The sequence below is a fragment of the Urocitellus parryii genome, chromosome 6, assembly GCF_045843805.1.
Source record: "Urocitellus parryii isolate mUroPar1 chromosome 6, mUroPar1.hap1, whole genome shotgun sequence".
In the NCBI taxonomy this organism is placed as follows: domain Eukaryota; kingdom Metazoa; phylum Chordata; class Mammalia; order Rodentia; family Sciuridae; genus Urocitellus; species Urocitellus parryii.
In genome coordinates this window covers 179,379,267-179,665,490 of record NC_135536.1, presented here as the reverse complement: position 1 = coordinate 179,665,490, position 286,224 = coordinate 179,379,267, and the positions used below count along the sequence as shown (strand labels likewise).

General features: G+C 48.8%; 4 protein-coding genes across 7 annotated transcripts; 3 read left to right on the top strand and 1 right to left on the bottom strand.

Moving 5' to 3' along the window:
• Window positions 1-22,651: 22,651 nt before the first annotated feature.
• On the top strand, window positions 22,652-58,925 carry Kiaa1755 (KIAA1755 ortholog). 2 transcript variants are annotated; one of them, XM_026383296.2, is made up of 14 exons: window positions 22,652-22,866; window positions 31,830-32,027; window positions 35,647-36,991; window positions 37,438-37,635; window positions 42,074-42,197; window positions 44,559-44,652; window positions 45,463-45,549; window positions 47,136-47,252; window positions 49,176-49,274; window positions 50,081-50,229; window positions 52,591-52,729; window positions 53,875-53,997; window positions 54,670-54,891; window positions 58,046-58,925. In XM_026383296.2, the coding sequence occupies exons 1-14, from the start codon at window positions 22,864-22,866 to the stop codon at window positions 58,745-58,747; spliced, it is 3,600 nt and encodes a 1,199-aa protein (XP_026239081.2). In that variant the 5' UTR covers window positions 22,652-22,863; the 3' UTR covers window positions 58,748-58,925. The 2 variants fall into 2 exon arrangements, with proteins under 2 accessions (XP_026239081.2, XP_077656067.1); XM_077799941.1 differs by lacking the exon at window positions 58,046-58,925 and adding an exon at window positions 55,005-55,658.
• A 42,016-nt stretch (window positions 58,926-100,941) lies between these two features.
• On the top strand, window positions 100,942-130,546 carry Tgm2 (transglutaminase 2). Its single transcript, XM_026383177.2, has 13 exons — window positions 100,942-101,092; window positions 104,672-104,851; window positions 109,134-109,376; window positions 112,672-112,790; window positions 114,774-114,902; window positions 115,704-115,881; window positions 118,800-118,935; window positions 119,499-119,602; window positions 120,872-121,114; window positions 122,514-122,795; window positions 126,921-127,081; window positions 128,063-128,199; window positions 128,788-130,546. Exons 1-13 carry the CDS (start codon window positions 101,083-101,085, stop codon window positions 128,936-128,938), a joined length of 2,073 nt encoding a protein of 690 aa, XP_026238962.2. The 5' UTR covers window positions 100,942-101,082; the 3' UTR covers window positions 128,939-130,546.
• Window positions 130,547-164,773: 34,227 nt separating this feature from the next.
• Window positions 164,774-214,296, bottom strand: Rprd1b (regulation of nuclear pre-mRNA domain containing 1B). Of its 3 annotated transcripts, XR_003300289.2 has the most exons (8): window positions 213,774-214,296; window positions 207,581-207,710; window positions 199,762-199,895; window positions 192,157-192,269; window positions 190,621-190,747; window positions 184,909-185,084; window positions 167,023-167,348; window positions 164,774-166,224 (listed from the first exon to the last, which is right to left on the bottom strand). XR_003300289.2 is itself a non-coding variant. In XM_026383197.2 (7 exons), exons 1-7 carry the CDS (start codon window positions 213,922-213,924, stop codon window positions 167,199-167,201), a joined length of 981 nt encoding a protein of 326 aa, XP_026238982.1. In that variant the 5' UTR covers window positions 213,925-214,296; the 3' UTR covers window positions 166,672-167,198. The 3 variants fall into 3 exon arrangements, 2 of the variants coding, with proteins under 2 accessions (XP_026238982.1, XP_026238983.1); XM_026383197.2 differs by lacking the exon at window positions 164,774-166,224 and having other exon boundaries at window positions 166,672-167,348; XM_026383198.2 differs by lacking the exon at window positions 164,774-166,224 and having other exon boundaries at window positions 166,672-167,348; window positions 192,157-192,266.
• Window positions 214,297-214,412: 116 nt separating this feature from the next.
• Tti1 (TELO2 interacting protein 1) lies at window positions 214,413-264,558 on the top strand. The gene is made up of 8 exons (XM_026383255.2): window positions 214,413-214,455; window positions 236,017-238,351; window positions 242,833-243,030; window positions 246,345-246,493; window positions 249,229-249,369; window positions 251,277-251,481; window positions 251,794-251,881; window positions 263,864-264,558. Exons 2-8 carry the CDS (start codon window positions 236,056-236,058, stop codon window positions 264,045-264,047), a joined length of 3,261 nt encoding a protein of 1,086 aa, XP_026239040.1. The 5' UTR covers window positions 214,413-214,455; window positions 236,017-236,055; the 3' UTR covers window positions 264,048-264,558.
• The last annotated feature ends 21,666 nt before the right edge of the window (window positions 264,559-286,224 follow it).

Genomic DNA, 286,224 nt, shown 5'->3' with positions numbered 1-286,224 from the left:
CTTCCTGAAGGAAAAGAGCAGAACAGTAGGATTCCAAGCAGAATATCCCCACCAAGGAAGAGGCCAACACTTGCATGTTTCAGATGAAGACACTGAGGGTCAGGGTGGTCATGGAGGCCTGGTAGGTACTGAGGGATGGAGCTGAGGACAAGTCAAAACCCTGGTCTTCTCCTGCTACACCCACCGCCCATCTCATGGGACTCAGAGGTACCTGACTGGGTGGGAGAGAGGCAGGAGAGGACATCAGAAGGGCTAGAGAGCACTGTGCCCATGAGGTCACTGTGACTTTCAAGAGGAGACCCTAGTTGGGCTGGTGAATGCCACCCTGGCCCCCACCCCATGTCCACATCATCCAGGCCTCATCAGGGATCAGCCCACAACAGGCTCTTGTGGTCCACCAAGAGCCCGTGGTGTACCTTGTCCTGTGCTGCGCATGTCCCCAGTTGTGAACTGCTGTGGGGCTCTGTGTCCAGAAGATGCTGTCAATCCAACACGACCTGCAAAACGAGACCAGCGTCTCTGAGCTCCTGCTGGGCTGATGCCCTCCACTGGGAGTGGCACCCTTCTGTTGAGCCCAGCCTCTCTTGAGCCTGCCCGCTGGAGAGGGTCTGGCTTTGCCACTCAGCTCCTTCCTCCCTGCCGCCCTGAGGAGGGAGCTGCAGAGTTTCCTTGGGTTCTAAGAAAACAGAAGGAGGCAGAGTCGGGGAGAGAAGAGAAAGACCAGGGACCTGGGGCCAGCTCGGATGGGGGTTGCTCTGTAATCTCCATGGGGACAACTGAAGGTTCTCAACTTGTCCCCCCCCCCCAATGTATTCTAGGACCCTAAACCACATGCTGGCTCATGGTAGATGCTCAATAAACACTACTTGCTGGGCACGGTGCCACAAACCTATAGTTTTCCCCACCACTGAGGTAGGAAGATTGCAAGTTTGAGGCCAGCCTGGATCACATAGCGACTATCTTTTTAAAAAACCACAAAGCAGGAATAACAACAATGACAACAGCAAAGCACCACCTGAGTGATTGAAAGGAGTGTGGAGAAGGGAGTCCCTCAGAGGGGCAGAAGTTGAGAGAAGTGGCCAATGAGAAGGAAACGTTAGGAAGCATTTCTAGAGACTGTGCCTGTTCCCTTCAGAGAGCTCAAAAGCACAAGTAAAGCCAGCCTCGGTGGCATGGCCTGCAATCCCAGCAACTTGGAAGGCGGAGGCAGGAGGGTCACAAGTTCAAAGCCAGCCTCAGTAACTTAGTGAGGCACTGTGTCAAAATAAAAAGGGCTGAGGATGTGGCTCAGCGGTGAAGCACCCCTGGGTTCAGTTCTCAGTACCAGAAAACAAGCAAACGAACGTAAAGTACTTAAGTCATTTTAAAATTATTCTGGGGGTGTCAGAACTGTAATCCTGTGACCACCACCTGCACTGAAATGGCACCAGAAGCCCCAAGCATTTATCAGCTGGTTTTTCTTTTTACTTTCCATGCTGGGGATCAAACCCAGGGCCTCATGCGTACAAGGCAAGTGCTCTACCGCTGAGCCACGACCTCACCTACCAGCTACAATCTTCACTACAATCCTCCCCGACAATTGCTGAGCAGGGAAACAAGGCCAGGCACTGCGCTCAGGTCCTTGCTCCTGTGCTCATGCCCATACAACACCTGGAACAGGTAGCCCCATCTTTATCCTCAACTTACAGAGGCTTAGAGAGGTTGAGCCACTGGCCCAGGGTCACCCCGTGATGTGATTACTTGGGATTCCTTCTGGTGGGTGCCCTCTGGACCTCACACTCCTTCACAAGAGCCTGGGCATTGGGAGGGCTGAGCAAGGGGAGCCGCAGTTGGGAGCTGGCCAGGCTGCCTAGGCATCTGAAAGGGACTCTGAGCCTGATCTTCTGCCCATCCCTCCAGACTTCCGCTTCATCTGCCCAGGGTGAGAAAAATGTTGACAGGATGGGGCCCAGGGTTCATCTGGGGGCTGATGTTTTCCCAGCTGTGGAGGGGCCACCTCCTCCCAGCCTCCCTGAGCCAGCCCGGACTCCAGCAGCTCCAGAGAGCCAGGATGGAGTGTGGTCATCACGGGAAAATGAGGAAACACAGGGAGCTAAAGAAAACAAAGATCAGTGGTGATCCCTTCACCCAGAAAGACTCCTTTCCACCAGCGTGTGCACGCATGAGTGTGTGCACACACATGTATGCCTGCCGTCTGGATGTACTACATGGATATTCATTTGACAATATTGTGAATGTTTTTCTGTACTATTAAATGTTCTACATTAGTTTCCCAAGCTTTCACATATGTTGATTTATGTTAACTTGCAGAGGTATTATTACCTGCAAACCCTTTCAGATTTGCATTCTTTACTGAGGTATAATTTGCATTCAAAAAAATTCACTCATTCTCTTTTGACAAACTCACATCGTAGTCACGTGATCCTCACCATTATCAAGATGTAGAACAATCCCTTCACCTGGAAAATGTTCCTTTGAGCCTCTTTAAGGTCAACTCTCCCACAAACCCAGTCCCTGCTAGTGTTTTTATTTTCCTACAAATTGGCCTTTTCCAGAATGGATATAAGTGGATCATGGGGTGTCCTGAGTTTGAGGTCTGGCCTCTCTCACTTAGCATAGTGCTTGGAAGTTTATCCACGGTGTGGCATCTTATCAATCTTGCTGCATTTTATTGCATGGATGGACCACTGATTTTTTTCTTCTTCTTTTTTGTACTGAGGATTGAACTCAGGTGCACTTAATCACTGAGCCACATCCCCCAACCCTCTATTTATTTTGAGACAGGGCCTTGCTAAGTTGCTGAGGCTGGCCTCGAACTTGCAATACTCCTCTCTCAGCCTCCCCAGGCACTGGAATAACAGGCATGCACCATTGCACCCAGCTCCACAGATTGTTTATCCATCCACGAGTTTTGGCTGCCTATGAGCAGAGCTGTAATAAACACTCACATTCTGGCTTTTGTGGGAACATAAGTTTTTATTTCTTTTGAGAAGAGACTTAGGAATGGGCTGTTGGACCCAACAGTACAATCCTAAGCATATGCAACATCATTTTTTTCTAAACACAGAAAAAGCAAATTGTGTTTTAGTCATGGTTGTCTGAGAGCATTATGAAAATTCAAAAACAGAGATAAACTGCTAACAGTTTAATATAAACCCTTCCTTTTTCGTACTGTGTCTGTGAACATCAAGAAGATTGTACCGTGTGTGGCTCTACGTTCTGCTTTTTTCTATATTTATTTCCATGTTACCACATAAAAACTTATCACCTTTTTTTTTTTTAGATTTCTGCATTATAATTACAGATTACAACATTCCAATGCATGGAGGCACAAAAATTTATTTAAACCATTCCTTCCTATTGAATATACAATTAGTTTGATTTCTGGTTTGGGGCTCTTATAAACAACAGCTTTGAGCAAGATCTTTTCTCATTAGATTTCTAGACAGGGGAATTAGTTGCATATCGCTTTATTTCACTGGACTTTTTCCTTACATTTTTTTCTTCTTGCCTACCTGCAAAGTCCATCCACCACACAATTTGCATTGCAAATTTAGGAGGTAAGCATGATCTTTCCAATCAGCCATGCCAGAATAGTTAACTATTCTTATGAAAGAGAATAGAAATGACTCCTGATGCCATACCACACATTAAAACTCCATTCCAGATGGATCAGAGATTTAAATGTTAGTGGTTTAAATTAATTTAAATTTTAATTTAAATTTTAAAATAAAATATAGGAGAACATCTTTATGGAATGGTCTTTTATAATAAAGCTTTTCTTAAATGATATGCAAAAGTTTAAAACAGAAACATGTGGTAAGATTGACTATGAACAAGTTGAGCATGTCTGTTCATCAAAAGATCCCCAGGAAGAGAAGGAAAACACAAGTTGCAATCTGCAATTGGGTATTTGCCACACATATAACTAACCAGAGGGCAGCATCTAACAAAGGAAGCAGAGAAGCACTCATCTTCATCGTCAGCCAAGGAAGAACAGGTGAAGACCAATGAGATATCATTCCGTGCCCTACCCATTGAGTATGCAAAAATTTAAAAGTCAGACAGCACCGAAGCAAGAGCCTGGAAGGAGCTGATGGACATGTTAAATCTGGAAAACAATTTTGTGTTTTTTGTCAATAAAGCTATGGATGCTACATTGTGGTTAGGGTGCACATATACACCTGCTTCCACTCCCAGGTGGCCCAAAAGAAGCTCCTGAAACTGAATATTAACCACCACACAGAAACACTCAGGAAGCTCTGTGCACCGGGAAGGAACTCAGTATCCATGAGCTGTAGAAAATAGATACATTGTAACATGCAGACAATGAACCAGACAGCAGTGAAAATGAATGAAGCTGTAAGCTTGTGTCAACGTGGACTGTCTCAAAAGCAGACTGTTGAGAGGAAAGGCAAATCACAGAGGAATATATTCAGCAAATTCCATCTACATAGAGCTTGAAAACAGACAAAGCAATGGAATATTTTGTTTGGGGATTTTTTTTGTGTGTGTGTGTGTGTGTGTGTGCAGGTTCGCGCATATACACATGCAAATACTCAAATTGCAGAGAACATTAAGGACATGGGAGGTAGAGGCTTAGGGAGAAGGGGTTAGTCAATTTTTAGAGACAGCAAAGGGCTTGTCTGGGAGTGTCACCAGACAAGTTCTGAGAAGTTCCCAGAGAGGGGGACCTTGACTCAGAATAAGTGGGGTTCTGGGATTTTTGATTGTTTGTTTTTGGTATTGGGGATTGAACCCAGAAGTGCTTTCCCACTGAGCCACATCTCAGCCCTTTCTATTTTATTTATTTTTGAGACAGGGACCAGAGGCTGGCCTCTAACTTGCCATCCTTCAGCCTTGGCCTCCCCAGTTGCTGGGATTACAGGCGTACAGCACCATGTCTGCCTACAAGTGGGATTCTTGACAGACATCTGAGAAATGAATTTAAGGACGCATCAGTTAGAGACATGGGAATTTAGGAAAGTTAGAAAAGCAGAGACACATTCAGGGGAGAATGAGGACCATCTTGGAAGTGAGGGATGCTTTGGGGGTTCTTATGTTCCTTTTTCAAAGAGAACTTGGTGAGGGGTGGGCAAGGGAGGCATGTGGGGGTGACATTGTCTGTTAATCAGAAGATAGTGTGTGGTGTCTGGTCATTTCCAAGATCCTTAGGCTGACATGATCTCTATTATTTGATCAATAGGTAACATTGGAAAGTCCCCTAGATTATTGGTTTCTTAAAATTCATATCTCTCTTTGCTTGATCTATTTATTACATGGACCAATTAATACGACAAAAGCTAATTTTCATAAGTGGATGCATTGATGGCAACACTAAGATTTATAGATTTCCCAGAGATTTAGGAGAGACAGCCTAGAAGGAGAATTTACTTGGGAATAGATGGGCCTGCAAAGACATGCAGAATTTCAGATTAAAGTCACATTTCCTGTTCTTTTTGTTTCCTATTTTTTTTTCTATCCTACCTCAATGGCCTGGCTTGCATTTTCTTTTTCTTTTTCTTTTTTTTAGTTGTAGGTGGTTACAATACCTTTATTTTATTTTTATGTGGTGCTGAGGATCGAACTCAGTGCCTCCCACATGTGAGGTGAGCCTTCTACCACTGAGCTACACCCCCAGCCCCCGGCTTGCATTTTCCAACTAAGCAGTCCCACGCCTATACCAGCCCCTTGACCTGCCTCTCATATTCCAAGCCAGTAGTTCTGCCCCGTGTCATGTCAGAGCCTGGCACTAGGCAACTAGAGAGCCACCCCTACAGCCTCGAACCTGCTGGAATTACTTAAAGTGGCCAGTCCTAGGAGGATGGCTCTGCCCTGTCTTGCCTTTCCCATGGAAACCCCAATCAAACCTCTGGGCTTGGCTCCTGCTTCTGCTTCCTGGCCTGACCTCATGCCTTCCCACGTGGCCCCATGTGGCAATGCCGTCCCCTTCTACTGGGAACCATAAGTAATAATTGCTTCTTTCAGTAGCATTAGCTTCTCCAGGTTGTTACCATCTACCTCCATAAACACTCCCAGATACAATGCTTGGGATCCTCCTAAAGGGAAGCGCAGGAAGCTTTGAGGTTGACAGTCACATCACACGACTAAACAGGTCAGGGTCACTCCAAGTGAATCTGGGGACTAAATAAAGACACAGACACAGAAAGTACCTTTTCTTTGGGTTCAGTGACCGCTCCCCAGCTGCAGCTCCCATAAGGGGGGCAAGACTGGCAAGAAAGGGAGCGAGGGGCCATGCTGACCCCTTTTATTGGGGAGAAACCATTCAGATGAGGCAAGGGGTCAGGTTTCAGGGGGTTGAGTCTAGCTTCCTGATGTCTGCTGTCAGCAGGGTGACTGACACCTAGGAAGGCCACGCCCATCTCACGTGCTGTGTGGGGATCTTAGGCAGAGCGAGGGAAAAGAACCATATGTCGCCGGCCCAAACATGGGTTCAGACTCCTGTGCACTTGGTGCTCATCGTTCACACACACAGCCCAGGGCTGACTTGCCACGTCTCCCCGATCTCATCGCTCAAGGCTAAGGGGCGCTCGGTTCCCATGTGGCAGCTCCCGACAGGTGATAGTAATGTTCAGTTTCTTAAATACGTTGTTGTGTTCAAGGGTATTTATCATCATTCTTCAAATGGGACATGAACGTCTTGTATCTATGGCACGTTCTACAGTAAAAATGAAAACAAGATCCACAGTCATTTTATTCACCCTAGAAGTAATATATCATGTGTCATTATTAATTTCTTAGTTTTGATAAATATGTTAACACGTCGAGGAACAGGTGGGAAGTACGCTGGAATTCTTCATACTGTCTTTGCCATTCTTTTAGAAATCTAAAATTAATTCAAGATAAAGTGGTTTTGTTGTTGTTGTTTTAAGTAATTTAGATGCTGGACCATGCAGGGCCTGGTGACCTCTCTGAAGAGTCTGGATTCTGTTCTCTGAGCTGTGGGATGTCCTGGGAGGATTTTCACAAGGCAGGGCTGGATCCAGCGATGTGATAAGATACAGCACAGTTTCTAAGGAATTTCAAGGTGTGAGCCAGAACTTCCCTGACCAGATGAAGATTGCCTTCACCACGGGCTTGAGGTTCCAGGTCATGGAGGCAGGGGTGCAGGGGCGGAGCCAGAGAGAACAGAGCAATGTTGACAGATGGGACAGCTGGGGTGGGGGAGAGTCCCAGAGGCCTGAGAGACGGGGAGGAGCAGGAAGGACAGAAGATCAGGGCTGGGGAGGACCAGATAGGGAGTCCAGGGGCCGAGAGACGATGGGGAGCCCCACTCTCAGATTCCAGAGTCCCCCACTGAGCCCTGGGTCTTCTCCCTCCCAATATCTCAAGACACCTGCTTCTCAGCGGCTCCCCGCCACTCCGTGTGCACATGCAGCACCCCTAAACCTTGTCCCCCACCCCAGTGCAGGAGGAGGGCCATGCCACCCACTGGGGACTCGCCCTTCCTTTTCTAGTCTTTCTTTGGTTCTTCTCTGCTTACAGGTTGCTCTATCGTGAGGTCAGATCAGATTGGCCCTTGATTCCAGGTCTCCCCCTTGATTTCCTCCTCAGGGTCACTGTCTATTTCTCTGCTCAACCCAAATTTATGTTTAAGTACCCCCCCCCACACACACACACACACCAGGTACCCAGAATGTGGCCTTATTTGAAGGAATGGCCTTTACGAAGGCATTTGAGTTGAGAGGTCATTAGGATGGGCCCTAAGCCAACAGGACTGGACCTGCCTGTGTACAGGAAAGAGGCTGCGGGGACATGAACATGGCTGCCCACCAGCCACAGAGGGAGGCCTGGAACAGCTCCTTCCCCGTGGCCTTCAGAAGGGACCAACCCTGCTGCCCCTGGAGTCTGGACTTCGGGACTATGAGAAAATCACACGTCTGCGTCTGCGGTGCTGTGTCTCGGCAGCCTTTGCAGACTAACCCGCTGAGGAGGGAAGCTGAACTTTGCTGTGTCCATTTCACCATTTCCCGTGCCAAAAACAATACTTGGCCCACAGCAGCAACTCAATAAATATTTGTTGTTCGAATAAATGAAAGATAGCCTTTCCCAACTCGGCTGATACTCCTTTGGGCCATCTGCTCATTATTTAAAACATATTTATCAGAGCAGGGGGAAAATGTAAAAGACACTGTTAGTCCGCTTTTTGTTGCTGAGACCAAAATACAATTTCGAGGAGGAAAAGTTTATTTTGGCTCACAGTTTCCCAGGTTCCATTCATGGTTGGCCAACTCCGTGGCCTGAGGTGAGGCGGAAGAGCAAGGTGGAAGGGTGTGGTGGAGGAAAGGTGTCAGTTCATGGCAGCCAGGAAGCAAAAAGGGGGGGTGGGGGAAAAGTAGAAGGACCCAGGAACAAAATACAATCCCTAAGGGCACATCCCCAGTGACCTACTTCCTGCAGCCATGCCTTACCTGACCATAGTTACCTCCCAGTAATCCACTCAAAGGATGCACCTGCCAAATGGATTAATCCACTGGTTAGGTTACAGCTCTCATAATCAAACCATTTCACCTCTGAACATTCCTTCATTAATACACATGAGCTTTTGGGGGGGGACTCCTCATACCCAAACCATAAGAGACATGAAAATGTAAGCAGTGAAAAGCATTACCTTTCAGACACAACTGATACAACTTTGAAGACAGTCCTAGGAAAATACAAGCAAATGGTTATCATATGTTACAGGGATGGGTGGTCTCTAAAAAATGTCCACAAATCATTCCTTGCCAAGCAGACTTCTTTTACACTTTCTTTGTGGAAACGAGCGTGCAAGATGATCCCCCACCATCTCTGCCTCCCACAGTGAACAGGGCTGACCTTGGTGGGATATTGAAGAAATAGCGTGCGACTTTCAAGGTCAGGCCCTAAGACATTATGGTGGACCCCTTGCTCTCTCTGGGGTCATCCGCTCTGGGGGGAAGCCAGTGGCCATGCTGTGTGGACACTCAGGCAGCCCCTTGCAGAGGTCTAGACCAGGAGGAACTGAGGGCTTCTGCCAACAGCCAGCTCCAGTTCATCAGCCATGTCAGTGAGCCACCTTGGAAGCAGATCTGTTAGCCCATCAAACGTTCAGATGACTGTAGCCCCGGCCAACGTCTTAATTGCAACCTCATGAGAGACTCTGAGCCAGAACCACCCAGCCAAGCCGTTCCTGAATTCCTGACCCACAGAAACCGTGAGACGCCATAAAAGTTCATGGATGTTTTAAGCTGCTGAGCTGTGGAGTCATTGGGTGCCCAGGAATAGGTAGCTAACACAGCTTTGAAGACAGTTCCACGTCCATCCTCTCTGTTCACTGTAGGTCAGAATTCCGTGGGCCTGTTTGAGTTCTAGACTTGCCGGGTCTCCGAGCAGCCTTAACACTGCATGCCCCTCTCCCATCAAAGTCTCCTGGGTTCCACTTGAAAGACTCTTCCTCGTTTTCCTTGGGGGGAGACAACTCTTTCTCTGGCTCTCTTGTGAGCTTCAAGTCCCTCCTTAAACCCTGGGGCTTTCTGGAGTCTGGGGTTCTGTCCTGAGCCCCCTTCTCTCTCCACTCAACAGTCACAGCCATCTCCAATGCCTAGGGGGCCAAGCCCTCTCCTCAGGCGTCCCCCATACTGCCAATACCTCCTCCTCTCTCCAGCTCAGATCTCTCCAGGTCAGCATCGCCCTGGTCAGGGAGATCTCACAAAAGCCTCAGACTCAGGAATTCAAAACGAAATATATCTTTTCCCCCGTTCTACTCATCCTTGGGCACTCATCTCCACCTAAGAAGTGGCCCTACCTGACGATAGTACTTCACTTAGCCCCATGATTCTTGCCTCCTGGATAGTGAGTTTAGCCTTTGTGTTCTCCTCCTCATCCCCCTCCCCGCCCTCTGCCCACAGTGCCACCCACTGTCTCCTCCTGCCTGGGCCACCACAGCAGCCTCCTCACTGGATGTTCTGTTGCTGCCCCGTCCATTTCCTGCAGGGTAGTCAGAGCAACTTTGAAATCTAAACTTGACTATGCTCCTCCCTGGCTTAAACTTTTTGATGGCTTCTTACACTTTACAGGAAGAAGAAGAAGAATTCTTAGCATGTCCCATAAGTTCCTCCTGAATCAGACCATCAACCCTCCAGCCTCCTGTCCCTTGTCCTGCAGGACCTTTGCACACACTGCTCAGTCCTCCTAGAACACCCTTCACTTGATTTTTTTCCATTCTATTTTACTTCCTTCAAGTCTTTACTAATGGCCATTTCTCAAAGAAGCCTTCCCTGCCTGCCTTTCAAGAAATGAGAACCCTCAGCCCCTCACCCATCTCTAATCCCACCCCTGACACCCATTTCATCACGAGCCTTATGCAGTTGTTCACTTATCAGTGTGAATTTTTCTTTCTTTCCCACTAGAATGTGAGGGTCCAGACTGCAGAGACTTGGTCTGCTTTGTTCATGGTGCCCAGCACCTCAATTGGCTCCATTATGTCAGTGGACATAATGAATGAGTGGATTTCTTTCCTCTTCCTGCCTCCAACACTGGACTCCAGAGTCTCAGATCTGCTTTTGGCCGCCCACACAGTGCGCTGCCTCTCACCTTCAAGCCTGAGCTCATGCTGATCCATCCGCCTGGGCCCTTCCTCCCCTGCAGACTCCTATGGCTCCTTTCGGATTCTGCTGGAGTCACCACCTGCTCTGGGCAGCTTTCCCTGGTCACTGCCTCTTATTTCGGTGGTGGGGGGTGTACTAGGGCTTGAACTCAGGGGCACTTGACCACTGAGCCCCATCCCCAGCCCTATTTTGTATTTTATTTAGAGACAGGGTCTCAGTGAGTTGCTTAGCTGGCTTTGAACTTGCGATCCTCTTGCCTCAGCCTCCCAAGCCACTGGGATTACAGGTCTGTGCCACCGCACCCGGCCTAACCACTACCTCTTTGCCTGCTAGGTTCTCACTTCCTCCATATGCCCATTCCTGGCCTCCTGCCCAGGACATTTCAAATGCAGTACTTATTGCTGTGCTTTGGAAGAATGGGCTTGTTTGTTTGCTTTCTTGTGAGCATCTTATGAGCAAATCCCCTCTCTGGGAAATCCTTAGCAAAGGGCCTGGTAGAGTCAGTGCAGAGTGAATGTTGTGATAAATGAGTGAATGAGTCCATTGGTTAGACTGGGTCCAGCCACACCTAAGCAGCCGTACCTGTCATCCTAAGAGGTCCCGTTCCTCTCTGTGTCCTGTTGTTCTTCAGTCTTTATAAACAAGGGTCTAATGTACTAGCTATGTTTATTAAAACTGCAATTTCTGGTTCTGGCCCTTAGGATTCTGAGCTTCCCGGGGAAGCTCAGAATATGTAACTGCAGTGAACCCCCCGCATGTCATTCCCATGTGACAACACCTGGAACTCTGGCTTTGGAGCCTCTTCCCACTCTGCAGACCCGAGATCCTGCTTTGTAAGAAACCAGAGAGCAGAAGCAGCACTTGAGGTCCTCAGGGGACAGTCCTGGAGGACTCCCAGGGTGGGGACAGGAAGAAAAGTGACCGCCTCCCCCACCCCCTCCCCACCAGGGCTGCAGACTGAATTCAGGAAGAAAAACAAGCACAGCTGCCCCGGACAATGGAGCCCTTTCATGGGCAGCTGAGATCTCAGCTGGCTGGAGGGGTGAGGCCAGCGTGACCCGGCCCCCTCCCCGGCCCCCTCCCGTCACGGGAGCACCCGCCCAGTTTTTTCACACTGAGGGAAGAGGTCTGGGATGTCCTTGGGTGTCCCCGGGTCCCTGAAATGGAGCCATAGAGAGGAAAGGAGGTTCCGGAAGCCGAGGATTCTGGGAGGGAGACATCAGTGCTGAGAATCCCGGGGGAATGAGAAAGGCGGGCTAAACCGAGGCCTTTGGGGGAGGTGGCTTGGGGACTATTTTCTTTTTTGTTTTGTTTTAAGAGAAGTTTATTATTGGGGTGGGGAGGGTACAGGGGATTGAGCTCAGGGGCACTCGACCACTGAGCCCCATCCCCAGCCCTATTTTGTATTTTATTCAGAGACAGGGTCTCACCGAGTTGCTTAGTGCCTCCCTTTTGCTGAGGCTGGCTTTGAACTCATAATCCTCCTGCCTCAGCCTCCTGAGCTGCTGGGATTACAGGCGTGTGCCAGGGCACCGGCTTGGGGACTATTCTTTGCAGTTCTACACCTGCAAGATCATGTGGGCAGATTCTACAATCCCTCCAAGCCCCCAGTGTACCCCAGCTTCCCTGTGAAGTGAGTGCCCTACAGCAGCAGCTCTGATGAGGCTGAAAAGAAGCCTCCTGGACACCTGCCATTCTTAGCATTCCACAGTTTGGGGCTAGATCCCTGGGCTAGAGGTCAGGATCAAGGATTCAAATCCTGACTCTACCATGGACATTCTGTGTGGCCTCAGAGAAGACAGTGGCCCTCTCTGTGCATCTCTTGCAAGACAAAAGCGGTCAAAATGGAGGGCCTCTGTACCTGTCGGTGCATGGTACATCAGTGTATATACTATCCACAAGACTTACCACTGTTGAAATGGACCCTGATCACCTGGCTGAAGTCGTATTTGTCAGTAGTCACTCTTTTCTCCCTTTCCCACACGGTAGCCTTTGGAAGTCACTAAAAGCAGTTCACATTTTGGAGCAGGGAATTGTGCTCCCTCTCCTTTTAGGGTGAGGAACCCACAGGAATTATTGGGTGTTCTTCTGCATGGGCGATTTGTCTGTTCTCATTCGCTCACTTACTTCTATCAGCATAATTCTTTATTTCCTTGCTCAAATCTTTCCAGCATTGGTCATTAGAAGGTCTTTCAACTGTTTCCTGTGTCCCTTTGTCATTCCTCCACCACTGTGGGGGCTCTTACGTCTGTTTTAGCATTGGCTAACCTTTTGATGCTAGGGGATGCTCCAGGGTCATCTTGTATATTTCCTATCTCAGACCTAGAATCAGGTGTTTTCCCTAGGAGTCCTGGTTTCCCCTTACTGGAGAATGGGATTAGACACCAATATCTGGGTATTTAGTGTGCTCATTGCTACTGGGATGCCAGGGACTTCTGGCCTCTCTTAGCTGACCAAGCAAGACATACATGTGTCTAGGCTAACTTCTGTATAAATATTTTATACGTATCTATCAATCTTCCCCTATCTGTCTCTCTATGACTCTACCATCTCCAACTCTAGTCTGCAGCTCATGAATCAGCCTACTTCCTTACTTGTTTGTAATCTCTTGCTCAAACAGAGAGAGCCCAAGCCCTTCTTCTGATGGTCAGATTGTGAGAACTCGGGCTAGTGGGAGCCCCTTGGACTTGGCTTCTCTTGACTTGGCCACATCAGTCCTTGAACTCACTTGCTTTGTGACACAGGAGGCTGGACTCTGCCATTTCTCCAGGGATGCTGGTTTCATTGAGTGGAGAACGGTACTTAGGAACCAAGATCTGGCATCAATTGTGCTCACTGCTGTGGGGATGTTGCTGTTTTTTCCCTGGTCACTTGTGCCAAATTCTCCAACTACAATTCAAAGACACACAGCTTCCCCCTTTCCCTATTTTTAGCTTCCTTTCCCCATAGTAAGAACTGTAATCCCTAAAACATTGATGTGTCTATTCCTTCCTTCCATCATACAACACACAGATAGTGATTTCAGGATTACAACATCAATGCCCTAGAATCCTAGGGCCAAAGTTACTTGAATTCATTATTTTCTTTGTGTGATTATGTTATTAATTTGATATATAGTTAAGTTCATCTTCTTTTTTTCTATTTTTTTTAAGTTTAGAGTTTACATTACATTACTATCTTTTTATTTAATTTTATTTTTTAATGTGTATTGCATGGTTAAAAAGTCAGGACCATATAAAAATATATTCAGGGAAATGTCATTCCCTTCTCTTTTTTCTCCACTGCATTCCCATCAAGTCCCTAAGAGCTACCATTTTCAATTAGTTTTTGTTTTTTTTTTCATTTCTGAATTTCTTTTGCATAATGAATTTCTTAAAATATTTTTATTAAGTGAAAGGTGGCATATTATATACAATCCTTTATACGTTAATTTTTTTTTTTTTGCTTAACCATATATGTTGGAAATCCCTCTATATAGGCCATGTGCTTAACATCCGCTTGTATGATATTCTAGTTTTTTTATCCAGTTTTATATGGATGGACATTTTGGTATTAAAATAATGCTTTGATGAACTTGATAATGAGTAACATTGTGTATGAGGTGGTTGTCGCTGTTCTTTTTTTTTTTTTTTTTTTTGTACTGTGGAATGACATTGCCATTGTAGTATATCCTAGATATAAAAGTACTGGTTCAGAAGATAAATGCACACATTGTTTCATTGGATATGACCAGTTCCCTTTATAAGGCTGTGGCCACCTGGCATCTTCAGGTGTTGGTTAGTTTTCCATTACTGTGACAAAATACCTGAGCTAATCAACTTAGAGAGAGAAGGTTTTATTTCGGCTCCTGGTTTCAGTCCACAGTCAGAGGGTTCAGTTGCTTTGGGGGCCTGTGGCAAGGCAGTGCATTATGGCAGGAAGTATGTGGTAGAGGAAAGCTGTTCATCTCACAGTGGGGAAGTGAAAAAAAGAGAAATGGGAAGGGGCTGGATTCCCAGCACCCTCTTCGAGGGCACCTTAAGACCTAAGACCTCTGCCTAGGCCCACCTTCCAAAGGCTCCACCATGTCTTAACAGCACCACGTTGGGATCCAAGCCCTTAACACATAAGCCTTGGGGGGACATTTCCAGATCCAAACCACGGCAGCCACCCACAATGTGCGACTGTGACTCTGTGCCCAGAGCCTCCCTAACACGTGCTGTCTGGCTTTGAACATAACAGACGAGAAATGGCATTTTGACCCAGTTTTGAGTGACATGAAACCTTCCATGGGTCAGTCCCTCTGCATCTGCTTCTCCAGGACGTGAGCTGTGTCATTCCCAACCATGCTGACACAGTGGGCCTTAGGGTGGGCCTAGCCCTGAGGGTGGTTGGTGACTGTGGCAGCCACCATGCCTTTGGGGACTCTGAGGTCTCCAGAGGGTCACAGCTCCTCACTTCCCCTTTCTCATTCTAGAGGGCCATCAGCCCTGCTCTAGTCCCCACCAGCTGAGGGAGGAATGCTCCATGCACAAAGAAGGCTCTGAGTGGGGAGGGTGACGAGGCTCCTGAGCAATGCCAGAGTCCTGACCTTCTCCACTGTTCAGAGGCCCTGCCAGGCCGAGGACCCTGGGGTGGGAAGGACAGTGGGGGCTGCTGCTGGGGAAGCTGGGGTGGAGACACAGGGCACCCTGTCTTCCAGGATGGTTGGCCCCTGTTTTTGTTGACCCTTTGGCTCAAGGCTCATCTACTCTATCCTCCCCCGCCTGGTTATCTCAGTGACCAGCCTAAAACGCAGAGTGACATGGCACTCCTGGATTAGAAACTTCTTCCAGCTCTCCAGGGCACCAAACCCATTGAGATTTCCCTAACTTTCCCCATGGACCCTCCACTCCCACCTAGCACACCTTTTATCTATGCATCCATCCATCCATCCTTCCACCCATCCATCCATCTATCCATTTGTTGTTAGTTGTCTATTGATACTTAACAAACTATTTCACAACTCAGAGCCAGAAACAGCTATAAACTCACGGTTTCCCATAGTATCTGTGGTGTCTGGTGTTTGGAAGCACCTTCACTGGGTGGTTCTAGTTCGGGATCTCTTGTGAGGCTGTAGTCAAGTTGTGGTCTGGGGCTGCAGTCATCCAAGGCTGGGCTGGGCTGAGGATCCCCTTCTAAATGGGCTGGGCTCACTCACATGACTGGTAATCATGCTGGCTGATGGCAGGAGGCTCCAGTCCTCACCACCTGGGTGTTTCCACATGGCTGCTTGAGTGTCCTAACAAGATGGTGGCTGGCTTCCTCCATAGCAAGTGATCCAAGAAACAGCAGTGTAAAGGCCATAATGACCTAGTCTCTGGAATCAGACACCATCACTTCCTCCACATCTTTACAGGTCTCAGAGTCCAGCCACACTGAAGGGGTCTTTACCTTTTAAAGGAAGGAACATTAAGAAATTTGTGGGCAACCATCCACCTACTTGACAAGCACTGAACTCCTGCTGTATGCCCAGACCAGCGAACAGTTTATTATAGTCCTGAACCTGAAGGAGCAGCAGCATCGCTAGATCAGAGGTGAAAACTCAGAAGTCCCAGCTCCAGGAAGAAGTGTGGATGGGCCAGTGAGCCAGGCAGGGGCTCTGGCGGTCTGGATAGTGGTGCCTGGAAGGAGGACAAGGAGTTTAGGTGAAGCCTCCCAATTTCTAGATGTTGACAACTCTTTCCATGTTAGGCTTTTTAAACTTCTGTTTGCCTGACCTGGCGTGTGCTCGGCCAGTTGGCCAACTCTGATGCAGCCACACCAGATTTCGTAATCTTCCCTGCAAACATTCAGTTGGTCAACAAACATTTGTATGCACTGGGCCCCTTTTCACGCATGGCAGTGGTGAGCTGTGGGTTGAGTCTTTGGCTTGACATACTTTTCCATCTTTCTCCCCATAGTGAACTTGCAATCCTTCTATTTCAGTGCAAATGTCCCTTCCCCTGGAAAACCGCTTCTGGCTTGACCTCGAGGGCGTCACTGGTTTCCTCCTTGAGGCTGCTACCATATCGGTCTCTACGACTCCATCAGTGACCCCTGCCTCCCCACTAGAGGTGAGGTGCTGCTAAGCAGAGGGAGGAAGGTCACCTTGGGTCCAAGGCAGAGGGAGTCTGCAGAGATGCACAGGACTTGCAAAAAGGGGATTCCCTGGTGGGGTTGGGGGGAGGATGAGCAAAACCAGAAGCAGGGAAGCCGCTGCTCAGGGCTGGCAGGGTCCCAGCTCCTTCCCCTCTAGACTCCCCCCTCCCAGCAGCTGCAGGGCTATGACCCCCTCCCCAGATGACCAGGGAGGAGACCCACAGGCCCCAGGAGCCCCAAGCCACCAGGGACCAGAGACAGCTGAACAAGAAGCCCAGGTCCCGGATGAGTCACTGGAGTTTGTCCCACAAAAACAAGGAAGGGCTGGACTGGGACGAAAAGAGGAACAGCAGGACCCAGGGACAGAGGCTAAAGGACTTGTGGGTTGGGACACTGATTGGCCCTCAGTGCCCCCTGCCTCGAGGCCCCCAGCCCCCAATCCTCCTAGAACCCTGACTCTTGGCTTGGGAAACACTGGGAGCCTGACCCTCTCCAGCCCCTGGGCAGCCCCTTGCTGGTGGAAGTCCCTGTGTCCCTGCCCCCTCCTGCTGTCTCTTCAGTAACTAGAAGAATCTTTTTTTGGGGGGGGGGGCGCTGGGGGCTAATCTGGTAATCTGAGCATATTACCACCTCTTTAATTCCCTCTCACCATGGCTTTTTGTGGCTCTAAGGGGAAAATTCGAATTCTCTGGTCTGCAGGCCTCGCCCAGCCCACTCTTCTCTGTCACCCCTGAGCCTGTCACTCGGGCCTCTTCTGAAATGCTCTCCTGCCACAGGGATTTTGCTGTGCTGTTCCTGCGACTGTCCCTCAGGTCTGTCACTAGTGAATGCTCCCGCTCTTTGAGTCTCCGCTTAAGCCCCCAGGGTGGTCCTCCTGGACCCCATTGGCTCCCTCCGATTCCTGCTTTTTTCTCTCCCCCACTAGCCAGCGTGGTGACACTGACCGTCCATGACCCCGGCTACTCAGGAGGTTGAAGGAGGCCGAGGCAGGAGCATCTGGCCTGTGTACCCAGGCCCCTCCTTAGTTTCCTGGAGGAACCCCTCCCTGCTCCAGGAAGACCCGGGTGGAGACACCATCCTGGGCTGCCACCCAGGGGTGGGCACAGAAGCTATTCTAGCCAATCAGAATTTCCTCATTACCCTAGGCACAGAGATTGGGTCACAAGTGGACATGTGGCCAATGGGGGTGACCATTTTGGTGTCAGGAAAAAGTTCCGTCCTCGTGCTAGGACGGCTGCGCTGAGCCCTGGTCCTGCCGTAGGGACCGCGACTTGGCACCAAGTCTCGCTTACGAGACCCTTAGAGCCTCTTTCACCGAAGCGAGGTTGAGTTGAGTTTCTGTCACTTGTAATCAGTGCGGTCACGTCCTTGATGGGGGGGGCCAGTTTTTCCAGGGTGGGGCCCAGGGTTGTCCTACTGTGCCCCGCCGTCCCCTTGCCTGTCATTCACTGACCCCGACTCTCACAGTCGCCACTGCACCACCCTCTGCCCTCCATCCACCCAGGAGAGCACCACTCTCCACCCCGCCTTCTGCAGCTCGGCGTTCATGCTGCTGTGCCCCCTGGGAAACAGATGGCAGAGGCAGAGATGTCCAAGGGATTAATGGGCCAAGGGCCATGATGGTGAAGGGGAGATGGGGCAGGAGAAAGAGAGAGCCACTGGACCCTGGTGCAGACCCGAGGTCTGTTAAAGGAGCCAGGAAAGGAGGAAGATTGGGTGTAAAGAGCTGCAGACTGCAGCGCAGCTCTGAGAAAATCTTATCCAGAAGCCCAACAGGGAGCACTGGCAGAGGTTATTAGAAGAGTCCCACATGAAGATGACGTGTGGAACCCTTGAACTGTGTGGCTCCCCACCAAAACTCACATCAAGGCCTTCACCAGATTGAACTCTCTAGCTTACAGAATCATGAGTTGAATAAAACTCTTTTTTCTCTATAAATGACTTGGTCTCAGGTATTCTATTATAGCAACAGAAAATGGACTAAGACCCTTCCTTATTCACAGTGCCTGATAGGGGCTGCCCAGGAAGCACGCAGCCGTGGCTCAAGTACTGACGCATATCCTGATGGCATCCATGTATCATGGATCCTGTCTTGAAGAGGGCTCTCCATGACCGACATACTGCCTTAGGACCTACTTATTATTACAAGAAGGCTCTGCTTTAGAGCCTGTACCTTCTTCAATGCCCGTCTGCCTTATACATCTTAGACCTCTGATGACACGTAAACATGGACGGCAGCAGCTGTCTGTGCTCTGTGTTGAGGAGGATTCTGAAGTTGCTTCTGGGTTCAACAGGAAGTTCCATGATTGATTCTTGATGTCTCCGTGGGTAGGTGAAGGTAAGTGTATACATGTGTACCAAGTAGTTGGCATCCTTACAGTAGAAACATACATATTTATTGAATAAGTGAATGTAGCCCATAATAGTCTGTTTAAATTAGGCAGCTCCCTTCTCCCAAATAAACCCAACCTCTGGTGAGGTGTCCTTGAACCTGGCCCTGGGAATCCCAAAATCATAGGTAGAACTGCCATTTGCTGAGGATCTACTTTTCCTGGCACTATTTTAAGCTCTTTCAATGCATTTATCTCACGGGATTCTCACAGTCTCTTCCTGAGGAGAGATTATAACTTCCAAGGCTGAGGAAATTCTAGCTCCAAGAAGGGAGGGATCTACCCAGGACCACCCAGAAAATCAGCTGCAGAGACCACCTCCACATCCCTTCTCCATTTTCTCCACTCCACCCTCTGTCAAACAAGTGATGAATTTTGTTATTTCTCAAAATCTAGTGTAGCAATCGGAGCATGATTCAGTCATTCATTTGCCAATGAGAGAGGAAGTGAATGCTTGAATGGTCCTTGGAAAATTCTCTGGAAAGTCCCTGAGAGATGAACTCAGCCCAGTCCCACAGTGGAACCTGCGTATTGGAGGCTGATTTCCCAACCATCGATCCCTAAACATAAACAAACACTATTTCACATCCTGCATATTAAATCTGCCAGGTACCAGGCGCAGGGCAAAGCAAGTTACCTTCACCAACTTATTTAATCCCCCACCACAGTCCCCATGAGGAAGTCTTATTCTGTTTGTTCCTGTGCTTTCCAAAGGATGAATCTGAGATACAGACAGCTTAGCCTCCTCGAGTTCACACATACCATGGGTCCGAACCACACAGGTGTGTGTGTGTGTGTGTGTGTTTGCAGTGTGGGTTGCATGTGAAATTGTATCACGTAGGTAGAGGATATTTTTGGAAGAACATGCATGTGCATAAGGGTATGAAGGGTGTTGGGGTCCAGGGGGTGGACAGGCCTGGTGCTCCTTGTTTATAAACTATCTCATGTCCATTCCTCCTCCTTATTCAATCTAATTCTCTCTTGGGTGACCAGCTATTGCTGGCATGTGCAGTCTTAGTAGGGCCCTGAGCACATGACCCTGTTAGAATCTCTCTTTTCAGGGTTTGAATGTAGCAAGCAGTGGCCCAAGGCAGGGAGAAAGCTTGGGATTCATTCAGGACCCACAGCCACCCAGAGAACAACAGACTCTCTAGAATTGCATGGTTTTGTCCAGTTCTGAAATCCACAGTTTCCTCTTTATCTGGTGATGGACAGTCTCTTCTTCAGCTCTTCAGCTCTACAAATGAGGACAATAATTGAATCTAAACTCGTGACTCATCCATGTAGAAGAGTATCTGCAAGTTCTTTGGGAGAAGTTCTGTCTTGGAGCGTTTGTCTGTCTTGGCGCGATTCCATCGGTCTCTGGGGTTTCTGGTTTGTTCCTGTAGACTCACGGCCCCTGGAGCATCCTGTTTGTCCCTGTGCCTTCCAGAGGGTGGCCCCCAGCCTTCTCACTGATTCTGTGAGCACCTGATACCTTTCCAATCCACACTTTCTCTACTTAACTAAGTTAGAATCTGTTTCTGTTGCCTGCAAGCCCAGAATACTGGCTGTTATGTTAATTCTGTCTCACTGCAGCCTGCAACTCTAAATCCTCCAAACTACGACACCCCCACCCCCAACTCCTGCCGAATTCTGCACCAGACACTAAGTCTCTCTCCTGAACACTAGTGATACCAAAACCCAGCCCAACTCTCCTGTGTGTTGTAGAGGGGTTTGTCATTGCTTAATAAACATCATCGAGGGATCCTCAAGGGCAGTGTGGTGTAGTTAACTATGGGGGGATTGTTAGTCTCCAATGAATGATGAGCAAACAAAGGTCCAAGGGATGTGAAGGAACTTGCCAAAAGTTACGTGGCAAGATGGGGTGGCTCCTAGCTCAGGTTCCCTTTGCTAAAACAGTGTTCACCTATGGGGGTGAGAGTTGGGTCATGGATAAATCTTGGGCTTTGGACGTAACCCTTACTACCATGTTTCTCCTTTTTTCAGTTCTTCACTCAGCCCCAATTTCTTTCACCTTAATGCTGCTCAGGACCTTTGTACATGTTGTTCCCACAGCCTAGAGCTCTGTTTCTCTCCCCAGTCTGCCACCCCACATGAATTCCTCCCTCTCAGAACAAGGCATCCCCTTCCCCTTCTAGATCATCAGTCCTAAGTGATCCCTCCACAGTTCCTAATGCCAACATGCATGTCTTCCCTGCTCAGTAGTCACCTCACTGAGTTATTTTTTTCTGCTTATCTGTGTTTTACCTGTCTTGCCCACTAGATCCTATATTACCTGAGAAGAGAGACTCTGTCTTGTTCTGACCCAGTGCTTGGCACTGCATTTGAGAAATAAATGGATGAATCCCTGAGTCCTCCAACCAGAAATAACTTTGGGCATTTTCTTAGTCCATTTGGATTCCTATAACAAAATGCCTTAGACTGGTGACTTCTAAGCAACAGAAATTTATTTTTCTCAGTTCTGGAGCCTGGGAAGCCCAAGATCAAGGCACAGGAAGTTTGGGTGTCTGGTGGGGGACCTGTGTTCCGCTTCACAGAATGTGCTTTCCAGTTGTGTCCTTAAATGGTAGAGGAGTAAGGCAGCTCTCTGGGGTCCCACCACCACCACCGCCATCAGGTACTGGGGACTGAACCCAGTGTGTGCCCTACTACTGAGCTACATCCCCAGCCTTTTCTCTTTTGAGACAAGGTCTCCCTCAGTTGTCCAGGCTGGTCTTAAACTTGTGATCCTACTGCCCTTGCCACATCATCAGGCTGAGGACACATCCCTTTGAAGAGGGCTGTGCCCTGGTCATCTAATCACCCAATGCATTTAGCTTTCACACCACAGAAACCATCACCTAGTTGCTCATTCTCTCTCCTGTAGGAACAATGGCCCCAAGTCAGAACATGGCACTTTCAAACAGACATCATCATCTCAAAGTCCTGAACTGGGCAGTCTAGATGAGCAGAGGAGTTCACAGAGGAACCCCCTGAGGGCAGAAGCCCAAGGCTTCAATCCAATTTAAGAGGTGGGTCCTGAGTGGCCATGGGGCTGCGACCCCAGCTTCCTGGGAGGCCGAGGCAGGAGGATCGCAAGTTCCAGGCCAGGCTGGGGGGCTTAGCAAGACCCTGTCTCAAAACTAAAATTCTGAAAAAGGGGCGTTCCGTGGAGGAGTGCTCGCCTGGCGCTGCGAGGCCCTGGGGTTCACCCCCGACTTGGAGGGGGAAGAAAACCACCATCACCATCACCATCACCGCCACCGCCACCGCCACCGCCACCCCCACGCCCCCTCCCCTTTGCACAGCTGGAGAGACGGAGGCTCCTGTGACTGCTGGACGCGGAGGAGGGGACGCTGGCCGGCTCGCCTCTGCCCGGGACTGCTCGGGCGGGCGCCATGGGGAGCGGGCGGAGCGGCTCCAGTTCTCTTGGCAGCCGGCGCGCGAGGGGCGGGCGGGGCGCCTGGTTCTCATCACGGCGGCGGCGGGCGGGGGGCGAGGCGCCGGCACAAAGGGGCCGCTGTCCCGCCCGCCCCCCGCTCGGACCTCGGCCCGCGCCCGCCCCGCCCCTGCGCCGCCCTCGCTCTCGGTCCCCGGCTCCGCGCGGCTCTCCCGCCCCAGCCGCTGTCCCGGGCCCGGATCGGCCCTCGCAGATGGAGCTGGGGTCAGCGCCCCGGGCCGGCCAGTCCCGCTGTCCCCGGGGCTAGGCCTGGCGGCTGCACGGGAGGACCACACCCCCGACCCACAGACCTGAGCGCAGGAGAGGAGCCGAGAGGAGCCCAGAGGAGCGCCGTCCCGTCACCATGGTAACGCTGCCCAGGCTGGACCACCCCGCTTGCTCCTTTCTCCCCTAACCCCGGGGCCCCTGGGCGGTGCCGCGACCCTTACCGACCACCCTCGGTGCCTGGCCAGGAGTCCACGCCTAACCGCCCCAACCCCAGCGCGGGTCCCTTCCTTGGCCAAGTTCTCCCTGGGCCTCTCCAGGCGTGAGATGGATGGACGAAGGGACGATGTGTTAACTTTCCTATTGTCCCAACCCAGAGTCAAGGGCTAAAGTTGAACCCTAGCTCTGCGGGGCCTCCGACAAAGCTTGGGGTGGTTTTGCATTTTAGATGTGGGGCAGATGGTCAGCTAGGCACGATTCCACCGTGGGGTTTGGGTGGAGAGGGGCCCAGCCAAGCAGGGCAGGGAGGACTCATGGTGCAATGGTGCAGAGGGCAAAAGGGACTGCTTCCCCAAACTCGGAATGGGTCTGCTGTTTTAGACCCAGGGCTGGAAAGTCTGATGTCCTGACACGGGGTGCTCTGGGAAGAATGAGGGAGGGTTACCTGGGGGGGGGGCAGAGGAAGGGGAATACCTCCACACCTGGGCCTTCCAGACTGGCACCTCCAGAAGGCTGGGACACTCTGGGAGAGTTGTGTATGTGTGTTGGTGCCAGAATCTGGACACGGAAAATGAAAGAAAATACTGTTTTCAAAGACTCCCAGCTCAGCTCCAGACAGGCCCAGGAGCCCCGGGCAGATTCACAGGAACCATTTTCTTAATCAGGGGATTTGGAAAGCGGCTGTGAAGACAGACCAGGGCTTTAACTCCTCGACTGCCATCCATCAGGCTGAGTTTGTGTGGGTTTTCATTCATGTGCACACCCACACAGAGGAATTCTGCACAGAAGTGGGTTCACACACACACACACACACACACACACACACGCACTCACGGAGCACACCCAACACACTCCCATTGACTCACACAGCTCCACACATGTGCCTCCTCATATAAGCAACCCTTGTCCACCTGCTCTCCCATGCTGCCAAAATGTGGGTATATACCTGCAAAACCAGGTGCCTAAATCACACCAGCAGGACACACTGCCATACATTGCCCTTGGAGCTATTCGAAAATAACCATTACAAACTAGTTGTTATTTACCTCTCCCTACAGGCAAGACCTTCCACTATGTATGTGGGAGTTCATGTCATACCAATGTCATTCACACCAATGTGTGTGTGTGTGTATGTGTATGTGCGCATGTGTGTATGTGCACACGTGTGCAACTGGAGATTGAACCCAGGGGTGCTCTACCACTGAGCTACATCCCCAACCATTTTTATTCTTTATTCTGAGACAGGGTCTCACTGAGTTGCCCACACTGACCTTGAACTTGCCATTCTTCTGCTTTACCTCCTGAGTCACTGGGGTTACAGGAATGTGCTGCTATGCTGGGCTTACACCAACTCTTAGGAGTAGATCGCTGATATCTCTACCCTACAGGCCGGGGCCTTTGCTCTGGGAGCTTAGGTGACTATCCAAAGTCACTCCACCAGGAAGTGCAAGTCAGGGCAGGCTGAATTCTAAACCTGCATCCAGCTGTACTGCCACCCCAAGCCACACCTGCACAAGGGGTGTTTGCCCACCTCTCCTGGCTGGACCTAATCTAGTTATTAGTTTTAGAATCCAGACACCCCTCACCAAACCCCAGATACTTAGATTAAGGGTCAGTCACTGGGCTGGGCCTCTCAAAGACTCAACATCTCTTTCTTCATTGGGTACAATGGGCAGATTTTCCTACCTTTCTGTCTTTATATATTAGAGATTATAATCTGTCCATTTTTCTGGCCTTACCTACCCACTCCAGCCACTCAGGCCTTGGTTTAGAAGCTCTTATGGTTTATGAGCCCCTTCTGCCCCAGGGCCTTTATACATACTGTACCTCCTGGGAGAAGAAGCACATTTACCTAAGGAATGCTTATTCATCCCGGAAATCTCCACCCAAGTATCATCTTAGCAAAGCCTCCCGACTCCCCTGGCCCTTGCTGTAGCCTGCCAGAGTCTCCTCCCTCATGGCCTCCATTACAGTAGTAATTTTTGTGGAATGCTTTGATTAATGATTGTCCAGTGTTCAGGGACGGCTCAGTGTTGGAGATTCTTACAGTAAAGGGGTTTAGGGCTCATCCATTTCCACACTTCCCAAATTTCAGTATCTATGGAAAAACTTATGAATCCAATTATCTGACCAAATATTGTAAAAGTTGCATGCGATGGCACACACCTGTAATCCCAGTGGCTTGGGAGGCTGAGGCAGGAGGATCATGAGTTCACAGCCAGCCTCAGCAACCTAGCAAGGCCATAGCAACTCAGTGAGACTCAAATTAAATACAAAAAAAGGGCTGGGCATGTGGCTCAGTGGTCAAGGGCCCCTGAATTCAATGTCTGGTACAAAAAAAGTTCATATATATATATATATATATATGATAAATAAAAAGTAACTGTAAAAATCTATGCAATGAGGGCAGATCTGTGTTAGTCAGTTCTGGCTGGATGAGGCTGACTGTGGACCCTTCCTCAAATCCCTGAGGCCTGGTTTCATCTGCCAAGGGGAGTAATGATGAGGTGTCTGAGACTCTCCTGGGTGTCGACAGGAGGCCTGGAGAGGAGTGGAGTAGGTTTCTTGCTGTGATTTCACATCAAGTCTGAGTCCTCCCAAGATGGTCTTGTGGGCCACCTGCAATTCCATCCCACACTTTGAGAAAAGCTGCTCAAATCCGGTTCAATTCACTCCACATTGCCAAGGAGCCTACTACGTGGTGGTCCCTACCCAGCCCCTATTTGGACGAGGCCCTTTCGGCCTCAAGGTCCCCAGGGAGTGCAGGCCTGTTCACTAAGGGTCCTGAGCTGTCTGATGGGTGGTGGGAGGCCCCTCTTCCTGGAACCACGTGTGTCCTGGAAGGCTCAAGAGAAGCAACGCAGACCACTGGGCTCTGAAGCATAAACAGGAGCTTGCCCAGTCCAGGGAGGGGTGCAGGGTAAAGGGAGGCAGGGCCGCATCCAGGCAGCCCTTCCTTAGTTGGGGTCCCCACCTTGGATTCCAGTAGGGAGATTTTAGGTGGCACTTGGGTGACCATTTTTTATTTTACAGCTTTTCATCTTAATGAGTGTTAGGGGGGTTTTAAATAGCAGAAACACATGACAATCAATAAAAATAAATTCAAGTTGCAAACGAATAGACAAAAAGAAAAATACTAAGCAAATCATCATAAATCTCTATCAAGCAAATAATAAATTAGGATATGCAAGAAAACCTCTTGTGTGTGGCCCATCCATGACTGGAAAGCCCTGGCTAGAGCATGCAGTGTGTCTAGAAGAAGTAGGACAGGAATGCTGGGAGCTGACTGGTGACTCCAAGCACCAGCCCAAACTGGATCTCTGTGTGAGAAAGACCACTATCGGGGGGCAGAGGGGAACCTGGACTGGTTCTCAGTTTTATACCCCAGCTCTGCCATTTATTAGCAGGAAAGTTGTGGGCATAGTTTTTCAACCTGTGAAATGGGAACAAAACATCTGGCCCATAGAATTATTAGGATGGTAAAATACAATGATCATGGGAATTGCTTGGCACGGGCCTGGCTCCAGAGACTCACTTTTGTAAGAAGCAGCGCCCACTGCAATTATTGTTATGTGGCTTGGGTGGGAGATGGCGCACCCCAGGGCAGAGGCAAAGGGGAGAGGGAGAGAAAGGAACGGATACAAGAGTAAGGCTCAAGGCAGGGGCAGTGGCGCAAGCCTGTAATCCTGGTGGCTCAGGAGGCTGAGGCAGGAGGATGGAGAGTTCAAAGCCAGCCTCAGCAATGGCAAGGTGCTAAGCAACTCAGTGAGACCCTGTCTCTAAACACAATACAAAAGAGGGCTGGGGATGTGGCTCAGCGGTGGAGTGCCCCTGAGTTCAATTCCCGATAACTGCCCCCCCTCAAAAAAAAAAAAAAAAACTAAGGCTCGGAGACGAGAAGTGACTTGCTGGAGGTTACTCAGGCGATACCCAGTAGAGCTGGACTTGAACGTGGGTCTTCTGGGGCCGGCTCACTTCTTGGTTCACTGTGTCTGGGCTGTTTATTCAGTTTTGAAAGTCTTTTGTTGTTGTTGTTGTTGTTTTAAATAAAGAGCCAATTCTCTCTCATATCTCCGCCCCCACACACAAATAAAAAAAGGGCTTAGTGCAGGGAAGTGAGCGAGAACTTGAGAAGTGAGCAGAAATGCTGGATTCAGCACCTCAGCCTGGGCCAGTTCACGAGGAGTGTCCCGGGTAGTTGAGTCCAGAGATCACAACCCGATACCTGCTGGGCTGCACCTGGCTCACAGATGGGTTTGGAGAGGTTTGACCAGGCACAGGGGCCACAGCCATGAGTGGCTGATGCCGATGAAATGGGTGTTGCCCCAGGCCCCACGGCTCCCTATTGCTTCCCTGATGGTCTGGGACAGTGACCGTCAGGGGTCCCTCTCCAAGGGCTGGAGGGGTTGCTTTCTCGACTTAGACCACTTCTGTCTTCCATATCACCTGGTGGCTCCCTGAAGACCTATGAGTCTGTGGCTACTGGTTTAGGTGTCCCTGGACCCGAGGCAGAAAGACACATCATTGGAAGTTTTCTCAGCAGCTAAGGTCAACTGGTCCCATTGAGAAACCACCTCCTGGCTCCAAACCTTCCTGAACCCGATTTCGCTTTGAATTCTAGCATGTTCCTACCAGAAGAAGGGTCCTTGGAGACCGATATGCTCAGTGCTTCCCTTTTATGGGGGGTGTGGGGGGGAACCGAGGTCCAGTTCACTGGCCAGTCGGGGGCAGAACCTCCCCTTCCCCAGGCATCTCTGCCCAGATGGAAGGCAGCCCTGGGGCTCCTCCCACCCACCTCAGCTCTTCTCTTCTGAGGTGATGCTAAATCCTTCGCCTGTTGGACTAAATGGATAAACTGGACCTTTAAGAAAAGTTCAGCCCACGTCTCTGAAGGCCCAGCTAACAACATCTGGAGAGACCATTTAAAAAAGGAGGGAGGCAGCCTTCCAAACACATGCAGACACACCCTCCCATCATAAAAGCTATAGGAGCTGATTATAGAACACTGGAAAATGCAGCACACTAGGAAGAAAATTCAAATACGGCCCCTACCTGCCCTCCCCCCTCCCCTCCCTGGGGTGACTACAGTGAACACTTTACTGAATGCCACTTGGACTTTTCCTAGGCTCACACACACTCTGAAGATCACACTGTATGGAAATTTTTCTTTAAAACAACTACACTGGTCAGCAGTATGTGGGGAGGGGGTTTGGCCATGAAGGAGCCTCTTTGTGGGGTGGCAGAAATCTGTTGCGTATTGATCTGGATAATGGTTTCAGAAGTCTGTCTTTAGGTCCAAATGTATAGTCCTGTACATTTTTTATTTATTTGATTCATTTGATAAAAAAATAATACAACAGTAATAGAGGCTCATTACAAAGACATGAAAATAGACTTGTACGAACACAGCTGCTCCCTGCGCAGATGCAGCGTCTGTAGTAGGTGGTTTCTAGGTGTCCCCGCACAGACAAGGTGCCCACGTCAGTAGGAACGATGGCCCCAAGTCAGAGCACCTGTCAGCGTCTGCTGGGGCACAGGTGGGCTCCTTCTCTGGCCTGGAGTGCGGAGGGGGCGGGCGGCAGCTTTGACTTAGCTCCTGGTTCAGCTTCTCTCCTGCTGGGAACAGTGAAGGGTCCTGCCAGGCTGCCTCTCTGGGAACTAATGGAAACAAGTCTATTAAGTTTCATGGAAATCATTTCGAGGGCTCCACGTCTCGCCGATGTGTTTGGGTTCCTGTGGCCCCGGGCTGGGCTGATTGGGATGGCGAGTGGCCGAGGCTCCCCTTTCCCTGTGCGCTTCCCTGACAGCCGTGAGCCCCTGGGGTTCAGGCCTGGAGCAGGCAGCGTGCTGGCCAAGAACACCGAGTCCTGGGAACTTGGATCGGGCTCCGCTTTGCTGGCTGCCCCTTAAATGGTTACAGTGTGTGGTGAGCAGAGCCAATTTGTCAAAGCCAAGGGCACCTCAGACTGCCAGGCTCGCTCTTCCAGAAGTAAACAGTTTCCTGAGGCACGGTGGAGACAGGGAAGGACAGGGTGCTGGGCAGGCCACCCTTGGGCTGGTGCCTCCAGGCAGAACAAACAGCTGGAGGCGTCCGTCCATCTGTCCGGGATGGCGCTGCTCCCTGTGTGCGTCAGCCAGAGAAGGTGAGTTGAGGGCCTGGCACAGTGGGTGCCTGGAGCCTGCTGTTATCCCTGGGGTGACAGTAGTGGACTCAGGAAGGCACAAGAAAGGAACTTGGACCTCAGCTTCGCCTGGCAGGCTGAATCAGCATCAATTACAATGAAAACATGAACTGCAGCAGCCCCCACTCCTTCCCAGAGAGCAGTTCCCACCAGGGCAGGGTGGGAGGCAGGATCCTGATCACACATGGGGAAACCGAGGCTCCAAGAGGGAGGAGAGTTTGGCCCGCTGTTTCCTAGTGGTTGAAGCACTGCAGTCAGCTGCAGAGACGACCTCACGTAGGTCTCTGGCCAGAACTTACCAACCAGGAACCACGTGGTCAGACAAGCCCTTCCGAGTTCTCTGATCTTCTGCAGACTTAGGAAGCCTTCCCCTGGCGATCAGATGTCTTTACCGCCTCCCTAATGTGCTGCAGTCTGGCTTTGGGAGAAAGGAAGAGACTGGCCGAGCCTTTGGGAAGTGTCCAAAACAAGACAAACAGGCAGCCCAGCTCAATCTGCATGGGAGGAAAGAGGCCCAGAGAGGGTAGGGACCTACTCAAGGCTGCGCAGCGAGGTAGAAGCCAAGAGAGCCAAGGTCCCAGCCTAAAGGATTGAGTGTGTGTGTTCACAGAGGGTAGATGCTGCCTTGACTTCCCATCCTTCCTCCTGCGGTCCTCAGGGTTGCTTGGGGTGACAAATGTCAGGGTTTAACCTTGCTGAGTGAGGGTTGGGAGAGTGGGAAGAAGGTACCTGCTGTTCTGCCACCCTGAAGATCCTTCTCTGCAGCTCGCTGTGCAAATAGCTCCTGCTGGGCTCTGTCACTCTTAGTGCCCTCTGTCACTAAGTCCCTGACAGCCAGGCATCCCTGAGAGCCCTTGCCATGACAGTACCAGGTCCACCTTCCTTCAGAACGGCTGCGACATTCTTCCATTCCCCCTTCTTCAAAGTCTCTCTTTTATTTCCCTGTATTCGGGGTCTTCGTTTATAGAAAGGGCCCCTCTCCTAAATAAGCTCTATGCTGGGTTTTTATTTCCATCTCCCTTGGCACCTCAGCAATCGATGGACCAGAGTTTGTGGTCAGTCAGGGGCAACCAGCATGGCTTCCATTACACTATTTGAGAGTAGAAAATCGAAGCCTGCGGACCCACTTGCTGCAGATGGTTGACAGTCTCTGGCCTGTTTTACAAATGGAAAAAAAAAAATGTGGTTCAGGGAAGACTATTTTCCTGCTTCCAAATTTGCTGAGCACCTATTTTGTGCCAGGCCCTGGATCAGGTGTGGAGGACCCAGGGGTGAATCGGCGCCAGCGTGCGCTGTGCTGGCTTTCTATTGCTGCTGTCACCAATGGTCACACCTGCAGGAGTTGAGAGCAGCACGGCTTTATCAGCCCGCAGTCCTGCAGACCCCAAGTCTGACATGGGTCTTGCAGGCCTAAAACCACCGTGTGGGCCGGGCTGCATTCTTTCCTAAAGGCTCTAGGGGAGAATTCCTTTGCTTGCTCTTTACAGAGAGCTGCCCACATTCCCTGGCTCTTCCTGCCTGTTCAACGCCAGCAACTTGGCATCTCTCTGACCTTTTTGCTTCCACAGTCGCATTCCCTCTGTCTTCTGGACTATCCCCTCCCCCTCCTTTTTTTTTTTTTTTTTTTTTTTTTTTTGGTACTGGGTATTGAACCTAGGGGCACTTTTTACCACTGGACCTTTTTATTTTTCATTCAAATTCGTCTCATTAAGTTGCTGACACTGGCCTTGAACTTGCAACCCTCCTGCCTCAGCCTCCAGAGTCACTGGGCTTAGAGGCATGTACCACCCCACCTGGCTCCTCTCCCCCTTTTGCAAAGCCCTCTCAGTATCCTGGGCCCACTTGAGACTCCAAGAGAATCTCTTCGTTTTCTGGATGTATGATCCAGAATGGCAACCTTCATTCCATCTGCAACCTTAATCCCCTTTTGCCTGTTAAGTGACCCAGTCACAGATCCCAGGGGATAGGAGGTGGGCATCTTTGAGGGCTACTCTGCCTACTCTTAGGGATCCAGAAATCACAGTGGGAACTGCTATGAGAGGGACACAGAGGAGGGGACACCTGACCCTTCAAGGGCTGACCTGAGTCTTGGAGAATAAGGAGCTGGCCAGGTGAGGGGGCAATGGAAGAGGAAGGAACAGCAAGGGCAAAGGCCTGAGGGGACAAGAGAGTACCATGCCATCGTGGTGAGGCATGGAGAGGCTGGGCCTGCACGGTGCCGGGTCCAGGTGCTGGACACGGGGCTGCACGCGTCCTGAAGGCAAGGAGGAGCCCTTGAGGACCGCTGAGCAGAGGGCTGACATGTGGGAAATGTCACTCTGGGTCCCTGGCGGAGGTCGCTGCAGGGAGGAGGGCCCGAGGCCAGCATCCAAAGTGAGGTGATTCCCGGGAAGAGGTGATGGAGACCCAGCTCGGTCAAGGGCAGGGGACAGGCTGGTGGCAGGAGAAGGCAGCTCAACACGCGGGTTCTGGTCTCCTAGTCTGACGGGATGTTGGGACGTCCCTGGGCAGGGAGGGGGTGGAGGAGGAGCAGGTTTGGGAAGCTGTCCCTGAGTGGGGTGTGAGCCAGGGGGAGGGGATAGGAGTGGCCGGCAGCATTAGCAGGGGCCTGAGTCACGGAGACCTGGGAGGTCACAGAAAGTGCCCACTGCCCTTGTCGTGGTTGCTACCATTACTTTTTCATCCTCTCCTTCTGTCCCCCCAGGACCCTCCGTCCCTAGATGCCGCCATCCAGCACGCCTTGGCTGGCCTCTATCCCCCTTTTGAGGCCACAGCACCTACGGTCCTGGGTCAGGTGTTTCGGCTCCTGGACTCTGACTTCCAGGGAGACGGGTTGAGCTTCCTCTTGAATTTCCTGATCCCTGCCAAGCGCCTGTGTGAGCAAGTTCGCGAAGAAGCCTGTGTAAGTGGGGAGGGCGGTGGCGCCAGGGACAGTCTGTCCCAGAGGGCCAGGGGCTGGAGGGGAGCAGAAGCAGGTGGGCAGGGGGGTGTGTTGACTCATAGAAGAACTGAGGACATGGATGGTTTTCCACATATCATTGCTTGTCAGCTCCCAAGTGGAGCAGGAGGGCACTTGGCCCTTATCCTCTGACATCTGGGAGTCAATTACAGTGTACTTCCACCAGCAGGAGGATCTGCTGCTGAGAGGCATCTGGGGATCCTGGTCCTTAGGAGCCTGCCTGGGGCCTGGCATCCTGGCCATCACCAGGCTGCCTTGGCCAAAGTGGGGCACTTCCATGGAGATTTCAGAGAATGCCTCTTAGGTTTCCTGGAGTCCCTGAATTATTAGAATGTGCACTTTCAACTGTGGAAACCCCTCAAACATAGATCCCAGGAGGGCCTCTTCCATGGAAAAACAGAAAAAAAAATTAGGCAAAACTTATGGGATACAAATGACAGAGTCCCCTCTCAGACCAGACCTGAGCTACCCTTGCAGACCCCTCAGTCTCCGCTTCTCTGCTTTCCAGCATCTTCTGATAAGCTGGGTCTCCCAAAGGTTGCAGCTCAAGGAAATGAACTAACTCTTCCTCAGCAGCTGCAGATAGGAAAAAAAAAAATCTCAAGGAAGGATCTTGATTGGCCAGATTTGGGTCACATGTCCATTCCTGAACCAATCACTGTGGCCAAAGGAATGGGGGCATCAAGATTGATGAAGCTGGAGTCATATGCCCACCTCCTTGGTCAGGGGATGAGACTTTTTTCAAAAAAGGGTGGGGAGTTCCTTGAGGTCCCTAAGAAGATCAAGCCCTCTGATGCCTACAGCATCACACCCGTCACTGGTTTGCTAACCGCTTCCTGTTATTTAATACCTGCTGCCTGAGACCCCAGGGTCAAGAACCACAAAGGACCACCGTCCCCCACCCCTGGCCAGTCTTGCTCACTGCCTGTCAGGGACATAGCTCATGAGGAGCAAAGCATAAGGGTGGGGACTGTGTGTGTCGTTTAGGAACCAGGATGGAGATGGTTGGAACCAAAAAGAGAGAGAGATCATCCCTCCCAGCTGTGCCACACAGCACCTGGCAAACGGGAACCCTCAGTGCACAGGAACTGGCCTTATAGGAGGGAGGTGTCTCTGGAGACCTCAGGAGGCTTCCACACGTCCGTCCGTGCTGACATTAGTTCATGGCGATCCTCCCCCATCCTTCTCCCTGATAAGCTTCGCAACCGTCACCTCCTGTATTTGGCCATTAAAACTATATCTGCACTGTGCTCTTCCTCGGCTCTTTCAGTGTCAAGGTCACAGTCTGTCCACATCTTTACTTTTTAATTGTAGGCAAATTTAATTTGACCACAATTACAGGCAAATTCATGTCCCCGCAGAGCAGGCGAAAGTGATGTGGGATCCACAGGAGGTCTCTGGGGTCAGGTGCCCAAGTTCAAGTCCCAGCTCTATCACTGTGAACCTGGAAGAGCTGAACCTCAACTTCCTTGTGAGTAAATGAGAACAATAATGCCGAGCAGCCGCACCATGCATCACTGGGAGAGTCCAATGGGACCAGCAGAGCTGTCACCTCGGTGGTGCTTTGCCTTTTGCAAAACACACCTGGGCTCTTCTGTCTTGTTTAATGAGAAGGCGAGGGCAGTGTGCTGGGGGGGGGGGGGTGCGCAAACACGGTCAGCTCTCACCATTGCCCCAATTAATAGTTCCAGGAAACTCCGGGGCTTTTGCACCCATGTCCAAATTGTGCAAAATTGTCTGGGATTTACTTCATCCACGGGATTCAGAATCTTTTCCAAAAGTCAGGTGGAGAAAGACCTGTTGTCCATCCAGGGGACATTGTTACTGTTGTCCCCGCTGAGCATCTCTGTTGAACACTGGTCGGCGCAGACGGGTAGAGAGGGGGGGCTTGGCTGGGAGGGGATCGTCCAGGTCAGGTCTGCTCCAGGCCTTATCTACCTATTCAGAGAATTTCTGGCATTCCACCCCAGAATAACTTTTGGGTCAGAATGAAAATGTGGAATGTCTTCTTCAAGGTCATCTGGTAAATAAGTGGCGCGGTCAGATCTCCTGTCTTCTCATTCAGTACTGTCCTGCTTCTCTCTGCCGTTGTTCTACTTAAAAACTGGAGGATGACATAAAACAGCAAATGACTTTTTATTCTGATTGAAAATTGCCACACTTTTTTTTTTTAAAGGATGAGTGTTGTCGAAAGGACAGGGAAGGAGCCATGTGCAGTGGCTCGGGAGGCTGAGACAGGAGGTTCATGAGTTCAAAGCCAGCCTCAGCAATTTAGCAAGGCGCTAAGCAACTTAGTGAGACCCTGACTCTAAATAAAATACAAAAAAGGGCTGGGGATGGGGCTCAGTAATAGAACGCTTGCCTAGCACATGTGAGGCACTGAGTTCCATCCTCAACACTGCATATAGAAGTAAGTAAATAAAATAAGGCATGCTGTCCATCTACAACTACAAAAAAAAAATTAAAAAAACAGGAAATTAATATTTAGGGAATATTTGCATACCGTATATTAAGTATTGTGCTGGCTTTGTTTTTAATGTTTTTATAAGTGCACTGTAGTGATATATAATATTGGGGTTCCTTTTGACAGAATCATACATGCATGGAATATAATCTGCACCATTTTGGTCCCTAGGACCTCCTCTTCTCTCCCCTCTCCCTCCCTCTGTTTCCCTTCCTCTACTCCACTGGTCTTCCTTCCTTCTTTGTTTTGTAAATTGATGGCTTATAGATACATGCAAATGTGGAATTCACCGTGGTATATTTATAGAGCATAATTTGGTCAATTTCATTTCATAGTTTCCCCCCTTTTCCTGTCCCTCCTCTCTCCCCCTCAATCCCTTTCCTCCCTCTCAATCCCCTTCCTCTACTCTATGGATCTCCCTTTTATTTTTAGAAAAACAACATCCCACCCACCCACCCACCCACCCGTGCTTTTCTTTCTTTCTTTCTCTCTTTTCTGCTCTAGCTTCTGCGTATGAGAGAAAACATTTGATCCTTGATTTTCGGAGCCTGACTTATTTCACTTAGCATGATGTTCTCCAGTTCCACCCACGGGCCAGCAAAAGTGTACTGACTTTCATAAATCATAAATATATGTATTTCATAATTTTTAAAATTATTCCTCTTTGCAGATGGGGAAATCCAGGCTCAGAGAAGTTAAATAGTTTGCACAAATTAGTGATTCATACCTTCACACCCACGACTCTCTGACTTTACAGCCCAGTCCCAGGGCTTGAGCTGGATGGGGAGCAGCATTGTGTAGACGGGGAGGAAAGGGTACCAGGGTCAGGTAAGAAGATTTCACGGAAAAACACTTTGCAAATCGTGCCTGGCTCTCGGCGTTTGTTCCTTGGTGCAGTGGTCTAGAAAGTGTTTTCAAGGTCAGGGTCAAGTGAGGCAGAGTCAACCCTTGCACAGCCCTGAGAGCCAGGGCCTGTGCAAGGCACCTGGGCACCTCTCTTCCCGTCTCCGGCTGTTCCGGATTCATCTGGAGAGGGCAGGAAGCGGATCCAGGGCTGAGGATTCTGGGGTCCTGATTCTGTGACGTCCTCCCCCACAGGCCCCCTACTCCCACTGCCTCTTCCTGCACGAGGGCTGGCCGCTCTGTCGACGGGACGAGGTTGTGGTCCACTTGGCACCGCTCAATCCCCTCTTGCTGCGCCAGGGTGACTTCTACCTCCAAGTCGAGCCCCAGGAGGAGCAGTCCGTCTGCATGATGATCAAACGCCTCTCCCTGGACCTCCGCACGGTGGACAAGAAGCCCGTTCCCGAGTCATCCTACCCTATGATTTTCACCCAAGAGTGGCTGGAGGCCATCAACAGTGACTTTGAGGGAAGTCCCTTACACCACTGCCTGGTGGCTTCCGAGAATGGGATTTCCCCTGTGCCTTGGACTAAGATCGCCAGCCCAGAGTTTGTGGATGACAGACCCCCAGCTGCGAACGTCCCCTCCCCAGCCTGGGGCTCCCTGCAGTTAGAGGCACTGGATCTGAGCACCCCCCAAGAGCTGCACCAGGCCAGCTCCCCAGGCAGCCAGATGCTTCTTGTCCCAAGTTTGGCCAAGAGCAGGGGCAGGACGTCTGGGGACAAGTATCCAGGCCTCATCAAGGTGGAGCAAGCCAGGCCTGGGGAGGTGGCCCTCAGGATGGACAACACGGACAGCCAGGGCTTGGCGGGAGACTACGTGGCTCTTCTGGACCCTTCTCAGGAAAGCAGAGGAGGGTCTCCCACTAAGGAGCTGGGGACACCTAGTGGCTGCACTTTGGGGGCACTGGAGGAACTATCTAGAACTAAGGAAATTCCTCTGTCCGAAGGACTACTGCCCCTCTCTGAGTCCAGTCGGGGCCCTTCCTTGGGAAAATGGGCTTGTGCGAAGCCAGCCAGCCCCGAGGAGGAACCCTGTGTTTTGGGCTCCAGGAGGAAGATCAAGAGCAAATCGCCTGCCCACGACTCAGACCCACAGCCCCAGGGACCCTGCCTCAATGTCCTCGGGGAGCCACTAGACTGTGACTCTGGCTTCAGGGCAGGTGTCTCGGAACAGATGGCTGCCTCCAAGGTACAGGGACCTCTGGGAAACCCAGAAACCCTGGTCCAGCCCAGCCCCGGACCAAGGCAAACGTCCTCTCCCTACTTGTCCCCAACTGCCCCCGCTACCCCAGCCTCTGACACAAAGATGGACAAGACCAAGCAAGAAAGCGGGAGACGTCCCCAGCCCACGACGCGCTCCAGCCGAAACACCTCCTCCTCCAGGTCTTCCATTCCCGGACTCAAAGTCTCCTTCTTGAAGGGGCAGAGGCGATCCCCGGTGCCCACGGAGAAAGCCTCGCTCCAGCAGGATGGGCCTTGGAGAGCCCTGTGCTCACTCTACCCTCCTAAACCCACCCGAGCCAAATCCCCAGGGAAAGGTAAGGTGCCCCCGAGCTCCACTGGACAAGGAGCTATCATCTGGGTACTCTGAGACCGGGGTACAGGGTGGTTCTGGTTGTGAGGGGCAGGGACCACTGGGCTGGCTCTGCTTCAGAGGTTTAGTGTACAGTGTAGCATGTTAGGGCTGGAAGGCTCTTGGGCCTGGGATTCACTTGCCCACGTTCACATCCTAACTTTGCCATGCACTGGCTCTGTGACCTCGGCTAGGTATCTAACCTCTCTGAGTTCAGGTCTCCCTCTCTGTGGGACGGGGATCTCACCTACTTGATAGAGATGCTTTCCTGGTCCAAAGAGATACTAGAAACAAGGCTCTTACACATGTAAGCTCTATTGTCCATTCCAGGATAGAAGACTAAAACATTCTCGCCTCAGAAAAATCCACCTTCTGCTTCACATCCTTTACTTTGTTATTGCTTTTCCCCAGATGGAACGACTCACACCAAAACATCTGGCCCTCCCGCTGACTCAGACCCACAGACTGGGGGAGAGGCTGGCTTCTCGGAACCTTCTGAAGGCCACCCAGGAAGAGGCCCCAGCCTGCAGGAAGAGTCCCCTGGGCCCGTGCCCAGGACTGGAGCCCTGGGTGTCGAGGTTTTCCACTCCAGGATAGCATGCCTGCCAGGTCCCGGGGGACTAGCGGGGAAGCGGAGGGAGACGGGAAGGAGCTGGAAGTCCCAGAGTGTCCTCAGACACCGGTGGGTGGAGAGGAGGTCGGGAAAGCCCAGGAGGCCAGTGTTCTAGCCCCAGCCTCCCTGGGCCTGCTTCCTCACCTTTCCAGGGAAGGATTTGGGTTAGATGAAAGCAATTCCTAGGTATCTATCCTCTAGCCATCTACTCACCTGCCCATCCATTCGAATCTCAGTGAGGCAGCTAAGATAGAGCTGGGTTCCCTAGAAGTGCAGTCCAAGACAAAGATGAGCAAGCTGTGGTCTGACCCCCACAAGGAGCTCTGGAGCCTGAATGACAGTCATTAACTGCAGGCTGATCCTGGATCTGTCGTCATTAACTGCAGGCTGATCCTGGATCTGTCGTCATTAACTGCAGGCTGATCCTGAATCTGTAGTCATTAACTGCAGGCTGATCCTGGATCTGTAGTCATTAACTGCAGGCTGATCCTGGATCAGTAGTCATTAACTGCAGGCTGATCCTGAATCTGTCATCATTAACTGCAGGCTGATCCTGAATCTGTAGTCATTAACTGCAGGCTGACCCTGGATCTGTCGTCATTAACTGCAGGCTGATCCTGAATCTGTCATCATTAACTGCAGGCTGATCCTGAATCTGTAGTCATTAACTGCAGGCTGACCCTGGATCAGTAGTCATTAACTGCAGGCTGATCCTGGATCAGTAGTCATTAACTTCAGGCTGATCCTGGATCTGTCAGTCATTAACTTCAGGCTGATCCTGGATCTGTCAGTCATTAACTGCAGGCTGATCCTGAATCTGTCATCATTAACTGCAGGCTGATCCTGGATCTGTAGTCATTAACTGCAGGCTGATCCTGAATCTGTCGGTCATTAACTGCAGGCTGATCCTGGGTATAGATGCAGGGTAAGCCAGTGATCTAGTTCAGCCAAGGGCAATTCTTGAGAAGGAGGCACCTATAAGCCATTAATTGCCAATACTTCCAGGCTCTGGGGGATCAGTGCTTTGCCTACCGAAGGGTTTTGGGTGAGGCATTAACAATATCCAATACTGAAAGTATTATCATTTCTGTTTAATATTTGTGCAGTAAATATTAACTGAGTCTCTGGGCATAGCACTGGGGATTTATTAGGGAGCAAGTTTGACGTGCTCTCTGTCCTCAGGAAACTTATATTCTAGTGGTAGAGAAAATTCAACAGCTTATTAAAACCTGACGTAAGAGAATTAGAACCATGAGGAGTCCAGCCCCTGTGGAGCACAGATGGGGTCCTGGCTCAGGCTTCTGCTGGGACAAGTTAAGTGACATAAAATGCAATTGTACAGTGTGAGTGGGCAGTGAGCAGGTGAAGTGTTGGAACAGCGTTCCAAACAGAGGAAACAGCATGTGACAAGGTCTAGGGACGCTGGAGACCTCAGTGCTTTTGGGGAACTGACTCTCCTGCAATTCTGTTTTCCTTCAGAGATTTCTACATCTCTGCAGGGCCCTGGGCACCACCTGTGGGTCCACAGCTCCTGGAGGGCACTGTCTGTCCTTCTGGTCACTTTGATTGGAACTTTTGTCGCTTGTTCCCATGTGAACCGCCCACAGGGATCCCACCATTCTCAGGGGCTGCCTTGTTCCAAGGGCTTGGCTCTGGTTCATGGAGGGTTAGGGTTAGGGTTAGGGTTAGGAGAACTTGGTTTCAGTTCCAACTCCATGGTCAGCTCCTTGGGTAACCTTGGAGAAGTAGCTTGCCTTCTCTGGGCCTCAGAAAGAACCTGGCTCCTTGTCACTTTTGCTACATTACCTGTGTGGTGATTCTTGGGTCCCAAGTGCCTGGCACACAGTGAGTGCTCAGAAGGGACATGATGATGAGTGAACAGCACCAGGCGGATGCTCCCTCTGCTCCCGCCTTTGACTGCCCTTGGCCTCCTCTTCTCCAGGGATCCTGTCCTTGTCCCCCAGTGACAACTCCCCTGGCCATCCCCCATCACTAGCTGCTCCCTCTCTGCTTTCAGTGTTGAGATTCCGACTCTACTGTCTCACCCACGGCCCCAATCTTAATTATCTTTGGATCCTCCTGCTCCCCAAACTTCAACCTATCCTCCCAGCCGCCTTCTCGCTGTGTCCCCCCGGTGGCCAACGTGTCCTCAGTTGCCCCTTCCCGGCTTAGACGCCCTGCTCGCCCTTATAACCGCTTCCTCTCGATGGCTCTCGACTCCTTGCCTTTCTCTGTCCCCTTCACTCTTACCTGGAGGAGCCCCGGAAACTCTCCACCTGCTACCTTCCCCCCACACACACTGGACAAAGCTGGGAAATTCACACCACCTGGTGGGTCACATGGACCCTCCTCCACCCTGGGTCCTGAGTGACCTTTCACCGTCCTGAGCCGGTGACTTCTCTCCTCTGACCGTCAGTGCCCCCTCCCATACCCAACTGCACTTTCAGCTGGTGACCTTCCTTCGGGTCTCACTGTGCTACCGGAGTCACCTGCCCACCACATCCAGGCCACAGACGCAGCAAACCACTGGGGACTGTCCTCTGTGTTCTGAGGCCAACCCCCTGGGACACTGCTCCTCTTTCCCTACTCGAGACACCCTCCCACCACCTCACCTGGTCACCCTCCCGCCTCCGTTGCCACCAGCACCAGAACACCCGGAGCCCTGCCCGGTTACCAGGACCCCCTGAGGCCCCAACATCGTCACTGTGCCCTCTTTCTCTCACGTGAGGAACTCCACCCAGGAGTGGCCGTGCTCCCTGCCTCCACACCCTCTCTCCTCTCCACTCACTCTACACAGGTCAAGGTCACCGGGGACTTCTCGTTCCTAATGCCAAAGAGAGTGAAGGGGTCCTTGATCTTGGCCTTGCCCTGAGACCTCCGTGCTCTAGACCTGCCTTGGACCTTTGGTCTTTGTCATCTCAGCCCCGTGGTGCTCTGCTCAAGACCCCATTTGCCCTTGCTTCCCCTGTGAATGCTCTAAGTTGCTGGCTCATTCCATTATCTGCCCTCTCTCCCCCACCCTCGGCACAGAACGCTGCTAAAAGGTACCACAGGTTTTCCGGTGGCTGTGGGTAGCCCCCTGCCCACCGCTGTCCCAACCTGCCCTTCCCACTTCCATCTGAGATGCAGAACCCAGGCTGGACATCACAGCTTCAGTCTAGGGTTCTGAGGTGACCGTGGTGGCGTTTCCGGCACCAGTTGTCAGGCCAGGGCAACATTTGGGGCCAAGGGGTCGTCCTTGGCCCAGTCAAAAGCCAATCATGGGGACAGCTGCTTGTCATTCTCTTCAACTCAGGCAGCACTGGCTGTGTGCAGAGCCCTGTTAAGGCAGAGTTTGATGGGAAACAAGTCACATGAACTAGTGTCAATCGCTGGGTTCCACGGCAGAACATCCTGGGTGCTCGAACCCTTCGCTACTCAAAGTGTGGCCCAGGGACCAACAACCTGGGTCTCACCTTGGAGCTTGGAGGAGATGCAGTGTCAGGCCGGCTGAGTAGGGTCTGAGTTCTGGCAAGAGCCCCAGGCACCCGGGATTTGGAAAGCACTATGCTAACCCTGCCTCCACTGGTCCCAGGCTCGGAGGGTGTGAGCCCGCGTCGTGCTGAGCACCGGGAAGCAGCAGAGAGCTTGACCCAGAGTACACCCTGCACGGCTCAGTCTCACAGGAAGTGACAGAAGCCTGTGTTTGCTGTGAGAACCCAGAGGGCAGGGAACAGGGACAGAGGGCCCAGTCTGGGCCAGAGGCCACACGGGGAGACATCACGCATCAATTTGCTTGGACTGACAGGACACAGCGCCACATGGACTTGGTGACTTAGCAGATATTTCTTTCCTCACTGACCTGGAGGCTGTGTCCTCATCGGCCTCATGACCCCCACAGGAAGAGTGAGGCACCAGTCCAGATCCCCGGGCGGGACACAGCCTGCCCAGGTCCCAAGGCTGACAGCCTGGCTGGAGGAGGGAACAGAGGCGCTGCTCACAGCACAGCGGCCTCCCGGGGATCCCAGGTCTCTCAGGAACTGTCTCACTTGATCCTCAAATAACCTCACCAGCTCGGTGTTTCATTTGTCTCATGGAACAGATGAAACCGAGGCTGAGAGATGCAGGAACTTGCCCCAGGACACGCAGAGTCCGTGCTGGGCCAGGACGGGAGCCCCTGTCCCTGTGACTCCAGAGCTCACCCCATAAGCTTTGCCTCCCAGGGTCCCCTGTACGCAGGATGGTCCCAGGGGCGTGAGCCACCCCCTCTGTGGAGAGGGGTTCAGAGAAGGCAGCTCTCAGGAAGTGACTTTTAGGCGGGGTCTTTGATGGGGAGGGGTCCACAGCTCACAGAAGGAGGAGAGGAAGGGCATTCCAGGCAGGAGACCGGCATGGAGGCCACAGAGGGGGTCCCACAGGCAAGGGCTCTGCTCAAGGGTGTCCTCTGTCCTCCAGGCAGCCGAGACAGGAAGGGGAGGCCCCTGCTTCTGGTGTCCACCGCAGAGGCAGCCTGGGAGGCAACGTGGTGCTCGGCCTCCGAGGTCACCAAGCTGCTCTCGTACCTGTGCGGCGTCCCCAGGTAAGGGCCAGGCCACCTGACCACTCCACCTCCACCCTCTCAACCCCACCACGGGGGACTCCCAAGGTGGAGGGGGGAGGGATGGACAGGTGAGTTTCCAGAACAAGGTGTAGAAAACAGAGGGACGTTGACGGTCCCTGGGTTTGAACTGGAGAACCACTGGCCTCAGACTCCCCTGACGGACTGTGAAAACAGATTGCTGGGCCCCACCTCCCTTTCCAATTCAGTGGGTCTGGGTGGGGGGCCTGGGGAGCTGCATTTCTGATGGGTTACCTGGTCACCGCTGCTGCTGGGCCAACCCCTGTCGGGGAGGGGCGCGGAGAGCTACTCTCAATTAGCAAATCAGAAAAGGCTTCCCTGAGGAGGTGGTCATTGAACTGGCATCCAAATATCTGATGAAAATGTGAAGGGGTGGGCGAGGGAGGGAGGGAGGGAGGGAGGGAAGGAGGGAGAGAATTAAAGCAGGAATGTGAGTGAGCTGGGGGCCCAGGCTGGTCTCCAACCCCCTTCCTCTCACCGCTACCCCCCCACCCCCCTGTCCTCAGACTCCATGTCCCCCTGGCTGGGAAGAGCCATGTCCTTCCCTCTGAGACCAGCCCCCGGCCAGGGCAGCCTTAGAGTGGAGCCTTGGGACTGTGCACAGACCCCCCACCCCACCTGGAGGTTCACTGTGGGGATAGGGTGAGGGACCCAGGGCACCCTTGGGGACCTTCTTTCATGCAGGGAGTCGTTACTGCCACCTGCCGGCCACTGAGGGTTTTCTTCCTCTCGCCCCAGATGGGAGGCTTTCCTAAAGGAGGGGCTGGGGCCCAGCTGAGAAGTGGCCGGTGTGGTGGCCTGGTGTCCCACTGATGTGCTGTGTGACCTTGGGGAAGCACCTTCTCCTCTCTGAGGCTCTCGTGACAGAAGGAGATGGCCAGTGGGTTCTGAGGACCCAGGGGGGGTCCCAGTGTCAGGGGAGGGAATTGTGCCGCGGGGACTTCTTGGTCCCTTGTGCAGCTGGCCTTTCCATTTGGGCTCTGAACAAACATTGGTGGGACACCTGCTCAGGGCCCGGCTTTATGCTGGATGGTGCCAGGGACCTGAGGAGTCTCCCAACAGGCCCTGTCCTCGAGGGGCCTCCGGGTTCGGCAGGGACAGGTCTGGAAACGAGTCACTGTTCCAGCAGGGGCCTAGCCAGAGACGGGCAAGGTGTGGGACAGGAGGTCAGGGACCTGGTGTCACCTCCCAGAGACTCTCCTCGCTGTCCAGCGCTTCGTCTCCTGTGCCTCGGTTTCCCCTTTTAGGACAGTAACAATGGCAAAGTTTTGTAAAAAAAAAAAAAAAATTACGTCTCTCCTGTGGTGCACAGTCGCTGGGTGCATGACACCAATGACCCCATCTGTCCCCACGAGGCCCCCTCAAGCTGGTACCATTATTATTCAATCGACTCAGAGAGGTACAAGAACCCGCCCAGGTGACCAGATGCTAAAGGCAGTGCCCCAGCTCGGCACCCACACGGGGCCACCTCTGGTTTCGCCTGTGAGTTGGAGGATTGGAAGAGTTGAGGCAGCTGGGGTGACGGTCACCTTCCTGATCATCCGAGTGACCAAGGGCACTCGCAATCACCCAGACCCACCCTGTGCCTGCTGCCAACTGTCTGGGGGCCAGGGGAGGAGGTGGGGTGAGGAATCCTTATTTTAACCAATGCGGACACTCGGGCCAGTCTGGGAAGTCCTGGTGTAAACGACGGAGCGTGGCCCCCGTCCAGCTCCGCCCGGGGGGTGTTGGCCAGGAGGAACCGATTCCAATTGAAAACGTCTGGTCTGATGAGCCAAGGTACCAGTCTGAGCCTCCGCCTGACAGCTCTTTGAAGGAAGTGTTCAAAGGAGAGAAGGTCTTTCTCCAAAGGCCCCCGGGAATTGGCCCTCTCATCTCACTGGGCAGAGATAGGTCACATGATCTCCATCTAGACCCGTCATTGCCCAGAGAGATCGGGTCACTCATTGGCCTCCACCAATCAGAAGCCAACCCCTGGGGGAGCGGGATTCTTGAATTAAATGAGGGTTTTGCCCACAGAAAAGGTCACCCTTACAGGTGACCCACTCCAACTTTATAAGTGACTGTCTTTAGGACTATCGGGCCTTGGGAGAAGATGCATGGGGCAGTGCGGGAGCCTGCAGCGGGGACAGTGGGCTCTCCTGGAAGAGAATGGGGGGGGGCTTCCAGCAGGGAGACACGGGGCTTGGCCCTGCAGGGTAGGCCATTCACCACTGAGTCAAGACTCCCAGCAGCCAGTTTCTGTGGCCTTGCATTTGGTCTGGCCACCTGGAGAGCCCCCAGAGCTGCCCGGCGAGACGTCATCCTGTTTTCCAACCACAGGCCCGAAGACAAAGCCAAGGGGCTGGTGGTGGTGGTCGATGCCAGGAATCAGCCCCCACAGCCTGATCTGGTCAGCGCCCTGCAGGCCACCCAGGTGAATACAGACAGAGCGCCCCGGCCCTGCCAGCCTTGGGGTCACCTGGGGCCTCTGACATGCTTGGAGCAGGCGGCAGGCTCAGGGTTGGAACTGGGGACTGCTCACAGCCCAGGGCCAATGAGCTTTAAGTCAAAAGGACTTCACTGGTTCATGTAGCTGGACAATCCAGGAGCCCAACCCAGCTCGGGAGGTCTCCATACAAGGGCTCCGACACTGTCACCAGACCGTCCCTTCTCTCCATCTCTGGCCCTGTCCTCCTGGGAGGGTGCCATCTCTGACAACCCCCCTCGGGTGGCCATGTGGTCCCCGCAGCTCTAAGTTCCCATGGTCTCCCACTTACATCCAGCAGAAAAGAGGGAGAGTATTTCCCCAGAGTCCAGCAAGTGTCTTGTGTCTCTCTGGTTCAGACGCCCAGCCATTAAAGGATCCCAGGGCCAGGGAAGGGCACCGCTGTGATTGCCCTAGCCTCGGGTGCCAAAACCTCATCCCAGAGCAGGGAGGAGGGAGGAGAGTCCCGGGTGACCCCGGGCAGCAGGGGCGGTGGAGGTCTGCCACATGCTCAGGCCTGAGCCCTCCTTTAGAGACGGGCAGACTGAGGCGGGTGGGGCAGGGCGTCCAGGAAGGCCTGCAGCCCAGCCTGGGCCTGCTGCTCTCTGCACTGTCCCTCCAGGCAGCACACAGTCACTCCCACCCTGGCCACTGTGGGACGCATTCACCTGCGTCTTTCCAGGGCAGGAGAGGCCACCGAGGGACGGGAGGCTGAGGGGAGGCTCGGGCAGAGCAGCCCTGAACCGTTCTCATTGACAGGCTCTGGCCCCGGCCCCGTTCCGCAGCCTGCTCTTCCTGGGGGAGAAGGAGGATGCTCTCCAGCTGCAGGCCCTACCTGACGTCCAGGTGAGCAGGAAGCCGCTCGGGCAGTGGAGGAGGGGGTTGTTGGGCTGGAGCTGAGTGGGGGTAGAGAAGATGGAGAACTGCAGAGTGGACAGGTCAGGCCTTGAAATGATCTAGGGTAGGGGAAGAAGGGCCAGGCCTGGGGCTGCCCCTCTCCAGGCTGCCTCTGTGGTAGACATCACCAAGCCATCACTGGATCATTCCCTCTGGCTCCCAGCAACTCCTGGTGGGCACTGCCACGTCACGGGGAGTCGCAAGGGACACGGAACCTACTTGAAGTTTCGCCTAGTCAGGCAGATGGGGAGATCAGGCAGACGGCCACCCAGCAAACCAGACAGAGCAGCAAGTCCTGACCCGAGGCCCGGGGCCTCATCCACGCTGTCCTGGCTCTGACTGCGGGGTTTTTTTGGGTTTTGGTTTTTTTTTTTTTGGTACTGGGTTAAGTACCAGGGGCACTTGATCACTGAGTCACATTCCCCAGCCCTTTTAAATATTTTATTTAGAAATAGGGTCTCACTGAGTTGCTTAGTGCCTCACTAAGTGGCTGAGGCTGGCTTTGAACTCTCGATCCTCCTGCCTCAGCCTCCCGAGCCCCTGGGATTACAGGCGTGCACCACTGTGCCTGGCTCTGCCTGCGCTTCTTTCCCTAATTAATACAGCTGGAGTTGATTGGGAACGTGGCAGAGAGCCCTGAGCTCCCTTTAATTAGTGCTGTGCCCCAGCCTCTGCCCCACTTCAGAATCGGTGCAAAAGGCCCCTGCTTCCTGATCAGTAGAGGCACAGTGTGAGCTGGAGGCTGTACTCCTCAGCCCTGGATGTGCCTGGATTGTGGAGGTTGGTTCCTCAGCAACAACTCCTACGCTGAGGAGCCGCCTACCCAGTGGGAAGTGGCCTGGTGTCAGGTCAGGGACCCAGGCAGGACAAGTCTCTTAGGGATCTCGTCAAAACCTAGGCTCTGAGTGGGGCCTGGGGTCCTGCGTCTCTAGTGTGCTCCAAGGTGCTGCTGACCCTCAGCCCCCTTGATGATCAGGGATGGCAGATGGGCCCCCAACCCTGCAGACTCCACCCGACCCCAAGCCTGGGTATCTAGAGCTATCCCCAGGAAAAGCCTGAAACTTCAATGTCTGGGAGGAGCAGTCACCTTGTCCCTTCACCAGATCTTTGGGGACACTGTTAGGTTTTTGTGGCTTTTTGCATCAGGCTGGGCGGGTCACTAGAGAACAATGCAAGGATTCTAGGGAAGGCTTATCACAGGACCAGCTGCAATCAGTTTGTGGGATTGCCCCCAAAAAGCTGGGAGAGAGCCAAGCTCAGGTGGAACGGATGCTGCGATCGATTAGTGATGTCTGCCTCGGGCACAGGCTGGCGACCGGTGGTCCCAGTGCTGTGGAGCTGCTGTCTTAACCCGGGTCTGGTTCTGGATCGTGATTGATCAGACCTTCCAGAGAGATGGGGTGCCCAGAGAGCAACTCTGCACTTTCCCTCTGGAAGACGAACTGTGCCGGGGCAGGGATCTAGGCGGGACCTTTTCAAAGTCTGTTCCCACAGTGAACTCTCTGGTCCTCCTGACTCACTTCTTCTGTCTGCAGATGGAGGTGCTGACCTCACTGAAGGCCCTCAGCCACCACGTGGACCCCAGTCAGCTGCCAGCCGCCCTGGAAGGCCCCTTCCCCTACTGTCACAGCGAGTGGGTGCAATTCTTCCAGGTGTCTACCATTACAGCCTTTAGCCCTGTCCCTCCTTCTCTTCTCTCCTTCACAATCCCTGCCCCACGGAGCCACCAACCCTGTCAGTTCAAACAGATGTTTACCTCGAAGATGGAGAGTGGAATGAGTAAGGGCTCAACAGGGCCAGCTTGCCTGAGTTCCGATTCAGCTCTGGCTGTGTGACTTTGGGTAGGTTACTTACCTTCTCTGAGCTTTGGTTTCCATCAGCAAAAAATGCAAGGGGAAATAATAGTACCTCTTCATGGGGTTTTTGGGTGAACTGGATTAATGTGAGTAAAGGGCTTAGGCGAGTGTCTGCCACATGCTGAGAGCTAGGTGTTAGCTCAAAACAAATGACAGGTGTCTGTTCTGCAGACCTACACAGGTCTGTTGGGGGATGGGTGGAGGAGCTCCCTCCTGCATGAGGAAGGAAATAAGGGATCGGCCAGTGCTCAGCTCCTCCTGCAAGCCACGATCCCTCCCAGCTCACCCCTGCGAGGGGGCCTTTTATGCCCAATTTAACACCTGAGGACGCACGGGGAGGGGTCCCCAGGACAGCCCCCATCCTCCACTCAGAACACGGAGAAGCCAGCGCCCACAAACCCTCCCACCCGGCACGCTCCACCTCAGCCTGTTCCCACCCGAGCCACCGCTCCTCTCTGTTGGGAGCTGCCCTGTGCACTCTGGTGTGTTTAGTGGCCCTAAGGTGTGTGTGGCCTCTCCCTACAATTAATGGCACTCAAAAGTGTCCCCAGACATCACCGAGTCTCCCTGGGTCAGGCGCCCTCTCTCCCATCGGTTTCTGTTTGCTCAGGAGCAGCCTCTTCAAAATCACGTCTGGTTTGGAGGGGGCAGGGGGTGGCCCCGCACACCCTGGAGTCCCCACCGCGGGCTCGGCCAGCTGCGGAATGAACATGCGGGGGGAATGCATTGTCCCTGCAGTGGGACACGCACGGGCTGTTCCCTTGTTGTGACTCCCTAAACCGCGCTGAGAAACAGCTGTTCACAAGGGCTCCAGCGTGGCAGAGATCCTAGGTGACGTCGGGTGATGTGAGCACACAGAACCATGTGCACAGACTATGTGCCACCGCCATGCCACCTTCCATAAGGACTCCTACCTGTGGAGCTTGCTGTCCACGGGTCCTGGACTCACCCCACAGATCCCCAACGGGGACTGTGCATTCTGACTTCAGGTGATCTGTGCCGAGGAGTCTCCTTCCCTGCTCATCCCCAGGTTCCCAGTCCCTTCTCCGGGGGCTTTGGAATTCATACTTCAGCAGTCAGACCTTCCCTTTAAATGCACTCTGAACTCTGACCCGGAGACCCAGAATACGACATCGATGACCATGTCCCGTAGGCTCCATTCTAAGTGGCTTCCCAAGTGAGTCCATCCGATCCTCACTCCACCCTACAAAGCAGGAACTCCTGTGGCCCTCATTTCAACAGAGGAGGAAGAGAAGGCCCAGAGAGGTTAAGTAACTTGCCCAAGGTCTCACAGCGAGGAGTGGCAGAGCTGGGCTGAAGTGGGACTGAGCCAAGGATGTCCCCCTGATCCTGTCCTCCTACTTCCCGCCTCCCCCTCCCCACAAGGTGCCCCCCCTGCTCTGGGAGCACCTCTTTCTTCTTTCTCCTCCCTCTCTCATTCCCAACACCAGTGGTTCCCAAAGTGTCCCCCCAGGTCCCAGGCCAGCAGCAGTAGCATGGCCCGGGGACTGTCCAGCAACGCACTCTCCTGCTCTGCCCAAGGGGACCTCAGCAGGAAGCTAGCGCGGGCCTGGAGGTCCATTTCACCATCCTTCCAGATGATTCGGAGGCATCTGAAGCTCGGGAACTGCTGCCCGATGCCCCCGGGCCCTCCTGGGAGGCGGGGGGCGTCCTGCGCCTGGCCCAGGCTGACAGCCCGCCCTGGCCTCTGTCCTGCAGAAGATGGGCCCCTTCCTTGCTGACCTGCGCCAGGCCTCGGCTCTGCTGCGGGCTTCCATCGAGGCGTTGGAGAAGGCGGACCCCCCTGGGGGCGTGCAGGTGAGCCTGGAGCGGGGCCACAGCACCCCCAGACTCACGGGCCCCGGGCTCGGTGAAGGGGACAGCGGGAGGGCGGCATGGTCCCTGTCTTGTTCGTTCACTCGATGAGTGTCTGCTGGGCTCCCGGGATGTGTCCCTCACTGGGCCTCAGCCAGGGGCCAGCAGACTCCCGTCTGCCCTGGTGGGGCTCATGCCGCGGGCAGAGGTGGTCATTCCAAATATAAACAAAGAAATAGACCAGCCGTCGCCAATTGTGCCAAACTACCATGAAGACCCAGCGCAGACGGGGGAGGGAGGCCCCTCTGAGAGGTGCATTTGAGTTGAGGCCTGAAATTCAAGGAGTCTGCTTTGGAGGGAGACCTTGCTCCAGACAGAGAACCAACGTGTGCCGAGGCCCTGGGGCAGGGTGCTGTTTGGGGCGGGCAGGAAGCTGGAGTCACTGTGGAGCTGAGTGAGTCGAAGGGAAGGAGGAGAGAAGCTCTGGAGGATCCTGTAGGTCCGGCAGAGGGCTGGACCCACACACGGGGCTGAGACTCATCTTGGGCAGGGGATGCCCATCTGCACTTTCCCATCCCTGTAGCTGCCCAGGGGAACTGGCTGCAGGGGGACCAGCAGAGGCTGGAAGGGTGGGAGCTTGGAGGATGATGGGAGCGAGTTGCCGAGGTGATGAGAGGGGATGGCTTGAGGGGCTGAGACTTTGTGGAGGAGCCCAGATGCCACTCTAGGGAAGTGGGGCTGGATCTGGGGTCGGGGGCTGTGGAGGGAGAGTGGGGACGGAGCCTCAGGACACCTCCCTCTGCTGGCAGGACGCTGCCAGGTGCCTGAGCAAGTCCAAGGAGCTGATGGAGGCGGTGCTGAAGGACCCGGGCCTGCTGGGCCTGCAGCGCGAAGGTGGAGCCACCCTGGCCGGGCTGCAGCGCGAGGCCAGCAGACTGGACTCCAACCCTGACGTCAGGTACAGACCCCCCAGGCCCTCCCCCTCCCCAAGCCTGGGACTCAGGAGCCAGGCCCCATGGAAGCCCAGCATCAGGGCTCTGTCTTGGCCGGAGGCCCGGTCACAGGACCCCTTTCCTCCGTGGCCCTCAGGGGACCTCGCCTCCCTGTTTCTCCTCACCCCCATGGACCAAGCCCTTTTCTGGCCCAGACATTGGGCCGAGCCCCTCCAAAGCCCATCTCATTTATTCCTGGCAAGACCCCTGTGAGGCCCAGGGCAGCCCCATCTGGGGACGGTGACCGAGGCTCAGCCAAGTGAATTAGCAGCCAGCGATGGCCCCCTGGGACCCAAAGCCAGGACCGGCCCTGCCCTCCCAGCCAGCTGCCGGGCACGGCCCAAGAATCTCATGGCCGTCAGGGGTCTCGGCGCCTTGGGATAAGTGACAGTCACCCCAGGAAAGCACCAGCTTTCTTCAGTTCACAGAGTGGGGAAAAGTCCGTCCAGCTTAGACGGGGCCTCCCGAATCCGGACATCAGAAATGAATCCAAGATGCTCCAAAACCTGAAGCCTTTTGAGCACAAGTGGAGAATTCCACGTTACGAAACTTTGTCTCATGGGCAAAACTATTTAAAATGTTTTATAAAATTGCCTTCCGGCTCCATGGAAGGTGTGAATTTCGTGTTTAGACCCGGGTCCCCTCCTCCAGGGTAGCTCAAAATGTCTAGTTGAACGTTATAGAAAGTTTCAAAAGAATCTGAAACACTTTGGTCCCAGGAGAAGGGACATTCACACTGTAATTACATTGCTCAGTAATCGGAAGGTTTTTCTCTATTAGGACACAACTACTTATATGCTGAAGTCAAGTGAAAAGTTGGCATAAGCTTTTAGGAACAATTTGTTTATTGAACCAGCTCCTTGGTAGCATTAAGTCCGTGTTCAGCATTGGTTCCAGGGATGACGAACATGAACTCATTTAATTCCCACTGCTGAGGTAGAGCCCAGTAACATCCTTGTGACAGCCGAGGAGCCTGAGGCACAGAGAGGTTAAGTAACTAACCCCAGGTCAGACAGCTGGGAGGTGGTGGGGCCAGGACTTGAACACAGCCTGGTCTCAGAATCTCATGGCACTGAGTGGCTTCCATGGACTCAGGGCCTGTTTAGGCAGATGGGAGTGCTGACGCCAGGTGTAGGGACATCTCCCTGCCGCTCGCAAGGCCCAGTGGGGCTGGCGCCGTCTTTCCCAGCATGCCCCTGCCGCACCTATGCAGCTGGGCCCTCCTGTCCACCTCCGGTCCCTGCAGACCCCTGGCTGCGGGCAGCCCCACCAGGGGGCGCTGTGGCCCTGCGCGAGACGCTGCAGCCCCGCCTCCTCCCTCCTGCGGCTCCGCGTTGGCGTTTACAGTCCCCTAAGCTCCCTCACCCCTGGGCCTGCAAGGTGGCCACCTGGGGGGCTGCAGTCAGGTGTGGGGCCCCGCAAAGCAGAGCTCCCTCCTGCAAAGCAGGCTCCCTACTGTCTTCCTCCTTCCTCCTAAAGACGGACGGAAGCTCCAGGGCAGAGGAGAGCGGCTGGGATTTGAGATTCCTCCTGCACCCAGGGTCGCCCTGCCCGGAACCCCATCCCGGCCTCCTTTCAGGTCTTTGGCCATGTTTTAAAAGTCCTTGCAGAAGCAGCCCTGGCCTGTTTCCAGTTCAGATGCCATGAGAGTCCCTGCCCTCTCTGGACCCCTGGGTTCCCCTCTGTGAAGGTGCTGGGGCTGCCCGTGCGCCCCATGCCGGGGCGGGGCACATCTCGGATGCCAACACCCGTCACAGGCTTCATGTGCCTGAGGGTGGTTCTCTCTGCGGCTCTCCAGAGGCTCCCGAGGAGCTTTAGAAAGCACCCCATGTTCGGGCTTCACCCAGAGACCAACTTCATGGGCCTGGGATGCGACGTGGGCTTTGAGATTTCTCAAAGCTCCTGGGGGCAGGCTCTGGGGTGTAGCCGTCCTGGAGAGTCCTCACAGCCACACCGTGAAGTGGGTTCTGTTACTATTCCCACTTTACAGATGGGGAAACAGAGGCACTGGAAGGTGGAGAAGTTTGCACAAGGTCCCATCATAAGGCTGGGATTCGAACCCAGGTCTGTTCAGCTGGCTTCCTCCGGGAGAAAGAGGGCCTTTTCATTTCCTGCTGTGTCCCCTGGTCCTCCTGATCCCACTGAAGCTCTGGAGGTTCCGAGGCTGAGGCCCAAAGAGACGCAGGGACCTGCCCGTGGCCACATGGAGGGCCAGCAGCTGGGAGCCCAAGGAGGGCCACAGAGCTGGGGCCAGGCCTGCACTGGGCAGGAGCACAGGATGGGATGGGAGGGCACGTGGGCTTCTCTTACCTTCCTCTGCCTCCCAGGAGCCACCTGGCGGAGGCTGCTGCCCTGTACGGCCTTGTGGATGAGCAGCTTCACGTCCTGGTCACCGCCTCCAACCATCTCCTGGGGAGGCTGGAGCTCCGCGTCCGCCTGGGCCACCTGGAAGCCGCCATCCTCCAGGTGAAAAGGGAGGCTGGCTGGGAGGGGGGGCTCGGCCAGGCTGCCCTCCACAGGCCGGCCCCAGCCAGACGCTTAGTGCTCAAGCAAGGACACTAGACTGGTGTCCCTTGGGCCAGGTACATGACATGGCAATTAATAAGTTCTTAAAGGGTAAAGACATAATGTCAAGAGCTGCACTTATTGAGCACCAACTGTGTGCCAAGAGCCTCTGTGTACCTCATGGCTTTCTAACTTCATCTCTTGCCAGTGATGAGGAAGTCCAAACCTCTGTCCTTGCCCCAGGTCAGCTAGGGCCTCCCCACTGCACAGGCGAGGACGCCAAGGCTGGGGGTGCGCCACCCGCCACGTCGCACACGGGTCTGACTCGGGAACCTGCACAGCATACTTGGTCTGGCTGCCGGTGCCTAGAACCAACGCATCCTTCCTGCCCAGGGCTGTGCCCACTGCCCTGGGGACAGCCTGGCTCTGATGCCTGCGGATGACCTCACTATTTGGGGCCTCCGTGTCCTCACCTCTTATTTGGGGATGATATTAGTGCCTGGCTTCAGGGGCTGAGCGAGTCCGTATGTGCTCTTAAGACACCCCAGAGTAAGAGAGGAGCTTGCACCCCTGGGGTCTAGAGTCCCCCTGCACCCTTGGCCCCTCACTGAATCTCCACGTCCACCCTGTTCCCATTGATCAGCTGAGGCCAGAAGCGGGCAGTGACGAGCTCCGTTTGCACAGGGAGTTCGTGGCCGGCCGTGGGCCCTCCCCTGACCCTGGCAGCTGCTTCTCCAGCGTTTTTCTGGCCCCCAGGGACGAGGAGCTCATCACCCCTGAGGTCATCCCTTTTACGGCTGGGCAGCAGTGAGTGGTTAGACGAAGCCGAGACTCGCCACCCCGTGACGTCATCCCCACCCCGTGTGCACTGAGGGCCTACTACGTGCAGGGCGCTGGCCAGGCCAGTTCCCCACCAGGGCCCTGCCTGGGGGTCCCGTCCCCTTCAGGTGTTTGAAGAACGTGGCCTCACGCCCCGCCTCCCCCAGGCTCCTGCCTGGAATCAGGCGGGCTGAGACCAGGCTGGTGACAGTGCAGAAGGACCTTGGCCTCCCAGGGAGCCAGGCAGCCGGCAGCCCCTCAAGTCCAAACCTGTGTCCTTGCCCCAGGTCAGCAACTGGATGGAGCAGGAAGGCAGCCAGTGCCTGCAAGCGCTTGCCCCCAAGGACGGAGGCCTGGAGACGGTGGAGAGGGCCCACGCGGAGTTTGAGGACTTCTTCCTTCAGGCTGCAGTGCGTTGGGAGAACCCGGAGCAGGACAGGCGTGGACGGATAGGGCCTTAGAGGGGGTGGCCCTGGTGGGGCCAAGAGGTGGAGGCAGGACAGTGCAAGAAAACTCACAGAGGTGACATCCAAGCCCCCAAAGGGTCAGCTTGGATGCCACCTCCTCCGGGAGGCCCTCCCAGACCACCACACCCAAAGAATACTTAGAATCCCAGGGCGTCTTAAGATGCCGATTCCGGGGTCTTGCCCTGACCTGCCGTCGGCCTCAGAGAGCAGGGCCAACAAGCTGTGCCGTGGACAAGCTGAGCCCGGGGCCTGTCCCAGCAGGGAGCTCTCCATCCCGTGGAGGACGGGAGGATGGGGCTGGGAGACAGGAAGGGGAGCCAACAGGGAGAACTGGGGGCACTGAGGGGGCACTTCTGACCCCGGTGTGAGGTCAGAGAACTTTCCAGAAGGAAGTGAACTGAACTGCCAAAGCTAAGACCTGGGGCTGTCCAGCGTCCTCCCTGCTCCTCCTGTCCCTACCAGGGGCCAGGCCCTGCAGGACGGGTGCCGTCGCCCCCCACCGATGGGAAACCGAGGCTCAGCAGCCTCAGGCTCAGCTGTGGGCAGCGGGAGGCGCCTGGCTTCTGGGGAGGCCCCCACGTGGGGACCCAGGGGACATCCCGTCTCCCTGCCCAGGCGCAGTACCGCCGAGGCCTGGAGCTGTCCAAGCAGGCGGCCCAGCTGGGAGCAGCGGCCAGAGCGGCTGGTGAGGCCGGAGGGACAGAGTCCCCAGAGCTGGTGGCCTTCGCCCGCACCCAGCGGGCCTTCCAGGCAAAGCTGACCCACTTCTACATGGCGGCCGAGAGGCAGCGCACGGACCTCGAGACCTTGCTCCACCTGCACCGCTTCTGCAAGAAGGTGAGCCCGCGGCCCCCGCGCAGGCCCGCGTCCTCGGGTCTGGGCGGGTGGTGGGGACAGGGTGGCTTAGGCTTGGCAATAGGCTCTGGGCATGATTCCCTCCCATCGTCCAGGGAAGGGGACAGAGCCGGGCAGAGGAGGAGCTGGGATTTGGCCAGCTGCTGACACACCCCGTGTCCTCCTCCAAGAAGAGGGGACAGACGGTGGCACCGGAGTCCCTGACACAGGCAGACGTGGCCATGGCAGACGTGGCCATGGCGGACGGGTGGCGAGGTCCTTAGGAGACCCTCCTGTGAGCGCCTCCCACACCTCCCTTAGTCCCCACCCCAGCTGGGGTGCCAGCACTGTCCCCATCTTACAGACAGGAACACCGAGGCCCAGAGAGGGACGTGACCTGCCCAAGGCCACCCGGAGTCCCGGTGTCAAGCAGGTTTGACTTGAGGACCCTCCTAACTCCACGTGGCCAAACCTCTCATGTTTCTGAGCAGGAGACCAAGGCCTACGGGCAGCGGGCAGCAGCCTGGGAGAGCTAGGACAGGGACCCACAAGGCTGGCCCCTGGTCAGCAGACTTGTCACTAGGGACAGTGTGGGAAGAGCCTGACCCCTCCGCCTCGCAGTCAGGCTGACCCGGCCAGCACACAGGATGCCTCAGAGGGCAGCGTGAGCTCATGCCGGGAGGACAGGCCCCCCTCTGTCTCCTTGGGGCAGCAGAGGACAAGGGGCAGTCCCCCTCCCTCGCTGCCCAGGGGCTAAAGAGGCAGAATCTGGGACTCAGAATCAGGGACACATGTGTTCCTTGTCACGGCAATGGCAGTCTGGCTGCCCTGAGTCTCAGTGCCCTGACGATGATGATGGTGGTGATGATGATGGTGGTGATGATGATGGTGGTGGTGGTTGATGCTTATGTAGCCTGTATGGGTCAGGCTCTGTACTAGTCGTTTTGCATCTTGTTTTATTGTCACATGGACTAGCATTACACACACCCCTTTTACCCATGACAAACCAGACAGATGGAGTAACCCACCCAGGGCCACACAGCTAGGAGAGGGGCAGAGCTGAGATTCAAACCCAGACCCTCTGGCCCTAGTGCCCGCCTTGCTGGGTACTGAAAGAATGAGATTAAACCTAAGTGGCCCCTGCACAGGACTGCTCCAGTCTGGAACCATTATTAGCATCACGATGGTCATCATCATTAGGAGTCGTGTCCCGAATGCCACCGGCCTCTGGAAGCTTCTTTCCTTGCTCACTGATTTCAGCCCAGGGCCTCCCCTGGATCCACCAAACTTGCTCCAGCTCCTGGGCCTTTGCACGTGCCATCTTGGCTGCTAGAAACCTCTTCCTGGGACCTGGCTCCTCTTGGTTCTTCCTCTCTCAGCACCCACGGGTGCTTCTTTCTGAGGCCTGTCCTGACACCCCACAACCAAACCCCTTTCTCTCCTGCCACCTGCTTTAAGTCCTCAAGGACTCACTGTGGAAACAATCCTGCTGCTCACCACTCACTTGCCACCACTCACAGCTCCCCTCGGACCAGGTCCAGGCAGCCCGCTGGCGTGGAAGGCTGGCCGAGGCAGATGAGTGAGGAGGCTGGAGAGGAGGGGGGACTGGGAAAGCCTGTGAGAAACCGGCTGGTGGCAGGCTAGGAACGGTACCCTGGGTGGTGACAGGCCGAAACGGGAGTCCTGCCTCCGCTGACTCCCACTGTGTGTTCTTGGCCAGGCGCTGCCCCTCTCTGGTCTGAATTTTCATCTGTGCAGCAAGGGATCAGGCAAGATGATCTCTGAATCCCTGTCCACGTCTGTCCAGGTTGGCTGGGGATGTGGAGTCCCAGACAGACAGGACAGCCCGGTGCCTCGCTGGCCCGCAGGTGGGGCATCGTGTGCACTGGGCACTTTGGCACTGAGTGGTGATAACATGGTGGTGGCGCTAAGGGAGAGTTATGCAGCCCTTTCCTGACCATAAGCTCCAGGGGCTGCCACAAAAATGAAGCCATTTATCTGAAGACAAGTTCCCTTAATCTGGGGAAGATGGTCTCAGTGGAGAAACGCCTCCCGGCCCTGCAGCCCGGAGGCTCGCTGACGGCTCCGAGTTAATGGAGAGAGAGATTAGGTTCCTCATGAGCTGCTGGGGACGGAGGCTCCTGGCAGCCTGCAGCCGTTTTGTGGCGGAATCCAGGACAGGCGGAAGAACTGGGGGCAGGCACCCAGCTGGAGGGAGGCCCCTGGGGCCTGACCATCCACCTGGGCTCGGTCAGTCTGTTTCTGCCCAGCGAGCTGCTTGGAGGATGCTCTGGGAGGCAGGAGGATGCTCTGGGAGGCAGGAGGATGCTCTGGGAGGCAGGAGGATGCTCTGGGAGGCAGGAGGATGGGAGGTGGAACCCCAGCTCCTCCCTGCAGGCTCTGAGACTCGGGGCAAGTCATTTCACTGTTTGAGGGCCTCAGTTTCCCTCTTTGTAAAATGGGTTGCTGGTCCAATTCAGTGTGATCCTCCAAGAGACCCAGAGAGCCTGGCAAACAGTTGGCACTCAAACACTCCTCCCTCAGCACCACCTGCAGGAGTCCATCCACCTGAGGAGCCACATCTTCAGCTCTTAAAAGACTTCATGGCTGTCTGGCACAGCTCCCACTTTACAGGACAAGATGAACCCTAAAGAGAAGTCAGTGCTGCTGGCCCCGTGGTCTATTAGAGGGTGGCTGAGGAGCCAGGCGTGGTGGCGCACGCCTGTGATCCCAGTGACTCAGGAGGCTGAGGCAGGAGGATTGCAAGTTCGAGGCCAGCCTCACCAACTTAGACCCTAAGCAGCTGAGTGAGACCCTGTCTCAAAAAATAAACAAATAAATAAAAAATTAAAGGGCTGAGGACATAGCTCAGTAGCTAAACACCAGTAGCCATCACTGGTACCAAGATAAAAAAGGTGTCTGAAGAGCCCAGGGGCGCTAGAGGCTGCTTCCAGGTAGCAGTGGGCAGAGCTCGGGAGGAAAGGGGGCAGGGAAACCATTGTCGTGATTGTGCCTGGGGAAAATGGCCTCCAAGCTGGGCAAGCCGAGCACCCGCTGGACTGATTAATCCAATCCAGCAACACTCAGCCTAGAGCCCCGGCTCAGAGAGGCTCGCCCTCCTGTCCTCATGTGGTCTCCCCCCCTCCCTTGCCCGCAGATGACCTGGTTCCACATGGACTGTCAGGACCTGGTCACCCAGCTCGGGCTGGGCAAGGCCCAGAGGGCCAGCCCTGCGGACCAGCGCCGCCTCCAACGCTACCTACAGCGACTGGCCTCCGAGTTCTCGGCGGAGAGGCTCACGGCCATGGGGCTGCAGGTGGCCTCCCTGAGCCAGGCAGGCCTGGGCCAGGGCCCGTGGGAAGAGGCCCAGGCAAGGCACAAGGAGATCCAGGGCCTCCTGAAGAAGGCGCTGGTCCCCTGCCTGTGCCCAGGGGCTCCTGCTGCCTGCCTGTCACACCCAGAGCCAAGAGGGACGGCCACCAAGGGCCCCGGTCTGAATGGCGAAGTCGCTTCCAAGGGGAGGGGGGACCTGCCCCTACAGGACTCTCTGGGGGCACAGCACCTGCCCAAGCCCTCCCGGCCCCCTCGGGTTACCAGGGGGAAGCAGCCCAGAAGTTCCCAGCCAGGTCCTCCACCCCAGGAGGCTAGCCGAGCCGTAGAGGCCGTCGAGGACAAAGGCCCCCACGAGCTCCCCGAGCCGGCCCCCGAGAGTTTTCTGGCCACCCTCTTCTCCTGGCAGCGGTCCCCCAGGCAGAACCGGGTCCCCTGCCCCACTGGAGGCAGCTTTTCCTCAGAGGGGACAGACTCACAGACATCCCTGGAGGACTCACCCCAGACAAGCCCGCCGGCGTCTCTCTAGCTGGGGGTGGCCGGGGGAGGCCCGGGGAGAGGAGGAGCGGGGAGCCCTGGTGAACCCCATCGAGATGTGCTGCGGAGCACTGGTTTCCCGAATGGCCTGTCGCGGGAACATGAGGACGCGGTGTGGCTCCCAGCACCCGGGAAGTCCTGGTGCAAACCCATGTGCGGCACAGCGAGCCCCGGAGCCCGGTCCAGACCCAATAAAGCACCAATTGGCCCAGACTCTTGCTGTCAGCGGGAAGGCCTGTGGGTCCAGCCCCTCCCAAGGCCTCAGGGGTAGGAGCTCAAATGGCCACCTGGAGATCACGGACACGCTCTCCCTTCCCTGTGGGGAGAGCCCGAGTGGCCTGTCGTCTGGGTCTCCCTGAGACAAGAACTGGGGTGTGCATGTGATCCCAGGCACTGCTGGGGGGGAGAGGGAGGCCCACAAAGGCGTAATCTCAAGCAAATCCCAGGGGGGCCACCGGAGTTCAGTGTTCCTGAGGACCTCTGGAAGACTAAAGCATGCCCCAGAGCCACCCCCTAGAGGACAGGGGGTGGGTATGTGTCCCTCGACTCCCAGGCACTGGCACAGGTGGACTGCAGGCCAGGCTGGCTTCAGGTGCCCGAGCAGCTGTGCCGCAAGGGAAGAGCTGCTTCCCACTCCTTCTCCTGGCTCCCCCGAGGGGCTGGGCCACCTGCTCAGATTCAAGGAACCCCACAGAACCCAGTCCTGGCATTCCACAGAGAACCCTCACCTCCGCCCTCTAGATAGGTCTCCCCCACCAAGTCCCAGACTCAACGTCTCCTGCTTTTCGCCTCTTTCTGCACAGTCTGTCCTGCCTGGTGGCAGTAGGTGCTGTGGGAGGGGGTCAGGGCCAATGGGCTTTGTGGTTGGGAGAGAGGAGGAGCACCATCCTCACCCAGCCGCCAGGTGGGGGCCTCAGGGGAAGAGGTCTCTCTGATGGAAGGCAGAGCCTGTGGCCCGCAGCACAGCCTTCCCAGGGCCAGAGTAGCGCCCCCTTGTGCCTCCTCTGAGCATCACTAGGCAGAGGGTGGTCCCCTCCTCTCTGAATCAGACTGCATTATCAGAATGGCCTTCTGGCAGCCTGACTGGAGTTTCCTGACCCCAGGAAGAGGGTGGGAGCACACATCCTCCCCCAGTGAGGCATGGAAGTGGGGAGAGGTAGCCTGGAGCTGGGGGGCTCTCAGGAGTCCTCTCAGCAAAGAGCATCACACACAGAAAGCCCCAGGTGGCTTCAGGAATCTTCTATTAGACTCAAGATTCTCCGGGTGTGGCGTGGAGCCTGCCTGCTTCAGAACTGTGAGTGGAGGTGATCAAAAGGCAGTTTCCTAGGAGATACCACCCCCAGCAACTAAAATCAGACTCTCGGGGCCAGGGATGGCTGGAGTGGTGGCTGCAGTCTGCCCCCGGGACTCCCAGGTCACTCAGTGAAGCGTGGAGGAGCTTAGACTGTGCTGTGCTGCTATCAGAGAGGACCGCGGGATGGGAACTCATAACAATGGAAGTTCATTTGCTATCGTTCTGGAGACTGCGAGGTCCAAGACGGAGGGGCCCCCTCCATGGCAGAGGACGTCACCCAGTGAGAGCAGACCAGCGTAAGGGAAGGGGCTGACCTCACCCCTCTGCTGTAAGGAGGCCACTTGGACCCTAATCCCTCCAGGAGGACAGAGCCCTTGTAATCTGGTCACTTCTTAAAGGTCCCTCCTCTCAACCTGGTTGTACTGGGGAGGGGGCTGGAACACACAAACGCTAGGGCATTCAGTTAAACTGTAGCAGGGGCCGGGGGGCACTCAGGCCCAGCCCCCCACCCCCAGCCAGCTCTGATTCTTGCATCCCATCCCCTCACATTGCATCCAGAAGGGCCCGAGGATGCATGAGGCATTCGATCAGCCCATCCATGCCTGATGCCTCGGAGGGGGAGTCCAAGATGCTTAAAACACCGTTGCCATAGCAACAGCATCCAGCCAGCGGGGACCACGGGCAGGGAGCAAGGGAACCTGGGGTGCAGGGATGGAAACTGACTTCTGAGAGACCGCAGCTGCTGCTAGAGCTGAGGAGGGCTACAGAGGTCCTCAGGTTCACTTGTTCTTCCCCCCGCCCCATCTCCAAAAAGAACTATCCCCCCAAAACCTTTCTACTCACAGCAGTTCCTGGGGGAGAATGGGATGCAGAAATGAAATGTGAATGAATAACAATGTTTTAAAATAATGAATAATAATAATACTAGCCCTAGCTTTATGCCTTGAAAAAGATTTCCAGGGCTTGTGGCATGTTTTGCAACAGTTCTGTGAAGCTGGTACTCATTTCACCGTTTCCTGAGGGGGGGAACTGAGATTCAGAGTGACTTGGAGGTGTCTTGCCCATGTCACAGGGAGGGACAGAGCTGAAGACACTGAAGCCCTGGACCCCCCTCAGGCTGATTGCTGGGTCTCAGTGGTCACGGATTTGCCCCCTCTGCCATCCTACCATGCCTAGCCAATGCCCCATGCCCAGGGGCCCCGGGAGTGTTGGGCTTAGTCCTCTGGGCAGCACTTGAGCCAGGGCCTTCTGTTGGACATGAGGCAGTGTTGCACAGTGGTTAGTGACAGAGGCTCTGGACTGGCCAGTTTCTCACCGAGGCTCTACCACTCACATTCGGTGTGTCCTTGGCCAGGTGGTGAGAGTGACCCTTAACCATCTGAGACTTAGACCATGGCGGGGACTGACCACCAGGGAAGGGGAGCAACCTCCTGGGGCCACCAGCAACAGGGTAGAAGTGGCCCTGAGATCCCTGGCTCCCAGGATGCCCCCTGCCTGCCGACCCCTCAGACTTGATCAAGGGTTTCCACCCCAAGACACTGTCTGAGCCTTGGCTTCCTCGGCTGTAAAATGAGCACAATAAGGCCTCGGAGACTTGATCAAGTCAGCATCCAGAACTCCCTTAGGAAGATGCCCAGATCCAACCCCTGCTCACTGGAGGGTGTCAGTGTCCCCCTTGGCACCAGCCCCACGGCCTCTGCTTTCATTACCTGGAAACTCAAGGAGGACGTCTCTCCCGAGGCCCCACTAAAGGCCTCTCCTGGTTCCCAGGGAGTGTTTCCCTCCTCGAATCACGTGGGTTCATTTCCTGAGTCCCCAGGGTCTCTCCAAGGTCAAAGGGGCCTAATTTATCAGCCTTGGTTCAAACCTTCTCACTGGGGGGGGGGCACAGCAGACAGGGACCCCACCCATGGGAAATTCCCCCAGGATTGACCCGGCAGCTCTGAGTCAGCAAAACCTCGGCTCCCAAGAGGCAGCTATGCAGAAATGGAGGCCACAGTGTCCTCCCAGGGGACTTCACAGCAAAGCTCGAAGCCCGTCTGATGGGAAGAGGAGGGACCCCAAGTCTGCCGGAGACATGCCTGAAATACCCCGGGATGGGAAGCCTTGATCAAGTCCGGGGGGTCGGCAAGCAGGGGGCAGCCGGGGAGCCAGGGATCTCAGGGCCACTCCTACCCTCCAGGCCCCAGGAGGCTGCTCCCCCTCCCTGGTGGTCAGTCCCCGCCAGCCATGGTCTAAGTCTCAGATGGCTAGGGGTCACTCTCATCTTGGGAACAGAGAGCCCTCCCTGGAGCCCAGGCCTAACAGCCTCGGAGCAGATGGCGGTCCTCGGCTTTCCCCTTCTGTCTGATGGGTTTGAGAAGCTGCTGGGTCAGGGTGGTAAGATCTGATCCCTGAGCCCCCCCCAGGCCACTTTCCTTTCCAGGGGAGGGGGTGGCCTTCTGAAGGAGCGAAGGCTTGAAAGTCTGCTGGGCCGTGCGTGACGTGGGACAGAGGCGGGATGCACCAGACAGAAGTCGAGGCACTTGACAGTTTACCAAGTGCCTTTCTACCCATCTGTCCCCTCACTTGACGTTTCCCTCCACTCGGAGGAGCATGGAGTCCTTCTCTGGGTCATTCCCACTTTACAGCTGGAGGGGGGTGTGACTGGCCGGAGGTCACAAGGGGCAGGAAAGGGGCTGAGAGGGGGACCCTGAGGCCCACACCTGGTTCTGATCAGCGCCGAGCCCTCCTCTGAGCGAGGCGCCCACACCCCGGTGCCCGCGAGTCACCCGCTGTAGACCCGGTCGGGACAGCTGGCTGGGGTCAAGGCACAGTCTGCCCTCGTTAAACAGAGCCGCTCTGTTCTCCAGGGGCTGCGAACTGGCTCCCAGCCCAGGACAGACACGTCTGGCCCCAAACCCCACCCTCTCCCAGATGAAAAATAGCCATGGGAGGCTGGAGCCCAAGAAGCCCTTCAGAGTCCGTGTCTGACTGGGGTCCCATCCCTGCCACGTGGGGCTTGGTCGAGGACTCTTGGCAGGTGAACTTTCTCAGGCCTCACTTGCCCCATCTAGGAAATGGGAGCATGATATCGTGATAGAGTAAGAAGTTTATATTTGGTCTCTGTCCTGTGGTCCTGCCTGGCTCAGGGCTCCTAAAATCCTTGACATCCTCAGAGTGAGATGAGTGTCTTTATGCTAATGAGATGGTTGGTGGCTGGGGACCCCTAGGCAGCTTCAGGATAGGGGCAGATAGACTGAGGCATGACTAGAGGGTGGGAACCTTCAGCCCCAAGCCCCCAGTCCCAGGGGAAGGGGCTGACGGTTGAGCTGATCGTCGATGGTCAGTGACTGACCAAGCAGGACCCCCGATTCCTTGGGGAGCTTCTGATGTCTGACCCTGTGGAGATGCCGGCAGGCGGGGCTCCCGGACAGGGCCTGGGAGCCCACCACACACCTTGCCCTACTCGTCTCTGCCATCCGCCTGTTAGCCCGTATCCTTGGCAATATCCCTGATAGCAGCCCAGTACCTGTTAGCATGTCCCCGAGTTCTCTGAACTGTCCTAGCAAATAACTGAATCCAAGGAGGAGGAGGAGGTGGGAACCCTGATTTGCAGCCGGTGGGTCAGAAACACAGGTCACCACCCAGGGCTCGTGACTGGCCCCTGAGCGGGAGCAGTCTTACAGGATGAAGCCCTCGACCTGTGGACGTCACTCTAACCCCAGGTGGACAGGGTCCAGCTGAAGGGAATCATAAGACACTCTGTTGGCGACCACTGGAGAGGGGCTTGGTATGTGGGAGCACCCGTGTTTCAGACACAGGGGTATTCTGGGCTGGGTGGCTATGGAAGAGGGCAGGGAAAAGGGTTTGTTTTTATTTCTTCAGCGGGTGGGTTGACCAGCCCAGGGCGTCAATCTGGCGATGTTGTGCCCAGGGATCTCCCCATCCACCCTCCCAACCTACCTCCCTCTCTGTGCCTTGAGCATCCAGCCAGGTACCCGGGATAGAAAACCCACAGCCTGTCCTCGAACCTCCCCATGGCCCAAGTTCACTATGAAAATAAAAGGGAAAAATTACCATGAAAAGAGCCTTTCAAAATGGAGCCAGGGCGGCCAAGGAGAAAGAACGTTCCAGCCACAGGCAGGGGTGTGAGCTCTGGTTCTTCTGACCGCAGGCCGCTGGACAGCTAATGACACTGTGCCCAGAGACCCCGGGTGTCATCAGGAGGCCGTGGGGCTCGTGCTTTATGGAAATTTTTTTCTGAATATACATTCCTTTCTTTATCTTTTATCAGTCACGTGGCCCCTGCACCTGTTCTCGCCTGCAACAGATGCTTCCCCACAAAGAATGGTTATTACTTTAAATAAATCACACACAAGCTCCCACCTCCCTTAGAATACCGATTGGGAGATAGTTAAGCTTCTGTCTCCCAAATTGCAACTCCCAACATCCACCCTCCCAACCTGCCTCCCTCCCTGTGCCTGGAGCATCCAGCCAGGTACCCAGGATAGAAAAGTTTTGGCTTTTGCGTTTTCTGACTCTGAAAGGGTCAACACCACGTCCACATCTCTCTGATCTGCTGCACGCCCCCTCCATCTTCCCTGTCCTCATTCAGTCTCCCCCAGACAGCTCTACCGTCTCCTTGATGGTCTTCCAGGAGCCACAAGCATCCCCCTCCACCCCTCCCCCACACAGAAACCACAGGAGTCTGTGCGAATGTCAGTCCCTGTTCACACTGCCCAAGGGCATCCCCGGACCCTCCACATGAAAAAAAAAGCCCCCCCCACTGTGCGCCTCAAAGCTCATCTGACTCCCAGCAGCACTGGCTCCCTTTAGCTCCTCCGCCACCCCAAGGTCTTTCTGAGGACAAGTCCCTCCAAAGCAGAACTGGAGATGGGGTGGAGGTGTGGGTGATTCTTGAAGAGATGAATGCCAGGGGAGCCAGGAGGGGACACGTGGGGCCTCCGAGGGCTAATTCACAGCTCCGAGATGCACTTCAGGCTGTCTGCAAAATTGTGTGGCACAAAGCGAGAGTCCAGGAGCCTGAGAGCAGTCTTCCAAAAATAGTTGCTGATCTGAGCCTATTGGAGATGTTATTCTGTATTAAGAATACATAAAAAGGTATCGAGGCTAAACAAGAGTAATTTTTAAATCCCAGAGGATTTGAATAAATATTTCTCCAAAGAAGATACACAAATAGCCAATCAGCCTGGGAAAAGTTGCTTACCGTCCTTGGTCCTCGAGGAAATGCAAATCAAAGCCTGTCATCCCAGCTACGCAGGAGGCTGAGGAAGGAGGATCACAAGTTCAAGGTCAACCTGGACAACTTAGTTAGCATATCCTCAAAATAAAAATAAAAAGGCTCAGGGACGTAACTCCCAGTGGTAGAGCGCTTGTCTAGCATGCGCAAGGCCCCAGGTTCAATCCCCAGCAACACACACACACACACACACACACACAAATAAATAGAAGAAAACAAAACAAACAAAAATCTACAATGAGATAGTACTTTGCAGCCACTGAGATGGCTACAACTGAAAAGTTAAATAATAACCAGCCCCTGGTGAGGATGTGGAAGACCTGGAACCCTCACACACTGCTGGTGGGACTGCAAGATGGCAAAGCCACTTGGGGAAATAGTGTGGCAGTTTTTCAAAGGGGGATACATCAAGTTACCATGTGACCCAGCAATTCTACTCATGGGTGTACACCCAGGAGAATTGAAAATAGATGTCCACCTAAAAATTTCCACATGCATGTTTACAGAAGAGTCATTCATAATTGTCAAAAGTTGGAAGCAGGTGAGAGGCAGTATCGCACTGTGATTTTGATTTGTATTTCCTTAACAATTAGCGATGTTGAACATTGTGTCGTGTATTTGTTGGCCAGTTGTATACCTTCTTTAGAACATTGTCTGCTTGAGTTCTTTGTCTATTTTTTAATCAAGGTGATATTTTATTTTAGCCCGGCACAGTGGTGCACGCCTGTAATCCCAGTAGCTTGGGAGGCTGAGGCAGGAAAATCACAAGCTCAAAGCCAGCCTCAGCAAAAGCGAGACACCAAGCAACTCAGTGAGATCCTACAAAATAGGGCTGGGGATGTGCATCAGGGGTCGAGTGCCCCTGAGTTTAGTCCCTGATGCCTCCCCCTGTTTGTGGGGCAGGTCGCTCAGAAAAGACACCAAGTCCCAGTTTTGTCCAAATGGAAGAGTCTTTATTTAGCTGGCTGCCAACTGCTCCCCACAGGACCCATAACTGTCTCTCCAAGGAACAGTCCAAGCCTGAACATTTTAGGATATTTAAAGGTAAAAACCACATCTGGATTGACGCAGCTGCAAGCAAGCAGGCACAGAAGCTGGACTGGGCAGTTAGCGAGACAATGCAATGGGTACGTTGGTATTTCCCACGGGGCTCTCTAGGTTGGCAGAGCAGCGAGCAAGCAGAAGGGAAGGGGATCAAAATGACCCTAGTTCAGTACAAGTTAGAGAATGGTTACTAACATCTAGACAGTCAATCTCTGACAAGGCACATTGCCCAAGAAAAATGGAAACCAAAGAGAACAATTTTACATTGTATAAGAATTGTCATGGCTCAGTGGTAGAGGGTTTGCCTCGAATGTGTGAGGCACTGGGTTCTATTCTCAGCACCACATATAAATAAAAAATAAAGGCCCTTCAGCAACTAAAATGAATAAATAAATAAAAATTTTAAAAATAGAGAATTGCTATTTTGTGTTGCCAAGTATACTATTCTAGGTAACGATTAATGGGTACAAAGGTGGGGCTTTCCCACGGGAGAAGCATTTCTTACATGATATGGAATCTCAGGGTAAAATGGAGTCTGTTTGGTCATTGTCCATATAGCCTGGCCCATAATACCCCTTAAAAAAGATATTTGATTTTATGTTGTTGAGTTGTAGGAGTTCTGCATATTTCAGATATTAATTCCTTCCCAGATATATGATTTGCACATATTTTCTTCCATTCTGCTTACTACTGTTTTGTTTGGTTATAGTACCTTTTGATGTGCAAACATTTTAAATTTTGATGAAATCTAGTTAATCCATTTTTTTCTTTTGTATCCTGTGCTTTTTTGTTGCACCCAAGTATTTTTTTAAAAACCAAATCCAATGTCATGAAGCTTTTTGCCTGTTTTCTAAGAGTTTTAGCTCTTATGTCTCAGTCTTCCATACAGTTTGAGTTAATTTTTGGACATGATATAATGTAAAGGTAAAAATGTTACTTTTAGAGTGTAAAAATAAGCATTTATGAAAATAACATGGAAAAGGAAAGTTATTGGAAGCAACCCCAATGTCAATCAACTAATGTATGGTACACAAAAATGTGGTACATTCATACCGTGGAATATTCTCAGCCATAAAAAGAAATGAGTCACTTCCTGAATTATTCTAGGAAGCCAGCATTATCCTGATAGCAAAGCCAGATAAAGACATCACCGTCTCCTGCCAATCTCCCAGCTGTTCACAGAGCAGAGTGGGAACATGAGTCAAACAGGTAGAAAAACATAGACCCCATACATATCCTGAGGTGGAAAAAATGACCAACTTTTAGGCAAAAACAATGAATTCCTTGTGAAGGAACAATAGTCAGTCTAACGTCAGACTTCTCATCCACAACAATGGAAATTAGAAGATGGTAAAAAGGTACATTCGGGTTCCCGAGAGGGAAGGAGTGAACATAGAGATCCTAGAAACCCAGCCCAAATATACGTCTCAGGTCATAGGAAGGATATGAAGAATATAAATACGTCACCCAAATCAAGTGGAACCCAGTGAGTACCTCAAGCCGTGGATACATGAAAAGAGACAGAAATGAGAGGGATTCATGGCTTCCTATATGTGAGAGTAGATGTATAAGTGCATGTTTAAATTTAAGTCTTAATATCTAGAAATGTGTTACGTAACTTTTACATAGGACCTTTAGAACGCAGTGCAAGAAATAGTCTAAAAAGTACTATGCTATGTTTCAGTTAAAGTTGAGAGAGACCAGATAAAAGAGTGTTGTAGGTTACACTGCACCACCCCACCGCACCCCTGGAAAAAGTGGTATATTCAAGTCCTTACTCTCAGTCCCTTAGAATGCGACCTTACTTGTAAATAAGATCATTGCAGACTGAGCCTTACAAAAAAGAGATTTGGACACCATCACCCACAAGAAGAATATCATTTAAAGATGAAGATGTATGTTGGGTAGATTCTCCTACAAGCCAAGGAACATCAAAAATGTCCGGCAAATGATCAGATGCTGGAGAAGAGGCATGGAATAAACTCTGCCCCAAACCTCTAAGATGGAATCAGCTCTGGGGCCATCTTGATCTCAGACTTCTAGCCTCCAGAACTATGAGACAATGCTTTATGTAAAGATAATAATAATAATAATAATAACACATGTGTATATATACATGCATATATCACAAGAAAAGAAAATTACACATGAATGTAGATGCACAAACTGCAACAAAATACTAGCAAACCCCAGATTGCATCGTCTACACTGCATATCCAAGTGGGATTCTCAGGCATGCATAAACATAAGCTAATCAATGTAACATACCCCATTAATAAAATGAAAGAAAAAACACACAAATGATGGTCTCAATTGACTTAGAAAAACTTGAAAAAAAATCCAGCTCCCTTTCAGTGCAAAACCACCCAGGATACTAGGAATAGAAGGGAATTGGCTCAACATGAGAAAGGGACATTTATGAAAAAACCCACAACTAACGTCAAATTCAATGGTGAAAGACTGAAAACTTTGCCCCAATATCAGGAATAAGACAAAGATGCCCACTTTTACATTACAGTTAAACATTGAACTGGAAGTTCTAAGCAAAGCCATCAGATAAGAAAAGAAATAATAGATATCCAGATTGGAAAGGGAGAAGTAAAATTATCTCTATTCACAGATGACATGATCCTATATATAGAACATCCCAAATAATGCACAAGACAGCTACTAGAGCTAACCAAGTTGCAGAGTAATAAGATCAACATGCAAAAATTACCTCTGTTTTTGTATATCAGCAAGAAAAATCCAGAAGGAAATTAAGAAAGCAATTCCACTTACAAAAACATCTGCAAGAATAAAGTACTCAGGGAAGTAAAGATTCATATACTAAAAACCACAAAACATTGCTAAAATAAGAAATTTTAAAAGACCTAAATAAATGGAAAGGCATCCCATGTGAATGGATCGAAAGACTTAACATTATTAAGACATCAATATTGCTACCCAAAGCACTCTGCAGATTCAAAGTAAGCCCTATCAAAAGTCCTACAGCCTTTTTTTTTTTGCAGAAATAAAAAAGCTAATCCTCAAATTTATATCACGTTGCAAAAAGCTCCGAATAGCCAAACAAATTACTAATTTCAAGACGACAGATGTATAGTAGTCGAGAGCTGAGGATGCAGTTCACTGGTAAAGAACTTGCCTGGCATGCCTGAGACCCTGGGTTTGATCCTCAACAGCACCCCCTCCCCCAAATCTACAGTAATCAAAACAATACGGTCCTGCCATAAAGCTAAACATAGACAAATGGAATAAAATTGAGAGTCTAAAAATAAATCTAAATGTCCATGACCAGTCGATGGTTGGCAAGGATGCCAAGTCCACTCAATGAGGAAAGAATCATCTCTTCATCAAATGGTGCTGAGACAATTGGATTTCCACATGTAAAAGGGTGGGGTTGGATCCCAACTTCATACCATATACAAAATTAACTCCGAGTGGAGCACAGACTTAAATGGAAGAGATAAAACTAGAAAACTCTTAAAGGAAAACACAGGAGCATATCTTCATGAGCTTGGATTTGGCAATGAATGATACCAAAAGCACAAGCAAAAGAAGTGAATATATATATATATATATATATATATATATATATATATATATATATATATATATATATATATTAGATTTAATCAAGATTTAAACCTTTTGTGCATCGAAGAACATTATCAAGAAAATGAAAAGACAACCTATATAATGGGGAAAATATTTGCAAATCATATATGTTGTAGGGTTTACTATCCAGAATACAAAAATATTTCTACAACTCCACCCACAAAAGAGACAAATGACCCAAGTAATAAATGGTAAAGAAATTGAGAAGCACATGGAAAGATGCATCGTTAGTCATTAGGGAAAGACAAATGAAAACCACGGTGAGAGGCCATCTCACATCAGCTAGGATGAAATGATAAAAAGTGCAGAAAATGACAAATATTGTGAGAATGAGGAGAAATTAGAACCTTTATACACTGCGGTTTGGTGATTCCTCAAAACATTGAACACTGAAGCGGCACCAGTAATCCCAGCAGCTCTGGAGGCCGAGGCAGGAGGATGGAGAGTTCAAAGCCAGCCTCAGCAATGGCGAGGTGCAAAGCAATTCAGTGAGATCCTGTCTCTAAATAAAAGACAAAATAGGGCTGGGGATGGGGCTCAGTAGTCTAGTGCCCCTGAATTCAATCCCCAGCACCCCCCCCCCAATAAAAACATTAAATACTGAATGATCAGGTAATTTCACTCCTAAATACATACCTAAAAGGTTTGAAATCAGAGACTCAGAGAGAGATTTGTACATCGATTCTTGGTGCACACGGAAATAACTCAAATGACCATAAGTAGATGAATGGATAAACAACAGATTCCACAGATGGATCAATCAGTAGGTAAATGTAAAGTTTATATCCATATAAAACAGAATGAAGTTCTGATACATGCTGTATCATGCATGAACCTTAAAACCATTACACTGAAGGAAGTAAGCCAGGCTCAGAAGGACCACTATTGTACGATTCTGTCATATCAGATATCTAGAACAAATTCATAGAGACATAAATTAGAGGTCACCAGGGGCTGGGAGGAGAGGGGGCATGGGCAGTTATTGATTAATGGGAACAGAGTTTCTATTTGGAGTGATTTTTTCTAAAGTTTTTAAATAGGGGTGATGGTTACACATTGCATGTATAATTAATACCAAGGAATTGTGCACCAAAGATAGTTAAATGGCAAATATTATGTTGCAAATATTTTACAATTTTTTAAGATTTTAAATATGGATAATATATATAACATGGATAATCTTATCAACTTCATGATAAATGAAAAAAAAAATCAGTCATGAGGGACTGTATGTTACATGATTCCATTTATACAAACTGTCCAGGATAGGTAAATATATAGAGATAGATCATATACTAGGCTCACTTAGGTCTGGGGGTAGGAGAAGTAGCATTTCTTTTTGAAAGGGTGAAAATCTTCTAGAGTCAACTGTAGTGATGTTTGCACATACTTGTGAATACACTAAAACCCACTGAGCTGCATAAATGGGTGAATTTCGTGGTATTTTAGTCAGCTTTTTCACTGCTGTGACCAAAAGACCTGACAAGAACAATTTCGAGGAGGAAATGTTTATTTAGGGGCTCACAGTGTCAGAGGTCTCAGTCCAGAGACATCCGCTGGGCCTGAGGCAGAACACCATGGTGGAAGCGTGTGGCAGAGGAAAGCAGCTAAGGACATGGCACCAGAAAGTGGGGGTGGGGGTGGGGGGACACTCCTCTCACCAAATACAAAATATATACCCCAAAGGCCTGCCCTCCGTGACCCACCCCCTCCAGCCCTGCCCCACCTGCCTTCAGTTACCACTTGGCTCATCTCAACCAGGGGAGTGATTCACTGATTGAGCTAGGGCTCTCCTAACCCAGTCATCTCGCCTCTAAGCTTCCTTGCATCGTCTCACACATGAGTTTTGGGGGGACACCTCAAATCTAAACCGTACAAGTGTTGTGTGAGCTCTATTTCAATCAGCTACTAAAGACACATCCTCAACGCCCTGACACACAGGAGCCAGGGGTGGGTGGTGCACAGGAAAAACATGGTCACAGGGGATCTGAGCGCAGAATGGCTACGAGCTCTCCCAGGTCTCCGGGCCTGGAATGTTCTCCTCTCCCCTGTCCAACAGCTAAGCCTTCCTTATTCTTCAGATGTCAGCAGCAGGGTCAGCCTTTCCTGGCCTCACTGAAGAGGCCAAAGCCCCCTCTTAGGGCTGGTGGTGTATCTCAGTGATAGGGCACATGCTTAGCAGGCTCTAGGCCCTGGGTTCAATCCCAGCACTGAAACAAAGAAACAACTTATTAAACAAACAAACAAACAAATAAATATTTTAAAAATAAATTATTTTTTAAAAAAGTTCTCTCCTTCATAACACATATTTTCAATTGCCATTTGCAATATTTTATTAATATCTATATACCCTACTAAACTAAAGTTTTGTGAGAAGGGGACCTGAGTCTACCTGCTCCAAGTATCATTGGCCACGGGGAAGAAACTTAATAAAATGTGTCAGATGAATGAATGAATAAACGAAGTGTGCGCCAACTCTTCGATTAGCAGGGGCTGCCTAGAACACCCGGTTCGTTCAGTAGGAAAGAATTCTATGATTGATTAATGATGTCTGCCATGGGTGTCGACAGGAATATATTTAGTCGATAGACACCAAATTTGCTATTCTTGAACTAGATAGGGCCATGCCTCAGAGGTCCCTAGTCAGAGGGCACTCAGGGCTGCCTAGGAGCAGTCTCATCCCTCCCCTAGCTCCCGGGAAAGGAGTGCAGTTGTCATCCCAGCTGGCCTTGATAATCAATCACACAGCCATGCAGTGTCTGTTAGGATTTGTTGCTGAGCCACCTCCAGGTGCACCAGGCAGGAGCAGGCAGGCTCATTTGCATCACATCTACATGAAATTTGCATATGCCTCCACAGCTCTCTCTCCTTGCAATTTTCAAGTTAAAATGTCATTAGTGCTCCTGCGAAGCCTGTTATTTCTTGATTTCCTTCTCCCTTGCCCCCCTGCCCCCACTCCTGCCTACACCGCAGACCCACAAACCTGGGCTGGGAAAAGGAAATAGAGCTTTGAGCTGGGGTTCAATTGCTGATTCACTTGTGACTCTCTCTCCAGACTGTTTCTGTGGCATGAGGCACCAGGCACCTGGGCGGGTAGCCACAGGGAGGCTGATGGAAACTTAGCCCCTCAGTGTTCTCCACAGAGACTTCCCCAGGCCCCACTGCTAAGCCTTTGCCCGTGCTGTGCCCGCCTCCTGGAGAAGCTCTCTCCCCTCTGCCTGCTCAAATGGTAGATACCATTCAGGGAAGGCCCAGCAGCCTCTCCCATTAGTCCTCTGCCCAGTGCTACAGGCTGCTTTGACACAGGCCGATTGGGTGCAGAGAGACATGTGACTCATGCTAACCAGGAAGATTCTTTTCCCCAGCGTTTGCCTTTGAGAACCGGAGATGACAGGTGCTTTCTGAGCTGAGCATGTGGGTAAACTCAAGCGCAGAGGGCCCCGGTGTGTCCATACTCAAGGAGGGCGTTGGTCAACTTTTCATTACTGTGACAAATAACTGAGAAAAGCAACTTAAATGAGGAAATATTTATTGGGCTCATGGTTTCAGTTCAAGGTCTGCTGACTCTATGGCTTTGGGCCTCCTCCCTGGTTCCCAACACCTCAATGGTCCACTGGAACCATTAGTGCATCACATGGATGGATGCACTGATGAGGCCAGAGCCCTCGTGACGGGATCAATTCTAAAAGCCCTACCTCCATACCTTGCTGCACTGGGGACTAAGCTTGCCCCTCATGAGACTTTGGGGGACACTATAGCATTGATGAAGGTCGTTGATGAAGGCAGACAGGCTCAGAGCCAGACTCAAGACCTGGAGGTGGCAATAGCCCTGGCCCTGGGTCCAGCCCCACCCAGCCCAGCTGCTCGGCTCACCCAGGTCCCATCACTCACCACCCATCTCACCTGTCACCTCCTCGTCCATCCCCCTTTGGTTTGTCCTCCAACCTGGACGAAACAATGGCCAGATGAAACGGGAGCTCAAGGACTTCAAAAGGAGCTTCTGGGAAAAAGGACAATATCTGAGACCTCAAGATCCGGCCTCCGGAAACTTTAAAGTGGTAGAGCACTTGCCTCGCATCTGCGAGGCCCTGGGTTCAATCCCCAGTTCTGGGTGGGGGGACCTCTTTAGAAGCAGGAGGGTCCAGTCTGGGGTTGTAGCTCAGTAGTAAAGTGCTTGCCTAGCATGTGCCTGACCCTGGATTTGATCCCCAGAACCACATAGAGCAAGCAAAACAGGAGCATCCAATGACTTATCTTCCAAAGGGCCTTGACTAGACCCGGCCCAGGGACCACCTCCTAGGAAGCCCACCTAGAGGCCCCTACCCAAATGCGAAAGGCCCTCCTAGGACCCTGGACTCCACAGCCCCGTGTCTCCTCCGTGCCTGGCTCTCATGGCCTTTAACCTGGCCTCTACTCCATGGCACCGTGAATAACCTGAGGGCAGGACCGTAGCTGAGCCCTTGAGGTTCACCCGTCTCAGCACCAGCGTAGTTAACTAATAACATTCAATTGATACAAAATGATAATGGTCTCTTGTTTACTGAGCCTGTACAGTTGTGGGGAGTTGACTTGTGTGATGTCATTTCCTCTTTGCCACAGTCCTACTACGGTAGTTTTATCAGTAAGGAAGCTGAGAGTCGGAGAAGTTAAGTAACACACCTGAGCTCACACAGCCCACGAGTGGGACGAGCAGGATGTGAGCCCAGATGATCTCATTTCTCCCTCTGCACAGAGACTTGACTCCCCCTCCGGGTGCCTCAGGACTGAGGAATTCTCCAAAATGTACCTGCCCCAGAAATCTTGAACCCTGACCTGTGCCGTAGCCTGAGTGTCTGACATTAGTGCTTCTAATGCTTTGAGTTAAACAATGACTATTCAGTAAGATGACCAGATACCTCTGTTGGCCATGGACAGTCCCCACAATGCCTGCTGCCCCTGTATAACCGCGTATAATCATGAATCTCCCTGCCCCATAGTGTTCCAGCAACTGACCTGGCCACTTTACCCATCTGATACATGTATCGAAGAACAATGTTCCCTGGGCATTAGCAGGTGGCCTGATGCCTACCTCACTGCCAAAGAGCAAGGCTGAGGCAGAAAGGTTGAGGCCAAGGCAGCCTTAGGGCCACTGGGATTGGGGATGAGTCATGGGCTGTCTGACCAGCTGAAATCTGCAGGGAGGAGCTGCTGGCCTTTCCCCGATGCTCGTGGTTCCCACACATCTAGCTCACCCTGGGGAAGGAGCCGTGGGCAGGACATGAGCAGCTGCAGCTGCTCCCACCCACAACTCCTCCAATGGAGGGTGACCTGGTTTCCTCTCTGGGCCTTGGTTTGCCCATCTGTTAAATGGGGGCACCTATCCTGGCTCTACCTGCCAGGTTGACTCCAGATGGGGTGCCTGCAGGACCCACCTGCCTCCAAACTTTCCAGGAACCCCTACCAGGGCAGCTTCATCCAGGTGGGTCCCCTGGGAGTCCTGGTTGTCAATCATCTGGAAGTTCCAATGTGTCTGGACAGGGGCTGGGAAGTGCCCGCATCCCCAGGACCCTCAGCAAGGGCTCCTGCACTATGCCCTCAGCATGCACCAGGCTTCAGGTCTCACCCAGCTCAGCTATTCCTTGCGTAAGGCACATTTCTTCCTCTGACGCGTAGAGAAACTGCGAGAGTCTGAGCCTCAGGGCTGTGGTGGGGTTGGGTGAGGTCACACACGTGCAATGCTCAGCACACGAAGTGCCCTAAGGTGGCGTGGTTATTAATAATTAGACCGCTGGGGCTGGGGCTCAGTGGTAAAGCATTCACTTAGCATGTGCAAGGCCCTGGTTTCGATCCTCAGCACCACATAAAAATAAATAAAAATAAAGATTTTGTGTCTAACTACAACTAAAAAATAAATATTAAAAAAAATAATTAGACCCATTGACAAGGGATTCTGAATCCCGAGAGGCCTCTGCAGGACCACCTCAGTGGAAGGTCACAGGGCCAAGGCCCCAGCTCAAGTCCCAGTTCTGCTGCTACCTTCCTGAGTCCCCAGGCAAGCCCCTGGGAGTCCCCAGGGTCACTCTATTGCTGGGGAAAGGGTTGGAAGGCAGTGGAGGAGGAGGAGAAGGTGGAGGAGTTCTGGAAGGAGCCGGACCAGGGGGCCATTGGTAATCTAACGGAGCCTCAGCAGCCCTGATCCTAAGGATTCCTTCTGCTCTGCATCTGCTCGCAGCTGTGTGACCCTGGTGTGCCCCGGCCCCTAGCAGGGCCATGTTCCCCTCAGCTCCCCTCTAAGGGTCCCTGCCCCGCGGGCCAGGCCAGGCCTCTGGCTCCACCCTTGGCCCTCGACACACAAAGGCCTCTTTGGCTGGGGAGGCCTTTCGCAGCTGGCCTGTCTCACCATTCCCCCATCTGCTTGGCAACACTTCTGCCTCTGCTGGGGTCACAGAGCAGTGGTGTGGGTGGGGGCTGTTTGCCTTATTTCCTTCGTCGTTTGCTGGGAAAAGGCTTAACCAGTCTCACTGCTGATATCACATTGCCACGGACGGCCCAGGACCCGCTCTGCACAGGAACCAGACTAAGCCATCGGACTTGGACAGAGGAGGCTCCCCTGAGTCTTCAGGAGGTCGCTGGTCACAGGACGGATGCTGCTGTGCACCAGTGAAGCAAGGCTCTGGGTCCCATCCCACCCCAGGGGTAGATCATACCTTCCAAAGATGAGGCGACCATGTCTCCCAGCCCACATGGTTTTCTTACAATGTGACCTTGACTCTCCTGTTGAGCTGCGGGTGGGGGGTCTATGATCCCTTCCTTTTTGACTATTTTGACACTAGAGTAACAAAAATGAGACAGTGGCTTCCGAGGCTAGGTCACAAAAATGACTTTGCCTTTTGCTCTCTTGGAACCCGGCCACCATGCTGTGGGGAAGCTCAAGCTAATGCACACAGAGAGGCCACCCAGGGGCCACATGGAGGTGCTCTGGCCAACAGCCCAGAGAGTTCCCCGGGTATCAGCCAGCATCAGTCCCCGGATCTGCAAGCGACATTGTTGCTTTGGGATAATCCCAGCCTCCGGGGATTGACTCAGCCGGCCATCACAGACGTGACGTCACAGACCGCGACACCCTGCCTCTGGTTGTGCCCTGTCTGGTTGACTCCTGACTCACAGAACCCGTGCTGGTCTCGCACCAGGAGATTAGAGTGCAAGGAGGGTACCAGGTCCCGGGGCCTCTCTGGGGCTGAGCTGCCCGAGCTCCCCACCCCCACTGTGGGTGGCTTCCTTGCCCTTGCAGCATCGCATCATGACAGGCCTCTCTCAGACATTCCCTCACTATTCTGAAAAAAAAACAGGTTCAGAGGGAGGAGGGACCTGCCCAGGCCCCAGCCTTCGGTGGCTGAGTGCCCTGCAGCCCCGGAATCTCTGACAGGTCAGATTCCCTGCAGCCCTCGGCAGGCTGCAGCCTGGGGCGGCCAGAGGTAGGCTAGGAGAAATTAAAAACAAAACCCCGGAAAGGGGACAAAGGGAATGTGATTTTCAGTGGCTTCTGCAGGCATTTCCAGGCCTGTCACCCCTGAAGCCGGTTCCTCTCCCAGCTCAGCCATTTCTACATTTCTGGGAAATCTGTAAACCTTCCAGTTACCCTAAATATATCCACTTACGAACATTACCCTGCGGCTGTCCATCAGCTCGGGCAATAAATAGATGAGGCAAAGAGCGAGGTGACATTTTAAGAGAACTATAATTCAGGGAAGTTTTCGTGGCATCTACAGATCAGATCACGGAGAACACTTCAGCCTAAGGGTCCCCAGAACGACCAGACTGATGTCATCCTCACACACCTTCCCCCGTCCGAGAACCCCAAAGCACCTCTTGCCCTTGAGATGGCCCTCGATCTCCCTTGAATACATCTTCCTTGCTTGACCCTAAAAGGCCTCTCTCTTGAGATCACCCACTCTCCCTTCCTGAACAGATCTGCCGGCGCCTCTGACTGCCATGTGCCGAGATTCTTTCCAAGACCCAGCTTGTCCCGACTCGAGGTCCCCCTCTCCTGGAACTCCTCAGATCTCTCCCGGTGACAGGTCCACTACCTGATTTTAGAAATAAGTAAGTTTTCATGGTCACCCAGTCGCACTCACTTCCATATCATCTGTAGCTGCTTTCAAACCACAGGGCAGAGTGGGGCCTGCTCTACGAAACCAACCACCCGGCCCCTTATGGGAAAGAGTTGCCCTCAGTGCTGCCCTAGAGGCCACTGGGAGGCCGTGGTCAGCTGCAGCCCTCGGAACAGCTCCAACCTCCCCAGGAGCCAGGGTGAACATAAGGAGATCTGGGTCCCCGTCTCCTCCCTCTCTCCAGGCCTCAATTTCTCTTCACAAAACAGGGCAGTAACGGTTCCCGCTCCAGCCAGGGGCAGGCCAAGGCCCTCATGGAAGTTTCTAACGTTCAGGGAGGGGCGAGAGTGGAGCTGGAACCCCAGAGAAGTGAGCCCGTCCACCTGGTGGCTTCCCCTCATTTGTGATGTTAATTGGATGGAGTTGCATGATGTGCTCAGGGAGGTGTCCTTTCACTTCACATTGAAATCATTTAATCATCTGTGGGTTTTCCCCTCTTAATTTTAATGCCAGGAAGAGGGGTGGTGGCAAAAATAAAAGAGGGAAACCAGGAGTCTGATTGTCTCTCCCTCTGCTTGTGTCTTACACACACACACACACACACACACACACACACACACACACACACTCTGGTGTGCAGCCCAACTCATTCTCCATTTTCACTGACTGGGGCTCCAGTCAGGCCTCAAGCACAGTGCCACCTGGTGTCCTGCCTTCCCTGGGCTTGGGACACACTACCCCAGTGAGGGAAGCAGTGGTTCCCTGTCCCACTTCCCTGAGGCCTTTCCTAAACCTCCCTGTCATTCAGCCCTCGGACCCTCTCTGGGGACATACTAGCCACCATCCAACGCCGTGTCTTTTGTTTGCTTGTTTGTTTGTTTGGGCAGAATGTCAGCCCCTGGCTGGCAGGGCTTCTGCGTCTCCCCCAGCTTTAAATGTTGCAGGTGCAGAGGCCTCAGGAGGATGAGAGGTCATGATAGGACAGGCTGTCCCGGGGACACGCAGCCTGAGTCCGGAACCCACACCAGTCTTGCTGTCACCAAGGCCAGCTTTTCTCCAGAAATGGAACTGTTTCTAGAACACTCTCAAAGCGCTGACCCCAGGTCAGTGTCCCTCTGGGCTGACATTTCCTAAGCAGGCGACAAAGACTGTCTGGCCTGGAGGGAGCCCGCCCGAGCTGGCTGCCCCCCCCGGAACTGGCAGTCATTGTGCAACCCAGGCACTGAGTGGGGCCCTGAGGGACAGCTGATAAGTCGAGAGGTCACAGTCTGACCACAGAGGGCAAAGAGAGGAAGGTTCGAGGTCACAGGGACAGAGGGCCCAGAGAGTTCTGCCATGGCCGCTGCCCTCATTTCTCAGTGGGCGTCTGGGGGTCAGCGCTCCCTCTGCCTTCTGTGCAGATGAGGAAACGGGGCTCCGCCCAGGTGTCCCGAACAGGGGCTTCTGGGGCCAAGGGGCCACCAGGGGAGCCCTGGGCCACCGGCCATTCCCACAGCCTCTGCTGTGCCTCTTCCTTTCTCGCTCTCAGTTCCGACGTCACTTCCTCCTCCAGTAACGCCTGACGCCCTCACTTAGGTCAATCCCTCTGTTATCAGAAAACCACACTCTTGCCACCGGGGTAACTCCTACATAGCCCTCAGAGCCAATGCAGGGTCACCTCCTCCTGGAAGCCCTCCCTGCCCAGGCTGTGCCCAGGCTGTTCCCCAGGTTGGGCCCCACACCCTCTCTGGGCACCCACGTCTGTTCCTGCCCCAGCAGGAACAGAGCAGAGCTCGGGGCTCCTGGAGAATCAGGACTGGCTTGCACAGAGCTGAAACCTGATGACCCAGCAAAGGGAGGACCCAAAGACACCCTGCAGGTGGTCAAACAGACCGGAGGAGCAAAGGAACAAATGGATTAAGACACCAGGTCACCTCGGATTTCCCCGTCTGAGTTTGTGGCTCAGATGTCGGGGGGGGGGGGGGGGCTGCCCATCGTGGGTTTGTCTGATTGCGTTTTCTTTTGGTTTCTCCTTTTCCTAAGAAAATGGTTTTCGTCCCCTGAAGGGCCCTGAGCCAAACCTCTCGTTGTGAAAGTCAGTGCGGGCTCTGGCACCGTGGCAGCGTCTGCAGGGCTGAAGGGCGATGGTCATACTCCCTTCTGGGGGGTCCCAGCACGCGCAGGTCCAGCCCAGTCTCCCCCACCCTCTCTGGGAGTCACAGTGGTGCTGTGGAGAGGGGGACTGTCCCACAAGAGTTCTAGTCCCAGGGCCACCCTTTGCTCCTTGGCTGATCTTGGATAAGTGACTTCCCTGCTCGGTGCCTCAGTTTCCCCCGGTGTTAAATGGACAGCTTAGAAGTCCTGGCCGGCATTCTGGGACTCTTTGCCCGTTTCTTCCCTCTGGGGAAAATAAAGGGTCAAAATATGTGATTAGGGATAAAACAAGGGTCTCTTATCAGGAGAGGGTCATGATGAGAGACTCGGGGACACATGCTCTTGGGGCTGAAAGTCCTCAGGAGCCCAGCCTTGGTCCTGGGGACAGTGGCTTTGCCACCAAGGCCCTTGCAGGGCCGGGCAGGCTGAGCTGGCCAAGGGAGGAGGCTTGCTTTCCAGGGCCTGGCTGTCTCTGGGGGCAGCCCCTCCTTGGCCCACAGGGCTTCACCCCATCCTGGGCCCAGCCAAGCCTCGGCTGGGGTGGGAGGTACCAGCAAGTGACCCTGGCCTGGCTCAGTCACCCTGTCTGACACCAGCCTGGCCCCGCTTTGGCCTCCCCTGCTTTCTGCCTGGACATATCTCCCCTGGAGGCCACCCCAAAAGGCCTGGCTCTCCTGGACCTGCAGTGTGCATGGGCTTGAGCCTGGGGTGCTGCCTGTGGCAGTGACCCTAGGAATTAAGTGTCACAGGGCAAGGTCTCTGAACAACAGAGCATGATGGGTAAGGGTTAGACGGCTGCTTTTTTCTGACTCCAAACTTGGCCTTGCAACTTGTCTGATCCTCAGTGTACTTGTCTGTAAAATGAGCAAATGATAGTCCCTCTGAGGGACTGGATATGTAGTTAGTCAGGAGTGAGAGTTTGGGGCACAGCACATGCCCTGTGGTTCACACTGGGGTCCATGCACCTGTGGAGTCCAGAAGTCCACGCCTTCAAGATCTGCTTTATAAGGGCCTGAGTAAAGCCAGGAAGATGGGCAGCAGGTCAGACAGAAAGGGGGGAGGGAGGAGGAGACTCCCAGGCAAAGGAACCTGGGCTGCGGTGGAGGGGTTTGTCTCTGACTAGGGGAGGGGCTCCTTTAAGAGATGTGGGCACGTGGAGGACAGGGCAGGCTGGGTCCAGCACAACTCAATCCGAGCTGGATCCAGAAACCAGCTCGGGGGCCCCAACGCCCAGCCAGAGGCCGCAGCTCTGAGCTTTCTCCGCTCATCTCTCCCCCTGGGCTCAGGTGAAGACCTGATGCCCACTGTGCAGACCCGGAGACCGACTTGCAAATCATTCCTCACCCTTCAGCAGCAGGGATGGTTCCAGAGCCTTCTGCGGGCATGAAATCCCACTTAAAGAGAACCGACTCACCTGGTGCAGCGTTACCCAAAAGCAGCCGACGGATTCTGCCTCCCTAGGGAGGGGTGCTCGGGGTGACCTGAGTCTGCATACAGGCGGCCTTGAGTATGTCCAGCTCTACGCAGAGTGTCGCAGGACAAAAGCAGCTGGAGTGGGGCTGGAGAGGAGGCCCAAGGGGAGGCAGTGGGAGATGAGGCATCCCAGCGACTCGGGAGTGCTACTGCGATGATCCAGGCGCAAGGTGAGAGCGGGGGCTGGGGAGACAGTGAGATGCACCCCAAAACCGAGTGTGGGTGTGAGAGAGAACACCGGAGGAGAATGCAGGGTGTTGACCGAGCAGGGGACTTGTCATGGGGTGGGAAGGCTGCGGGAGCCGCTGGTTTAGCCTGGGACGTGTGACGTGAATCGCCTCAGACGTCCAAGTGGAAATGTCAGACGCTCCTCATTAAATTAGGAAGCCCCGGGGCCACTCCCCAGTTAGCGGGTGACCCCATGGATGCACTGGACTTTCAGAGCAACTCCGCTTGGTCAGGAGGAGGAGGATGGAACACAGCTTGGTCCAGCATGACCGTGTGGGCCTTCTGGGACTCTGTTCTCACTCTGCTCAGCTGCTGCTTCTCGAACTTTCCATCCTCCTCCTCCTGACGGTGTTGCTCTGAAAGTCAAGTGCATGACGGGTCACCCGCTAACTGGGGAGTGGCCCCGGGGCTTCCTAATTTAATGAGGAGCGTCTGACATTCCCACTTGGACGTCTGAGGCGATTCACGTCACACGTCCCAGGCTAAACCAGCGGCTCCCGCAGCCTTCCCACCCCATGACAAGTCCCCTGCTGGGTCAACACCCTGCATTCGCCTCCTGTGCTCTCTCTCAGTTTTGGGGTGCATCTCACTGTCTCCCCAGCCCCCGCTCTCACCTTGCGCCTGGATCACTGCAGTAGCACCCTCTCCTGTCCATCAGCTCTGAGACTCCCCTCAACGTGAGCTCCCTGCACAGCATTCAGAACGTCCTGCTCAAACCCAAGGCAGACAACTTCTCTGTTCACATTCCTTTGATGGTGCTCTCAGAACAATACAATGTCTTTGGAATGTTCTAGAAAGCCTACGAGTCTAGTCTTGCTTGTGGGACCCTTATAATATCTCTGGAAGGTGATCAAAGGAGGAGTGACCACTCCCACTCTACAGATAGGAAAACTGAGGCCCTGGAGGACAGAAGAGGTGAGGTCCCTGCTTTGGAGCATAGGTGGTCCATGTGGGGCTCTAGCCACTACCCCATCCCAGATGCCTGAGTGGGCAGCTGCTGATCAGTTGAGGCCACTCACCCTAGGCTCTCCACAAAGTGCTGGCTCCCCGCCCATTCTTTGGCATTGAGCCAGATGCCAAAATAGGCTTGTGGCTACCGCACGCTTGGCTGGGGCAGGCCCCTGGATTCCACCCCTTTTTAGGCCAGATTAGAGTGTGGCCTACTCTGAGCTGCTGAGTCTCCACCAGAGGAATTTAAAACCCCTGGGGCCTGGATCAGGCGTCAGTGCGGGGCAGACTGCGATGGTCTGGCTTTGACTGACTCACCTGGGGATCCTGGGCAAGTCCCTTCCCTGTTCTGAGTTGCACCCTTCCTATCCTGCTGTGCTCCCAACACTAAAGCATCCTCAGAACAAGTTGACGACACATTAGTGCATCCTGTGAGGTCAACACAGAGCCAGAAGCCAGGGGATGCCAAGTGTCAGCTCACCACAGGCCGCTGGAAGGTGCACGGTGTTCCCAGGCCCATCCTGTTCGACTTGTCTATCAATCACTTTAAAGTGGAAATGGCCAGGAGGAGCAATAAGACCTGGGACAGTAAAGCCAGGCTGTCTGAAGACCTTGGTCAGCAGGATGGACAGCTGAATAGAAGAAGATGAAACTCCCTAAGAGGGAATATCTATCAGTAGTATTCTTAGGCTCAAACATCATGCGCTGGCTTTGTGCAAAGAGAACAGGATTCGACGTGGGTTGAAATCAGCAGTTCTCTAGGGGATATTTTATAAATTATAAAGTCATTTTTGGCTGCCGTAATCAGTAGGGGCTCTAGTGACATTTTGGGTGCGAGAATAGGGATCCTGGGCATCTGACAAAGCACAGAACACTCTCATGCAACAGAAATTTGCCCCACATCCTCTGCAACTTTCAAATGTCCACGAGTGAAAATTCAAAACCAATATAAACCAGTGGGGCTTTTAGTACATCACAGTCCTGAAAGGTTTATAAAAGAAGTTACGGGAAGAACTCAACAACTCTGAGAAAGGTTGCTATTCACAGGGGAGTGTAAAAGGAATAAGGTCAGGGACCCAACTATCCAACCATCTTCTCCTTCTGCCCAGCCTGTCTGGTCAAGTATTAGACCACCTCCAGCTACAGATTCACAGGGGAAGCGCTGGAGGGATAGGTGCCCGCAACCAGCAAGACCAGCCGCCAGTATTTGATGGAGGAGATGTGACTATTATTTTAGAACCAACTATTAGCCAAATAGTAGAGCTACAAACAATGTCACTACATATCTGGAAGGAGGGTCCTTCTGATTCTGTCCTGTGAGAAGTGTGTGCTGGGATGACTGGTTTGGGGCTGTCCTGTTATTTTTTGATCTGACTCAGGAATTGTCAGCATCAGGGTGCCACGCGCTGTCTCTGCGATGTTGGATGAAAAGTAGCTTTTGGTGACTGTCACTTGTCGCCTCTGCCTGATGAGGCACGTAGTCAGAAGGGGCTTTCTAACCCCTGAAGACAGAGGCTTCCTCTGCTGGTGAATGGGCCGCCAAGGACGCTGTTCTTTCTGTGGGACCCACTGCCACCCCGCCTGTGCGCCAGCGGGCGTCCTGCATCCCTCCTCCCGACAGGCTGCAGTGCTCCTGGCACGTGCTCCCTCCTTCCACTGAGGTGATTTCTCTTCCTCTTATTACATACAAATAAGTGGAATCTGTTATGTCCTGCCCTGACACCAGGTTTTATTTTAATTTCCACCTGCACCTCCTGTCCCCTCCATTTTCCTGCACTTCTTGCGTGTCATGGTGACTGGTCTGCTTACGTCCCTGGAATCCAAACTCCCTCATTATGCAGAGATATGGATCTGACATTTTCCTCCTGCCTTCCGGGGCAGTTGTTCCCAAGAACATATTGAAATACACATCATTTCTTGTAAATTACTTCCCTTTTATGTTTCCTTGGTATTACAGACGGGGCACTGTATTGACATGTGTGTGCACATGTGCATGTGTGTGTGTGTGTGTGTGTGTGTGTGTAAATGTATCACTTAAGTGCACTCAAATATATATATGTACCTGTGTGTGCGTGTATGTATATATGTGTGTGTGTGTGTGCTTGTGTGTGAGTGTGCATATCAGGGCTCACCAGAGGAACTGAAAACTGGTTTATTTTAAGCATCCGGCCTACATGATTATGGAGGCTGACAAGTTCCAAACCTGCCGATATGTGGGGGAGGCTTAGGGGGTGGCAGCGGGCTGGAGGCCCAGGGAAGGGCTGATGTCGCAGGGCAAGAGTGAAGCTGTCTGTGGGAAAGTGTTTTCCTTCCTGTGGGTGGTGGATATTTTTCTGCTAAGGCCCTCCACTAGCTGCATGAGGCCCACCAGAGTTATGGAGGGTGATCTAACCTGCTTTATTCAAAGTCTACTGGCTTAAATGTTAATCTCATCTGAAAAAAAATTTTAGAAAATGCCTTCCTAGAAACATCTGGAATCCTGTTGACCCAATACCTGGGTATTGTGCTCGAGCTGAGTGGACACATGAAATTGACCATTGCCGTGCTACATCTCAGTCAAAAGTTATTAAAGACGGGGGCTTCGGATTGACAGGGGTGAGGGTAGATGTGGTTCATAAAAGGATCCGCACTGATCTTAGTTGCCAAAGAGCCAGATCTACACCGGGTTCCACCAGCAGGAGTGTCACAGCTTGATGAAGGGACAGTTGTGCCTGCCCATGCACACTGCCCCGCATTGTGACCAGTCATCACCTGGAGAGTGTTGGTCATTTCTGGAGGCCGCACCTTCACAGTGACCTCCTTGTCATTGGAATGATGTGGCCGAGGGAGGAGCACCGGGGGAAGGCTCTGTATGTCCAAGGGCATGATTCACACAGCAAAACCAAAACCCTAAAAACTGGGTGCGACCTCAACCTGATAAAGGGCACCTAGGAAAACCCACAGCTAATATCCTACTTTCTGGCAAAAACCTAGGTGGTTTCCTCCCACAGACCAGGAACAAGATCATGACTTCAGTTCTTACCACTTCTATTCAACAGTCCATTGGAGGTTCTAACGAAAGCAATTAGTTAGCACACAAAAAACAAAAGTCATCAGATTGAAAAGAGGCCAAACAATCTCTATTTGCAGATGACATGATCTTACATATCAAAAATGCTAAGGAATCAACTAGAAAATTGTCAGTCTATTGTATTTCTAAATGATAGTAATGAAATATCTGAAACAGGATTTAAAAAACAATTCAATTTATAATAGCACTTCAGAGTGACATTTACTGAGAACAAATTTAATGTGCCAGATTCGTGGAATGAAAACTACAAAGCACTCTTGAAAGAAATGAAAGATCTAAAGAAATGAAGAGACATACCATGTTCATAAATCAAAACTTCATATTAGTAAGATGGCAATACTCTCCAGATGGGTCTAAAGATTTGATGCAATCTGTGCCAATCTGTGTCACAATCCAGCTGGCTCTTTTCTTCCCCCTAAATTTCATATGGAATTACAAGGGACCCCAAGTAGTGAAAACAGCAAAATTGGAAGATTGACACTTCTTTTGGGGGGGCAGGTAGTAATGGGGGATTGAGCCCAGGGGCACTCAACCACTAAGCCACATACCCACTCCTATTTTGTATTTTATTTAGAGACAGGATTTCACTGATTTACTTAGCGCCTAGCTGTTGCTGAGGCTGGTTTTGAACTCGCAATCCTCCTGCCTCAGCCTCCCAAGTGGCTGGGATTACAGGCATGCACTACCGGGCTCAGAATTTCACTTCTTAATTTCAAAGCTAACTTGAAAGCAGAAGTAATTAAGACAGCAATCCTTGCTGGTATAAGGACAGACATATAGGTTAGGAGAATAGAATTGAAAGCCCAGAAAGAAACTTTTATATTTATAGTCAATTGTCTGTCAATAAGGATACCAAGGCCACTCAACAGAGGAAAGAATAGTCTTTCAATGAATGGTGTTAGAACAACTGAATATATACAGGCATACCAGATATAAAAATCAAATCAAAACAGATCATAGACCTCAGTGTAGAAATTAAAACTATAAAACTCCTAGAAGAAAATGTAGGAGTAGACCGTCATGCCCTTGGGTTTATAATAGCTTTAGATGTAACGCCCAAAAGCAGAAAACAGTAAAAGAAAAAAATAGATTGGGTTTCACAATTAAAAACTTTTGGCTACAAAAATGTGAAAAGACAATCCACAGAATGGGAAGAAAACAATTGAAAAATCACAAATCTTCTTAAGGTATTTTTATCCACAGTATATATGGAACACTATAATTCAATAATAAAAAGTCAAATAACTCCACCAAAGAATGGGCAAAGGATCTGAAAAGACATTTCTCTGCAGAAGGTACATGAATGGGTGGTAAGCAGATGAAAAGAGTGTTCAGCATCCTTAGCCATTAGGGAAGTGCATATCAAAACTATGAGACACCGAGCCAGGTGCAGTGGCACACACCTGTAATCCCAGTGGCTCAAGAGGCTGAGGCAGGAAGATCACAAGTTCCAGGCCAGCCTCAGCAACTTATCCATGCCTTAAGCAACTTAGTGTCACCAGTCTCTAAATAAAATACAAAATACGGCTGAGGATGTGGCTCAGTGGTTGAGTGCCCCTGAGTTCAATCCCCAGTACCCCCCACAACCAAAATAAAAAGCAACAACAACAACTATGAGACACCACTTTACACTCACTAGAAAGGTTATAGCAAAGAAGAGAGGCAATATTAGGTGTTCCAGAGAGTGTGGAAAACCTGGAAATCCATGCATTGTTAATGAGAATGTGAAATGGTGCAACAACCTTGGAGAACTGTTTGGCAGCCGCTCAAAAAGCGTCACAGTGTCACCATGCAATCCAGAAATCCCACTTTTACATGTATAGTCAAGAAAAATTAAAACCTACATCCACACAAAAATATACATAAATGTTCACAGCAGCATCAGTCCCAAGAGCCTAAAAGTAGAAACAATCCAGACGTCTATCAACTGATGAACGGATGAATAAAGTGTGTTATATCCACGTTATAGATCATCATCCAACAAAAAACAGGAATGATATTCTGATATAGGCCGCAACGTGGATGAACCCTGAAAGCATTCAATGAAACAAGCTGTTTACAAAAGATGGCCTATTTTACAATTCTGCTTATACAAAATGTCCACAATAGGCAAATCAAAAGAAAGAGAGAATAGATTAATAGTTGCCCAGGATTGAGGAGGGGGATGGGGAGTAATGTCAATGGAGATAAATTTTCTTTTTGTGGTGAAGAAAATGTCCTAAAAGCAGAAAATGATGGATCAAAAACTCTACAAATATACTAAAAGCCATGAAATTGTATAATTTAAATGGGTGAGTTTTGTGGTTTGTTTATTATATCTCAATAAAACCAAGCAAAGAAAGAGTGAATTCTGGGACTAAAAGTTCCACGGTTAGAAATTTATTCTGAGGAAGTAACTGCAAACAGGCTCAGAGACCTAGCATACATTCCATAGGCTTTTGTAGAAGAACACAGAAAGCTGTATTTACTACTTTAGGCAGGAAGAGATTTAAAACAGGAAGTTGGGTTTTTGAAAAATCATTCAAAGACCTGGAGAAGTAGCCTGTGGGTCTCTAGGGATGACTCACCACAGAACTAACTGGCCCAGAGACACTGCTGACTGCCGTAATCTGGAAGCCTGGGAACTACTGTTTTGAGGAATTTGTCACCTTAGTGTTAACCCAGAGGTCAGAGGCTGCCGATGTCTCACCACCTTCATTGGACACCCAGGAACTGGCGACTGGGCACTGAGACTCTGCCGCAGACAGTCTCAGTGCTTCCACAGCCGCCAAAGCAGGAGGAAGACGATCTCCAGTGTATTTCAGCCTTTAAAATCCGCGCAAAAAAATGAGCACAACCTAATTGGTCTGCACACCCTAGCTGCAAGGGAGTCTGGGAAATGCAATCTTCACTCTTCCAGCCCCTACAGTGTGGGGAGGCACATAGAAGGCCGTTGAAATCCTTGTCCACTGAGCCAGCCCACCACATGAGCCAAGGGCTACAGGGACCCTACTGTTACAGTAGTTTAAAAAACTGGGAAGCAACCTAAGGGTACAACAAAAGGGGACTGAAGATAAACTAGGGTTCATCTATTTGATAAATAAGTTGTAGAGGGGCTGGGGATGTGGCTTAAGCGGTAGCGCGATCGCCTGGCATGCGTGCGGCCCGGGTTCGATCCTCAGCACCACATACCAACAGAGATGTTGTGTCCGCCAAGAACTAAAAAATAAATATTAAAAATTCTCTCTCTCTCTCTCTGTCTCTCCTCTCTCACTCTCTCTTAAAAAAAAAAAGTTGTAGAAATATTTATAGTAACTTGAGAAATGTTAGACTCACTCTGAAAAAAAAGACAGGAGACAAATGAATCTTTTGGGGACAACTTTCTGAGAGGAGGAACCACATCTGCCTTATCCGCCGCTGGCACCTCCTTGGCACACGGGTGGGTACTGGATAAATACTCCTCAGATGGAGAGACTCCATTTTTGGAAATTAAATGCATATTTTTATAAGTTTATATAAACACGTATACTTAAGTCTAACACAGCGACACTAAGAGACGCAGCAAAATGTTAACAGTTGCTCTCTCTGTTGGGGATGTGTGGAGGGACTTCCGCCTTCCTCTGTGGGCTCTAATGTATTTTGTAAATGTCAAACCCTGAGCGTGCATCCCTAATATCAATTAGGGGAAAGCCACAGATGTTCTGTTAGAGCCCCAGAAGGGAAACAGGCTGAGCTCACTTCTGCCTCCCACAGGGCCTGGTACCCAGCCGGGCCCAGAGTGGGCACGGCTCCCCACCTGCCGACCAAGTCAGTGAGCTGCCATTTGCTGCCTGAGGGATTCCTGGGCCTTTCTCTGGGAGCTTAAGAGTGGAGGGAGCTCCTAAGGTGACCCGGATTCCCGCGGGGTAGCGCTTCCCTCAGTCTCAATTCGGCCAAGCGCGAAAGCCACGCCACCCTTCCCACGTGCGGGTCTGAGTGTGGCCGAGGCTGAGCGAGGTCATGTTCAAGGGCCTTTCAGGGCAGGATCAATGACTCAGCCGTGGCCCTCGGGCGCACCCGTCAGGCCCCGGGGCTATTGCCGCCTTGGCCACCAAACCAGGCCTGACATCACTGTCACCAGCTGTCCTCAGCCAGACAGAGGTTTCTTGGGACCCTGGGGAAGGGTGGCCTGTGCTTCTGCAGGGTGGCCCTGAAGTCCCTCAGTGGGGAAGTGGTTCCCACCACTGTCCCTGGCACAGCTGCTGAGGCCAAGAGGGGCACAGGGACCAGGCTGAGGACAGTGAGGCCCGGGAGGCTCGGCGCCACCCTCCCCCACACTTGGGCTAAGAAGGCAGATCAGGGGTCTCAGTCTCTCCATTTCGCCAGCACCCAGCTGCTGCCCCACACTCAGGGCACCAGGTCATGGCTGGCCTCCTTCCTCCTCAGGACCATTGTGGAGTGGGAGGGGACCCCAGAGGACTTGGTGGTCAGCACCAGACATCGGTACACTGATCCTACCTGTCAATCAGATGGCAAACGGAGCTCCAGGTCAAGGGACAGAGCCAGGGTCACATGCCTGAGAAAGAACCACGTGAGAGGGGCTTCTGGGCGCGGGTGGCCCATGGCTGTAGTCCCAGCTACTCAGGAGGCTGAGGCACGAGGGTCACAAGTTCAAGGTCAGCCTGGGCAACTTAGCCAGACCCTGTCTCAAGATAAAAATAAAATAAAAAGGGCCGGGGAAGTAGCCCGGGGGCAGCTCAACCCTGGGTTCAGTCTCTAGACTACAAAACCGAAATAATAAAACAAAATACAAATAAAAGAAGAGGGTTGGCATACCCACTCTGGTCTTCTGAGACTCCAGGGCAGGACCATGGAAAGAAGCAGATGGAGGGACTTTGTGAGGGTGGGGGACTGGTCCCATGGGGACAACTTACCTCAAGGATCTTCCAACACATCCCTGTCTCAGGCTCAGCACCCCTGCAGGGACCGGGGGGAGCAGGCTCCTGCCCTGGCCAGCTGTGGGCACCGCTGTCCTCAATGTGCTCATCTTTTTAAAAGAGCCCAGGGGTGATGACATCACTGAACTCAGGATCTAAACGTCCGTAGTTAATGAGTCCCTATTATTTTCCAGACTCAGGCCCGAACATACCACTCCTTGGCCTAGAAGCCTTTCAGCTCCCGGGGCCTAACCTGAGCCTGGTACACGGCCTCCATGGTCAAGGCTCGGCCAATCTCTCCAGCCTTGACCTTCCTCCCAGGGCCCTGAAACTCCAGCCACGAGGGTGGACGCTTTCCCACGTACTTTTCTGGCTCTCCCTCCCCTCTCTGACCTCACCCCTGTAGGCACAGCCTGTAGGCACAGCCTGGAATGCTCCTATTTGCCTTGTCTGCCTAATTCCTGTTTAAACTGCAAAACCCAGATTGTCACCTCCCCCGGAGCCTGGCCTGATCTGCCAGACAGAGTCCCCTTCTCATCTGGATTCCCAAGGGTCCCAAGCCTTCCCCAGAGGGGCCATCAGCTGGCTTTACTAAAGAGAACACTAGGACCCAGAAAGAGAAGCAACCTCCAGGGCCACACCACGTCTAACAGGTAGGGGCCAAGTCTCCACCGTCAGGCTCTCTCCCAGCTCCCTGCGGCCTGCCGTTCAGAGGAGGCACAATGGCAGGGAAAAGCATCCCAGGCCGAGGGAACAGCCAGTGCAAGAGCCTTCAGCTGGGAGCAGACCCACCCGCCTCCTCCAGCTCCTCCCACACCTCACTCCAACGGCCCCTTGACAGAGGAAGGCCAAGGAGAAGGCTGTGACAGCCAGGAAGACCTGGACGGGGGCCAGTGCCTCGGTTTCCCCACCTGTAAGGAGTGGGTCACGGAAAGGCCTAGCAAAAGTCCATGGAAGACAGAGGCTGGTGAGCCCAGCTCCCTGTGGGCCTCCGAGGGCGGATTCATGAGGCCAGGCCCAGGCCACCTCTGCCTCCCGGGACACTCGCTCTGGCCAGGCAACTCCTGTGGGTTTCTTGGGCCACCTGAGGGCAGCTGAGAAGGGGCAGGAGAGGGGTGGGAAGTGGAGGGGGCTCCTTGTGTTCAGCTGGACATGGGGAGACCAGGGAGGCAGCTGGTGGCAGGATGTACCAAGGCGCAGGAGGAGGACCCACCCTGACAGGCCCCAGGCCATCCCAGCTCCGCTAGTGTCCACCAGGGAACTGGGGATCTGAGATGGTGGAGACTCACCCCAGGTTGAAAGGCCACAGCTGTGGGGTCCTGAAGCCTGGGCACGGCCTGTTAGCACTGGGAGAGCGGTGACCTGGGAGGAGAGGGTCCCCGTCACCCCCCTCCTCCCATGTCTGCACGGCTCCATGCCCACAGCCACCACCACAGAGGAAACGAGAGGGTTAATCGAATCTGGGCCTCCGGAATGGAACAGGGAGATTCATTTTATTTTAAAAAGCTTGAGAAGGAAAAAAAAAAAAGCCATCCAACTTGTCAGGTCTTGTTTAGAAACCTGAACATTCTGGACCTACAGGCAGAGAGGGCTGCGTGCGGTGGGAGAGTCTCAGCAGAAAGGGAGACGCTAACCCAAGGTCACAGGGGTATCCTTTTTTTTTCTTCTTTTTTTTTATCCAAAAAGGCAGGGAGTGCAAATTGCTCTTCTGGGGTCACCCAGCGCAGGATGCCAGGGCAGGAGATGCCCGCGGGGGCTGATGGGAAGGAGCGCTGCCCCCACCCCGCACCCCCAGCCCTGTTCCCTGGAATTCCTTCAGGAGAGGAGCCGAGATGAGGCCACTCTCAGAGTCAAGTGTGCCTCGAGCCCAGACTCTGGGGCTGTCACTATTTGAGCCGCCCACCGTGGTGCGAGCCGAGATCTTAGCTGAGCAGGGAAGGTCGCAAGTTCAAAGCCGGCCTGGGCAGCTCAGCAAGATTCTTGTCTCAAAATAAGAAATGCAAAGAGGCGGAGATGTGGCTCAGTAGGAGAGGGCCCCTGGGTTCAATCCCCGGTACCAAAAAAAATTAGTATATTTGGCCCCACCTTTTTACAGATGGAAAACTGGGGCCTGGAGACAGGCAGGAAGTTTCCATGTCATCGACTGAAAACCGTGATCCATGGGGGTTTCTCAGCACCTTCACTGGGGGCCGCTCCCCGCCCACGGAGCCACTGGGAATTTAGAAAGCTTCTGTGGCTCCCTTGGTGACCTTGATCTGCATTCAAGTCCCCAAATCAAATGTGTGGCCCAGGGCAGGTTATTTAGGCTCCTGAGCCTTGGTTTCCTGGGTAAAATGAGGCCAAGCGTCCTACACACACACACACACACACACACACACACACACACACACACCCCTCCAGTCTCTGGGAGAATCAGAGAGGGGTGGGGAGGGGCGGGTCCAACCTGCTCCCTGGTGTGTGAATGGGCACAGACTCAGGGCAGCTTAATGACGTCCAAAAGATCAGTTGGAAGGATGTGGGGACAGTGCATAGGTGTTTACTCAGAGAAGACACATGTCTGTCCCCACAAAGAGCCACACCTGGACATCTACAGAGTCTCCATTCATAATTACCTAGATCAACCCCAAAGTCCGTCAACTGGTTAGTGTACAAATAAATTGTGGCATGTTCACTAAATGAAATGGCTACTCAGTAACAGAGGGAAGGAGCTGTCGGTGTCTGGGTGTCACACAAGCACGGAGTCCATCAGGCCAAAGGAAGGGAACCAGAGGCAGACAGCTGTCCTCCACAGGAGTCAATTCTGTGACGTTCTAGGAAAGGCAGAGCCCAGGAGCAACAGCCCCATCAGTGGTGGCCAGAGGCCGACAGGAGAGGGAGAGAGGGGCCTGCAGAAGGGGGGGAGGGCCATCTGGGAGGGGGGGATTCGGCAGATGTCACCACTGTGGTGTAAAAACATGACTGTACACGTTTGTCATCATTGGGGTGAATCGGACCATACGTAATGCGATCTGGGTGAATCGTAGTGAATTATCACCCGATCGGTCTGACTTTAAGAAAAAAGGTTCAACCAAATCATCAAGAGCCGGGCTTCAAGACCAGACCTGAGTAGTCCTAGGAATGGACCAGCACGTTCCCTCCTGAGATCTGGAGCTGGAGTTGGAAGATTCAGAGTCCCAGGGCACAGTCTGGCTGACTGAGTGAGGCCCCAGACCCACCCTTAACTAGAACGGGGAAGGCCACCTGATTGACAGTGCCCTCCAGCCTCTGGAGAAGGGCCAAGTGACCCCAGGGCCAAACAGTGGCTCAGCTGCTTCTACCAAGATGGCGGCCTCAACCGCCAAGGCCTGTGGGTGTTGGGGTTATTGTCCTGGAGACCAAGCCCTGTCCTTCCAGCAAAGAGGCCACCCCCCATCTCTGGTGACAGCACATGGGAACTGCAGCCCCTCCGGGTGCGAAGGTCAGGGTGCAGACTAACTGGGTCCAGCAGAGGAGGGTCCCAGGCCTCCAGGCCTTCGGTTCAGGGAGATGTCACTCACGAGGCTCATCAAAGAGGCCGGAGGAGTGAGCGGTCAGTGTGGATCCACAAGCTCAGCACGGCCCTAGAGAGCCATTTATTTCCATGAAAGAAAGTGTGTTTCACTCTTGTTGACCGGGCTGGGTGTGTCGGGCAGACAGAGCCGGTGACTCAACCTAGGGACAGGGGTGCAAGGAAGTGCTGCCGAAGGTGGGTGGTGCCTCCCCCTCACCCCTGGGCGCTGGGCCAGGCCCCCACGCCCAGGCTGACCTGCCCTTGCAGATCCTCCCGCAGCCCTGGTTCCAAGAGTGGACGTGAGCACCTCCTTTCATCTCTGTGTGACCTTGACCTTGGCCGAGTGGGTTCATCTCTCTAACCTTCCTTCACGGCAGGAGTTTTGATGCAATTCCTTGGACTTTGGCCTGGGGCGGTGGGGTGGATCAGAAGCACTTTAAGACACACGTAGGGTTGTGAGGGAAACAGAAACTCAGTGTACACTTCTCGAAATTCCAAGCCTTGGCCGTGGGCGCGTTCCTGAATCTCTTCTTTATTTTCGGGCTCTGCCTGTGGGCTGGGTTTTGTAAAACTGTGCCAATATTGACAAAGTATTTTCTGGGTTGATTGTAGCGTTTTATTTTTTTTAATTTTGGCACATTTAGTTTCTGTTTTATCTCTGACTATATTTTCTTTAACTACTTTGCCAGAATTTCTTTATTTTGGAGTATTTCCATTTTTATGAAAGCTCTATTCTCAATGTAGAACACATTAACTTTTTTTTTTTTTTTTAAATAATCTCTAATGACCTAAGTGACACCTAAAATCGTTTCTCTACTTTCAAATGTTCTGACCACCAGGGAATCACTACCCGTCCCCCAGTCCTGGTCCCCAGTCCCCTTCTACTCTGTCCCCCACACCCTCAGGAACTGAGAGTGGGTTTTTCCAAGCTGCCTTCTCCCCCGTCTCTGTGCTGATATTTACATATTGTGTTTGTTTACTTGTTTGTTCCCACAGATGTTGACCGGTCTGGTCTGTGGTCTCATTCCCCACATGACATCCTGCCATTTACTTTCTTCCCTCAGAGCTGTGACTTGAAATTCTTTATGGGTCCTGCACAGAGGCCCACCTCTTCCTTTTCAATCACTTAGTAATTTCCCAGGCAAGGTTTATTTATCCATCCCCCTCTGCTGGGTACTTAGGTTGTGGCTGGGTTTTGCCATAACGAGCAATGCTGTAAAGGCCCCTGAGGTTTGCATCCCCTTGGCCACGGGACCGTGGTTCCCTGTGGCTTTGGGCTGTGAGAACAGGACGAGATTCACGATGCCCCTCACAGCTGTGTTCCTGAATTTTTTTTTATCGACCACCATTTTTTAACACTACATTTATTGAACGATAATTCATACCACTTAAAAGTCATCCGTGGGGAGGGTTGTTCACACAGACTGGCACAACCCACTCCACAATCTGATTCTGGAACATTCTCTTCTCCACAAAGGAAACCTCATACCCGTCATCAGTCACGGCCTGTTCCTGGCAACCACGGGGCTTCTCCCGTCTCTAAGGACCTGCCCCTTCTGGGCTTTGGGGACAGGGAGTCACAGAACATGTGGTCCTTGGTGGCAGGCTTCTTCCACTGAGTTCTGAAGTTTTTTCTAGAAGCTGTTCCAATGCGCCACCCCTTTCTGGAACAAACAATCAGCTGCCTTTTCTGAGTCCTGACCCCACTAAGTGTGGCGGTCCCCTCCAAGAAGGCTGGGAAGGAGGTCACCGAGGAGCGCGACCGACGAAAGGGCTGGATTGGAACCCAGGTCCATCCCGCTGCCAAGCCAGGGTCCTGGATCCTGCGCTTTGCTGCTCTAGGGGAGGTGGAGGGAGAAGTAGCTGGAGGGCCCAGGCACAGGTCACAAAGTCCCTCTTCCCAGGGAGCCTCTGGGTCACTGTCATGATGGCTGACAACTGCGCTGTGAGGCTGGGCAATGGCCCCAGACGTGGCTCCCACCCCGGCCCTCGGTGCCGCTCGCCTCTGCTGTTCCTCCTGCCGGCTCCGCGTGTCTCCTGCCTTTGGAGTTGTGCTAGAGGGTGACTGTCTTGCTAGGGTCACATGCCGAGTAAGCGATGGCTCCTTGTGAGTAACTGTCCTTTAGGAAGTCCAGGCCCACTGCCTGGGGTGGGCAGGACCTGCTCCCCGCATCCCGAAACCCCCGTTCCCAGGGCGGCCGAGGGTGAGCGGGTGCAGGGGTAGGGAGTCACTCCTGGTGTCCCGCCGCTCCCCAGGGGACTCTGGTTAACAACCGATTGCAGATTTCAAAATAGCTGGTGGAGAGGATTTCGAATGCTCCCGAGACCGAGAAAGGATGAATGTTTGAGCTGGTGGACACGCCAGTCACCCTGATCCATCTTAGCCAGTGAGGACGGGTGCTGGAATATTACGCAGCACCGGCAAATACGTGCCGTCGTTATGCCTCAGTTCAAGGGGATGATGTGCCACTTAGTGATGACAACAGTAGAGGACCCGCTTCCCTCGGGAGGCTCTCCCTTCCTCTCCGAGCTCCTGGGAGCTGCCCTGCTGGGGGTCGGTATTGAGTTCCTGAAGGTGGAAGAGGAAGCTGAGGCTAGGGGCCGCTCAGCCAGAGGGACAGGCCAGGGCTGGGGCCCACGGCAGCAGAGCCCAGGCAGGCCCCATGCTCACCGTCTCGGTTCCCCACCCAGCTATAATGCGGGAGCCAGTTGCAAACGGAACGAGGCAGTTTCTCAGGCTTCACACTCCGAGCTCGAGGCACAGAGCCAGGACTCAGTTTTCTGTGTGTTTGGAGGCCCCACCCTGACTCTTCTCTGTCTTGCTGTGTGACCTGGGGAAAGTTGCTTGTCCTCTCTGAGGCTTTGCAGGGTCTTCTTCCTGCTCCTGCTCCATCTCCCGGTGATCTCCTGCAATGGTTGGTGATAAGATGGAGGGTTCTCTGGGCCCAGATTCCCAACAGGAATCAAGGGAGGCCCAGCACCCTGCCCTGCCTCCAGGTCTGGCCAGGCGCAGCTGGGACCTCAAATCCTGTCAAGAGGGATCGACAAATCCCTAGACACCACCTGGCCTGGCTCAGACGTGCGCTCTCTCTCTCTCTCTCTCTCTCTCTCTCTCTCTCGTGTTTTCTTGCTCTTTGCTGTGGGTCTCTTATTCATTCAACAAACATGTGTTGAGCCAGTGGCTGGAGGAGGACAGGAACAAACACGAGTCCTCACATGACCAAGGCCGTGACCAGCTGCTGTGGGTGCTGGGTCTGAGGCAGCAAGAGGGGAGTCTCTGGGGGACCAGGAAGGGCCTCTGAATGCAGCCTCCAGCCTGGTGGAGGCTGGGTGGTTAAGGAGGAGGCCATCCCAACTGGAAAGCCTCACTGGAGGACAATGTCCCCAGGGTGGATCTGGGCACAGGTGGAGTGTCCTGTGGGGTCTGTAGAGTGGCCCCGTGTCCCCAGGAACGGAAGCTCAGAGTGTCCACTGTGCAGAGGAGGGCCGGGGCCCTGCGCAGGGGCAGGGGTGGCAGGCGAGGCACCGTGGGCGTGTTGCTGGAGTCCCCTGTCCTCCTCGCCCGTCCACCTCTGCTGTCCCGCCCACCCGGGGCTCCCTCACTGCAGACGCTGCTCATCCCCTTAGTCACCCGTTGTCAGAAAAGCTGAGGCCTCTGATGCCCCATCATGGTCCCACCCAGTGCTACCCCACCCCTCCACTTCACCCGTCCAGGGTGGTCTCCGTCCTGGGAAAGGCCCATTCCCTTGGGAATGTCTGCGTTGATCCTGAGCCTGGAAGCCCCGTCATGCTGTGTGACCTCAAAGGATTTGCCCAGCCTCTCTGAGCCTTCATCTTCTTCCTTTCTTTCCATCCTTCTATTTTTCCTTCAACTCTTGCTGACTTACTCTCCCGTTCTCAGGCCCCACACACTCAGCCTCACTTGCTGAGAACATGAACATGATCCAGGTTGCTGAGGGCTTCCCTATAGGGGCAGGAAGAAGAAAGACTGACCTTTGAGTCATGGAAGAGCAAGCCCAGGCTCTGTAACCCACCTCCGGACTGTGTGACCTTGGGTAAATTACTTCACCTCTCTGAGCCCCGGGTTTCTCACTTAACAAATGATAAAAATCATATATGAGATTATTTTTTTCAGGGATGGGACTTCGGTAAGGTTTAAACAGGATACCTGGCTGGTGATGGGCTGTTCAGGTTGATCAAGAGTCACCTTGTCCCCATCTTGAGACCTGAAAACCCTTACGGAAGTAAGAGACAGGATCTCCCTAATGGTGGGCTTCAGGCTCAGTGGCCCTGGGTGCACAGGAGACCCGAGGAAGCAGGAGCCCTTCTGAGCCCCCCACCAAATACTCTATGTAATCTGCCCCCTGCTTCACTGTCCCCAGGGGAGGGAGCCCTGACTCTTGATAGTAGCCTCGTAGAGTAGTCTCACGGGTATTTTGGGTGAGGCCAGCTCTGTGTTTTCTCTCACCTCAGCAGGGGGACTCACTGCACACTCTATGGAGCAGAAACTGGAGCTCAGAGAGGTCAGGTAACATACCTGGGGTCACACAGCGAAGCGTCACAAGGCCTCCTGTTCTCGCACAGCACAACCCCAGCCAGGCTGAGGGTTCCTCGCTCTGCTGCCTGGCTCTTGAGCCCGTGAGCACCCTCTCTGGGCCTCACCAAGATGGAGTTTGGCTCCTTATTCTCCAGCCAGGGGAGGCAAGGCAGGCTCCTCCAGCCCCTCTGAAGACCTGGGGAGACGGCCCTCCAGGGGCACCAGGTCACCGGAGCTGGAACCCAGGTCTCTGGGCTCAGCGAGGCCCTGACCTCGGCCTGCCACCTTCCTGGAGGCCAGCCCTGATCCCGGCTGGCCCTGTCCTGGGTTGCTCAAGGGCCTGAGTCACCGCGGCTCGGGTTCTGTGCAGTGGGAGAGGGAGGAAGCTGGCAGCCAGCAGGGTCCCACAGCGGCACGCCCCACGCTGGGAACCAGGAACAACCCATGGCTGTCTCACAGCCAGCATCCATTGAGCACCAACTGTTTGCTGGCTGCTGTTCTAAGTTCTCTCCAGGCTTACCTCACTCCGTCCTCACGAGCCCTGCAGAGTGGGCACCGCGGTCATCCCCATTCCACAGACGAGGAAACCGAGCACGGAGGTGAAGTGAGGTGCCCGCTTGGCTTCTGTGCCAGAGCTCAGAGACCCCATTCTCACTTGTTCACCCCTTGTGAGGGGTCCTGGGTTCCCACCATTTCCACTGAGTCCCCTTCAGGCCTATGAGGGTGGGGCTCAGCCATTTTGCAGAGGAGGAAACTGAGGCCCCGACACTTGAAATACCTCCATGGCCACGCACTATCAGAGCAGCGGGGACTTGAACGCTGGTCTCTGTGCATGTGTGTGCAAGTGTGTGTGTGTGTGCAAGTGTGTGTGTGCGTGTGTGTGTGTTTCTTGGAATTAAACCCAGGGGTGCTCTGCCACTGAGCTACATCCCCAGTCCTTTTTATTTTTTTTTTTAAATTTCGGACTGAGTTGCTGAGGCTGGCCTTGAACTGGCAATCCTCCTGCCTCAGCCTCCCAAGCAGCTGGGATCACAGGTGTGCGCCACCACACCCAGCCACCCTGGCCTCGTGACTAACACATGCTTAGCCCGCTCCCTCTGCTGAGCTTTCACCAGCTGCGGGGAACGGTTTCTGCCACCTCTATATTATGGGGCAATTACAGGGCCCACCCCCGGGGCTGTTCTGCAGGTAAGCAGGGCTCAGCACTGTCTTGGGGTTACTCAGTAAGGCTGCAGGCAGGGTCCATTTGCCCTAGAGACAAATACACACTACGGCAGCACAGGAGGGTTGTCTATGCTACCTGCCACACGAGAACAGGAAATGGGGCCAACTCGACAGCCCCAGCACGTCAATCACCTAAACTTGCTCCAGAAAAAGGGCTGGGGAGGCCTCTGACTCTAGGGACCCTCATAGTGGGTAAGGAAGCACAGGAGGCTGGGGCCCGAAGCACAGGATGGAAGATGGGCCCCCAGTCAAGTCGCTGGATTCGTGGGGTCTGAGACTGGGTCCCTGGAAGTTGGCCTGATTCCCTCCCAGCACACAGTGGGCCCTCGAGGAAGCCAATGGATGGAAGAATGAGGAGAGAGAGGGAAGTGGGGAGGAGTGAGTGGGTGGGTGACGGCTGGGTGCCGGGAGGACAGGATGCAGGGCGACAGCACAGGAGGATTCGCGGGGCTCTGCTCAGGGAGGGCTGTCTGCCAGCCTGGAGCTCTGTCTGTCTGTGAGCCGCTGCCCCTGGGCACCCCTCATTGGCGTGTCTGAGGCCACCTGTGGCTCCTGCAGTGTGCCTGTCCCTGTGATTCCAAGTTGGTCTGTTGTCGTCTATTGGAGTGTCTGTGGCCACGTGTGCCTCTGGGTGTCCCTGTCGTATCTGCTATGTGTGTGACCGAGAGAGGGCCCGAGCTGTGGCCTGTCGGATCTGAGTGTCTCTGTCACCCAGGGTCCCGCTGTGGGTCCAGGTGGGCGTGTCCCGCTCCCGCGCTGTCTCCCGGTCCCCGAGCTGCGCGGCGGCCGTCCGCCAGGGGGCGCCCTGGCCGCGGTCCCTCCGGGGCTCGGGTCCCGGGGCGCCCGCTCGGGGCTGGGTGGCCGCGCCCGCCCCGCTCCCGCCCCGCCCCGCCCCGCCGCGGGCTATAAGTTCAGGCCGCCCGCGTCGCCGGCCAGTGGTCCGCACCCACCGGCAGGGTCCCGCCGCAGTGACCTTGGAGGAGCCGCCGTCCCCCCTTGACCATGGCCGAGGGTGAGTGTCCCAGTCCGCGCCGCCGCTCAGGGACCGGGCTTGCCTCTCGGGTCTCCGGGGTCCCGCGGGGTCGGGGTCCGGACCCGCCGCGGCTCAGCCGCCAAGTCCCCGACTCGGAGCGCAACAGGTGGGCAGAGCTGGGCCGGGCGCCGGGCTCCCGGGTCTGGAGGGGCGGGCCCTCGGTCCCCCATCCCGGGCACGACCCCGGCTCTGTCCCCCTGGGTCGCCGAGGCCATTCAATGCTAAGGCTGCTGTCGACCTTAAGACCTCTCCTGGCGCGCGGCTGTCACTTTCCCTGGGCCAGTGAATTGCAGCCGGTGCCTGCGGTCCGCGGTGGGAAGCTGTCCAGGGGTGCTGGCCTGGCCTTAGCTGTCCAGAGGTGCTGGCCTGGCCTCAGCTGTCCAGGGGTGCTGGCCTGGCCCCTGACCACCGAGCTTCACTTGGTCTCTGCCAGCCAGGACCGGGGGTGCCTGCGTCCCTGGTTGTCCCTGGTTGTCCCTGGTTGCAGCCAGGACTGGCCGATTCTAGGAGACAGTTGGCATGCTGTGGGGAGGGGGCAGAGACCAGGCCTGTCCCCTTGGTTCCCTCGATGCCCTCAAGCTCTAACTCTAGGCCACCTGCTGAGTCTCAGTTTCCCCTCTGGTAAAAGATGGAAAATAGTGCCCGCCCTTGGTGCACCTGTGAGGGCTGAGAGGTGAGATCTAGGGACAGTTCCTACCTGACCCCTACACACACACACAGTGCCACAGTCTTAGGTCCTGGGGCAGGGACTTCTACCATGGAGGATGTCCCTGAGCTAACACTGCTGAACCCAGAACCCCAGCTGGGGGCATGGGGGAGGGAACTTGGTGAGGGGCATGGGGCAGATGGGGCAGGGAGGGGCCAGAGGAACTATGGAACTACCTGAGCTGCTGTGTGATCTTGACCCCCTGCTTCTTGGAGACTCAGCTTCCCCAGCGTGCTGTGATCTGCCACCTAAGTGGACATTTGTCCCCAGTGAAGCTTCTCAACCCTGTCCCTGAAAACGGGGCCCAGTGGGGCTAGGGGACCTGTAAAGGCCGGTTATGATGAGCCCCTAGCCCCATTGCCACAGGGCTCCTTCCCACAGGGCTCCCACTGCCCGGAACTTCATTCCATCAATCCCGGCTTCTTGAAACCTTGCTTCAGGTAATAGGCTGAGAAAGTGCTCCATCACCTTGGACAGGGGACTGGCCACCCTCAAGGTCTCCTGGGGGAAACAATGACCTCTTTCCTGCTGAAACTCCCTGGGGCTGAAGTTTTCAAAGTATTTCCTGGTGGCAGGAAGCTTCTCCTTGCAGAGGCTGCTGGCCTCCCCTGGTGTGATGACAATGGGGTCCTGCTGGGAGGGGTGTGAGGACTCTCTTCCCCAGGAGAGAAAGGCCCAGAAATGGAAGAGGGGGTGGAGCAGCGGCTCTGAGCTGTAGCAAGGTGGCTCACCAGGCCAAGGTGGCTCCCCAGGTGGGGCTCCAGGATCCTATAGCCCTGACTCAGACCCCAAAGCGGTCACCTGCTGAGCCACCTGGGCCACAGAGCTTGTACCTGTGGAGGTGGACCAAGGATCTTTGTGAGGTTCAAGCGCAGGTTGTCCACACGGACCCTCTGGCTGTCACCGGAACTTGTTGGCCCTCACTTTGAGATATTTCCAGAGTAGGAGGCAGGCGTCCTGAGACCAGCGTTCCACTGGGAGGACCCGCTTTCTGGGTGATTTTGGACAAATCCCTGCCTCATTTGGACCACATTCCCCCACCCTAGGGCTTCCCCATCTCCACCTTGAACTTGCCAGTGTTGATGGGGGGTGTGCTTCCTGCAGACCCCCACCTGCCTGTTACCTTGTGCCTGACCTGGCCTTCAGTTCCTCTGAAATTATCTACAGAACTTTCACTTATCGCTGTCCTGCCTGGGCTGGACCTTGGGGAAGGGTGCTCCAGGCATCCTCTCCTAGACCTCATGGTGACCCTTCAAGGCTTGGGAGAAGGCACCAGAGGGACCATCGCTTGTCCAGGGTCACAGCGCGGCTCAGAACCAAACCCAGGTCCACAGGACTCCGAGACTTCTGTTACCTTTTTTTAACTTTTTACTATAGAGAATACTGGACGAACATGGAGAAAATAACACACTCAGTCCCCACGTTCTCATGCGGCCCAGGCCATCCCCTCTTCCTGCCTCTGACACCTCCCCTGTAATTTGGAAGCCAATGCCAGGTGTCACATCACGTGATATCTGTAAATATTCCACTGTGTATCTTTAAAGGATAAGGATTCTCCTTTGTAGGTACCAATTACAAAATTCCTCGGCACCGCCCACCATTCTTCCATCCGTGTTTAAATTGTCTCTTATGGGTACTAAACTTTTAAAAAACTGTGTATTTGTTCTTTTCAGTTAAAAAAAAAACAAAACAGAATGTGTTTTGTACATCCATGGAGTATAGCTTCCCATTTTTGTGTTTGTACACGATGTGGTCACGTGTTCAGATCTGAGCATGGGACATCTTGTCCAATTCCTTCTGTCTTTCCTGTTCCCGTCGCCTCCCTCCCCTTCATTCCTCTGTCTGTTCCAGTGACCTTCTATCCTTCCCTCCCTATTGTGTCAGCATCCGCCCATCCCAGAGAACAGCAGAACACCTCGAAGGACAACGTTAGAACCCCACGACTCAGGGTGTTCTGCTGCTATAGCAGCTGTGTATCCAAATACTACTATTCCCCCCAAATAAGCTAAAAATATTATTAAACCTAAAAAAGACCCAACAGAATATAATTCCATACCCAATCCCCCTGCTAATAATTAACCAGAATCCACCATAAACTGGTGACGGTTTTGCAGAGAATCCAGGCCTTTGGGTTTGGGGATTGGCTTAGTTCACTTAGCTTGACAATCTCCAGTTCCAACCATTTACCAGCAAATGCCATAATCTAAATTTTTTAAATAGTTTTTAAAATCAAGATCTGAATAAGAGCCACACATCACAGTGGGCTGAAAGGTCTCCCCAGTTTCTCTCCAAAGGATCTCCGTTCAGCTTTCCTTTTTATTTTTTTCTTTGTAATTTGTTTGTTAAAGAAACCAGATCCCTTGCCTACGGTCTCCCAGAGAATGGATTCTGCTGGCTGGGTCCCGGTTCTATGTTTAGCCTGAGCCTCAGGCCTGGGTATTTCCTGTAAATCCAAAGTTGGACCAGCAGCCAGTCCTGTGCAAGTCACCTGTGCACTAATCCTGTCCCCCTGAAGGACCCTCCAGAGCCGAGTACTTGTGCCCTGGGGAGTGTGCCTCCCACACACTGCTCCTGCCCCTGCTCACAGCAGCCCCTGGAGGTAGATTTGCTGTGCCCCACTTGGGACACGAGGAAACTGAGGCCCCAGAAAAGCGGAGCTGGTGAGGGTCACCCCGCAGGAGGGTGGCAGAGCCTTCTCCTGACCAGCCACGGTGGGCGGCCTCGTCCTGAGCAGAAGTAGAGGGGTGGGCCCCTGTGGGGCTGCAGGAGGGCTGGGCTGGGGTTCTGAGCACAGAGGTGTCCTGCGTCACACATCATGGTCCCTGCCTCTCCCGTTATCTCCATTTCCGTAGATTTGGTTTTGGAGAGGTGTGACTTGGAGCTGGAGGCCAACGGCCGCGACCACCACACTGCTGACCTGTGCCAGGACAGGCTGGTGCTGCGGCGGGGCCAGGGCTTCTGGCTGACGCTGCACTTCGAGGGCCGTGGCTATGAGGCCAGCGTGGACACCCTTACCTTCAGCGCCGTGACAGGTGAGTTCCTGCAGCCCCTCGACCTCGCCCTCCTCTTTCCAACCCACCTGTTGTCACCTCTCCTCTGTCAGACGGCTTCCTACCTCTTTGCCCCATTGGAGATGCCTACCTGTCACTAGCCCCATCTTACAGATGAGGAAACCGAGGCCCAGAAAGTGGGCCATCCTGCCTCACAAACCAGTCTGTTTATGAATCCCTGGATCCCTGGGTGCTAAAGACCTGTCATCCCAGCGCTAGGGTCGTGAAGGTCTGTCTAGATCCTGCCTGTCTTTCCCACACCAAAACAACTTTCCAATCTCTTATCAACACTTGCTTCCTGGAATCTGTATGACCCTGCCGACTCCCTCCCCCAGGCCTCTGAGATCAGGCCCAAATCAGGTCTGAGTGGCGGAGAGAGTCCAGCTGGCTCAAACCCGCTAAGTGGACTCGTTGCCTACCTGCTGTGTAACATTGGGCAAGTCACTTAGCCTCTCTGAGCCCCAGTTTCATCATCTGAATGGCACTCACACTGGAAGGTTGTTGAGTGGGGAGAGCCTGGCATGGCGGGGGGATGTCCTGTAGATCTTGGTGGCTGTTGCTTGTCTCACTCCACAGTCTCCAGGGATGGATGAAGGGACATTGAGCCCCAGCCAGCCTATCCCCAGGTGCCTCTACCTGATCTGCTTTTGTTAACTGCTCCTAGGAAAGTGGTCTTGAGAGCCAAATCAGTTGGTCTGGCTTCTGAAGGGGAACCACACCCTTGGGGTTAACAAAGGGCCACTTGTTGGGACTCTGGTCCTCAGGCGTGAGAGGCCGCTCTTTCTGAGGTCTTTGAGGGCAGAGAGCGGCAGGCAGGAGCTGGCCCCTGGCTGGGGCCCCATTCACCTGGAGGCGTTTGATAAGGCTTATCGCGGAGGCTGCAGGCTGTCCAGGATATCCCTGTCCCTCTCCTCTGCCCCTCCCCTCTTGGCACCCCACACACCAGCATCCTCAGGGCCCTTCTAACAGAGCAAGGGGCCTGGCAGGTCTTTGATCTTCTAGCCTCAGTCTCCCCTTCTGTAAGGTGGAAGGTTGGGGTCCATGACCGGTGAAGCCCGGGTGTGTCCCCTGAGAGGTTCTGCTCGGGTTGGTGCAAAACCCCATTGTTATCTGGGAAGCCCCAGCAGCATCTCAACCCTCGCAGCCTGGAATCAGAACCCCATTGTGCTGAGGAGGGATCTGGGTCCCTCACCCAGGTAGGCCACTCGGGGAGTCGGGTCACAGCAGGCTTCCAACCTGCGGGGAGTGGAGGCTCTTTGTCATTGACCCATAGCGGCACGTCACCTGCCCACACAGGCGCCTGCTGGGCCTCGGCATGTTCCCCTGTGAAACGGGTGGGTGGGTGGCCACCAGCTGGGTGGCCTGGGATCGGCCACCGTCTTCTTTCGCTCCGTGCTGGGAGGGCGCGACCTTCCCACCCTGCCGTTCATCTCTGCTTTCCAGTCGACTCATCGCCAGCCCTCGCCAGCACATCCCGGTCACCTCGCCAGCGGCTTCCCTGTCCAGGGTCCAAGTGACCAAGACCCTCCCAGGGGCTGGGGAAGCCTGAGGGACAATACCAGGAAGCTGGGCCCCCGCCCCCAGGCCCGGCTTGGGTCAGCGCCCGGCCTGGGACCTGGCTGGGGACGCCGCTCCTCTGTGGGAGCATTTTAGTTTGTGCTCAGCCTGTCCCACCCCCAGGGAAACTGAGACCCAGGGAGGGGAAAGGCTGGCCAAGGACACTCGGCGAAGGCCGTCACCCTTAGCAGTGGCTGTGAATTTTCCCCAGACTGTGGGAGACGTGACCGGCCCCATCCCAGGGCACAGGCCACCCTGGACAAACAGCCCCCGGCCGCAGGGGAGGGGTGTGAAGTCCTGCTCCCTCGCAGGGTGGGCAGTGGGGGGGGGGCTCTCTGAGGAGCAGGAGCCTCTGCCCTGCAAGCTCACCATTGTCCCCGCCTGCCACCTTGGCTTGGGAAGGGGGCCAGGAGCCCTTGAGTCCCGAGGGTCATTCAGGCCTGGGACAGTCACCGTGGTGGCCCTGGCCCCATTAAGAGTATCTTGGAGAAGAACAGAGCAGCAGCAGGGCCAGGGCCAGGCTCTCTCCATGCCCTGCTTCAGGGCCTCTGGGAAGCAAGGGGTGTGTGTGTGTGAGTGTGTGCGTGTTGTGTGAGTGTGTGTGTGTGTGTGAGTGTGTGTGAGTGTGTGTGTGAGTGTGAGTGTGAGTGTGTGTGTGAGTGTGAGTGTGAGTGTGTGTGTGTATGTGAGTGTGTGTGTGTGTGTGAGTATGAGTGTGTGTGTGTGTGTGTGAGTGTGTGCGTGTGTGCACGCACAGGCTGCCCCAAGATAGAGAGCCGTGTGTTTCTGACCGCCCCCCCAGGGTGGTATGTCAACAGAGACAGTGGCTGTGGCCTGTTTCCACAGTGACCAGATAATTGATCATGTAAACAGGGACTTTACTGAGAATGAAAGGGACACTATTCGCTCTGTGCTGGGGCCCAGGCGTCCACCCGGGCTGCCCTGAGCAGATCAGGACAGACCCTCTTCCCAGCTCAACCCTCTGGGCCTCTGCTTCCTCGTCCGTCCGGGGAAGTCATCGATGCTTTCCGATGAGACTGAGGAGGCTCCTGTTTTCTCCGTGGTCACTCGGAGCTGGCTCCTGGTCAGGGCTTTCTATGAACTCTCACGGAGCCCTCTGAACGGCTCAGGGAGCTCCAGTGACGATGATGTACGACAGAACCAGTGTTCATTGAGCACTTACTGTGTGCCAGGCTTTACAACCTCGTCTGGAAGTCTCCCAGCTACTCGATTAGCTCCATTGAGAGACGAGAAAATGTAGCCCAGAGAAGCTAAATCACCCGTCCCAGGTTACAAACAGGATCAGGGCCGAAACCCGACCTTGCCAGGCCTATGGTGCTAGTCTGCTATGGTGCCTGGGGCCTGGGCCCTGGGGGCCGGGCAGGTGACTAGACCCAAGGCCGCCTGGTTCCCCCAGTAGCTCTGGAAGTCGGGAAGCACTTAGAGGCTCCCAATCAGCTCCTGGCACCCAACAGGGCCCCGAGGCTGTGTCATGGTTATATTTGGGCCTGGGTGTGGGTGGGGTGGGCAAGCAGGGAGGAGGGGGCCAGCACTGGGAGGAGCCCCTTGGTGAGCAGACCCAATGCTGTCAGCGCTGCAGGCAGGGAGGTGAGACATAAAAATAAACCCTCCTGGGCAGCCGCCCAGCCAGGCAGAGAACATTCTCTGTTTCTCCTCTCTGCCGCCCATGGACAGAAAGTGACCAGCCCCTTCCCGCCCGCCCCGTGACTCAGACCTGTCTGCATGGACTGGGCTGTCCCCTCACCTAAGCAGGCAGCCACATTTTGGGAGCTGGGTACAGGGGATTGAACTCAGGGTCACTCCACCAACCTCTGAGCCCCATCCCCAGCCCCTATTCTGTATTTTATTTAGAGACAGGGGCTCACTGAGCTGCTTTGCGCCTCACTTTTGCTGAGGCTGGCTTTGAACTCACGATCCTCCTGCCTCAGCCTCCCGAGCCACTGGGATTGCAGGTGCCACTGCACCCAGAAGCAGCCACTTTTGTGACCGACTCCCAGCTTCGCTGGGCCTTTGAGACCCCATTAGGGAGCCTCCCCTTTCGGAAGGAGAAGCAGTGAGAGGGGACCTGAGGGTCGGGGACTTGGGTTCAGATGCTAACTTGCCCTCGTCCTCTCTGGGCCTCAGTTTCCCCACCTGCACCAGGGGTCCCAGAGGAAGCAGGAAGTGTCAGCGTCAGCATAAAGGGCGGTAGGGAGATGGGGGGCGCTGGGGAGCAGCCCTGGGAGACAGAGGCCCTCAGTAGCCTGCAGCAGGACCAGGTGCCATCCTGCCCCGAGCGCATGCTCCTGTCTCTGAAGGGAAGGCGGGAGGTAAAGGGTCGGGCAGGAATGGAGGACTGTGGGGAGCATCCTGCTACGGATGGGCACACGGGGCCTGGGCAGGGGATGAGTCTGTCCCAAGTCACCCTGAGACTGCCCCAGGCTGTGCTGTGCTTTCCCCCGGGAGGACTCTCTCTGGTCATGGACCGACTCTGTGCCTGTGGCTTTTCATGTGTCCCCACGAAGCCACCCGCAAGGTGGGAGTTCTGATTCCCTCCAAGTCTCAGGAGGATGAGCCTCTTGCCAAAGTCCTCTCGACTAAGCCTTGAACCTGGCCTGGGATCCCAGATGTGTGCCCGCCAGATGTGTGTCCGGCCCCTGCCAGCCTGGGCCACCCTCTTCACCATTGCTGTCCTCTCCCTCCACAGGCCCCAACCCCAGCGAGGAGGCGGGGACCAAGGCCCGCTTCCAGCTGGCTGACACCCTGGAGCAGGGGACCTGGACGGCCTTTGTGGCGGACCAGCAGGACACCACCCTCTCCCTGCAGGTCAGCACCCCAGCCAACGCGCCCATCGGCCTGTACCGCCTCAGCATGGAGGCCTCCACCGGCTACCAGGGCTCCAGCTTCGTGCTGGGCCACTTCACCCTGCTCTTCAATGCCTGGTGCCCAGGTGAGCTATGCTCCATCCTCCCTGGTGGTGGGCCACCCAGGGAGGCCACTGGGGACGGCAGGAGCAGGGCAGGAGGAGCATCAGGTGGGTTGGCTGTGCCCGCTCAGAGCTGCAGCCTCAGGACGTGATTTCTCTACAATCAGGGGACAGGCCCTTGGAGGCAAAATGACAGGCCTGAGGCCACCCAGCTACCCAAGGATTTCTTCCCAAGTCTGAGACCCGTGTGTCCCAGCACACTGTGACCCAGGCGTCTCGGTGTTTTCTGAGGCTATCACAGAACACCCCGGACAGGGTGATTTATAAACCTCAGCAGTTAATTTGGCTGGTGGTTCTGGAGACTGGGGAGTCCAGGAAGGAGGGGCCGCATCTGGTGAGAGCTTCCTCGCTACATGGCGGAGCACGGCGGTGTCTCGGGTTGTAGAAGCCCCATGTCAGGAATGGGGTGCCTGCCTGGCGCCCAGTGCCGGGGCACCGCCATGTCCTTGTTCTGCCCCACCAGGACCTGCTGTGGACTCCCCCAGGCTGGTCCGGGGAGGCTCGGTGGAGGGTGAGAGGCCAGGGAGGTGACTGAGGCAGCCTCCCCTCTCCGCTGCCTCTTTCTCCTTTTCAACTGCTCCCCTTGAGGGTCCCCAGGGGACGCGCCAGCTTCCTCCCTTTCTCAGACAGGAAGCTGAGGCTCAGAGAGGTCAAGTGGTTTCTAGAAGCTCCTTCAGGAAGTGAGTGGACAATGAGGGCGGAGAGAAAGTGGAGGGCTGTGCCGGAGGGTCGGGGGTCCAGGTCCCGGAGCAGAGCCCGCCTGCCTCCCGGTGGCGCTTTCCCGGCCTGGCGAGCCAGGGATCCCACCTGCTTCCTTCCTGCTCTGACCTAGCGAGCCAGGAGGAGGCTGGGGGGACACCAGGAGCCACGGTCCCCGCCCAGCCTGGCACCGCCTTCTCCCTGGATCACTGCTCTGTGTTTTTTCTTCTCTATTTGGGGGCATTTAGTGACATACGTGATCAGGTCCTTTCCATTTCCTCCTTTGCGTATTCTGGCTCTGATTTCTACAGGTGACAGTAAGACACAGAGCATAAAAACACAAGCTTCAGGCACAACCGGGAGACGCCGCCCGGTTCCTAGAGGACACCGCTGTCCTCCGTCCAGGGGCCCGTCTCCTGGCTCGCCCATGGGCGGGGCTGTTTCATGGATCTGTGTCCCTCAAACATAAAAGGGGCCCCACAGTGTCCACTGCAGCTTGGTTTCCTCCCCTGTGTCATCTGAGATCCGTCCGCACTGGTGGGTGCCCATCTCTTCATTTCTTCTAAAAGCCTCGAACCCTGCCCATGTCCAGCACTCCACTGGTGGCCGTGAGGTCAGCTCCCGTGGCCCATGGGGTGTCACCCTGAGCCCCCTGCCTTGGGCACATGGAACCATTTATAGAGGCAGAAGCGGCCTCCCTGGGACCCACCGCAGCTTGGTTTAAATTTCAGTCAGTCCACAGAGGGTGACAGCTGTTGGTGGCCCTGCTCCTGAAGCAGGGACAGGCCTGTGTCCCCACCCACACCCGCTGCAGGGCCTTCGGGTTCAAGGAAGGGCGCGCACGGCTCTGGGGAAGTCCCCTTCCTCCGGCTCTGCCTGGGCCTGCCCTGCTGGTTGGAGTGGCCACTTGCCAGGCAGCACGGTGACTAAAGTGACCCACATCCAGGCAGGAGGAGTCTTGGGGAGCAGGAAGCTGGGCTGGGCTGGGCTGGGCTGCGGGGAGGACACTGCTCTGGTGGGAAAGGGCTGGATCTGCCTGTGAGATGGGACCCCGGGCTCAGGGTGGACGGGATCCAAGGCCAGTCACAGGCGTCTCCACCTTGACGGGAGACCTGGGCACGGACCTCGCCTCCAGCTCCCACTCAACCCGCCGACACTCTGAGTCCTGCTTTCTCTTTCATTCTTGGCGCCTCTGACTCAGCTCCTCCAAGGCTCGCTGTCCTCTCAGTGTGCAGAGCCACAGAGCAGCGTCAGGAAGACGACCACCTTCACGCTCACTCCCCGCCTCTACAGGAGAGGGGCTGCTGGCCAGGGAGCCCAGGGTGGTCTCCCAACAGGCACAGGGCCCCATCCCTGGGCCCACCGTACCTTTAGTGGTTGCCTTGGAGACCAGAAGGAAAAAATGGGCATTGAGGTGGAGCAGTAGGTTTTCATATGTAATGGTAAGGTGTCCACCCTTAGGCCAGTGCCGTCATCACGACTCTTTAGTTGTCATTGGGCCTTTATTTATTTATTATTTACGCGGTGCTGAGGATCAGGCCCAGCGCCTCACACTCTGCCCCTGAGCCCCAGCCCCGGCCCTGACATTATTATTATTATGTTTTTAATATGTGCAGGATGGAAGCCCAGGGCCCACCAAGTGCCCAGGGCCCACCGAAGTCATTGTGTGGCTCTGGGTGTGCCCTTCCCAGCCCCAGCTTCTCCATCTGGGACGTGGTGGTCTCAAGCCGGCAGACCTGGGCTCCTGCCATGGGCCTGAGCTTCCTGGCCCCCTTCCTCCCCTCACTGGCCACAGCGACCCAGGGCCCGCGTTTCCCCGTGGCCGCAGCCTGGCTCTGTCTGGTCTCTGCTTAGATTGCCGCCCCCCAGGCTCCAAGCACAGAACCCTGGTCACTTCCCGAGGCGGAACTCAGATGCCCCCTCCTGCAGGGAGCCCTTCTCAGCCCCCGAGCTGGACAGGGTCCCACTGCCCGGGGCCATGATGACCCTCCTTGGCCTCCCGCTGCCCCACACTCGCTGTGCCTGGGACCTGCTCCTTCCTCGCGCTGGCTCAGGGCTCCAGCCCCTTTCAGACCTGCAGCCACACTTTCCTCTCAGGCTGACAGCGGGGGGCAGAGAAGACAAAGTGACCTGCCCGGGCCACGTGGCAAGAGATGGTCGGGATCAGGACTTCCTGGCTCCTGGTCAGTGCTCCTTGGTGTCTGGTTTTAAGCGTCACTCTTTCCAGCTACGAAACATCCTTGAGCCTCAGTTTTGCCATCTTTGAAAAGGGACTTCTGAGGGTCCCTTCTTCCTAGGGCTCTTCAGGAGAGTAAATGAATTAATCCACGTCGTGGATCTATCGCGGGCCCTGGCGCGTGGCCTTGGGTGAATGGCAGGCTTTATTGTTACTTACTGATATCGCTTTATCTCATGGGCACGGGGCTGTTGACTGATGGCTGGTTTTCTATTTAAAAGTTAGAAGGACCTCTGAGATGCTGGCTTGGCCTGGCTGCCAGGCTTGCAGGGACCCTGGACCTCGCCAGACCCAGGGCTGAGGTCCCCCTCTTCCTGCCCACAGCCGACGCTGTTTACCTGGACTCGGAGGAGGAGCGGCAGGAGTATGTGCTCACCCAGCAGGGCCTCATCTACCAGGGCTCGGCCAAGTTCATCAAGAGCGTGCCTTGGAACTTTGGGCAGGTAGGGCTTCATCCCGCCCCTCATGACCACTCAGACCTCTTGCCTCTGGGGCAGCCAGAGACGCAAAGGTGTGAGCGGGTTGCAGAGAGGCCCACCCCGGCCTCTGAAGGATGAAAGGGTCCTTGGCTAGAGGCTCAGAGAGGGCCAGAGCTGGCCTGAGGCCACACAGCCAAGGAATAGCCCTGGGGAAAGAAGTCAGAGAGCCTCTAGGAGCCGTGGAGCTGGTGGGAATTCCCAGGGAGGGGGGCCCAGGAGAGATGAGAGGCTGCCCTTGGAGGTGCGCTCCGTGGGCTGGGCCTGTGTGGAACAAGCCCCTGAACTGTTCTCAGGGTCAGTGGGTCTCCAACTTGAGTGGACATTAGAGCACCTGGGGGGACGCGTGAAGCACACAGTGGGAGCCCATCCTCCATTCTGGCTCAGCAGGCTGCAGGGGGGCACTGCCAATCCAGGTGCCATGCTGCTGTCCAGCGCCACAGTGGGGTCTCTGGCTGACCACTGTATCAACCAGCTGGAGAGGTGGGTCAGCCAGGGCAGGTCCGGCAGGGCAGGCTGGGCTCAGCTACGTGGCTCTTCCCTGTGCCCAGCCTGGGCTGGCTCCGTGTCCCCGACAGCCCATGACACTCTGAGACTCTGAAGGGGAAGCTCATGAAGCCAGGAGCAGGGCGCCCCCCACCCCGCGACCTGCCTGTGGGGTGTTGGTCTCCCAGGGCGGGGGTCACCCCGATGCTTCTCCCAGCAGCCTCTGGGTCAGGGCCGGTGTCCACTCCTGCCCTGGGGCCATGGGAAGTCCTGCGTGACCCCGGCTCAGTCCGACCGCCATTTCCTCACCTTCGCCATCACACCTGCCCACGAGCTCGCGGCCTGCGGGGGTGGAGGGAGCAGCGGTGTCTCCACGGCCAGGAACCGTGTCAGAAATGGGTCGGCCGGCTCCCGTTTCCCAGGGCTTTAAGAGACAGCACAAAGCCGTCCGTTCCTCCCTTTTAATTTCCTGGTGTCCTGCTCTGGGTGGAGTCGCAGGCGCTGGGCTGAGAAGCGGTCCCTGCAGAGCTTCAGGAAGAAAAGACCCGGGGGGAGGGGGCAATGCCCGGGGGGATCAGGGGGTCTCCTTGAGTAGGGGACTCCTGAGCTGGGCTCTCCAGAACAAGCCGGAGTTTGCCATGTGAGAGGTGGAGGCAAAGGAGGCTCAGAGAGGGGGTTATGGGGGCTCACAGTTGGTGAGGTTCAGTCCGTAGATGGCAGAGTCCCGGCTCTGGGCCGGGGTGAGGCCGCTCATCATGGGGAAGGGCCAGTGGAGGAAAGCACTCAGCTCCTGGTGGGGTCAGGGAGATGGGCGAGGGGGATCCCCATTGATCCTCCCCCAGCCACCCCCACCTGCCTACAGTGGTCACCCCGTCATTCAAACTGGGGTGGGCTGATTAGGTTCCAGCATCCACAGTCCAATCACTTGACCTCTGAACACTCCTGAATTAACACAGGTGCTTCTGGGGGACACCTCGTCCAAACCACAACAGAGTCGTTCTGCAGCATGGAGGGCGACCTGTGACAAAGCCTGATCCAGCACAGGAACACAGTACAGGAGCTGGGGGCCGGCAGGAGAGACCCTGAGGTGTCAGATGGGTGGTCCATGAAAGATGACAAGGAGGGGGTCCTGCTTCTGATCAATATAACAGTTGACTTGCAAGGAGGAGAAAGTGTGAGCCATGCATAGAGTAGCAGGGAGAGCATTTCAGGCAAATGAAAAAGCAAGTGCAAAGGCCCTGAGGCAGTGAGTGTGGGGTGGAGTGAGCATGGGTGGGAGTGACAAGACATGAGGTCAGACAGCAGGAGAGTGCAGATCATGAAAGGCCTTGCGGATTCCGGGGAGAAGTCTCTCCGAACTCTTGGTGCAGCTGAAACATCGTAATCTACTTCGGTTCCAATCAGCAGTGTGTGGAGGAGGCGGTTTCTGGGCTCCTCCTTCTCCTCTCGTTTCCCCTGACACAGTTTGAGGACGGGATCCTGGATGTCTGCCTGATGCTCTTGGATACCAACCCCAAGTTCCTGCAGGACGCCAACCAGGACTGCGCGGGCCGCAGCAGCCCCGTGTATGTGGGCCGCGTGGTGAGCCGCATGGTGAGTGGCAGGTCCCTAACCCCCGTGATGTCCCAGGCCAGGCTGTGTGCTGGGGGGCTCAGGACATGGGACATCTCCCCAAGAAAGACAAGATTTAGACAAATGAGGGCTATACCACCAGCTCCCCCAAAGCAACTCATTCACTGAGCAGATATTGATGAAGGGCCACCTGTGTCCTGGGCTCTGGGGATACAGCAGCTGGGTATAAAACACGTCCAGTCCCCGGCTTCAGAGAGCTTACGTTCCGGTGGCCAGGCGAGAGGAGCCAGATGGTCACCAAAAGTCACATGACCGAGCGCACAGGCATATGTGACTATGCCCCCTTGAAGGGGCCTGGGGTGTGGTCTGACCACAGGACCTAGCCTCGGAGGTGGCTCCCCCAAGCTGCTGTCAGAGCTAGGAGGAGGAGGGGCTGTGCAAAGGCCCTGAGGAGAGAAGGAGACCAGTGAGGCTGCAGCCCAGCCAGCAGACGGGAGCTGGGTGCTGCCGAGGTGGGCAGGGGTCAGGCCCTGTGGCCTGCTGGGCCGTGGGCAGGAGGCTGGACTTTATTCTGCAGGGAATGGGACTTGACGGGGGGATGACAAAATCTTGGTGGGGTCCAGAGGAGCTTGTGTGAAGCTCAGATGACCTGCATGTTGGGCACACCTGGCTCCCGGAAGGAAGCCATTCTCCAGGCCGCCCTCAGGGCCCGACCCCCACGGGCCTCCTCCTCCCGCCTCCTGTCTCCCGACTTGGGCTCCAGCCCCCGCCGCCTCCCTCAGGCCACAGGCTCTGTCCCCCACGATGTCCCCCTGGTTGCAGGTGAACTGCAACGATGACCAGGGCGTGCTTTTGGGACGCTGGGACAACAACTACGGGGACGGCGTCAGCCCCATGTTCTGGATCGGCAGCGTGGACATCCTGCGGCGCTGGAAGGAGCACGGCTGTCAGAACGTCAAGTACGGCCAGTGCTGGGTCTTCGCCGCCGTGGCCTGCACAGGTGAGCGCTCAGGAGGCCCGCCTCAGCCTCCGCCAGCCCGGGAGGGAGCACGGGCGGCACCCAGGAGACCCGTCCAGCCCTGCGGCGAGGCAGAGTGACCTGCGGCCTGTGGCCACTCTTCCCTGGTCCTCTCCCCAAAAATACCTCTAGGTGGTTTTTAGGCTCAAGGGACGTTATTGGGGAGCAGCGTGGGCTCAGGGCTGAGTTCTGGAGCCGGGCACACCTGAGCTCAAGGCCTGGGGCAAAGACTTCCCGCTGACCTCAGTTTCCTCCTACGTAGAATGGGGACAACGCCGCCCGCCTTGGGGTGGGTGTGACGTACAGCTGCTCAGCACAGAACCGGGCCCAGGGTAGCTGTCAGTGTACATTAGCTATCAGTACCTCGAAGATAACAGTAAGGTGTCGGTTGAGAAAGAGAAAGAAGGTTCTAAGATCCGGAGGGGAAAGTCAAGCAACTTGAAACCAGAAAAGTAAAATGGGCTTTAAAAGATTTTGAAGATTTAGGCCCAGGAAATGTTGATGGTGTCCCAAGGTTGGTAACGGTGCTTCAGAGAAGAGGCTCGATAGCATCACATACAGCTAAGGACTCAGCCTCTGGGGTCAAGGGCTGTGTCCGCAGCCTACTTCACAGGAGCTGTGTGCCCTTGGGGAAATCACTAACTCCTCTGAGCCTCAGTTCCATGGTACATAACGTGGGCATAATACTAGTACCTTCATCCTGGGACACCTGGGGGGTTAAACGAGTCAGCCTGTGCAAAGTCAGCCTGTGTGAGGCGCTTGAAGGGTCTCAGGCACATATCGACAGAATCCAACAGGCTGATCCGCAGCTCCCAGATGTTCTGTCTCCAAGACCAGAGCTCCAGCCAGATGAGGGTCACCAGGACGTCCTCCACACCCCAGGCTGGGAGGGGTGGCCTGGCCCGGGTTCTCCCCAGGCCATCAATCCTGTCCTCCCTGCCTCCCAGCCTCCCCAACCTCCCTGCCTCCTCCCTCATGACCTCTGACTTCCCTTTTCTTGTGGAAACTCCCTGGCCCAGACCCTGCCTTCTGGGGGACTAGAGCCCATCTTGGCAGAGCAGCCCGTGGATTCTCCCAGGAAACCCCGCAGCAGTGGCCTGTGTCCCCAGGCTCTCCTGCACATGCCATAGTCACCCAAACTGCTGGCGGCAGGTCACCTCCCCGCCCACTGTCCTCTCTGCAAGGCCAAGGAAGGCTCGGTCCAAACCACGGGCTTCGAGCTGGCCTGCGGCGCTGGGTGAACTCAGGCAAGAGAACAGGTGTCTCTGAGTCTCGGTTTCTCCCTGGAGAAGGGAGCCGGGGCGAGGGGCCTCAGGCGTTGGGAGCTCTTGGGCCTGGGCAGATGTCACTTAGCACAGTTCAGGTGGGACCTGGGCCTGGGTTTCCAGGGACTCTGGGGTCCTGCCTCCTCAGGTGGCTCCCGGGCCTCTTCTCCATGCCCACTAGCCAGACGACACTGACCAGACCTGCATGTGCCTTGAGAGGCATGTGACACGTTGCTGTTCCCAAGTGCCTCCTCGGTCCTGCCCCGGGCACTGGGCAGACCAGGCTGCCCACACTTTCTCTGAATCACCATGACATCCAGACGAGCTGCTATTCTTAGCTCTTCTTACCCAGGAGGAAACAGGCTCAGAGAGCGGAAGTGACTTTCCCAAGGTCACACAGCTGATGTTGGCATAGTCAGGCTCTGGCCAGGTGTGCCTAGTTCTGGGGCAGCGCCTTACAATGTGGCCCGGCGGCCTCTTGGGACATGATCCCAGCGTCAGGAGTGGTGCCAGCTCTTGGCAGCAGAGACAGGCCTCCCCAGCCGCTGTACTCAGATCCACTGCATGTGGGGCAAGGTTCAGGGTTGGGACAGCAGCCGTGACCGAGGGCAGCAGCAGGCCTGGCCCCTGTCCAGAGCGCAGGGGCGCAGGAACCAGGCGAGAGGTCCAGCGTCACAGCTGCGCTTTCCTCTCGGTGCACCCACGGGTCTCAGGGCCGGAATCCAGGGCCATCCGGGAAGCCCTCGGCCTGGCGGATGGGCACAGGGACAAAGGTCACATCCCCCTCCCCCCGCCCCCCTGCCCAACTTCAATCAAAACTCAAAGTCCCACACAGGTCCCCAGGAGAGGCCTGCTGGTTTCTGTTTCGCTTCCCCGTTTAGGACGGTACTTTCTCTGTCCTTCCCTGGGTCACTTTTACTCAAGTAGCTCGGGAAATGGGGGCACAAAGGCACCCAAGCCTTCACCCCTGGAGCGCCCAGCGCCCCCTTTGGGCAGGACCTGCCCGGGGCCTTCCTCCCTCCCCTGTGCTGGGCCTGTGGGTGCCAGTTACCGCCCTGCTCCTTTCCACCTGCCATCGCCACGTTGCCCTCGCCCCAGTACGCAGGGCTCTGGCCTGCACGCAGGGCCTCCCTGAGCCCGAGGACCTTGGCCTGCACCGTGACGCTGTTTTACAGGGTCACTTACAGTTACGGTCTGGGGAAATGAGGGTGGACCCCATCGTGCTGTGAGTGCAGATCTGGACGGGGCACCCAGGCTTGGCAGGGTGGCCTCCCAGGGGGCACGGAGTGTGCCAGTGCCCTGAGGCAGCGGGAGCAGGAAGGGCTGGAGGTCAGGGTGGCTGGACCAAAGCGACAGGGGGAGCCAGTCTTGCAGAGCCAAGGGTCAGAGGCAGAAGCCTGGCCTTGACCTCCAGGGCCCTGGGAGCCATTGTCAGAGGAGGGTCAATGTCGTATTTGCAGTTGGAGTGCTGAGAGGTCACAGGGGACGTGGGCGGCCAGTGAGCCGAGCATCATCATCCAGGCAGAGGGCTGGACTGTCCCCTCCCCACCTGGACCATGGTGCCCGCACCCTGGGGTGGAGATGGGCCAGTGTCCCGGGCCCGGCTGGCCTGCTGAGTGGCCCCTGTGTCCCCAGTGCTGCGCTGCCTCGGCGTCCCCACCCGTGTGGTGACCAACTACAACTCGGCGCACGACCAGAACAGCAACCTGGTCATCGAGTACTTCCGCAACGAGCTCGGGGAGCTGGAGAGCGACAGGAGCGAGATGATCTGGTGAGGGTCCGGGAGGCCAGGCCTGGAGGGGCACTGTGGACGGGCGCCGGGGACATCTGAATTGGGCCTGGGAGAGGAGCAGTTCTGGGCTGGGGAGGCTGGGCCTGTGCAGAGGCCTGTGTGGGGGTGACCACGGCACTGGGAGGGGTGTCGGGAGGAGGATGTGGGAGTCGGGGAGGTCAGGGGAGGGCCTCGGCTTGTCTCCAAGGGCAGTGGGTTGTCCCCGCGCCTCAGGGTGTGAGGCGGCTGCGAGACCACTGGGGACCAGGGGACGGAGGCAGGAAGGGAGAGATGGGGTGCCTGGGGCAGGGGTGTCCAGGAGGGTGGTGAAGAGGCCTGAACCCGGGTGGGTGGAGCCTTTGGGCAGGAAAAGCAGGGAAGGGGGCAGGAAGTGAGGAGAGGAAGGGCAGGGAGGGGCGCTGGGGGCCCAGGGCGAGGCCCCAGCTGAGACCCCCGGGAGGAGCCCAGGGGCTGCTGGGACTTGCTGGGTTCAGCTTGGGACCAGGCCTGGGGCCATCCATGGGGGGCCATGCTGAGTGGTTCCCTGCGTCCCTCCCCGCCAGGAACTTCCACTGCTGGGTGGAGTCGTGGATGACCAGGCCGGACCTGGAGGCCGGCTACGAGGGGTGGCAGGCCCTGGACCCCACGCCCCAGGAGAAGAGCGAAGGTGGGTGGGCGTGGCCGTCACTTGGTGGGAAGCCGGGCTCGGGTGGGGGACGGGGGAGCTGGGGTTCCAACCCGAAGACCACCAAAGACCACCGGCTGGGCCACACGGCCGGGCCTCCTTACCTTTTCACGATAGACTTTTTTATAATCTGAAAAACAATGCAGAGCGCAAGAAGGAAGGTCAAAAGCCAAATGGCACCTTCACACTGCCCCCAAAGAAGCACCATCGTCCTCCCACGTGGCTTCAGCCATTTCAAATCAGATCCTTGTCTGTGCGTGTGTGTGTGTGTGTGTGAGAGTGTGTGTGTGTGTACGCACGCATGTGCACGTGCATGATTTGGAGAGTGCACCAACGCAAGATTTGGCAAAGCATTGTGGGCCCCTTGATATTGTATAATGCGTCTGGTTACAAAGAAAACCTAAGTTATTTCAAGGACTAAGAAAACAAAGCTGCCGTGGGATGCCAGACGCTTTTCTAATACAACAAGACCAGTGGGGGGGCAGTCTGTCCTGTAATACGGCCATCGGGATGAGCACGCATGCCCTCTCCTGTGACCTGGGACAACTCGAGGTGATTTGGAAACACCTGCGGTTCTCGGGGGTGACGAGTCACACGTGCTCTGGAGAGGCTACCGAGTTGTGTTGCCTGCTGGCAGTGGGAGGGTGTGGCGCCAAAGGGCCTGGGTTGAAGATGACCTTTTCTCCATATCCAAGCTCACGGACCCCTGCACTGTGTGGCCAGGACCTTCACGGACCCGGCTTAGGGACTCCAGCCACGTCCACTGCTCAGCGTACCAGCCGCATTTCTCCACCTGTGATCTGGATTTTCATTTAGCGTTACTCGGTTTCATCACGTGTCAAAACATGTCAGCCCAGCTCCTAGTCCCCGACATTTAAGTTGTGGCCAGGGTGCAGGGGTCATAAACCACTCTGACACAAATATGGGCACTGTCCGAATAGCAGCCGCTGCCGGGCAGGCTGGGGGACACTGAGCTCAGCTCTGAGCCTCAGAGGCAGATGGGACAGCTGCCCTCCCTCTGATGTCTTCCCACGGCTCTGCTCCAGGGTAGCCTTGGGATCTGTGTCTATTTTATTTATCAAATATCTGCGCAGCAGTTAGTGTGTGCCCGGGGCCTTCCGTCTGTCACTCACAGGGTAAGTGGCCCCGCCACGCAGCTAATAAGAGCTGAACTGGGATGGGACCCTGAGTGTTGGGCTCCAGTGTCCTTTTTCTGAACCCTCCCTCTCTCTGCCTCCTACCCCCAAACAGGGACATACTGCTGTGGCCCGGTCCCCGTTCGTGCCATCAAGGAGGGTGACCTGAACACCAAGTATGACGCCCCTTTCGTCTTCGCTGAGGTCAATGCCGACGTCGTGGACTGGATCCGGCAGGAGGATGGCTCCTTGCACAAGTCCGTCAACAATTCCTTGGTGGTGGGGCTGAAGATCAGCACCAAGGGCGTGGGCCGCGACGACCGGGAGGACATCACCCACACTTACAAGTACCCCGAGGGTAGGCGCAGCACTGGGGGGGCCTCTATCACAGCCTTGCAGATAAGCGCCTGGTTTACCAGCCCGGCTGCCTTGTGTGTGCGCTTCAGTGGGCACCTAGGTCAGCGAGCCGCAGGCTGCGTTCCATCTCTTAGAAACGAGGATGGTAGGAAGGATTGTTCATATAGGAAAACAATTCAGTGATTCTATATTCCACAAAAGGATCTCCTCTGTTTTTTAAGCCTTTTTTTTTTGATGGGTTCAACTCTCATTTTTATTTTTTTATTTTGGGGCCTTGCATGTGCCAGGCGAGTGCTCTACCCTCAAGCTTCTCTCCCGGCCCCTGGTTTGACCTCTGATGGACCTGAAGGGGTGGCTGCTGTAGAGACCTAGAAATGGATGATGTTGTTTACCATGTTGCTTAGCAACAACACCATCACATCGGGGGGGAAGGACCTACAACTGTAGAGGGACAATTCCATGCCTTTTTGCTTTAGTGTCCTTGTATTAGAGGGGCTTGAAAGTCCAGAGAAGCCACAAAGGAGCACATCCAGGCACTTGGCAGTTGTTGTTTTTTTTTTTTTTTCAGTGTTTGACGGAAGGTGAGCATGAAGGGGGGCGGGTTAAGTAGAGATGGGTTAAGGAGCCCAAAGGTAAGATGGGTCCCATCCAGCACAGGACGAGGGATCCTCCTGCTGCTCGTGTTAAGTCCTTAGGGAGCAGAGGACTTGTTAACATGGCTCTGGGCGCCTCCACTTGCCACCTCAACGCGATGGAGACTTTCTCACTATTGACTGTGTGTGTGCCATCTCTGCGGGGCTCACGGAGGTGACTTAGAAATTAAAGTCCCCGCCGACTTTCCTGGGCTGCCTGAGGTTGGCTATCAGGTGGCCGCGCTTTAGCTGGAAACGGTAAGAGCTGAAAAGGACGTTGGTCCCTCCGCCTTCGAAAACTCCAGAGTCCATGGCTTGATGGAGAGAGATACGCAGCCCACAGCCGCAGCCCACAGCCGGGGAGGAGAGGTGGGCGGAGCATAAAGAAAGGAGCAGTTGATTCCCTGGTGAGCTGGACAGGGAGAGAGGAGGAGGGAAGGGCTTCAGGGGAAGTGGTCCTTATGCAGACAATCGGAGGCCAGAAGATTGGTATTCTGTTTGTGTGTGGGATGCACCACGCCCCGTTATAGGACCTCCGTGTGACATACAGATAAATGAAACACAGGTTTGTCCCTCAGTCACCTCAAGGGGATAAGCACATAAACAACCTGAAGAGGGAGTGAGTGGTCAGAGAAACTTCCTGAAGGAGGGGGCATGGGGGCTGGGTTTTAAGGGATGTACAGGAGTTCACTGGTGGAAAATAGGACCGTTTTCTCCTCCTGCAAAGAGACTCCAGCTGTGATTGGGGCTCCCCTCCCATCCCTACAGGGTCCCCCGAGGAGAGGGACGCCTTCACGAAGGCCAACCACCTGAACAAACTGGCTGAGAAGGAGGCGGCTAAGGAGGCGGAGGTGGCCATGCGGATCCGCGTGAACCAGAGCATGAACATGGGCACTGACTTTGACGTCTTTGCCTACATCACCAACAACACCCCCGAGAGCCGCGAGTGCCGTCTCCTGCTCTGCGCCCGCACCGTCAGCTACAACGGGGTGCTGGGGCCCGAGTGTGGCTCCAAGAGCCTGCCCGACCTGACCCTGGAGCCCTTCTCAGGTGAGGACCTGTGTCTGGTGGCCACCGGCTGCCAGTGTGCCCTGCAGGGCCCCGTGGCTCAGCCTGCATAACTGACCTCGCAGACACAAACTCCTGCCTGGGTGGGCCCTGTCCTGAGCACCTCCCAGACAGCCACCCGTCCGGCTCTCAGAACAGAGCTGAGGCCGACTTGAGCACTGCCCCCCTCATTTTCCGGATGGGGAAACGGAGGCACAGGGAGGTTAAGTAACTTTCCCAAGGTCACACAGAGAGGAAGGTTGGAACCCATCTTCTCAGCAACTGCGCTGTTCTGTGTTTGTTTCCTGTCATTTCCCTGTGACCCCGGCCAGCTCTCAGACCCTCTGCTCCCCTCTCCTGGCCACTGCCTTGCCTCTGCCTCCAGCTGCAGGAGCCTCCCATTGCCCGGCTGAAGGTCTCCATTGCCCCGGGTGTTGTTGGCCTCAGAGAAAGGAGGCCCTCGTGGGTGGGCACTGCCCATGGAACTCTCGGCAAGGGTGCAGATTCCACATCTGTGCTGCCCAGGACGGTTGGCCGCCAGCTCCATGTGGCCACTGGGCCCTGGAAATGCAGCAGCTGCTGAGGGTTTTAATTCTTAGAAGTTAGGTAGAGCCTGTGACCAGAAGCTGCCCTGTGTGACACGGCAGCCCAAGGGCACTGGACAGCCCATGTGGAGTCTCCTGGCTGTGCCCCCAGAGCCCCGCCTGCCTGGCAGAGCCCCGCCTGGAGGGCAGTGTTAGGCAGCCCCATGTTGGCCCCCGGCAGAGCCCACGTTGGTGGCTCATGCATGGGGCCAGACTTCTGCACAGTGGTCCCCTCGGGTCCCGGGACTCCTGCAGTGTCCCTGTGCCTGGGCCCAGAGGTCAGTGTGAGGCAGCTGGAGTTCCGTCTTCCACCCTCCTCCCACGGCCTGTCCCATCTTCTTCTGGGGACAGCCCAGCAGGCAGAAGGGGACAGAGGGGTCTTGGAGCTGGGAAAGCCCGGGGAGCTGTGGTGTGAGGCCCTGGCCATGCCCTAAGGGGCAGCGTGACCATGTGGACCATTGTCCCTATCGATGGGCAAAGGCCTCCGCTCCACCCAGGGTCCCCATCCAGCCCACTGTCAGCCCACTGTCAGCAGTTGTCCCCATCCAGCCCAGGGTCCCCATCCAGCCCACTGTCAGCAGTGTCCACAGCGGGCACTCTACCTGGGAGCCTGCATGACATTCAACAGGATGACCAGAGGGTGAGAGCCCGGGCAGGATGCCCTCTGCCTTTACAGCCTCCATCCGCTACCCCCCTTTGTCTGCGACGCCCACCTCCCCTCCCCTTGCCCACCCTGGACCCCCAGGGCTGGGTGCGGGGTTCAGCCTGCCAGTGCCCAAGAGAGCCGGCCTGCGAGTCGCGCCCAGGTCTGGTGCTGAAGTCCCCTCGTGGTCTTCTCTCCTGGGCCCACAGGCTCAGCGAGACCCCTGTCAGGGCCCTCTGCAGGGACCCAGACCTCTGCGGCAGAGCCCCCTCCCTGGGCTGTAGGAAGGCGTGAGGGCAGGTGAGGGCAGGTGAGGGCGGGTGCTCGCGGAGCCCCAGACCATCCCGCTTGCTAAATGGGGCGAGCAAGGGCAGGCCTCCCCGACGGGCAGCCTCCCTGACGGGCAGCCGCGAGGCTGGGGGACAAGAGGTGAGCTCGGGAAACATCTGGAAAGTTCGCCCTGGTGTCGGCACACGTGGGCCCTCCCTCCTCCTCACGCCTCCCGCGGCAACAGTGGGAAGGAGCCAGGGAGCCTGGGAAGCCCCCGGACCTTTGCCCTTGTGCCACTCAGTGGTGTGGGACGCTGTCACCTCTGCCTCTGCCCTCAGGAATCAGGGGCAGGCTCCTTTCCTACAGGTGCGAGGGGCGCTCGGGACCCCGGGTTCTGTTCCTGCCGCGGCCCTGGGTCTTTCTCTCCTCCCCTCCGGGCCGCAGGGTCCCCTTTGGTGCAAGGGCTGGCTCAGCCGCTTCTTCTTAGGGGCACGCCCTCAGGGCCAGATCTGCTCAGAGGTTCTGAGGGGAGGAAGTGTCTCTCCTGGAATGTGGGGCATGGAGTGGCCGGCAGGTCACCCTGGGCCCTCTGCCTCCCAGACAGCGTCAGAGCGCAGCGCGGTGTTGTCCTAAGGTTCTCATCATCCTGGGCTGTGCTGGGGGGACAGCGCTCCTGCTGGGGGCTCAGGAGGGACACAGCCTGCCTGTCGGGAGGGGAGGGGAGGGAAGGGAAGGGCAGGGGTCCATCCAAGGGGCCCTCCTGGGGCCCCTGAGGTCAAGGTCAACCGGAGAGGGACTGTTTGGCCCCCTGAGCCCCCCACTCTGGGGAGGTGTTTGTCGCTCTTTGAGGATAAGATCTGGGGATTTCCATGTGCTAATGGACAGGAAGCCAGGCCCAGGGTACAGAGCCAAATCCAGCTGCCCCCAGCCCTGCTCCTCGTCTACTGCTTCTCTCCCCTCCCCTTCCTGTCCCCACCCTTCTCCCTCACCCTTCCAGGTGGGTCACCCAGAAAGTAGCCAGTGTGGCCTCGGTGACCATCCCCAGGTCACCGTCCAGAACAGGGCATGTCATCCGAGGAATGAGCATTCCCCCCCCCACCCCGCAGCCTGTGGCCCAAGGCCAAGGCCGAGGCCAGGGCTGTGACCGGCCGCTCTCCGCGGTCCAGCCCTGTCCTGCCTCAGCCTCCTGGAGAAGCCGAGCCCCCCCCAGGCTCCTGGAGGGCGGGGCTTTCTTCTTTCCTGAGGAGCTGCTCCAGGTCTGGGAACAGCCATCCCCCCCTTTTGTCCTGGTTGGCACAGAAGTCTGGGTGGCTCCCAGGTCGCGTCATCTGATGAGAGCTTGGAGCACGTCCACCGGACGGATGTGCAGGGGCGGCCGGTGGCGGGTGGCACTGGCCAGAGGCGCCCGGCCCACAGCCCCCCAGCTGCAGGGGCGGGGTGTGGACCTCCAGCCCCCTCCGCCCCCAGGGCTCAGGGAGAAGCTTCGAGGTGCTGGCTGGCCCTTGGCAGCCCTCAGCCTCTCCCTCCTTCGAGGGCGAGCAGCCCGGGCAGGTTAGCCCCAGCTGGCGTTTGTTTGCTTGTTTTAATTTTTACCAGTGACTTTCTGCTTCTGGTGAATGAGATAGTTTGCTGCAAGTAATGATAAAAAATTTCCCTGAAGGAAAAAAAAAAGTTAGAAAAAAACTGAGAGCACGTTTGTGTGTGTGGGTGTGCCGGGGGGGACGGAGGGGACCCAGGGCTCTGTTGGACCAGCTGGCTGGGCAGGGGGCTCCACAGTGCCCCCCGTCAACAGCAGAGGCCCCAGCAGCACCAGGGACTTGCCCAGGGTCTCTGAGTGAGGGGCAAGCAGGGCCCACGCCGGGCCTCAGGGTCCTTGTCAGACGAGACGGCCTAGATCCGGCTTTGTGACACTTTGGTGGGCCCTGCCAGCTCCCTTCCCATCCCCTTGTCACTGTATGGTTTTGCTGGAGGTGATGTTGGTCAGAGCTCTGTGTAGCAGGTCCTGGATGTCCCTGGGAACAGAGAGGGGAGTTCATCTTCCCGGGCTCACACAGCTGAACGAGGTTGGGAGCTGGCTCTCCCGGGCCGGGCCTTTCCTGGGAAAGGCAATCCTCAACTGTCAAATGGGTCCGACCCACTGGCCTCTGGGGAATGGCACCATGTCCATGGTGGCACCTTGGGGGGTGCAGGTTGTGCTGGGGGCTCTCGACCTGGATGGTGGGTTTGGATGCCCGTGTGGCACCTCCCAGCTGCGGGGCCTGTGGCGGTTGCTCACCTGCCGGAGCCTGTCTCCTAGGGAAGGAGAAGTGGGAGGACGTTGTGAAAGTGGCCGCCTCCCACCCCCATGCAGCACCGGTGCCTGTGCTCCCCACCCCCACGAGCACCCTGAGGGCCAGGTGCTGACACTGAGGTCCTGGGAGGTGAGGAGACTCTCCCAGGTCACCAGCTGAAGGGTCAGAGGTGGAGCCGGAGCACCCGCCCCTGCTCCTCCCCGGGAACCTGGGAGCCAGCTGCAGGCGGGGAGCCCAGGGCCCGCCTCCCAGTGTGTGTGACCTCAGGCACATTCCTTCCCCTCTCGGTGGTCAGAGAGATGAGCCAGCCCTCACGTGCCCCTCCTGTCCCCTCCTGCAGAGAACAGCATCCCCCTCCCCATCCTGTACGAGCAGTACCGGGACTTCCTGACCGAGTCCAACCTCATCAAGGTGCAGGGCCTCCTCATCGAGCCGGCGGCCAACAGCTACGTGCTGGCCCAGAGGGACCTCTACCTGGAGAACCCAGAGATCAAGATCCGGGTGAGGGCAGCCCCCGCCCACACACACACCTGCATCTCTGCAACCTCAGGCCTTGGAGCCTCAGGGTCCTGGAGTCCCAGCCTCACCCAAGAAAAGCATCGTAACCATGAGAGGATTTGGGCTGGTGGTCTCCAGGAATGAATCTCAGAACCCCAGGGTTGCAGGGTCATGGGATTCAGGGATCTTAGAATCATGAATCCTCAAATTGCAAAATTCCTAAGGCTGGGCCTCCAGGCCCTTGGAGGTCGCCGCAGGGCACCGACCCAGAGTCTGAGCACGAGGGTGTATGCCTGGGTGGCCCTGAGATTCTGCAGCCCTCTGTGCCGGTTCACTCATCTGCAAGGGGAGGTTAACGCTGCCAGCACGCAGGGTGCCGTAGTTCAAAGCACAGCCACAGGAAGGACCCGGAACCACACACAGCGTGGGAAGGGCTCCGCGTACAAGCTGTGTCGATCACCCCCACCATCATCGTAGCATTTCACCTGGAGGAGCCAGGACCCCTGGGCCCCCAAATGTACAAGCTGAGAAACAGCAGAGGGACGGGCAGCACCATCATGTGCCAAACCTTGCACATCTTAGCTCATTAATGCTCACGAGAGCCCTCAGGCAGGCATTTCTCTTCCATGAAGAAACAAGGCTCAGAGAGGGTTGAAACTTCCCCAGGGTCACACAGTGACGAAGGGGCAAAGATTCACCTGGCTCCAAAGCCGGTGAACTGTCCACTCCAGACCCTAGAACAAGGGAGAGGCTCTGTGCATGCGCCCCTAGAGTCACGTGGGCCCTCGCTGCAGCTCCAGGGAAGAGCCCCAGGTAGGTGTCCCTGTGGTATTTTTCAGACGAGGAAACAGACACAGAAGTGGAGGGTGAGAGGCGGAATTGGGCGTGGCTCCGTTCAGCCACCAGTGGACCAAAGTATAGCAAAGACAGGGGCAGCCTAGCCTGGACCCCACCTGCCATGACTCCTGCCCATCCACCTTCCAGATCCTGGGAGAGCCCAAGCAGAACCGCAAGCTGGTGGCCGAGGTGTCCCTGAGGAACCCGCTCACCGTGCCCCTGTTGGACTGCATCTTCACCGTGGAGGGGGCTGGCCTGACGAAGGAGCAGCTGTCTGTGGAGGTGTAAGTGCCGGTCGCTGCAGCTTGAGGGCCAGGGGGAGGGAGGTGCAGAGGGCAGTGGCTGTCCTGGTGCCACACTCGCCCCCCCCCACCACACCCTGCAGCCGGGCTTTCCCACGGTCATCTCCACATCGCGAGCAGCCCATGCAGAGTGCGTGCACACCTGGACAGTGACATCCACTTAGCCCCCACCTTCAGGGACCCAGGGGCCCACTCGGCGTGTCTACACGCGTGTGGACCCACGTGCAAGCGTGGGTGTGTCACATGAGCGTGCACTGCTGGGTTTTTATTTATTTTTTTACCCCCGGATCATGTAGGTACAGCTCAATGCTTTGTCACTCGGGTGGCCACCTGAGTCTGCCTACAGTGACCCCCAGAGTGTGTCATGGGCTTCTGAGCACATGCACCACCCCGAGGAGGCCCAGCCCCCCCCCCCGCCCCCGAGAGCGGGAGTGGGGCCTCCGGGATTGCTGGCCTTAGCCCTACACTTGCGGAGGCTCTGGGCCGAGTCCTGGCACATGCTCAGTAGTCACATGTCACTCTGACCTGACCCTAGAGACCCTCTCCTCACCCTGGCTTCTCTCTCTGCAGCCCAGACCCCGTGGAGCCGGGGGAGGTCGCCAAGGCCAGGGTGAACCTGCTGCCCATCGACACAGGCCTTCACAAGCTGGTGGTGAACTTCCAGTGCGACAGGCTGAAGGCCGTGAAGGGCTACAGGAACGTCATCATTGGTGGCCCCTAGGGCGCCCAGCCCTGCCCCCTCAGCCACGAGAGCCCTCACCTGACTAGTCTCTATCCCAAGCTAATGAGCAAGCTTTGCCCCTTAGGGCGGGGCGGGCTGCCTGTGGGGCTCAGCAGCGGAGGGTACCTCTGGCCACCTTGTCCCTCTGAGCCTGGCTCCCCACCACCCATTCCCCCTCAGCCGTGAGGAATGTTCTGTGCCAACACAGTGGGAATCCCGACCCTGGCCGGCTGGAGCTGGAGTGAGGGGGGCTCGCACCTCCCTACCCAGGTGCCTTGGGGAAAGTCACTGACCACCAACTTGATCCACTCCCAAGCTTCTCTGCGCAGACAATAAAGGGTGGCTGTGCCCGTTTGGCTAGACCCAGGAGCGCAGCCCCCTGGAATGTGTCCTGCACCCATCCCCCAGCTGCTCCCAGCACCTGGGGCTCCTGGGAGAGGTGGAGCCAGGTGGGGTGCAGACAGGCCGGGCCCACATCCCCGAAGTGTCCTGGCCAACAGCGTCCCCACCCACGTCCCCACTGGGAGGCACATGCTGTGTGCGGTGCCTCCTGTGCTCCCTGATGCCCACGAGGCCACCGCCGACTTAGTCACCACGGGCAGCTGCAGAGCGGGAACTGCCTTCTGGATGAGGAGACTGAGGGTCCAAGAGAGACCTCAGTCCCAGCCGCTGGCGGTCAAGTGTGAGGCTGGAGAGGCGGGGCCTGGACCAGAGTCTGGCCTGTGACTCGGAGCCCAGGGCTCCGCGGTGCCACCAGCCCTGACCCAAGAATGCCAGCGGGGCCACGTGGGAACTGATGGCAGGGCCCAGGGGGGCGAGGAGCGGGGAGGGCTCGGGGGTTGGGGAGCCGGGATCGGAACTTGTCTCAAGCTCAGGTCTGGCCAGACTCCGCCCTCCCCTCTCTGGGCCTCAGTTTCCTCACGACCAGGAGCTGACCAGCTCATCTCCGAGGGCCCTTAGCCCTGTGCTTCTGTGCCTCTTAGGGTCCCGCCTTGCAGATGGCCACCTCTGCTCCACAAAGCTTAGGCCCCAGGCCCAGGACGTCTCTGTGACCATCCTGCCCTGAGCCCCTTCCCCTTCCGGGGCACCTCCCTTCAGGTGCCAGTTCTAGGGGAAGAATCCTGGCTGCCCCTGCCCTTCCCGTGGACTTGGCCGCCTGGACTCCCAGGAGCCTTCACTGCCCATGCTGGTCACTAGCCAACCGAGTCAGTGCCTTAGCCCCCCTTGGCAGGGCCAGCACCCTGGACACAGCCCTGGCCCCCGAGGAAGCCTGAGGAGCCCGTGAGTCTGCCACCTCGGGGTTTACCCGGCGGCTTCTCCATGACGAGGCCCCCTGCGGGCTGGAAGGGTCTCTGCTGGGGATGAGGTCACAGCCTCTAGGGCTCCCAAAATCCCAGACAAGGACTTGGGGAACCTCACGCTGATGTACTTAGAACTTTCTGCTTCACAAAGGGAAGAATCACCAAAGGAGCCGACGAGTATGTCCTACATGAATAGCTCCACTTCTGGGTGGTTCTATAAGAGCTTTGGGTCCTAAGCAGGCAGCGGCTGTGCTTTCCCACCACGAGGCACCAGCACCGAAATAAAAGAGTTTATTTTTCACATTCAAACAAAGTCTGGTCTCATGTTTCATGAACTTTTGGGGGTGATGTTGGGCAAGTGATGCTCACAAGGTGAGCACCAGTACCAACTGCCCCCTGCAGAGGGGACTCTCCCAAGCCCCGTGTCTCTACATCCAGCTCCAGTTCCAGGCCCTGCCACCACTGGGCCTTTTCCACTACCACCCTGTGCTCTTGTTCACCTCTCGGCTTTTGTGATTGTAGTTGTCTGAGCCCGGAGAGTCCTTCCTCCTCGTTCCTGTGGCAAACTCCTGCTCATCCTGCAATGTTGAATACCAAAATCACCTCTTCTGTGAAGCCTTCTTTGATTTCTTCTCAGGCCTCCAGGGTCCTACAACATGGACCAACTCAAATATCCATCACTGTGCATTTTAGTTCCTTGTTGGCAGGTCCATCCCCTACCCCATCCAACCTGAAGTCCTCGAAGCAGGGACCAAGGATCCTTCAAAATAGACACTCATAAGTGGTGAGCTGGTAGATGGATGTGTTTCAAAACCAGTGTTGTCCATCGAAACAACATGAGCCCCAAAGTAAACCATGCACATAACTTCAAACTTTCCAAAACTGGGCGTGGTGATGCGGGTCTGTAGCCTCAGCCACTTGGGAGGCTGAGGCCAGAGGATCCCTTGAGCCCAAGAATTTGGGACCAGGTTGGACAACATAAACCCTGTCTCTTAAACACAAAAACAAACATTTTCTAATAGAAAATTAGAAGGGTAGAAAAAGAACGGGTAAAATTAGCTTAAATAATGTTTTATTGAACTCAATATTGTTTTGCAACTTGTAATCCATACAAAAGTTGTCAGTGAGATATTTTACTTTCTGATTTGCACAATACCATCTTAATGCCAGCCCAGCCTGTGTGTCTCCATTGGAACCAGCTTCGTCTCTTGTGCTGCAGGTGGCCAGGGTCACCATAGTGATGGTGCAAGTCTCCACTGTGATTCCTGAGTGTGGGGACCTGGTCATTCACCTAAGTGCCACCATGAGATGATGAACATTGTTGGAGGAATAGAGGGTGGGGGTCAGTCCTCACCCTCAGGGCCTCGTGTGGACGGACATAACATACACACAAACATAATTTATTTTTTTATTTTTTGTACCAGGGTTTGAACTCGAGGACACTCAACCACGGAGCCACATCCCCAGCCCTATTTTGTATTTTATTTGGGGACAGCACCTCACTGAGTTGCTTAGTGCCTTGCTGATGCTGAGGCTGGCTTTGAACTCACGATCCTCCTGCCTCAGCCTCCCCAGCTGCTGGGATTCCAGGCGTGCGCCACGGCACCCGGTCAAAGCATAATTTAATAAAAACCCAACTTCACTCTCCTGGGGGCCAAATCCTGCTCCCTGAACACGGAGCATCGAGTCGACTGGTGCCCGGCTGGAAAACAGTCCACTTGGCTATTTGGACAGAGGAGGGGTTCATGGGAAGCGGATTCCGAAGGCATGCGAGGGGAGAAGGGCTGCTAGGTGACACCGTGCGACCCAGAGCACCCAGAGAACGGGAAGAGCTGTGAGGCCTCCGCACGGGCACTCACCTCCTCGGTGCTGCAGGAGGCATGCCACGGTGGCCCGGCCCAGCAGAGCTGCCGGGAATCACGTCACAGCATGCCCGAGCTAGCTGTGCCCAGAACCAGGGCGGGTCCCATCCTCTCCCCCTGCCTTCTCCCCACTGGTGGATCCTCCCCAGAAACCCACTGGCAAGGGCTCTGGAAAATGTTATTCTCCAAGAGAGCCGGCCAGGCAAGGGCGGGATGGAGTCGGCAGGACCCACTCCTGTTCCTTCTGCTAAGACACCCCATCACCTTCTCTACCGAGGAGCTTGGAAAACCTCAGCCTCCAAAACCCTGCTCAGCCTCCAAAGAAGGAGGCCGCCTCCATGGCGCCTTCCTGGACTGCAGCTAAATGCTCCAGCCCCTAGATCCCCCCGCCCCCACCTTAGAAAGCCCTTGCCACTGAACACTTGTCCCCCTGGGCCGGGAACAGTCGTCTCTGTGTCTCTCTGTGCTATCAAGTGTCCAAGGGCAGGGGCAGGGCACACCCCAGCAAGGGCCACCGAGCCAACTCCAGCTTTGGGCCTGACTGCCCCCCACTAAAACAGAGGGGCAGAGCCGCCCCAGCCAGGTCTGCCCAAGCTGGGCGGATGCAGGGGTCTCTTTGGACCCAGCCCCCAGGCCTACCTTGTTTGCATGTGAAAAATAAACTCCTCCCCTTTCAAAATTGAAATGGTTCAAAAATGCACCCCTTTTTTAACACCACAGAGACCTGGAGCCTCCCTCTCATCCTACAGTTAAGAAAACAGAGGTTCAGAGGGGTTGGGCGATACACCCCAAGTCACACAGCGGGTAGACTGCAGAGCTGGACTTGACCCAGGCAGCTGGCCCTCCCGCCCCAGGGCCTGGCCCCAAGGGGCCCCCATTGCTCCAACACCCTCCCCTCCCCTCCACCCCTCGCAGGGACCAGGGTTCTCGGGGCAGAGGCCTCACGCAGCCCTGGCAGCCATCGCGGAGCCAACCTCCCACCCTCTGGAGCCTTTTCCTCCCAGCTGCTCTTGTTTACCTGGGACGCCCGCCAGCTCACCCCTCAGCCTCAAGGCAAGTCCAGAGAGACAGAAAGAAGGCTGAGGGACGCAGGCCCAGGAGCCCCGGAGCCCTGTGCTCTGTTTCCAGAGGGAAAAGAAATATCCCCTCAAAGCAGAAATGAAAAAACGGCAGCACACCCCACCTTGAAAACAGGTGCTGCGATGACACAGGACACCACGAACCTTGCTTCTTAAGCAAAAGAGGCAGATTCCAAGTTCATGGACAGTTGGCGCTAACCCACAGCGTCAGAAGTCAGGATGGTGAGCCGGGCGCCTGCGATCCCAGCAGCTCGGGAGGCTCAGGCAGGAGGATTGCAAGTGCAAGGCCGGCCTCAGCAACATTGCAAGACCTTCAGCAACTTAGTGAGACCCTGTCTCAAAATATAAAATGAACAGGGCCGGGGATGTGGCTCAGTGGTCGAGCCCCGGGTTCAATTCCTGTACAAAAAAGAAAAAAGAAGTCAGGATGGTGTTGGCCCTGGGGAAGCTAAGACATGGAGAGGTAAAGCAGCCCCTCCGAGTCCCCAGCAAGCTGAGAGCTGAGCAGCAGCTGGGGGCTGGATGACTCTGCAGAAGGCCTTAAAAGTAGGGGAGGGCTTGTTCCCCAGACCCAGAGTCAGGAAGGAGTGATTCTCTGCGTGCCCCACGCCATCCCCCAGAAAAGCCTGAGCCACAATTGCAAACTGGACTCTGGCTTAGGTTATCTCTCGTATGTGCTGAGTAGCCTTGGGTGAATCGCTTTCCTTCTCTGGCCCTTAGTCGTCCCTGCTGTCAAATGAAGGAGGAGACAGAGGGGCAGAGGTGGTGACAGTGACTCGGGCTCATGGCTCTACTTTTTCAGGCCAGTGCTTCCTGATCGTGTCTGCTCCCTGCCCACCCTCTAGCAGCGGAGCAAACCCCTAATCATTCACAGAGATCTGTGCAGTTACCTCTGGGACAGCCACCTGCAAGTCATGTTTCACAGGTGAGCTTCAAAAATGGCCAAAGCGCGCTGGGCCCAGTGGCGCAGGCCTGAAATCCTAGAGGCTGGGGAGGTGAGGCAGGAGGATTGTGAGTTCAAAGCCAGCCTCAACAATTCAGTGAGGTACTAAGCAACTCAGTGAGCTCCCCTGTCTCTAAATAAAATACAAAATAGAGCTGGGGATGTGGCTCAGTGGTGAAGTGCCCCTGGGTTCAATCCCAGGTACCAAAAAAAAAAAAAAAATAGCCAAAGCCCATGTCTGCAATCCCAGTAACTTGGGAGGCTGAGGCAGGAGGATTGCAGACTCCAGGTCGGCTTGGGCGACTTATCAAGACCCTGTCTCAAAAAAATAAATTAATAAATAAAAAGGGCTGCGGATGTGATTCAGGCGTAAAGTACCCTCGGGTCGAGTTCCCATCTCCACAAACCACAACAAGAACTTCAGGAGAAAGGAATCTGAAGCTTAAGACACTCCAGCATGCCGTGGCTTCTTCCACATTCTTTGTAAATATTTACTTTTGTGCACAATTTCATACTCATTGTTCTCCTTTGATCTGGTCCCTCAAAATTAGAAGTATGATAACACAGCCGCTTCACCAGAATGACAGACTGAAAACTTGAACATATGTATATCATATTTTATGTCATACAGACATATATAAATAGTACTTTTGACAGGTTCCACCCAATAAAACCCATCATAAGTTAAAAAAATCAAGTCTGTGGGGCTGGGGTGGTGGCTCAGTGGTAGAGTGCTCACCTAGCATGTGTGAGGCACTGGGTTCGATCCTCAGCACCACATAAAAAAATAAATAAAAACAAAATAAAGGTATTGTGTCCATCTACAACTAAAAATAAATTTTAAAAAAATCAGTCAGAAATGCACTTACTACACCTAATCTCCAAACACCCTGGCTTAGCCCTGCCTGCACTAAATATGTGCCCTGGCCCACAGCTGGGCACAATGATGGAACACAAAGCCCCCTGGGTAACAAAGTGTTGGATGTCTCTGGTTGTTTGTTGTAAAGGTGGAAAACAGAACGGCTTGCTTTTGCAGCGTGGGAAAGACTAAAATATCAAAGTCGTAATGTGTACACACACACACACACACACACACACACACGAGTTGGGGGAGGTGTGGGACCACAGGAGCACTCATACGCACTGGGATGACGCGGCATTTGGTACAACACCTTGCACGACAGTCTGCAGCACCTTCTGAGGCGGGATGCTTGTCTGCCCCCGGCGAGGCCAGGTCCCCTGATGGTGCCCGAGTGCACACAGTGTCCTCCAAGAGACACAGGCGGGAATGGTCAACGGCAGCTTCCCCCAAACATCCTGAGCTGAAAACAACCGACAAGTCCAACCCTCATGGATAGACACAGGTTGTGACACAGTCACCCAAAGTGCCACTCTAGGAGTGAGAAAGAAAAACTGCAGTGGCCTTGACCCAGCTGAGCCACGGGTGCCAGACTCCAGGGTCCACGCAATGACACTGTCCACGGGAAGTCCCAAGCCAGGCGGAACCAGTCTGGATGTGGGAAGCCGGGAGGCTCTCCTTTAAGGGGGGTGGGTGATGACTGAAGGCGTCCCGGGTGCGGGGGGCGTCTGGAGCTGGGTGCCCGCCAACAGGACGAGTTCGGCCTGAGATGTCACCCGGCTGTGGACCTTCCTGTAGAGGTGTTGGACTTTAGTGAGGATCCATCTCGACCAGAACGGAGGACGCCTCAGCCCCTCAAACCCTGGCTCCCCAGGCCCAGGGCAGGGAGGGACCCCCTTTCCTGCAGCGGTTCCTGCTGAGGGGGGGAGCAGGGTCCCACCACCTCGTGGCCCTCCAGGTGGCCCGCCAGCAGGCCCCAGGGAGGCCGAGTGGGGGCCAAGGTGGAAACAGAAAACGGGGGCTTAACTCGGCAGGGGAGAAGGGACCTCACCAGGGGGAGAGGCAGACAGGAGCGGGGTGAGGAGGGCTCAGGGGGCAGACAGGAAGATGGAGACCACAGGGGCACCGGGGCTGGGTGCATTGCCCCTGCCCAGCCAGGCCTCGGCCAGCCTGAGCCCCAGCCCTGCTCAAGCCAAGCACCTGGTACCACTAGGCCCTGTCCCCTGGAAGCCTCTCCCCGCCAACTCCCCCTCACTCCCCCGGCCAGGCTGGCTCCGCTCAGCTCTGACAGGCCGCCCCACGCCTGGCCTGGCAGCAGCCCAAACCCCCGGAGCACAGCAATTTGTCTCTTGAGTCCTGACTCGTCTTCTTTTCCCTCCCTCCTGTGTCTTTAGCCTGCCTCTGAGGGCTCCCTGAGGCAGACTGGAGGCATCTTGCTTCCTGGAGGCCCCTGGGGGCCCTGGTGAAGTGGAGGTGCCAGGTCATTTTACAGACAGGGAAAGTGAGGCCCAAAGAGGTGAAGTGGCTTGGGGCCAGTAAGGGGCAGAGCTGGACTTTAACCAGGAACTCATAACCAGTCCCGAGTGTTGGCCCTGAGCGGTGTGAGCCTGAGGCCGTGCACTGTGCCTGCGTCTGCCCACTGGCCTTCACCATCACGTAGCAGAGGATGCTGGCATTATCTTCATCCCTCAGAAACGGCTCGGGGACTGGGGATGGAGCTCGTGCTTAGAACATGTGGTAGAGCATGTGCTTAGAACACACGAGTTCCTGGGTTCCACCCCTAGCACACAAAACAAAACAAAGCAAATCCTAACCGTTATGCTAATAAATTTCCACAAACTGAACACACTCATCGGGCCATCACTCAGATTAAGAAATAGAACATATTAAAAAACAAAGAACAGGTATTGAAAGAGAAGGTTCAAACACTGGACTGTATAAAAATTTATGTATTTATTTATTTATTTATTGTCATCCAAAGGATGCCATAAAGAAATCGAAAAGACAACGCACAGGATGGGAAACACCTGCATATTGTATGTCTGGTAAGAATTTAAGATCCAGAATATATAAAGAACTCCCACAATTCAACAATAAGAAGGTAAGTAAATAAACAAGGGATTTGAATACACGTTTCTCAAAAAGAGATGTACAAATGGTTATTAAGCACATGAAAAGATGTTCAACATCATTAGCCATTGAGAGGTCAAAATCAAAACCACAAAGCACTTTCTGCCTACATGATGGCTATGATCCCAAGATAGATAATAACAAGTGTGGGTGAGAGTGCAGAAACACTGGGAACTTCCATACACTGCTGCTGGAAACAGTCAATGATGTGGTTGCTTTGGAAAACAGTTTGGCAGTTTTTAAAAAAGGTTAAACACAGACCTACGATTGGACCCATCTCGTAGTAAATGAAAACATGTCCACACAAAAGTTGAACATGAATGATGGTAGCAGCATTAGTCACAGCAACCCCAACGTGGAAACCACCCAAATGTCCATCAGCTGATACATGAAAACATGACAGATCCAAATGCTGGAATATTACCCCACAATAAAAAGGAAGCCAGGCGCAAGGACGCACATCTGTAATCCCAGCAGCTGGGGAGGCTGAGGCAGGAGGATTGTGAGTTCAAAGCCAACCTCAGGGAAACAGAGGTGCTAAGCAACTCAGTGAGACCTGTCTCTAAATAAAATACAAAATAAGGCTGGGGATGTGGCTCAGTGGTCGAGTACCCCTGAGTTCAATCCCTGGTATCCCCACACCCCCAAAAAGAAGCCAAGTAATGATACATGGAACAACGTTGGTGGAACCTGAAAACGTCATCCTCAATGAAAGGAGCCTGTTGCGAAAGACCACGTATTAAATGATTCCATTTAGATGAAATTTCTAGAATAGACAAATAGGTAGAAAGTCAATTTATAAGTAGTTGCCCGTGGCCTGGGGCGGGGGGCTGTGGGAGGACAGGGAGAGTCTGCTCATGAGTACTTCCTCTTCAGGATGACGGAACGTTCTAAAATTAGTTCCTGGGAACAATTGTGCAAGTCTTAAATATATTTGAAACCACTGGATTGTACACAGCAAATGAGTGGATTTTGTGACTCCACTCACCAAAGCACTTGAAACCACAAAGCTCCTCTGTGCCTTCATTCATGCCGCTCCCTATTTGAGTTGCCCCCTGTCCTGTTTCTCCGAATGATCAGAAATAAATGATGTCTAAGGCCCAACTCAAACACCGTTACAAAGATTCCTGGATACATTCCAACCAGAAGTAATTTTCTTTCCTTTGAATTCAATATACTTCACATCATTCACTCTGCGAGGACGAAGGCACCATTGCGCACATGACTACCTCAGTCCCCGCCTCCTCTCTGCCCCTATACTAGGAGCTTCTGCAGACAGAAGATCACATCTGCTGACCTTCTGTGCGTGCAGAGCCCAGCAATGTGACCGGCACACAGTAGGCCTCCCAGTGAGGTGTGCAGAATTCATTCTAAATGTCCTTTGGATCCCATCAACCTCCCCCCCCCCCAAAAAAGATTCTTAATGGAAAGTTCCAGGCCCGACTCACATTTCATCCCTACAGAAATAGCCTAGCACTTAGCAGTTACACACACACACACACACACACACACACACACACACACACACACAATGACTAAATGAAGACGACTTTGGTTTCCATTGTGACTGTCCAGTTTTCTTCCATGTATTTTTTTTATTGGTGCATTATAGTCGCACACTCAGTGGGATCGTTGTTACACATTCACACCCGCACACACACTGTCCAGTTGTGAACAGAGGTGGAGCTCCCCTCTAGGCTTGGAGGACGGGTAGGTGTTGGGTTATACACTAATCAGTGCCTAGGAAAGCTTGCCGCGAGAGGAGGAGATCTCTCAAAGAATGTGGAAGGAGAGAAATGGGGAGGAGGAACTGGCCACTCCCCTGTGTGAGCGGCCTTGGTTGTAAAGTAAAAGGATGTCAAACATCCGAGAAAGCCACTGCACGGGGCGTGTGCAAACTAGCCTATGTATTCCCCCACTGTATCCTGGCCCACCACCACCCAAGAGCGAGTAAGTCATACAATGTCCAAAACCTCCACTGGGTTCTTCCGGTTCTCTCTTGGGGATCCATGAACACTATGCCCGGGGCCTTTTCAGCCCCAGGTAGGGGTGAGTGAGGACGAGTAATCCAGATGGGAGGAGCGATATCTTATAACTCAGGTAAAAATCAATCATGAGAAAGTACAACTATCCAAATGCTAGGAAATTAAGAAATAAGGAATGGCTTAAGAAAAACTGAAAAAGCGAGTTAAAATGTTTTTCATAACAAAACCCAGATCAAAATTTGTAAATACAGGTAAATCAGTACCTAGAGGAAAAGTTATAGTGTTAAATGCACATATCAGAGAAGGTAAAGAATTGATAAAATGAATATTCACCTCAAGAATTGGAAAAAATAATGCCAAAAAGATGCAATAAAGGTAGGAAGAAAATGATAAAAGCAAGAACAGAAGTTCATAAAATAGGGAAACAAAGATTAAAACAGCTAATCCATAAAACCCCAAATTGGTTCTTTGAAAAGACCAGTAAAACTGACAAACTGCTCAAAGAAACTGGTCTAGAGAAAAGAGAAATGGCACACACACACAAAAAAAGTTAGGAATAAAAATGGGACATTACTACAGATGTTGCCAACTTTATTTTATTTATTTTAATATCGCCAACTTTAAAAAGAGAGGATGTTCTAAACATGTCTGATTCGATAAATTTGAATATTTAAGTGAAGTGGATAATGTACTAGAAAGGTATACATCAATTTTGACTTAAAATAGAAAATCTAGATAATCCTCTAACAAATAAAGGCATTGTGTCAGTTGGCAAAGCCAGGACCACAAAGAGAACTTGAACCCCAGATGGCTTCATGGTAAGTTCTAGCTGATTTTCAAACAAAACAATTTTGGTCTCTGACAACCTCTTCCAGAGAATAGAAAAAGAGTGGATAATCCCCAACTCATTTTATGAGGCTAACATAACCTTCATGCCAAACCAAGACAAGGACATTGCAAGAAAGGCCAATCTTACTCTTAAATATACATTTAAAATCCTGAATAAAATGTTAGCTAAAAAAAAATCTATCAACATATATAAAAATATGACAACCAAAATGGGCTTATCTCAGAAGCACAGAGTTGATTTGGGCTGGACTGTGACTCCACCTAGTATGCACAAGGCCCTGTATTGCAAATAAATAAATAAATAGATAGATAGATTCAGCCAGGTGTGCTATGGCGCACCCCTGTAATCCCAGCTGCTAGGGAGGCTGAGGGCAGGAGGATTGCCAGTTCAAAGCCAGCTTCAGCAAAAGCGAGGCACTAAGCAACTCAGTGAGACCCTGTCTCTAATAAAATACAAAATAGGGCTGGGGATGTGGCTCAGTGGTCGAGTGCCCCAGGGTTCCATTTCCAGTATCAAAATTTTTTTGTTTTGTTTTCAATTAACATCATTCAGCACATGAAGTGATTGAAGGGCAAAAACTACATGAGCAGGTCAATAGACAGTGATCTAAGGAAATTATAAACAGAAAGGAATTCATCAGCTTAATATAAAGGTTTTACCTACAGCTCAAATAATTAAGGGTAAAATATTAAAAGCTTTTCATTTTGAAAAGTATCACAAGTATCTTAGTGGATGCCCACCACAGGAACACCATCTTGCATTTTACTGAAGGTCTTATCCAGGGTAGTTAGGCAGGAAAAAGAAATGGAAGATGTACAATTAGGGGGGAAAACAAGATAGTCATCTTTCAAAGGCGATACAGTCATGTATAGAGGAAACCCCAAATAATTTCTAGATATAAAAATAGAATTAACAAGAAAATTTTAGCATTATCATTAAATAAAAAATAAATATATTAAAACATCTCTATGTAACAGCAATAACAAGACATTTTAAAAATTAAATAAATTCTAAAAATTAAATATATTTATAGTTGCATTAATAAATATAACAAAAGCCCAAAAGACCCCTACTGGGAAAATTATAGCACTTTATTGAGCAACACTAAAGAAAACCTAAATTAAAGGGGAATATGTCGAGTTAATGGATAATCGGGTTTAATATAGGAACACCATCTCGCATTTTTAATGGCATCTATCGATCTTCCCAAATTGATGATAGATGCATTAAATCCCTATTCTGAAAGAGATTTCATGGAACTTGACAAGATGACATCCAGTCATATGGAAACGTAAAGGGTTAAGAACAGGCAAGATCCTCTTGGAAAGCCAGATGGGAAGACTTGCTCTACTCCATCTTAAGACTGGGTGGCACAGTCAGTACAGACCCCACATTTGTGACATGTGACTTAGGGCCAAGGTGGCATTGCAAATGGGTGGGGAATAAGTGAGTACCCACAAGGAAGAATGGGAACGTGGACCCCTACCTCACGCTGATTTTAGAAATCAATCCAGGTGGACCCTGGCCAGACTGTGGGAGGTTTAGAACGGACGTAGGAGAAGTTCTTCATGACCTTAGGTAAACAAAGATTTGTTTTTTCTTCAACAACAGAGATTGAACTCAAGGGCGTTCTACCACTAAGCTACAACCCCACCCCTTTTGTTTTGGTTTGGTTTTGTACCAGGTGAACCCAGGGGTGCTTAACCACTGAGCCACACCCCCAGACCTTTTTATTTTTTAGTTTGAGACAGTCTCCCTAAGTTGTTTAGGACCTCACTAAGTTGCTGGAGCTAGCCTTGAACTTGTGATTCTCCTGCCTCAGCCTCCAGAGACACTAGGATACAGGTGTGCAACACACCACATCCCCAGTCCTTTTTTTAAAAAAAAAAACATTTTTTAGCTGTACATAGACACAAATCCTTCATTTTATTTTATTTATTTTTATGTGATGCTGAGGATTGAACCCAGTGCCTCACCTGTGTTAGGCAAGTGCTCTGCCACTGAGTTACAGCCACAGTGCCCCCCGCCCCAGTCCTTTTTATTTTTTCTTTTAAGACAGGGTTTGGCTAAATTGCTGAGGTTGGTCTCAAATTTGAATCCTCCTGCCTCAGCCTCCCAAGCTGCTGGGATTACAGGCTGCACCCACCCACCACACACTAAGATTTTTTTTAAAACAAGACATGGAGAGCATTTATTATAAAGAAAAAGATTCATATACTTGATTTCTTTAAAACTATAAACTTCTATTTATTAATAGATCTTATAAACACTGTAAAAATAACCATAAAGTGGAAGAGAATATTGAAGGTTATTGTTATAACTGATAAAGAAGTCCCTTAAAAATTAAAAAAAAAAAAAAAAAAAACACCTTACACTAATTAGAAAATGCAGGGGAGGAGGGCTGTCCTGGCATAGGCACTTCCCAAAAGGGGAAACCTGGATGCCCAAGAATGTATGAAATGCTATTCAATCTTATAAACAGAAAAAAAAAAAAAAACCTCTATTGAAGAAGTTTCAATGAGCTGTAACAACAAACAGTCAATGGAAAATAACACAGACTCAAAAATCGGCTAAAATGTAAAAGATGGCCTACCCACGGTTGTTAAGGATAAGGAGATAAGGACCTCTCGGGAGTTGGTGGGAGCATACAATGGCACAATTTAGGAAAACCATCTTACACTATCTTAAAACTGAGGTCACGAATACTGCAAGACCCAGGGATCCTGCTCTCATACCTGAGAGAGCGCCATGGAGATGTGCACCATGATGCATGGTCAAGAGCATCCACAGGGGACAGGGGTAAAGAATAAGGGTACTGGGGCTGGGGATGTGGCTCAAGCGGTAGCGGGCTCGCCTGGCATGCGTGCGGCCCGGGTTCGATCCTCAGCACCACATACCAACAAAGATGTTGTGTCCACCGAGAACTAAACAATAAATATTAAAAATTCTCTCTCTCTCTCTCTCTCTCTCTCTCTCTCTCTCTCTCTCTCTCTCTCTCCTCTCTCACTCTCTCTTTAAAAAAAAAAAAAAAAAAAAGGATAAGGGTACATAGGAAGGAAGAGGGACTGGCTTTAAATGCAGAAGCTCCCTGCACACCCTCACCCTCACTCTGTCCTGCTTCCTCCAGGCCCAAGTTCTTAAAGATTCCAATAAATCTAGAGAACTGTAAATCTAGTTAGCACCTGGACACTTTGTTAGTTTGTGGCGTGATTAAAAGAAGCCTGGAGAGAGACTGTTTTAGAGACCCAGGGTATGGGTTCCGTGCACGTGCTCTTAACTAGATAACGTCAACCTAAAGATCCCGAGAGGAGCCAGACCCCTCTGACCTGCTCTGTGCTCCACGATGGCGAGATTCCAGCTCCCTGGACATTGGTACTTCTGACATGGTCATTTACAGCTTCCTTCTAAAGAGACCTGAGACCCCCAAAGGTGCGGATGGCTCTCCAGCACCCACTTCCCCTGGCTGTGAGTGGGTGTCTGCTCTGAGCAAACCTCTTTGCTTTCCCAAATAAATCTTCGCCTATGCCTCTCCGGATACACCCTGGAGTTCCTTTCTGGGACCTAAGTCAGGAGCCTGCCGAGGCTGAGTTGAGGTCCCCTTTCTCTTCTGGGGAACTCCTTGGACTCCATCTGGTGACAACAGCAACACTGTTCATAACAGCCCCAGATCATCCAACAGCACAGTGGAACAGTGAATCAAAATGCTTTTTTTCAATAATGAAAGTGGGTGAACTACAGCCATGTGCCGAAAAAGTGATTCTGAACAATACCCAGCAAAGGAAGACACAAGAGAATTGGTTCCACTTAGACGGAGACATTAAACCAACTGTGCACTATGCAGCCAAGAGAGACGTGATTGTCAATCCGCTCAAGTTACGCTGCCCTGCAGAAACAACCTCAAAATCCAGGCAATTTAAAACAGCAAAGGTTTCTTTCTTCCTTGTATTAATATGTGCTGCAGGTTGCCTGCATTTTCTATGTATTTTTTAATATTTATTTTTTAGTTATAGTTGGATACAATACATTTATTTTATTTATTTTTATGTCGTGCTGAGGATCGAACTCAGGGCCTCGCATGTGCTCGGCAATCACTCTAACACTGAGCCACAACCCCAGCCCTCTATGTATTCTTTATTTGGAGAACCAGGCTATAAAGATGCCCCTAAGTGACATGACAGTGTCACTGTTGGGGAGAAAGAGCCACATGGTGGCAGTTATCAAGTTCCTGCTTGCGAGGCACATGTACCTTCTACTTGAGATCACTGGCTAAGCAAGGCATATGCTCCAGCCTTACACCCCAGGGACAAGAAATACCTGCCAACCAGGGAGGGCCTTGGGGGCCAAGAAGTACCTGCCAACCAAGGAGGGGCTTGGCAGACCGCATCCAATGGAGGAGGAGACAAAGGTTTGTTGTTGTTGTTGTAAAGATGGAAACAATATCTTCATTTATTTTATTTATTTGTATGTGGTGATGAGGATCGAACCCAGGGCCTCACATGTGAGGGGCAAGTGCGATACCACTGAGCCCCAGCCCCAGCCTTGAAGTTGTCAAGTCCTGTGGTCACTTTGCACCATCCTCTTGCTGACCGCAGCAGCAGCACAGGACAAAGGTGACGCTGTCCTCTTCCTTGACAGTGCTTTTTCACTCAGCTGCCAGGCGCTGTGCTCTCCTGGTTGTCCTCCATTACGGGCCACTTCTTCCCAGCCTCCTTGACGGCTCCTTCCCCTCCTCCCAGCCCCTGCGGGACTCAAGCCTCAGATGCTTCTCTTCCTTATCCACACACATGCACACGCACACACACACACACACACACACCCTTGGTGGACTCACCTAGTTTCCGACTTCGATGCCATCGACATAGTGAGGATCCCTCCCAGACCTCTCTGCTGAACACCAGATGGGCACACCAGTTGCCTACGCACCTGTCACTGGGAGGTCCCCCAGAACCCCTGACTCGCAGGGATGAAAGAGCACCTTGATTCTCTTTTCTAACTGCTCCCTCTGGGACCTGCACCATCTTAGTAAGTGGCACCATCGTGCGTTCAGCTGCTCAAGACACAAACCTACTAATTATTCTCAACCAACCCTATTTTCCCTATTTCAGCCGGATCCCTCCAGGCCTGCTGACTTGGCCTCCTGGGCACAGACTCAGGCTGTGAAGCGCTAAGAAGGTCCCATCCCCAGAATCTCCGCCTGGGGAGGGCAGCCCCCTCAGGGGTCTCTTTGCTGCTCCACCTGCAGCCGCTCTCCCTCAGGGGGTCTTTTGAAGAGCAATGGCTGCGTGTCCTTGCCTAAACCATTGCATACCCCCTTCAGCCTGGCATTTCCCACGTCTCTTTGTCGCTCCTGGAGGCCACCATACTCTAACCAAAGTCGGCTATTTTGATTTTTCAAATATCCAAAGCCTTTCCCCCCTGAGGTTCCAGGCACATGGTTGCCCTGTCGTGGAGGCTGGTGTTCCAGGGACTTCTTACTGTATAACAAGCCGCTCCAGAAGTTGGTGACTCAAGACGGTAGTTACTGTGGCTCCCGGGGCTGACCGCATTCAGCCCGAGGGGCCTGGTGCAGGTGCAGTGGGGTGGGGCAGCTGTGGTCCTCTGAGGCGCCACTCAGCTGCTGGGTGCTCAAGACAGCTCACTCCTGTGACGGGAAGTTGACCCTGGATGTCAGCTGGGAGCCCAGCCAGAGCTGTTCCTGGAATGCCCACACAGGGACACAGGGACACACCATGGAGCTCTGGCTTCTCACAGCAGGACAGCTGGGTTCTGAGAGAGACCGTGGCCTAGAGACGGAGTCCCACGAGACCAAAAGCAAAAGAGAGACTTCTGGAGACTTCCAGAAATGACACAGCACCACGTCTGCCATATTCTATTAGCCAAAGATGTCACAGGTCCCAACCAGAGCCAAAAGGTAGAGGAACAGACTCCTGTCCTGGTGAGGGAGTGCAGAGTGACACTGGAGAAAGTCTAGTGGCAAGGAGACAGGCTGCGGCCATCTTTGGGAAAATACAGTCTCCCGCAGCTAATTTCTTGCCCCTCCCTCCCTCCCTTCCTTCCTTCCTTCCCTCCTTCCTTCTTTCCTCCCTCCCTCCCTCCCTCCCTTCCTTCCTTCCTGTCTCTCTCCTCTCTTCTCTTTATTTTCTTTTGGGGTCGGTACTGGGTGGGATTTAGCCCAGGTGTACTTGACCCCTGAGCCACATTCCCGGCCCTCTAGCCCTTTTTATTTTTTATTTTGAGACAGGGTTTCACTAAGTTGCTGAGGCTGGCTTCAAACTTGTGATTCTCCTGCCTCAGCCTCTCAGGGATCTGGAATTACAGGCGGGTGTCAGAGAGCCCGGCCACCATTAATTTCTTCTTATCATTCATCCCTGCTCTGAAATGTCTCAGGGAGGCCTTTCCTGTCCCAGGTATTCAGTCAATGTCACATCTGTGTCATATTCTAAATTTTGTTCTAACAATGATTATCAACTGGCCATTATTTGATATATAGATCCTCCTCAACTTATGATGAAGTTGAGTCCAGAGAGATTTAAGTTGAAAATACCATAAATAAAAAACACATTGAATATACCTAACCTACCGAACATTGTAGCTTAACAATATCAGTCACTTCCTGAGTGACTGCATGGTTGACTAGAAGCTGTAGCTGCCCAGGATCCTCAGAGAATCGGACCACATATCACCTGATTCAGAAAAGATCAGATTCAAAATTTGAAGTGTGGTTTCTACAGAATGTGTACTATTTTTGCACCACAATAAAGTAAAAAAATTAGTTGAAGCTGGGCACAGTGGCACATGCCTGTAATTCCAGCATCTTGGGAGGCTGAGGCAGGAGGATTGCAAATTCAAAGGCAGCCTCAGCAACTTAAGGAGGCCCTAAGCAACTCAGCGAGACCCTGTCTCTAAATAAAAATATTTAGAAGGGATGTGGCTCAGAGGTTAAGTGCCCCTGGGTTCAATCTTCAGTACCAAAAAAAAAAAAAAGTTGAGCCATCGTGGGTTGAAGACTAGCAGTAGCTGCATTATATTAGTCTTCCCCTTGCACCTGAGCTCCCTGACAGTAGGGACTTCATCTTGCTCAATTCTGGTTCTTCCCTCCTCCCGAGAGGCCTGGCACGTGTTAAGTGCTCAGAGACTCACAGGATTACTGAATGAAGCTGCGGGGGCGACATTTGTACAGGAAGGACAGGAAGCGCCTGTGAGCCCTGGGAGATGAACCTGGAGGAACAGCTGCTCCACATGTGAATGAGCAACTTGCTCCTGGGACAGTTCAGGCAGGGACAGGATGGGCTGCCTCCAGAGGTGCTGGAGGGAGGCTCTGGACTCAGAGACAGGGCTGAGGCACAAGCAGAGGCTCAGTTCTTGGCATCAACCAGGGGAGGCGGCTTCTCTGCTTTCTTTTGGCCCCTCTCAAAGTCAACTTAATCCTTCTGGTACTACCGGTAGAATGAGCCAGAATTTATGGCTCCGGGAAATTGTTGCAGCAATCTCTAACCTTTATCGCCTGTCCATTCAAACTCTGCTATGGGGAAAACCCACACAGTTATTTCTCCTCCCTCTCCCCAACCCCACCAGGCTTGTTTTCTTAGTTCAAGTTGTCTGACAGAACACGCCATGCCCCCAGGGTGGGGGTGTTGGGCTGGAGACCTCTCCACCAACATGAACTTAAGCCTTCAAAAGCAACTGCCTGGAGCAATGTCTTTCCAGCACCACAGCCCCCTTTTCCGAAAGCAAACCCTTCCTTGAAAACACAACAACACACTGAGCATTTACTATGTGCCCAGCTGTATGCTATGGGCTCTCCGTGTTTAGCTTCCAAGAATCCCCGCCATAAATCCCTATAAGTTGGAGGCCACTGTTAGCTCCCAGGTCACATGGTATGTGGGGACTTGGGCCTGGAACATTCTCAGTTCAGACTACACATTCTGAAACACCATGCTACCTGTTTTGCCATTTGGTTTTGTAATTCTGTTTTCCAAATAAAGTCGCCCATGGGCTCTTGATGACACAATGAACACTAGAGCTGCTTTCACTAAAACAGGCCCAGGGAGCAGGAGTCCAGACCCTTCGGTTCTCCCACCTGATCTCAGAGCAGCGCCCAAACCATGAACGCACCAAATCCATAATCCTCACCATGGAGGCACCAAAGAGCCAGCGCAGATTAGCACACAGGCTTTGGAGTCAGACCTTAGGCTTGGTTTCCTCACTTACAAAATAGGCTGGTAGGTGTTCCTACCTCGGCAGGGTCATGTGAGGACTGCAAGGGGCAGCAAATGCAAGGTTCATACCCAGGTGTTCCTCACCAGAGGGCCTGGTATTAGGAGTAGCCCCTTGGCCCTCCTTCTGACCCCAAGACAGCAGACCTAGGGCCTGGGGACATGGGCTGAGCAGCTTCGCCAGCTCTACCAGGAACTGGCTTAACATGAACAGATGCAGGGTGGTGAGGCCGTCCATGAATCTGTCAGTTTCCAGGATGCCCCCCACCAAGCCCCACCACCACCACCGACAGGCACCACAGGAGGTTGAGGCCCAGCTGGCAGCAGACCCAAGTTGCCCCAGCCACTAGATAACTCTGTAATGAGTTCCCCTCAAGCTGGAGCATTCATCTTGCTGCCCACAGGGAAACCTGGGCCCAGGTTAACCCTTCCCCTCCCAGCCCCAGGGATGCTGCTGAGAGCACAGCTCTTGGGGGAAGAGGCTGTGTGGTCACCTATTGCTGCCGAACAAAGCATCGCAGGACTTAGCAACTGGAAACAGGAAATGATTCTTTCTTGGTTTCTGGGGTATCTGGACTCTGAAAGTGGCCTACCTGGGTGGTTATGACCCAAGAGCTTCCATAAGCCTGCAACCAAGGCCTTGGCCTTAGTAGCAGTCATCTCTAGGCTAGACTAGGGGAGGAGTTGGTTCCAAATTCACTCATGCAGCTGTTGGCCGACCTCAGGGGACCTGTTTCCAGGCTCTGTCACATGGGCTTTCCACAGGGCTGCTACACATCTCAGCGGTGGCTTACCCCGGCACTCGTGATCAAGACAGAGCAGAGGAAGGCAGCTGGGAAGGCCGCCGCCGCCGCCGCCGCCGCCGCAGCCCTTTTATTACCTAACTTCTGTAGTGAGCATTCCCTTTGCTATTTTCAAGTTGATAAGCTGACCCCACACACGAGGAAAGGATTGTAAAAGCACGTGAAAATCAGGAACTGGGGATCACTGGGTGGTGTCTTAGAGGTTTCTGGGCATAGGGGGCTGCAGCTGGCACGTGGCACCTGTGAACATACACACATAAAGGCTGATTCTCCTTCAGGGCACCTACCAGAGCGCCAGGCACTGGCCACAGCAGCTGGCTGGTTCCACTTATCCCCAACACCACAGACGCCCCTCAGCCCTAAACAGCTCTCCAATAGGACCACTCATGCTTGTTGAGTGCCACCACGCTGGCCAGCACCCACCATGTCTAGACGGGATGCCGTCACCAGCTTCCTCACTGGAACTGCTGCATCTGTTCTGCCCCCAGTACCTGCTCTGCACCTTCCCACCATCACCTGTTTTCCGTATTCAGGGGAATCTTCAAAACAGAGGTCTGATCCTGTCTTTCCTGGCCTGAAATCACTCAGACACTTCCTAGGATTCTCAGCATCAAGACCCAAGTCTGGGCTGGGGGTGTAGCACAGTGGTGGGGTGCTTGTCCACCAACACCCCCCAAGTTTGCCCTGTGGACCACACGCTTCTGCAGGGTCCGCTCCGCCTGGACCTTGCTGGCCTCCCCTCACACCTGGCTTCTCTCACACGTCACGGTCTCCTTTCTGTGCTCTGAACGCGCCTTATGTCCTCCGGACACGGGCTTTGCCCAGGGTTGCCTCTTCAGGGGGCCCTTTCCTTGTCCTCCTCGCCTGCTGGACCCCTGATCACAGCTCAGAAGTCACATCCTCAAAGGAGTGGTCCCTGCTCAGCCCTGATTAGGTTGGAGTCACCAGCTGAAAACCTGTTCCTCCCGAAAATGCCCTTTTCCTGAACACTCTTCCCTTTTGGGGACCAGTCACCGTGTCTGTTAGAATGCACGCGCCGTGTGGGCAGAGGCTGGATCCAGTTTTGCCAGCTGCATCCATAGTGTCTGACACCAGTTGGTGCTCAAGAAGCATGGGTGTTGAATTTGAAAAAAAGTTTGTTTTTGGTTGTTGTTCAAAGGATAAAGCAACAACCTAGAAAACATGAATTCATTTAGAACTCTGGGGCTCAAAGGGGGCTCAGAAACCAGACAACCTTCTCCTGTTCAGAAGAGGAAACTGAGACTCAGAGACAGGACTCAGAGACAGGGAAGGACCATCTGGGCTGCAGAGTCAGGGAGGCCAGAGAGGAGAGGCCGGGCTGCAGGTGCGACCCCTCACCTGCCAGTATCCATCTGTCACAGCCCACCTGCCTGTCGTCACCTAGCCTCCACCATGGGTATCTGACGAATGCTAACAGACCACTCTCAGCCCTAAGACTTCGGCGGGAAGACTCTGGAAGCTGCTGGCAAAGTCCCCTGCTCGTCAATTCTTTTCTTAGTTTTGGAACAACCTGAAGATGCACCATCTGTCCACAGAAGACCCATTTCACCCCAAATCAAGACCAATGAGATGGCTGCGGCCTGAGATGTCGTAGCCAATTCCAGAAGGTGCAACTGAGGCCAGAGTGGGACAGGGACCTTCCTAAAGTGCCACAGGGAGTCAGTAGCCAGGCTGGGATCAGTGCTTGGATGTCCCTACCCTGGGCTCTGGCCTCTACCCCAGGCTGCAGCCACAGGTTGGGATTAGCCTGAAGGTCCATGCGGGCTCTGCGCTGCTCCAAGGCCAACACTCAACAGAAAGCAGACCTCTCCTTACGAAAGTGGCGCGCTGGTATTTCAAAAATCTTCACATTGGCTGCCAACATTTAAACTTTGAGAGATTTTTTTACACACAAATTTCAGATCTCCAGATTCTCTTCGAAAAAACAGCTCCTCTGGCAATACAAGCCGGCTTGCCGACACTTGGCTGAACTGAGTGTGGCTGTTCAGGCAGACACGCTCTCCAGTCCCCTCAGGCCAGACTCCCCCTTCCACGGCCTCCCTGGCCCTTGCCGCCCTTGGTCTGAAGCTGCTCTCCCACTGGATCTGTAACCTACTCCCAGGAGCTTCGTTGATGCCTCCAGGAACCGGGAGGTCCTACTGCTGGTCAAGCGGACAGTGGGGTGAGGGAGAGCTCAGCCTGAACCTGGTCTTGTCTGAAGCTGTGCATGACAGGTCCTGGTATAGTGCAATCCCGGAGCCTCATCAACTTTAATTGCCTCATAACCAAAGCGCTCTGTGCTTGTTTTGGCCAAGGCAGATAAGAGAGCCACCACTGGGAATGACTTCACAGACTTCCAGGCCTTGGTGATGAAGTCCAGACCTTGTTGTATTCTGGGCAAACTAGGGACCATATCTAGATGGCCCTTCTGAAGTTTCACAGGCCTCCAGAGAAAATATCAAGAGTTTGGAGGTCCTACCTGGGATTCTCGGGCAGTGACAGCTCTCAGACAAATCACCTTTTGTGACATGCCGGCCGGGGGAGCTGACACCCGACCTTGCCGGGTGCTGTCAAACATGTCTCATAATCCATGGGGGGAAAGTGGGAGTGGGGGTCTCACAACAATGTCAGGGTGCTGAGCACTTCATCAGGAGGCAGCCTGGGAAATCTGAGCAGATGCTCTTCATAAGGTTCTTGCAAACGTCCAACTTTGGAACTTTAAAATAGCAATGGCTTTGTTCCCACCACACTTATCGGTCATCCGATCTCAAAGCCAACTGAAATATGAGAGTCTGGATTACTGGATCTGGGAGGGAACCTGGGCAATTCTCTACCTCGAGAAGCTACTTACAGCCTCCTAGCCGAGAAGGGTCAGCCAGACTTGGTGGGCACAGCTCTTCCCGATAATGGGTCAGAAGCTTTTCCCATGGAAACTTCTAGTTCTTGCCCCAGTTTCATCCACAATGTAGGAACCATTTTTATCTCCCATTTACATCTGCAGCCACGGGGCACACCGTACTCCATTTTCTCTCATCTGCAGGCTGCACCTGGCCACCCTGGAGGCCTGGCCACCTTCCTGCAATTGGTCCGTGTCCCTCCTCAGCATCTTCTCATAAGAACTGTGACCTTAACAGGACACAGTTCTTGCTCCGGGCCCTCCAGGGAGGAGAGGCTGTGTTCCAGCTATACCACGCCGCAGGCTTCCTCTCCCTGGAGTTTACACACAGACTGGTTTTTATTTCCTTAACACGTAGCTCTGTTTACTTGAGCAATGTTAACTCAAGTCCAACTGATCCTCTGAGATAATTTATTATCATCATTCCCAGTGTACAGATGATGAAACCAAGACCTGGAGAAGTGAAGTCCCTTGGCCAAAGTGCCAGTTAAGTGGTGAGGTTGGGACCTAAATGCAAATCATGGGTCTGGAGCAGAAGTGCATGACCTCCCCGAGCTGCCTCTGCCCGCTGTTGTTGACCTTAACCTGGGGAGAAGGCTCCCGAGGAGATCTGGAAACACTTCCTGATAAGTCAGCCCCAGGTCCAGATGCCATTTGTCCAGTGTCACTAGTTCTGCAGTGATAGCGTTGGAACTTCATCTGGATTCCAAACCCAGGGCTCTTTGCTTTTAGCCTAGAGCTTGCTGAGTGGACTAATCTGATTTAACTGAAGTGGAAATAAATCCTGCAGGGTGGCAATGTCACAGAGATCCTAGCCAGGGGAGCGGAATGCGTTCTAACCTGCTTGGAGCTTGGATGCGTATCTGACAGGCCACTGGCACCTAGGAGGTCCCTGGGCCAGGGAGAGGAGAACTAACCAACCTGAAGAGACAGCAGGAGAGACGTGGAGACCTCATTCACGAACAGGCTGGTAACTAGAGCCCTCCTGGTCTCTGGTGATGTGGAGTGTGTATCCCCCTTAGAGACACACACTGCTCATAAACGGCCTTGTCAAGGGTGCTGTGATGGCATGATGGCTCAGTAGTGAGCATCTGTCCCCTGGAGCCAGGGGGTCTCCCTGGGGGACAGGGGCTCACTCCTAAAGCTGATCATGCTCTGTCTCTTCTTCCTGTGAGTAAATCCCTGCTCCTTCAGTGCACACGAGTCCTGTCATTCTCGGCAACACCAGCACCTGCAGAGTGTCCCATCCCAGGACTGCTGCTCCTAGTGACAGGCATTACCTTTCTTTCTCTCTCTCTCTCTCTCTCTCTCTCTCTTTCGGTACTGGGGATTGAACCCAGAGGTAATTAGTCACTGACACATCCCCAGACCTTATTTATTTAGAGACAGGGTTTCACTAAGTAGCTGAGGCTGACTTTGAACTTGCTGTCCTCCTGCCTCGGCCTCCCCAGCTTCTGGGATTACAGGCGTGTGTCACCGTACTCAGCCATGACTATGCTCTTTGCTTTCCTCCATACAGCGGGACTCCTCCTGGAGGTGGGCAACAGGCACCCTGCCCTTGACAGAAAGTTTAGACTTTGTGGGTCATGCAGCCTCTGACTCCACCACTCGACTCCACCACTGGAGGGTGGCAGCAGCGTCCGACGACTCACGAACATAGAGCAGGGCTGTGTTCCAGCACAACTTTACGGGAGTTTTTACAGAAGCAGGCTGAGAGCAGGCTGCACACTGGGACACAGTGAGCCTCCAGACACAACCCAGAATTGGCTAATAAGCATCAGCTGGGCTGGGGGCGTAGCTCAATGGCAGAGCACTTGCCTAGCATGTGTGAGGCCCTAGGGTCAGTCCCCAGCACCAAAAAAAAAGGAGCAGTCGAATCTCACCGCACATCTGCCACCTATGGAACTAAACATCCTTTGTATGGCTCAGCATTCCTTCCTTGACGTGGCTAAGAGTGACACCTTTGTTTTTTGAAGAGCCCACTGTTTATGCCAACTCTACACCAGAAAAGAGGGAGGGACAGACTTCATAGCCTAGGTCCCCTCCCTGGCCATCACCGAGAGCCATAAATCAGGAGGCAGGAGGCGCTGCAGAACTGTGGAGACGACTTCCTTTATCGGGACCTCAGTTTCCCCCTTGTGTCAAACAAGGCTGTGGGTTTTCTACACCTCGCATCCTTCAAAGGCAAGGCTGGACGATGAAAAGAAAGCTCTCTGGAGACAAGAGGGCCTTGGAGCTGAATCCCAGTTCCATCACACCCTGGGCAAGTCATGACGTCTCTGTCTCTTATCTGTACAATGGGCTTGTTGTGATGTCAGTAAGTTGTTGGGAGCTCAGGGTGCCAGCATGGTGGGGTTCTGGTGAGGGCTCACTATCTTGGAGACAGCCACCACGCCGTGCCCTCACATGGATGGAAGCGAGCAGGTAAACTCCCTTGTGTCTCTTTCTCTAAAGGCTCCAATCCCCATCCCGAGGGCTACATCTTCATGAGCTAATTACTTTCCAGATATGATCACCTTGGGAATTAGCCTTTTAACATGACTTGTGTGTGGGGGGAGGTGCAAATACTTAGTCCTTAGTGTTATTGGGTCTTATTGAGAGAAGGGTATTGAAATCTCCACTACAATTGTGTATATGTCTATTTTTACAGTTGTGTATATATCTATTTTATTTTTAGTTCTACCAGATTTTGCATTTTGTATTTTAAAGCTGTTATTAAATGTTTAAATTATGTACTCTTTATTAATTGACCCCTTTATCATTATGAAATAATCTTCTTTATCACTGATAATACTCTTTTCTCTGAAATCTCATTTGTCCTATACTATTATCCAGCTTTCTTTTGTCCAGTGTGAGCACTATGTATTTATTTTATTTATTTTACTTTTAACCTATTTGTGTATTTATATTAAAAGTTTGTTTCCTGTAGGCAACATATAGTTGAGTCTTACTTTATTTTTCTTAATCCAACCTGTCTCTGCCTTTTAGTTGAGATGTTTAGAGTATTTATATTTAGTGTGATTACTGATATGATCAGGTTTTAATTTACCATCTTGTTATCCATTATTTTTCTCCCCTGCTCTTTACTTAATTTTCCCCTTTATCTATCTATCATCAGGAATAATCGAATAATTTTTACAATTTCATTGCATCTCCTTTGTTTTTTTTAGCTGCAATTCTTTGTTTTGATATTTTAGTGGTTTAGAGCTTTCAGTTACTTCTTTATCATATTCTCACTTCATGTAACATAACACTTCAAAACTTCCCTAAGAGCCTTAGAACAGTACACTTCCACTTCTTCCCTTTTGTCTAGTTGTCACATATTTCACTTTTTTTTTTGTTATAAACACCAAAGACACTGTTCTTATTTTTGTTTAAAGGTCAATTTGATTATCTTTTAAAGAGATTTAAATAAGAAAACATGGGCTGGGGATGTGGCTCAAGCGGTAGTGGGCTCGCCTGGCATGTGTGCAGCCTGGGTTCGATCCTCAGCACCACATACAAAGATGTTGTGTCTGCCAAATACTAAAAAATAAATATTAAATAAGAAAACATTACATATTTCCCCATATAATTGCAATTTTCAGGGTCCTTTGTTCATTTGTGTAGATCTAGATTTCCCATTTGGTATCATTTTTCTTCTGTCTGGAAAATTTCCTTTAACATCTTTTATTTTTCCAGTCCAGTGGTGATGAATTCTTTCAGATCTTATTGCTATGAAAAAGTCTTTATTTCACCCTCATCTTTTTTATATACTTTAAAAAAATTTTTTTTGTAATTGTAGATGGACAGCATGCCTTTATTTTTATGTGGTGCGAGAATTGAAACCAGTGCCTCACACGTGCCAGGCAAGTGCTTTGCTAGTGAGCTCCACCTCCAGCCCCTATTTCACCTTCATTAAAAACAAACAAACAAACAACTTTTTTGATAAATATAGAATTCTAGGTTGACAATTTTTTCCCTCTAGTACTTTAATGATGCCATGTCATTAGTTCCTGGCTAACAGTGTTTTTTTTTTTTTTTTTGTAATGAGAAGTTTGGTTTCATTCTTTGTTCTTTTGCACAGAAGCCTTCTTTTTATTCATTACTACGGTTCAGCAACTGGACTATGATGTATCTTCTTATTGTAGTTTTTATTCTTCTTGAGATTTACTGAGCTTCTTTGATCTATAATTTCCATCAACTTTGGGGAAAGGCAATTATTTCTTCAAATGTGTTTTCTCTTTCTTCTTCTTCTGGTTTGTATTTTTGACACCTGAAATTGTCCCATGAGCTGTTTATTCGTTTTTCAGTCTGTCCTCTCTATGCTTCATTTTAAGTTATTTCCATTTCTTTGTCTTTATTTCACTGATTTTTTCTTCTGCAGTGTCCAAATTGTTGTTACCACTTTAATTTGGATATTACATTCTTCACCTCTAAAAAATAGCTCTACATCTTTACATCTATCTCTCCCATGTCTTTCTTCCATATGCTCATGTTTCTCATAGATCTTTAAGTTTTTGTAATATTGATAACTGCTGTCCTTAAGGCCTTTCTTAGCTGATTCTATCATCTGTGTTACTCGGGGCCTATTGATTCATTTTTCTCCTGGCTCTGGGTCATATCTTTTCTATTTCTCTGTATGGCTAGTGATTTTTTGTTGAATACCAGGCTTGGCAAATATTATACTGTTGAGTGCTGGGTTTCTCATATTTATTTAAACGGTTTTGGACTTTGTTCTTGTTGAGAGCCACAGTCCAGTCGGAATGACCCCTGGCATTTTGCCAGAAGTAATGGTTGGGAGGCGATCCATGAAGATGATGCTGGATTGATTCAATTGTATATTAGACCTTTACTGTCCGGTAATAGGATGGCTCTTGCTGCCTCGGGCGCCCGCTACTTTGGAGTTCCCGTTGAGTTCTCGCGAGGTTCCGAGAGTGCGTGCACGCAGCCTGCGCAGCCCAGTGGTGTTCCGGGAGAGTTGCTGGGAGGAGTTCCCATTGGTGTGTGGTGTTCCAGTGGGCCGAGTGGGTGGCGTTCAGGAGAGTTCCCGGGGAGTGTTCCCGGGGAGTGTGCGTGGAGTGCTGTTGGAGTTCAGGCAATAAAGTTTCCTGTTTGAACATACAAGTGCTTTTTGGCGGCTCGGTGATTTGTGCCCAGCCAGACTGCGGCAGTTCTGATATGCAGCCAAGTTACTTCCGGATCAGTTTGAGGCATGCTATCAACCTTTTCTTTAAGACAGTCTGGCGAGCACAGCCTTCACTCAGAGACCAGTTAGCTCCACTACAGAGGCAGGATGTTCCAGTGCACTGGACCCAGGGCTCTGTGTATTATAAGGTCTCTTTGCTCTACTTAGTGGAAACCTCAACTCTTCTCAGCTGTTTGAGCTCTGGGAATTCTTCAATCTGTTGCTTAGTGTTTGATCTTGTGGTGTTTCACCCGACACTGATACTGACTAGAACTCACCTAAGGGTCAAGAGAAGCTTCTGCAGACCTCCTGAGGTCTGACTCTGTGAAACTTCTTTCTATACGTCATTTCTCCCAGCAAAGTCTAGCCACCTCGGTCTTTCTGAACTCTGACTTCTGTTTCCTCAATTCAGTAATACAGTGGGCCTCTGGTTCCCTCCCTCTGTGCTGCAGCGTGGAAATTCTCTAAATAAATAAGGTGGGATGATCACAGAGCTCTTCCCTCTCAGGGATTCATAGTCCTGTGCTTCCTGTTGCCCAATATCTGAAAGCATTTGTTTTATATATTTTGTTTGCTTTTCTAGTTGTTTATGGTAAAGGGCAGTTCCCACAGCACTTAATCTTTCCTGGGTGGATTTGAAAATCTCTAACCCAGTTGTTATCATTATTGGTTTATACTTTAAAATGCCATTTAACAAATATATGATGACTTCACGGAGGGTTAGTAGAAACATTTTTTAAAAATTGTGTTTGAAGTTAGTTCATGAATATTCTTGAGTTTATAATTCTACCAGGAAGCCAGGCTCTGTCAACATTTTCGTGAAATGTTGAACTAGGAAGAGATCTTCAAAGTCCAGCTGAATTCATTGAGTCATAGCCCATTATTTAAATAAACTTTTTTTTTTTTTTTTTTTTTTTTTTTTTGCGGCACTAGGGGATTAACCCCGGCCAGGGCCTTGTGCACGCTAGGCAAGTGCTCAACCACGGAGCTCCACCTCCAGCCCTTTCAATGAACTTTTAAAATTCACATTTTAAAGTGCTCAAGATTTTGAGAAGAGTTCCAAGACCATTCAAGGGGAAAAAAAACAATAATATTCCCGTCAATAGATGATGCCAGGGCACCAGGAAACAAACAAACAAAAATAGACAAATTGGATTATATCAAACTAAAAAATCCCTCTGCAAAGCAAAGGAAATAATCAACAGAATAAAGACACAATGGGAGAAGGCATTTGCAAACTATTCACCCAACAAGGGATTATTATACAGATTATATAAAGGAACTCAAATAACTCAAGAGAAAAAAAAATAAGATGAAGAAAAAGAAAAAAAATGCAATTAAAAAATTTGGAAGTGATATGAATAGATATTTCTCAAAAAAAGACATACAAATGAACAAGTATATGAAAAAACGTCCGACATCATTAATCACCAGGGAAATTAAATCAAAACCACAATGAGATACTATCTCACCCCAGTTAGAATGGTTGTTATAAAAGGCAAAAAAATACTAAATGCTGGCAAGGATGTAGAGAAAGGAGACTTCTATGGACTGTTTGGAATGTAAAATCAGTAACCCATATGGGAACCAATGTAGAGGTTCCTCGAGAAACTGAAAGCACAGCGAGCCGTGATCCAGCAAGCCCACTGCGGGAAGCCTACACCCTAAGGAAAGGAAATCGGCATGTCAGAGAGTGGCCTGGACCACCATGTTTACTGTGGCACCAAGCAGACCAGCCAAGTGTTAGGGTTTGACTTGAAGTGCTCCCCAAAGCTCATGTGTTGAAGGCTTGGTCCCCAGAGCAGCAGAGTTCAGAGGTGGGCCCTGGGGGAGGTGATGGCCCCAGGAGGGCTCTAAGACCATCAACGGGTTGACCCACTGATGGATTCACACCTTGAGGGGCTATTACGAGGTCGAGGTCCTGGAAACTTCAGTATTCAGGTCTAGCTGGAGGAAGCAGGCCATTAGGGCTGTGTCCTTGCAGGGTACATTTTGTCCCCAGGCCCTTCCTCTCACTCTCTGCTTCCCAGCTGCAAAGAGGTGAGCAGTTTGGTTCCACCCCACTCTCCCATGGGCCATGATGTTCTGCCTTGCCCCAGGCTCACAGGGATGGGGCCAAGTGACCTCAGAAACCATGAGCCAAAATAAATCTTTCCTTCCTTTGTTTTCTTGGGTATTTGGTCACAGTGACATAAAGCTGACCAACACACCAAGAAAAACCTAGGTGTTTGTCCATGGATGAATGGACAGATGTGGTGCTATGCTTTGGATCTGCAAGGTCACTCAAAGGCTCATTCCTTGAAGGCTGGGTCCCCAGCTGGTGGCAGTGGTGTGGAAACTTAGGAGGTGGGGCCTACCTGGAAGGCTCCTGGGGGTGTGTGCCAGGGGAGGGAATATTTTGCCCCTGAGCTGAGCCCCTTTGCTCCACCATGGCTCCTAGCCATGATTTCCTCTGCCTCACCATAGGTCCAAAAGAAAGGGAGCCAGCTGACGGTGGACTGAAACCTCAGAAACTGAGGGCCAGAGTAAGCCTTATCCTTTCACACCCCTCCTATCAACACACATATATACACACAGGTGAACACACACAATGAAATATTAGTCTGCCATCAAAAGAATAAAATCCTGCAATCTGTGGCAACATATATGAACTTGCAAGACATTGTGATAAGTGAAATAATTCAGGCATGAAAAAATAAATACTGCATGCCCATTCATAGGAAGAAGCTAAATAACTGGATCTCGTGGAAGCAGAATACAACAGTGGTTACTAGAGCCCGGAAAGAATGAGGCAGAGAGGGATGGACAGTGGATGGGCACAGGGGTAAAATTGGATACAAGGAGTAACTTCTAATGTTCTATGGCACAGAGGAATGACCATGGTTGACATTTATTTTCATTGTGTATTTCAAAATAGCTAGTAGACGTCTCTATTTTGAATATTCCCTATACAAAGAAATCTTAAATGTTTGAGATGATGGTTATGCTAATTACCCTGACTTAATCATTACACCTAGTATGCACATGTCAAAATATCACAATGTACCCCGTAAATATGTACAATTATTTTGTGTCAATTAAAAATAAAAAAAAATGGTGCTGGCACAACTGATATCTATATGCAAAAAAACAAAGTCAGATTCTAACTTTATATCAGATACAAAAATTAACTCAAAGGGGATTAAAGATCTAAATACATGAGCTGAAAAGTATAAAATCTTAGAAAGAAGCAGAAGTAAATCTTTGTGGCCTCAGATTTTGCAATGCTTATTTGAATACAATCTCGGCACAAGCAAAAGAAAAAACAGGTACATTAGCATTCATCAAAATTAAAAATGTATGTGAATCAAAGAACTCTATTAAGAGAATAAAAAGATGGCCCACAGGGTGGGAGAAAATATTTGAAAATCATAAATTCGATAACAGCCTAGTATCTAGAATATATTAAAAAACTTTTACAGCTCACCAGCCCAAGAGGTAATTCACAAGGTAAGGAAAGGACTTAAGCAGACATTTCCTCCAAAGAAGACACGCAACCAACACGAGCAAAGATGCTCAGCCAGTACTTAGCAAGGAAATGCTAATCAAAACCATGAGGTACCACTTCACATCCGCTAGGCTGGCCACAGTTACAGGTAGAATCGTGTATGTCCTAGTGTCCGGCAACATGAATGTGACCTTATTTGGAAATAGGGTCTTTGCAGGTTTAGTCATGTTAAGATGAGGTCATTAAGGATGGCCTTGATCCAATATGATTGATGTCCTTATAAGAAGGAAGTCTGGACACAGACACAATGGGAAAGTGGCTATGTGAGACGATGGAGTGGAGGTCACAGTTCTGTGCCCACAAACTGAGGCACGTCTGGGGTGGCAGGAGATGGGAGGCAAGGAAAGACCCTTCCCTAGAGGCTTCAGTGGGAACGTGGCTCTGCAAACATCTCGATCTCAGATTTCCAGTTGCCAGAAATAATCTATTACATTAAGCCACCCAGTGTGTGGTACTTTCTAATGGAGCCCTAGGACGTTGATATAGCTCTGATTTTAATAATGGAAAATAGCAAGTGTCAGTGAGTACAATGGTCAATTTTATGTGCCAGCTAGGCTTGGCCACAGTGCCCCAGCTATTTGGTCGAACATTCACAATGGTTCTGTGAATGTGTTTTTTCGATGAGATTAAAACTGAAGTCAGTGGATTCTGAATAGAGCAGGTTTACCCTCCATAATCCATGGGAACCTCTTTCAATTAGTTGAAGATATTAATATAACAAAAGCGGAGAAGGAATTCTACGAAGACTGAGTCTAACAGCTGCCAGACTACTCCAGCAGACCCTAAACTCCGCTGTGTGGTGTGAGCCAATCCCAATTCCTGAAAGATCATTCTCAAATACACATGAGCTGAAAGTATAACATCTTAGAAGAAAACACACATCTTGACGACCTTAGATGACCTGGCAATCATATATATAATATGGATCAATTGGAACCCTTATAGGATGCTGGCGGAAATGGAAAACAGTGTAGCCACTGTGGAACACTATTTGATGGCTCTTCCAAAAGTGGAACAAAATGACCACATGACCCAGGGATTCCACTCTGAGGTATATACCCCAAGAGAACTCAAGACTTGTTCAAACCCAAACTTGTCTGAGAATATTCATGGCAGCACTACTGACTGGGGCCAAGGAGTAGAAACCACCCAAATATTCCTCGGGATTAACAATCTGTGGCATGTCCGCATAATAGGATGCCATTCAACCATAAAAAGCCCCGAAATTCTGATACATGCTGTGCTGTGCCTAAACCAACATCAGGAAAGAAGCCGGACACAAAAGTGGTCAGGTGAGTGGTTGCTAGGTGGCACATGGGATGACCCGGTGCTGGGAGCGAGGGATATATGAGGAGTGGCTGCTCATGGATGTGGGGTTTCCGAGAGGGGGATAAGAATATTCTGGAACTAGTGGATGTTGAGGATTGTGCAACAACACAAAGGTACTTAGAAGAAAACACACATCTTGACAACCTTAGATCTGGCAATCATATATATAATATGGATCAACTGGCTGTGTTCTCTGCTTCTTCCTCAGCACGGCCCATCTGAAGTTTGCCTTCTTGAAGGACCCCTGGCCTCTTGATGGCTGAGAACTACTCAGTATGCAGGTCACTGCTCTCACCTGCACCCAGCTCCGCCCCCTTTCCCCAGCTCCCTCACCCAAGCATCTAGCTAGCCACTGGCATCTCATCCTCTGGATTTTCCCAGGCAGGGATCCATCTAGGCCGACAGGGATACCTTCTGAGCTCCAGTGAGGTCGTTCCCCTAACATCCAAGGAAGGGATTGGTAGGGAATCAAACATACCAATGGCTTTCTAGAGCAATTTTCCCCCAAATTCTCTTCCTTCCCCTCTAACTCCTTACCTTGGGTTGCAGGCTTTCGTTCGTGGGATCCAGTACTACCTGTCTGTGTGCATCAATTTTAACTTCTTGTTCTACAAGTACAAGTTTGTTCCTAATTTGTCGCAGACATGGCATGAGACCCTTTTCACAAATATGTCACTTAAAGTTATTAATAGGTATGCTTATAGCTGCTGTGTCTCCGTCAAAACTAAGAATTCCCAAAGGTAACTGGCATTTCAAAATCCACGGAAGGGGCTGGGGCTGGGGCTCAGTGGTAGAGCACTCGTCTAGCATGTGTGAGGCACTGGGTTCAATCCTCAAGAGCACATAAAAATAAAACAAAGGTATTGATTGAGTCCACCTATAACTAAAATAATATATTTTTTAAAAATCTATGGAAGAAATTATAGTGAGGTAGTGAGTTTACTAATAAGATTCTCAGTAGGAAGAAATAACTCCAGTAGCCGTCTTTCCCAGAATTTCAGACCTGGGAAAGAACTCAGAGGTTGGTCAACTCTACTCATTTCCTTGAAGTAGCCGCTGAGGTCCCAAGTGGCTGCATGACTTGCCCAAGGTCATCAGAGTGAGAGATCAGAAGACAGTTATCACTTCTTGCAGTTCCTTTTGCTTGTAAAAAAATATTAGATACATTGATTTATACTGGTAATTTTAATATTTATCAAACCAGTGGTAGAGATGAATTTTTGATGCAAAATTACTATTTCATCTGAAAAACTGAGCAAACTGGGCTTTCAACATTACATAAAGCTGTATGAATCCTAACCTACTGTGCAGGAGAATAATGGACTCTTAATTGGATCTGTGCCTCAGAGTGGAAGAGCAATTTTTAAATGGAAAACTCTACAGAGGTGGTGGTGAGAAATGAGCTTTGCTAGATGAATTATTCCAGGACAAAGTAAGAGAGCAAAACAAGACTAGAAAATGGCTTTGTCTTACAGATCCCAAATAGACCAATGCAGCTGGTTTGTACTGGTGAATTGCTATATTTGCCACCACCTTCCTGATCTTGCCACCGTCTGTTGTTCCGGGGTCCTCATGGACCCTGGTCTCCTGGGTTCCATGAAAATGTGTACAGCAGCACTAGGACACTATTCATTATCTGACAATTATTATTGGGAAGCCAGGACGTGTCATCCAGAGGTCGCAAAGACTCTATACAACAATCATAAGCTTTTGAGGTTGGGATGGAGCCAGCCCAGAAATAACAATCCGACACCACATTTCATATACAAAACAAAACTGAGGCTGAGGAGCAAAGTACCCAGTCCAAGAAGGTCACACAGAGAGTTAATGGCTCTAATCACAAAAATGAAGCGTTTTGACAGATTCATGAACTCTTGGGTAGCTCCATCCTCAGCTCTGAGACCTCAGAGTCATTCTGTAGCCTGAAGTGCTAATTAAACCAGAGGAATTATGGATTTACTATTTATAGGTAGTGAAATTAACTAGGCCATGATTCGTGGGGACACAGGAGGAGATCTTGTCCTCTGAGATTCACATATTACATTCAACTTTTGTATTTTAAGGCAGAACATGGGTAATGCATAGCTCAACTTTCCTAAGGCTGGGCCAGGGTAGTCTCGATGGAGCACAGCGGTGACGAAGGTGTTTGCCTCATTAAGACCCACAGGTAACCCCACTTCTGGCAAATGCTGCCCTCACTCAGTGGGTAAGGTCAAATCAATCCTTTCGAACCTATCAACAGCTTCAAAGGACCTATTTCAGACCTTTTTTTCTATTATTTTAGGAGTTTTAACCAATAACACCAAGTCAATATGCTTTCACTGAATGTAAAAGGGAAAAAGGAGAAAGGAAGCCTGCAGAAATACTTTTAAAAGGCACGCAGCTGGGTCTGCAGGTAGCTCCCGTTTTGCTTCCTCTACTGGTCAGAGTGGCTCTCCCTATATTACCAAAACCAAACGGCTCTCAGGAGGCCTGGTGGTGTGGACAAAAGTGCTGAAAGCGAGGAACTTCCAAGTTTCCATGTCAGAGACTGGCTGTGCATACCCGGGAGGCGTCATTTAACCCCTCGCCATCAGTTCCCACCTCTGCACAATGAGGATAAACCATGGCGGCGCCTCTCCTGGGTACTGTGTGGATTGGCTAATTAAAGCTAATGAAGACCCTGGAAAGAACCAGAAAATACTACGTAAGTGCTGAGTATTTATGTGCCACTAACAGTCGCAAAAACTCCTCAGGGACAAGATTCTATGCAGACAGCACACTCTCCATTGGTGATTACTAATCAGCCACTGCTTACAAAGAAAGCACTGTGTTTCCAGAAAAGGGCAAGGAAAAGAAGCATCACACAGAGTTGTTCAACAACACCATCTTTATTCAAAAATATATATCTATGAGACATTTCAGAATATACTGCTGCCACCAATGGCAGCCTATACTTCTAAATAAAGTCCTAAATTAATATACAAATTTAAGCTTTAAAAATATTCTTTAAGAAAAACAAAACAAAAGCAAAGGAAGATTAAAGACTTTCTGAGGAATATGACCTAAAGGAAAGGTCCCTTGAGGCCTACGGATGCCCTAAGTAAAGAAACAACACAAACCAAAACCACCCACCCCGCCCCACAGACCACCTCTTACAGACAAGGAGAAAGGTTCACTTAAATTAAATGAAGTAAGCACACTTTGAGAGGTGAGGGAAAGAGAATAAAGATTTAAAAAAGCATTTCATTAAAACAAAACTATCTTCCTCACAGGAAGTCCACTAGTAACAGGTGTTAAGAGGCCAACACATTCATTTACATAATTGCTACAGGTTCATTTCTTGCTCTTGCTATAATAATTACGCACCAATCGGTGGATAATAATTAACTCAGGTGGATAAAACACAGCAGTGGGCTGAATCCCTCATGCTGTCGTATTTTCACCCAGCTGATCAGAGCAAATACAGTCTTTTGCCTGGTTTGTGGCTGGTAAAATTTTGCCTCCTTGGTGAAAGCAGAGCGTCCAAAGCAGGTCTGTTCAGAACCAACTCCTGCACGACGCTGGAGCAGCACGGCGGGAGGGTGCGCATCAACAGCAGAGACTACAATTTATCTTGCAAGTTCAGTGAAGTCACCTACTGCCCTGTGGCCTCTGGGAGAAAAACCTTCTAGACTCATTAGTTTAACAATGACAGGACAATAGGCAGTGCCAGGAAGCCAGCCCCACACAGCTGCACCCACACCTGAGAAACGGCACCAGCACCACCAGGTTCTCCAGAGCCAAACCAGGCACCCGGCTCGACTTTTCCTTGTTGTCACGTCATGGTGCCCATGTGCAAGGGAGCTTCTGGAAGGGAGACCTGTCATTCTGTGTAAAACACAGGCTATGTTTAACATGTAAAATGACATAGACTTTTGGTGATTCTAAAAACAACAACTCAAAACGATGGAGACTCTCAAGCCCCCTGCACTGAATTCCTTTGTACAGGTCTTGGATCCAGCCTAGGGACCATATTCCTATTACACTATTGGGGCAAACTGTCTTCTGCCCTTTCCAATGTCAAAAACAGGCCTGCCAAATTTGAATGATTTCGGTTTGCAGGACTGACCTTTATGATACAAGATAAAAAGCCTCTCTAACCACATTATTTAGTCATAGTGTCAGCTGGCATGATAATGGAATTAAAAACCAAATCAATATACCCAACTTTCCCCTCCCCTGCCGAGATGAGCTGTTCAATAACATCTGATGCAAACGCTCCTCCTCCTCCTCCTCACATGGGGACACGGACACGTGCAGTGGTGTGAAGTGATTGGCAGATGGACATGCTCAGTGTCCTATTGGCAGGGGAGATGTTCAAGTTTAGTCACCATATTGTGGACAACACCCACACAGTGGATTAAATGATCATCTGTGCCCTACTCCCAAAAGGGTCAAAGCCGTACCCCTGCAGAGCCCAGACTCAGCATGCCTCCATGTGGAGCCTTCATCTTTGGGGCCCACCAGTGCCATCCCTACCAACTACCTTCATAGCCAATAGGGGTCAGCAGGGTCCTGTTTTTAGGAACATGAACCCTTGAGAAGTGCAGCCTGGGAAGGTTCTATGGAGGAACCAAGCAAGCAACTTGCTCTGTGACCCTGTTACTGTCTCCAAACTATGACTTTATGTCCCAGATCAGCTCTGAATCTTATTGCTAGATTCTCTGGTTTGGTTACAAAATGAATGCACCTAACCTTGACTACAGAGCACTAGAGGAAGTAATGGAGGAGAGGGGGAGGTTGAGCAATTTGGCAACTCTTTATGACAAAGCTGCCCGTCTGCTGTGCCACCAACCATTGGGGGAAAGATGGTAGACACGAAAGCTAACATCAGCAGAGAGAACCCTGCAGTGGAAGCCTGTACCTCACCTGGACAAGCCCAGCTCAGAAAGGAGGTGCTGCTTCCATGACACATGCTATCACAAAGACAGGTTCTTTTGAAAGTTCCAGAAGTATACATGATTTTCCTAACTTCTTGGGAAAGAGAGAGCGAGCTAAGAATGGAAAAGCAATAGGGGCATAAAACATGAAAAGGGAGAAAGTGTCTGTGTTCTTTGCAAACACGAATCTAAACTGGACTCCACTCACGCTCTGACCTGTGCTCAGGGTGAGAGGCTGCAGAGGAGAGTCGGAAATCAGAGGCCACGGTTCTTTCTTGAGGCGGAGGGATCAGGTGGAAGAAGGGCTAGAACCAGGACCAGAAGATCATTTCCAACCATCACTTGCCCTCCTCTCTCTGGCACAGATGGGAATCTGGGGCATGACACCTGTCCTAGTCAGTTGAAAAGAGGTCACCAGCAGAAGGCAGAGGGGCCAAGCCACCTGTAACGTTGGGCAGCAGCGAGAGGTCTGGCAAGCTCTGAATATGGGACTTCAGCTCCTTGCGGACCTGGGTGACTCGCGCGAGCTTCTGCTTGTATTCCTAGGGAGACAGAGAAGACACCGCATGAGCCTCTGCGCAGCACTCACCCTCCCGATCTCCCAGAACCCACCGCCCGGCTCAGCCTCGGCCATCACAGAGTTCTCAAGTTCTCAAAGAGCAAATCAGAATGCCATGCTAGCCAGGCTGGGTTCAGGGGTATTCAGGTGAGCACTTGCGCTCTGGGAGGAGAGGCAGTGACACTTAATATTTGCTTTCTTTTTTAATTGGTTCTCAATAGTTTTTAAAAGCTTATAAAACAGAGGTTCAAACTTTATAACCATTCTGAAGGCTCCATCTAGCCACGGTTAGCAAAATCACTCCAAAGCTGTATTTTCTATGGCAGTGCTTAGCGATAAACCCAGATTTATCATTTTCACAAACGAGCACCACTTAAGATCAGAATACTCCCCCTGCCTCGGCCTGTGTCCAAGACGGCCTTGTTCCATGCTGGGTAACCACAGTAAGGCCCTGACTAGGCCTGTGAGGTCCCTGCCCCTAGTTCCTCTAGACATGCAGCCGGACTTACCTTCCAAAGGCTCAGCATCACAAAGCCAATGCTCCGAGGTGAAGCAGGCCCTCGCTATCTCTATGACAAACTCAAGGCCTTCTGAAAACTGCTGCTGCCCAAACTCACTCCTCACTCCTTCCCACCTCCACTCCTGTGCCCAGGCCACCGCCCACATGGGTGCTTGTCCAGGACAGACCTTAAGCTTAGAGGTGCACTTTCTCCCAATGCTGGTGAAGTCCTGCCTCCACCCCTGTCTACCTGTCTGGGAAAATTCTTTCCCTCATCTGGGAGCCGGGTCCAGATCCCAACTGCTCCCGCTCCCCGCTTTCCCTCAAATCCCTAGCAGGCGCTCTGGGCTCTCCCCAGAAACAGCCAATTTCTACATTCCTCTAGGGCATGGCTCTCCTGATAGGAAGAGGCTAGATTTTTCTTTCTTTCCTCAGCTCCCGGCAAAGGTATTCATCATCTGTACAGAAAACTGGGCCACGTGAGGTCTGTGTCTTAGGGACCCCTGGGAGCTTGTCTTTTTCCCTTCTAGGTGTTTCTGCAAGGCTAAGGAGGTTCTCAGGGCTGGACACGGGCTGTGTAAAACCTCTCCTGCATTTAAGTAACCCAAAGCACAGGCTGAGACTCAAAGACCTGGCAGTGTTTGGGTTGGCTCTGCCTCTGACCTGCTGTGAGACCAGGGACGTGGTCCCCTCCTCTCCCTGTTTGAAAGGGAGGGAACTGAGCACACCACACAATGGACTTTAAGTTCTAAACTCCCTGATGCCAGACTCCTTCCACACACTGGAGGAGGCAGAGGGTTTGAGGGCTTGTGTAAATCATTAATGACTCCCCCACCAAACTAGTAAACTCTAGTAGGTCAGGACAAGACCCACCTGCTCCACCCAGCACTCACCATGTGCCCTGCAGGGCCAAGTAAACTGCAGGTGTCTGGCACATTTGCCAAATGAATGACTAATACATGAAACAAACATTATGCATAAGCACAACATTCCTAGACTTGGGTCACAGTCGCCTTTCATTCTTGACACTGAAAGCTGACTTCGAACATGAGCATGGAAAACGCCAAGGTTCCCTTGTCTCTTCACATGAACATTCATGTGAAGTTAATCTAAAGCATGAAGACCAAGGATCTCTTTCCCAACATGGATTCATTTAATAAACCTCTCCTGTATTCTGAAGCAAAAAAGGGTAATAGGTACCCTAACACTCGCCTCACCTCAAATTCTCTGCCCGAAACTAAGAAATGAAAGCCACCTCGACTCAGAGTCATCCACTCATGACAACCAAAGAGACTTCACTGGAAAGAGCTCACCAACAACCGTTTGAAAATCACCAAGTTTCTTATGAGCTGAGGGATCAGAAACCAAGGCTTTTTACCCCTGGGGGATCATCAAACTAAAAACTTACCAAGCTCATCGGGTTGAAAGCAAAGGCAGATGACTGATCAGATACCACCTGAAGATTCACATAGGCAATTAAAAACAAAAATCCCACCTGCTCCTGTTTGGAAGGAGAGAGTGTGTGTGTGTATATGGGGGTACCCTGTCATGCTTGGGCCAATAGTATATCCTAGACATTGCCAAAGAAATTCTACTTAAATTAAAGGAAATATATTCCACAAGAAAGCCTTCTCTTAGGCCACTCTCAAAGCAGTTGGATCCTGCCCACACCTCCTCCTGCCACAGGTTCCTCTTTTTACAGAAGTAATTTAAGAACAAGCACCCAGGCTCAGGAGGAAGGTTTCCCAGAGGAGTAGTGAGTATGGCCTCACTGACAACCATGGAATCCATCAAGACCGTAAAAACAACCCCAAAAGATTCACAGGCCAGGAGGCTTAAGCACCTCAGCAAAGGTGACTTGGTACATATACTGAATAGCCAAACACAGGTAGAGACGGCCTTTAGAACACGTACCTGCCCACCAGAGATGATGGAAAGGCCTAGCTTAACATCCCTAGGAAAGAAGGGCAGGTTAAAATTCATGGCAAGCCCCGAGCAGGTCAGGCTGTAGCTACAGGGATTCTGTAAGCCCTAAATAGACTCAGTAGTGACTACTCTGTGATCTCCCACCTCTTATATTTTTTAAATAGATTTAGGCTTTCCAAATAAAGTCAGCTATAAATATTGCCAGACTGCCAAAACACAAGAGTGAATTCAAGCAAAACTATCCTCCAAATACAACCTTGGCCTTTACTCCTCCTCCTTATGCTCCCTGAATTGGGTCAGGCACTCCCTTGCTAGCTGCCTTTCTAGGTTAGTCTCTTCAGTTATAAACAGGTAAAGGAGATAGAGCTCAGGAAAATCCAAGATTCTCTTGCCTTCTGGCAAAGTGTGGTCCGTGAGTTGTTGCTACAAGACTCCAAATGGTGCCCTCAGCAACTCGAACTTTTTCAGAAGAAATCCAGACCTCTTCCCAAGATGCCGCCAAAACCAACTTCATATGATGAGGCCATTTGGAGCCTTCTGCCTCCCTACAGCGTGCTGTGTCCCACAGCCTCTTTGGCACACCAAGAGCCACTCCTGTAGAGAACTGATGGCAAGGCAATCGAAGTTCCTTGTTTAGGAGGCCTTATGCTTATTTATAATGTTGGACTAAACCTGTAATCTAACACTCACGACGCGCTGCCTGGTGCAGGATGGTGGTGCCGGGCTCCTGCCTGGCTGCTTCTCCCTGCACTCAGTGCACCCCAGCCACGGTTCGCACAGCTCCACCCCGCACCCTCATCTTCAGACACTTGCTTTCCAGTTAAGAACAGACACGGCAAACCCAGAAGCCCTCTGCCTTTCCTTTCCTGCTCAGACATAACCCAGACCAAGAGGTGAGGGCCGAGTGTATCCTGATCACCACGGACCTGCCCTAAGGAGCCAGGAAATAGGGAAGAGTCTCATCAGACCTGCTGCTACTGCCCTGCTGCAGGATCCCCAAGCTGGGGGCAGGCACCTGTGATGAACTGCCCAGGTTTATCTGTCTGTCAAGAGATGTTTAAAATGTAGAATGTAAGGCCCAATGTGTAGTTCTGAGATAATGTCTAGGATTTAGCTCTTGGCAAAGCTTTAGAATTTTCACTTCACAGATTTTCTGAACTTGTAGGAGAAGATGTGTCTGGACATCCCTCTGCTTCCTGTGGATCCAGCTGACACGGTGAACTGATCATCATGGAGCACCGAGACAGCTCACTGAGGGAACAAAGCTTACACATTCTTTGCCTTTTATGGTCAGAGCAGTACGCCAGACCAACACACTGCAGATGAGCTCTGAGATAAGAGGGTTAGAAATGACAGGGGCTGACAGGGCAATGAACTCTCTGCAGGAATTTCACTTTCAAAATAAGCAATATCATAAATATTTCCTCAATTCATGTAAGAAATACTGATCAAAATGTAAATACTATCAAACTTATTCTCTTCCTTGCTAGGAAGTACTTACATAAGAAAAAAACACATTAGTAATAACACCATGGATAGGGTTTAACTTGGAAACCCCTCTCCAGAATCCAGAATCAAGACTTGTATTTCCCTTTATCGTGCCCTGTTGTGCTGTTGGACATATGGTATATAAAAATCACCCCCTGCTCGGCTACCCCCAATTAACAGTCATAAAGGGTTATTATGCACGAAGCAGTTTATGAAGGCCCTGAATAAAGGTGACCTGCTATGCTGAATCTGAGTAGAAGTGCTTCATTGCATGGAGCTTGAGAGTCAGCCAAAGAAGCTGATGGTCATTGGAATAACCCTCCAGCTGGCCTGGAGCTTACCCAGTGCCACGAAGGTCCACAGGACCACACTTACAGATCTTGGTCTCTACTTAAACAATTTCATTTGTTCATTCATTCATTCACTTACTCTTTAGAAAAATCAACATATAAATTGTATTTGAATTGGTAATAAGAATGCTACCATTTTCTTCAGAGATCAATGTGGGAACAAAACCCATCACTGACCTGGCAACCTCTCTCAGCCAGCTCCATGCTCCCATGACTTAGTGGGAGCTGTGACATTTCAAACTGATACATTCTGGGATGTCACAGCAGGCTCAGAGCTGCTGAATAAGACACTGTGGAAGATACAAGGAAAAGAAGAAATTGTGGCCTCTCAGCTCCATGACCAAAACACACCAAGAATTTCCCAAAAGGAAAAAATGACAAAATAGCTAGAATTAGAGGAACGTTCTCAGAGCCCTCCAACCATCCATCAGAGTCGATGCAAACAGACTTTCTCAACTCGGAACAGCACCACAAAGTGTTTTCAGGGTACTTCTTCCCTCCCAGAGGCCCCTCTACACCAGAGGCAATTAAGACAGATTTGACTGTCATAACAAAAACCCCAATATGACAGGGATTGGCAAAAGCAAGGGAGGAATAAAAAGTTATATTTCCACACACAGACTAATACAAATGAAATAAACCAAAGTAAAAGCAATTTTAGGGCCAGGAAATTTTTTAAGCATTAATGTAATCATAAACCTAAATACATACAATGTCACAGATGTCTATAAAATGACTTAAAAATCCTTATCTACAAAGAACAACAAGGCTTACTTACAAATTACTCAGTGGGGTCTCTCATTAGATAAAACCAAAATGCTGAAGACAATCTATAAGTTTTTTCCTCTAGAATTAACCATCAGAAAGGTATGGTTTGTTCAAGATCCTCCATAAACTGGCTTTCTCAGGGATCATTTTAATGGAGAGCTGGTTATTGATGCTGTGCAAACATCAGTCACACCATCTCTCCCTTTGGGCTGAATACTGGGAGTCAAAAATCCTGAAGAGCAGTTGAGAACAGAGTAGAGATGAAAAACTTTTCACACAAAATCACCTTCTCTGATGCTCACTGTGACTCTACTTGCGGCGGGTCTACCTAAGCAGTCTAGAGTTTACTCCTCTGCATTTGGATATAACTCTCTCCATAAGCAATAAAAAGACCAATTCCCTTCCATCAGCAAACTAAAAAAGAAGGAAAATCCACGTTTCCCACCTCCAAATGCCTGAGTACATCACATCCCTCCCACTGGAGGGAGGTGGCTGTGGCAAAATAGAAAAAACTCTGGTGAGTCAGAAACCCAAGTCTGAGTCCTATTCTGTCACTGCCTGTGGTGTGACCTGGGATGAGATGAGAATGGGAACGATGCTTATGCTTCAGGGTGGGCCCCAGGCTGGGCTGAGGCCAGCACCTGCTAGGTGTTCAGTGTGAATTAACAGACCTAAGGGGGAGAGAACGATTAGCCTGCTCATATCCTAGTATTTCATGAGCAACACTTTATCTTCCTCATTTATAGGTTAAGATATACAGAATAGAATAAAAAAGTATTGTTAGTGAAATGCAAAATCCTTTCAACCAAACATCTGAGTATGTCCTTAAAATTTAGACATTAACTACAAACTTCCTTAAGGAGAAAGGTGCTTTGGCACCTTTCTTCTTTAAAGGTCAAGTGTCAAGGCCAGAAAATAAGTCCCAGAATTTTTAAACTAGGTGGCATCATAGTCCAAATCCATCCAGCTATGGGCCCAGAGAGAAAGGAATTTGTCTGCAGAGCAAGTCCAGACCTCAATGGGAACACCCCCAAAGTGGAAGGAGTCCCCGTTGAAGTATACTATGGCCTTGCCCAGAGATGAACCGAGCTGCCACTGTGCCTGCCACCCCGAAACCAGAGTGCTGGGCTAAATATCAGGAGAGGACTGGGCACACAAGAGTGACTATGCAGACAGACACATGCAGGGGGACAATCAAACCACCCAGAAGAGGATCACAGACTGTGTGGGGCTGAGGAAGAGAGCTGAGACAGCACATGTGAGGGGCAGGGCACACCAGCTGTAAGGGGTGGGGGGGTTTGCGGGAAGACTTTCCTTTGCAAATATTGTGTGACTTAAGATATGAAAGATGAACAGAAATTAACTAGGTAAAGATAAACCGGAGGAGCACTCTAGGCAGGTAGAGAGAAAGGCATCCATAAAGCCGAAGCAGCAACATGGACAACACCACAGAGCACAGCAAGAGACCCGGCTGAGGAGCTGCCAGGGGCCAGGCAGGGGTGGGGACGGGAGAGGGGCAAGGAGTTGGGTTCATATTTTAGGAGCAAAGAGAAGCCATTTAAATGTATAAGCAGGGGAATGACAAGTTCCCAAGTCATCACAGGGGTGCCATGAGAAGGCATCATGGGGCGTAAGAGCAAGCAGATGGATCAATAATGAGGCCAGGCGGAAGTGCAGAAGGGAGGGTGGGGGATGTGTGAGTTTGAACTAATGTTCATGTACAAGTGGAGACAGAGTCAAGAAAAACCAAGCGGAGAAAAATTGCAATGGCCTAGTGACTAACCAGCTGTGGAAGACAGGGATGGGAGGGCAATCTGGCACAGGTGCAGCCGAGAAACTGAGGGGGCTGGAACAAGAGGAGGCTGACACGACAGATCAGAGTGGGAACAATCAGGGAGGAACACTGGGTGGGGTCTAGGGTCTGGTTCTGATGACTAGCAATGCCACTCTCTGAGTGAGGTTAAGAAGAGGAAAGGACCGGAAGACAATGGTCTGTCTTGGCCATACAATTGGAAGTGTCTGGGCTAGTGACGTCATCAGCTCATAGGTGGTAACTGAATCCACTGTGTGATCACTCAAGCAAAAGGTCCAGCATGAGAAAAGGGTGAAGGGCATACGTGTGCAGGACTGAGAAGAGAAAAGCTTCCTGAAGCATAAAACAAGTCGACCAGAACGGCAACAGGTCTACAGACACTAGAGAAGGAAAACGGGAAGGTGTTAAAAAAACAAAAACAAACAAAAAAAAACTCCACACAGTATTAAATGCTACTGAGGGGGGCCAAAATGAGAGAGAACAGAAGACAGAGACTGAGAATGTCCCTGGGGTTTGAGATTAGACTGCTGGTGAGGGGCTGCCCACGCTGCACAAGGGCAAAGGGACGTGGTGTGGTTGGAAAGGGGCAGTAGAGTGGAAGATGTGCTCATCTTTTCAACATTAGAGTGGCAAGGCAGACTGCGTGCCAAGGACACCCTCAAGCAGCCTGCTGGAGGCTTTTTCCACAAAAAAGAAAGTCAACTGGCCCTAAAGGTCCTGCACGCCAAGGACAGGTGGAAATTAAGGATTTCAGGTGAGGGTACGGAAAGCTATTGCCCAACATGAAAGTAAAGTTGTTATTTTATAAAAAGAAAAAAATCACATCAATGATAAAAGGCCACAGGGACCAACAGGCGCCAGTGGAGAAATCCAGGAAAGGCCTGGCACAGGCACTGAGGGTCTCATTACAGAACTACCATCGGGGTCAGCGGCTTCTTTATGCAAACGACTTCTAATAAGTCTCTGCCCCACAGAAAAGCTGTGAACAAAAGAAAAGGCCTTGGAGAGCACCTGACACCTCACTCCAGGCATCGTGGAGAAGTGGGTGTATCACCCATAACCACTGTCCAAGTCCCCAAAAGGTTCAGAAGACTGCTGGTAAATTATGTTGAGCTGAAATTTGCAAAGTTAATGTGCTTGAAATTCTCAAAGCAGCTAATGACTGAATTAAGCAGAGAGTTGAGCATCCTTTTTCATCAAGATGTTTAAAGATGAAGAACCTAAATAAGGAATAGAATAAATAAGGAGGTAGGCAAAACTATAGCAGCAGTTGACTGGTGCCATCTTTTCCTTCTTCTTTTTGGTACCTGGGAATGAACCCAGGGGAGTTTACCATTAAGCCACATTTCCCAGTTTCAGCCCTTTTTATTTTTTTTAAGACAGGGTCTCACTAAATTGCTGAGGCTGGCCTTAAACTTGTGATCCTCCTGCCTCAGCCTCCCGAGTCATTGGGATTATAGGATTGTGCTACTGTCTCTGGCTGGTACCATCCTTTTTACATGAAGCCTTCCACAGTTTTGAGGGCTCATGGATTTTGACTGTACAGGTTTCGTTTTGACTTCTGATAATAAAGGACATTTCTGCCCTAATCACAGAAAAAGATGTTTCTGATCTTATTTCAAGTCCTACATTTTTATATACAGAAAAAGAGATGTAACTTCCAAGATTGCAAAGGATCCCGTCCATCAATTTCACTTTCTCCAAAATCCCTACTTGAAGTGGGAGAAGACCCACCTTAATGATAGGAGGAACATTCATAAAGGTCTTTGCTCAAAATAACACTGGGTCAAACAGACAGTTAGCTACTGGAGTTCAAATTTCTGTAATCTGAACCCTCCTCTCAAAATTATGCTCACTCAAGTCAATGTTATAATAAGTGTCTGCTATTTTCCCACAGCTGTCTCAAATGTAAACAAGATCATTTAAAAACCAGAAGAAAGCCCCATTTGTGTAATTAACTATTCAATATTTACTCCTTCATAAAACAAAGACTTAACTTGGGAAGAGCTATATATGAAAGCTTGATGAAATCCTAGAATGCTTTGAAAAAGAATGAGCCCTCTTGAGGCAGGAATGCACACTGGTAGCAAAGACCCTGAAATGCACACAAACTTCAGTGGACACAAAGACAAGCAGACATCTGCACATACACAACTACTTCTGGAAATGACCCAAAGATCAACCCAAAGACAGGAGCTCAAGGCAGAGATGCTCAAAACGATTACTGAGTATCCAGCCACAGGCATGTAAGCAGCCATTAAATATGTTTACAAAGTTTTTGTTAACAAGGGAAAATAATTACATTAAGTAAAATAAATGAAAAACTATTTGCACATTCTAATTTCAGAGGAAAAAATAAAGGAAATATATCAAAAACAGTCACTAGAGCTAGGCGCAGTGGCACACGCCTATAATCCTAGTGGCTTGGGAGGCTGAGGCAGGAGGATTGTGAGTTCAAAGCCAGCCTTAGCAAAAGCTGGGTGCTAACTAAGCAACTCAGAATGCAAAAAAAGGGCTGGGGATGTGGTTCAGTGGCTGAGTGCCTCTGAATTCAATCCCTGGTACCCTCACCCAAAATAGTCACCAGATTATGAAAGAAATCATGATGGTTTTTAAAAAATATTTATTTGCTAACTTTCTTTTGATGAAACAACTGAGTGTTAGGTGAATATGATCAAGGGCCCAGATGTTTTACTTGTATAAGTACTTTTGCACTAATACAATAATATACTCAGTAAGAGGTGTTCCAGGAAGCAGGGATTAATGCTGCCTACATTGGCTAGAGGTGTAGCTCCAGGTACACAGCTTGCCAAGCATGTACAAGGCCTGGGTTTGATCCCTAGCAGTCTCAAAAAAAAAAAAAGGGGGGGGGGTTGTGCTATAGATATGAAAACAATACAGATATGAAAACAGCTTTGAAACTATGTCACTTTTTCATTGTGAAGTCTCAAGTACTGGCAAACCATGTCATTAGGTCATCAAGTATATGAAGCACATTATAATGTGGCTATTCTTACTCCTGGAGTGAAAAGAAATATCCCAAATTTCATACTGTAATAAAGAGCATACACACACACCCTGATACATAAAACCTTCAGATATAAATCTGAAGGGTCAGCAGGGACCAAAATGAATAGAAGGAATCTAAGGATCAGATATAAAGCTGCTAAACTTCCTATTGCAGAACCAAATGCATCAACTCAAAAAAGTCCCCACACACTGAAAGGAAGTCTGAGGGAAAAAAAAAAGACCCCCCACAACTGTGTAAGGGATAAAAAGACAGAGAGAGCAAGCCTCGGCCTGCTGCATGGGAGAGGAGTGGAGTACAGCACCCTGCCACCATCGCCAGATAGGTGTGAGCAGATCAACCTGATCCTACAGCTGCCCAGAATGCTGAAAGTGCTGTTGGTCCAGCAGGGAGCACTGGGTGCTAAACAACAGTAGTGTGAAGGCCTAGGGGCAGTGTGCTGGTGCTACTAAGGCCTCTCAGGCCCCAGGAAACACAGTGGATGATCACCGCAGTTGGCAGACTCCAGTCTTGGTCCTTGTTGACTTTCTTTGTGACCTTGAGCAGCTCACATAAACCCTGAGCTTAGTTTTCTTATCTAACATGAAGATTAGACCACCTGCTTTCATCTGCATCTACTCTAAGAGACAATGAGAGAGTGGCTCTGATCATTATGGGGGAGAGAACTGACTCTAAAGTTGACAAAAAGGAGCTCTCTCTCTCTCCACCTACTGCCTGTCCCATTATTGAAACAAATGCTTGTAACCATCTGCACCCTGCAGGGAGGTGGGGGATGCTGCCAAAAACAACAGACGGCCATCAGTTTGGTTTAGTACCCCATCAGCTGCAGCCAAAGAATTTCTCAAGTTGTAATAACCACAATGCAAACAAAATATGAAGAGTCACAAGGCAGTGCTGGATTCTAGATCACTCCCCACTTCCCAGCTGCACTGTCAGAAGCAAAGACTCAGTACTCTGAGTATTCATTACAGCCAAGTGGGAGGTGCCAAGCTGGGGAGAAAGAGCAGCAGCCCTAAGTTCACTGAGGCCCACCCAGTCCCCAACATCAGAGCAAGAGATGTCACTGGCACAGCTGTAGGGCAGGCCTCTGTAGCAGAGTGGACTCTCTCACACTTACAGAGGTCACTCTGGAATGCTTCCACACAGCCATTTTAATCTCCCTACATAAGATGTCGTTTCTCTACAAGAAGATTCTTGGGAATTGCTTAATTGATTCAACTTTGGCTACTCCTCTGTGCAGGATATTTTCCTGCTGTTTATTTCATTGAGTCAAGTTTAAACTAAATAATACAAACCTGATGGAAAGTAACCAGATGTCTGGCCTGAATTCTAACATCTCCTCTGGGTCTGAGCTGCTTCACCAATTCAGAAATCAAGCACACGATCTCTCAGGTTCCTTACAACTCCAATAATTCTACAAACAACTTCTCTCACTCCTATTCAAGGCCTCTGTGTCCAGGAGAGAATTAGCACTGACTACTGCAAGGCCACCCTACTGCCCTTGATCTGTGGTCACTGATATTTATGGTATCTAGATAAGGCCTTTATGTCAAATGCACCAGTAAGGGACACTCCAGGATGCTTCTGAAAATCCTGCAGCAGACTTAAATAAAAGGAAATACATCTCTTATTCATGGATTGAAAGACTTAAGATTGTTAAAAGGGCAATACTTCCCCAAATGATTTACAGTTCCTATATTAAAATTAAATATATAATCCCTACATTAAAATAATTAAAATATACAATCCCTATATTAAAGTAATTAAAATATACAATCCCTATATTAAAATTCCAATGGCCATTTTGGTTCTCTTCAAAAATGGAAAAGCTGATGCTCATGTTTATATGGAATCACAAGAGATCCCAAGTAGCCAAAACAACACTGAAAAGAACACAGTGTGGAGATTCGATTTAAAACTTGCTACAAAGCTATAGTGATTGACTGTGGTACCATCACAGGACTAGAGACATGGTCAATGGTACAGAATGGAACAGACCAGAAACAAACCTACAAATCTGTGGCCAACTCATTATTGACAAGGATGCCCAGAATTCTACTGAAGGAAAAAATAGTCTCTTCAACAAATCCTGCTGGGGCAGATGGATGACTACATGCAAAAAAGTGAAGTTGGCCCCCCTATCTCACAACATACACAAAATAAACTAAAAAATGGATCAACAATCTAAATGTGAGAGTTCAAACAATAAAGCTCTTAGACAAAAATAATACAGAAATAAAACTTCATGACCTAGGATTTAGCAATGGGTTTCTTAGATGTGACACTGAAGTCAAGAGCAACAACAACAACAACAACAAAATAGATATACTGGAACTCACCCCCACCCCCCGAAAAAATAAAAAAAAACCTTAAACTTTTGTATGTCAAAGGACAGTATTAAGAAAGGGAGGTGAGGATACAGCCTGGTGGCAGACCAGGTACCCGGCATGTGCAAGGCACCAATATAAGAATGGATGGATAGATTGGGTGGGGGGAGGGGAGGCATGCAGGCAGAAAGAAAGAAAAAACCTACAGAACAAGAGAAAATATGTGCAAACCATCTCTCTGATAAGGACATAGTATCCAGAATACTTAAAGAACTCTTAAAAGTGAAATAAAAACAATTTAAAAATGGGCAAAGGACTTGAATATTCTCCAATGAAGATATAAATGGTCAACAAGCACATGTAAAGATGCTCAGGGCCATTAATAATTAGGGAAATGAAAATTGAAATCACCATGAGATACCATTTCACATTTATTAGATTGGCTAGAATAAAAAGACAGTAGGTGTTGGTGAGGATGTGGAGAAATTGGTAGCCCTGTACATTGTTGATGGTAATATAAAATTATGTAGCTATTGTAGAAAACAGGTTCCTCAAAAAGTTAAACATATGATCCAGGGACTCCACTACTAGATACACATGCCCAAGAGAAATGAAAACATATCCATACAAAAACTTGTATATTATTGTCTACAACAGCAATATTCCTAATAACCAAAAAATAGAAGGAATTCAAATGTCTAAGATAGACTGTGTCAGATACATGTAACAATTGATTCTTACTCTAATAATAATTACTAATCAGCCATAAATAGGAATGAAGTACTGATACATGCTATACCATGAATAAAATTAAAACATTACACTAAATGAAAGAAGCCAACAGAATTAGATAAAATATCCAGGACAGGCAAATCCATCAAGACAGAAAGTGGTTGCCAGCAGCTGGGAGAAGTGAGGCATGAGGAGTCACTGCTTAATGGAATGGGGTTTTCATCTGGGGTGATAAAAGTGTTTTGGAACTTTACAGTTGGTAGTTGCACAGTATTGTAAACGTGCAAAATGCCAATGAAATCAACATTCTTTAAAATGGCTAATTTCATATAAATTTCATCTCAACCAACAAATGTGCTGCTACATTACCCAGAGCTCTTCCCTGTGTGGCACGTAACCTATGTGCCTGACAGTGCAGCATGTGTACTACAGAAAGGATGCCCCCTTCCAGTTCTAGACCACTGACAGATGCAAGACCTAAATACAAAGAACTGATGTTGAGGAGGTAAAATTGCAGGTACCTGTTTTTATCTTTAATGCTTGTACAAATAGGTCTCTTTCTCATACACACATACACATACTCTTTCTTATTCTGATGGCTCCGATGAATATACCCCTATCACGGTTTATCCAAAAAGACTAGATAGAAAGTCTCTCCAATCTAGTCAGAATAAGTCTTGTGGGCTTTAGAAGTCGCTTGTGGTAACAGACCCGACAACAACAAACCTTTCCTTCTTCTAAGCAGTGAAGTTCGAGTTTTTTCTGGCATCCTTGACCTCTACCTTTTTTAATGGACACTTTTTCAGAGCTTCACATTCCTTAGCCTCAGCTCTGGGTGGCCACACACACTTCCTTCCACGTGCCTCCATTTCTAAGTTTCCTCACGTTCTTGACAAAGCATTGCAGACCTTCGGCTTTCCCTCTAACCTTGCCTAGAATTTAAGGGAAGGCAGTAGGCCAATGTCAACCATGACACCCAGAAGCAAGAGAGGAGGGTCTAAAAAATTATCAGCTCAAAATGAACCATGATTCTACTTAAAGGAAAGAAGTAGCACAAAGAAGAAAACCCAGAGGAATTTCTATCAAATAGCCACTTTTCTTTCCTAACATGGTCTTTACAACCAAAAATTAGATCAGATATGTTAAAACCACTCAATGAAACCTAAAAATAACTTTTTCTTTATCGGAAAAGTCACAACAAATGATGGATTTCAGTCACAGAACAAGTATTTATTGAGGAACACATATGTTCCTGGCATATGAGAGTAGTCAAAGAGCACACAGTCTAGCACACTTTGGAAGCCTTGCTGAAGGCATATGGTATTCAGGAGCAGCCCATGCATTTGATAATTCACCTAAACATCTCATCAAATTAAAATATTCTTAGCATTTTTCTTGGTCTGTTTTACCTACACAATGAGGTAGAATATTCTCCTTCCTTATAACACTTCTCATATTCTGTGTTATGGCCTTGTTTGCTGCAGTGTCCCCTAGTGGGACAGGGCTTTGAGCAGAGGAGTACAGCTTGCTCCTCTCTGTCCACCATGACTAACAGGTGCTGTTGACTCTATGAAAGCACATGCAGTCCCTTAAAGACAGAGACCCTGGTTCCTGCTGGCATCTCCAGCACCTCCTTCCCTCACCTTGTCTTTATCTTTCTTCAAAAACCTAACTTGACCAGTCCAGAGGCTCCCCTTTATAAATATAATTCCTTTCTAACAATTGCTTTTTCCTTTTACAAGAAAAGTTTTAATGCCCAACAGGATGTCTGAATTTACCTTCAGCCACAATCAGAATTGTTATTTGTATTCTTAATTTCACTACAAATAATCAGTTGGTTTTGGTTTTATATTCACCTAGGCTGTTTATACCAGAATATGATTTCCTTGAAACATAATCTCTTCCTTTGAGCCCTAACTGCCCCTCCTAGATCCTAGGCTCTGAATCAGCATATTCCCTACCTTGAAGTTTAGGACTCACTAAATATCTAGCACAATATTTTCAAGTGAAAGCAAAAAAGAGATGCTTATTACATGAAGCAGGATATAAACTTAAAAAGAAAATACAAACAAGCCCAAGTGTTAACAAATTAGAACTTCTGGGGGAAAAAGCATGCCAAATGAATTGCTTTTCCAAAGAATTCCATGTATTTACATCTGGAGGACAATAAAAGGATTAAAAAGAAAATATTTAATTCATTAGTTTTAAAATAAGGACTGGCTGTGTTACAAAAATAAAGGTTAAAAATACAGATATATCTTATGTACTCTCCCCATCAATAAGAGATTTTGGAGGATTTGGAGAAATTCGGAGTATTAATGCATCTTTCAAGTTGCATTGTCAGGTTTCACCATCACTTCAAGGATGTATAGAATAAAATCAGTCTATTACAAACACATGAGAGAGAATCTCAGCTTCTGCAGGGCAGGCTGTTCATGATTTTAGTAAGCATGGACAAAGAACCACCAGCTCTTGCTGTCTTGTAGTTTAGCTAGTCATTTGCACATTTCACTCTGTTTTTACTATGGCTCTGCTCAAATGGCTGAGAGAGACAGTTTGGTAGGAGAACTCTTAATTCAGACTCTGTGCTTTGCAGTGCTGGGACCTTCCTGTTCTGCTAAAGGACCAGGATTCCAATGTCATTCCACAGCATGAACTAGCAGAGGGACATGGGCTAAAAGGCTACAGAACAGACCCAAATCTCTGATCCATTTCTGTGTCTCATATGACACCCATCAAACCACTGGTTCTACAGAAACCAAAATGATTCCCCAAGAAGTCAACAGGAAAGTGCAACTATGTGTTGAGAGTAGGGGGTGGGGGCAGGGGGCAGAACAAAGAGTTAACTAGCTCTACCAACAGTCTCCTTCTCAAAGACTCTGTCCTCTATGGTAGCTTGCCATGTTCCACCCAATAACAGCTGCTCATGATAATCAATGTCTGACAGATCAGAGAAAGCCCTTAATGTGTCGCCAAGGGGCAGTTCAACAGATGGCATGGTGACTTACAACCAGAATCATTAATTACACTCTCTGATTAGTCCCAGGGCACAGTGCTGAAAATGCTTTCTCAGTGAAAGATGAGCATTTCAGATAAATGACCGTCTGGTACTGCCTGCAAAACTCCCTTTAGGATTTCTGGTCAGCGCCAATTTCTACATTTTTACAGTTGTTTCCCACCTTCCATGTTCAGGTTGGCTAGGGATATGGAGTCCCCACCACCACCGGCCATCTCAGCTCCCACAAGCACTGCAGATTAGGATATGGTGAAAAGTGCCACCACTCATTCCCCTCTCAAGCCAGCTAGCTGACTGTGGGTTAAGAAATATAGTCAGCACTAGCTCCATGTCCCCTCCCTGAGTGCCAGGGAACATGAAGGGGTGGGCTGGCTTTCCCTCTCCCTCATCTCCTGAGTGGGCTCTCAGAATATAATGTGACTGGTTTTCCAATTCAGAACTGTCCTCCCTTCACAGAACCATTGACCATAGCTCTTTTCTATGTATCTTAAAAAGAGAAAAGTAGACACTCCTAACAGAAAGGAGGCCTAGCAGTTTAAGGCAACAAAATAATCCCCAAATGTCCACACTGCTGACTTTGTTATCCCATGGGACTAGGTACTGTGTACTTAATTAAGAAGCCAAATAAGTGCATAGTGAGGAAACGCTTCTCAACTTGCTCCCGAGGGCACCCAGACTTATGCCCTTGGCCCAGGGTAGAAATGAGTTCCTTTTTGACAGTTTGAGAATCTAGCTCCAGATACATTACAGAAGCCAGGTGTAATTACTGTGGCACACCTGTAATCCCTGTGATACAGGAGGCTGAGGCAGGAGGATTGCAAGTTTGAGACCAGTCTTGGCAACTTAGAGACCCTGTCTCAAAATAAAAGGGTCTGGGGATGTAGCTCAGTGGTAGAGCACCCCTGGTTCCAATCTTTAGTACCATAAAAACTAAAAAACAAACAAAACAAAAATTACTGTGAAATTTTAGAACTGACAAAGACAGAGCATGGAAGCAGATAATGTATTTGCCTTAGCAGAGATATAAGAAATAAACCCCAAAATGACCAAAATAAAAAAAAAAAATTAAAGCATTTCCTAAATATCACCAAATAAATATTCTTTGATTTTGCTGACCATTTCTGTACTTTGATTTTTTTTTTAAATGAGGTTAAACTAAAGTAATATTAAGGTCCTAAATGCTGTCATGAAGAGTTCACTGTTTTCTATAATCCAATTAGTTCTTTCCTGGACACATGAAAACATAACTTTGATTTTTAAGTAGGCTCAAATAATGGATGTTCCCATCATTTTTTTTTCCTGGTTATCTTGGATTAAACCCAGGGGTGCTATACCCCCAGCCCTTTTTAATTTTTATTTAGAGGCAGGGGCTTGCTAAGTTGCCCAGGCTAGCCTTGAACTTGTGATCCTCCCGCTTCAGTCTCCCAAGTAGCTAGGATTACAGGCATGTGCCACAGCACCTAGCCATCTTACAAATTTTTAAAAGATAAAAATGTTAACTAAGACATTTTAAAAAAAGAAAAAAGAAAAAGAAAAACACCCTCCCTACAGGAAGGGAGCCTCAGGCAGCCTAGGTCTGCTTTGCAATGTACTCACTTCTAGCTTTTTCTCCTTTTCTGACAACACGTCTTTCTGGTTCTGGGTGTACTCCACGAGCATCCGAGCCAGCTGGCGCCTGTCTTCCAGTTCCGCAGCGAGGCGCCCGTTATATTCTGCTAGTAACAGACATGCTTCATCTACTGTTTTTGAAAGACGTTCAGCTGCCTCTTTGTCTGAGTAAAAATGAGACCAAAAAATAGAAACAATAGAAATCACACAGGTACAACTGCAAACATTTCTGAGGGGAGATTTGCAGTTTCTCTCCCATTATGGATTCCAAAAATAAGCCAGAACCTATGGACAAACAATGAGCTGGCTGGCAAGAAACCCAAAGGCTCTGTCTGACTCTGTCAACAAGACAGGACATTCCTGAATCACCTGAAGGGAGGCAACTGTGCAGGGGAGAAATCTGGCAACAATGTTTGAACACCCATTCCTACAAAAGCTCTCTGAACAAAACAAGCAAAAATATAATTAAGGTCACCCATGAAATACTTCTTCCTCATCTGAGAAGTTCAAGGGCTTTTGCCTATGTTTTTCATTAAATATTCTTTTTATATCCCTCTGAAATTAAAAAAAAAAACACTCATTGTTTCAGTGTGGAAACAGATAAAATATGATCAATGAGAATTCAATATGTGGTCAGCTGAGTTGGGCCTCAAAGTCAGATCTCTAAACCTACCTCTTCAACTATGAAAACCTGAAGCCTGAACTCTTTTCCTGCATTCTGCAAAATAAAGGTTCTGATAAGGAGCAGAGGCTTTCAAATGTTTTTGAACATGACCCACCACTGAAATATATTTTATGTAAACACATAGAAAAATAAACATTTCTTAAGACAGTACTTACAATTACTTTGTGCCAAGTGTTCTTTCATTCTATTCTGCTTTTTAAAAAGGGTTGGTCATTACCTACTGGACAGACCTCATGTCCAATAAACGGCTCCCAACCCATGCTTTGTGGAGGGGGAAGAAACAAACCTGTCCTGAGCAATAAGAAAGGGTATCTTTGGTAAGAAGTGGAACAGAGACTAAATGCAAGGAAATGAGAAGAAACAAAAGGAAGATTTGTATTTATAAAGAACTGCTGTAATTAATTATGTGTGGTGAGATTAGGACTTGAAATGTGTTACTTCTTATTCTTAAAAGACCTTTAAAGATCAAAACAGTAGGTAAATGCTTTGAAATAAAAAGCTCCAGACTCCAACAGTTCCATGAGACAACTAAAAAGTGAGTTCCTGGTGATACACATCTGTCACAGGCTGTCCGAGGTGAGAGACCTTGGCATTCTTTGGGTAACTGAGATTTAAGAATTTGTACCATCATATCTGTTTGGCAAACAGCATACATGCCTCCTTAACATGAATACTGGGAGGTGAACTGGTGAGGCGTTCCCAACTGGGCCTGATGCCAAGATCAGACACTTCTACCTCCTCAGGGATAAGGAACAAAAGGATGTTCTGGGTGAAGGGAAAGAGTGAGCAAAACAGGGCCCAAAGAAAGGGTTTCCATCATGGAGGGCAGAGAGGACTAGGACTCTTCTTCCACATCAGTGAAGATGGTCTGGGAACAAGCTGTTGAGGACAACAAGCAGGCTAGTTTTAACATTATCATTGCTTGATTAACTGACTTTTTTTTTTTTTTTTTAGTGGTTAATTCATTAAGATGTTTTAGTGCCTGGGGAAAACAACAAGGGAATCACTTTTAAGATTTAAGATTTTTTTAAAAAATCAATTCTCACCCTCAAGAACCGCACAAAGGAAATAAATCATTTGTCCAAACAACTGCAACTCAGAAAAATAACTTTTTATTGTTTAAGGAGTCATAAAAAATTGTAGTCCAAATGTAGAAGCAAGATCTAGCTTCGGGGACTTACCTGTGACTGTGCTCTGGCACCTTGCCCTCCCTAACGAGCCAGATGAGCACTTGTGAGGCTCTGTGGCCACCCTCCACTTGTGCATGGACACCACATACCTCCCAAGCTGATGCGAAGACTGTGTGACAGTCCTGTATTTCCCTGCCTAATGGATTCCTCTCCCCTTTCTGAAGCATTACTATCAGCATATCAATGGACAGTGTGTGTTCCAGCCACTCTCCAGCCACTGCCCACTTCCCCAGTCCTCTTTCACAGAAAATTCAAAGGCTGTCTCTACCCCTGTAACTACCCACTCTCCTCCTACACCACTAAATCCACTCCAATCAGGACCCCCCCCCACCCCATATTGTGGATGGAACCCAGGGGTGCCTTATCATTTAATTACATCCTCTTCTTTTTTGCTTTGTATTTTGGGACAGGGTCTTGCTAAGTAGCAGAGGCCAGCCTTAAACTTGCAACCCTTCTGCCTCAGCCTTCCAAACTGCTAGGATTACAGGTGTGCACTACTGCAACCAGGCTTTAAAACCTGTCAATCCTGTGTGTTCAATCTCTCAACCATCCGAACAAATACCTGAGCTCTTACTGAGTGCAGTGGTTCTCAGAGACAGCAGGTGACAAAGAGGACAAAAACTCTGCCCTCCAGGTAGGAAGAGAAACAACACATAATACTGTATGCAGAAGGGAAAGAATGGGTCACTGGGGTGGGGCAGGGGACACAATTTTCAATAAGGTGGTCAGGGTAAGCATCACTAAAGTGATATGCAAACAAAGGCCTGAAGGAAGGGACACCAAGGAACAGCTAATAAAAGGCTCTGAGAGGGGAGGGTACCTGGGAAGGAGCCCAGAGGACTGCAAGGGGAAAGTGCTCAAAGTCCACCAGACAATAGGTCCAGACTGTGGGGCAATGAAAGCCTCCGGCTCCTACTGTAAGTAATGAGCAGAGTCCTTGGGATTTTCTGAGCAGAGGGTGACACAATTGACTTTTGTTTAAGAGGACCATTCTGTTTACTATGTTGAGAATGGGATGAAGGTCAAAGATGGAAGAAGTGAGAAGACTGGGAAGGAGGCTACTGCAATAATTCCAGTGAGGATGGTGGTGACTTGTGCCAGGTAGCAGCAGAGTTGCTGACAAGATATCAGGTACTGGTTTTGGTCCCAGTCAATGGGAATAAGGAGTGGGCCCCACTGAGATGTGAAGACCATGAGAAAAATAAGATTCAGAGACCAGTTTGGGGCAGGTTAAGTTTAAAATGCCTATAAAGACATCTACTAAAACTGAGCAGGAAGTTGTATGTACAGGTCTCAAGTTCAAAGGGCAGGTCAACACTGGAGATGTAAATTAGGGGACATCAGTACGAAATTATCTAAATTCATGAGACTAAGTGAACAACTGCCAGTGAAACTGACTGCAGAGGGCTAAGTACTTAACACTAGGTGAACAAGGAGAAGGGAAGAAACAAGCAAGGAGGGAAAAGACTCGGTCAGAGGGAAGGGAGGAAAGCTAGAAGAATGTGGGGTCCAAAATGACTACTGCTGCTAAAACCAATTATTACCAGGACCCCTTCCTCCATCTCTAAAAGCGCATTCCTGCAATCTCTATCTCCTCATCTGACTTCTACTTTCCCACCCTGTGATTGGATGGGGGCTCACCTGGATAACCCAGTACACTGTTCCCACCTGCAATGTCTTTTTTGCTACATGTGATAACATTCACAGGTTTTAGGGATTAGGACTCAGACATTTTGGAAGGACTATTAGTCTATCTACAAAACCAAGTAAAGAAAAGTATTTTCAGTAAGAGGAAACAATGTACTGGGCTGAATGCTACTAAGGAAAGTTAAGGTAAGGGCAGGGAATATACTACAGAACACGGCACAAGGCAGGCATCACAACTCTGACAAGGGCAGGTTCAATGGAGTGGAATCAGAGGAAAATGGGAGGGCAGGACGTGGGGACAGCAGAAGCAATCCAGTCAGGGGGTTATGCTGAAAAAAGCAAAGAAATGAGGAAGTAACTAGAGAAAGATATGGGATCAAGGAAAACAACTTTCCCATGTCAGGGCTGGGATTGTGGCTCAGCGGTAGAGTGCTCGCCTAGCACATGGGAGGCCCTGGGTTCGATCCACAGCACCACATAAAAATAAATAAATAAAATAAAGACAAACAAAAAACTTTCCCATGTGGAAAAATACAAAACATTATGGGGCTGAGGCTCTAGCTTGTTGGTAGAATGCATACTTAGCATACTGAAAGCCTGGGGTTCAGTTCAATCCCTAGTGCGACCACACACAAACGGCTTTATGTTATTCAGAATGATCCAGTTGGGGGGTGGGGGCATGAAGAAGAAAAAGGGAACATGGGTGGCGCAATGTCCCTGAGTAAGGAGGAGCAGATCTAACACACAAGGGGAGCGGCAGGTTTGGAAAACAGATGTTAATCCAGAGAAATAAGAGGAAGTCAGCCTAGATGTGTAATTTACTTTTCCCAGCTATGTTCAGCTGCACAGGTGTAGGAATGGAGCAGATAAAGAGCTGGATTTAAGGATGTGACTGCCAGTGGGTAAGGGAAGGGGAAAATGAGGAGCTATTGTCTAATGAGTATAGAATTTCAGTTTCATAAGATGAAAATATTTCTGGAAACCGGTTGCACAGAAATGTAAAAGTACATAACACTACTAAACTGAATACTTTTACATGAATTTTTATCATAATTAAAAATCCTAACAGGCTAAGGGTGCTGTCACCCCGGGGACTCGGGAGGCTGCAAGTTTGAGGCCAATCTTAGCAAAATAATGAGATCTGTCAATATATAAGGGTGCTGGGCAAGGTGGCATCAAAAGCTCAGGAGGCCGAGGCAGAAGGATCACAAGTTCAAAGCCGGCCTTAGCAACTTAGTGAGGCCCTAGGCAACTTAGTGAGACCTTGTCTCAAAATAAAATATAAAACAGGGACAGAGATTTGACTAAGTGGTTGAGTACCCTAGGTTCAATCCCTGACATCAAAATAAATAAATAAAAATTTTAAAAAGTTAAAATAAAAATTAAATGAAAAAGGCCAGGAATGAAACTCAGTGGTAGAGTGTCTTTGGGTTCAATCCCTGGTAGAGGAAATAAATAAATAAATAAATATTTAAAAAACCAAAATAGGCTAACAGTGCAACTCCTTGATAGAGGACTTGCCTCACATGCAGGGTGTGACCCCAGCACTGAGACATAAAGAATGAGGTGGGCCACGGAATAATAATTCTTTAAAAGTTGGAGTTAACCATTTTAGGGGATTTTACAGTGAAGGAGGAAAGAACAACAGATGCTGAAGGTGTGTGTGAGAGAGGACAAAGACTAAGCTGAGTACAGACAATGAGGACTCAAAGGCTAGAAGGAGGTGCAGGATCAACAGACCAAGTGTCCTCCCAGCAAGGCTGAGTTGGTGGACCTTGGGAAGCAGACCGAGGGAGTGCAAATGCTTCTCAAGTGACTCCAAAGGCCTCTGCGCTATGCTATGTGCTCTAAGCACATCTGGCCTCGAGGGTTTTCCACACTCTGTTCCATTTGCGTGGTGAAACTTTCTTCCCTCAGATAGCACCTCCGTTTGGTACCTTATTTAGAGTGCCCACAGGTGTGGCATGCCAGCACTTCTACAATAATTCTTGGAATCAGTACTGACTATTTCAAGAGCTTCTTTGTTGAGCATGTGAGCTGTTCACAAATCCCAAGGTAGCAGAGCACCCAGTATCACATGGAAAGTGACATACACATGTCCTAGGGTTTGATGCTCTGTAGAGGGACTACACATAGGTTCCTCTTCTCTCCTCTTTCATCCACACTCCACTTTCTCACCTGTTATTTTTTCCAACAGAGAAACATCCTGCACTTCCTGAGGCAAAGAAGCAATTTTCTGTCGAACAGTAGCATCCCCTGATGCAGCATTTTCCAGATCCTGCAAAGCTTTGATCAGTTCCTCAGTCTATAAAATAAAAATAGAAACAACACTGTAGTGTACAGACATATGAATTTTAAAGAAAATTAGCTGGAGTTAAATTAGGTGAAGGCAAATTTTAAAAATGGTCATTTCTGGTCTTTGAAAACGTAATTCTTAGTTCCAGAGCTTATACAGAAGTCAATGACAGTCTAAAAGAATGTACAAAATTAATTTTTCTAGTTTTCTAGTAGGACACAAATGAAATGTTGCAAAACTCTTTAAGGTATATATATCTCGGGCTGGGGATGTGGCTCAAGCGGTAGCGCGCTCGTCTGGCATGCGTGCGGCCCGGGTTCGATCCTCAGCACCACATACCAACAAGATGTTGTGTCCACCGAGAACTAAATAAAATAAATATTCTTTTTAAAAAAAAGGTATATATATCTCAACTGTTCAACAATTGTGCGTTGACTAATTAAATTGAGTTTGCTTTACAAAATGATCACCACTCCCCAAATTAAAAGAGTCAAACTCACTAACTATAAACAACGGTGAGAGGCAAAAAGAAAAGCAAACCAATAAGTATTCTGTGTGTATTAAAAGGAGTTTATTAAATTGTCAGAAAAGAGAATACTGACAGGTAAGCCAGTTCATAATGACCTAAGAGTAGCTTACTCTGCACAGAGTGCTAAATGACCACAAAGCTGATAATTCAGGTTGCTCTCTTTAAAGTTTTTGGATGCAAAGGTATGTCACCTAACGCCATTTCATTTAATCATTTTAACAAGACACAAGCCCATTTACATAAGCTTTGAATTCACCTACGTGTAATAAAAGCTGATTTAGACAAAATAAGAGGGGCATGGGCAAGACAGACCTGGATTCAAATTAAGATACTGGGCAAGTTACTAAAACTCGGTCATTTTGAGTCTCATTCTCAAGAGCTATAAAATAGATGAAATAAACCAACCAAAGAATTCATAAGCTGACATGTTTTATGAAAGCCCAAATAATGCAAACACATGGTTAAAGGCAAACTCCCTGTTTTAACATTTAAATTGGCTATAGTATAAAAGTTTACTCTCAGCACACAGACTGTTCTAGCTATGAACAAGCTGTTTACTTGCAAAACATCACAACAGAAGACTGGAGACGTGCCACAGCAGACTTTGGAATGTCTTTTAAACATATTATCTACCCCTTTTGCAACAATCTACTTTTTAATAATATTTTTAAATTCTAGGAGTAAAATACCACATCCAAATACTTTAAAAAACATAAACTGGGGTCAAGAGTCACAGCAGGCTTCTCTGGATGAGATCTTGTATTAGATGCCCCAGAACTGCCCTCTGGTGATTCCATATGATTGGCCACCAGTGCCACCTTGTGGCCATAATCTTCAACTAGAGGTCACTTTAAGCCGCTGAACCCTATTTTGGGGGAGTCAAACATACCAAGAGGGGTCCTGCAGAAGGATCTTGGGGAGAGTAGCTTCCAGGGTAATCATCATCCTCCTCCTCCTGTATCTGCTGAAAAGTCCGCTTTAGAGACTTCTTTTCTTCTGCTGCTGGAGGAAATCAAAAGGTGACAAATTTGAGTTGCATAGCCTGTCCTGGGCAAGGGTCAAATGCTACACACAATGGGCCATATGTAAAAATAGGGCAGAAGGGGCATTTGTTTTCAGATGCCTCTTTATGTCAGTTATTCTTAATTGACTGTGCCTCTTTATACTACTGAGAAGAGTCAAAAAGATCTGTCATCTCATTTTGACTGTCTGAAAAAAACACTATCAAAAACAAGCATCTAAAAATAAATCAAAATTATAGTATTAATTAAAACTTCATATCTTAAGAAAAAAGTTAAAATGGTAAGAAACCCATCAGGCAAAATAATAAAGTACACCAATGTGTGGAAGGGATTACAGATAACTTACTGCATATAAAATGAGGTATTTCATCCTTTTCAGGATCATTTCAAAAAATAGGAGAAATTCAACAAAAAAAACTGTCAAAAATTCTAAACACAAATACTCTTAAGCCATCCCTTTAAAATGAACAAACCTAATTTTACCTTAAAATTAAAAAAAAAAAAATAACATCATCATCATTCTGAGAAATATGATTGATACTACTGGGAGAAATTACTGAAGTTACCATTTTTAGATTAACCACTTTTGAGGCTGACAGGTAATATTTTTTATTATCTGTACTGTTTGCTTTTACATTATTATGATAGATGCATTAATTCTAAAATTGTTCCCATTGCATCAAATTGGACAATATAAAATAAATGACAAACAACTGCGGGAAATAAAACTAAATGACAAATTCTGGTTTAGAAAGTAAAGATATATTGGACACCTAATACGTCTAAGACATTACAATAACTTCTTTACATTTACTCATTCCAGTAACTCTGAGATGCCATGTCTCCACTTTAAAGGTGAGAAAACAAAGGCTCAAGGAGATTCAATAACTCATCTAAAGGCATGACTCGGAAACCTAAGCTTTTTCTACTGCACTTAGAATTACTAAGCACAAAACAAGTACCCTCTCATCTGTCAAAAAAGGGAGACATGGGGCACCTGCCTCAGAACTCTGAGTTACACACAGAATGAACACACACTTTTTGATTAAACCAGTTCTGGGACCAAGCAAGTAGCTCCTGTTTTCTACCTTATACATTATCTCACCAAACTATGTTTGAAGTGAAAGTCAAGTCAATATCACAAATTGTATTTTTTAATATTCTGTTTATTCTACCAAAGGAAGAAGTAGTAGAAGTAAAAGAAGAAACAGCAACGTTTGTGATATAAGCACTCCCCCAACAAGAGTTCACAGTTCAGTTACCATCATAATAGCTCACTCTGAGTACTTGGATAAAGTAAAAATTTCTCTAAATACTTCAGTCCCCAAGCATGATCAGTGGCCAATCACATCACTTCTTCAAAGTCTGCCAGTGACAGGTCACTGCACATCTGTACTCAGCTCACACACACAAGCAGCGTACTGGTAGTGCTGCCTCCTTGTTTTGGGTTAAAACCCATATGACAGTTCATAAAAATGAGTCATCCAAACAGGGAATTGGCTACCGAGATGAAAGTGCAGCAAAGAAACTAAACCAAAGCTAAAGACAAATGGCAGGTAAACAGAGCTCAGAAGAAAAGGCTAGCCTTGGGACACCACCAAGACACAAGACTGCAGCCAGAGAAACTTATAAGGTCACACAATCAACGCAAATGAAGAGCACGGCAGCAGAAGGCTGGCAATGTCCTTGAAGTGATGCTGACAAAAACGTCACACAAGAGGAACTCTCAAAGAGATTTCAGCACACTGAATGCACAAAGGACAAAATGCTAACTATTCACCAAGGCCTAGGAAAGATGCCCGCTCTGTTCAAACTGGACTAGAAGGCAGGCACTGATCAAACTACCCTTGCTAACTTTATTACAGAGAAAACACATTTTTTTCTCTCAATGTTTCTGATTTTTTTAAATTTTTTTATTAGTTGCTCAAAACATTGCAATGATCTTGACATATCATACATTTGATTCAAATGGGTCAATGTTTCTAATTTTTGAGTTAATACTAAGTAACTACTATTTTACCTTTTTGTTTTATCTATAGTAAGTTTTCAACTCTTTGACCCCCTCCTCCTCCAAAAAAAAAAAAAAAAAAAAAAAAGCATTATCTCACTGACTAGTAAGTTCACCCTGTACACTTCAGCTTGCATGGTCATTTCAGTCTTGCACTATCATGCAAAGCAAGGACTGCTGTATTTTTTAAATGGAAATCTATCAGGATATCATTTAATATGAAACATCTGACAGAACTTCTCACACACTGCTTAATTAATGTATGGTACAGACATACAGATATTTAGCCTCTATAGCCTCAAAGTGGCCATGTGTAAGGGGTTGTATATATGGTTTTGTTTGCTTCTAAGAGTCCTCAATAAATAACTGTTAAAACACTAAAGATATAAAAAATTGTAACTTGAAATAATCTCCAAACTCTTATACAGATTCTATCATACATTCACTACCCTCAGGACACTCTGAATCACTCAATTTTGGCAATGAAAGGCATTAAATTGGCCTTTGCTTTCCCACACTTAATTTTCTTGAGAATATCCAGTCCCACAGGTTGTGGTTTGCACTAAGTCAAGGAGCTTGTTAGCCTAAGTCTGGGTCCACAAGCCAAAGCCTTCTGCCTCCACACTCTAGCAGTACAAGACTTTTTTCAGTTTCCACTGATAAAAATAATTTCAAGGTCATTTCTGTCCTTTGCCATCAAGAGGGAAGAGGGTATAGAGGAGATGCTAACTATCACCAGCCTACTTTTCCAGTGTACTTTTATTTTCAGCTGGAGAATCAACTGGTACTGCAAACCTAAGATTTCTAGAAATGAATTATCCATCCTTTCCCCCTCTGACTCCTATCCCCTAAGGTACCTATTTCCATCATGAAGACTTCCACTGGGCCCATCTTCCAAGTACAAAACCTTGAAGACCATCAGAACCTATCCCAAAGTCCTGACTTCTGTAAGATTTCACACCCCTGCGGGATGTCTGGCAAAACTCTCACCCCTTCCCAGGCCCAACCTCTCATTAGCAATCCTCCCTTCATCACACCTTGTTGAGACCACTGTTCCACCTGGTCTCCCTGCCATCAGTTGCTCCGTTTCCAACTTAGACTATATTGTTAAATTGCTCTTCCCCTCACCCTATCTTGTCTCTATGCAAAGATCTTGAATGGCTGCTAGTGATTCACACTGTCCTTCTAAGCTCAAACCCATTGTGGCTAATGGCAGCAGCATCGTGAGCACTCCCTCCAACTCCCACTGCACTTGGGCCTCTCTTTAAAAGTACTTGGCATTGCTGTTTTATGACTGCTGGCAAGCCTTCTTCTCTTGAGAAGAACATTAAGTGTCTTATTCCTCCACCTCCTATAAAAGGGGTGACAGACCAGAGTGTACACCCTCATGAAGGGAGGAGTCTCAGAGCTTGGAAAGTGCTGGTGCTATGCCAGTAATTATTATTAAAGCTAAAAAGTTAGCAGTTATGATGCCCAGAATTCTCAATTGATCCAGACAGCCATTAATAATAACCCAGCAAATATGCCCGTTGTATTCCTACATCAGAAGTTAAGATAAGCCTTCAACAATCAATCCAGCTTCTGACCATGGTATTTATTTACATTCCCTTTTTTACTCAACCGCTCCGCACAGGCAGGATGGCACTACGGGAGGCTAATGTCCTTCTGTCCTCATTCTGTGCACCTTCTCTTATATCCTTGGACCCATCTTTATGTCTCCAGGAAGCCTTGTATTTGACTAACCCTCAAGTAATCCTGGTTACCTAAGGGGAAAGTGTGCCTCTGAGAGGCCTTACTGGTAGAATTTCAGATAACTATGGCAGACTGTGAAACTAACCTTAAGGCAAAAAAGCTGGCCTAAAGGCTCCCAAACCACCTTATAAACACAGCTCCCTACCTGCAAAGCTGGATTTTCTGAAGGATACACTTGAAATTTTCTGCAATTAAAACACACACACAGGGCTGGGGATGTGGCTCAAGCGGTAGCGCGCTTGCCTGGCATGCGTGCAGCCCGGGTTCGATCCTCAGCACCACATACCAACAAAGATGTTGTGTCTGCTGAAATCTACAATGAATAAATAAATATTTAAAAAAAATTCTCTCTCTCTCTTAAAAACACACACACACACACACACACACACACACACACCCCTTCAGTTTTACATTACTTTTATTTGTTTTTGTTTCAGACCAAATTTCACTATGTTGCCCAGGATGGTCTCCAACTCTTGTTGACTTCAGCATCCCTCTCTCCTCAACCTCCCATGCAGCGGGAACTACCCATACTCAACACGGCACCAAGCTTTACATTACTTTTAAAAAAGAAACAGGAAATACTGTTGGCAACAGCTGCTTCATTCTGTCTCCTCCTTGAAAAATAAAGGAAATTTTTTAAAAAGCACATTAGACATTACTCGTGGGAAAGAAACTGAAACAAATAAAGGGTTAACCCTGGAGGTATGGTTTTAAAAAGCACTTGCCCCTCATCTCACTGAACAGAGCCACCAAGACTGGTCTGGAACCCAGGCAAGCCCAGAGCTCTGCTCTTAATGAGTATGCCCTTGAGCCTTGCATAAAATCCAAGGGACTGAAAATATCGTAAGTCTCCTTCTACTTGAGGTACTGGCTCATATACGGATGCTCAGAATATTAACTATTAGAATGAGAGGGACAAATAAAAGTCATTTTCATTGCTCCACTGATAGTATCTTACCTGTATTAACTCATCCTCACCACAACCCTATAAAGTGTAACTAACAACAACCATCCTCGATAGTGGAGAACTGAGGCTCAGAGGTCAAATGCTAAGCTCAAGGTCACAAGGCTTTAGCAGTGAGAACTGAGATTCATAACTCTGTAAGTCTGAATACCTAAACTGCACTAATGTCCAGGCAAGTTGGGTAACCTCCTCATGAACTCATGTCACAACTCAAGTGTACTAGATCCTTGGGCTTTCAGGGGGGGAAAAAAAAAACATTATGAAGAAGGTCAGCCTTAAGATCATATAGATCTGGGTTTAAAGCTGCCACTTCTCACCTATATCCCCCTTCAACAAAATTGCCATGTATTTTTAAGCTTTAGTATCCTCACCTGAAATATGAAAATAATACCAAATTCATGAAGTAGTTTTAAAGATGAAAATAACAAGGCAGGCAGAAGATAAACTAGTACATTTCAGCTACCTGATAAATGCTCATTCTTTTTGTCTACCTTCCCTTTTTAAATTCTTCCACATTTGCACGACACTATGTGATTCAAGTACATAATAAAGTTCTATCTAGTCAAACAACAACTTGAGTATTCCCAAGAACAGAGGCAACTTTAGAACACCTGGGCTTTGCACCTGTTGAGACAGTTATATAAATTCAATCTACAGTTTTAAAACAGAATTCCTAAGCTCATGCATGCTCCTTTACAGTAAGAAATCAAAGTTCCACAGGAAATTTATTATTTCAAAAACTTTATAACATTGTCTCAAGACAAAGAAGTACCCATGAATAAAAGCCAGAATATAAAAGGACTATTCAAATTTGGAAATGAAAACTTCTGGAGAACTTATCAATATTTTGAAAGAGTTGTCGTAAAACCTTCTGAAAACTCAGGTCCAGAGGACAACACAGCGAGTTGGCTGAGACCAACACACACTGAAACCTCTGCAACTTGCTTTTTTTTCTTTAAAGAACAGGAAAAGAGAAATTATCTTTAGATTAGCATTATCTTTCACATGGTTACTGCCTTTGTTATTTATTGTTAATGTGTGTCTAGACTAAAAAAAAAAACAAAAAAAAAAATCAGAAACCCAACGGAGCGATTTTCCATACCACCACTGCCACACATCCCCCATTTGTCTGGCTGCTCCCTGTTTCCCACTCTTCTCCTGTTCCTTCCTATGGCACTTAGCTTAGCCATTCACCCAAAGCACATGTCCACCAAATGCTTGAACTGAAATTTGACATGGCTTCAAGCATTCTTTTTCCAGAGCCCTTCTGCTTACCTAAAAGTGCTTTAAAAAACCAGCACTGTTTACCAAATGAATTGAAAGGCAGATTATAGAAAATAATGCTGGATAATTCCCCAAAGCTGTACAAAATAAATACCTCCAAAGGACACAATACCAACACTACCAGAATCCAAAGCAGCAAACATTTCACTTTTCAGCAACTCCTACCAGAATGACCCTAGAATTATTTCCTAACAACTCCAAGTAAAACAACAATAACTTGTAGCCTGAAAACATGTATGTCATCTTAGAAAGCCTCTAACCTTTAGTTTCACAGGAAAGTTAGAAATTACTGTAAAATGCATATCATTTTAGACCTAGAAGAGATCATAAAGGGTACATAGTTAGGGTTGTTGAATGAATGATACTGTCACGCATGCTAATTCCAGCAAGTTCTATAGCAGAGCATGTATATGGTAGCAGAGAATAAGGAAGGAATGGTTACATGTGCCCAGACAAGCAAGGAAGCCATCAGAGTGAGAGAAGCACTTGGAGAACACATTCACACAGTGAAAGGGGCAAAAGGACATCTCAGGCGGAGGTAAACTGCAGATGCAGAAGAAGAGGTGAGTGCCAGCAGAGCATCCAGAGGGGAAACTTGTAATTCAGAATAGGCAAAGAATAGGGCATATATGAGAGAATGGCCAAGGGAATGATCTAAAAAAGTGGGCTACTTCAGATTAGAAAGGTCCTCAATACAATTAGACCTTGGACTTGATCCTCCAGGCAGTGAGTACATATGCAAAATCAGATCAGATCTGAAGCTGAGAAACATGTTATGCCAACTTAACCAGAAGACAAATTATCCAATAACATTTGATCTTACTGTTTATAGAGAAAAAAATATATATATAACATGTGCCCTTTTGAAGAACTTGGTAAAATTCTCTTATTCTCTTCTCTTCTCTCTCTCTCTCTCTCACACACACACACACACACACACACACACACACACTCACACACACACACTTACTTCCTAAGGATATCCTGGGCTCAATAAAAACAAAAAATCATTTTAGACAACAAGCAAACAATCTTAAAGTACATTCCAAACCCACATTTATATTTAATAGGAACCAAGTTCTCAGAGGGCTTAGGGACTTATTCAAGATCCTGTAATAGTTAACAGCGAGGCTAGAACAAAATCTTAGTATAAGGTACTTCCTAGTTAACCACAACTCTGTTGCTCCTTACGCTTGTGCAAGGAAAGTCTCTGAAAGACAGGAGAGAGCCAAGGAGAACACATAGCAGAAGTTAGGAAGGGAGAGAATCAACAGCATGAATACTAGAACCAGGCTTGCACACTGCGAGCACTACGTAAATTCTCACCATCATTCATGATCATCTCTCTCTGAAGAATCATAAAATTGCTCGTGGTTCACAGCAACCCCCATTGCAGCTTTTCATATTTGATTCGAAAGTAGGCAAAGACCAAGAGCTGTAAACATGTGGTGATGTTTCTACCTTTGGGGGGAGGGCTCTTGGAGTCCTCCATAGACAGCTTCAGCTGCTGTATGAACTCGCCGCCATACACACTTCGTTCTTGCCAGATGTTCAGCAATCTTTCTAAAGGTTTTTTACAGCCTTCATCTGCCTCTCTGCCCAGAAAAGATGAAAAGATATATATAAGCTTAAAATTTTTTGCTTTTAATTAGGACAGATCTACTTAAAAAAAATCAATAACTGACTAAATGATTTACATAATTAAAAACAGAAGGAAAAGTAAAGTACATGTTGTATTACTCGGATACCCAAAACTTGACCAGAAACTACATTCTTCCTGTGGTGGGTGGGAAAGAGAGAGCAATCATATCACAGAAGAAATCTTTTTTCTCCTTTGAAAGATGGGGCAAATGGAGAGGGGGAGATGATCCAATGGCCAATTTTTACAGACAAAATATTATCAAAAATTGATCATATCAATTCTGACAGTTTGCTTTTTAAAAGAAAACGTTAACTGGAATGTAGTGGGAGACATTCTGCTAGAAATTAAAATTGGCCAAAACTTTTAAGAATTAAAAAAAAGAAAGATTAACAAAAACAAATGTTTACAATGAAAAATTCACCACACCAACACACCAAACCTCTGCATGTATAAATTCAATTTGTACATACATATGCCAAGACTGACCTCAACTTTTAACTACTTCCTAATTATTTAACACTGGGCTAAGTCTGTGTTTCAAGCTTACACACAGGTGTCTCACTGATAATCTTAGAACACAATGAGAATAGGGAGGTCCTTAGTAAGTTATATCTGAAAGAAATTAGGAAATATGTTACACTCTTGATGTAGAACACAGCTGGCACTCTAAATCTGGCACCCACCATAAAAATGTCAACAAGCAGAAGAGTAAGAAAAGACTTCTTGAAAGGGAACAGAATTCCCTCATGTGCACTGGTTCCTGTCAATGGTTCTGTCTAATTCTAATTTAGCCCTCAGCTAAACATATTTTCTACCCAGAACTTGTTCCTTCTCATGCACGGAGCTTTGCTCATGCTATTGCCTCTCCTTTGCATGGAACTCCCAAAATGGAATAAGGAAAAAGAAAGCAGAGGTTGAGAAATTCAGTTAGCTGAAGTATATAAGGCAGGTTGGAAACAGCAGAAGAATCTGGAAGACAAGAGTGGAATTAGAGAGGGCTCAAATGCCATATTAAGCATGTGTCTAGCAGAAATGTGAAGTCCTGGGCTGGAGTTGTAGCTCAGTGGTAGAACGCTTGCCTCACATGTGGAAGGCACTGGGTTTGATCCTCAGCACCACATAAAAATAAAATAAAGGCAAATCTACAACTAAAACAATTTTTTAAAGTTGAGGGGGGATGTGAAGTCCCTGATGTCATCATATGTACAAGTTTAGATATTTCTCATAGCACTGAACCAAAACTTAAGTGGTTGATACTTTTACCATAAAAGAAAAAAAAATCTGTTATCTGTAAATTCTCTGTACACTTCAGAGAGATACTAATCATGAGAACAAATACTTGAGAACTGAGTTAAGGGGGCATAATACCTACTTGCCCCACCATCCACCATTCCTGGGAATAGTTAGGACTTAAGACTGGTTTTGAGTATAGTTTCTGCCATATTACTTAACAATGGAACGATGGAAACCAATTTTCATTTTCCTCCTCCTCCTCCTCCTCCTTCTTTTTTTTTTTTGGTACCAGGGATTGAATACAGGGATGCTTAACCACTTGAGCCTCATCCTCAATCCTGTTTTTGTTTTTTTTAAATTTTGAGACAGGGTCTCGCTATGTTACTTAAGGCCTTGTAAAGTTGCTGAGGCTGGCTTTGAACTTAAGATTCTCCTGCCTCAACCCCCAGAGCTGCTGGGATTACAGGCATGCACTTACAGCACCCCACCACAAAATATTTTCAAGGGCTTTCATTATTAAAGGCTAACGTTAAAAAGGAGGTCCAAACTTAGTGAATTTAACTAGCCAGAATAGGCTATTTCCTTGAGCAGTATAGCAAAGCAAGATTTTATTAGATAAGTTTCAAAGTTATAGGTAAAAAAGCAAAAAAAAAAAAAAAAATTTTTTTTTTCACTGATGAGGTTTTGCAATAAGTAACTACAGTGAACTGAAGTCACTTTTGCATCTGGAATCAGACACAACTAAAGCAACAAAACAAATTTACAAAATAAGGGACATTATCTTTTAAAAAATTTTTTTTTTAGTTGTAGATGCACTCAATACCTTTATTTATTCATTTATTTATTCAATTAATGTGGTGCTAAGAATCGAACTCAGTACCTCACATGTGCTAGGCAAGCGCTCTACTGCTGAGCCACAATCCCAGCCCCAAGGGGCATTATCTTTATAGGTTGCACCAACTTCATTCTAAATTGAGAAATCTTTAAGTAAAAAAAAGACTAAAAAAACCTTTGCCATGAATCTATGAATGAATTGAAAGATGACAAATAATAACCTATATACTTTGTATGTCTCTCTCTCTCTCATTTTTGGAACTGGGGATTGAACTCAGGGACACTCAACCACTGAGCCACATCCCCAGCCCTATTTTGTATTTTATTTAGAGACAGGGGCTCACTGAGTTGTTTAGTGCCTCACCGTTGCTGGGACTGGCTTTGAATTCACAATCTTACTGCCTCAGCCTCCCAAAACACTGGGATTATAGGTGTATGCTACTGCACCTGCTCATATGTCTCATCAATTTTTTTATGTTGAACACTTCATGTATATTTTAATTCTAAAATCAATCAATGCTCACTTTTTTTCCATACAGAAGGCAAAATTGACCATAAAAGTAAACAATGTGGCTGGGCGTGGTGGCACACACCTGTATCCCAGCGGCTCAGGAGGCTGAGGCACAAGGATCACGAGTTCAAAGCCAGCCTCAGGAATTTAGCAAGGCCCTAAGCAACTCAGCAAGACTCCACTTCTAAATAATATACAATAAAAAAAAGGGATGGTGATGTGCCTCAGTGGTTAAGTGCTCCTGGGTTCAATCCCTGGTGCCAAAACAATAACAATTAACAATAACAACAAAAAGTAAACAACGTGGGCTGGGTTTGTAGCTCAGTGGTTGAGCACCTGCCTCACACATATGAGGCACTGAGTTTGATCCTCAGCACCACACAAAAAAATAAATAAAGTTATTGTGGCCATCTACAACTAAAAAAATGTTTTAAAAAAAAGTAAACAATGTGTATATACCTGCCCGCCCCCACCCCTCAACAACATTGCAGCTTGGAAGTGTCAGCTGGACACCTGAGGCCTTTAGGGGCTTTTCTTCCTGCAGTTCCTGGATAAAAGTACCATAATTGTGTGCCTGTTTTTCCCAGGCTCAGCAGGCCTGTGGTAGGCCTATGAGGGGCACGAATTCTAACTCAGCAGGCTCAGCATTTCTGACAACACCCCAGGAAAGATGGAGCAGAAACGCTCCTTCACAATTGTTCAGAAAGAGGTCACAGAATGCTGAAACCCGCTACCCTCAGAGAGGCCTGCTGACAAGTTGGGCCTTGGGATTTCAGGAGTGTTCCCAGTATTTCCTAACTGATCAGTGTGGTTTAATGTGTCTAAACTAATCATAAAAACAATATGGTTCCAAAGAAACAACTGCTTTCTTTCTAGGAGCCTGGAATGATGGCAGAGGGTGCGCTACATGACTGAGCCCAGTGAAAGGTCTGGGTGCTGAATCTCCAATGAGCTTCCCAGTTAGACTGCACTACACACATGCTATCCCAATTTAATGCTGGAGAAATTAATTAAGCCTGTGTGACTCCACTGGGAGAGGACCCTTGGAAGTTCATTCCTGGAGTCTTGTAGTCTTACTGCATGTACCTTTTCCCTTTTTGATTTTGCTTTGTCTCCTTTATCTGTAATAAATCACAGCTGTGAGTACTCCCAGGGAGTCATCAAACCTGGGTGTGGTCTTAGAGACCCATAAACAAGTACAATAAATAAATATCATGTGTATGTATGGGGATAACTTCCAAATTCATGTCTCTACTGAGTTTCAGCCTATTTTGCCCATCTGCCTCCCCAGCCTCACCCCTTGGACTCTCTATCAGCCATCTCAAAGTTAACATGGCCAAACCAATTTCTTTCCCTCTATCAAATATTTTCCCCAGTCTTCAGCTCAGTAAAAAGTACCTTCACCAGGGCCGGGATTGTGGCTCAGCGGTAGAGCACTTGCCTAGCTCGGGCAGGACCCGGGTTCGATCCTCAGCACCACATAAAAAATAAAGGCATTGTGTTGTGTCCATCTACACCTAAAAAATAAATATTAAAAAAAAAAGTATCTTCACCTATCCACTTATTATCAAAAAATCATCTGGGATTTCTCTTTTCCCTAGCGACTAGCTCCCACTCAACTCTTACACATCCTATTAGTTTTACCCCTGCAGGGCTGAGGTTGTAGCTCAATGGTGGAGCGCTTGCCTTGCATATATGACGTACAGGGTTCGATACTCAGCACCACATAAATAAATAAATAAATAAAGGTATTATGTTCATCTACAACGAAAAATATAAAAATAAATTTTAAAAAGTCCACCCACAAAGTAATCAATCAATCAATAGAAGCTATCTTCTCACTGCTTTAATCCAAGTTAATGTCACTATAGCCTGTACTACAGCAATAGCCTTCTAACTCAGGTCTATGCCTCCTTGGTTTCTGTGAGCCATTTTCCACACCACACCATTTTTAAAGAAGAATTTTTTTGAAAAATGATTTAACTTAATTTCTTTTTAAAAAAATTTAATTTTTGTTCTTTCTAATTATATATAACAGTAGAGTATAATTTGACTTATTTATACAAACATGGAATACCTCTTATTCTAATTAGGATCCCAGTCTGTGGTTGTACACAATGTAGAGATTCAATGAGGTATATTCATATATGTGCACAGGAAAGTTATATAGCATAATACTCTCCAAATGTCATAAACTCATTCTTTTTTATGGTTGAGTAATATTCCATTGTGTATATATACCACATTTTCTTCATCCATTTATCTGTTGTAGGACACCTAGGTTGCTTCCATAGCTTAGCTATTGTGAAAGATCTTTCTTAAAATGTAGGTTTGAATATATCATTTCCCCTCTTAAAATCTTAATTGACATCCTATAGAATACAGTCCTCTCCCAAGGCTTACATGACTATTACCTGTCCACCTCTCTGATGTCATTTGGGTTTCAATTCTCCCTTTACTCACTGTGTTCGAAGCACAGTGCTTTCGTTCTGTTTCTCTTGATGATTCCTATCTTAGGTTCTTTTTAATAGCTGTTCCTACTTTGGATGATTGCTTCAAATGTCATTTCCTTTCTAAATGTGGCTTTCCTTAATCACACTGCCAAAAAGAGGTCCCACTCTAGAGCACCACCTATTTGGCTCTGTTCATATTATCACTCCCTGAAAGTGTCATGTTCGTTCCATCCTCCTTGCCTGCCTTAGTCCTGCTGCTCCCCTGGTGTCTGGATCAGTATTTGGCACACAGAAGACACTCAAATGCATGTTGAATAAAAAATGGTCTGTACAATTCCAAACTGAGAACAAAACAAAGACACTTGTGTAGATAATAAGTATATAATCTGGTTAATTAAACTGCTATTAAGACAAATCTACCCTGGTCACAGAAAATGCATACAAAGAACATATTTTAGGCTACTGTCAGTTGAGAAGGTGCATCAGGATTGAAGTAGTGGCTGGACTTCTGTTGTAATAATGCAGTGGGGAAAAGGACCCTAAAAACACGGGCATCCTAAATAGAGACCCAAGCAGGACCTTGAAAGAACTAGAAGAATGCAAAAGAAAGGAATTAGGGCTTTTACAGAGAAAGACCAGGATGAATCTGACAAGATGTTTTCACAGTGCCTCCTGCTTAGATAGGTTTTAGGTTGTTCTCGAGTAGAAAAGGAATTTTTAATCCTGGTATTACCCACTCCTCTTCTCCCATTCCTTCCTACTTAGCATAATATAAGTTTGAAGGCAGCTAAAAATTATTGATCCATTTATAAGTAAGTGTTTACTGTCTCTACATGAGATTATTTCAGCCAATTCCCTAGACCAAACTTTTTCCCCAATGAATAAATATTAATTAACTCATTCAACAAATATCACAAAATTGCCCAAATCTTGGGACACCATTTTCATCAAGTTATATAAATGGTACTCCCTAAAGCTATGTAACCCAACAGCTTTGTGCCAGACCCTTAGGAGATCCCTGGCATACGGCAAAGAACAACAACAGAAAAAGAACATGGTCCTTTCCTTCAGGAAACTTATAATTTAGCATATTCTAGTGAACAGGAAAAGAATGCAGATGAAGCATTGTGCTATGTACTTTTCAACAAATTATCTTACTTCACCTTCAAAATAACCCTAACAAGATAAGTGATATTCTAACCCCTTTTAACTAATTAGGAAACTTGGGCTCAAAAGTTAAGTAATACGCCAGGCACAGTGGCGCAGGGCTGTAATCCCAGTGGCTCAGAAGGCGGAGACAGGAGGATTGTGAGTTCAAAGCCAAGCTCAGCAAAAGTGAGGTGCTAAGCAACTCAGTGAGACCCTGTATCTAAATAAAATAGGGCTGGGGATGTGGTTCAGTGATCATGTACCCCTGATTTCAATCCCCAGAACCAAAGGAAAAACAAAAGTTATGTAATACATCCACGGTCACTCAAACAGTTTTGGAGGACAGCCAGTGTCTAAGAAACTGAACTAAATCTCATCAAAAGAAGAAATTCCTGTTTCCAGTTTCAGATAGCTATCTATAATAGTCTACTCTAGAGAATCCAGTAATTGAAATTGGTAACACACTGTTACTTCAGTATCCATGTTCATCAAAAGAGCTAGCTATGCAGTTAACAAATAAAAATGTTTTTCCATCCCTAGAAAGTTAAACGTCATTTAAAAAATTTTTAAATTTTAATCCTTTAAATTTTCAAATACTTTAAGGAATGCCAAACTTAATTTCCCATGTAAGGCCTTACACTGACACCTTAGACCCTAGAACAATTCCTGTTTGACCCACTAGTCTCTTTTTGCTCTTTCCAACTTCCTTCTGCAAAGATCTATGTTTTTATATATATTTATTTATAAACATAATAGTCCACTGAAAACCAGTTCTCCTTTGCTCCTCTTGGGAATCCAACTTTTGCCCACAAAAGTTGTTGTTTTTAAATAAATAAAGATTATTTATAAACTCTTTAATCCAATGTATGCTGTATTAACTATAGGTGTAGTCTGGCTCCAGTCAGTCCTCTCTCCCACAAAACACAACAGTTGCAGACTCAATACAATTTGGCCAGAACAAACACCTACTTTTCCATACTAATAATTACTATTTTTGATATGATAATGATTATTTTTAGTAACAGACATCCAGACATTCAGAAGGAAGTAAACAAGAAGGCATAAGTAACTAATCTCTGCTATTGAAGATATGTTACTAAAAGACTCTTAAACTACTTAGCTTTGTTTTTTCCTTATAAATAGCTAATGAGACAACTCAGCAAAACCAAAAACAAACAAACAAAAAACAAAAAACACCATACTCAAGAAATAAATTCAATAAATGAATATATCAGGGGAAAAGATGTGCTTCTAGTACCAGGCAGAATCTCTTTAATGCATCATAATGTTTACAGGACTCAGTTCTTAGGGGCCCAGAAAAACACAAACTACAATCTGGCCTCCACAACATTCCTTGTGTAGAACAAAGCTGTCAATTTACAAAAGCTATCACAAAAGAGAATGAAAAAGTGGGAAAGGCAATGCATTTAAAAACAAAACAAAACTCCGACAACATACCTGGCAACATGAGAAAAAGCATCCACAAGGACAGATTCAAATTCTCTAGTGAACTCAGGTCCTTTCCTTTTACTGTTTTGGATGACATCGTTCGCCAAGTATAGAAATGTAAGTTTTCTATTTGATTTAGCTGAAAAAAAGAGAAAAGGATAATTTAACTTACACCAAAGAAATTCTTAATTCACAATTCTTGTGCCACAAGTCTATTTCTAAGGAACATTAAGACAAGAATTAGGGGCTGGGGATGTGGCTCAAGCGGTAGCGTGCTCGCCTGGCATGTGTGCGGCCCGGGTTCGATCCTCAGCACCACATACCAACAAAGATGTTGTGTCCGCCGAGAACTAAAAAATAAATATTAAAAATTCTCTCTCTCTCTCTCTCTCTCTCTCTCTCTCTCTCTCTCTCTCCCTCTCTCACTCTCTCTTTAAAAAAAAAAAAAAAAAAAGACAAGAATTATCAGTCAGCATGATGATCCTAGCTAGCTGAGATTTCGAGACCAGCCTAGGCAACTTAACAAGACCCTGTCTCAAAATTAAAAATAAGAAAAGGGCTGGGATATAGCTCAATGGCAAAGCGCCCCTGAGTTCAACTCCCAGTACCAGGAGGGGGAGTGGGGGAAGATAAACATTATCTGCTCCTGGAGGTCTCTGACATAACAGGTCTGGAGGTATAATTTAGGAGGGAATGGGAGTTCAGCTTCATTTCTGTATAATTTTAACAAAGATAATGAACTGACAATAAAAATGAAGACAACTCAAAGGAAATTCCCAAAGGATAAACAGTCAATATTAACGTTAAAACCAAGGCTTTCAATTATTATACTACAAAGATAAATATTTCTAATGTACTTTTAATTTATTAAATAATCTAAAATGAAAGATAACTTTAAGTTTTAATTTTAAAATACATGCTTGTAATTTATGCTCAACTGAGAATTTCTCTTTGGTACTCCAATAACCATAGTCTGTTATCAACTCTACAAATTCACATAAATCTCTAGATGTATCAATGGCTGTTTATCTCAAACAGATATGCAAAAATGCTACATCGTTATTGAAAATTTACACACATCTGAAATCTGGGTATGCAAAATTATGGCTCCCACAAAATCCATAGCTTTTCTCTGCTATATATACAAAGCGTAGTATTTTCTATTACTCTAACTGGTATCATATATTAAACCATAAAAACCTCATGCAATATGTCTGAGTTATAGTTGCTTGGGGGAACATTACTGAATTTCCTAGCTTCTATGCACATAACTTCTTAACTGTAAAGTTACATCACTACCATTTTTGGTCCCAGTTTTCTTTTAAAAGAAATAAATATATGAACATAATTAGATAATTTAAAACACTAAGTTTATTCTCCAATGCTAAAGTGCCTCAGGAAAGCTCTGTCAACTTTTACACACCTGTATAACTATTCCTTGCTCTACTGTTCGCAGAAACCATTTCTCTGTTTCTTTTGAAATGCACACAGCATGTATAAGTTCTGACACAGCAGGCATAAAATCTGACATTTTAAAACGTAACTACAGGAAATTAACCCAAGTTAAAAACAAGATTTTTAAAGCACACTGTAGTTTAAACTAATGCCTTAATATGCTCATAAAATTAAATATGGATATCTTGAACTGTATTAACCTTCTGGTAATAACCCAGTTTAGATGGTCAACTGATAAGAATATTGGTAACCTGCAACTATCTTTAACTATTCTAGTTATTATTCAAAAGCAGGACCAAAATGTCAACAGTTACAATACCCACTCTTGTTACAAAGGTATGACTAGGACAAAAGGCTCTATTTTTTAAAAAAGCAAACCTTGTTCAGGGAAGTTGCATTAAATAAACTAACGAGTTCACAATGCTATTAAAGTTAGGGGATATGATGTAAAACGGATCTTCAGCAAAGCAAATTTGACTAATTTACAAAGTCCCTATACTTTATGTTTAAAAAATGCTAGAATCCATATTGTAAAATATCATTTGAACACTCAAGGTCGAACTTATTTTTCAGTATTACAAACATGATAGCCAATATGTTCAAGAGCCAAGGTTTTCGATATCTACAATGCCAATTACTCTTCATCACCTCCAAACTTAACAATGGCGATTTACTTAGGATAAAACTGTAGACATCCACATTCAGCATCCTGAATAGTCAACATGAGCACCCTATGTGTAAAGGGGCTACAGAATGAACTCTAGAGCACTAAAACACATGTAGTCAATAATACATGCAACACACACCCCCCTCTACCCCAACCCTGGTTGATAACTCAACTTCAGATATATATTTCTAATATGACAAATTAGAACTTTTCACCAAAAAGTTATGCTCATCCAAAACTGGTAAAACTAGTTTCTAAACAAAGTTTAAACAAATGACTAATCAAAACTTTTTGCTTGTTTGGCTGGTTTTGATGTCTAAAGAAAGTCTTAAGTAATTCGGGGAAAAAGGCCTATTTACCTATATTCAGGCATGATAAAAAAAAAAAAACACTATTAAAAATTATTCATCGGGGCTGGGGATGTGGCTCAAGCGGTAGAGCGCTCGCCTGGCATGCGTGCGGCCCGGGTTCGATCCTCAGCACCACATACCAACAAAGATGTTGTGTCCGCCGAGAACTAAAAAAATAAATAAATATTAAAAAATTCTCACTCTCTCTTAAAAAAAAAAAAAAATTATTCATCCTTGGGCTGGGGATGTGGCTCAAGCGGTAGCGCGCTCGCCTGGCATGCATGCAGCCCGGGTTTGATCCTCAGCACCACATACAAAGATGTTGTGTCCGCCGAAAAACTAAAAAAATAAATATTAAAATTCTCTCTCTCTCTCTTAAAAAAAAAAAAAAAAATTATTCATCCAAAAAGACAGCACATCAAACTATTCCATAAAGAAGAGGAGAAGTATATGGGCATGGTGGCACTATAATCCCAGCAGCTCAGGAGGCTGAGGCAGGAGGATCAGGAGTTCAAAGCCAGCCTCAACAACGGTGAGGTACTAAGCAACTCAGTGAGACCCTGTCTCTAAATAAAATACAAAAAAGGGCTCCGGATGTGGCTCAATGGTTGAGTGCCCCTTGAGTTCAATCAAGAAGGTGTTCTACTTGGAACAGAGCCTAAGGGGATGAATTAAGAATAATTCCTGTTGGGAACCGAGGCACATGTCTATAATCTTAGTGCAAACTTGGGAGGCTGAGGCAAAAGGATCAAGGCCAGCCTCAACAACTTAGTAAGACCCTGTCACAAAATAAAAAATAAAAAGGGCTGAGGATGTAGCTCAGTGAGAAAATACCTCTAGATTCAGCCCCCAGTACCAAAAAAAAAAAAAAAAAATCCTTAAAAAAAATGGAAAAAAAAAAGTAACACACTAGGAATAGAAGTAGTATTTAAGGGAGAAAAAGTAATTTTTGTAAATCTCATAAATTTTTTGATGGCAACTCAGACAGTCTGTGAACAAACACCTCAGGGAAGATGACTTCACCATAGATATAGATATCCACTTTTAAAGATTCAAGGTGGGCTAGAACCTATGGGGCTAGTTAATTTAAATGTAAGGGCACAGAATCCTTTTCTATTTTAGTGTGGGGGCATTTTCAAAACATGAAAGAAGCATGGGTATTAGAGAAGAAAGCATCTCAATAAAGAATAGCTCTGCAGTGTCCAATATGGTAGCCACTAATCACAAATGGCTACTGAACACTCAACTTGTAGCTAGCTTGGGAAATAAATTTTCAATTGTATTTATATAAAACTTTAGTTTCTTAGTCACACATTTTAAATGTTCAATAGCCACATGTGGCAAGTGCTACCTTGTTGGAAAGCACAAATAACACACTGCTACTGTCACAGAAAACCCTATTAGTGCTATTTAGATACTTTACTAAAACACAAAAATGGTATCGAGACCACGATTTAACTCCTAAGCTTTTTTTTTTTTTTTTTTAGTTGTAGATGGCCACAATAACTTTATTTATTTTTTATGTGATGCTGAGGAGCAAAGCCAGTGCCTCACATGTGCCAGGCAAGCACTCTACCACTAAGCCACAGCCACAGCCCTCGTAAACTATGTTTTAACAGTCTAACAGGCCCTATGCTAAATGCTGATGCATGACAGAAAAACCAGGTCAAATTTCTTACTCAAAACAACCTAGTGAAAAAGGCATAACCAAAAAAGAATGAGGTAAATGCTAATTAATGTAATTAATTCTACTAAACAAAAACATGATAGGTTTGGTCAGAATCAGATGACCATCTTCATGCATTAAGTAGACTGAGACACTGGGTACAGTCAAGTTTTGACATCAGTGAGCCCTGGGCTCATATCCCAGCTATATGCCCCTGAATAAGCTACTCAGTCTCTATGCTATCTTCTTATCTATAAAATGGGGGTAATGCTGGCCTACCTACAACATAAGGCTCTATCATTTGACTTTAGGGATAATGGAGCTTCTTCAATGAACACACTCTCCAAATTGTAACTTTTCAATAACTCAAAGAGGGTAGGTGAGGAATCAAGAAGGCTTCATGAGAGAAGTGCCATCTGAGACAGACTCTTGACAATTTTAAGATGATCAAAGAGAGTGTTGAATGCTACAGTGGAGTACATGAAGCAGACTCTGGGAGCCCTTGGCTCTACCTCCCTACTACCTACAGTAGAGGGGATCTACATCATATCATAATTGGGGAACTGGGTCTCCTGAAAGAATCCTAGAATTTGGGGTCTGAGCCTCACCAGTTCAGAAGACTTGAAAATACCACTTAGTCACTTCATTTTTACTATCTGGAAAACAGATAGTAACGAACACTTCCTATACTACAAAGGGTCCACTGCATTATAGGGTGTCCAGAATAGATTCATTTCTTCCACCTGTTACGAAATTCATCAGGGTATTAAACAGCAGTGAAGGTGCCCATCTTTCCCCACCAGACTGCAAGCAACTTGAAGGCAAAGACCATGCCTTGCCTATGTGGTGGCGCCCAGAGGCTGAGATAGGAGGATCGCAAATTCAAAGCCAGCCTCAGCAACCGTGAGGCACTAAACAACTCAATGAGACCTTGTCTCTAGATAAAATACAAAAAATAGGGCTAGGGATGTGGCTCAGTGATCGAGTACCCCTGAGTTCAATCCTTGATACAAAAAAATAAGTAAATAGAAGACACCATGCATCACGCTGAGTAATCCATAGTCCATATCACCATGATTTACTGAATGCTACACTGTGTCTGACATTATGCTAAATGTTCATTTGGATAATCCTGTTTACTTCTCACTACAATTTGCTTATCTGAGCCTAAAGTTTTCCCTCATCTAAAAGCTCCTACTGCATAAGGCCCTAAGAGTTTTTTAAAAATGACAATGTATGTAAAGATATGAGCACTGCACCTGGCACATGATAAAGACACAGTACTATCAGTTATCACTACCTTCATGTTGCAGATAAGTTAACTAAGGGGCAGCCAGGTTAAGTTGCTGTGTTCAGTAAGTGGCAAAGTCAGGCTTAACTTCAAGGCAGTTGGCAGAGGCAACCTGCTGTAAATATAGTGTTCAAAACGGTGCCTGGCACATAACTGGCTGAGCCCAATGAATGTCAGTTCCTGAATGGGACCTGAAATCAATGGCAGGTGAGTGAGGTTACCCCATTCACAAGGCGGTTCTGAGGACTGAGTGTGAGGGTGTAAGTAGAGTGGCTGGCATGGAATAAAGCCTTTGTAAGTGGCAGCTCTCCTTGCTGTTTTACAGATGAGAAAAGAGAAGCACTGGGAGATGAAGAAAATCGCTCAGTACCACTCAGTTACTAAGTGGCTGTGCAGGACTCGGTCTATGCAGTGTGGCTCCACTGGCTCTAACTCCAAGTACCCAGCACAGAACCGGGCACACAGCAGGATGGGCCGGTTCGGGTGCCCAGTGCAGTGCCGCCAAGAGAATAATAGTCACAAGTGTCAGGAGCAGCCTGAGGGGAAATCTGAGCGCCTGAGCCCTGGTCCCGGGTCCCTCAGACAAGTACCTTACACCTTCCTAGGCCTCGGTTTCCTTCTCCTAGAAATGGGGGTAACATTGTCTCCAATCTCAGAAGCGCGAGCAGAGACTCAGCCTGAAAAGCAAGGATCGATTGAGAAGCTAAGGGTCGGCGGAGCGGGCGGACGGAGGACCACCCACCGCCGGGCCCGGGGTGGGAGGAGGCGTCTACCTTTGCGGAGCTCGCGGTGCCACACCGAGACGATGGGTCCTGCGTGCTTGCGGTGGTGGATGAGCCACAGGGACAGGGTCTGCACGCTCTGCTGGGAGTTGCTCAGCTCCGAGAGCTTCTTCTCCAGCGCCGACTCCGAGAAGGAGGACATAGTGGCGGCAGTGAGGCCCGGCAGGGAGCGGCCTGGGCCGCCCAGTGCGACGGGACTAGCGTGCGATTGGGGCCTCACCGGACCGACTGCGGGACGTTTTTGCCGACTGCCAGGGGCGCAAGGAGGGGGAGGGGATGGGCCTCCGCTGTAACAGCCGCCCGCGCCGCCGCCACAAGATGGCCACCCGACCTCTCACCCCCGCCGCGAGAGCGGGGTCAAAGGGCAAGGGCCAGAGTAGCCGGGCACCGAGAAGCGCCGGAGCTGTCGAAAAACGTTCCTTTGGAAGCGGCGGCCTCTCTGAGCCTTGTTCAGGCCACTTCGAAGGAGCCAGACCGCGGGAAAGAGGGCAGTTCCCCGAGCCCCCGGAAAGCGCTTTGAGCGCTCCTGCCCGGACGCCGGCGCAGTGAGTCTCACCGGAGCCTTTTCTCCCGCTCCTCAGAACCTTTCTGGCGCGGTTCGGCGCGCTACTTAGCGCGTCATTTCCGGCGGGGCTCTAGAGGCGGGAGAGTGAGGGAAAGACTGGAAGACGAGGTAAGGGAAGAGTGGCGGGAACTAGAGGGAGCCCAGCAGAAGGAAGCCCTTGGAAGGGAATCGTGAGAGGACTATGAGGCCGAGAGGTCGTGACCTTGGTGTGGGAAGGGGGCTTCTTTCTCACCTGGCAGGCCCCGGCCTCACCTCCGTATGTGTCCAGCTCTCAGGCCGCCCCCCAGAAAGCTGCTCTTTGGGTCTTCCAGGACACCCACGTGCCTCCACGCCTTGGCTGTTTCTCACCCCGAGAGCCCCCACTCAGTTTCCAGATGACCCCTTAATGTCCAGTCCTGACATTCTGTCTGTGACCGCACTGCCCCATCAAACACCCTCTGGGCCCTCTGCCCTTAACTGGTTTCTTCATTGGGGAGTTACGTGCACCCTCCCCTCCCTTGCCCTCCCAGGGCGTCCATTGACCTCGCTGGGGACACAGTATTGGAGACTTTAAATCCTTACCGTATATATATATATATTTTTTTTTGACGTATTACATTCCGGTTATCAGATCAGAGAATTTTTTTCCCCCAACTACTACAGGGATAGTAGAAGGTTTTCATAGACAGCAGAATTTTAAAATTTCCTAACCATCATTGAATTTCCGAGTTGGGGGGCTGGTGCCAATTTAGGAAATATTGTTCTAGTTGGTATCTGTTTTTGTGCTTTCTTAGATATTGTTGTTCTCGGCTTATATGCTTTTATCCCTTCTTCAGACCAGAATCATCATACTCGGAGCTAAGATCCAGAGGTTGTTGTGTGCTAGACACTGTTTTCACCCAGTAACTCATTTAATCCTAACAACAAAGCTATGAAACAGGTATTATATTCTCTCCCGTATAACAAATGAGCCTCAGAGACGTCATGCCTACCCAAGATCCTGTAACTAAGATTTGAGGGAACAGACTCCATCTTAGCCATCATTTTAACTCTAGCACTTGAGTCATACTTGAGTTAATATAAGAGGTGAATAACCTAAAATCACAGTCAATATGTAGTCATCAACAAGTACAGCTTTTGAGTTCATATGTAGACTTCCTTCAATATTAAATAACATTGTCACATACTACATGCTTCTAAACCAAATTATGTGTATTCAGTGCATTACATAAATTCTTCTACTTAGCCCCTACAACAGTCCTGTGGGGTGGAATTATTATCACTATGTGACATATGAGAAAGCATAAAACATGGATAAGTAACCTAGCCAAGGTTATTTGGGCACAGCTAGGAAATGGCAGAGCTGAGAGTCAATCAAGGTTATCTGATGTCTGATCCCAAATTCTTCACTCCTGAGCCAGTGGTTCATTCAACAGATAATTTTTGAGAAAAGTCTGAAGCACTCTTGTAGGCAGGCAAAATACCCATATCTTTAGAAGCTTGCTTTCTACTGGGGAAGATAGAAAAATAAATATATGAGTCAGGAAATGATAAGGGCATTGAATAAAATGGAGGGTAAAGGAGATAAAGAATGTATATGTGTGGGAATACAGGAGTCTATTGTATATGCTTGTAAGAAGGGGCCTCACTGATCAGATCCTGAAAGAAATGAGAGAACAAGCCAAAAGCTATCCTTCCAAGCAAAGGAAAACCCAACTTTTAGACTAATCGTTAGGTTGTTTGTTTGTTTGTGGTTTTTTGTTGTTGTTGTTATTTTGGTTTTTGTTTTTTTGAGGAACAGAAAGGATAGTAAGGCTGGAACCAGAAGAGTTGTTAGAAATGAGCCCAGAAAAGTAAACCACACGTGACAGGGACACTTGTATAAAGGACTTACATGTTACTCTGAATGAAAGGTGAATCTACTGGACAGTTTGGAACAAAGGAGGAGCATTGTATCTGTTAGGTAGAAAATAGTCATGGTACAAGAGAGGCGGGAACATCAGTTTGTCAACAGTTGTAATAACCCAGGTAAAAGGATGACTCAAGCCACATAGAAGTGGTGAGAAAGGGACAGATTCTGGGAATATTTTAGGGAAGACATAACAGGATTTGCTGGATATGGGATGCGGTGAGAGACGAGAGTTTAATAAATCACCTACGGGTGTTAGCCTGAGCAACCATAAGCATGGAGCTCCCAGTTACTGAGTTGCATAAAGAGCAGGTTTGGGGAGTAAAAGCAAGAGTTTGGATTTGGACATATCCAGCTGGAAATTTTTCCAAGTACAATATCTCAGTATTTTCAGGGCATTGATTCTAGGACACCCCCACCCACTGGCAGGTAACAAACTCCTTTGATAACAAATCTCATATAAAATGGCACAGTAGTTGCATATATCCTTACACATGTCCTCTTGTATAGTTTAAATCATCTCTGGGTAATTTAGAGTACTTAATACAATATAAATGCTATGTAAATAGTTATTTGTATTATTTAGGAATAATGATGGGAAAAGTCTAGATGTTTGGAGTTTTGTTTCCTTTATATGCTTTTGATCTATGGTTGAATCCATGGATGTGGGACCCATGGATACAGAGATTCAATTGTATACATAGGGGCCTAAGAAGCAATTGTGTTTATGATTCTGGTGTGCAAGGGAGAGCTCTGGGGTAGAGAGAAAAATATGGATGTCATAAGGAGAAATAAGTTCAGAAAAAACTTGAGTCCTAGGACACATCAACATTAAGAAGTCTGGAAAATGAAGATGGTATGATTATGTAACTTTTCTTCTTAAGCCTTTTCATATTGATTATACTGGTTGATTTTCAGATTTTGAGCCAGTCTTGCATCCCAAAATCCTTACACACCTCACTTTGTCTTAGTGTATAATTCTTTTTATTTATACTTCTGAATTCTATTTCTCGGTAATTTGTTTAGGATTTTTGCATCCGTATTCATGAGGGAAATTGATCTGTAGTTTAAAAAGTTTTGTATTGTCTTTGATTTTGGTACTATAATAGTAATAGCTTCATAAAAGGATTTGAAAAGTGTTTATTCCTCTTCTTTTTCTAAAAGAGATTGTGTAGAATTTGTGCTAATTCTTCTTTAAATGTTTGGTAGAATTTGCCAATGAAACCGTCTGGCCTGGAGATTCATTTTCATATTCCCGCCACCTCTGACATGTGGAGTTTTAAATGACAAATTCATGTGTAGATTTTGGTAGTTTGTGTTTTAGCCATTTTGTTTTTACAAAATAGATATGGCTTGAGTATGGTCTGAATGTTCCTCAAGGTTGCATGTGAAATTTAATTCCTCTCTGAGGCATTAGGAAGGTAGACAATCCGACTGTGAAATTTAGAGGTGAGGCCTTTGAGAAATGATTAGGATTATTTAAGGTCATTAGAAAGGTGACCCATAATTGAAATGGCTTCATAAAATGAGGATAAGAGCACACACAAGTATACACTCCCTGCCTCTTGCCTTGTGCCACCTCAAGAACTCTGCCAGCAAGAAGGCTGTCACTTGATGCAACTCCTAGACCTTGCACCTTCCAGAACTATGAGCCAAAATAAACCTTTTTTTTTTTTTTAAGTAGCTTGCTCAGGTATTAAAGTCACAAAAAGCAGACTAATACAATCTAAGTTGTCAAATATATGTTTAAAGTTATTGATGGGCCTGCAGTGGTTCCATACACCTATAATCCCAGCAGCTCAGAAGGCTGAAGCAGGAGAATTGTGAGTTCAAAGCAACTTAGCAAGACCCTAAGCAAGACAGTGAGACCCTGTCTCTAAATAAAATACAAAATAGAGCTTGGGATGTGGCTCAGTGGTTGAGTGCCTCTGAGTTCAACCCCCTGTACCAAAAAAATAAAAAGTTATTGGTGGTATTCTGTATTGAAAATTTTTAACTGATATTAGTTAAATGTTTAACTGATATTAGTAATTTATGATATTCCTATTTCTCCCTCTCTAACTCATTCCCCTCTCCACCAAATTTTTTAAGTATTTTTTTTAGTTATTGATAGACCTTTATTTTATTTATTTATGCACAGTGCTGAGACTCAAACCCAGTGCCTCACACATGTATGTATGCTACCACTGAGCCACAGCCCCAGCCCCTCTGTACCAATCTTGCTAGAAGTTTGTCTATTTTACTGATGTTTTCAAAGAACCAGGTTTTTATTTCATTGATGTTCTTTATTTTCTGTTTTTAATGTCATTAATTTTTTGATCTGATCTTTATTATTCCCTTCCTTCTATTTGCTTTAGGTTTATTTTTCTCTTTTTCTAGGTTCTTGAGAGGTGAAAGTTTGGATTTTAGTTTTGAGACCTTTTTCTTTTTCTAATATATGACTTAATACTGTAAATTTTCTCTCTCAGCTTGGCTGTATCTCTTTGCACAGATTTTGATAAAATGTTATATTTTCATTCATTTCTATGTATTTTTGGTTGTTTCCCTTAAACTTCCTTTTTGTTCCATAGATTATGTAGTTTCTAGATGTTAGGAGATTTTCCTGTTATCTCTCTGTTAGTAATGCCAACCTTGATTCCTTTGAAGTTGGAGAACATTCTGTATATATATATTTTTTAATTTGTTGAGGTTTGTTTTATGGCTGAGCATATGGTCTATCTTTGTACATGTTCAACGTGCACTTGAATGTATGTTAGGCTCTCGTGGCATAGGGCTATTTCACACATTTTGTGGCTGTTGTTTTATGCTTAACCATTTAGTCTTACTATGTCTTCTTACCAGATTTACCCTTTAACCACTATCTTTTAACTCCTTTCTGTCTCTAGTAACTTGCCTTTACCAGCTCTAGTCAAGTATAAAAACCTTTCCTTTGTATCTCTTTTCCCTCCACTTATAATTAATTTTAAAATCTCATGCTTACATATTTAGAACTGCATCAGACATCGTTATAATTTTTGATTTAACTGTTAAATGCAATTTAGAAAACTCAAGAACATAAGGAAAGCCTGTTGTATTCACACTTTTTTTGCTTACCGTTTTCCTTCCTGATGTTCCAAGATTCCTTTCTTTTCTAAATTTCCTGTTCAGAGAACTTCCTTAGCTGTGTGTGTGTGTGTGTGTTGTTCTTGTTGTTGTTGTTGTTGTTTTGAGAAAAGTTCTTCCCAAATTGCCTAGACTGACCTCAAACTTGTGATCCTCCTGCCACCACCCCTGTGCAGCTGTGATCACAGGCATGTGCCACCACACTGGGTTAGCCATTCCTAGGATTCTGCAATGACAGTCCTCTTTCTTTTCAGCACCTGAAAATTACTAAGCAACTTCCTTCTGACCTACATGGTTTCTCATGAGAAATCTATTATCATTTGAATTATTTTTCCCTAGTAAGCAAGATATTATTTTTCTCTGACTGCTTTCAAGATTTTTTTTTTGTCATTAGTTTTCAGAAATCTAATGATGTGTCTTTTTGTAAATTTCTTTAAGTTTATATTATTTGGGGTTCACTTAGCATTTCAAATAGATTTTTCAACGATTATTTGTTTTAAGCACTTGTTCACCCTGACTTCTTCCTCCTTCCCTTCTGAGGTTCTTACTTTTGCGATAGTCCCACTGGCCCCTGAGCTTCTGTTTTTTATTTGTTTATTTCATTTGTGTGTTTGGGGTGAGATGGGGATGAACACATTCTAGGCAAGCACTCTGCCACTGAGCCACATCCAGGGATGCGATCCTTTGTGTTTTTTGAGACAGGGTCTTGATAAATTGCCCAGGCTGACGTCAAACTTGTGACCCTCCTACTTCAGACCCCCAAGTAGCTGGGACTGCAGATGTGTGCCACCACACTCAGCAATCTGGGAAATTCTGTTATTCAATCTTCTAGCCCTTAGATACATTCTTCTGTCCCTTTCACTCTACTCTTGAACCCATCCTCTGAGCTTTTTCTTTGTAATGAATTTTCAATTAAAATTTCCTTTTGTTCTTTATATCTTATATTTCTGCTGAGGTTTTCAATTTTTTCATTTGTTTGAAGCATGTTCATAATTCTTTATGGAAATATTTTAATCATGGTTGCTTTAATCTGTTAATCAAATCTAACATCTTTGTCATCTTAGTGTTGATAGTTGTTAAGACTGTCCTTTTCATTCAGTATGAGTTCTTCCTGTTTTGGGTATGATGAGTGATTTTTTTTTTCCCCCACTAGAACCTGGACATTTGTATATAATGTTCTGAGACTCCAGATTGTATTTAAGTCTTCTGTTTTGACTGGAATTCCCTTATAGCTTTCCTACTCCAGTAGGAGGGTAGTCTGTTTCATTACTGCCAAATGGAAATAGAGAGTCCAGATTCCTCACTCAGCCTCCATCTGCACCCAAGGAGAGCTCCCTGTTACTGCTGGTTGGAGGTGGGTGTTCAGCTTCCCACTTAGTCTCCACTTACACTGTGGTGGGGTCGCCTTGTCACCACTGGGCAATGGTGATGGTCCTGACTTGTCACTAGGGCTCTTCTGACACCTCATTGGTAAGGAGTAAGAAAGGTACCTTCTTGCTGAGTGGGTATGGCAATTTAGGCTCCCTGTGTGGCCCAACTAACAGTATATTGTTCGGGATGATGTGGGACTGGGAAGGGCTCATTCTGGAGCTGGTGGGGTTGGAATTCCTCCTCCTACTTGGCCTTCTTAGATACCACCCCTGTGGGCGTGTTGGGAGCACCTCATCACACCCTCACAGGAGTGGAAGTCTAGACTAGACGCCTCAGTTGGCCTTTGCTGGGGTGAGCGGGGGCGGCCGTTGTACTTCCTCTAGTGTTTGACTGGAGCGGAACAGTGTTGTCCAAAAGCTCATTGTCTTGCCAGGCTGCCCTTTCTAGCCCTTTAGCTCGGGAGCACAGGTTGCACTGGGCTTTTTGTCCCTGCCCCTGTTGGTGCTTTTTCAACTCAAGGTGAGGATCTGTGAGGCAGAAAGAAAACCCAGGTTACTTAGTACCCCGTCATTCTTCGGGTCCTGAGAACCCTCACCAGTTTCCTCCCCTGCCTCTGCCTTTCAGAGTTGTCTTATGTTTGTTTTATATCTTTTGGTTCAGCTTAAGAAAAGGTAGGTTTCTATTCCATCTCCCCAGAAGCAGAAGTTCTCTATATCTGTGTTCATATGTATATGTGTATATATATATAAATAAACAGAATTTTATTCATATAAATATTTAACTGTTAATAAAGAAAATAAACATACATGTGCACTTATTAGTCACTTGGAGAGTTTATGCCCGTTTCTAATGCCAGGGCATAAGTGGGGGTTGAAGAATGGGGATTTACCATATATATTTCAATGCACATTCTTTTCTAAGTTAAAAACTACTTTTGTAGAATATATTACTTGCCAAAGAACTTCTTGTGTTGTGAAGGGGATGGGCACGTAATGTTCATGTATCACAAGGCACAGTTTCATAAGTATTCTTCAGAGGACAGGAGTAAATGAAGAACGAAGTGAGCCGAGAGTGATTGCCGAGCCTCCACATTCTTGTATGTGTACTTGGTGTTCTGCAGAAATCTCCCCTTTGCAGGGCAAATCCCTATGGTGAACCTTCATCTCCCTTCATTCTTCAAGAGCTTAGCACTGTGTATGGCACATAGTATATGCTAAAGAAACATTTCTAGGTAGAAGGAAGGCTGGGTAGGAAGCAACAAAACCTGAGAATGCTGAAGGTATAACGTCTGACACCTGCTTGCCATGTGCACATCTCTTGACTTCTCCAATCCTTGGGCTTCTCTTCCTATTACTTCTTTTACTTACTTACTAGACAGTGAGTGGGTGGGAACTGCCTGGCAGACACTGTACCGGGGGCAGGGGAACAGCACGGAAAGCTGCAGCTCTAAGAATGTGCCATTTGGTGGGGAGACGGGGAAATAACCAAAGACCATAGTCCTCCAGCATACTCAGCTCTACTGCTAGGTGGAGTACTGAATAAGGACAAGTCCCCCTTTCATCGCCAGGTGCCTGTTCTTGAGAATGGAGAGCCTGTGTCGACTGTATACCTTTCAGGATTCCTGCCCCTGGATGTTCATCACACTGACCTTGTGCACTTTTAAAATCATAGATTCCCAAGTATACCTGCCCCCCTTAAAAGAGATTTTGATTCAGCAGATTTGGTGTGCAGCCCAGAAATCTGTACTTAATCATTACTCCTTGATTCTGATAATAGCCAAGTGACATGGTGCTCAACTGGAATCCCAGCTACTTGGGAGTCTGATGCAGGAGGATCTCAAGTTTGAGGCCAGCTTGGGCAACATAATGAGAACCTATCTCAAAATAAAATAAAAAGGACTGGGGATGTCGCTCAGTGTTAGCATTCCCCTGACTTCCATCCCCAGTACCACCCAACTACCAAAAAAAAAAAAAAAAAAAACAGGCAAGCAGGAAGTTCTGGTAGAACACACACAGCCTTTATACTCAGTCAGGCTTGAGGTGAATCCCTTGACTGACACCTGCTTGCCATGTGTACATCTCTTAACTTCTCTGATCCTTGGGCTTCTCAGCTCTTGGATGAAGAATTTATATACATAAAATACCTAGCAAATGCCTGGCATATGATGGACTTTTTCAGCAAAAACAAAAAATATATTCTCTTCCTCCTACTCAAGAACTTGTGTTGGCAATTCTAATGTCTGAAGTTCTATCTCGGAGATCCTAAACCCAGTCTTCCTTTTCATAGGCTAATCATTTGGAATTAGAAGTTTTGCAAATCATCTATCAAGTTTATTTTTTGTTGAAGGAACCAAAATTTGTGGAAATCATGTAACCAGGTACTGCAAGAGTCCAGACTAGAAACCACATCAAAAGATTTCTGAACTCATGCTGTTTCCTGTTCTGGAAACAGCCTAAAAGTGAGCTACCATATAGCCAAAATCTAGAATTGTGATTGCCCTCCAAAATTAATATACTGAGGTTCTCCCCTGATTGATGAGATCAGTTATCTGCAGGAACAATTGACCCCAAGAGAAGACTAATGTGGCGATTAGCTGAAGAATGCAGTTCAGACATAGCTGGCATCAAAATCCTACCAATAAGAGAACCAGATCTTGGGTTATGGCCACTAGTCCAACAAATATTTATTGAATAACTGCTCTGTGCCAGAAACAATAAACAAGCCAGTCAAACAAAGATCACTGCCTCCTAGAGCGTGTGTTTGAGTGAAGGAAGAGGGGAAACCAACAGGTGGATAATCTGGTTTGACAGGTGACACTAAGAAAAACTTGAAAGGCAGAGAAAGGAGGTAGGGAGTGCCATGGTAGAAAGGTGACAGGGTAGGCCTCCCTCAAAAGTCACCTTTGAGCAAAGCACTGTGAGAGGCAAGGAGCAAGCCATGGGAGATGGGAGGAACAGTGAGTGCAAAGCTCCCAGCATGCGCTTGCATGAGAATGTCACTCCAAGGTGAAGCATCTCTGTGGTCTCTTTAGTAGGTGCTGTGAGTTTTCTCCCTTCTGGGCAGTGCTTGTAACAGGCCTTTTGCTTTGAGCAGTCCTTCTGCCCAGCCCCACGCATATAGTCCTCCCACTCCAGCAGGGATCCTTCTTCCTCCCGAGAGATTCTCTGTTGGTGTTCATTCTATTTCCAAACTCCTTTTGCACTTCTTCCCCACCCTTTTCATTTCTTGCTTGTGTGATAATAGTATATGTACCTTTGATCCACCATCTATCCTTTAAATGTCTGTAAAGTATTACACCTTGTCCTGTACAGAGTGTTCCATTTGTCTCCACCACCTGTACACTGTGATCTCACATAGCTCATCTGGTGACAAGACCGAGTGATGGGGAGCAGGGGAAGAGGATTGCCTGCTCTCTAGTTGCAGGTCTCTTCTGCCACCCCTGCAGTGACTGCTTCCCAAGACCACACGGGTACATTAAACTAGAAAGGGGGAAACAGCCTAGAACTGTGCATTCATGCTTTTTCAGTTACTATCTGAACTCTTAAGCATTTTCTCTGTTTACCTGGAGTGAGCTTGTTCTGCAGGCCATATCCCAGTATCACTTTTGGGCCAGAATGCCCCTGTTGATGTTAGCTATAGAAACATGAAACTTCACAGCAGTGCCACTTTAAATAATCAGGGTTGCACTTTATAGGAGTAGAATGTAGGACTCATAAGGCTCTAAATCTTCAGACAGTTCCTTCTGTAATTGACGTATTGTCACACAAGTATGATTTCATGGCCATCCCATAAAGCTATATGATTGCCTTTTATAGTTATATCAAAGTAGCAATGTGTTATACTGTCTTTCTTACAGAAATCTGGTTTATATATTTCTGAGCCTTAACCCATTCTTTAGAAGATCTCTGTGATAAATCTTCATCTGTTTAACATTCCATTGAGAGAATATACCACAATATCCATTCTACTGTAGATGGCATTTGAGTATCCTCCCTAAAGGGTGATTGTGATGGTGTATTCTAGAACACATCTTCTGAGAAACTATTCATCTTCTGTTGGGTATATATCAAAGAGTGGAATGGCTAGATCATAGAACACACCTATATGTACCTTTAGACTAACAGGTGCCGCAAAAGAATTCCTGAAGTAATCATGCCAGTTTATGCATCAACCAGTACTGAGAGTTCTAGTCGTTTCATATCTTTGCTAATGTCTAGTATTGTCCTTTCCTTTTTTTTCCTTTATTTTTTCAATTTAGCCCTTCTGAATTGAATTTTCCTGACTCATGTGTTGAATAGCCTTCTGTGTGTACTAGCATTTGTATATCCTTTGCTGTTATAGATCTGTGCAAGTCCTTCTCCATAGTTCTGCTGAGTTATTTTTTTAATGGTTTATTTCTAAAATTTTTTATACATTCAGATATGAGCATTTTGTTAAATATACAGCAAACATCTTCCTGACTTTGTAGGTTGCTTTTTCATCCTCAGAATGGTGTGTTTTCAATAATATGTTATTTGCTTTTTGTTTTAAAGACATGGCTATAGCCTGCATACAAAATAGAAATCTGTTCATTTTAGAAGCTATAAAAATTAATATTTGCTCAAAATTAATACTTAAGTCCTCTAAAAAAGTTTCAAACATTCCATGTTGGATTATTTATATAGAAAAAATATATTGTTAGGACTATAAGAAAATTTACAGATTATATTTTCAATGAATTCAGTTATTTCACTGATAAGGAAGTGGGAACCTAGTGAAGTCAAATAATTTCTAAAGCTACAGAGTGAACAGTGGAGTACCTTTTACTTCTCTACAGTGTACTCTTCACCATTTAACATTACACCGAACAGTTTTTTGCTGTTTTTATTTTATTTTTAATATTTTTTAGTCATGGATGGACACAATACCTTTATTTAATTAATTTACTTATTTTAATGTGGTGCTGAGGCAAGGACTCTGCCACTGAGCCACAATCCCAGCCTACTGTTTTTATTTTTAAAGTTTAAATGATATGCAAAGTTATAAAATAAAAAATATTGTCTTTATGAACTTATAATACAATTCAACAGAGATAGACAGGTTCAAGAGTATGCATGTAGAGAAATCTATCTATTTTAAAAATGGGAATCAAATTGTTTGATTTATTTTCTTTTCTAAATGCTGTATATTAAATATTTTCTGTATTATAGAGATTTATACTATAGCAAATTATATTATATCTTCTTTTTTTAACAGCTGCCTAATATTTCTATCTTATGGATATAAAATAATGTATTTACCACTGTCTCATTTATTGACATTTGGTTATTTCCAATTTTGTTGCTGTTCAAAAAATACAGTAAATAGCTTTGTGTTTATTTTAATATGTTCATAGAATAATTCTTACATGTTTATATAATCAAAATTTTGATAGCTATAAAAGTTTGGCTTTTAAGAAAAAAAAAGAATGGTGTGTTTTGCTGAACAGTTCTTATTTTTATTGTTATCCAGTTTTTTGATTCTTTTCAGTGCTGGGGATTAAACCCAGGGCCTCATGCGTACTATACTAGTGCTCTATCTTTGAGCTGTATCTCTAGACCCCTTTTTATATTTTCTTTGGTGACATGATCTCACTAAATTTTGCAGTCTGGCCTTAAATTTATAATCTTCCCGTCAATCTCTTGAGTACCTGTGGTGTGCCCTACCACACCTGGCCAATTTTTTTCCTTTTCTATATCCTGTTTTTATATCCTGTTTAAGAAATCTTTGCCTACTGCAAGCTCACAAAAAATGTTCTCCTCTGTTTTCTTTGGAAAGCTTTCTTGTTTTCCATTTCACATTTAAACCAGATATGAGATGAAATCTAGACAGAGAAAGACACATGCATGAATGCGCTCGAAAACACACACACACACACACACCGTCATCCTTATCTGCAGTTTTGGTTTTTATGGTTTCAGTTACCTCTAGTTATCCATGGTCCAAAAACATTACTAGTCTTGACTCTTTAAGAGAGATTACACACACCTAATTTTTACTCTAGTATATTGTTATCATTGTTCTGTGTCATGATTATTGTTGCTAATTTCTTACTATGCTTAGTGTTTTAATAACTTTATCATAGACTTGTATGTATAGGAAGAAACTTATTGTATATAAGGTTAGGTACGCTCTGGTGACTACTAAGTATTTTTCATATGGATAGCTGGATGATGTGGCACCTCTAAAGGAAAAGACTCTTCTTTCTCTCACTTCATTTCATTGTTACCTTTGTCAGATGTGTTGACCTAGATTTGAGCTCTGTTCTATGTGTAGTTCTATTTCTGGACTGTATTATTCTCCAATAATCCATTTATCTTTCTTTATGCCAATTACACACTAATTATTGTACCTTTACAGTCAATTCTGAAATGAGATAGTATAAATTTTCTAATTTCTTTCCTCTTCTTCAGGATTATCTTTGCTACTCTAGGTCATTTACACTTCCATAACATTTTAGAATCATGTTACGTAAGTCCTGCAGGGGTTTTGCTTGGAATTATTTTGACTTTACCAATGATTTTTTTCCAGGGGCAGTATTTGGGCTCCACAAGATACTTGGCCCTGGCTGGAGACATTTTTGGTTGCTACCCCTGGGGGAATGCTTTTGGCATCTTGTGGATATATGCATGGCCAAATGCTCAAGGCCAAGGAAGCTGCCAAGTAGCCTACAATACACACAGCACAGCCTTCCACCAACAGATGATTATGCAGCCCAAAATGTTAATAGTATAACTGCTGAAAAACTGACTTAGTGTAGCTCCTGTTCTAGTTAGACTTCTGTCTGCCCTCTTAGTGTTTGTTTTCTATTTGGCTCATCAGTTTTGCGTTTTCCTCATTTTTGTCTTCCTTTGGATTAATCAAAAATTTTATTCCATTTTTACTGCCTGATGAACTTGTTAGGTAGATATCCCTTTACAGTTATATTAGAGTTTATCCTGTAGATTTAAACATGCATTCAACATCTTGACATGCTACACTCTAACGCAAAAGACTTTACCATTTCCTGATACGATATATAGATGCTTAGAACACAGCTCCCTCCCCTTCCCTGCATTTGGTGCATTTTTATTATCTAGCATTTTAGTTTTATATACACCTAAACTACAAAAGACATAATAGTTGTTGCTTTATACAGTTAATATTCTTTTTATTGACATATTTTATTTCCTTCATTTCTACCTACAATGCTGTGCTTCTATGTTCATTTTACCACTTTATGTTTTCCTTTAGTGTAGCTCTCATAACAGTGAATTTCCTCTGTTTTTTGTTTGTCTAAAAACATCTTTATTTTACTTCCCTCCTCCCTTCGAGGGATAGAGTCTACAGCCTCACAAGTGCTCTATCATTGAGCTAATGCCCCCAGTCATACCTTCATTTTGTTTTTGGTACTGGGGATTGAACTCAGGGGCACTCAGCCACCTCCCCAGCCCTATTTTGTATTTTTAATTTAGAGACAAGTTGCGTAGCACCTCACTTTTGCTGAGGCTGGCTTTGAACTTGTAATCCTCCTGCCTCAGCCTCCAGAGCCGCTGGGATTACAGGTGTGCACCTCCGCACCTGGCTATACCATCTGTTTTAAAAAATGTTTTTGTAGGGTATAAATTCATAGTTGGTAGTTATTTTCTTATAGTATTTTTTGATTTCTAGATTTTGTCATTTCAGTTGAAAAGTCAGCTGTCAGTTTTATTGTTTCTCTGCTTTTAAGATTTTACTCTTTGTTTTTGATTTTCAACAGATTGACTGTAATGTGTCTGTATGCCTCTGTTTGTATTGCTCAACTTGGGATTTCCTGAATTTCTTGAATCTGTGGGTTGATCTCTTTCATTTGTTTTGGACATTTTAGTATTGCTTCTGCTTTATGTACTGTCTTCTGGGACTCACAGTGGGACCTTTTGGTATATCCCCCCTGCCTTTTATCACCTGTGTTTGCTATTATTTTTCCTTTGGTTGAGTTTGGGTCTTTTTTTTTTTTTTTTAATTGGTCTGTGTTCCAAATCATCAGTCATGTCTTCTGCTAAGTCCAGTTTAGCAGAAGACAAACCTGATAAAACCTTGCCTTGAGTTCTTAATTATAGATACTTTATTTCTCTGTTTTACAGTGTTCATTTGATTTTGTTTTTTAATAGATTCCAACCAGTTTTGTGGTAAAATTCTTTACCCTTCTGCTTATTTACTTTATCCGTATTTTCCTTTTGGGTATGTGTATTTACTTGAAAAATGAAAGATTTTCAAATTTATTTTAAATAAAAGTTTCCAAAAAATAATAGTTTGTAGAGAATATTTTATTTAAAAAACAAAAAAGTAATTGAGATTTATACCACCATATTTTAAACATGTTTTAAAAGTAAAAGTCTACTTAAATAAACTATAATCCTGGAATTTAATAACTATGTAGTCACCTTTTAAGTATAATTATGTGGGTTCAATTGAATTCATGTTAGAAAAACATACCTTGAATTCTTTAAATTGTCTGGTTACAACTTGTAGCTGTAATATCTTCAAATTACAGGTAAAAAAGAAGATAGCAATAAGTAACATCTTTTTTCAAAATAAAAAAAAAAGTGTTCCTTTCTTTCTTGACTATATTAATCTTATTTATTTAAAGGCCTTGACTGCTAACTCCAATATTTGGGTTTCCTAAGGGTCTGCTTTTATTGTCTGTTTTTCCTCTTGATTATCAGTTCTGTGGTCTATATTCAAAAAATTCTTATTGTGCATAAGACATTGAAAAGAATCTTAGTGGCACTAGGAAATATTACTTTCCACCAGACAGGAACCCTTCTCTGTTTGGTTAAGAGAGGTGGGGAGCTGAACACTTGAATTTAAGGAATTAAGCTGGGTCACTCCGGACTGCAATCCTGAAACGGCTCAACCCTGTCATCCTTGATAGAGGGTGATTCCCAGGGCTTTCAGTTGAGAACTTCAAAGGCAGTCTGTCTCCTTAGACTTGAAAGACTGTCAGGAGTCAGCTCTGCCCTTCCAAGGCTTTCAGCTTAGTTCTTTAACCTGCTGCTTCATGTGGATTCAAAATTTGCTAAATATCTTGAGGAGATACTAGCCAAGTATTGTCTCCCGTTTTGTCACTTTAACTTTGAAGAACACCCAAATACCTACAGTATTCTTTGTCCCCACCTGCTGAAACCTTGCATTTTGAGGTCCCTCAAGGATGTAGTTATGTCTGTCCAGCCTCACATGACCACTGTGGATTCTCTTTCCTTACTGATAGCCATGCCCTAATCTTAAGTCCATGTCCAGAATCAGTAAATGTACCAAAGGCAAAAAAAAAAAAAGCACCTGATTGTTGACTCCCTCTGAACATTCTCCCCTTGCTAGGTTATTAGTTCAGGTAATGAATACTTTAAGAAATATTTTTGTAAATTATTGGACTTTGTTAGTCTTCAACATGTGTCGACCTGCCACTCTGTACTATATCTTACTCGAAAGCAGAATTTGTACAGTTGTTGTCAGGTATCACATGTTCTTGCTTCTAGGTTTAGAATTGTCACTGCCTCAAAGAGCCCCAGTATAAAGTAGGTAAGACACGTGCACAAGTAATGCAGCCTGTCACTGTAATAGAGGTGCATATAGTGGTAGGAGAAAGGAGACAAATATGAAATAGCACCATCTTTTTAGAAGTTGTATAATTTTACGTGATTATTGTTTAGCATTCAGGGGGTGAATCAAGAGTGAAGAAGTTGGTGAGATAGGCAGGGCCTAAAGGCAGAGGGTCCTATAAGCTATGGTAAAATGTGTCTGTACTTTCATCAGGCTGTGGGAAAGTAGTTGAAGAATTTTAACCATGGAGAAGAGTGATCAGAAAGATCACATGTCAGTTTGAAATGTGGATTCAAGAAGGGCAGGCACAGGATACAAGGGACCCGAGAGGAAACTGTTGCAGTCAGTGCAGTGTGACACGTGGAGTTACCATCAGTGGCGAAATGGAGGGAGTGGTGGGATCAAGAGGGAGGTAAAAGAAAGCAGAGATTCTAAGGTTCCCGGCTGGAGTGAGGACCGTAAATCACAAAGGAAATATAATAGAAAAAGCAGACGAGTTCAGTTTTGGACAGTGTGTGTTCCCATTTCATCAGTGCTGTTATAGTTTTTGTCATATCATCTGAGGACATAGTTTGGACTACCACTTTGGGGCCCCCAAGTTATCTTCATGAAACTCTTAAAGTGAATAAGAGAGACACAGAGCCCCAGGCTATTGTCCACACACCAGAGACAAGAGACCCTTAGATTTTGTTTGTTTTATGTATTGAGTTTCCACTTAAACATTTTATTTGAAGAAGATTTTTCCCTGCTAAAAGAAAAAAAAATTACCATTTTTTCCTTTTTCACTCATCTTCCCATCTTGGATCTCTGTTTTGTTTGAATAGCGCCCATTCTCAGGCATCTTCTCTAGAAAAACATATGGGTGATTCTTTCTCTAAATCCTTGCATGTTGTTCTTCCACCTTGACAGGTGAATGTCTTAGCCGTTCATAGGGTTTAGAGGCCACAACACTTCATTTATGATCAGCAGGTGCTATTCCACTGTCTTCTAGGATCCATGGTTGAAGAGGAAGAGTTCAAAGTCAGTCTCTTTTGCTTTCCTAAGTTATTTGTTTCTTCCTGAACATATTTATGATTTTTCTCTTCATCTTTAGAGTTCGGGAATTTTACTTGAAATCAACTAAGTGTGTATCCTTCAGGCTTTTCAATATCCAGATAAATCTTTTGACAACTAAGGGAAATGTTTCAGGTGTTTGTTTGCCTTAGCTCCTCCATCTGTTCCTTTTCCCCTTCCAAATTCCCAGTTATTTACACTTGCTTCTCCCAGATCTGTCCCACAGTTCCCAGCTTTTTATATTCCTGCTCAGAGTTTTATGAAAGGTCTACTGGATCTTCCAGGTCATTCAGTGGGTCTCAACAATTAACCATCTTCATCTTCTATTTCATCAGTTGAACTCTTTTGGTATGGAAACTCATATGTTTTTAATTCTAAGAAATTTGTCTGTCCCATAATTGAACTTCTTTAATTGGTCTTTTTAGTCAAATTCTTCTCTGCCTCTTTTAGTGGTTCTGTTAATTGAAGATTGACCACCTAGAGGAGTGCTGAAATACTCTTCCTACTTTGGACTGCTGGGTCCCATTAAGCAGTTATCATTCTTTCCCACTCATTAGTCCAGTGATACCTTGTGCAGGGGAGATGGCATAGCAGCCTCTGGATCATCAGTGTGTGATCTGGTGCCCATAACAAGCTTTGTGGCATCCACACATGGCAGTTTCCTAACCTGCAATAAGGAGGATTTGAGCTTCTTCCTTTCTCTGACTTCTCGGGTGCCGGGTTTCTGTTCTCGTGACTAAAAGGCTCAGGGGTCACTCCAGTTAAACTGGGCTGACTGGGCTGCACGAAATAACCACACAAGAGACACAAATACCTTTTTCTTTGGGGTTGCTGTGACGGCTCCTCTGACCTTAAGGGTCTGCAGAAAGAGAGAGAGAGAGAGAGCACTTGCTGACCCCTTTTATTGAGGAGAAGCTATTCAAATGAGGCAAGGGGTCAGGTTTCAGGGGGCTGAGTCTGTCTTCATGATGTCCACTGTCAGCAGGTTGACTGACACCTGGGTAGGCCACACCCAAGGGCACAGTAAGAGAAGGGGACACACACAAGGCACTTCCATGGAAGATTCTATCCTAAACAGGGCAAGGGGTTATATTACAAAAGAACAGGTGAGCATAGCTTCACCCATGGGGCTGTAGCAAGATACACCCATTTCTGTGACTGAGCGCCTCAGCACCCAGCTGGGGAGTGTAACTCAGTCACCCGTAAGGTTGGCCTCCCACACTCGGGGACACAGAGACCAGGAGATTTCTTCTCAAGAAGCCACACAGAGGCCAGCAGTGCCCTTCCTCACAGGGGTCCGTGTAGCTCAGTGGACCAGACTCTCTAGGGTTTAAAGAGTCCCATTTGTGCCCTAGAGATCCCTGTTGATGGAGAGAGGAAGAAACCCAACTCTAGGTTTCTTTGGACTGAGCAGGTCTTGGCCCACACCCACCAGTTACTACCTGCCTGCAAGTCCTATAACCACTGGGACCAAGAGCACTATTGAGTTGTGGGTAGACTGGCAACAGCAACTTTCTTTTTTTTTTTTTTTTTTGTAGTTGGACATAATACCTTTATTTCACTTATTTATTTTTATGTGGTGCTGAGGATAAAACCCAGGATCTCACACATGCGAGGCTAGCACTCTACCACTGAACCACAACCCCAGCCCCAAGGTGTAGTCTTCCTTTAAAAGTATTATCACTTTATTCACATTTCACATTCACCAGCATGTCTTCTGCTGTGGTGAATAAAGTTTTATTTTTTATTAAAAGCTTTTCTACATTATTCACATTTGTAGGGCTATTCTCCATTGTGAGTTCTGTTGTGGTGAATAAGGCCTGTTTTATTGCTAAAAGCTTTGCAACATTCCTTATATTTGTAAGGCTTCTCTCCAATGTAAATGCTTATGTGGCAAATAAGGGGTAAAATTTGAGTAAAAACTTTGTCACATACTTGCATTTGTGAGGCTTCTCTCCAGTGTGAGTTCTGTTGTGGCAAATAAGGTATGATTTTTGACTAAACGCTTTGCCACATTCTTTACATTTATAAGGCTTCTCTCTAGTGTGAGTTCTGATGTGGCAAATAAAGCCTATTTTTTGAGTAAAAGCTTTGCCACATTCTTTACATTTGTAGGGCTTCTCTCCAGTGAGTTCTGCTATGGTGAATAAGGTCTATTTTTTTTACCAAAAGCTTTGCCACATTCTTTATATTTGTAGGGCTTCTCTCCACTCTGATTTCTGCTGTGGCAAATAAGGTTTTATTTGTCACCAAAAGCTTTGCCACATTCTGTACATTTGTAGGGCTTCTCTCCACTATGAGTTCTGCTGTGACAAATAAGGTATGATTTTTGACCAAAAGTTTTGCCACAATCTTTACATTTTTAGGGCTTCTCTCCAGTGTGAGTTCTGATGTGGCAATTAAGGTCTGATTTTTTTACCAAAAGCTTTGCCACAATCTTTACATTTGTAGGGCTTCTCTCCATTGTGGGTTCCTCTGTGGTAAATAAGACTTTTTTTTTTACTAAAAGCTTTGCCACAATCTTTACATTTGTAGGGCTTCTCTCCAGTGTGAGTTCTCCTGTGCCGAATAAGTTGTGATTTTTGACAAAAAGCTTTGCCATATTCTGTACATTTGTAGGGCTTCTCTCCAGTGTGATTTCTGCTATGGTAAATAAGGTCTGATTTTGACCAAAAACTTTGCCACAATCTTTACATTTTTAGGGCTTCTCTCCATTGTGGGTTCCTCTGTGGTAAATAAGACTTTTTTTTTTTTTTTTTTTTTTTTTTACTAAAAGCTTTGCAACATTCTTTATATTTGTAGGGCTTCTCTCCAGTATAAATTATCTGGTGATGAACTAGGCCTGATTTTTTATATGATTTCTGGTATTCACTCTCACTTGTAGTTTTCCATATTTTCTTTTGTGGGAAATAGTCAAGATCACCACTTCTATATTTTGCACTTATCACTTTATGAAATATATGTTTTAGGCTCTTTTCTGGTGAATATTCTTGGATATGATTAGGAGTCATGGCCAAGAAGGCCAAGTTTCTATAGTTCTCTAGCATCACATCTCTGTATAAATATTTCTGAGCAGGCTGAAGGCATTCCCACTCCTCTTCAGTAAAATCAATGGCTATATCCATAAATGTTAACAGTTCCATCCAGTCTCAGGATTTCATTGCACACTCATCATTTACTGTATTTTTAGGAACCATGTGTCCTCTCTATAAATCACAAAGTACCCAAACACTTGAAGTCCAAGGGCATGGCTCAATACAATATACATCTTGGAAGAGATAAATAATAATAATTTCCTGGTTCTCAGGAGTAGGGCTTCTTGGGATCCTCAGTTCCTGCACAGCAGAACAACCTGTGACTCTGAAGTGTGAGACATTTCCTGGCTCTCAGGGTTCTCCGCGTTCTCCCTGTGGTTTGTTTTCAGATTCTGCATAGCACAGACACCTGGGCTCCGGATCCAGGACAGAAGCCTACAAAATGCAGCAGCAACTTTCTTAACATCATCTTTTCAGAAGCCATAGCAAGCAGAGAAAAAAAGAGAAAGACCCCCAGACTAGATGATCTATAAACCTCCATCCAGGGCCAACATTTTAGGTTATACACACTTATAGGTTATACACAGCTTCAGCTCAATCCTCCATACCCTTGAGCCACACGTTAAAGCTTCCCAGCAAGCCCTGCTTCCCCAGAGGGAATAGGAGACTTTTCTTTCCTCAAGTCCTGTGTTAATCCCCTTTCTGTTCACGGTCAGTCCATGACTTTAAATTTCTCCTCACAGACAAAAGAAAGACTCGGGTATTAAGTTGCTCAGCTTCTGCTTCTACCTATAAACTCATCTCCTTTGCCTTCCTTTTTTCCATCCTGCAGGAATCTCTTCTCCCAGAATTTCTGTGATAGTGTACCCTCCTGGTTTCCCCATCCCTCTAGGTACTCCCATCTGTTTTTGCATTGCCTTCAGTCTCACCCAGCCCTGATCCTTATTCTGTATTCCCAGTTGCCAGGGGGTCTTTTCATTGCGTAAAGTTGATCATATAAGCCACCCACACTAAAAAACCTCTCAATGACAAGAACAGGCAAAAGGACTCTCTCATCATAGAAGTCAGGATTGTGGTGGGAATAGGAATTGATGCACAAGGGCCTGGGGGAAACTTCTTGATGCTAGAAATATTCTCTGAATTGCTTTGGGTAGTGCTTCCATGGGTCTGTACATAATTTACTGAGCGTTACATTAAGGCAGCATGTTTTATGCTATGTATTCCTCAACTTTAACAAGATAAAACTTTCAATGCTCTGTCACCATCACAGTTAAAACCCAAACTCCTTAGACTAGCCCACGGGTTCCTGTTCATTCCTCCCCTAAGTTGTGTTCAAGCATCATCTTTCTGTGAATCCCATCCTGGCTTTTGCAGGGATATGATTCCTCCACACGCCCTGAGGATCCCACACTGAAGTCTATTCTAATCCTTAAGAGACTCTCATAACTGTGTGTTTACTTCCCTCACTCGACTGGAGGCTTCTGAAAATAGCACCTGTCTCATTTCAGTTTTTTTCCTCCCCTAGTGTCTTGGGCAGTGACTGACACATAGGCTCCCTTAAATGCCTGTTGAATGAATGAATACAAGTTCACTTCATATTTGCTTTGAGCTTGACCCTCTTTATCAAATCATTCCTTCCTCCAGCCTACAGGATGTTCCCTCGGTGAGAGGAAGATTCGCACAATGGCAGTTTTTGATACTCCTGAGGAGGCCTTTGGTGTCTTACGTCCAGTTTGTGTTCAGCTCACAAAGACACAGACAGTGGAAAATGTGGAACATCTGCAGACACAATTACAAGCCGTGAGCGACAGTGCCCTACAGGAACTTCAGCAGTATGTCCTCTTCCCCTTGCGATTTACCCTGAGGACCCCAGGTCCCAAGAGGGAGAGCTTGATCCAGAGCGTGGTAGAGTGCCTCACATTTGTCCTTTCTTCAACATGCGTGAAAGAGCAAGAGCTTCTCCAGGAACTCTTTTCAGAACTTTCTGCCTGTCTGTATTCGCCCAATTCCCAAAAACCTGCAGCTGTGTCAGAGGAGTTGAAATTGGCTGTGATCCGGGGACTTAGCACCTTAATGCACTCGGCTTATGGGGACATCATTCTGACTTTTTATGAGCCCTCCATTCTTCCTCGATTAGGATTTGCTGTGTCTTTGCTGTTGGGCTTGGCAGAACAGGAGAAATCAAAGCAAATTAAAATTGCTTCCTTAAAATGTTTACAAGTTCTACTCTTGCAATGTGATTGTCAAGACCATCCAAGGTCCTTGGATGAGACTGAGCAACAGCAGCTGGGGGATTTGTTTGCTTCTTTTTTACCTGGAATCTCAACTGCACTGACGAGAGTTATTACAGGAGACTTTAAACAAGGCCACAGCATCGTTGTATCTTCCCTAAAGATCTTTTACAAGACAGTGGGCTTCGTTATGGCTGATGAACAACTCAGGAGAATCTCGAAGGTCCCAGCAAAACCTGCAGTGGGGCACAGAGTTGCAGAGCTAATGGTTCATAGGGAAACAGATTGGGTAAAAAATACTGGTGACAAATTGGCAATCCTTATTAAAAAGATAACCGAGTATGTTTCAGTTCACCCACACTGGAAGGTGAGGTTGGAACTGGTAGAACTTGTGGAGGTCCTTCTTTTGAAGTGCAGTCAGTCACTGATTGAGTCTGCTGGTCCCCTCCTGAAGGCTTTAGTGGGACTAGTAAATGATGAGAGTCCTGAAGTCCAATCCAAGTGCAGTAAAGTTCTGAGACATTTTGCAGATCAGAAAGTAGTAGTGGGCAACAGAGCCCTTGCTGACATCTTGTCAGAAAGTTTACATTCCCTTGCCACATCTCTTCCTCGCCTAATGAACTCCCAGGATGATCAAGGCAAATTCTCCACTCTCTCCTTGTTTCTTGGTTATCTGAAACTCTTGGGCCCAAAAGTAAACTTTGTTCTCAACTCTGTGGCCCATCTCCAGCGCCTTGCCAAAGCACTCATCCAAGTTCTAGAGCTAGATGTGGCTGACATTAAAATTGTGGAAGAGCGGCGTTGGAATGCTGAAGACCTGAATGTTTCCCCAAATGCCTCATCTGTGCAACCATGGAACCAAGTCCAGAGGAGATATTTCAGATTCTTCACTGATGAGAGAGTGTTCTTGCTCTTACGGCAGGTTTGTCAGCTTCTTGGTTATTATGGGAACCTTTATTTACTTGTGGATCACTTTATGGAACTGTACCACGAATCTGTGGTTTACCGGAAGCAAGCCGCCATGATCCTTAATGAACTGGTTACAGGGGCTGCTGGACTGGAGGTGGAGGATCTGCATGAAAAACATACTGAAATGAGCCCAGAGGAACTGAGAGGGATTGTGACATCTATACTTGAAGAATATACAAGCCAAGAAAACTGGTATTTGGTTACCTGTATTGAAACTGAAGAGGGAGAGGAGCTAATGAAGCAGCCAGGCCTCCAGGCCATCACATCCAATGTACACACCCACCAAGTTCTGTCTTCTCCAGCCTTCTCAAAGCCAGGTCCCACTATCTGCTCCTTGAACAGCAACATCTGGCAAATATGCATCCAGTTGGAAGGAATTGGCCAGTTTGCATACGCACTAGGAAAAGACTTTCGTTTGCTCTTGATGTCAGCCCTCTATCCAGTATTGGAGAAAGCTGGAGACCAAACCCTGCTCATTAGTCAGGTGGCTACCAGTACCATGGTAGACATTTGCCATGCTTGTGGCTATGACTCCCTGCAGCACCTGATCAATCAAAATTCAGATTATTTGGTGAATGGCATCTCTTTAAATCTGCGCCATCTAGCTCTGCACCCTCATACTCCAAAGGTCTTGGAAGTCATGCTGCGGAACTCAGATGCTAGCCTGCTTCCTTTGGTAGCAGATGTGGTTCAAGATGTCTTGGTCACCCTGGACCAATTTTACGATAAGAGAGCTGCTTCCTTTGTCAGCGTCCTGCACGCTCTGCTGGCAGCATTAGGTACATTGAAAGCCCGTTTTAATGCTGATTTGGGGGATAGGACTCAATATCCTAGTTTGCCTGGTCTTATTGTTTCAGTGTTTATGGTTATGCAATGAAGGACCTTTGAAAGGTTGTCTCTTTAACAGCTCTTTGAAAGAGCCACATGTTATGATGGGGTTCCAGTGTTTATTTTTTATACTTTCAATAATCTATCAATTATTGAGCTCCCGCTCTGAGCCAGGGATATAAACCCTATAAGCTAAATATAAACATTTTTATTTCACAAAAAACCCAAGGCTCAGTGAGATCCTATTTAGCTAGGGTCACACGACTAATAAGGGATAAAAATCAGGATTTATGACAATTGTATTCTTTCCAATACACCAAATTGCTACTGCTGATATTTAGTGTTAGCAGTATCTATGCTAATGGAGAACAGAAATAGCATGAATAATTTAGTCCACAGATGGCTAAAACAATACTGTTCAATAAAACTTTCTGTGATGATGGTACTACTCTATATCTTTTCTGTCTGATACAATAGCCACTAGCCACACGTGGCTAGTACTACTGGGAAATTGAATTTTTAATTTTGTTTAATAACTACACATAGCTGGTATGGTGACACATGCCCACAATCTCAGTGACTGAGAAAGCTGAGGCAGGAGGATTGCAAGTTTGAGGCCAGCCTTAGCCACTTAGCCAGACCCTATCTCAAAAAATAACAAGGGCTGGGGATGTAGCTCAGTGGGTTTCATCACCTGTACCACAGAAATAATAAATTATAGTTACGCATAGTCAGAGCAGACCTAAGAATTCCCTTTTAACCTTTTAATTGAGTGAGTTGGTTTGCAGTTTTCTTCCCACAGATGTTATAGGGTGCCTATTGGAAATGTTAGCTACCGTTAGAATGGCAAAATTTTGGACTACAAGAAAAAGAATCCCTCAACTGGACAGTCAGTCTTTGAAGGAAAAAACAATGAGCTGCAGTGCCTTTTATCCAGAGAGCATATCTGCATATTTATTCCAGTACTGCTGATAGCTTCTGAGGCAAGTGGAAAGGTCTTTGATCTCATTTTGGTGGATGAAACGCCAAGGCCATGTAAGAGACTTTCTCATGGAAAGTAACTGGGGCAGGGACTGTGCTCTGCCCCTAGGTAATGCTATTTCCAGTGTTCGTTCATTCATGAACATTTATATACAGCATAAATGTTCTCTTATTAACAATAAAAAGTGTTTGCCAAGTGTCAGATACTGTGCTAAGTAATGAGAATACAGCTCTGGACAAGATGAATAAACTCAACACCATCCTGCTACTGCAAGGGGATGATAAACAAATCCTTAAACAAGCTCACTGCGGACTGTGATAAGCACTGTGAAGGAAGCAGCTCCTGGATGCAGGAGAGTACCAGAGACAGGCTGCTTTAGGTGGAGTGGTCAGGGAGGACCTGTCAAAGTGACATGACACTAAAACTGACATGACTAAACCTGAAGGATGAGGAGAACCCATCAGTACATACAGGGCTGTCATGAGGTTTATATGATTTGTAAGAATATTGAGGCAAAGGGAACAGCAGGTGTGAAGCCTAGAGGAAAGAAGAGGATTAGGGTATTTGAGAATAGAAAAGAGGTCATTGTGGAGAGAGTGGTACAAGGTGCAGTTTGGAAAGGAGGGCAAATTCTTCCAGGCCTCTTAGGCCAAGGAAAGGAATTTGGACTTGACTTTGCAGTCATTCACAGTCTTACATGATGGCCCAGGCCAGCCCTCATGGAGCTGCCTCTTGGGACTGGCTGGCTGCAAAGCTGCTCGGACAACCGCAGACTGGGACCAGCTCCTGGGGCCACATAAACCCCAGCTTCACTGCCTTGGGGAACTACACTGCGGTTCAGTTTGAGTTTTAAACAGGCCTATGAAATATATCCTCCTGAGAGGTTTCTCATTTGGGTCTTGAAAATTGAATTGCTTTAGATTGCTTGATGTCTTTGGACATATCTAAAGAAGGAAAGTCAAATCCTGTGTAGTGCCTTTTTTTTTCTTAGTTGAGGTGGAGGAAGGAGGGTATCCCCTGCAGAAGGGAAAATGAAGATGATCAAGATTGGCTCTGGAGCATTGTAAGAGAATAAGCAAAACTGGAGATAACATTTCTGCAAGTCTTGAAATAGCCAAGAATACACTTGAATTTTGAATAGTAAGTAGTGGAGTTGGTACCATCACTCACAAGTCAAAGTAGCATTTGGTGCTAGCATTGGAATTTTTCCTCAGTTGTCTAACTGCTGGCCTCTCTTTGAAGACGAAAGTGGCAGTGTGCTCTCACAGAACTTCTGAAAGGTCTTAAAAGAACCCAGTACATGTTTTAGGAAACATGTGCACGATACACCGTGCGGTGCCTGCACTGACTAAAAGGCAATAGGTGCCATAGAGAGGGCAAGAGCCAGCAGAAGATCACTGCCTACCCACAGCTAATGATGGGCTGACTATTCATCATAGGAAAAGGCAGAATAGCTTGGAAAATGAGAAAATGTTAATGACAGATACTCCAGAACCTGGAGATTGTGCCATATCCACCCACACAGGGCCGCTCATTCTTTTTACGGATGCCTTGTATCCTGCTGTGTGGATGCACCATTCTTTTTTTTTTAATATTTATTTTTTAGGTGTAGATGGACACAACACAATGCCTTTATTTTTATGTGTGCTGAGGATTGAACCTGGGTCCCGCCCAAGCTAGGCGAATCCCAGCCCTTGCACCATTCTTTATTTAACCACCCCTTTCTTAGGAGATGTTTGATGGTTTCTAATTTTTTGCCACCACACACACATACACACACACACACATGTTGCAGCGGATATCTTTATAGGTGAATATATCAGTAGGGTAAATTCCTGAAAGAAGTGCTAGTTTAAAGGATATTACAGTTAGATTTTTGATTGAGAGTATCAAATTGCTCTCCTAAGAGGTTGTACCAATTTAAACTCCATCAGCGATGTAAAAGAGTGCCAATTTTGCCACGCCCTCACCCACACTGTATATTACCACGCTTTTGATCTCTGCTAATCCAATAGGAGAAAAATGGTACCTTATTGTAGTTTTAATTTGCATTAAGAGTGAGGTTGAGCTTCTTTTCGTATGTTTAAAAGCCATTAGTGAGCCAAGACATTTTAACATCTGGCACTAGCCTAGAATCTAGAAATAATCTTTGCAGTGAGTCCTGTCCTGGCCATATAAATGCTGGGTCCAGGCTTTAACTATTTAGGAACCAATCCCTTTGAATGCACTTAATATCTGATTTACACCTGGGAATGGGCCATTGAAGAGATGTCAAAATTGATTCTTCTAGATAGGAACCTCCAAATACTGGATCGAAGGCCCTCGTTTCAAGTTCTTGCTCTGTGCTCCTTGGCCTGTCATCTCCATCTGCTGTCACTCTGGCCCTGTGCAAATGCTCCTTGATGAAAAGGAGATTAGCAGGTGCTAAAGGCCATCCCAGTCTCTTTCCCTGCTGTCTGCAGAAGGCAGGCCCTGGGCCACAGCAGAGATTCTCAGGCGATGGGATTTTTGTTGTTATTTTATTAAGCATTAGGTCTTTTTTGAAATTAAGCCTTTGAGGGACCTTAATATTTAAAAAATGGTTGAAATTAGAATTGCTCTGGTTGAAGAAGAAATGGAGACCCCAAGAACCACCACCACCACCTTTAACGTGGAAAAATTGTGTCCTCTCTGTTGTGATTCCTGGGACATCAAGGCACGATATGAAAACCCCTGGAGTCAGTGATGTTTAAGGTTGGTTCTGTGATAATACATCAGATGTATTAGAGCATCACTGAAGAAGGGAAGGCTTTGGAGAACAATGGCCAGCCTTCTAAGGCAGTTGATATTGGAAATACAGGTGAGACTGCCCGTTCTCAAGGTGCTGTGGAGCCTGTCTTTACTACTGAACAGTATGTCCTGTACTCAGAATTTTGTCACTTGTACATGTTTTCCAATCTTGTGTGTTTTTTTCAATCAGCATATATTTTGAGCATCCACCCTATGCTAGCCATGTTAGAGTAGTGTCTAGGGGAGAGTCAGATGCCAGGCAGTACACACAAAGTAAACTCATGGTTACCTGCCATGATGAGTTGATATGAAGGGAAAGACATGGTGCTAGGGAAGAGATTGAGTAAGTGATCTGAGTTAGAGTGAGGAGTGAAGGGATGGCTTTACTGGGCAAGTTCTAATTATACTGAGATGAAAAGTGATTTCAAATTAGAGGTAAGGTTAAGGGGGAAGTGAAGTATTTCGAACAGCAATGACATGCACAGTTTCTCATGGAGGAAAATGCTTGATACATTGGAAGAACTGGAATGTAGTTATCAGGTAACCGGAATGGTAGAAAATGATGTAGAGACAGGCCCTAGATGTGGGGGGCTATGCAGGCCATGGCAAAGAGTTTATTCTACTTATAAATTACTAATGCCTATTATTATTAATGATCATTACAATACTATTTACATACAGCTCAGTGGTTCCCAGACACAGGAGATATGGGGCAACTCCAAGAGCAAAGTTTAGAGGCGGAGGGAAGTCATTCATGCCAAACAGCAGCACCTCTTGAGAACAGCACTACAGCGGAGGACATTGAACAGTTTGTGCTGAACTACCTCAAAGAGAAGGATGTGGCAGAGGGAAATGTCTCAGCTTTTGACAATGAAGAAGGTAACTACTATTTATTTTGCCTTAACTAGTTCTTTCTCTTTGAAACAAATTATTGTAAAAATAATGAAACGTCATTCCAGAAAGTTTGAAAATAATCACTCATAAGCTCACTATACTAATATAGCCATTCTCCTTTTTCTGTGTGATCTTTTTCCATTCTGTTTTATTATAAACCATAATTCATAGGTGATGGCAGCCACAGTTTTGGTTTGTTTTCAGTGCTAGGGTTGGAACCCAAGGCATGGTGCATGCTAGGCGAGCTCTTCCACCGAGCTAGGCCCTCAAATCCCTGCAGCCATAGTTTAAATGCAGCATACACTTTTTGCATCTAGTTATATGCAATGCTCCATGTTGCTATGGAGTTTTCATAATTAATGTTTTAATAGCTGCTGCTAAGTATCCATTCCCCCTTGGGAAGTTGAGGTTGTTTCGCTTTCTCTGTAATAAATAGAGCTGCAGTGCATGATTCTGGGCACATGATCTTTTCCTTCTTGCATATCTCTTCATAAATTCCCAGAAGTGGGATTTCTGGGTCAAGGATATGAACCTTATTTAATGCTTGCCAAATTACCTTCCAGAAAGGTTGTGTCAATTTATACCTTTCCTTCAGCAGTGCAGGACTGATACTAGTTTGACCATAACCTTGCCAACATTGGCTTTTACCAATTTTGCTTTTTCCTAAATTAATAGGTAAAGTTGAATATGTTTCTATATGCTTCTTTCTGTGACATTGTTCTCTTATGCCCATTGTCTCTTCATATGCTTTATCTATTTATTTATTGGTAGGAAGAGATTCTTACCTGTTTATATGATAAAGGAAAAGAGAGTTCAGGCTAGTAGCAGCTCTGGCCTCTTGTTTTATTCACAAACTCAATCTGGAGCTTCAGGTCACAAAAGGATTAATAAATTATTAGAATCTCCTCTGCAAATATAAAATGCCAAGTCATAATGAGCTTGGTGGTCTCGGAACTATCCTAAATTGAACTGAGTCCCAAATTAGTTTGTTAGGTTGAAATTGAGCAGATTTCTTTTCTTCCCCCCGCCCCCGCTTTTTCAGCCCCCCTCCATCTTCCCCTCTCCTTCAATCTATACTGTGAGATTTTGTTGAACTGAAGCCAATACTTCCAGGATAACAGGAGTTTGATGCACTAACTACAACAAATTTCTTCTAAACAGAAAAGCATCACAGAGCACAAATAATGATTAATGCAGAGTTGAGTCATTGCTGTCCCCAAGGACAGAGTTTTCTGATTAGAAAGATATCTGACAGGCTTTTTCTACTCAGGTTTGTTTGTTGATCCAGCCAATCCTTTTTGTGAACTATACTCCTTACCCAAACCTAGGAGCCCTGAAGAAGGGAAGGTATCTTGATCCTTTGTAATCCAGATTTACCATTCTGGTTTAAATTTTAAGCATTGTCAGTGAAGCTCTTCGTTCACGATTAGGTTCTTCCGGTTATAGTGGATGCTGGCTAGGAGCAGACAGAATGAATCAAACCCTCTTCCAAAACCAGAAAATCCACATCCCTCAAATAACATTCTGCAGTAGGTGAATTTCAAACAAACCCTGCTCTGGGGAAAAAGCATAGCCGTAGCATTCTTAGAATTACCATTCATCAAGTGCACATCACATACTTGGCATTATGAAGAATGTTCGGCTTGATGCTGGTTTGACAAGAGCATTTTGTTTTAACCACATAAAAGCACCTATCCAAGGTCCCTTCCTCCTAGAAATCCCAGCATTCTACAAATGGATTTTCATTTATCTTTTTTTTTTCTCTAAGCATCTCTTAGAGAAAGGTGCAGCCTCTATTGTAAGATTCTGTTTTTCCAGTAGAGGAAACTGAAATAGGAAAAAATTAAGGGAACAGTACTCAGCTCAGCGGAAATGAGTACCGTTGGTAATAGAGGTTTAGGGACAGGGGTGAGTGAGGCTGTAGGTAGACAGGAAAATTTTTCAGGATAGGGATTTTGGCCTAGATTTCATGCAACCCCGGTCTTTCTGGTGTTGTTTTAACTTATAAACTTACACCTGTCTCATGCAACACAGTACTTTAGGCAGTGAGAGAATGGCAATAGTTGGTGACATTGTGTCATTTAAGTGTCTCAACAAGTAGATGAGATATATATGCTTTTCCCCTTTTATCTGAGTAAACTAATGTAGGATGAGATAAATTGCTGATAGATTGTGGAAGCAAAACTTGCATCAGTCCCCTCTGGCCAAATCCCATGTACTCTCGCACCAAACAGTCCTGGTATCAGTTTGTACAAAGATGAGTGAGGCTTGACACCGGCAGTGGAAGAGCTCGGGCTGGTGGGAAAGATGGGTGCAAACTCCTCTAGGCCAAGGGTGGACCAAAAGGAAAAAGAGGGCAGAGAAAACCCAGCTTCAGCACTCCAAATTAGAACTGTGGCCTCATAGGTTTTTATTTAAATATTTATTAATTGAAATTTAGAGAAGAACAAAGGTATAGGAAAAAATTTAAATCACCCAATATCTTACAACCCTACTATTGATATTTTGTCATGCTCCTTCCCATAGTGCTCATGCACATTTTAATATCATACCTTTTTCTTTTTAACAAGGTATGTTTCATTTATCATTAAAATCCATGCATTTTCCCCTGGTCATTAAAACCCTGATGAACATAAATCTGAAAGACCTTGTAACTCACCACTGTTGCGCTGAACAGGGGTTTACAGAGCCATTCCCCTGTGAGTGGACAGAGAGTGGTGTGCTGGTGGAACATGGTACCTGAGACTGGGAAATTTATAAAGAAGAGAAATTTACTTTCTTATAGTTCTGAGGCTGAAAAGTCCAAGATCAAGGTGCTGGTAGCTGAGTTACCTGTTAAAGGCTACTCTCTGCTTCCAAGATGGTGCCTTCTTGCATTCTCCCTAGGGGAAGAACTCTTTGTGCTCAAAGGCAAAAATCAGAAATACAGGTGAGCTGCAGGAAGCCTCTTTTATAATAGAGGCTTGATCCTGTTCACATGAAGAGGAGTTCTCGTGGCCTACCTACCTATTACATGCCCCACCTCTTGATACCATCACATTGGCCATTAAATTTTAACACCTGAACTTTGGAGGGGACACACTTAAACCATAAAAGAGTTTTTTCCAGTTTTTAGCTGGTAGTTAATGCTGTTCCAAACATCCTGACTTGTACAGCTTGACCCAAATTTCAGATGGTTTCCTTAAGATCTGCTCCTAGATGTTTTCCTGTAAGTGTTATTTCTGAGTGTAAAGCTCAGGATCAAGCTGGATTTGGATACCTCTCAAAAACCACTGTCACCAATCATGCTGTTTTTCCAGAGGAGTTATCAGACCCTCCCAAGGTGGACGAGAATGACACCCTTCCAGATGTGGAGCCTCCACTGCCAGTGCATATCCAAATAGCCAGGGACGTGATGGAGCGCTGCATTCACTTATTGTCGGATAAAAGTCTGAAAATCCGCTTGAAGGTCAGTGTGCAGCCCCTTCTCTGCATTCACAGAGCAGCAGGATTGAGGTGTAGTCTGGCTGGCAGTGACTATGTGGATAAGTAAGGAACTTCCCTTATCTCCTGGTCCATGTGTGGTGGCTAAGAGAAGGCATCAAGAGGAATTTATCTGAGGGATGACATTTTCACATCTTTCTGTGTCAGCTCAGATGCTGAGAGGGAACTGAGTCCCCTACATTTAAAAAAAACCACAAAGTTATGAGGATTCATTGAATCTCCAAAGGAAAGAAAGTCATTGCTTTAAAAGGATATCATTTTCTGAGCTGACTAGATGCTGGATGAGGGTTTTAATACTTTAAAGTGGTCATTTTTGCAAACCTGCCCTTATCTCTGCTTCTGTTTCTATTTTCATCCTAGGAAAAGCCCCAACACTTTCTGTAACATTACACACTTGTTTGTTGGCAGTTTCCCAAGTAAACACCCCATCAGCAAAGACTTGAAATAAATCACGGGACAGTGGGATGAGGTGCTAGTGGGGGCCATTGCTTTCAGAATCATTTCAGAGATCATACACCCAAAAGGAAAGCAACATTCCTCCCCATCTGCAAGCTGGGGGCAGAAACAACTGGCTTAGTGACTCACTCTAGCGCTGAGAGCACATTGGCAAAGGTAGGAAACCCTGATCCACAGATGATCTCACAGGTAGGAGTCTGAGTTTCATAGAACTTGTTTGGTCTTCCCTAGTACCTCCTTTTAGCACCCTTGTATTCCATTCAGCAAGTGCTTTTCCAATGTGTGTTACACATAAAACTTCAGTGTATGTGTTTGATACATTCAGCAAACTCCTGAATATCCTTCCAGATCTTTCCTTTCATGGAGGCTTTGTAGCAGCTGTATAAACACTGTAATTAAGGGTGTCAATGTTGCAGTCAGACATACATACTTCAGTTCAACTCTTGGTGTTGCCTCTTACCAGCTATGTGACCTCAAGGAAGTCAAATCACCATTTCAGGCCTTTTAGTGTTTTTGTAAAATGGAAACAAGGATACCTACTTCACAGGTTGGTTGATTGTGAAGATAAAACAATTAGTATGAGGTGGGCGTATAATCATTCATTCATCACTAAGTGTTAACTGAACATTTGTGCAGGTCAAGCAGAGGCTATATAGAAAGGCATGATCCCTGTCTTCATGAAGCTTCTTGTCTGTTGTGGGGCAGTACACAAACACTCCAAGTCCAGGAGAAATGGTATGAAGGTATTAAGCAGGTTCTATGACAGAAAATAGTAACTTAACCAAATGTGAATTGGGAACCTACTCTACAACAAACCCTGTTGAGTAAGACAGAGCTTACATTCTGATTTAGACTAGATGGTCCCAGGAAGGCCTCTCTAAAGTGGTAACATTTCTAAAGGTTGAGGAGTCATTATATAAAAGAGCAAAAGCAGGGAGAAGACCATTTCAGACAAAGAGGGGACGTGTGCATCTTTGAATTAGCAAAATATGATCTAACTTTTCCAGTTACTGACAGAACTCAGTTCAGAGCCAGTCAGGGATGCCAAAACCATTTCTGCTACAGTACTTTGCTCTCCTCTCTACTGCTGAGCTCTCTGATTTCCTTGCCAGTTACATCCCAAGGGCAGGACCTCTTCTGGTTCTGTTCCAGTCTCAGAGTAGGCTCCCAGTAAGGCCTAGTGAGGGTGGACTTCACTTGCCTCTGTGCTCCAACACACACCTCAAGTGCACTGTGAAGGCTGCCCTGCAGCACTGTTGCAGGTTGTCTGTGTTCAGAGAAGTAAGATCAGGAAACACGTCCTTAAGGAACGTCAACAGTCAGGTGCATCTAGGTTAGCCCCAGGCCTCTCTGCCAGCCTAGCTCTCCAGGCAGCAGTAGCACCACTTGAATCCACACAGCCCTCGACTCACTCCCCCTCCATCACCCCTGTCGCATTTTGCGGACCTGCTGCTCTCATGTTGCTGTACCTGAGCCCAAGTAGCTGCATTTGATACCTCTTCCTCTCCCCTTTGTGCAGTCTTCCTGCAAGTTAAGCCGTTCCAGTTCCAAAACAGATTTCAAATCTTTTTTCTGCCTCTGCCACCATCCCGTGGAAACATGCCTTTTGTGGACTTGTGCTACAGCCTCCTCCTCACTTCTCTGTCCCCTTCAAGCCCCTTCTCCACGCAATAACTAGAATGACCTTAAAACATGAATCATATTATGTCACTTTCCTGCTCAAAACACTTGGATGGCTCTCCACTGCACTTAGTACAAAATAAAAGACTCTTAGTGTGACCCTCTTGTGGCCCAGCCCCTCAGTCATGAGCCAAGGATCTGTCCTCATTTCCTAAGCACAGCAAGCTCAGGGTCTTCCTCGTGGTGCGAGCTGTAGAACACACCCACCCTGCTCAGGACTAATGCCTGCTCAACTCTTAGGTCTTGTTTTATTAGCTGTTCCTCAGAAGCCTTCCCTTCCTTTAGTTCTTCCCTTCCGCCCTTTACTTTCCTTCTTGACACAATTGGTAATCTTCCCTTTATTTGGTTATTACCTAATTAAGGTCTTTCCCCAGCTAACCATACACCCTGTGAAGGCAAGGAAGCCTGTCTGTTTTGTCCCTGTGTGTCTCCCTAGTACCCAGCCTAGCCTATAGTAAACAGTTACTCTATATATTTCTCAACCTTACTCTTAAAATGGTGACTTAGGCCTGGTATCTGGTTTCAAACTTTTACCATCTAATGAAATCATGTCTCTTTTTTTAGGTCTTGGATGTGCTGAACTTGTGTGTCATGGTTCTGCAGTCACAAAAGAACCAACTCCTTCCCTTGGCTCATCGGGCCTGGCCCTCACTGGTGCACCGACTCACAAATGATGGCCCTTTGGCAGTGCTCAGGGCCTTCAAGGTACTGCACTGAGGTTCTCACTGTCCATCAAGGGGGTGGAGGTTGTCAGCCCAGAGCTCCTCAAGGTCTTTGCATCTCTTCTCTTTTCTGTTGGTTGCATGTCACGGACCTTGAAGAAAGTGTAGAAAAATAAGAAAAGGACAGAAAAGAAAAGTCACTTTCCTTTTGAATTTGAATCAGGATGAACTAGTAAAGCAAAAGGCCATCAATTTTTTATTGAGCATCTGCCATGTGCCAGGTGGTGAACTTGGCACTTCCCCACATGTGAGCTCCTCTCAGATCCGTCAGGGTAAGTGTATGGGCTCCACTTTTGGCAGAGGAGAAAACAGGCTCGGAGAATTTAAGGAAGTGTCTCAAGATCATACAGCTAGTGAGCAACAGACTCAGACCCATGAGTTCATGCTCATGTTCCTTGCTCTGCACATGGGTTCCAGGTTTCTAGTGAAGCTAGCATGGGCATCTTCTGCCCAGCTGAAACACTTTGGGTGAAGCCCAGGACCACCCGTTTTAGGGGCCTAGGAATACCTATCCCATCCTTCTCATAAGGTTGTCAGAGATAAAATGAGACTCTGATGGAGTGCTTTAACTAGCTGAAAGCCTGTGTAGATGCAGTGTGTTATTCTCCTTGACTTAGCTTGGCTTATATGAGCACATGTATTTTAGCTTATATATTTATATCCTTCTTTGTTCTAAAAAGCACTTATGACATCCTACAGAGATACATTTACCCTGGCAAGCTATCATAAATTAGAAGCAGGAGAGCAAAACGAGACAAAGGAAAAAAATATGTGGGAATACGAAGGAAGCTGAGAATGCACTGAATATACTTGGCAAAAGTAGTAAGACCAAAATACCAGTTTACATTCAAACACATAAAATTGTTAACATGTTTTTCCAAAGCAGAATGCATACAATGACGTGTGTGTGGGGGGGCGGGGGGCAAGGGGAAGGAGAAAGAGGGGGAAGTATTACTAAATCTTATTTAAATGCACCGTTTTCCTTTATGAAAATTAATAGGTTATCTGAAATGACAGCGAGTGTAGAAGAATGAAAAAACCATCACGCTGTGTGCACTGAAACTGAGGCTGCTTTCCGCACACAGACACATTAATGACACCTGAGGCCGGCTAGAGCCTGTGCAGTCCAGCCGAGGGACCTGCGATGAGTGTCATGTTCTCTGCAAAGTGGGCAGCCGCTCTGTGCACCGGTTATGCCTTACTTGCCAATTTTTAAAGAAATTTCTCTTCTCCTGTATACTCAGCCTTGTGCAGCAGGGCAAAACGTTTCAATATGTTCTGCTAGAGAAAGTTTAAAATGAGACATGCAAAGAAACCGCCTGTTGTGAAAGATAGAACGAGGGTGATGTACATAAGAGATTGTGTAGCCAAACAGAAGGAACGCAGAGTCGACTCCAGCCACGGAGCTGGCCCTGGCTCAGCCAGGGACCTCGGCCTGGTTCTCCCCTCCCAATGCCTTCCTGTGGCAGCAGCCGAGCCCCTGTGTTTGTGTCTGCTCAGCTAGCTAGAGTTAAAAACACAAGTCTTTTCTCAAGGGATGTTAGAAAGATTCTAGAGATGATCTATGTGAATTGCTTTAAGCTCTCTCTTTTTTTTAAACAGAAAGGGAGGAAAAATCAAGATATTAATCATATTATTCATCCAACACAAGATTCCTCTGAATTATTCTCCATGTAATCTGTATTTATGGGTAGAAGCAGCCATGCCTTGGGAGCAAAGACCTCCAAATTCATAACTGTCAAAATTACAAACCATGGGCAAGGAATTAACAGCAGTAATTCTATTTTTTTTCACAAGTAGAGACCTAGATGGAATTGAATTACCAGGCATTCTTTAGCCCCCTTGCTGCCGTGGCGATTTCAGTCAGTAGACTGAGGACTGTTTCTGCAGGTTTTACAGACACTGGGAGGCAAGTGTGGTGATTTTCTACGGAGCCGGTTCTGCAAAGATGTCTTGCCAAAGCTGACTGGCTCCTTAGTCACCCAGGCGCCCATCAGTGCCAGGGCTGGACCAGTTTACTCACACACGCTGGCCTTCAAACTGCAGCTGGCTGTCTTACAGGGCCTGGGCCCCCTCTGCCAGAGACTGGACCTAGGTAGGTACCGACACGTCTCTGGGACACAGAGCTGCAGTGTTGTGTCCCGCAACCCACACCCCCCGACGCCTCCCCACCCCAGCCCCCCATGCTCTGCCTGGTCCTGCCATGCTCCCTCGTGTGCGCCCACTTCAGTCTCACTTTGGCCTCATCGGTCTGTTTACCTTGATGCCATCCTGATTCACAGGGTGGAATATAGAGCTCAGGGAGCCTTGCCTCCCTGTGCCCATCTCCCTCCGACAGCCGTTGGTTGCTGCTTGTCCCAAATGAAGTCTGAGGGTCGATGCTTTGTTTTGTTTTTCCTCTCTGCAGGTGAGGGTGACCTGAATAAAGTGGCTGATGCCTGCTTGATTTACCTCAGCGCCAAACAGCCCGTGAAATTACAAGAGGCTGCCAGGAGGTACGTCTGCTTGATCACCCGCATCTCTTTACGTTTGTTCTAAATTATAGATGATTTGCTAATGGCAAGCAGAGTTGAGGCATCTCTGCTCTTTTCTCCGTCTCCTTGCCAGGTTAAGATGATTTCTTTAGCTGTGCCAACCCTAAAAATGGTATTTTTACTAGATGCCTTTCTCTTTGCAAGTAATCTTTTCCTCTGCTGCAGTGTCAGCATCAATTTCATAGGGGCAAAAAGCAGAACCACCATGTGGTGGGGGGGCTCTGCCACCTTCCTGGTTAGAGGCCCTGTTCCTGGTGACCCTGTGGTCCTGGCACCTGTCCATGCCTCAGCTCTCTCCAGTTCAAAGTAAAAGCTCCAGGTTACTGATCTGCCATTCCCAGGCCCCACAAGGATCTAGGATGATGGGAAATTGCATGCAGGATTGGTTGTGTGTGCCAGCAGCACACAGGTGCTGTTTCTAGAGTCCACACCACCCATCTGGTTCTAGCAGGAATCTGGGACCCAAACAATAGCAATGACAACTGCACAGGCCTTGTCTAATTCTGAGATGACATGATTCTGATTTCTAAGAGTTTTGACCATGCTTATTAGAGAAGGGCTGTATTACCTCTAATAGAAGAGCTAGTAGAATTTCTACTTCCGTGAGTACTAAGAGATTTTTCTCCTAAGCTGAAACTCTGAGCACAGCAGCTTGAGAGCATCCCCAGACTTTCGTCAGTGCATTCTGGCCTCCATTCCCCAGTTCTTCTTTCATTTAGGAGCAACAGTGTTCTAGAGGTATCCCCTGGTGCCTGCTGGGCCTGGACTATCTGGCCTGCCAGCTTCATGTCCCTGAGCAGAGTCCCTCCTCCTTCCTGGGCTCCTGGGGACAGTGCCCTGAGAACCCTTGCTTGGGGAGGAGTTGGGAATCACCCCATTCCCTTATAGGCTTCTCTGGCTAGAATGGGGAAAACCGTCTTGCTCCCTCTTAAACTTGGTACTCCTTGGGAGTGACGGGAATATCTTTTTGAATTGATTTATTGTCTTTGCAATTTTTGCTATTGATTTTTCCAGTAGCCTTTTTTTTTTTTTCTGTCCCTTTTCTATCACATCACGTAGACCCAGAACCAGTGATAGTTTCTGGAGCACAGGGTGCATCCCAAGGAGCTTCCTATCCCTGGCATCCCTATTCCTTAAAGAACCTTGGGGTTAGCACGGTCCTCCCTGGCAGTGCCCCAAAGCTGATAATGCTGTGATGAATGAATTTATCGTGAAGTAAATTTTCTTGGCTGCCTGTTAAGACCAAGAGTCACACAGCTCTGATCTCACCTCCCTGGCCCATCCTGCTTTCCTATACCCACCACGTCCCATCTTTCAAGTTTAGAGCCATTAAACAAACTAATATTCATTATTCATTCTTTTTTCATTTCTGATTTTCTTTGCCGCTGCTGAACACAGTTAGGTCCAGGATCAGACTGTGCTCAGTCCCTTGGTGGCGTCTGGCGCCTCTGGGGAGGAGAGAGCAGCCGGGGCACCACTGCAGCGCCCGCTCTGCTTGCTCCCCAGCATTCCATTCAGGCCCTCCTCTGCAGCAGGGGGGAGGAAGCAGGCTTGATTGCTTCACACACATCGCCTGCAAACTTATTTTGAAGTCAGGGGAAAAATCAGTGTTGTCCTTGATCAAGAGCTGATTTGGCATCTTGATTCAGAAATTAATAAGCTCTCTAAATGGGAGAAGAATCCTGAGACAATAGGAAACTTGGTGTCTGTGAGCTGAATTACTGCCTGAGAGAGGGTGACGGTGGGCTCATTAGTGTGGGGACAATCACACCCGCTGGTACTGATGAGCTGCGTCTCTGAGCAAGGTGGGGTCCCCACCATCCAGCCAGTTTGTCCTTAGTTCTTTTTCCTTCACACTCCACATACATTAGCACGAGTGAAGCCCGTCCCGTCTGCCTCCTTGCGTCTCTTAAAACTGCTTCTCTCCTTCTCCAAGCACAGTGTGGGCCAGGCACCATCACCCCTCAGCTGAACAACCACAGAAGCCTCTGTGCCGGTGCCCTGTCTTTACTCTTGCCCCTCCTCTGTATTCTCCACACATCGCCAGTGACATACGCACCCACTCTTTTGGAAGAAGAGAGAACTGTTGTGTGCAGGGAGCCCTGTTGTTGGGGTTTACAAAAAGCCAAGCCTCCGCTTAGTATTGAGAAGAACCAGTCAAAGTGCTGTCCAGAGAAGACTGGCTCCCTCTGAGCTGGTGCAGTCCCGAGCCAGCTCCTCTGTCTGCTGGAGTCTGAGGGAACCTGTGGGAGCAGGTGCTGCTGGGAGGCCTCCTGCCTTCTGCAAGGAGGTGGATGAGCACTGTGGTCTGTGGGCCCCTCTGGCAGGTGGGGTTAGGACCTGAGGCCATCATCGTGTTGGAGTGGAGGCAGACTTGGCCGCTGCTCGGAAATCCTTGATGTGTGCACTACAGCCACGTTTCTCCTTCCTCTTGTTTGCTTTTCCTGGCTTCAAAGAATGACCAAGCCTGTGTTTGCTTTTTTAATTTGTCATATTAAATATAGCCTTTGTGGCAGGCTTTTACATCCAGGCTGTAAACTCTGGAAATGGAAATTGATCAGGGGGTGGTTGATATAACCAAGGCTGTAAACGCTAAGAACAGAGATGCCATTCTAGTTTAATGCTTTTATCTAGTGAATGTGCCTTGTAAGGAGGGGGCATAAATCTTGGAACTTGGGGGAGGTGGGGGGCGGGTATACCCTTGCTGCTTGTTACCACCAGGTGTCACTGTTAACTGGAGATGCAAAACATAAAAACAAAAAACAACCAGCTCCCCAAAGTTTATCCAGTTAAATAACTTCAATGGATAACAAGCAAATCATTTAGGGTGTGGGAGGAGGAGTCAGTATACCAGGAGCTGTAAATAAGGCAGAGTCCCTAAGGGTAAGCATTGCATTACAAATAACCAGTGGGGTCAGACACACCCTCTTCTCAGCCCAGTGCAGAGGCATACTTAACTGATTTTAATTCCCAGGTGGCCCCAGAAGCCTTCAGGGTATGTCCCAGCATGCAGTGGGTCTCCACAGTTCTGTGCCTTTTCTGACCAGGGAACTGTTCCCTTCCATACATGAAAGGAATTTGAGATGAAAGAATATACCCCAAATTTCTGTTTTTCTTTTAAGCCAGTACATGCACTCAGCCAGGCTCAACTCCATTAGAACCATCTCCTTGGGCCAGCCTCTGAAACTCCCTGTCTTGCAGTGAGGTCTTACATCATCCAATAAGCCTCACCCTGGACTACAAGGAAACAAAACTAGGCAGTACCTATTTTTAAAAAGATTCAGTCCCTGCCCAGCACATTCATGATCGAGGAACAAAACCTTTTGACTGCTTGGTCTCTACCAAGTTCTACTCCCACCTGCCAACCCCAGAGCCCAGCTAGGGATGCAGGGCACCAACAGGTAGTGACCAGCTGGTGCACCTTCTGGCCAGGCGGGTACTGGATGCTGTGCTGCTGTAGTCCTCCATGTGTTGGAGGAGGGGCATTGCCTTCTCTGCTTCCACTGCCCAGCCACTGTGTATGAGAGCAAAGGCAGCAGTCTTGGAGTTGGACAGACCTAGGTTCAGATCTTACCAGCCTTTGAAGGAATGGCTTAGTCTCCTTGCATTTCATTTCCTTCCTCCGTAGATGGGGAGTGACAGTACCATCCTCTTCATAGGGTCTCCTTGTGGGACATGTTGCTTTGACCTGTCCAGGAAAGTCCCTCAGTGCTCACTCATTCTGCTTATCACTGAGGAGGCTGTATGTCCCAGGCACTGTTTTAGACACCGACAACAGAGGATGAAGCCTGTGCCTCACTGTGCCTGTGTTCTAAGGTACTTGCATGCAGGCGCGCACACAGGGCGGGCTATATGTATAAATTTATCAAATTCGTGTTATGTGTAGATTCCACACACACCCACCTGAATGCAGCGTCACTTGCCAGCCTTCTGAGTCTTAACTGAAACCTGAGCAGGGGTTTTCACCTCAGAAAGGTCTTTTTCATGTTAATTGTGCCACGTCTTCCCACCCCCTCTGCGCAAGAGTGGGACAGGTTGGAAGGTTCATTTACTGACTGACTTCCCTGCTCTCTTTCTAACAGTAGGATCCCCGCCCATCAAAGAACCAGCGGTGCCTTCAAACCCTGGACAAACACAGACTGGCACAGGCTCGTCCATTTCATCCCCGTCAGAGCCCAGCTTCTGTCTTCACCCACACATAGGCCTATTATATTTGAACAGATCAGGAGCCACAGAGGTGATCCGTTAGCTCAGCCGAGCTTGGAATGAATGGCTTATTCCCTTAAATGGTGTGGGCAGTTTGTTTGACGTTGGGCTACAGAACTGTTTCCCCTTCAGATTGCACCCAGCATGGAAATGAGGGCACTTCTAATATTTTTCCTTTTGACACTTGATTAATAGTTGACAAATCCAGACCCAAGTAGTTGGCTTTCCTATTATCCATCTTTTGACAGGCTTTCCTGCTTTTCTCTTCAAGGCCCATTGTTCTAAAAATACACTCAGATCTGAGGCTGTTCGCTGTGCATATATAGGCCTGATTTCATGGTGTCAGAGAGAAGAGACATCTGCCATGCAGATTACAAACAAAGTGGGTTGCTGGGTTTCAGATCTGAAGGCAGGGACCTCGGTGCTGCTTTAATCAGATGCTACCAGTCCTGTCCCTGCTTCCTTGGGGTTGTCATGTGACTGATAATCGACCGCCCAGTGGGGTGTATTTGCAGATGTACATGCAGTGCTGGGTCAGGAACAGGATGCCCTTGATGGCAGATCTTGCCTGCCGGCTGCGCTGCCTTCGCAAAGTGGATTGCAGTTATCAAAAGCCTGGGCAGACCACAGGGTAGCCATTTTGCCCGTCTGTCGTCTGTCTTGAACACCTAAGAGGCTGTCACGAATGTGATAATCTCAGTACCAAGCAAAGTAGCCAGGGAAATGGCCCAAGTGTCTTACTATGTGAGCATTTATTTCAAAGATTGGTGGGAGGTGCTGAGGTTGAACCCAGGGTGTGAGACACGCGCTCCAGCACTGAGCTGCACGCCAGACATACAGTAAATGCAGCCTGCGCAGTCACTGCCGCCTCTTAGGTGCTCAAGACAGACCATTTTTATTGGATCTCTTATTTTGAGCCAAGCACTGTGCTGAGAGTTGAAGATTTCAGAGATGAATACCAAGTTAGAGCTGGCCTCACATTGCTGTTCACTCCAAGTATCAGCTTTCTCGTCTACAAGACTGAAGTAATCCTACCTATTGTTTTCTACCTAATACAATTATTATAAGGTTCAGTAAAGTCATGTATATTCATTTTTCAACACAAGAAATAATACCACAGTGAAAAGTCAATAATAGTAGTTGTTAAACATTATTTAAACTTTCTCCTTAATTCCGAAAATGACTTTGGGGCGTCTTATAAACTAAGTGTATGCAATAAAGAAAAAAGGAAACAAGCAAAGGACTTTTTTAAAAGGAAAAACAAGAAGAGCAAAAGCAAGGTGAAGCCAGAGTCAAGGTGGGATATGTGAAATGCAGAACTTGAAGTGGCTCTACGATCCCTAACAGACAGCGAGGGAGGAAATGTCATCTCTTTTGCAACTTCCAGTGAATACTGGCAGAAGAGCTTAGAAAAAGAAAGCTCAGTAAGCAGCACAGCTGTCCTTGTTACTGAACCTTAAGAAAATGCCTCCATGGTCATCTGGGAAGAGCACAGGGCGCCATTGTGACTAATGTCCTCAGCATCCTTGCAGTAAATACAGAAGGGCGCTTCCAAAAGCCGTTTCTTAAGGCATCTTAAGACTTTGCGTCAAAACCCAGCTGATAGGAAAATGTTTCTGAGAGGTGGGGGCAAAATATGTAAGCTGCTACCCAGACGCCCATGTGTGCAGGGAGGCCAGGAAGCCGCTGCGGCCTGAGCGCAGCCAGCCAGTGCCAAGCCCGGGTCTGTCAGCACAGGAGGCTGCTTTGAAATCAGTGCCCAGCAGCAGCACCATGGGGTCAGGCTGGGAAGCCTGGAGGTTGGGGAGCTGACCAGATCTAAGGGGCTGCTTTTAAATCCAGCCCAGTGGGATTTAAACCCTTCTAGGCTCTGCCTTAGTCAATTGTCTGTAACAGATTGGGCCTCTCAGTGCCATATCCTTTTAAATATGCACAAGGCAGTGGAATCATTCCACTGCATTTATGACACTTTGTCTTGTGGTACTTTCAGGGCACAATTAGCATCATACACTTCTATTGGTGTTTGTGGTTTTAAATCCTGTCCTTGTTGCATTTAAATATTTTTTAATATGGGTCTCTGTGTGAGTATGCGTGTTGGAGTTAGATCGATAGATGAATGATTTTGAACACGTAAATATAGTTAAGTCTAAAGAGTATGTATAGCTGCAGAGGTAATTGGTAGTATTTATTTGGAAAGTAAATCGTTGCTTCCAGTCATAATCCTCCATTTCCAACATTTAGAAACAAAAAACGACCTCCGTGCAGGGGAAGATAGCTAAATTGAATAGCAAGAAAGGACAGGCTTGAAATACTGGTTAACCAATGAACCGAGACCCATTAGAGTAAATTACTGAGTGTGGAAACATAGCCCCACCGCTTGCTGGCTAGGACACGTCGGCACCCTGAGCATCCATTTGTTTAAATAGCAACACAGAGCCTCATTTGCAGCATCAGCGTGCACAGAGTAATGGGAGAAGAGGTGGCCAGAGAAAGAGGGCGTGGAGGCTGTTCCGCCAGCACAGGAATGACAGGCGCGCTGGAGTAGCACTGTGGCCTTGCCTGCTTCCTGACAAGTGCGTTTCTTTCCTGATCACACTTACTTGTGCCGGTATAGAGATAGCCTTGTGTCGGGTTCCTAAGGAGACAGCCCTAAGTAACTTCTTTAGAAGCCCCAAATAAATAAATAAATAAACAGATCACAGAGCTGCAAGTTCTTTACCACTGGCATTTACCCTGACAGCTCATGAGAGCATTTTATAAATCCAGAAAGAGACAAGGAACAGCGGACCCCTCAAGCAAGTAATTGACAGAGAAAGAATAGCCTGCTGCCCGGGAGAGCCGGAAGCCCCACGTTTCAGTTACAGTTTATTTAGCCTTGCTGGGCCTTGATTGGCTAGTGGTTTTCTAGAGTTCCCTTTGAGCAGATGTTGTCTAGACAGAAATGGTGAGGACACACTTTGTACTATGTGCTTCTGCAGCAAGGGGATTTCTGTTTGGTGTCGCCATGTTGTGGGAAGGGGTACAACCCAGCGCTCATGATGGAGAACTGCTGTTGATCCTCAGAGCTGGAAAGCACCTTAGCACTGGTCTAATCCACACCTCTCTTTACAGGGGAGCCGTGTCCCTCCTCAGGAATCCTTCCCTGGCCCCACCCACATGCTTCCTAGGATGGCCCTCGCCATATTGCGACATGGGCCTCTGTGATCTGCCTTCCCAGCCAGACAGGTCTGTGAGACCAGAGCCTCTGTCTATCCATCTTTGTATCTTAAGCCCTGGCACAGAGCCTGGGCTGGACCAGGTGCTAGTAAATATTTGATGAACCATGAAGCGATAAGACCCAAACCCAGCTGTGGATTCCAGGAGCACATTCCCCACCTCCCCAGGCCCCTCACCCCAGCTTGTTCCCTCCGAGCACCCCAATACCATCCTGAAGGAATGAGCAGCTTCTGTTGTTTGGGCATCTGGAGTTTATTAGGTACTTACTGATACCCGTCAATTGTAGATGGGGCTGAAGTGCAGGGAAATGGCTGCCTGCATGAAGTGAAATTCAATAAAACCGCATTTTAAGTGAAAAATCAGTATAAACACCAGGCTTCTTTGCCATGGAAACAGAGGTTGCTTAGAAACTGCCTAACGGCGAGTTCTAAATTTTTTAAAGTCAAGTTATCATTTAAGCTACACGGCCCTACAGGTTATTGAGAGATAATCACTGGCCTCGGGACACGTGGAGGCATGAGGCTCAGCTGAGCGCCTCCCTGTGCTCAGGGGACCAGGTAATCTCTTGATAACTGTGCTCCCCAGAGCCACTCATTTGGGCCTGGGGGAAGGAGAAAGAAATTTTTGTTCATCAGTTAAATAGTGTACATATATTTTTTAAAAGTGTTTCTCTTTGGCTTTGAAAAAAGATGGAACTGGTCATTTTGGCATGTTCAACAGACATCTCTGCCACATCTCGAGACATATTGGAACAGTTCCCAGGTCATTACCCCAGTCACTTCAAAGCAGAGGTCCTGCCTCTGTCTTCTGACTTTCAGTTATGTAGAACTGGCCTCCCAGGACTTCAGCTTTTGCTTTGGGCTCTTCACTCTGAGAGTCCCCTCTTCCCAGTTCAGGCTGGCCAGGAACTGGCCTCAGAACAAAATGGGAGCCGAGTTTGGGACAAAGCCTGGCTTCTGAGTGCTCAGACCAGACCTCTTGGTCCTCAGGCTCAGCTCCCAGGAGTTAAAGCCAAACAGGGTCCTGGTTCAGAATTTGTCGGTGTTTAGAGTTCAACAGGCCGCGCGCCTCTCACCCAGCAAGAGCACAGCTGCGCCTGCCAGCCATCTGCCTGCATGGCACAGTGTTTGCGCCCCACCTCAGGCATGTGGAGGGCAGAGAGTCCTGCATTTGTTTCTTCCTAAAAATAATAGGTGAAGTTAGAACCCCATTGGCTAAGAATCAGGACCCCCACCAAGGCAGCCTGGCGGGGTTATGAGTGAGACAAAAGACAAATGCTTTGCCCTTTTCAGAGTGTCTGAGAGGTACCCGTGGTGTGGCAGTGCTGCTGTAGTTGGTAGTGATAATTATTCCTTAGACACACACACAGTCTTCTCTCTCTCTGGAAAGAATGGTGTTTTCATTATACACTTCAAAGTGTTTCCCTGCACCTCTCCTCAGAGTCTCAGAATAAACCTGTGGGGAGGGTGGGCCGGGTGTGGCCATCCTCCTTTGGAAGAAGAAGAAGCGGGTTCAGAAGGCTAAGTAATCTGCTCCAAGCCTCAGAGGTAGGGGAAGGAGCTTGAGTTGTTGCCTGCCGTTCTGGAGCAAAGAAATGAGACCCAAAACAATTCTTCCAAGAGTTGGGCTCTTAAGGAATAAAAAAGGTGAACTTGGCACACACTTTTTCTTTGCTTCCTGTTAGCATTTTATTTGGAGATCTCTCAGAGAGAGGCTTCTTGCCATTTCCTTTTCTGCCAAAGAATACAACATCCCATTTAACATTTTCAAAAGGGCTCAGAAAGTGAGCATTGCCACCTTTTCATGCCACATGAGTCAGAGGGCACTGTGCCTGAACTGGGCAGTGGCACCGGGCGTTGCCACTGCCACTGTTGCTGCTGCGTTGCTGGGTGTTGCCCAGATACAAACAGTCCTGGAAGCGGAGTGCCACCCAGAGCTGGAGAAGGGCTTCCAGTTCTTGAAGGGGAAAAAAAATCAAATGAAAGCATTTGCATTCTAACAGTCTTTGGCACCAGGGAAAACCGTCTACTGTGTCACGTGTAAATAGAAATCTGCCTCTTGTTTGGGGTGCGTTTTTTTCATCATTTCCCTTGCCACTCTAATTATCAAAGATATTTTTGTTTTTAAACAAAAATTGTCTCCCACGCAGGCCCCATCTCCTTTCTGCGGTGAAGTGGAAACAATGAATTAGAATATTCTAATCACTTCTCCAGCAAACAGTGTGCAGGTTATAAACACACGATTATCCTAAGCACAGGAAACTAAGATTGTTGGGGCACAGAACAGGCCGGGGAAAGGTTTGAAGTGCCCCCTCACCTCCCTGCGTGCCTCCCTTAGTAACCTCCTTCACATCTGTCTGTCAGGCCCAGGGGAGGAAGCAAAGCTGGCTTCAGAAAATAAGACCCGAATCCCCTAAGGGCACAGGTTTTTCAGATTAATAAAATTTAGAACCAAAAATTTACTTTTGGCTGGCCAGCATTTAATTCCTGATTTGATGCTCAAAAAGGATGCTAGGGGCTCCCAAGAGTAACTGTCAAGAACAAAATGGGGAGGGGGAAGTAAAATACCATCCATCAAATGGTACTATGTACAGTTGTCCCTTAGTATGCGTGGGGGTTGGCTCCAGGACCTGCCGCATTTACCAAAATCTAAGGATGCCAAGACCCTTGTATAAAATGGCACAGTGTCTACATAAATCCCACACATATTCTCTCCCTTACCTTACATCATCTCCTGATGACTCACAACACCTAGCACCGTGTGAGTGCTGTGTGATGGTTGCTATACTCTATCGTTTAGGGAATGGTGATGAGGAAGAAAGGCCGTACATGTTCAGCATGGACACCATGTTTTTTTCCAAATAGTTTCAATCCACGGTTGGTTGAATGCATGGGTGCAGAGGGCCGAGTGTAGCTTTAGTGGTGAGGGGGGTTCACATGTTAGGGCTTGATCTCTGTTTCCTACCTCATCGAAACCTTGAAGAAATGAGGATACCAAGTCCAAGACAAGTGTGATTTCCTGCACCTCCATAGCTAGTGATGTCATAGCATGAACCCTGTTAATATTTCTTACTTTTATATATATCTATATGTATAGATTATTGCATAGTACTGGGGGTTGAACCCAGGGGTGCTTTACCACTGACTTACACCCCATCCCTTTTTATTGTTTATTTTGAGATAGGGCCTCACTAAGTTGCCCAAGTTGGTCTTGAACTTGTGATCCTCCTGCCTCAGCCTCCTGAGTCACTGGGATCACAGGTGTGCACCACCATGCCTGGCCCCTTATACCTTTCGTGATGATAAGCAACTAATTTCTCCTTCATATCCTTTCACAGGATGTAAATATTCCAGAGAAGGATGTCACCTTAAGTCTTTAGTGAGCCACCAAATAAGCCAAAGTCACATGAAAACGAGGACCTGTTTAATCATTGAATGTTTACTGAATGCTTATCATGGGCCATGCCAGGTGGCCAGGAATAGCAGCAAGCAAAATGGCCAAGGTCCTTTCCCTTGAGGAGCTTACACTGTGAGGAAGGGAAATGGTCATAGACAAGCCGCTAGCATGTATGGGAAGGGGCAGCCACCTAGACAGAGCAGGACAGCAGTCCCACTTGCAGGGGATGCACGGGCTGAGGCAGCAGGCCAGCAGGGAGGGCCTTATCCTTCCTGGGATTGACCAACCAGACTCCAAGCTGCTGTGGGGGCCTGTTGGCCAGGTGTGTGAGGACTGCCCGCCATAGTGGCCTGGGTTCAACTGATGGTTCAGAAGTAGGAGTTGACCAGATAAGAGGCAAGGGCCACGTAACCTTGTAATCTCATCCTTAGCATTTATGTGGTGGCCCAGGCCCTTGGACACTTGTGTGTAAGTCACGGGCAGGCCTCAGCTGGTCCTGTCCCCGGAAAATAAAGGACCCTTTGCCAGCCTGTGGAGCGCCGCATGATCTTTCGAATCTAATTGCTGTGGGCTCCTCTCCAGGGAGCCCGAGCGTGTGTCGGAACCACCAAGAATCCAGGACTCTTCATGACCAGAGAGGGTCCAGCTGTCCAACTGAGCAGCAAGACCCTAGAGACAAAGAAGCCCAGAGGCTAGGACAGGAGCCCACTCTGGGTCTGACCCACGGGCTTCCTCTGCGGTCCCCCAACCTGCCCGAGCCCTTGAGGGCTTGTAATGAGGGGTGGGCCCTGTCATTTTTCTTCATTTCAGAATGCCAGCTTTAGACTCCGAAACTCAGCCCGTGTCTTTGCCAAGAGCTTGTTGAGTGTCAACATTGTCTGCTCGGCCTAATTACTATTTTACTCTGTGTCAGTGGATATGAAACTGTTTACTTTGATTCCTGTTGGGCTTTGGGACCATCTGATGTCCCTGTCTTAGGAACTAAAGTGGGTTCCTTGTGCTGTTGGAGCATTTGTTATGATCGACTTCTCAGCTCAGTAAACAGCTGCTGGGGTGAAGGCAGCGCCCTACTCCACCATGCGGGCTCCCTCCCAGACTCACCCTCACTCCTGCCTCTCCCCACAGCGTCTTCCTGCACCTGATGAAAGTGGACGCGGACTCCACCTGGCTCCTCCTGAACCAGCTCCACTGCCCTCTGCAGTTCACACCCCCCCATGCCAGCCTGCGCCCTGTGCCGCTGGGCATGGCCTCTGAGCAGCAGAGTCCCTACGCCAGCAACGTGCTGCAGCTGCTCCGGGAGCTGCAGTGACCTGCTGCCAGCCAGAAGGTGGGCCAACCCACCCCTGCTGGAGGCGACCACAGTGGCCACAGAGAAGGCCATTGAAGGTGGAGCGGACAGCCAGTCGATTTGTAAATTGATCGATTACAACTGCCTAAAAATTGGATTGAAGGAAAGTGGCTGGCTGTTGTTCATGTTCCCCACATCGGGTTTTCAGATGTCACTGTCGGGCAGCCCTAAGGGCTTAGCACCTCAGCCTACCGCCTCCATGGCCCCATCGGCCTCCCGGTCCCCGCCACACACACACACACAAGCACCCCTAAATACTTAAGGACACTGGCACTCAAGTGCACTGCACGTGTCCTCTGAGCCCCCGAGGGCCGCATTCAGGATCACACATCTAAGACCTTCTGAGTACAGTCCTGCCACAGATGGGTCCCCTCCGTCTGCACACACCGCCCTCCTCAGATGATGAGAAGGAACTCGTTTGCTGGACCTAAACTGCTCTTTGGAAGAAAATGAAATAAAGGCATTTCTTGGATGAAAGGATGTTCTAGAGCTCACTTTGAAGTTCGTTATTTAAGTTGGGTGGTGTTTTTTTGTGGGGGGGGGGGTGGTAAGAGTTCACATTCTTGGGTGGCTAGTACAGAACCATGGGGTCAAGTCCAAGCAGTGCAAAGCCAAACAGTAGAAAGGTCCCCTCCCTCCCTCCCCAAGGCCACCACTCAGGACGGTTCTGTGCGTGTTAAGTGAGAGATTAATTTCTTAATTTTTTACTGTGAATGATAGTACACAGACCGACGCCCACAGGTGCCTTCACTGGTTACCAGCACATGGCCGGTCCTGCTCCAACTACCGAGGCCCTCTTACCCACCACCATGACACCCTCAGTTATTGTCAAGCAAATCCCAGCTGTCTAGACTTTTGAAATGTATAACTACAATACCATTATCATAAAAAAATTAAGAGCACTTCTTTAATATTGTCAAGTATTCCTCACTCAGTGTCTAAATTTCCCGGCAGGTTTGAATCTGGATTAAAATAAGTTCTGTACATCCAGTTCTCAATGTGTCCCTTAGTAGAGCTCTCTAGTCCCCTCCACTTCTGTTTCCTCCTCCTTGTAAGTTTTCTGGCGAGGACACAAGGTCAGCTGTCCCAAGCTTTCCCCGCATCTGGATTCACTGACTGCGTGGCAGGGTCCTTTCCCGGGCTCCTCCTGTCTCCTGTGTTTCCTGTAAGTTGGGAGGAGAGCAAGACTCCTGCCTGGGTTTGCTGTTGTCCTCTTGGCTTGTTTTCTGGACTAGACCTCCAGCGCTGGCCTTCCTCACTGCCATCAGGAGGTCTGGAACATCTCGTTTCTTCCCGTGGTTCCGGTTTCTTCCTTTCGTTCCTCAACCGTGAGGTAACCTGGAGCTACTGTTTATAAGAAAAGGCTAAGAAGATAAATACTGGATTTTTTTATTCCTAACTGAGGAATTTAACAGATTAAGTAAATTGAGATCCCAACAGGGCTGGGAATGTAACTCAGAAGTAGAGCACTTCCCTAGCATGTGCGGAGGCCCCAGATTCAGGCCCTAGTACCTCAAAAAAGAAATAAAAAATCTCCCCCACACACAGGCGCGTGCATGTTGGAAGACCCCAAGGGTGATGAGCATTCCCTCACCAGATGCGTGGGACGCCATAGTTAGATGACTTGCGTGAGTGACAAGCTCTACAGAAACCCAAAAGGTGATTGGCATGGGCACACTGTGGAGTCAGGGTCCCCAGCCAGTTCTGGAGAGGAGCTCTGATTTGCTTATCCCCCTGAGATGGATATGGTAGTGACATATCCATCTCAGGGGGAGGTGGCAGCAACCAGGAGGGTTCCTCCTCTCTGGGCTTCAGTCATCCAGCTGGAAAAGTAGAGGGATTGGGCCGCAGGTGGTGCTCTCAATCTTTTGGGTCTGGGCCCCTCCAGGCATCTGATGAAATCTGAGGACCTAGTCCCTAGAAGCACGCTCCTGCACCTCTCTCGTTGCCCCCTGGAGGACACTGCATCCTCCAGGCACCATCTCATCTGCTGGGCCTTCTTAGCTGACCTCACAGTTGTATTTGCAATTCCAGAGACTTCACCGTGACCCCCCTCAAGAGACCCCATGTTAAGAGCCCCACAAGTGCTCACTGCCGTGCAGCTCTGTCGCAGCTTTGAAGTTCAGGGATGACTTCCTCTGGGAAAGGAAGAGAAGTGCCCTCTAATTGATGGGATCGTAAAAGGATTCAGCGCTGCTCCTAACTCCACCGGGGACACAAAGCAATAGGCTAACTCAATCTCTAATGGCAGATGAGAAAACGATCACCACATAGCTGCTCCCTGCAAGATTTAAGTGGCCTACCTTTCCAGAGCGGCGGGGAGTGGCAGGCCACAGTGGTTCTCAGAGGCAGGGGCAGACATGCAGGCACATCTGGATAAACCTGGGCCCTGCCTGGAAAGCTCTCTGGGAGATCATGAGTGTAGGAGGGTTTGCCATGGTCTTCCAAAATCCCACGTCTTCTTCAAAGAGTGAAGATACCCTGACTACCCTGAGCTGAGCTGCTTTCCGATTCATGCAGGCAGATTGTTGCTCTTGATTAAAAAAAAAAAAAAAAAAAAAAAAAAAAAAAAAAAACTAATTAGAGCACCTCTTCTGTTATTATTATATTCAGGCAACTTTAATTTTGAACCTGTCCAGCTGACTCAGAGTAGAGTCCTTGTTAACATGGACATCACCGAGTGACCCTTCCCCTCTGTTGCAAATTGCGGGGCAGTGAGGGCTTCTCCTTCCCTTCAGGGGGCACCAGCACAGCTGTGGCTGGACTTTGGGTAGAAACAGGCAGAACCTGAAAGACCTTGAATTCTGCAGGCAGAGGAGGACGTGTGGAGGATTCTGGAAAATGTAGAGCCGGATCCAGGGAGGAGTCGGGAGTTCATCAGAACTGGATTTGATTTCTGAGTACCTCTGAGTCACAGTGTGACCTTGGGCAAGTCATCTTCTTTCTTATAATATTTTTTTTTAATTATAGATGGATACAATACCTTTTTTTGTTTGTTTGTTTGTTTATATGTGGTGCCCAGGATCAAACCCAGTTCCTCATATGCAAGGCAAGTGCCCTACCACTGACCACAACCCCAGAGGGAAGAAGGAGTCGTCAGGCATTCCCCACCCCACATCAGTGACCTGTGACATGTATGGCCTGGCAGTCTGGGAGGGTGTGATTGGGGTTTCGGGAGCTGAGGCCACATTTGGAGGGAGGCCTTGAATGCCAGTCTGATGCCCCAGCCTTAAGGAATCGAGAAGTAGCCTTGGAAGGTTCCTGAACAGGTGAGTAATGTATTGAAAGCAGCATTTTAGGAATATTCATCTCGTGGCAGCCAACGGGAGAAATTGGACGGAAGAGAGACTGGCCATGAAATTGTGTTTCCGAAAGTCCCAGGACGAGAAAATGTTCCTCTTCCATCAACCCCAAACTGTTTGACATGCCGTGGTTCATGAGCAACTTGAGGCACATAAATATGTGCTTTAAAGTTTAAAAGTAAAAAGTGAGATGAATGGAACCTCTGATGAGGCTTCCTCCAGCTCCATCCCGAGCGGGCTGAGCCCTGGAAAGGATTTTGAGCAGCTCCAGCTGTGATGAACAAAGCAGGGTCCCTCTCCCTTCGTGTGGCTCGCCCCAGTCCTCGGCATAGGGCTTGATTGGAAGCCAAGTGCCCGTACTGCCTTTTCCTCCAGAGTAAGGAATAGAGGCCAAATTTCGGAAAATAATTCTGAGTGATGGCGGCTGCTGTCGGGGCGCTGATTGCTTTATAAATGGCATTCTTCTCCGCGCCCCGCCCCCACCCCACCGCCACTGAAGTTTGGAGGCAGCGGCTTTTCAAATTACGCTTGGAAAGCAGCCTGATTTCCCACAGGAATCATCTCCTAGATTAGGAGCTGTTCTACCTTTTCCGACAGTTTTGCCCAGAGTACAAAGCCTGTCTGCAAAGGACGAGGCAGGAGCTGGCCCTCCTCGCCCCAAAGCGTCCAGCACCAACCATTTATGAAAATGTCTCTGGCAGCACCAGCATCTGGGCTGCCAGCGGCTGCAGCAGGGAAGGGTTAAAAAGCCCTGGGGAAAAAAATAGCTGCTGCCACCACCCCCTTCCCTCTTCCCTCCTTATGTCATTTGCCATTCTTTGTGCACAACAGCTCCTGGGTCTCCACCTGCTCCCTCAATCGGACCCTCACATCCCCAGCTCCCTCCCACACAGGCAGCTCAGAAGTCAGGAGAGCACCTTTCAGAATCTCTGGGGCCCGTTTCCAAGGGAAAAGATGGGGGAGGGGACGGGAAAAGAAGTAGTGGAGAAGAGTCAGGCGTTTTTTCTTGAAATAAAACAGAGACGGACTCCAGCCCACCCCACCCCCATTGGTGCCATCTTCACAACCCCAGCCTGGAGCTCTCATTCCACCCTGAACCCTGCCCCAGGGCCCCGGAGGAGGCCAGAGAAGCCAAAAATAGGAATCAATCTGTGCCATAGCTCACAAATGACCTTGGGCACTGCCTCAGGAGCCTTGGTGGTCCTGTCCGCTAGGTGAAAAGTTTGGACTCCTGAAAGATCTGGGGTTGGCTAATAGTGTTGGCAGGTGTGTAATGGCACACACTCTTTGGAGGCCAATTGGACTCCAAATTGGATTCACACATGCACACAAAGAAGCACACGTATAGGCTGTTTGCTGTGACCCTGTTCTTAATTTACAAAAACTCACAAATGTTGCATGTCCTGTGTGTGTCGGGCATTAGGCTTAAAGCCTTATATTAATATCTCAAAGACTGGAAGCCAAATATAGGAACTAACCCAACCCTGGCATTTAACCATCCATCTAGGAGAGATGGACATGGCCCTCCTCTTCCCCCTCCAACCCAGAAATCCCACCCAGCTGTACTGAGGAGCCATGTATCAAAAGCCAGGAAATGTTGCTGGGAACTATTTCCTAAACATAAGTATAAAAATAAGAGGAAAGGGAAAGACGGGGGTGGGGAGGACAGGGGGTGGGCTGTTTAATGGCGTTTGGTTCGTCCATGTAACAAATTGCTGCACTGCACTTTTAAAGAATAAAAGAGTAAAAGCTATCAGAGTTTTAAATGCACATACATGGACTCAGCAATCCTGCTTTTAGGGATTTACTTGCCCTTGTACAAAGATGATGAATAAGGTGCTTGTGATACATTGTTTGCATTAATAAAAAAAAAAAATTGCAGACAACCTCAAAGTCCATCCAGAGAAAACTGGCTAAGGAAGGGCTCCCCAGACGGGTGTAGTGAACCGTGCAGCCTTTCCAAAGAACAAGGTCAACCTAGGCGAGGGGCTCCAAGACCCAGAGGAGAAGGTGGGCAGACAGGTGCTGCTGTTTTCCTGGAGGGAGGCCCTGTGGGGAATCTTGGGACCCCCTGGTGGCAGCCTCCAGGAGGAGAGCCAATCAACAGTGAGAAGTCTTTTCACAGAGTCCCCTTCATACACTGGACTTTTTCCATATGCACGTGTAACTTAGGAAATATTTTCATTAGAATAGGAGCATTTGAGTCTAATTCTTTTCAAACTCACATTTGGTGGCAGGGGACTATTGTCATCTGGGACCCCTTCCTTAAGCTTTGTATTTCTCAAGAGGAACCAGGGCTGGGGATTGGGGGACAATATGTAATCTAAACAAGCAAAGGGTCTTGGAGAGGATGCCTCTAGGGGTGGGGGGTGGGGGGTGCCCTGCGACACAGGCAGCCACCTGGGCCCCTGTAGGCATGCAGGAAGATGATCTCCCACCCACTCACCTGAGCCCGAGGGAGGCAGGTCAGGCTTGGAGGCTCCCTGACTGCCCAGACTGAATGCAGAGCTCTGGGCTCTCTAGGGCCTGTGTGCTGTCCTCTGTCCCGGCTCTGGTCGCAGGAGGTGTATGCGCGCCTGCATCGTCAGCACCTTGGACAGGGACACGGCATGCCTCTGTCTCTAGTTGACTTCACACAGGACTGCGCATCCCCTGAGTGACCCAAGACGTTAAGAGCAGAGGTGGGATTCGAACCTGCAGCTGCCAACATCACCTGACCAAGTATTACATCAGGGTTCACTGAACAGGACCCACACTCTGCTCATAGGAAACTTCATCCCGACAAGTCCTGTTTTGAGGCTTCCTATGAGCCAGGCCCTGAGACCAAAAGAGATACATGTTGCCTCCCAGGAGCTGGGCCAGAGAAGAACCAAACAAGATGGGAAGGCAGCAATGGCAGTCTGCGCTGGGAGGAGGGTGGGCAGCAGCCTGGAGTGAGGACTCTGAACCCTGCCCCTGCTGTGTGACTTTGATGAAATGGGAGTAAAAACGGTGCCTTATGACACGCTGAGAGCCTGACGGACAGAGCTGGCCTCCGGGGCTGGCTGCCCTGGAGGAGTCAGCCCCTTGGTGATGTGCAGAGACACAGGGAAAGCCCAGAGGTGGGAGTGGAAGGACTCTGGAGCCTCGTGGAGGAGAGGCCCTGGAACTCGCACTGCCACCTTTGCCCATCAGGCACAAAGGGAGGGACCCCGGTGGGCAGAGGGCACAGTGGGAGGAACAGGTTCCCCGTGTTGAGGTGACGAGGAGGAGGAGCAGGGCGAGGCTCGGGAGGGAGGAGAGTGGGCCTGGCTCTGCTTCTGCCGGGTGCTCCCTGGGAGCCCGGGAGTCGATGGTGGACTCACCGTGGGCAGCTGTCCTGGGGTGTCTTCTTCAGGGCTCTGGTTAGACAGGACTTGGGACCTGGTTCTTCCATTTGCCACACTTACCAGCTCTGTGACCTCTGACAAGTCAGTTTTCTCTCCTGTGAGTTGGGGGCAATAACACACGCTCACCCCCATAAAATTGCTACCGATGGTTTACCACAGGCAAAGAACTGTGCCCTGAGGCCAGTGTTTGTCACTCAGATGAAGACAGCTGTTCTGTTCCTGCAGCGTCGGGTCCCTGGGAGCCCTCGGGAAGGGAAGACCCACCCAGGGGTGCACAGCATGGGAAAGGGACCATTTCCCCCTGGAGTGTGATCTCAGGGACCATTCAGACTCAGCTTCCCAGAAGGGGCTGGGCATGGAGGGGGCCAGGCCTGGGTGGGCACCAAGCCTTGGGCTATCGTGGCTGCCTCGCTACCTCGCTCTTCCTCCCAACGAAGGAGCAGCTTCCAGGCAAGTGTGAGCACAGCCTGGCCTGAGTGCACCCTCCAAATGTGGGCTGCTCAGGGGGCGAGAGGGGCCGCCCTGCTAATGAGCTAGAGATCAAGGAGTGGACAGACTACTGTCAGGCCTGCCGGCAGCTACAGTCTCAAATTAGGGCTGTCAGGGAGGATGCCACAAGGTCTGAGCCAGTCATCCTACTGCACAGTTCTCTCTGACCTTTGCGACCAGCCATGACATTGAATATTTTGTCCATTTTACAGGAGCAGAAACTGAGCACAGAGAGCCGGAGGGGCAGGTTCCTGAGGTCTGAGGGGCAGGTTCCTAAGTTCCTGCTGAGGGACCACTGGGGTCCCAGCCCAGGGTATTTCCAGCTGGTGAGCAGAGGCTTTGCAAGTCTACCAAAGAGGGGTGTCGTCCCTGAGATCACACTCCAGTGTGGGAGGCCAGACTTCCCCAGAAACATTTTCATTTACTAATGGGTTTAATGCGTTCAGAACTTCCTGTTTTAAACAAACAAGTGATTAGCATTGACTATAGACAGTGAAAATGGATCCTAATGAATTGCTAATTAGCCGCCTCCTCTTCCTAGGCTCTTTAGCTGGTAAATTTTCTCTCTGGCCATTGGGGGCCCTCATTTATCAGAGTAGAATTCATTCTTTTATTCATTTATCCACTCAACAGACATTTCCCGAACACCTACTGTGTGTTACACCAGCCAGATCCCTTCCTCAGGGTCTGATGAGGAAGAGAGCATTCATCAGCCCCAAACACAGTGACACACTTACAGGACAGGGAGAAGGGACTTGATCTTGTTCTGGGGTGGAGATGAGGTGTCCCTCCGAGAAGCCCCGTCTAGAGGATGGTGCATTTGAAATAAGATTTGAAGAATGTGGAGAATTTAACTAGATGAAGGGGGAAAGGAAGGAGTAGAAGAGAAATTCAGACATCCAGCACAGCATGTGCAAAGGTCCTGCTGTAGGAGAGAGCAGCCTGAGTCTGAGGAATGAGAAAGAGGCCAGTGGGAGAGCTGTGCCATGGGGGGTGGGGGTGTGGGGGTGTAATAAAGCAGCAGATGGGGTGTGTTGGCCTTCACGCTTTGTCACTGAAGGGACTGAGTGCCCTGCCACATCCCTCGGGCCTTCCTGCTTCAGCATGCTCACCCAGGTGCCAGCTGCCTCATGTTACTTTGTTGCCTGGTAACTTTTTTTTTTAGTTTATTTTAATATGTTTTTGTTGCCTGGTAACCTTCTACAGGTGAGGCAGGTCTTCTGTCTGCACCTGCACACTCGGCACACCAGAAGTCCTGGTGGATTTAGCAGAAGCAGCCCTCAGCCCGGACAGACGGAAGCTGAAGTCTGTGGGCTCTAGCTATAAACTCTGGCTCTCTCCACAGGGTGACTTTGGGCCGCATGCCTTATGTTTTCATTGTTTTGTTTCTACTGACTTTGTTTTTTCAGGCTGGAATGGAACTCAGGGACTCATGCATACTGGGCAAGTACTCAGCCACTAAGCCACATTCCTAGACTTTTTTGGGGGGGCTGGGATGTGCATGCTAGGCAAGCCATCAACCACTGTGCTGCACCCCCAGCCCAAGTCGCATGTTCCCTGCTATTTCCCAGAGTCCCCTGCAGTATGGAGCCTCACCCGCACACAGTGGCATACCTGCTTGACCACACCCCTACCTGAGCCACTCCCCTGGTGCCTCCTGGGGTTACCTCCCAAACAAATTACTTGCCTTCAAATCTCTACCCCAGGGTTGGTTTCTGCAGGAACCCACACAGAGACACCCTTGTAACAGGACGTAGGCATATCCATGTCCCCTGTGCATCCTGGTCCCTTGGCCTGCATGCTTTCCTCTCCTTGTTGGCTCCCTTCACAGGGTATTGGGTCCATGGGACGTGGTGGCCCAGATGGGTCCACCTACCACTGTGCACATAGGCCCCATGGCCTGTCCCTTTCTTGGTTTTCTACTGCTGTTAGCAAGACTTGAGCTGGCTTTCCTCTGGGGGCAGTGCTGTCCAATAGAACTTTCTTCAGTCATTGGAATGTTCTAGACCTGAGCTATCCAATATGGTGGTCACTAGCCAGATGTGTCCATTGAGCCCTTGAAATACAGCTTGTAGAACTGGGGAATAGATATTTTGTTTTATTAATTTAAATCTAAAGAGATGTGTGTGACTACTGGCAACCATATTGATTATGTAGCTCTGGGCTTATCCTATACCTGGTAGCTGCTAAGTTTCCTGGAGACCAAGGTTCAGCTTGATGAATTGTGGGAAGGGCAGCCACTGGGCCCAGCTCTCTGCATCCACCTCCATTACAGAACCCAGCAGATCTTCCTGAGACGGATCACCCAGAGGGTAGCCACTAGCATCCCAGGGAGGCCAGGGGTATGTACCCACCCGCAGCTCCTCTGAAGAACATTACCCCTTCTTTGAATGCATCATCCTTCAACTGTTCTTGGCCCCTGTGGCTGGTGCAGATGACCTTGGGAAGGAGTCAGGGTGGCTGCCTCAGTGGTCAGGGGCAGGGACAGGAGGTGCTGACTGAGACACCTCCTGTTCCCACCAGCCTGACGTTCTATGGTGCATCGAGCTGAAAGGGTTCTCCCTGAGCTGAGGAATGAACATTTTCTGGGTAATATGGCATATTGAGTTCAGAGACCTCTGAGCCATTGAAGACACAGTCCCGTTCAAGGTGGTACAGGAGGTATCTACCCTCCGCTTCTTCAAAACAATAGAACCCTGGTATTTATGCCAGTTAGGCACCTGCCTGGTCAGAACGAAGGCCACATCTTCTGGTTTCCCTTGCAGCTAGATGTGGCAGGTGCACAAGTTCCGCCATGATGGACCCACTAAAATGATTTGCAACCTCAGGCAAGCAACCTCAAAGAGAAGCTGTGTGCTCTTCTCTGCACTGTGGCTCCTCCCTGCTGCTGAAACTCAGACCCAGTAGAGATTGTGATAACAGGGCAGAAACGCCAACTGGCTCAAAGCAAAGCATCCTGTGAACTTTGGGGATCAAGGACAAAAAGGGCCATAAAACTTCCTTTGATTAGAAGAGATGCAGTCGGCCCCAACTTTGACCCAGCACTTTAAAAGCTCCTAAAGTCTGTGAGAGACAAACCTCTTGTTCATGGGCTGGCTCATTGGGGTGCCAGGCCCTGGGCTAGGCCTTGGGGCTGCAGCAGGAAACAGGTCACTTGGAGTCTGTGCCCTCAAGAACCTTCATTACCATTCCTGACATTCTATTCCAAAGTGTTTTTACAGTCACCTCCCGTCAAAATGGCATTGAGTTCATGCTTTAAAAATAAGCTCTGCTTCTCCCCAGAACTCTCCTCCATTGCAGATAAGAACATAAACTGGTGCAGCCGCTGCAAAAGCAGTTTGGAAGTTTCCTGGGAAGTTAGACATACACTGGCCATCCACCCAGCACTCCCACACTGAGGTATTCACCCAGGAGAAGACAGGCCCACACACAGACTCATATGCAAATGTTCTCAGCAGATTGATGCATAGCATCCTCTCACTGGAAACAATTCAAACGTCCATCAATAGAAGAACCGAAAAGCAAATTGTGACGAATCTGCACAAGAGAGTACTGCTCAAAAAGGAACACATGTTGGTATACACAAGACGTGAGTGAGGCTCGGAATCACTGTGCTCAGTGAAAGAAGCCAGACACAAAAGAATACACCTTGTAAGGCTGCATTTCTACGAAATTCTAGGAAATGCAAACTAATATATCGAGAGCAGATCAGTGGTTATCTAGGGCTGGAGCTGAAGAAGGAGATTAGCTGCAAAGGGAGCAAGGAATGTTCTGAGAAGCAAAGAAAGCATTCTTTCATTGGCTGTAATGGTGGTTACATGACTATAGATATTCATCAAAGCTTATTGAATGATTTGAATGATGCACCTCAATTGGTGATTTTATTCATACTTCAATGAAATGGATATTAAAAAAAAAAAAAGTAAAAAGCCAGGTGCAGTGGCTCGTGCCTATTATCCCAGCTACTCAGGAGGCTGAAGCAGGAGGATAGCAAGTTCAAGGTCAGACTGGGCAACTTAGCAAGACCCTGTCTCAAAGAAAAAATTAAAAAAGAAAAGGGCTGGAGATGTAGCTCAGTCATAGATGCACATGCCTACCATGCACAAGGCCCTGAGTTCAATCCCCAGAGCTGTAAAAATAAATAAATGAATAAATAAATAACAGAGGTTTGTGAATTAATGGAGAAAATGACCTCTGTTTATATACTATAGTAACAGATACTTTTTATCTTTTAAATTTAAAGGAGCTCATACTCATAAACAAGATAAACTTTCCTTTGCCACAAAAAGAAAATAGAAATCCAAAGATAAATAGAGGTTGTAAACTCAGGCTGACCACCATCTGGAAACAGGCACCAGTGACCAGGGATTCAAGACTCTTGGAGTAAGCAGGGGCCAAACAAGTCCTTGGGGCTTGAAAGCACATTTTAGGTAACTAGAGGGAACAGGTGCAGGTCCGGTAACTGGCTCCTGAGCCAAGCTGCCCTGACTCCATAGGAATCTTGAGCTGCCAGGAGTAAGCCTGGTTAGGGACTGGGATCCTGAGGGACTGGGTTCAAGGCAAGTGCAGAGGAAGAAAAGGGACAAAAATATTCCTCTTCAAAATAGGCCTGCAAACCCAAATGCTTGAGCACATGAAGAAAATGGACACTAAGAAAGACAGCCAACAAAATAATTAACTGTTCATATGAAAAGGAAATGATGATAAATCCTAAAAATAAAAAAAAAAATCATTGAAGCAAATTCAAATAGTTGGAAGTCTACAGACGACACAGTTGAAGAGAAAATTTGTGAATTGAAAGATATTCCTGAGTCATTTACTCAGAAAGCAGCACAAAAAGATTAAAAAGCAGAAAATGTTAGAAAGTCATTAAGACATGGTGAGCAGATTGAAAGATTTCACTATGTGTGTAATAGAAATTCCAGAAGGATTGACTAAAGGATGTAAGGGAAGTGCCGTAGTTAGGCAATGATGGCTGAGAGTATTTCAGGAAGGCCTCAGGTGGAAAATAGGTACCACATGATAAAGAAAATGAAGAAAAGTAAATCTCAACCAGGCCACTGTAAGGATAGGGCAGAATGTCACAGATAAAGAGTTACAATTCTTTATCATTACGATAAAGAATTATCTACAAAGGACACCAGAAGTGTGCTAAGAACGGACAACAAATTTCTCATTAGTGACTATGAATGAGATACAGAGAGAGGTAATATCCTGAACATGCAGAGGAAAAAATATATATATTAATTTACCTCAAAAATACAACTAAATTAATACTAAAGAAGGAGAGCAAACTATAGGCATTTTTAGATTTCATAGAGTAAGGGAGCTTACCACCCATACCTTCACTGAAAGGATTACTAGGGCATGTACTTCAGCAGAAGGAAAAGTGAAAGAAAGCATTAAGTAAAGAAACTGAATGAATACATTGGTAAATTGAATTAATTTCTGACCATATAAATATTTATTTATTCATTTTTATGGTGCTGGGATTGAACCCAGGGCTTTGTGCATGCTAGGCAAGCATGCACCACTGGGTTGTATCCCTGGCCCTAAATATTTACTTTAATGATTAACAGTGGAATTAGAATTCTAGACAATAGTAAAGAAGATGGAAGGAACAGTTCAATTCTGAGTACATTCTGTTCAGGCTGTTTTTTTATCAGGTGGAAAATAGAGACATTGAACAACTTAGCACTGTTAGGCAAATATATGGTTAAGTAACTATGTTAAAAAATTAAAATGTAATCACCCAAAGAAATGTACTTTATAAGCATTTAAGTGAGAGGGTAGTTAGAGGAATCTGGTGACAAAGGACTTTATCCTTCAAAAGTTAAGAAAGAAGAAAAAAATCAAAATAATTACACATAGTCCTTCTTCCCATCAAAAAATATCCTAGTAATTGAAAATATGCACCAAATAAGATGATAAAAAATGTTCAAACAAATAGCAATCATAATAAATATAAATGGATTAGACTTATCTATTAAAGGTCGAGACTATGAGATGAAACTTTTAAAAACATAACAAAAATCCACCTATGAGCTGCATATGAAATATACTAAGATAATGACACAGTAAATGTTGAAAACAAACATTAAAAAAATTCCTAGGAAAATACTATTTTAAAAACTGAGAAAACATTACTCTTCAAGTAACAACATTAATTGAAAAAATATTAATGTTAATATTGGGCAAAATAGAATATAATGCAATAAGCACCCATGGGGATAAAGATAGACAATGTATTTATGATAAAAGCAAAAATCCCACCAAGAAGGTAAAATTCTTGAACTCAAAGCCTTCCCTGAGAAGTTGTGCTCCATTTGTGTACAATATGTCAAAATGCATTCTACTATCATGTATAACTAATTGGAACAAATAAAACAATTAACTAAAAAAATGCAAATCTAATGATAACAATAAAAAGCCTTCCCTAGAATTTGGATAGAGTTCTTTTGCAGTTACATTTATCCAAGGATTGATTGTTCATTAAACCAAAACTTCATGCAGGACCAAGTCCCTTAATGTGGAAAAAGACGAGACATGAGGACACAAGGACATGAAAAAATAAGGTTGCTTACTAAATTATTAACCACAAAGCTATGGGCTAAATCACCAGAATTGCAACCAGAACAATAAAGGCCCAGCACACCCTAAATCATCTGCAGTCTATTTGCATATTAAATTGGAACATTTATGTAGATAAAGCTTAGAAAATGGTCTCTATTAAAATGCCCACAGTTAACACTTTCAGATACCAAATTTGTGTGGCTCCAGATGCAACTTAGCAAGTCTTGCCTCCTTCTGCTGGGGGTCAGGGGTGAGGGCAGTGGACGGGCTGAGTGACAGATGAAGGAGATAAGGGGGGGCTGGCTCAAGAAACCTTAGCATTTGACAAAAATCATGGAATGACCTTGTGGGCCAGAAAAAGAAATGAGCTAGATGAGGCACAAGTAGACAAATTTGTCTTGAGCCCCAAAGGGCAGCTGATTGATAGATGCTATTGAGCAGGACTGTTTTTTTTTTTTTTTTTTAGTTGGACACAATACCTGTCTTTCACTCATTTATTTTTTATGTGGTGCTGAGGATCGAACCCAGGGTCTCATGCTAGGTGAGCATGAACTAGGTGAACCCCCATGCTAGGTGAACGCTCTACCGCTGAGCCATATCCCCAGCCCCAGGACTGTTCTTAATTATGGAGTTCTATAGTGCAGAAGCACATCTTTGGTTTCTTAAATTATTTCCCGACAGGATGAGCTTGGTGAGTTTTTATCTTCTTTTTCTCCAGAAAGTGATCATTGCCTGTTTCAAAAGTACTTGGAGGGATTAAGTGACATAACTCATTAAAGCACTTGGCACACAGTAAGCACATAATAAGCAATACCTCCCAGTTTTAGGCTAGTGAGAGAGTTCAGGAGCCACGAGTCTGAAACGGGTTTTAGAGTCTGGGTGGAGATAGAGGTCAACAGTGCAGTATGCAGTTTGCAGCTTGGGCTGTGGCCACGGCAACATGCTCTCTGTGGAGGGAGGTGATAGCTCTCCTCTGCTCACCTTGAGTATCAGTGTCATTTTGGGGAACTGTGTTTTCATAGGGCCCTAGACCAGCGATTCTCAAACTGTCGTGGTCAAGACCAGCAGCAGATCGGGTGGGGATTTGTTAGAAACACAGCTTACTGGGCCCCACTCTAGGCCTACTGAGTCAGGAACTCTGCAGTCAGGCCCAGAAGTCTGGGTTTTAACAAGCTAGTGGTAACAACCATCAGCAAGTTGGACGCCAGGTTAGGGGTGGAGGCCTGGAGCCTAGTGGAAGGACCTGGCCATGCCCAGCCTTGAGAAAAGAGGACCTGAGCGACTCAGATAACAGAAGGAGGAGCCCGCTTGTTCCTCCATGTCGCCCAGTGATGTCTAGGACCAACTGCGGAAAACGGGAGGGGACAAAAGTAGCCTGGGGGTGTTTGGAAACTCCAGAGCCACTGAGGGCAGAAGATGTTGAGAGACCAGAAGGAGAGGCAGAGAAATCCAGAACCGCACATTATTCCAGGCTTAAGGAGTCAGGTGTGGTGGCGCCCGCCTGCAACCTAGCGACTGGGGAGGCCAACGCAGGCTCCAGGCCTGAAGTGTCACCCCCTTTCTCCACAGAAAAGTCTTAACTGGGCTTCTCCAGAAATCTCCACCATGGCTGATTTTAGGACCGTCAGCAAAAGAGTCTCTACAAGAGTCCAATGTAGACAAACTTCCTATTTTCGTGTTGCCCTGTTTTACGTGGCCACTGGTCAGGAAGAAATCAGCATCCAGGTGCCGGACACCCCCTTACTAGGTTTTCACAAACGTGTCCAGTAGAGTAGTTTGTAGAAATGCGTCAGGCCTCTGGCCTTGAGCTGGGCTTCACAGAGATGTCTACATTTTTAAGAGAAGTTTCCAACTGGGCTCCATGGTAACAGGTGTCAGGGAGAGGAAAGAAAGGGGAGAAGAAGCTCTCCCTACTCAGGTGTTGTCCTTGAAGGGTTAACTTGCCCTGAACAGGGAAAGAAAAAGCTGCTTTTATGTGAACTTCTGCAGACTGGGAACTTCTGAGCCCCTCCCCTTACATGCTGGGTATAAAACTCTGAGACTCCCTGAACTCGGGGTTCAGGGGATTGATTGATTACAGCAAAAGCTGTGCCCTCTGAGCCTGGCTGCAGCCAAATATAACTGTTTCCTGCTGTCCTCGGTGCCTTGCCTCGTCTGTCCCTACAACAGGCCAGCCCCAGGAACTTAGCGAGACCCTTGGCAATTTAGCAAGAACCTGTCTCAAAATTTAAAGAAAAAAAAAAAAAGGACTGGGGACGTGGCTCAGTGGTGAAGCACTCCTGGGTTCAACCCCAGTACAAAAAAGGGAAACAGAAAAAGAGAGAGGGACACAGACAGAAGCGTGTCTTGGGTGGCAACCAGACAGGAGGGTCCCGCGCCCCAAGGCATATGGAAGGGGTTTGTATGCCGAGCTAGACAAAGTTGGGCTGCGGCACCACCATGCACCGGGCCTTCCCAGAACCAATGACTACATCAAACGACCGTTAAGAAACAGTCCAGGCATCAGCGGCTGGCCTAAGCACCCAGGCAACCATCTTCATGGCTTTGTTTGCCCCAAAGGGTTTGGAATGCACGCCAGAGTCCCCTGGCCAGCCAAAGGCACTTACAACCAAGATGGCTGCAGCCATGTCAAGCTGGTCCCTGCAGTAGATTCAAAAGGGTGCTCTTGGCTGCATGTGACAGACAACGGACACCATGGCCTGGATTTTAAGAGATGTATTGGTCAAAGCATGAGCCTGAAGGGAGGGTGGCTCTGAGTCGGGCCCAGCCACCAGCTCCACGGCATCCTCAGAGTCCCAGGCTTTTCCCGTTGGTCATCCCTGCCATCTACAAGGATCACGGCTCTCCTCATGGAAGCCCAATGGAGGAAGAAATGCCCAGCCCTCCCTCGCTCAGACACCAAGAGAGTCTCTTTTTAACAGTCAAGGAACTTTCCCAGGGACTCCCTTCCCCCAGCAGGGTTCACACCTCGTTGGCCATCGCCGGATCACAGGACGATTGCTAAGCCGTCCTTGGCTAGGACAGTGGAACTGTCAGGATCGGCTTAGGTCAGGTGCCTCAGCCTCTTCTGTGCCACGGACCCCTCTGGCCAATGGCGAAGCTGTGGGAGGCTTCTCAGAATCATTGTAACCACAGGAGAAAAAACAAGGCTGGGGTGTGGCTCCGCGCTGGAGCACTTTCCTCGCTGGTACCAGAGTCCCAGGTTTGGTCCCCAGCCCTGAAAAAATAAAAGATTAAAATTAAATAAATAAATAGAACAAAAGAACGTACTACAAAGGAGACCAATTATACTGAAATACAGTTTTCAAAATATATATATTTTAAAGTACCATACGAGAATAAATGTGTTTCTTTATTAAGGCAATAAATAATAGAATCTAACAGCCGATCTCAAACAACCATAATTTCAAAGCAGCAATGAGCATAAACAATGTTCTGAGGTGCCTGCAACCAACTGTTTTATGATACGAAGAATATTTGTGATTTTATTGGTAAGAAAGTTAACGCTACTGTGGCTTGTTCCTTACACTCAAGGAGAAGGAAATGCTAAAGGTTAGTGAAAATTAAAATGTAGGGTTCCCCCCCCCATTCAAGTTCGTAAACCTCATGCAGTGAATCCACAGAGCCCTTGAACTTCATGTTGAGAACCCCTGGCTTCGACTAATCAAGAGTCACACGCTGAGACTAGGCAAGTCTTTTCTGAAGCAAGGGGTCTGATAGGAATGCAGAAGCCCAAACTAAATCAAGACTAAAGGAAGCAGGAAAAAAAAAAAGTGGGAGTGGGAAGAGGGTGGAGGAGGCTGGAGGAGGCTGGAGGAGGGTGGCAGACCGGGCTCCAGGGTCTGCCTGAGCAGGTCAGCAAGGGCTTCCTTCAGGAGAGTGCTTCTCAGCTCGGGAGGTAGAGACGTTGTCAAAGGGACTCAGATGACAGATGGCGCACATACTAGGATTCCTGCCAACCTTGGCTTTCTCTCATTTCCCCCATTTTATTTACTTTTGTTTCCTGATTGGTTTTCTCTAAACATTTATGTGTTTCAAGGTACAGATGTGATACTTGCCCTTTGCAAATAGTCAGCCACTGAGGAGGTATCTCCTCTCTCCCACCTCTAAGAAACCACCACAGCTCTCAGCTCGGGTCTGTCTTTTCAAACAACTGGGTGTGCACAGGGGGTATCCAACAATCAGGGAACTTAGAAGGTTAGGGAGCTCACTAGCAGTGCAGATTCCCCACCCCATGCACTTAACATCACTCCAAAATTTTTCCCCCTTGGGCAGAGGACTGGGGTAGGGGTGTAGGCATATTCCTGGGACCTGGATGGGATGTGCCAACTTAAAATGGACTTTCACATCGAAGTGTTTGGGAACCTCGTCAATAAGGTTTGAGTCTCCTAAAACATTCACAGGAGACTCCAGACATATTCAAAGCCAGCATTGGAAAGAAAGGAAGCATTCACACTAACATTAAAAGCAAGATAAATATGTCCTCTAGCAGTTCTGTCATTTAATATTGTTTGGGCGCTACTGGCCAATGCAATTAGACAAGAGAAAGGAATAAAAAGTATATAAATCATGAAGAAATGAGGAAGCTAATCTTGTTGCAGATATCATTTACCTGACTGGGATGTAGGTGGGGGAAATCTAGCAAAAAAAAAAAAAAAACTATTACAAACAATAAAAAACTCAAGAAAGTAGCTGCATACAAAAATTAAAATACAAAAACTGTGGTAGAGCATTGCTTAGCATGCATGAAGCCCCGAGTTCAATCCTTAGCATACACACACACTCAAAAACTAAAATACAGAAACCAAATGCCTTCACATTTATATAAACAACAACCTGTTAGAAGACAGAACATCAGCCAACAGTGACAACCACAAGAAAAAGTTCAAGAAAGAAAATTTCTTTCCTCTTACCTATCTCTGATGAGGCCCTACTATGTTGCCCAGGTTGGTCTCCAAATCTTGGGCTCAAAGGGTCTCAAGCCTCCGCCTCCCAAGTAGTTGGGACTACAGGCATATGCTACTGCACCCAGCATGGAAGAAAACTTCAAAATGTTCTCTTTCCCTCAAAAGCTCATTATTAAATCATAAAAGTTGAAATAATGGTACAGAGAACACCCATAAACCTACCACCTTGATTCTACAATGAACATATTTTTATTTTGCAAACACACTATCTATACCAAACCACATGCCTATCACACGTCTATGCATTTGTTCATCCTTCTCTTCATCCAAACATCCATATTATTCCTAAAACACTCTTGGAAGAAACACACAAAGAGAAATCTTTTTAAAATATTTTTAATTTTTTATTGTTATTATTATTAGTTGTAGTTGGATACAACAACTTCATTTCACTTGTTTATTTTTTTATTTTGTGGTGCTGAGGATCGAATCCAGGGTCTCGCAGGTGCGAGGTGAGCACTGTACTGTTGAGCCATAACCCCAGCCCACAAAGAGAAATCTTAAAGTGAGAGGACCCACAGGGAGGGGAATGTTGAGACATAAACCACGAATATGCAAGTTTTTGCTGTGTTAATTTATGAAGTTAATGTAATAAAACTGTTGGATTTTTTTAACTACTTAAGATGATTCTAGTTCACATAGAAAAGTGAGGAGGAATGTAGGCAAATTCTGGAAACAATTTAAACAGAAGGTCTTAGAATACATTGAAATTTGTTGCAAAACTGTTGTAACTAAAGCAGTATGGTGCTGACTCTTGAATGAGATGAAGGAAGCAGAAAAAAAGTTTTGAAAAGCAGTCAGTCCGAACTCTGGTGGGAGTTTGGGGTATGATAATGGTGGGGTTTCAAATCAGTGGGAAAAATATAAATGAAACTGGGATAATATAGAAAAAAAATTAAAAATCTAGACAAAATTAATCAGGACCCTACGTCATACCATAAAATAATTTAAATTCCCAAAGGTCAAATTTACATTTATATAAGTGAAAGATAACTCAGAAACGATAAAGGATAAATAGGTATAGAGTACTTAACAATAAGAAATATTTTACTTGGGAAAAAACTACCAAAAGCCAAGTTAAAATTTAAAAAAAAAAAAAAGGGATAGACAAATATTTGAAATTCATCTCACAGAGTTGCCCCAAATCAATAAGATGCCAGCCAACAAGCAAATAGAAAAAGAAACAAAGATTCTGAGCTGTCAGTTCCCAGAAAAAGAAGTACAAATGGTTCTTTTAAAAAATTTGTTTTTAAATGCAGGGCTAGCTCAGGGACAGAGCCTTTCCTGGTATGTCTGAAGCCCTGGGATTGATACCCAGCAGGAAAGAAAAAAATCCAGTCTCACTCCTAAGAACAGGAGCTGGGGGTGTGGTCAGTGGTAGAGCACAGGCTTAGCATAGCCAGGCCACCCCCAGCACAAGAGAGAAAATGGAAGGAAGGAAGGAGAGAGGAGAGAAAGGAGGGAGGGAGGGAGGGGAAGGGAGGAAAAGGGTAAAAATGAAACCTGCAAATCAAAACCACTGTAAGATGACAGCCTACTCAGCAGATGGCCCAGGATCAAAACACTTGGCTCTGAGGTGTGTGTGGGGGGAGGACCAGGTCCACATTTTTGCACACTGTTTGTGGGTGTGTAAATTGGTCCCACTTCTATGGAAAGTAATTTGCCAAAATTAAAAAAGCACAGACCCGGGCTGGGGATGTGGCTCAAGCGGTAGCGCGCTCGCCTGGCATGCATGGGGCCCGGGTTCGATCCTCAGCACCACATACCAACAAAGATGTTGTGTCCACCGAAAACTAAAAACAAATAAATATTTAAAAAAATAAAAATTAAAAAAAATGCATAAACCCTTTGACCCAGAAATTCTAACTTCTAGATAATATTTATCTTACAAATGTATTTGCAGGTATGTGCAAAGATTGATCATCTGGAAGTTGATTGCAACATTATTTATAAGAGCACACAGCTGGAAACGACCCAAGTGTTCATCATTTGGGGACTGGCTAAATCTTGCTTTACCTCTTTGATGGGATGATCTACCGCCATTAAAAACCCATGTGAAGGGTTGGGGATGTAGCTCAGTGACAAAGTGCTTGCTTAGTATGCACAAAGCCCAGGAGTCAATTCCCAACACCACAAAACACACAAACATGGGGAGCCGTCATCAAGATGTATCATTACCTCGGGGTCACAAGCTGTCTGTAGAAGTGGAAGTCTGAAGGCCAAGAGGGGCTCCGAACATTGAATTTTACAGCAAGTCCACCCTGCCCCAGGCTATTCTTTATTTTTTTTTAATATTTATTTTTTAGTTGTAGTTGGACACAATACCTTTATTTTACTCATTGATTTTTATGTGGTGCTGAGGACCGAACCCAGGGCCTCGCCTGTGCTAGGCCAGCGCTCTGCCGCTGAGCCACAATCCCAGACCCCAGGTTCTTTTCTGTGTGGGACGGACCCCACTACGTTGCCCAGGCTGGCCCTGAATTCCCAGGCTCATGCTTCCCAAGTAGCTGGACTCTGGGCGCGTGCCACTCCGCCTGGGCCCTCTGGTTTTGCAGTGCTAGGGCTTGAGCCCAGGGCCTTAGGCAGCTAGGTGAACCTCTACCCCTGAGCCACACCCTGGTCCTCCCCAGGTTATTCTTATGCTGGGGCACGAAGGGGACAGAGGCCTGCAGCTGCCCTGGCGGTGCGCAGAGATTTTCCTGATCCTCCGGGACTGGCCTGGGTACCACCTTCAGGAACTCCCCCCCCTTGTGTTTTTCTACCCTGTCCCAGCCAGCAGCGGTCACCTTCAGTGGTACCCTGAGGCCAAGCCCAACGTGGCTCTAGGCTTTACATAAGACCACAGCAGTATCCATAGGAGTCGGGGTTTGCCAAGCGCTTGCCAAGCGCCGTGCGGGCTCATGCGCACAGGCCGCGGTGAGGAGCACCCTGTGTCTGGTGACAGCTTTACTGAGATGGAATTCCCAGCCCACGGCCGCTCACCCATCTGGGGAATCCGCTCAGGGGCTTTCAGTCTATTCACACCGTTGGGCAGCCGCCACCACAGTCGACTCTAGAAAACGGGCATCGCCCCCAGAGGAAACCCGTGCGCGTTAGCAGGCGCTTCGCTCCGCCTCCATCCGGGATGCCCCACCTGACTTTCGTCTCTCTGGATTTTTCTATTCTGGGCATTTCGTATGACTCCATGTATGGCGGCTTTGGGGTCTGGTTGCTTTCACCCAGCACGATGCTCTCAAGGTCCATCTGTGACAGAGCGTGGCTCAGAATACCTCTTCTTTTTATTGCCAAATAATACTCCACTGTCTGGATGGAGCACGTTTTATTTGGCCACCCCTCAGTGCCCGGACATGTGTGTTCTTCCCATCCCTTGCTGTCGTGACAGTGCTGCTTGAATATTCCGTCACAGGGTTTGTGCAGATGTCTGTCTTCAGTCCCCTGT

Excerpts from the sequence above, each read along its gene's own strand:
- Kiaa1755 (XM_026383296.2), top strand. Across the intron at positions 47,253-49,175 it reads AGTGGGTGCAATTCTTCCAG|AAGATGGGCCCCTTCCTTGC; the intron begins GTGTCTACCATT and ends TCTGTCCTGCAG. Across the intron at positions 52,730-53,874 it reads TGGAAGCCGCCATCCTCCAG|GTCAGCAACTGGATGGAGCA; the intron begins GTGAAAAGGGAG and ends TCCTTGCCCCAG.
- Tgm2 (XM_026383177.2), top strand. Across the intron at positions 121,115-122,513 it reads CACTTACAAGTACCCCGAGG|GGTCCCCCGAGGAGAGGGAC; the intron begins GTAGGCGCAGCA and ends CCATCCCTACAG. Across the intron at positions 122,796-126,920 it reads GACCCTGGAGCCCTTCTCAG|AGAACAGCATCCCCCTCCCC; the intron begins GTGAGGACCTGT and ends CCCCTCCTGCAG.
- Rprd1b (XM_026383197.2), bottom strand. The coding sequence starts at position 213,924 with ATGTCCTCCTTCTCGGAGTCGGCGCTGGAGAAGAAGCTCTCGGAGCTG. Across the intron at positions 207,711-213,773 it reads GCACCGCGAGCTCCGCAAAG|CTAAATCAAATAGAAAACTT; the intron begins GTAGACGCCTCC and ends TCTTTTTTTCAG. Across the intron at positions 167,349-184,908 it reads AAAAGGAGAAAAAGCTAGAA|GAATACAAGCAGAAGCTCGC; the intron begins GTGAGTACATTG and ends CTGTCTCCCTAG.
- Tti1 (XM_026383255.2), top strand. The coding sequence starts at position 236,056 with ATGGCAGTTTTTGATACTCCTGAGGAGGCCTTTGGTGTCTTACGTCCA. Across the intron at positions 238,352-242,832 it reads CGCTCTGCTGGCAGCATTAG|CTCAGTGGTTCCCAGACACA; the intron begins GTACATTGAAAG and ends ATTTACATACAG. Across the intron at positions 251,882-263,863 it reads TTACAAGAGGCTGCCAGGAG|CGTCTTCCTGCACCTGATGA; the intron begins GTACGTCTGCTT and ends CTCTCCCCACAG.